General features: G+C 39.3%; 2 protein-coding genes and 1 non-coding gene across 8 annotated transcripts; all 3 read right to left on the bottom strand.

The window, feature by feature from the left end:
- Positions 1 to 2,763: 2,763 nt before the first annotated feature.
- Positions 2,764 to 86,672, bottom strand: LIMA1 (LIM domain and actin binding 1). Of its 6 annotated transcripts, none has more exons than XM_060166259.1 (11): positions 86,540 to 86,672; positions 57,594 to 57,735; positions 45,430 to 45,475; positions 35,414 to 35,878; positions 24,408 to 24,492; positions 23,135 to 23,283; positions 20,173 to 20,280; positions 15,975 to 16,032; positions 14,322 to 14,434; positions 6,612 to 6,745; positions 2,764 to 5,107 (listed from the first exon to the last, which is right to left on the bottom strand). In XM_060166259.1, exons 2-11 carry the CDS (start codon positions 57,710 to 57,712, stop codon positions 4,099 to 4,101), a joined length of 2,286 nt encoding a protein of 761 aa, XP_060022242.1. In that variant the 5' UTR covers positions 57,713 to 57,735; positions 86,540 to 86,672; the 3' UTR covers positions 2,764 to 4,098. The 6 variants fall into 6 exon arrangements, with proteins under 6 accessions (XP_060022242.1, XP_060022243.1, XP_060022241.1 ...); XM_060166260.1 differs by lacking the exon at positions 86,540 to 86,672 and adding an exon at positions 83,874 to 83,891; XM_060166258.1 differs by lacking the exon at positions 86,540 to 86,672 and having other exon boundaries at positions 14,322 to 14,431.
- On the bottom strand, positions 45,822 to 45,894 carry TRNAG-GCC (transfer RNA glycine (anticodon GCC)). The gene has a single exon. It is a non-coding gene; the product is annotated as a tRNA-Gly (tRNA).
- On the bottom strand, positions 86,544 to 206,694 carry FAM186A (family with sequence similarity 186 member A). Its single transcript, XM_060167049.1, is given in 14 exon segments — positions 86,544 to 86,865; positions 141,956 to 142,138; positions 142,784 to 142,926; positions 145,286 to 145,478; positions 154,257 to 154,598; positions 154,600 to 154,751; positions 154,753 to 155,260; positions 155,367 to 156,214; positions 156,270 to 157,977; positions 157,979 to 158,888; positions 167,779 to 167,811; positions 167,814 to 167,945; positions 168,967 to 169,186; positions 206,533 to 206,694. Coding segments are annotated over 14 exon segments (5,856 nt in total).
- Positions 206,695 to 226,515: the final 19,821 nt, after the last annotated feature.

The following is a 226,515-nucleotide window of genomic DNA, read 5'->3' as shown; positions in this document are numbered from 1 at the left end:
TAAGCTGTTCCTGCTCCCTGGAAGGCCATACCTCTCTCGCGCTCTCTCTCCCCCCTCCCTCACAGCCCCCATCTCTCACTAGGGTTTATCGCCATCTCAGCTGGTCCCGCCTACTAGCAGCGTTCTTTTTGCTCCCCACCCTTTTTCTCTCTTCGTGCCCCTCCGTGATCTCAACCCCCTGTCCTTGTATATCCCTCAAAATTGACTTTTAAAAATCCTTTTATTCTTCTCATGGGGAAAGGAAATGGAAGATATCCAAAGGAAAATATTAAAGGAAAAAGAAAAGTAGATGATGGCCAGTGTTTAATGAGGTTTACTATACGCCAGGTACTGCCCCGAACATTTTACACACATTATTTAACTTCCTCATTCTGTGAAGTAAGTATTTACTATTTTATGGATGAGTTAACTGAGGTCCAGAGAGCAGCTTGCCCGAGGCTATATAAACAAGTGGTAGAGCTGAGCTTCTGAACTAGAAAGTCTTTAGATTCCAGAGCCCTGAGGCTTTATCCTATAAAACTCCTTAACTTTAGATGTCCGCATTGAACATTGAACTCTTTTGTGGATCTACATAAACAGGGAGGGGAGCCATAGACAAGAAACCTTCAAAACATTGAATTCTAAATTGTCCCTCAACCGCTGGAGAACGCTGAACCCTGGGTGCCAACCGTTCAAACCTGGCTACAAGGTTAATTACCACAGGCTACCTAGAATGATCTGAAAAAAGATTAAAGAACTAATCTTGTCCAAGGACAGAGTATCTTTATACTAGTAGGCATGCTTGCGGCAGAAGATAAAGAGTTTCAAAGGGAGAGAAAGAAGAGAAAAAAGGAGCCGCCTTAAGGAGTAGACTAGAAGGTCTGCTTGAGGTCAGTGGTTCTCAAACCTTAGTGTGCCACAGCTCAGACATTAGCTTCTCTCATCTCCCACATGGAGAGTTTGCTAAAAGTTTTCTGGGCTCCATCCAAAGAGATTCTGATTCAGGAGGTTCAGGGTAGGCCCATGGATGTGCATTTCTCATTTCTAACAAACTCAGAAGTCATGCCACTGCTGCTGGTCTGAGAACCACACTGCCTGAAGCCATTTTCGTCCAAACCCAGAAATAGCTTAATGGTAACTACCCTATATTCAAGATACGTTTTAAAAGAAGTAAACTCACAGGACCTCCCTGGTGGTCCAGTGGTTAAGACTCCATGCCCCCACTGCAGGGGGCATGGATTCGATCCCTGGTTGGGGAACTAAGATCCCACATGCCGTGTGGTGTGGCCAAAATAAATAAATAAAAGAAGTAAACTCTCTCTGATCCCATGGGAATTCAAAGCAGAGCCCCAAGGAACAAAGAACATGCTAACTTAGCATGCAGAGGCCAACACACAATGATCTTGGTCTCAAGATCTATTCCCAGAAAAACACATATGTACCATTTCTCAACCTCTTGATTGTTAGAAAACATATTGCTGACGAAATACGTAATGAAAGCAAATTTAGTACAGGTTTCACTTTGGCCAGGAGTGATCTGACCAGCAAGCTGGTAAAAGAACTAAGTTGGCCCCTGTAGCAGTCATGGACAAAGTCTCCTTAACCATCTCAAGTCCCAAGCTGGCCCCTTTTCCTGCTTTACCAACAGAAAAATTCACATCATCCTATTGTCAACATTGACATAGTCCAACAAGTTGCCTTCATTTAGAGAGCTGAGAGAATAAATGATAAGCACTTTTTATTTGGCTGTAGGTTCTTTTGTTTTCTAAGAATGTTTAGTGTTATCTGGTCATTCTCTTGATAAGAATATCCTTTTATTATATTGATTATGGAGCTAATTCTTGTCTCTACGGTCTGTACCTATGTCTACCTTAGCCCTTGAAAGGCACAGAAAGGAGTTCTTCCAAGGGTAATCTCAGCCCCCAAGTACCTGATATACGGTGACATACTCAACTGATACCCATTAATGCCAGCCATAGGCACTCAGACTTTTTGTATAAGGTTAGTAGATATAGGGAGTACAATGTGGATGGGTAAGAGCAGCAAGCAGTGAGTCACAGAGTAAAGCTAACTCAAGCTAAACTCAAGCCAAGATTGGATATTTTATAAATGTCAGCAGGAACTTCTGGATTAACTGTTCAGTGAACAGGGCTTTCTAAATGACTTCAGCCTGTGTTGGGGCCAAGAGCAGATAGTAGTACCCGGACAAGCACTTAGAAGACCAGGCAAGACACTGGAACACACAGTGACCCTGGAAAATGTTAACAGATGACTCAAAAAGCATTTCTATCTCCAAGGAAATCTACACTCCCATTAAAAAAGGTACCTTAATTGGGGCAGTTGCCTCTGCAAGCAAGGAAAACAAACAACCAACTATGCCTCTGCCCAGGGTAGAAAACAAGTCCATTTTCAGCAGAGGCATTTGGAAATTCCATTTAGCATTTAGGTATACTTGTAAGGTAAATTATTAAATGCGGAGTACAATTAACAATAAAAAAAACACCACTGCATTTTGAATTGGTAAAACAAACAGCTCATTTTGAATGTACACAATAATTCTCTTGCCAAGTTGCTTTCAATTTTCAAGAAAAATGTTTTCTAGGCGGATGAAATCCTAAGATCAGCCCAACACCACCACCTAGTGGTGAGAAGTATACATTGCATGTCTCTTCACTTGATACCCATCAGATCCATCTGCCTTTTCTACCCAAACTGCTAAGGTAAAAGCAGGTCCTGAGAGACTGTAACAATGTAAAATAATAATGGAAAAGGAACATTGAAAAGTTCAAGTGTAAATTAAAAGCTTTATTGAATAAAAATGTTTCAGAGTAAGCAAGACTGTAAGAAAGCAGAATATTTTACATCTCTAAAAAATATCAGAGCTAAATCTCTAAAAATGCAGTATAAAGAAAAGCCTATACCTTAAAACACCTCTCTCCCCCAACATACAATTTGGAATATCAATTATGTACAACAACTGTACTCAAGTTTATATTGTTCCAAAACCTTAATACTAGAAAACCATCTCCCACAAAAGGCCTATAACTGATTTAATTGCACCCTAGGAATACTGTCTGCCATAAAAATCAATACATTTCAGAGCTTATAAGTATTAAAAAACTAGTGTCCCAGAAAGGGGATATCAGAAGTAGAATATAGGGTTTGGGGATCTGAGCTCAAGTGGTTTAAGGCTTTTTTTTTTTTTTTTCTGTTATTCCTCCTTTAAACTCACCATTTTGCTCTAATATGCAACATGGCAAATACAAAAGATCTTATAAAAATATTGCAGCTTACAGTAAATTATGAGAAGCACAGATACCACCAGAGAAGAAAGCAATCACTTGGGGGTGTAGTCAAACGCATTGGCAAATACCATAGCTTATTTGGGACACAATGAATCTCTCCAAGCACTAAGGGTGCTCAAAAGGTGCTCCAAAAAGATGGTTATGCTATATCTCAATAATCCAGTTCAGGATGTTGTTTAGAAAGCAGGATGCAATAAATTCCCCATATATATCGGAGCAAGCAGTAAATTCCCCATATATATCAGAGTAAGAAAATTAACCTAAATTTTTTTTTAAAGACTAAATATTTGATCTCTTAACAGAGGAATACTAAACAATAAATTGGTATTCATGTAAAAATATACAAACTGTGCCCTTTATACTAAAGTGCATTCAGTCACAATGTTTAGGCCCCTAAATCCCTTCTGCATGTTTCCTAATTCCACAATTGAATTTTTAGTGTAACAATGTACTACTAATCATCTCTCCATTTTCATATTGTCTTTTGGGAGTACAATGGAAGCTGGACCATATCGGTTGGAATATTCCCCCCCCCACACACACATACACACTCCCAACCCCCAAAAGACCTTAAAGCAGTTGTGTATATCATCATTGCTAAAAGAGAGGATTTAAGTAATGTTATCTAGCATTTAGAATTGTTTCACTTAAGCTGCACAGTATGGGATTTTTTTGAAGCAAGAACTCTTTTCCAAAGTTACTTCCACATAAATTACAGCTCATGCTAAGACAGCTGTTTTGTGCATCACTTTGATAAAGGGCAGTGGCTCACTAGCACTAACATAAATTTAAGGCCCAGCATCATTGCAATTTGTTATTCCTCATCTTCATCCTCATCATAGTACCGATTTCTCTTTATCTGTTCCTCCACAGAGAGCTCTTTGACTACTTCTCCCTCCCAGAATCCCACATCCTGGGATGTCTGATTCTGAGTAGTGAATTCTTTAGTGGAGGTGTTATCTGCAAAGCTAGACCAATTTTTAGAGTTGGGTTCTAGTGAAGACTGCTGTGTGAGAAGGTTTCTATCACTTTCATCTAAGTTTGCACCATTTTCTATAAGATTTTCACTCCCCATCTCAAAACTGTGAACTTCCTTACTTCTCCTTCCTGCCTCCTCTCCTTTAGATCCCTTGTTTGGCCAGGTTGTTTTTTCCACACTCTCATTCTTCTCGGAGGCGTTGGCATTTTCCGTTTGTTTCCTTTCTGCTGCTACACCTCCTCCGAACTCCTCACTCTGCTCTGACATGCTCCAGCCTTTCCTGATAGATGGGGACAAGGTTTTGGGGCTCTTGACTGAAGAGGTTCGAAATGAAGCTGCTACAGTGAAGGGGCGGCTTCTCTCCTTCAGTGAAGAAGTTCGTCTTAGCTTCTTCAGATCCAGATCTACATCCTCAGGAGCTTCAGGCTTGCTGATTTCATCCTCAGGAGGCCACTTAGGCTTCGATACTTTGATCCCTTCCTCCAAGGCACTTCCTGAACTGCCAAGTTCAGTAGGGGGCGGCCAGGCAATCCTCAACTTCTTGGTTTCAGCTGGCTTGTCTTCTTTCTCCAGCGGGGATGAGGCCTTGGCTTCCATACTTGCAGTCAGCACACCAACCTTAGCAATGGGGGCATCTTCTACCCCTGGGCTCTGAGGGGTCTCCCCTGCATTTGGAAGCTGGGCTGGTCTCTCCAATGTTTCTTCGTTTTCATTTTTGCTCGCCCACAGATCCTTGTGTGGTCTGTGTCCAAAGCCTTCATCATAGTTGCCTTTAGATTTAAAGAGTTGATTGAAGTGAGGCTTGCAATAGATTCTCCCATGTAAAGAGGCATATGTTCCTAGACTGTTGTTTTTAAGAAAAAGAGCATAAAGTTAACAAATATGTATTCTCTTATTTACACCAGTAGGCTGAAACCTGGCAACTCCAGTATATTCAGAAGATGCTAAGTGAGAAAAATACCTTTAAAAGCACATCAGTCACTGAGGGTGTCCTTTTAAGCACATTTGTTTTATTATCCTTATAAAAAACATGCTCAATTCTAGGTCTGAACCTTCACAAGACATTCTTCCACCTGGTACATGCTCCCATTTTCAAGTGATTTCACTCCCCTCTGTCAAAACTGTTGAAAAAGTTACTTCTTCCAGGAAGTCTTCCCTAGGTAGTCCCACCTAGTTCTGATCATTCATATATTTCCTAAGTATTTCTAACCTATAACTACTTTTAATGATATTCCTTTGTAAAAAGTTGCATCTTTTCCCTCCTAGTTTCCCATTTGTGTTATAATTTAAAAGCATGTTTTTACAGGAATGGGTATAATGCTCTCCCAACGCTTGGCACTGAGTAGACGTCAGTGATTAAATAAAGGAAAGCTATGGTTAATAGGAGAATGGTGAGCAGCAGCCAGAAGTCGGTCTACCCTAACAAGAGTGCTGGACAGGCCTTTAGGACATCTGGTGTCTCTCGCAGGGTTAACACATTTTAAAGGGGGGTATAAAAACAACAGCATGTCCACAGAAGAAATATAAAAATTCAAAAATTTAGAAAAATGTGCTCTGGAGAAAAAAATACAGTGGGCAGAAAAAGAACCACTGTGTGGAAGTTACAGAGGCACATTTTGGCTCAACAGAAGGGAAAGTTTTCAAGCTAGCGCTAACGCTGGAACTAGCTGTAGTTGGGTATTAACCCCCGCAGAAGCGCCACGCAGGTGCCAGGACATCTTTCAACAGTATGCTGGAAAGGGTGCTTGCTCTGGAAGGAAGGCTGGAGGAAATGACATCCTGGTTACTTCCTCCTCCAAGGTTCTACGGTTAAAATGAGTTAATACGGAATATTTCCCCAATTTGTCACATTTATATCCATACTTTGAGTAACTTGGAAGAAATGATACATAATTATTTTCTCAGAAAATAAAATGAAGCAATATACAGAAAAACATATGCCCTTCAAGATCTATTATTATTGCTATTTTTACCATTTATATAGTGTTTGGGATAATTTCAAGGGCTTCAACAAGTATCCTGTTGAGATTTCTTAACTGTATGATTCTATGATACCAAGGGAAAACATTCTACTAAATTAGGTCACAGGGGCAGTTACCTGCAACTTACATGATTTAAGCTTCGGTCCTAACATGTAAATTAACATGTGAGAGTACCAAGAAGTTCTAAACACCATTATAATTTGATATAAAATGCCTGTCATTAAATGGTACTTTTTACTTTCTTCAGAGGTCCTCAACAGCACACACTATTAGCACCACAGATTTTAGTACCAGTGTTCTAAAAACCAAAGACTCCCTCTGGAGGTCCAACCACACAGAGAGATGGCTTGTTTTGGTCTGGCTTACCTCAGTTTGTTGTTGCAATAGGAACAACGGAAGCAGCTGATGTGAAACACCTGCTTGTTGGCCAAGAGACGCTCCATTGAGTAGACTGTTTTCTGACATTCCACGCAGGTCTCTCTTGCAGGTGCCTGAAACTTCTAGGAAAAGCAAAGGACAACTTTAGCTAGCAAAGGCAGTGATGAGTTAGTACTCTGCTGAAGTGGGCCCTGGGATTTACTTTGTTATCTAAGGGCTCCCTTACCTGGTCTGTCAATTCTCAGAGGAACAGTAAGCCTACTGCAATTCTATCGGTTGACTCTCTAAAGCTAAGAGGCTCTCCTGAATTCCTTACCCAGATTGTCTGGCTGCCATAAGTGTAGCAGCCACTGAGGATGGGTGCAGCTAGGGCTGGACTGCAGAGAAAGGCTTAGACAAACCACCACACACACACACACACACACACACACAAGTACACACAAAATGATTCCACGCACAGGAAATGAGGAGAAAATGTCATCACATACAGAAGAAAGAAGTTTGATGGTTTGATCCAAGTGCCAAAGAAGAAGCAGAACAGACTTTTTAAAGACCAGATTCTGAAGGGGGTAACTTTCAAGGAGAGAAAGCATTTGGCTTTGGGAAGTAGGAAAAGACTTTTAAAATCTTTTTATTTATTTATTTATTTATTTTTACAGAAGTCGAGTTGATTTACCATGTTGTGCCCATCTCTGCTGTACAGCAAAGTGACTCAGTTATACAGAGACATTGTTTTAAATATTCATAAGACACTTTTTTTTTTATAAATTTATTTATTTTATTTATTTATTTTTGGCTGTGTTGGGTCTTCGTTGCTGCACATGGGCTTTCTCTAGTTGTGGTGAGCGGGGGCTACTCTTTGTTGCGGTGCGCAGGCTTCTCATTGCGGTGGTTTCTCTTGTTGCAGAGCATGGGCTCTAGGCACACGGGCTTCAGTAGTTGTGGCTCGAGGGCTCTAGAGCACAGGCTCAGTAGTTGTGGCGCACGGGGCTTAGTTGCTCCGCGGCATGTGGGACCTTCCCGGATCAGGGCTCGAACCCGTGTCCTGTGCATTGGTAGGAGGATTCTTAACCACTGCGCCACCAGGGAAGCCCCATAAAAGACACTTTGATAAAGCATCTCTCAGTCCCCTCTGCATATAATCTTGACTTGCTCAATCCACTAGACAAAACATTTTTAAATAAAGCAAAATTGACACATAAATGGAACATTTTAAAAGACACACAAACTATTTTATTAGGATTCCAGAAGAAAGCATAGCCCAATAAAGCTACAGGCTCTATAATCTTTTTAAAACACCAAATGGAGAATAAAACTAATGTACTGGATAGAGGGGGTGAGTCACAACGGGGATTCATGAACTGTTTGTAAAGTGTGGAATATGGGCGGGGTGAGCACAGCTGTTGCTGGTAAACTCAGTCCTAAACTACATAAAGTAGGTTGTATTAGCACTAATGAAAGCTAGAATTCCAAAACCATAAGTTTTTACATGATAAGAAATAGTTACATGGCCACTAGGGGTGGGGGTAAGAAGTCCCTAGGTGTGTGTGACTCCTGACTTGTCCCAAGAGAAACAGCTCAACCAGTACATGCAGAAGCAGCTTTAGTTAAGGTGGCCTGGAAGCTCTTTCGGGCACCTTGGCAGCCTCTGCCACCAAGACCGGTATGGTGGTAAATAATACAATTTAGTCCCAAAGCCCAGGGCCTGAATGGTTAAGGTAAGCCTAAGATAAACCAGCTTATGGGTAAGACAGAATTTTGATTAAAAAATCCGAATAGACCCATAAAAAAAATTCAGACTGCTGGTTCACTTGCCACATGATTCACTAGGAAGTAAAGCAAAAATAGGAATGGTTTTCCAAGTAGATGTGGACAGAAAATGAGAGTAGAAAATGGAAGTAAAGGTTAATATCTATAAAAGGGAGTTTAATAAAATTAGTGCCCCCAAATAGCACCAAAGAATTTAAAAGTGAAGGAGGAGGGCTGAGTGTTAACAGCAGCCCCTCCATTCCTAGGGTTAGAGTAGAAGAGAAAAACTTAAAGAATCAAAGACCACAGCTACAACTTAAGTTTACCAGGCATAAGGGAGGAACTTAAATATGATCAAATGTATTGTACTGAATGCTGCTGGCAGATATTAGGGCGTTATTTGGAGCTCAGAATTGTTTTTTTCTTTTTTTAAAATTTATTTTATTGAAGTATAGTTGATTTACAATGTTGTGTTGGTTTCTGGTGTACAGCAAAGTGATCCAGTTTTACATATATATAGTCTTTTTTATATTCTTTTCCATTATGGCTTATTACAGGATATTGAGCATAGTTCCCTGTGCTATACAGTAGGACCTCACTGTAGAATTGTTTTTTCTTTCTCTCTCTTGCTTTTTTTTTTTCCTTTGGCCGCACCTCATGGCTTGTGAGTTTGAACCCAGGCCCTCAGCAGTGAGAGTTTGGAATCCTAACCACTGGACTACCAAGGAATTCCGAAATTGTTTTTTTCTTATATGGATGGACACATCTAACAAGATAGGACCTAAGTGGAGATGTCCTTGCATAATTTAATTAGGTTTCTCTAAAAGGACTAGGTCCTTGTCTAGCAAGCAGGAAATCCATTAAAAGGCAGAATAAAATTTGGGTATAATAGTACAACTGGAGCCACTGGAGAGCAGCTGTACAAATCACAATTCAGACAATGTAAAAGTAATAGGACAAATGTATTTACTTATCAGATTGAAAATCTTTTTCAGTTGCAGGATGAATATTGTATTTGTAATACTTAGGAGAGTAAGTGCTCATTCTGGTCGCTAAAGACAGAGCAGGAGACAGAAATTTCCCATGGTAGAGGAGGAAATGGGTATTATTCTGCTAAAGGGGACTGGAAGCCTACAGAGCATGCCTCTGTTACACACACACACACACACACACACACACACACACACACGCACACAGAGAACACACGGTAGGAGAAGGGTGCAGCCCAGTGAACAGAAAGGAAAACCTGAGAGAAAGCTGCAAGTTGAGCTCACATTAGGAGGAAAGTGGAGGCAGGAGCAGAAATTAGGTACCGGGAGCAGGAAGCAGAAGCTGGAAGAGACAAACAGGAACCTTCAATGAATACACAGCATTTGGTGTTGCCCTGGAGGGCTTTTTTCTGCAGCTGAGCTGAAACTCAGTTACAGACTCATATCCAAGAATAAGACCACAGTTTCTTTCTTTTTCAAGTAACTGCTAATCGTGGCAAAATCAGCCTCACTCACATCCACCTGAGGCTAGATCAGAGTACCAGCTCAGAAGAGAGAGCTTTCAGAGCCTTCACCCAAGGAGTGTCTCATTAACAATTCTTTAGTGTCTTTCTACCTCCCACACCTGACACCCCCCCACCCCGTGGCTCCCTCTTGAACGGAGCCTTCCACAACAAGTGAAAAGGCATTCCTCCCCTTAACATCAAATTAATGGACTGCTAGCTCAAATATCTGACTAACCACAAGCTTCTACCTCACCAGACCTACCAGATTCCCATTATTCCTCTTCCTTTTTTCCATACACCCTTTTCAAATTATTTAATGAAGGTTAATACGGCAGCTGCCCAAGGGCCCTTATAGCATCATAAAGACAAGAGGAGCCCAACATGGTAATATGCCAAGTAAGAGTGGTTGTGGCTGTGCAGTCCCTTTATTTCCTCTGTCCTGGGCTCTCAGCCACTTTTCTGTAATCGCCCCCATGTCTATTCAGACAGCAGGAAGCACGGTCAGTGCCCAAACCTCTACCATTATGGTAGGCCTGGCCCACACCCTGTCCAGGCCGTCATGGCACGCCTGAACTTGCATAGCCACCTTTAAAACACTGCCAATATTAGAAGGTCAGACATTTTTTATCTTTCCAATATATTTTTTCAGTTAGTAAGATGTTTTTTCATCTCCCCTCCCTCACCATTTTTCAAATGTAGAAACTAAGGTACCAGGATGTCAGATGCGCTACAGAAGTTTGCACAGTCAGTAAAAGAATTAAGATTAAAACTCAGAATTCCCGACTCACAACCCAATAGAGTATTTCCTCAATTGTCCTGGAATAAATTTCCATAACTAAAGGAGACGCTTTGGGGAAGGGAGCAGATGCTAACTAACCCAAATGAACATAATTTCACCACAGCATTTTGAACAAACGACAGTCTTCACTTTGTTTCAAATTAAAATATGCAGATAATATCTTCAGGATATTCAGGAATGAGTACGATAATATATAAATAATTGATGTCCCTAAACACTGTCATGTCTTTCCCATCTGAGGGATGTTACAGGCCTTCTGTAGATCAGCATCTACTTAAAGCTTTTTTACAATAAATTTTTATGACTTCATCTACATTCTTTCACTCTCTTGTCTCATATATATTTTTTAGTCTAATGAAGGCTCCAGTTGGAGTACACGTCTGTGTGTGGGAGGGGAGCAGGTAGCAGCTGGCCATAAATGGTGAAGCTAATTAGCCTTTAGACACAGTGAAATCAAAAGAAAAATCTGTATTGATGTCAGGCCGCCATTCCTCAGATAGAACACTATAAAAAGCCTTTCATTTCCTCCTTACAATTTGTACAAAATATCTGGGTAATTAAATTGAAATTCTTCACCATATAGTAAATGGTTGGGCTGGCTCTGAACAGCCTTAACCCTTCCCCTAGCTTTCTGTGAAAGCATTTTGGAGATATTCACACCTTAAACAGATCGCTTTACATGTAGAGGAAAGGTTAGTGCTCTGAGAAAGCAGTAATGATGTAGGCAGTGAGAAAAGATTCTAGCTGCCCTTCTAGCACAATTCTGGTAGACTTGCAAAATAGCATAAAACCTCCTACCCTGTCCATGGAGGAAGGGACAGGGCACAGAGGGTACAGCCTCTCATGCAGGCTGCCATGCTTTCTCTACACATCCATCAGCAGGACCAGCCTAGGAACCTGGGATAGGGCTATCCTAGACCAGTAGGTGTTCCCAGGGCCAGTCACATCTCCTTCCTTATCATTTAGGGAGTAACTTATTTCAGTGGGAGAAACATTTAGGGAGTAACTTATTTCAGTGGGAGGGCATAAAGCTTAAGAGATCTCTGGGTCTCTTGAGTTGAAAGGTTCTGATCCTTCCGAAAGGGCCCACTGAGCTCTAGACCCAGAACATCTATTTTGAGAAGGAACCTGCAACGTCAACTTCATTAGTGCCAAGTCTCATCAACTGAATTATCTAGCCAGTGTTCAAAACAGATAAAAGCCTTACTTTTAAAGACCAGTATCATTTATGGGGTGTTTTTTTGTTTTCTGTATTTTTACTTTATTAAGCTAAAATTTGAAATGAATTGAGTCTTTACCTTAGATGTTCTGTTTTCAATAACAGACAGGAAACAAGGAGCAGTTTTACCAGGACGTGTGGGACCCACAAATCTATTCTGAGTGAACAAGTTTATTCTTGTATGTAATTTCCCAGACTTGAGGAACAACTTCTGTTGCATGGTCTATAGCCACAAGACCAGTTATGCCAGCAGGTCTTCCTATAAACACTAAAGTATCTATATACTTGCCTGCAGAAGGTAAAGAGTAACTTTGAGGAAGAGAAAATAAATGGCCTGTAAATAAAGTGGAGATGTGATTGGGTACCACCCTGAGCTCTGTACACCATAACCATTTGAGCTTTGGACCATGGGCAAACACAGGCAGTGAGGCCAGTTTAACCACAGTCTTTATACAATGTTCAAAACCTGAGGTGTATGTCTGGTGCAAGCAGGCTTGTCTGCATTCTACTGCTGGGTGACCAGAGCCAAAAAGGCAGGCATGAATCTGGGGCAGGTGCAGAGGGAGCTTTTCCTCCATCTCCTCTCCCTGGTGTGCCAGGAAGACCTAAGTGAGGTGCATTCCTTCGCACACTGCTCATCAGCTCAGACCCTGGAGTATGAATCCGGAGGAGTCCCAAAGGTCCAACCCAGGACCAGGAGATCTGGCCCAACAGTTGAGGGAGGTAAGCAAGACTGGACTGAGAATTCAAATATACTTGAGAACAGATTTTAGTTCTTAGATCAGCCACAGAATTTCCCTAGTCCCTCAGTCACACAGAATCCATGGCCAAGTCAGCTTTGTTAGCTGTTCTTCGTCCAGAACCACAACCCAAGGACTCACATCTGGGCAGGGTTGCTGTTGGAGAGGAAATTAACCCCGTGGCATTTGCTACTTTGTTGGACTTCAGATACTGGAAAAAAAAAAAGTGCTGATGCCAGCATGAGCAGAACTTCGAGGCCAGAAGAGAGGGTCATGTTAAGTACATGTGCAGATTCCATCACGCAGCTCAGTTCTTTCTCCCTCATTTACTTGCTTTCTCTTGCTACTTTCTTCACTTTTTGTTCCTTTCAATAAACCTTACTCCCCTCTTACATCTCTGCTTCCTCTAAAATTTTCATGTTTACCTTCTTCCCCCGACCTCCCCTTTCCTGGATTCTCCCCTTTCCTCCCTTTGTTCCAAACCCTCACCTATGTCTTACCTCCATCCTTTTTTTTTTTAATTAATTTTTATTGGAGTATAGTTGATTTACAATGATGTATTAGTTTCTGCTGTACAGCAAAGTGAATCAGTTATACATATACATATATCCACTCTTTTTCAGATTCTTCTCCCATCTAGGTCATTACAGAGTATCTCCATCCTTTCTGTGCATTAGAACTTTCATCAAGAGACCAATCATGCCTACAGTTGTGCGATAGAAACATGGCAGATGTGTGCATGAGGTTGAGGCAGTACAAACCACCTTAAAACTAATTCTACCTATTGAGTTTCTCTCAAATGTTAAAACCTTTGAAAGAAAACCCAGCTACTTAAGAGAGCACCAGAGGAGGAAGACACTAAAGAAGTATAAGATATGTTTGTTATTAACCAAGTGGGTAAATCAACACTGCATTAGCAAAGCATTCAATTAAAACAAGTTAGGTGAGCAGCCTAAAAGAGGTGTTGGATTTTTTTTTTTATCTTTGTTTATTTTTATGGGAATATTTACTTGTTCATAGAAAGGGAAAATGCTGCTTTTAAAAATTAGTGAATGAAAAAAAAATAATTAGTAAATGAAAGGAGACCACAGATTGAGTAGCCTAGTAAAATTTTCCTCAGGTACAAACATTTTGGACATTCCTTAATATCTAATATTATAACCTAGTGTAAGTGTTATTTGAATGGCCATTTTTATAGCAAATGGACTGGTCAACCCCCACTGGAATGCACACATTCTTTCTTTAAACGCGCTGACCACCAATCATGTTATGGTCAAGTTCCTCAGACCAGGGAGCCACTAAATCTGTAACACTGCACATTCCCATCCGATGGGCTGATTTTAACAGATTTTTCATATTGCTCTTTTTATAGGTTTTTACCCATTCATAGATTTACGAATTTGGACTTAACAAGAAAAAAAGTCAGGTTATCTTCTTTAACTTTGGGTTTTCTTTCATGAGCTTTCCAGATTTCAGACTGGAGCGGTATCAGTGAGGCTTCCCACTCCTGGCTCAAACACCTAAGCAAGAGCAGCAAGATTTCCAGGGAAAGTGACTGGCTCACGTGTGCCCTTATTTGGCATTTTCATCCCCAGGAAAGCAAAAGCAGGTTATAATGAACATAAAGATAAAAGATGCAATGAGCTCTACTAGTAAACCAATGTCTACAAGGCTCCAAGAGAAACTACCATCATACCTTCACTGCTTTGGGAGGAGAACTTTCAGAAAGGCCGGAAGCTCTGGCATCTGGACTTAGTGGCTTGGGATGCACAGGCTGCTGGAACTCACTCTTAACCTGGGAGTTACCTGCTTGAGTTACAGAAGGAAGACATTTTATAGTACCTCAAGGGAAGGCTCAGAAAAGGTTCCTCCCCAAAGCAAATTTTAGGCACCTCCACTAAGGACAGGTCCTTTCAACACCAGGAAAAACATAGCTTTTCTGTTGAAGAAAAGCATTATTCTAATGCTAAAAACTATGCTCTTACGTTCTCTGGTCTCTGTTCTCTCACAACTGTCAACTCAGAGGCTTTCTCACCCTTTGCCATATGCAGCGGGAATCCAAACCTCCCTACATAAGGAAACTTCTGCCCTGTAGCATTTGTCATTTTTTAAGGCTGTTTATAGACTTTGATGGCTTTTTGGTAGTTAGCAACCCCAGCAACTCCTTCTGGGGCGTTTCAACTGAACTTGGGAAAATGGGGGAATGTGAGGGGAGAAATTTCATAAGACAGGCTCATGTATATGAGTGTGTATAATCTGACACCATCTTTTTGGGACTCAGTCCTGTGGCGAACATCCATGGATGAAGATTATGGAAAAAGACTCCATAAAGTTTTTTTCATAGTCACTGACGTGTCACCTGCATAAGTTAATTTCCTGCCAATATATTTGTTTTATGGAAAACTCAGAAGAGGCACAGAGAAGTCATTCACACAGTTGCTAAGGAACCATAAAAGATTCCCTAAAATCTAGAGTTATGTCAACAAAGTACTGAACGATTATGGCTTATTTTTCAAAAAAGTGTTTTGCAAACCTAGTCAAAACTCAGAAAAATTTCTAGTGCAAGCAAAATGACTGCAAAAGGAATGTTCTTGGATTCAAGCAGCAAGTTTCTAAAATTTTAAGGCAGGGTTTACTAGAGATCTGTTTAGCTGATACTTCAACTTCTTGCTGAGTTTTCAATGTCTAGTAAACTAATTAACCTGAGGAGAAGCTAGACATCCATATATATTAAAAAAAATAATACACTGAACATCAGAATCAAAAGTGGACATAGTATATTAAAAAATAAAGGTTTTTGTCTTTGGGAGAAGAGAGGCTCAAAATGATTCCAAAATAGGATGAAAAGGTGATCAAATGCAGCACCCACAGGAAAATGTCTAGAATCTAGCCAGAGGGAGGATTATAGTATCTATTTAGATAAATAAGAAAAAGATATTTTTTAAAGGTTACTCAAATACCAATTCTTTATTCCTGTAAATGAATAAAGTCCTTCTTGGCCAACCTTCTATTAAAATGAAACTTCAAAATTATAGTTTTTATAGCATTAACCCTGAAAAGGTTTGGTACAAAAGACGGGATAAGTTCAATGAGAGAAGCATCTTAAGTATTCAGCTGGCCACAAGTTAATCATATTTCATTGAATTTAACTTCTCTCTTAGGCATGGGATGTGTGAAGGGTACTCAAGCATCAGTCCTTAAAACCAAGTGAAAGATCTGATCAGCTACATTACTGGGTTTAATGTGTTACACATTCTCAGCACTGACAGAACTGGGGACCACCCCCGCCAACCAAACAGGGGCTAGAGAACAAGACCCTCTTCCACCAGACCTAAGAATGAAAGCTTACGGGAATCATCCTCAGCAGGTGCGGAACGGGCTGCCAGACTATTCTCAGATGCAGAAACCTAGAAAAAGAAAGGCGGGGGGGGGGGGGGTGGGTGGGGGTGGGGGGTGGGGTGGGGGTGGTGGATTAAGAATCACATTAAAAACAAAAGAGCAAACTGCTATTAATGCCGTTAAAACCTGCTGACTCCAGTCAGTCACTGGCTGCCTGGGGGAAATAATGGCCCCCAGAACAGCTGAGCATTTAAACAAGAGGCAGCAAAATGTCTTTTATGAGGATATTAACATGCCTCTCAATTACAGAGTAACGCAAATAACAGACTGCAAGCAACTGCCCAAAGTGTGCATTATCTTCCTTTATAAAAGAAGTTCTAAACCATATCTTTGTACTCTCAAAAAAAAGGCGGGAGCGGGGAGGGTACAAAACAAAACCCTCTATCAGGGAGAGCAAAGCTCCTCACCACAAACCACAACTCGTGTAACTGTAACTCACTCCAAGGCAAGATAAAGTCTTTACATATAGGAACTATTCTTTTATTTTCCTAACTCCTTATTTCCCAAACAAATGCATTCTGCTGAAACAAGCTTGCTGGTACAGAAGACCTTCTGATAGCTATAAAACAAATTTATCTAAAACCAACCTTTGGTATTATCTTCAAGGTTAGTTTCCCTTCTTAGTTCTGGTCTCAAAATGGCAATGTTTAACAAGATGGCAAATCTTACGTATAGGTGATTATTTTCCCCATTTGGCATCAAATTTAAATAAAAGTACTTTCTACCAGCTCTCTCTCCTTTCTACTGGCCCCTAGGCCTTCCTGGTATCTTCCTCCACACTCAAAATCATGAAGGGTCGGGATTTCCCTGGTGGTCCAGTGACTAAGAATCCGCCTTCCGATGCAGAGGATGTGGGTTCGATCCCTGGTCAGGGAACTAAGATCCCACATTCCACAGGGCAACTAAGCCCGTGCAGCCCAACTACTGAGCGTGCGTGCTCTAGAGCCTGCACGCCACAACTAAAGAAGCCCACGCGCTGCAACGAAAAGACTCCACATGCCGCAACAAAGATCCCACGTGCTGCAACTAAGACTCAATGCAGCCAAATAAATAATAAATAAATATTAGGGAAAAAAAAAGAAAGAAATGCAGAGAACTTCTAGTGAGGTTATGAGGAAGGAATTCCACCCCCCCCAAAAAAAATCATGAAGGGTCAAGAGGTGACCCAATGTGCACTCCTCGTGAATATTCTTTCATTCAGATGTCAGGGATTTTATGGGTGATGCTGAGTGTTTATATCAGGATGTCTAATGTACTGAATAAATTTACAATGGAGATTAGGTTGTTGGCTGACTGCAGCGTAGTCATTTTTTTCCCTTTATTCTCTGTTCATTACAGGAGTTGTGACATGGTATAAACCAAACCAGTATAATAACAGTTAACATTTATTAAATGCTTACTATGTTCCAGGTATTGGAATGACCACTTTACATGCGTTATTTCATTTAATGATACGAAATAAATTTTCTGAAAGTTGTGCATGGCCATAAAAAGCTCTTCAATTCTTGCTAAATTAGGAGGTGCACCCATCCCAGGATGTCCTTCTTTCACCTCCAATTTAGTCACCTTGAACCTGCAGGGTAAACTTAATGCCAATCATGACATCATTGCACACGCCCAACCAGATGACTTCACTGCAGGAAGAGCCAGGAAAGAGCATGTGAGATTTTGCTCAAACACTTCATTAAAGAAAAGCACAAATTCATTCACAAGAGGAGAACGGGAAGACAATACCTTGACAAAATATTCTATTTCAGGCAAGTTTACCCTGGCATTAATGTCCTTTTGTAACAAACTGAAGTTCAAATAGTTCTTAGGTATTGGTTAACAAAAGCTAGGCAAAGAGTCAAAAGGAGAGCTGAAGCTCTGAAAAAATTTATGAATTTTAAGGCAGCCAAGGGTTCATGAACCTACAGTATATACTTGAAGACTATGTACTATCTTTATCTCCTCTCTTCCCCACCCACTTCCCAATTTGTGATTCAGCTGCAATGATACCCTTTTAGGCTATAATTAAAATGTTCTGATCCTCCAATTCAGCTCAGAGTTCCAGGTTCAAATCAATACGAAGACAATCAAGAAGGAAATATGAAATTAGATATAGGGACAATCCAAGCATGATTTTCCAGATGATCATTCCTCAAATTATGCTCCAAGGACAGATGGGAGGATTTCAATGCTGGGAATATTTTTTTCTCTTAAATGTCTTTTTTACAGTATATAAGAAAAATTCCAAACATATCACTTATACATAAGATATAATCTCCCACTTAAAAAATGGGAAAACCAGGCAGTCTAATGAGAGAACTCACTTGATACATGACATGTGACATGGAAATAATGCCTGAGCCCACTGTTTCAAGGATGTATGTAATTTGATTATTTTATGATTATGAAACACATTACTGCCATGTAGTTTGTCTTATTATCTCAAAATACATTTGTGATATAGTTTTGTAAAATAAAGCGATTTGATGTTCCTAAATTTTTTCCTGTTCTATTCTTTGAGTCTAATATTGTAGCCATTAATCTGAGACTATTTTTCTGTGTGCCTCCTTTGGTCCAAGTGTGTAGTATATCTCATGAGTTCCTGTTGGTATGCTGTCAATATATCTATTCTAAAGTCTGTTATAATCAAATAAGTTTGAGAACTATTGCTCTTAACCCATTTTAATTATCTCCTCACCTTTTGTAGAATGGCCTCAAGGGTGTTAACATGTGTAACAGAAACAATGACTATACTCCTATTAGTCACTGTAATAGACTTGAAAGCTCTCTCCTCATCTAACTTAACATTTGATTATCATATTGACAGAAAGACCAACGAGACTGGGTAATGGATTGGCAGAGAAAATGATAAATTCATCTGACATATATATTGTTACTTAATCCAACTAAGCCATCCATCTAACCATAAATGTATAAAACCTGATTTGCTTAAAACCTTCCCATGGCTTTCCTCCGACGCAGGACTACAATCATACTCTTAAGGGTTTTTCAAGACCCAACCTGGCCCTCTCCCTCCACCTGTCTCTTGCCATTGCCTACAGGTACTTCATGTTCCAGACAAGTCATCTTGGTTGGGTTCTCTGGTTTCCAAACCTCTGTTGTTTCTCCCTTCTCTTTCTTTACTCAACCGTCCCCTTATTCACTTGGCCTATTTCCACACATCCCTCAAGACTTGGCTCAGATATCACCTTCTTTTTTTTTTACATTTATTTATTTATTTTTGGCTGTGTTGGGTCTTTGTTGTTGCATGCGGGCTTTCTCTAGTTGCAGTGTGCAGGGGCTACTCTTCGTTGCGGTGCGGGGGCTTCTCACAGCGGTGGCTTCTCTTGTTGTAGAGCACAGGCTCTAGGCACACAGGTTTCAATAGTTGTAGTGTGCAGGGGCTCAGTAGTTCTGGCTCGCGAGCTTTAGAGCACAGGCTCAGTAGTTGTGATGCACGGGCTTAGTTTCTCCACAGCATGTGGGATCTTCCCGGACCAGGGCTCAAACCCACGTCCCCTGCATTGGCAGGTGGATTCTTAACCACTGCGCCACCAGGGATGTCCCAGATATCACCTTCTTGGGGAAGTCAGGTTAAGGGTCCTTAGTCTAAGCTTCCACGGCCCCTCATAGCCCTTTCACGGCACTTGTTATACTGTTTTACAATAGCCAACCTACACTCATCTCCCTCCTACTCTATTAGCTTTCTTGCAGGTAAAGACCACGTGGAATGGTTTGTTCACATTAGTTGCTAAGCTCAGCATTGCCTGTGCTTAGCATAGTGCCTAGCTTTCAAAATACTTTGAAGTGAAAGAATGACATTTTCTTACATAAAATGTGTTAAATTAATAATATACAAATAACTTTGAAGATGATATCTCTATTCAAACCAGGTTTTTAAAAATTACTTAAGCTCTAAGTCCTCTGAGCATTTGCTGGGCAAAAGAATTTTCCAGTGAAGGTTCATTATTTGGTCAGCTATAAGTTGCAGAGCTCCCCAATCAAAATTATGTGACCTCCAAAAAAGACAATCTGTCCTGGCAGCTGTTACCAAATTCCCAGACACTCTACAGCCTAGAGTTAGAATCGTTTCTAATTTTAAGCATCTAATTTAGAACACATGCTTCCCTGGCAAATGGACATCAGACTTTCCAACCCACCTTTTCTCCATCCTGATGGGCGATGCAGACCTCAGGACCCGGGGGCACATTCTCCTTTTGCTCCAATTTATGAGTTTTGATTTCACCACCACTAGCTCTCAACTCATTCTACAAAATAAAAATAGTCTGTGAATTAAAAAAAAAGTCTCACGATGCTCTTCATAGCACATCTATTAAATAAACTTGGAATGTTAAAAAAGAAATTATTTTAAGAGGCTTTAAGTCAAATCAACCCCCTAACTCTCACAAGCAAAACCCATTGACTTGTGAAATGACAAAAGCAGCTTTGTGGACACACACCTCAGAGTTAAATATTTATACAACTAGTCTAAAACTGGATGCTCATTAGAATACAGACACACACACAGACCACCCCCTGCATACAATGTTCTCGTGATTCACTCTTCTAGCAGCAGAGCTTGTGGGAATGCAAAGCTGGTGAGTTTTACCAGAAAAGACCATTCTGGAGCAGGGGAAAGGAGATGCCAAGTGCCAATAATTAAGAAAATATACTGACCATATATATATAAATGCCCGGCCTGGAAAGAGAGACAGCAATGATGTATACATATAAAAATTGAAATTATACTTAATGATACCATAAAACAGCCTTTCTTTGTGAGACTTTCAAAGACATGTTTTTAGCATAAAATTCATTCAGTATACTAAAGACATACCTTATTTTACTTCTCATAATAGAGCTTCAACATAAAAAAACAGGCATAAGGAATCAGAAGGAGTAAGTGTAAACATATTTGTTTTCCTTGCAAAGAACACTTGGGGCAAAATATTAAAATTGACTTTATTACTAGATCCATAATCAGTACAGAGGTAGATGAATGCGGACATTTCCTACCTTTAGTCTGCTAGTTATCTACTACCCTTCTGTTCTCTGTGACTCCTTTAGGCATGGGGAGAAAAAGAGCGATTTATGGCCACAAGGCCAACGAAGGGAGTGTGAGTGCAACTGACTCAGGTGTGGAATTCCAGGTTGAGCCCTACAGCTCTGGAGGTGCGTCTATGAGGAGGAGCTGGCAGCCAGCACTACAGAAACCAACAGTACAAGAGCCCAAAACTCATTTGTGACCCCATCTCAAAGCCCAGCCTCCGGAATCATTGCCAGAGAGAGTGCGCCTTGCTACAACCATGCTCTGTAAGAGGCCTGAGAAATTCTTTGGGGATGAGATAAAACGTGCTTTTTATAAGAATTCCTTAAGACTTCTCAACTCTTAAAATTTACAGAGCAGGCGAACCGCAATGCAGAAACTCTTATTTAGGAGTTAAAAAAACAAAGTCACTGAACAGGTTTTTCCACTTAGGGAGTCACCTGGTAAGAATGTTTATAGCAGGAGGGCACTGAGAAGCAGCAAAATCCTGTAACAGAGGGAATTAAGCTCCACAGATCATCTGTTTGCTGTATCTCCTGACCTGCCTTTTAAGAGAAGTCTAAATTTGCTGATTTTTCACACTCCCAGTGAATAACAAGCCTGTGATGTTCCACTTCGCTACTGATTTACACACAATACCTCTTCTTAAATCGATACTGAAAAATCAAGATGAGATTACTCACTGCCTAGAGACTTAGTCCACCAATAAATACCATTGGAAAATGCATACTTCATAAGGTGGGGGAAAGAAGGCTCAGCTCCTGGAATACACACTGTGATTTCTAACAGGCACTAGTTCAGCCTGCCAAATAAAAGTGAATACTGTTCTTCCAATTTTATTAAAAAATAACAATCAAGAGATTAATAATTTGTCATTTGAAATCTTAGAAGGAACAACTGTTTGAAAGATATATATGTATGTGTACATGTGTATATATGTGTGTGTACTTATGAATAAATGGCATTTAAAAGGCAACTTCAAATAAACAGTTCAGGGCTTCCCTGGTGGCACAGTGGTTGAGAGTCCGCCTGCCGATGCAGGGGACGCAGGTTCGTGCCCCGGTCCGGGAGGATCCCACATGCTGTGGAGCGCCTGGGCCCGTGAGCCATGGCCGCTGAGCCTGCGCGTCCGGAGCCTGTGCTCCGCAACGGGAGAGGCCCGTGTACCACAAAAAATAAAAATAAAAAAAAAAACAGTTCAGTTGTGTCCTCCTGCCAGTTAAGCCTAGGAAAGTATAAAGTGGAAAGACCCTCCATGCTACTTAGAATACATTTTTGTGCTTACTGAGTATGTCATCTTCCTGTCATTTCTCCCCCTTTTTCCTATCCACTATTCTATTTGTTTAGAAAATTATTACATCATAAGAAGTGAAGATTAAGTAGACCCTATGTTGTATGATTTCATTTACATGAAATGTCCAGAACAGGAAAATCCATAAAGACAGAAAGCCCCTGGGTTGCCAGGGGATGAGGGAAGTGGGGAATTGGGAATCACTGCACAGGTATGGGTTTCTTTTTTTGGGGTGATGGAAAATTTCTGGAATTAGACAGTGGTGATGATTGCACAACCTTGTGAATATATTAAAAATCACTGAATTGCATATTTAAAAATGGTGATTTTTATGTCAGGTGAATTATATATCAATAAAAATTGCAAAAAACACCCCATCCCACATTAATGTTGAATATATTCAATATTTCTCTCCAGTATTCTCCCTTTCTTCTCTCAAAAACAAAAATAAGTGTATATGTTAAAACTAATAAAATACTATCAATACTTCTTTAACAACAAGATTAAGTAAAAGCAACAGGAAAATTCTCAATGACACTACTGGATGGTAACATCACACAAAAAAATGAGTGGGGTGGGAATGAGGCCTAGGAAAGCAAAGTCAGGATTAGAACATGGTGAGGATTATGAATGAAGCTAGGGTAGGATTTATGTGAAGAGAGAATGGCTGGGGACCAGTAAGGAGCCAAGGCTCACAGGTCAGGGTCTGGGAGACACTTTTAGTTCCCGTGCTCAGTGACCATTTGCTGGATGAGTGAACGAATGAATGATGCTGAACACATACTGTATAGTTGGTGGAACTGCTTTGTTTGGACACAGCTGCCTGGTACTTGGCCATTCGATCCTTTATGGAGGTTTCTGACAGGCGTGGGAACTCCAGATTTCGCCTACTCTCGCTTTTCTCTGAGTTGAATGATGAAGGTGACAACTGACCTGCAAGCATTGCAAACAATGTGCTTTATTAGAGGATAAAATGTGATTTGAACGATCTCAAGATTCTAAATTTTGGGCTATTGTAATCTAATATAATCAACCTCTTCTATTAAGAATACAAAGAAGGGGGACTTCCCTGGTGGTGCAGTGGTTAAGAATCAGCCTGCCAATGCAGGGGACACAGGTTCAAGCCCTGGTCTGGGAAGATCCCACATGCCGCGAAGAAACTAAGCCTGTCCGCCATAACTACTGAGACTGCGCTCTAGAGCCCGTGAGCCACAACTACTGAGCCCACGTGCCACAACTACTGAAGCCCATGCGCCTAGAGCCTGTGCTCTGCAACAAGAGAAGCCAATGCAATGAGAAGCCCGCACACTGCCACGAAGAGTAGCCCCTGCTTGCCCCAACTAGAGAAAGCCCATGCAGTGACGAAGACCCAATGCAGCCAGAAAATAAATATAATTAATTAATTAATTAATTTAAAAAAAGAATACAAAGAAGGAAATCAGGATTATAACTGTCACTTACAAGGTAACATTCACTTACTTTCCCAACATTAAAAGGAGAACCCTTACCATCACTGAGTGTTATATATTTTGAAATTTTTGTTCATTTAACATGTGAAAAAATTAGATGGCAATGCCATTTTAATTTGCATTTCTTTGATTCCTAGGAGGCTGATGGTTTTCCTATATTAATTGATTTTATTTTCTTTTGTGAAGTGCTTGTATATGCCCCCTTTAAAACATAATAATTCTGCTCTCAAGGTGTTATGTTAGCATCAGTAATACAGGATAACCAATCCTGACAGGGGATAATGTCCATCCATGGGAGCCCTCAAGCCCCAGATGACCATGGAGCCAAAACTGTCGGTAACAGTACTTCCCTTATAATCCTGCAAAGTTACCCTTTGGTTAACACAGGTTACTGTTGATAAAGTTGGATTAAAAATACAGAGAAGCTATTTGGAAAAAGCAATGAGATTTGGGAATGGCTTGTATCTCGCAGCCTTTCTTTTCATTTGTACCACTCTTCCTTTAAAAGCATCAGCTTCGAGGTCAAAAGGTATTGTTACTAATGAGTACTTCCTAGAAAATTTCCCACACATGGAACTCTCTGCTTACCTGGGCCTATTTCCAAGTCATCCAGAGAATAGCTGTTTTCAGAGATCTTTCTTCCACCTGCGCTTCGGCTTTGGGCCCGAAGAATCTGTTTGGAAGACAAAACCCAGCAATAAGCTTTGCAGTGAGGATGGGAAATCTTGATGCAATGTTCAAAAAGGAGGCCTGCAAATCTCCTTTATAAATAATATCCAGTAGAGATTAGATTTTATATTAGTTTTTTTTTTTTTGCCGTATGCGGGCCTCTCACCGCTGTGGCCTCTCCTGCTGCGGAACACAGGCTCTGGACGCGCAGGCCCAGCGGCCACGGGCCACGGGCCCAGCCGCTCCGCGGCACGCGGGATCCTCCCGGACCGGGGCACGAACCCGTGTCCCCTGCATCGGCAGGCAGACGCCCAACCACTGCACCACCAGGGAAGCCCGTTTATATTAGTTTTTATATACAACAGAGTGTGTTTTTAGTATTATAAATATCAAGCACTACATATTCACAGGTGCCCAGGGGAAAATAAGTAACTCTATATAGGTAATGCTTTCTGTGAAATATCACTGCCTAACCTCCTTAACCAGAAAGCCTCAGAATTTAACAGTCATTGGAGCAGAATCCTCATGTCCCAGATGAAAATGATATCTCTCCAAACTGCCAAGTCCTGATGGCAGTATCTTCTGTTGGCCTTCTCCATCCCATTTTATCCCTGCTGTTGCTGCCTGGTTCATGTCTTCATCATCTTTTCCCTGGACTACTGCATTACCTTTCTTTTCTTTTTTTTTTTAAAGGAACATTTATTTATTTATTTTTTGGCTGTATTGGGTCTTCGTTGCTGCACACGGGCTTTCTCTACTTGTGGTGAGCAGGGCTACTCTTCATTGCGGTGCACGGGCTTCTCACTGTGGTGGCTTCTCGCTGCGAAGCACAGGCTCTAGGTGCGCGGGCTTCAGTAGTTGTGGCTCATGGGCTCTAGAGCGCAGGCTCAGTAGTTGTGACACATGGGCTTAGTTGCTCCGCGGCATGTGGGATCTTCCTGGACCAGGGATCGAACCCGTGTACCCTACATTGGCAGGTGGATTCTTAACCATTGCACCACCAGGGAAGTCCTTGCATTACCTTTCTAATTGGTTCTTCCGCCTTCCAATCAAGGCTCTATGATGCTGCCATTATCCCAAGTAAAACAAAAAAATTATCCCCAAATATAAATCTATGTTACTTGACTTCCCAGGTGCACAGTGGTTAAGAATCCGCCTGCCATTGCAGGGGACACGGGTTCAAGCCCTGGTCCGGGAAGATCCCACATGCCGTGGAACAACTAGGCCCATGCACCACAACTACTGCTGAGCCTGTGCTTTGGAGCCCACGTGCCACAACTACTGAAGCCCACGCGCTTAGAGCCCATGCTCCGCAAGAAGAGAAGCCACCACAATGAGAAACCTGTGCACTGCAATGAAGAGTAGCCCCCACTCGACGCAACTAGAGAAAGCCCGCTCGTAGCAACAAAGACCCAGTGCAGCCAAAAATAAATAAATAAATAAAAATTTAAAAAAATCTATGTTACTCTCTTGTTCAAAATTCTTTAAGGATTCCTAATCACTCCTTGAATTAAATCTAAAGTGTTTAGTATGTCACAAAAGACCAGTTCTAGATCTGGTCCCTTCCTACCCTCTCTGGGTATTCTCTTCCTCACCGCTTACCCTCCAGGAAAAGCAAACCACTGGGAGGTCCATGATATTGTAAATGAGTTCCCTCTACCTGGGTTACTCTTTTATCCTTCTATTGTCTAACAGTGCCTGTTCCTTCAAGACTCAGTGTAAGCTAAGCAACAGTCCCTCTGCATCTGCCCTACCTCTCTTCCATAAATCTAAGTAGCCCTTTCTCTGTTCTCAAGGACCTGTCCACACTTCCATTACAATGCTTAACAAATTGTTGCGCATCCCTCTACTGGACTGGAATCTTAGTTTACTGAGGGCAGACACCATGCTTTTACTTTTTTAATTAATTAATTAATTTTTGGCTATGTTGGGTCTTTGTTGCTGCGTGTGGGCTTTCTCTAGTTGCGGCGAATGGGGGGTACTCTTGGCTGTGGTGCACAGGCTTCTCATTGCAGTGGCTTCTCTTGTTGCTGAGCACAGGCTCTAGGTACGCGGGCTTCAGTAGTTGTGGCACGTGAGCTCAGTAGTTATGGCTCACGGGCTCTAGAGCTCAGGCTCAGTAGGTGTGGCGCACGAACTTAGTTGCTCCGCGGCACATGGGATCTTCCTGGACCAGGGCTCGAACCAGTGTCTTCTGCATTGGCAGGTGGATTCCTAACCACTGCGCTATCAGGGAAGTCCTATTTTTTATTTTTTAAATAGAAAAGTGGAAGGTACAGATTTATTTAATAAAACAATGATTCCCGTAAATGACTACATTTGTATCTCTCAAATTTAGGGTAGATCTCTAACGAAAGTTCCAAATTCTAATTTTACAACTAGAAAAATAACTGAAGAAAGCCACTTAGTAAGTATCAGAGGATGTTCCCAGACATAAAACACAGACAGTATGTCATGTTTATTCAGCTTGCCATGAGAGCCTTCAAGCAGATCCTATCATTGAAATCTCAGTTTATTTCCAGATAACTTAAGGTGGAAAAGATGTGTGAAATCCAGTATGACAGGAGACAAGAGTAAAAAAGATTTAGTTCCCTTTTGAATTCAACATTAATAAATAATTATTAAACCTTTAAGTTCAATGGACTAATCAACCAACAATAAAGTTTAAGACAGTGAACTATCCCTTTTTCAAGTCCTCCCCACGCCCCCGCCCCCCAGCCCTCTCTCTCTCTCCTTGGAGATAGAAAATATGCCACTTCAGAAATCAGAGCCAAGGATTTGGTTTGCTTGTACCCTACCAAAAAGAATACAGTTTCTAGCAAATTCGATATATATTTAATGTACTGCATCTCCAGTCATCTTTGCTATTTACATTATTGGTTGAATCTATTTACAAAAAAAAAAAACTAAAAGAAGCTGTAGCAACTCTAACCTTGCCACATCATACTCAGGTCAGCTGCACCAACATCAGTCACATCCACATGACTCCTATGATGCAACACATTTTTGCTCTGGGAACAGCCTACCATTTGGAAATGAAGATTATCAGCCAAAGTGAAAAGATAAGTTTGGCAGAATACCCTCCATCCACATTTTTCTGTTTTTAAAACATTTCTCATTTGCAGATAGTTAAAGGAAATTCCAAAGATCTATTCCAAACGCTGCTGCACTGTAAAAAGATCATTATAAAAACTAAAATTTTCAGGGCTCAAAAAGGGAGAAAGCCTGGAAATACACTTTTTTTTTTTTTTTAAACCAAAAGGGAATGGGTTCTGCAGTCTTAACACTGGAGCAATATTTCAAATATTTACATTCTGTCAAAGGTAAATTTCAAGCATAATTCCAAGAGTATGTGTTACATGTTGCAACCTGCTAGGAGTTTAGTTTTCTGTTTGTGCTTGAAGTTCCTACACTGGTGTTATTGAGAGCAAGACCATTTAGAACCAGAACACATGCCCTGCAAGGTTCTTTGGTTTTAGATGCATAAAATTTCCCATCTTCACTAGCTTTTTATTTAAATCTTTGGGTTAAATAGCCATTTCCCCCCGCCCCCAAAGAATTCATGAGGGTTCAATACTCTGAATTATTTTCTTTCAACTATTAAAAAAGTGAATCTGCAAAGTCTTTTGGTCTTAGAGAAAAACAGAAAAACGTCTCTGGAAATCAAAGCTATACTGACACTGGTTCTGAGGAGGAATACAGCTCGGAGATTAGATGGCTTTTAATGAGCTCCCGGGTGAAGCACTATGCATTTCTTTTAATACCTTTCCACCTCCAAACCACTCAAACATAAAGAATGACAAGATCCCTGTATACCTGAAATGAACACAATACTGTAAAGCAACTATACTTCAAAAAAAAAAAAAACCCCAAGATCTCAAATTCATTTACTATTCATTTTTGATCCTCATTTTACAAGTGGTAATCTGAGGTTCAGGAAAAAGGTGGGGTTTCCTCCAATATTTCTCAAGGAAAGTAAAGGAGCACAAAAAGAAAAGAAAAGAAAAGAAAAAAAACCAAACACCAGGAATTCTGATACTGAAATACTCTTCTGTAACACATTTTTATTACATTTCAATCTTTTTTATTCAGATGCCTGAGGCAGCCTTAATCATCATAATCTGTTAGGAGAGAAAAGATACGACACTTTAAGACTTTCTGGAATTTCCTAAGGCTTGGCCTCACCCCACCGCACAAGTCCTCCTTCCTGTCAGCTGACTGCAGCAACTCTCATTAGTGTGACCACCCCTTCAATATTTTCATTGAATCCATAAACCAAATGCATCAACATTTACCGGTAAGAAAATAATAGTCTGGGGCTTTTAGCCAGTAGTCTGTAGAATTTCTTTTCTCTGCAAAGTTTTCTTTAAGAAATAAAGTAATTTAGGTCCCAAATGTCAAGTAAAAAGCAGGATTTCCTGTCCTGTGTATGCCTATTTTCAGGAAAAATTCTCTTTAAAAGTTGATTCTCAACACTTTAATTTACTGAGAGCCATTTCCTTCAACCATTCAACTTTGACCTTCCTTCAGACTCTCTCATCCCTCCAAAGTCAAGCGTGGAGGAAGAATGACTTTTAGGGAAAAATGGGACTTTGCTGAACTATGCATGGAGATCATATGGTGTAGATAAAATCTGGCCTTAATTTCTCAAAATACTGAGAGAGAAACATTTCCTTCTCCAGGGACCCTCGCAGAAAAAATACAGCTCATTTAAGTACAAAATACACACAGAAGGAGCACTTATCTCCAGGCAGGGGGATTTCTCTCTCTCTCTCTCTCCATATATATGTGTGTGTGTATATATATATACACATACATATATGTATAAATAAATATATATATATATATATTTTTTTTGGTTGCACTGCGTGGCTTGCGGGATCTCAGTTCCCCAACCAGACTGAACCCGCGCATGGCAGAGAAAACCCCCCGAATCCTAACCACTAGACCACCAGGGAACTCCCATATTTTGTATTTCTAAGTGTTCTATAAAAATTATGTATTACTCTTACAATTAGGAAGAAAAGAAAGGAAGGAGAGGTAATACTTCATATTTTTAAATTAATATAAATAGATAAGAATGATAAAACCAAATGCTGATGAGGAACTGCTGGGGAATTAAATATGCCCTTAGATTGTGCTAGCAGTGTTACAGAATTATGTCTTTTGACCACGGTAACATCATTCAGTAATATAGCCCCCCCATAACTAAAAATAAAATGTTTCTGCCAAGATGCTTAGAGCTTTTTTATTAGGCTGGAAGAGAATCTAATTACTGGGGAATGATTAAAAAGTATAATGGGGCTTCCCTGGTGGCGCGGTGGTTGAGAGTCAGCCTGCCGATGCAGGGGACGCGGGTTCGTGCCCCGGGTCCGGGAAGATCCCACATGCCGCGGAGCGGCTGGTCTCGTGAGCCATGGCCGCTGAGCCTGCGTGTCCGGAGCCTGTGCTCCGCAGCTGGAGAGGCCACGGCGGTGAGAGGCCCGTGTACCGCAAAAGAAAAAAAGTATAATGAAGTAACATATTGCCATAAAAGGATAACTACATGAACTAGGAAGATACAAAGGAAGGTCTATATAAAAAAGACCAAACCAAAGATAAAGCACACAAAACAGTGAGCACACAGTACCTAAAACCATGTAAAATCTAGTTATGCAACGATAAGGATACCATTGTGCACAACTGATAAAGGTTACTCTTTTTTCCAGGCTAACTTGGCCTTTTCTGGTTTACTGTGGGGGGTGTGTGTGTGTGTGTGTGTGTGTGTGTGTGATTGTTCAGATGACTAATTTATATAAGAAAAACAAACCTCCCAAACTCACAAGCTTCTAACTCAAGAGTTTCAGTACAAATCTCTTGCATTCTCAAGTGTATTCTTGCAATCTCAAGTGTATTCTCTTCATTGCCCTGATGTTTTTTACTCAGTAAAAAGACTATAAAACGTAGGAAGAGGACAGATAGAAAGCTAAAGTCTTTGAGAAGACAGCTGTTAATATGTTTTAATTCTTTCCTGGTTTCCTTAGATTTCAAAAATACGTAAGGCCAGATGTTTTTATCTAATAAATAGCTATTATAATATCCATGAAGATAGTGTTTATGGTAGAAGGGGTACTACACAATTTCAGTTCTTGTTCTGATATTAATTAGCCACATGACATGGGGCATATCAGTTAATTTCTCTGACGTCAGCTGTTTCCATCTGTAAAATAGGGATTTTAATATCCTGCGAACAATGAGCTGAATTAAATAACATTTTACAATCACTTATAGTTCTAGGATTTATGTCAACGATCTTGATAGGGATTTCTCACTCATTGTAACTCCTTAATGAATTAGAAGGCTAAAGGAAATGACTAATAAATTTATCTGGATACACACCTATGTTGTTTAATCCAGGAGTGAGTCCAGTAGCAGAAAGAAAAGGTGATTTTGTGGGGCAAATGATGTCTTTCTGGCCCCTACGAACTCTAATGTAGCCAACCAATGCTTAGAGAATATTCCAGTCTCCTGATATTACTTTTCAACATATTTTATTTTAATGGAACCGGATAGAAACCAGTAAGTAGTTAACTGGCATGAAAATAAGCAGAAAAGAGATGACTGGTCTCTAACTGACATATCAAAGACAGCCATTTAGGGCAACAAACAGAAAGATCACGATTCCCTGACTGGCATCTTTATATCTGGATCCATTATTGTCTTACCATAAAAGACCAAAGGTTTACTCAGAGTTACTAACTAAGGTAAATAAAACTTAATTTATACGAGTACGGGGTCTTTACAAGAAATGTACCGCTACAGAGAGGTCAAAATAACACTGAGAACTTAAGAGTTCATCAACAGATGAATGGATAAAAAAGATGTGGTGTATATATATATATATATATATATATATATATATATATATATAGGTTTAATCCTGACCCAAGCAAAAGACAATACTTTAAATAGGTGATGAAGGTAGAAATACACCTTCCAAATATTTGGTCTGTATTCTCCTTTCCAAGGATTTGTGTGAACCAGATAAGTTAGGAACCAAACAGAAAGAATTGAGACTTAAGGAGCCTGTCCCTACACTGTTTGGTGATTTGAATAACTGCATCAAGGCCTTTGAAGATTATGGATTCAAATGTCAACATGATGATAACTGAATATTGGTTATAACTGCTTGATCAGCTTTCTCATAAAAGAATGCCCGGAATAGTTACTCTGGCTACCTAAAACCCAGATCAACATACACATGGAGCTAGGGATGCTAAGCCACATTCAATGTATGTCACTGGGGGGTGGGAGGGGGGCTTCTTTTTCCTCATAACTTATAGGTTACATTCATCCATCCACTGCTCATTTGCTCATAGGAATTAGAAGTATCATGTTCGACTAAAACATCTGATCAGAATAACCTATCTATTCACCAAAGGTAGAGGATAAGTGAGGAACAGCCTTTAATCAGTTCTCATTATTTATAAGTTATTTGAGTTCTAAGCTTCTTTTCTCCTTTTTACTAAATAAACACTATGAGCCAAGTCATTGTGCTGACCACTGGGAGATAAAAGCATCATTACTTTGAAAGAATTATAGACTGGGGAGTGTACAAATTCATACATGACTATTAAAGAAAGCATGATATAAGTGGCCAAAGAGAAGTAAAAAGAAAATTCTACAGGAGGGTCAGGAGGGTGAAGGTAATTTCATCTGGGAAAAAACTGAGGTAGGTCTCACAGTCTTCCTAGACCTTGAGGAGTAAGATTTCAAGAGGTAGAAATTAGGGGAAAGATATGACTGATTTAAAATGAGGAGTAATCCAGGGTTTGAGTATAAGATTGGCTATGAGACTGGAAAGGTAGGTTGAGCTCAGACTGTAGAAGACCCAAATATTAAATATGGATTAATTGTGAGACATCCAAAGTTTCTGATCAAGGGAATAACATAATTTACAACTATGCTTAGAAAAATAAATAGCAACAGTGTGGAGGATGGAAGGGAAGAAAACAATGAGAGGCTAATAGGAAAGGTTGCAGCAATACCACAAGGCAAGATGTAATAAGGCTAAACCATAGAAGTAGATGTGGGACCTCTTGGAGAGAATGGCCCATACTTGAGAGATGTGTAGACTTATGTAGATGGCTTAGTAAGTGACTGACTGAGAAGAGGCAGGCACAGAGAAGAACTGATCCCAAGCTTTACAGACCAGGAGATGTGGTGAATGGTGATACAGTAAGGGACACCAGGGGTAGCGCGGGTTTTGGTTGGAAAGATAATGGATTCTTTTTTAGCCTTCTTGAATTTGAGTGCTTAAGGGATATTCACAAAGAGATGTGTGATCTGGCAGGCAACCACAAAATTGGGGCTGAAGCTTGGGTTAAGAATTCAAGATTAGAATCTAGTTTGGGGATACGTCTCTTGGAGTCCTGGAAAGAGATGAGACTACACAGGGAGGGAGAAAAAAACAGGACTGCAGAGAAGAGATCAGGAAGAAAAGTGGACAAGAACAGAAACCATCTCAGACAAAAGGGAGCAAGAGAGACTAAGAAAAGTAGAACTCAAGCCAGTTAACTTGGCCTCCTGTAAATAACTCTGATAAAAAGATTTAGGAGATAAAAGATTTAGATCATGCATTTCCATTATCTATGTGCTCCCTGACCCTGCTCAGCTAGTTAGTTGAGATTTAGTCCAGTTCTTTAAAATTCTATTATGGAGACAAAGATTCACATGATTTGTACCTAATATATGCATTTGTCTCACAGAAGTACTAAATTTTTAGCTCTGAGGTAATCATTCTTACTTGTATACTCTTGCTCCGAAAAGGACTGCTAGTGTCTCCACCATATTTCTCAGAGCTTCCTTCCAAAGATCCAATTATGTAACTTCCTGATTAAAGCCTTATCCATATTAAAGCTGAAATTATGATAACAATAACCATAACCTAGTTTCAAACTGATTAGTTATTCATTAAACTAAGGTAAACAAAACTTTTTTTTTAAACAGTTTTACTGAAATACTAGACAAACATTCTTAAAGTAATCTAGACTGTTTCCAACATGGGTAATGATGCTTATTTAGAAGCAGCTATAAAACCAAGGGCAGTTGTGTTTTACATTCCCTAAGCAGTCCATTAAACGACAAATGACTATTTAATCAGGAAGTTTAAAAAGTACCTCCACCCCAAAAAAAAGCCCAGGTCAATCTTAGAACCCCTCCATCTTCTTAGACCGTTAGCAATCAGGCTGAGTGCCAGTCTGAGCTGGTAGGACCTTTCTTTATATGAGAATTTTTTTCTCTGCTTTGACCAGCCACAAAGAGACAGGCTTATTCTGGCCCATCTTTCACTAGACATTTACGAGAAAAAAGTCTCTCACCAGATCCTTACACATAATCAGCATTTTGTTTGCTGCAGTCCCAATCATTTCCTACCTTGGGCCAGTTTTGACATGTACCAGCCTTTTGCACTGAATCTACATTGTGTGTGCTGCCATGACATCAGCCATCCTGCCCCTAACAGGGTCTGAGAGGAGGAGACTTACAATGGTGCTTTGACTCACAACAAAGACCCTTCCTCTCTATTTAGAATTTCTGACATTTTTTCCCTCCATTTAAAATTCTTCTTCCCATTTAAATTTTTTAAAGTTTTTTTTTTTTTTTTTTTATTAAGACCATAAAGGGGAAAGAGGGAGTTGGCAGGCCTAGAGGACTCAAAATTGAGAGGGATGAGAGTTTAAGAAAAGTCATAAAATGCTTTGTGGTTACATCTCTTGCCAACTGGTTTCAGTGTTAAAACAGAGTAAAAACTCATGCAGAGAAAAGGGTTCTAGCTTTGCAAATCTTTAAAAATTCTTTCTATTGATACATCCTCAAACAGATGATCGCTGAACACTAAAGAACTTTTCCAGGTAGAAAAGTAACAGGCACCGCAAGATACAAGACGAGATGGCTACATCACACCAAACATAACTGAGGATTCTAGGATAAGTTATCTAATTTTTACCTCAGAAGAAATGCTTCATACCATTACTTCACAAATGTAGAAATTTGGGCCAATACTTAGCTGAAAAAAATCTGCTTTCCCATCTAAACGGAATCTAGAGTAAATGAGGGCTTTGCTCCCCATCAGATCTGTTTATTTCATTATAATGACTGTTGTAACAAACCAACCCCATGTACAAAGCCAGATATGCAGGAAAGTATGAGAAAACTGGAAAAATTTACCAGCTCTGCGGCCTGTGGATTGTGTTATAAGTCACCAGCATATGTAACTCATTTTCTAGTTAAGTAATTCCCTCTGGGGACCTGGTCTGCACTCCACATGAAGGATCAAGTTTCATTAGCAGTTGTAGGAAAATGCAACCCTCTGTATTTGCAAGTCAAAACTCCTGAAGGCTACGGCTAGTCTGGCTATCTTCATTGATTTTTCCTGGGATAGGATTTTAGCTGATAGAAAACATTTGTTGGAAGGCACAGATGAGGAAGTTGAGAAGAGAAAGGATTCAGCTAGCAAGGAGACAACTAAACCTCAGTCTTAATGTTAAACTCTGGCCTTAACACTCAGCCTGCAGCTGTGTCCAGGCAGAGAGAGATTCAGCAGTAATTCCACCCCCTCCTAAAGCTACAAATGACAAAAGGCACAGGAAGACAAATTAAAAGGGCAAGCATACAAAAACACATAACCCAATCAGCATCAAACTCTTCATTTCTCGATATTGACCTGAATCCCAGTGTGCACTTGATTTCACGTGAAATTGGGTCACAAATCTTAGCATCTCTGTAAATAATTCATTTGAGACTTTTTATTAACTACTCGTCTAACTTGAATCAAAAAACATACTGACCACATACTCACCATTACACAAACTGTCTAGACTAGAAAAACAGCTTTGTTTAGCTACTTGAATTGGCTTTTTCAAGCTTTAAACCCACCCAGTCCTTACCTTGGTTTGAGTTGGTTCACCTTTCTCAAACATCATCTTAAGCCTGTTCAGCGGAACATTGTATTTCTCTATTTTGTTTGCAGCTTCTGCATTTTCACTTATTTCGGGTTTTCCTACTTCATGCCTGGATTCTCCCAGACAATTTTCCATTTTTTTACTTTCTGCTGATTGGTCTTTAAGATGCTCACTGTCCTCGATGCGGGGGTACGGATACTGAATAAGAGCTTCAGGAGGCGATTTGATTCTAGGTCTGGGGTGGACTCGTTCCTCTTGGTCAGCCTCGACCCCAGAGGCAGAGCTGTTTGCCACTTCAGCGGGAGGAGGGTCGCCTCTATGCCTGACCTCGGTGCTGCTGTTTCGCACGGAGTCTGGGAGAGAGTCTGCTCCCAGCACTGGGTTCTCCCACTTCTTCTTTAACACGGTCAGGTTCCCCCTTCTAAAGTGCTGGGGGAGATTTTCAGTGTTCTAGAAGAACAAAAAGTGAATGCCAGTTATAACTTGCCTGCTGAAACATTCAAACATGCTGTTCTTTGTAAAATGAAAGTTAAAACTCCAAGCTGCTCCCGGTCCACTGTCGTTTCAGACAGCTGTGAACAGTTACAGCCCTGCCACATGGAGAAAGCATCCACCGCAAGAGAGGGAGAGGGGAAGAGAGAAAAAGTCAGGAGCTAAAGCAGGAAGTGATAAAACAGGATAGCCTTATAAGGACAAAATGAGAAGAAAGGAGAGCTCAGATCTAATGATAGTTACATTGGAGACAAGGGATTTTTATCCAGAGATTAATGGGGAAAACAGAAAGAAAAAGCAAAATACCAGTTACTTTAAACCCTGTAAATGTGCACTAATAAAAGTTCATCACTGAGATATGGGAACATATGTATATGTATAACTGATTCACTTTGTTATAAAGCAGAAACTAGCACACCATTGTAAAGCAATTATACCCCAATAAAGATGTTAAAAAAAAAACAAAAAAGTTCATCATTACGTGCCACAAAATCACATCCTGGCTGGGTTTTTTCTTCTAAATGAGACAAAGATGCAGTATAGCTTAAACTACACAATACCAATAATTATGGACAGTAGCATCAAGAATTGAAACTCTTTGTGGAAATTTAAAGCAGCCACCAGACTTTTAAATGTATATATCATCATATCCGACATGATTTACATGAACAATCAAATTTTATTTTTTACATAAGAACCTAATCCTTTTTCCCCCCTGTACTTCTCTACATGTTTGTCCATGTATAAATCCTCAGTTTTCAGAAAATTCACTATTTTCCAGATCCTTTGGTTGAAAAATACCCAGGCTTCATATGAAACACTACTACCACCCCCTCTCTTGATGGAAGGACACACATTTACACATCTAAGACAGTTCTCTTTCGTGTGGGTCAAACTGGAATTAATTTGTACATATAAGACAGATTGAAAACAACCTGGAAAGTGTCAACGTTGTTCCGCAGTAATAGAGGAGACATGCTGGGTGAAGTAAAATTCAATGTCCCGGACTCTGAAAGCACTCCTAAATAAATTAAGCAGCAGCACCTTCCCAACAAATCACAAACTCCAGTACCTTCTTGCCCTCCATTCCTGCAGCCTGTGGCTCACCGGTCTTTCAACTAAGAAAGGACAAACCACCTAGGACTGAAAGACTCTGGGGTATTAAAAAGGATTAGCAGCTATATTGGGAATTAAGTCTCTCACCCTATTACTCTTCTGAATACACTCTGAGAGCCACTTCATCAAGTAGGACCAAGGCATGGAAAAAAGAAAGTTACAGAAGAACAACTGCTTGATATTTGTGTTTAAATCTTAGCTGACAAGATGCTTCATTGGAGGAAGCATGTATGGACCAGAAATTTAAGCAGCAAGAAAAGTTTTCTTGTTGGAAAAGAGAAAATTTAAAAGCTGGTGCTACCTTAACTGCCAGAAGCACTCTTGGCTCTGTGCACCCTCCTGAGACACAGTGGATGAGTCATCTGGGTCTCCAACTTCACCTGCTCTGCCCTGCCTAAACAGGAGCCTTGAGAATCAAAGTGGCATTTTGCCTTGGTAACTGGACACTACTTTTTTCAGAGACATATCATGTGATCGAAGTATATTTATTGACATGCAAAGATGCTCATAAGATACTTTTGAGTGAATAAAACTAATTATAAGACCTCATGGGGGGCTTTCCTGGTGGCGCGGTGGTTAAGAATCCACCTGCCAATGCAGGGGACACGGGTTCAATCCCTGGTCCTGGAAGATCCCACACGCAGTGGAGCAACTAAGCCCACGCACTGCAACTACTGAGCCTGCGTGCTATAACTACTGAAGCCAGCGCTCCTAGAGCCCATGCTCCGCAACAAGAGAAGCCACCACAACGAGAAGCCTGCGCACCGCAAAGAGTAGCCCCCGCTAGCCACAACCAGAAAAAGCCCGCACACAGCAACGAAGACCCAACACAGCCAAAAATTAAAACAAATAATAATAAAATTAAAAATAAACTTAAAAGAAAAGAAAAAAAAAAAACACAGCATGGGGAATTCCCTGGCAGTCCAGTGTTAGGATTTGGAGCTTTCACTGTTGTGGGCCTGGGCCTGGATTCAATCCCTGGTCGGGGAACTAAGATCCCCCAAGTCGCGGCCAAATATTAAAAAAAAAAAAAAAAAGACAGCATGATCCCATTTTATAATACACATATATGTTTCTAAATATAAACATAGAAAAGTAGTCCGGAAGAAAAGACATCAGGATGTTAACAGGTTGACACGGGCATTTGTATTTTCTTCTTCTTTTTCTTTTTAGGATAAATGTGCTTTCATTGTGTAATAAAAATGAATACAAAAATAAAATTATGCATCGTCTTCATATCACAAGAAAAAAGTTCTATGGAATATCAAATAATTTTGATGTTACTTGTAAACAGCTTGAAAGCTGTCATCTCTACTTTACTTGTCATGACCTGGAAGAGAGGGATTTGTGTGATGGAGTACCAGCAATGTCCCAAACAAGGACCTGGGTGGAGGACATCCCTTAGCGGGGCATCTTAACAGAGGCGTGAATGTGCTCTTTTATTAAAAGGAGTTCTTAAGGATATAAGTTCAAAAGTGCTGGGGTGGGGACAAGTAGGGGAGGGGTAGCGCTGTAAGGTCTGACAGCATTAAAGGCCCCAGAACTTGCCATCACTCCTGGCAGCACCACCCAGGTCATGCCAGCTTTCCAGGCCTTTAGAGCTTGAGGCAAGCAAAGATGGGGCAGAAGCAGTGGCTACAGTCTTTCTGGGGAAGAAAGAGAAGGAAGAAGGCACAGAACAAAAGCTAGAGCTGAAAGCAGACCGGGCAACACAATGAAAAGAGTACTGGACTGAGTTAGCCTGGGTTATCATTGGATAGTGGATTATGGGCCACTTACATTTTCTTCTCTTTCTTTATCTGTATTTTCTTTTTAATTAATTTTTAATTGAAGTATAGTTGATTCACAATATTGTGCTAGTTTCAGGTGTACAGCAAAGTGATTCAGTGATTTTTTTTTCAGATTATATTCCATTATAGGTTATTACAGGACACTGAGTGTAATTCCCTGTGTTATACAGGAAATCCCTGTTACTTATCTATTCCATGTATAGTATCTGTATTTCCTAAAATGAACATGCATTACTTATATAATCCAGCTCTATCCAGCCAAATGACCCTGGGCAAGTTTCTTAATTTCTGGAAACTTCCATACAGGGCTACTGTGGAGAATAAATGAGATTATATTAAAGCACATAATGTAGTATTTGACCAGTAGCGGTGACTATTGTTAAATGAGTGGCCCTCCCCACTCCCCAGCCATACCTCACAGCGGTGATCAACCGCAGTAGCCAGTCATCTCCCAAATCCTGAACTTGGGTTCCAGTCACTTACTGTTGTTTCTACTCTCTCTACAGTGTCTACTGTTTCAGAGTAGGGCTGGGGTGGGGGACGGGGGGGTACAAAATAAGGTGAAATTTTAGTCGATGTCATTTGTGTCAGGGTTTTAACTTTTTCCCAAGTATTTTCCTAGAATAAGGCAGTGGGAAGTCAAGGAGGGTACAAGTTTTCAAGGGCCCCATTGGTTGCTGGACTACCACATCCTCCTTTTCAAGGTGACATCCAGCATGCTGCTCATCCTATCCAGCAAGGCTGAGAATCTCTGCAGACATTGACTCTGGACCATAACCGGCTGCCTAAATCCGGATCAGACACACTCAGGAGATGCAACGCAGTGTCCTTTCTGCAGGAGCATTCAACTTGGAAAGGACCTTAGATAAGTCCCTTCCTCTCTTTGGGTCTGTTATTCCACCCACAAAATCAAGAGGCTGGGTCAAATGAGCTTTAACATTGAAATCTTGGCAGGGGAATCTTCATCTTAAAAGCAGGAGGATACTTGGTAGGATACAGCAGTGGGGCTAGAAACACGGACTACCTGGATGTACAGACTCCAAGGAAGGGAATAAATTCCTAGGCTAAGAGCTTCTCAGAAAAGTGGTAGCCAGTCATTATGGAGATGAATGCCCAAACAGCACAGATTTCAAGAAGTGGCACATCCCATGCTTAAAAGGAACCTGAAAATATAACTGATGGTCGTATTAATGGCCTGTGTTTCTGTGTCCTAGATGCAAGTGGAAGAGGAAGAGAAAAGGAGGGCTGAATTTCTGGGAATCCAAGCGATCATGTAACCTGATCCTAGTATTTGCTAAAGGAACAAATTTACCCACTTGCTCCTGAATGTTTCTCTACCTTGCTTTCCATGAATATTCTTTCACCTGGAGTATTCAGGTGAGTACTCTTTCACCTGGAGAGTCACCTCTGTAAATTTATATGTACATTTCTCCCTATTCTTCAGGAGACAAATTAGGTCTCTTACAAGTCTGGTGGATCTTAAAAGCAACTGTCTGTCATTAATGGAAAAACTGGTAAGATTTGAATAAAGTCTGTGGTTTAGCTGATAGCATTGTACCGATGTTAATTTCTCAGGTTTTATAAATGTAGCACAGTTATAGAAGATGTTAACATTAGAGGAGGCTAGGTGGAGGTGCACGGGAGCTCTCTGTACTATCTCAATAACTCAACTGTAAATCCAAAATTATTTTAAAATAAAAAATTTGTTAAAAAAAAGAACCATCCTTCAACTTTGTCTTCTTCCAGCTATTGCTGTCTCCCTCCCACATTTCACAGTTAAGAGTGTTGAAAGCACAGTCTTGTGTAATTGCTATTTCCACTTGACTACTTTCCATTCCCTCTAATTCTACTACCAAAACACTTCTGAAGTAGCACCAATCAGGATCATCAATTACTTCATTATCTTTTTTTTTTTTTTTTTTTTTTTGCAGTACGTGGGCCTCTCACTGCTGTGGCCTCTCCCACTGTGGAGCACAGGCTCCGGACGTGCAGGCTCAGCGGCCATGGCCCACGGGCCCAGCCGCTCCGCGGCATGTGGGATCCTCCTGGACCGGGGCACGAATCCATGTCCCCTGCATCGGCAGGCGGACTCTCAACCACTGCGCCACCAGGGAAGCCCCCATTATCTTATTTTTAACTTATTACTTTTCTCAATTACAAAAGTAATTTAAAAAACTTATTGGGGGGGGAGGGCTTCCCCAGTGGCACAGTGGTTAAGAATCCGCCTGCCAATGCAGGGCACGTGGGTTCGAGCCCTGGTCCAGGAAGATCCCACATGCGGCAGAGCAACTAAGCCTGTGCGCCACAACTACTGAGCCTGCGCTCTAGAGCCCACGAGCCACAACTACTGAGCCAGCATGCTGCAACTACTGAAGCCCGTGTGCCTAGAGCCCATGCTCTGCAACAAAAGGAGCCACCACAATGAGAAGCCCACGCACCGCAACAAAGAGTAGCCCGCACTTGCCGCAACTAAGAGTAGCCCGCACTTGCCGCAACTAGAGAAAGCCCGCACGCAGCAACGAAGACCCAACACAGCCAAAAATAAAATTAATTAATTAAAAAACCCCAAAACTTATTGGGGGGGAAGTCATAGTCAATATAAGAATGTATATTTGCCTTGAATATATGCTTTAATTTTCCCTATTTGACTCCCCCATTCCTCCCAGCCAAGATATCCACTGCCAACAGTTTGGTGCACATGCTCTCAATTTTTTCCTTATTTTTATACACTATCTGCAATGTTTTTCTACAAAATCATACTATAGTTACTATTCTGCACCTTGCTTTAATAATTAATGTGCTTTTAAGACCTTTCCACGTTACACAAAATCTTAACCACATAGTATAATATCATATATAACATATACGAGGACTTCCCTGGTGGCACAGTGGTTGAGTCCACCTGCCAATGCAGGGGACACGGGTTCGAGCCCTGGTCCGGGAAGATCCTACATGCCGTTGGAGCAACTAAGCCCGTGTGCCACAAGTACTGAACTTGTGCTCTACAGCCTGCTAGCCGCAACTACTGAGCCCGCATGCTGCAACTACTGAGCCCACACGGCTAGAGCCCACACTCCGCAACAAGAGAAGCCACCGCAATGAGAAGCCTGTGCGCCACAACAAAGAGTAGCCCCCGCTCACCGCAGCTAGAGAAAGCCCGTGCACAGCAACGAAGACCCAACACAGCCAAAACTAAAATAATCAATTAAAAAAAATTATATATGATATATTAGTATGATGGATGTAGGTACCATAATTTACTACTACCCCACCGATGGATATTTGCATTATTTCAAATGTTTAAGTATTACAAAGAATCCTGTAATAAATATCCTTTTACTTTTATTTTATTTCACTAGTGAGTTTCTCTCAATGATCAGTCCTAGAAGTAGAATTGCAGGATCAATGCGTACTAAACGTATTTAATATTTTAATAGGCATTGCCTAATTGACTTTTCACTAACAGTGGATGAGAATATTCCTCACATGCCGAATATTATCGATCAAAAAAATCTGCCAACTGTTTAGGTTACAATTTATATCTCACAGTTGCTTTATATTTGATCATTAGTGAGGCTAAGCATTTTTTGTATATTTATTGTTTCTTCTTTGATTACCTGTTCACACCCTTTTACCTTTTAACTGCCAATTGCAAGGGGCACTTCTGTTTTATTTTATTTGATGTCTCTATAGCATCTGGTGTTACTGACCACTCCCCCCTTTAACAAAATTCCTTCCTTCCATGGTTTCTGTGACATCCCTTTTTCCTAGATTTCTTCCCATTTCTCTGGCCACTCTTCAGTTGTTTTTTTTTTTTCATAGGTTTCTCTTCCTCAGTCCCTCCCTGAGGATGGGTGGCGTCTCTCAAGGTTCTGCCTTAGGTTATCTTCTTTACCCACTTTATGTATTTTTCTATAGATGACGTCCTCCTTCTGGTTTCACCCACCAGCTGTCTGTTGATGATTCATGCCCTATTAACTCTAGCCAGAAATCTCTCCTTACCTCTCAGTTCTACCTGGAAATCCTATAGACATCTTAAATTCATCCTTGTCTGAAGCTGAAGTCTCGCCTCTCCTCCGTTCACTCCTCACTCTCTAATCTGTTTCTTTTCCTGAATTCTCCATCTTGGTGAATGGGACAATTATCTTTTCAACTGTCCAATGTGCCTGTTCTCTTATGCCTCCATGCTGTGCACGTGCTGCTTCCTCTGCCACTCCTTTTGCCCCCTTTGCTTAGCTAATTCCTAGTCATCCTTCAGGCTCAGTCAGGCACTGCTTCTTCTGGGAAGTCTTCCTTGACATGTCATAGTCCAGGTTATGAGTTCCTCCTAAATTCTCCCCCAGCACCTTGAGTATTTCGTTAATATGGTACTTATAACACTGGGATCATAAATTCTACTTTCCAAACTCTAAGCAGTTCCTTGAAGGCAGGGACCACATCTTATTCCTCCTTGTGCCTTCAGCACCTGGCACATAAAAGATGCTCCATAAACGTTCATCCATACTTGCGGTATCAACTTTTGTCATCCTACTGTCTTGAACCTAGTCCAATCAGGCCTTTATCCCATCACTCTCAAATAGTACAAAGTGACCGGTGGCCTTCATATTGCCAAATCTGATGGTCAGTTCTCAGCCTATCTGTGTGTTTGACTCTGTTGATAACATGTCTTTTAGAAACACTTTCTTCACTGGACATCTGGCACTCCGTTCTCTTATTTCCACTGCTATCTCACTAGCTGCTCCCTCTCAGTCTCCTTTGCTAGTTCCTCCTTCTATCTCCAACCTTTAAACAACAAGGTGCCCTTGAGCTCCGTACTCAGACCTCTTTTCTAGCTGTACTCACTCCCCAGGTGATCTCATGCATCTCTTATCTTTACAGACCACTGATACTTTGATACACACACATCTCATCTCCAGCCTGGATCTCTTCCAATTCCAGATTTGTACATCCAGGTTCCTATTTGACTTCTCCACTTGGATGTCTTAATAAAGAATTTTACATTTAACATGTCCAAAACTGAGCTTCTAATAAATATTTCCCCTTCTCTAAACCTGCTTTTACTGTCATCTTCCCCATCTCAATGGCATGTTTCCTGGTGTTTGGGCCAAAAGCATTGTTGCCATTCTTTTTCTCTACCTTCACTATAAATCCTGCCACTTCTCATCACCTATACAGCTACTATTCCAGTCCGATCAATTATCATCTTTTGCCTAAATCACTGCAATTGTCTCGTAATTTGTCTTCATGCTTCTGCCATTGCTCCTCTAGTCTCTTCCTCCTCTTTTTAAAAATTTTAGTTAGATCACATTACTCCTTTGCACACAAACCCTCCAAAGGCCCCCATTCGATCAGAGTTAAGGTCCAGGTCCTCACAATGGCCCTACATGACATTTCTTTTCCTATTCCTCAAATACACTTAGAATGTTCTTGCCTCGAGGCATTTGCATGTGCTCTTATCTTCTGCCTGAATTATTTTTCTCCCTAGCTCATGTCCTCAGACCTCTGCTCAAATCTCTCCTTGACCACTATACTCATCCTCCTTACCTGCTTCAGGTTGTTTCATACCTGACACATCTTTATTGTCTGCCTCTCCCACCAGAATATAAACTCCATGGTGGCAGAGATGTAGTCTGTATCAGTGCCTAAAGCAGTGCTTGGCATATAGTGGGTGCTCTATGAATACTTGCCAATTGAATAAGTGAAAGGAAAAAAAGAAGGAAGAAAAGAGAAAGGGGAAAAATAACACGCAAGAGAGAGAAGGAGGAAAGAAAAGAAAACAGCAGCTGAGCGAAATGATGGTAAGTTTTCTTACAGTGCACCAGAGGGGAACCATTCTCGAATTACAGGAAAATTAAGTCAAAGACCCGTCAGCATTGCCTCCTTAGAGAAAACAAAGTGACAGGGGCATGTTATGTTCTAATTTAAATAGGTTAGGTACTGAAAGCTGCCAGGAGGATGTTTTTGTAATGCCAGCCAAATTAAAGAATTCTTGCCCAAATATGTGAGGTTTTTTTCCCTCGTACCATTAAATCAAGTAAGATCTCAAAAGAAAAACACTATCCAGCCCAGCTGGAAGTTAGCCAGCGGGAGAGTACACATGGGTATGAGCTCAGGGCTGGTTCTGAGGTTTTCACCTTTGGTGGATCCTGCAGCTAAGAAACTTGCTAACTAGACTGGGTCAAGAGGTTTGATTTAAACAAAGAACCCAGGGGGAAATGACAACAGCTGCACAGCTGCTACCACTTAAATGCAGAGAAACATTCTGGTTGTTTGATTTGGAAAAAAGGAAACAGCCTGGGAAGCCCTGTAGCCTAATTTGAGCAGAAGCAGTAAGCCATTTTATAACCACAAGCAAAGTACTTGGCTTTCTATCCTTAACTCAGGAAAGAAAAAGTGGCTCAAAAGGAGAACCTCAGGGAAAAAATAAGAGTCTCTGCACCTGAGCCAAGTTCTCCTGAGCAAATGATTCACCAGTCAGACCAGCAGGCACACATGCCCGGCTCAGCTGACTCGGAGCCCACGCCCCGCAGAGGCTGCAGGTGGCTGAGCCACGTGGGCTCTGCCTGTGACGTTCCACATGTCCGGGGCCTTCCGAATACTTACACTTCTCCTCTTTTCCATGTTTGCTTCTTCAGCTGCTTTCTGGTACCTTCAGAGAAGAGGGGGGAAAAAAAGAGAATGTCCTCAAATTAAATTTATATTTTTACTCTTCCAAACTTTAAGAAAACCACTTCTGCACACCTATCTCTGCCAGGGATTATCTTGAATCAACTCTATCAGAAGAAGCAGAGAATCAGAGCAGCCCTCACTTTCTGCACTGTGGCAGTCATCTGCTCTAAGAGAAAGATCCAAGACAACGAGGTCAAATGCTGGTAAACAACTGGAGAGAACAGAAAGCCTGGGGCTTTTTTCTGTTTTTTAATATTTATTTATTTGGCTGTGCTGGGTCTTAGTTGGGGCCTGCAAGATCTTTAGTTGTGGCATGCAGGATCTAGTTCCCTGACCAGGGATCGAACCCGGGCCCCCTGCATTGGCAGCACAGAGTCTTAACCACTGGACCATCAGGGAAGTCCCAAGCCTGGGGTTTTGAAGTTCCAGTTTCATCACTTATTCACTGTGATCTCGGGCAAGTCAACCTCTCTAAGCCTCAGTTTCCTTATCTAGAAAATGATGTACTATAAAGCTGGGAAGATTAAACAAGATCACATGCATAAAAATGCTTTGGAATTAGTCAAAGGATATAGCATTGCATTAGTCCTAGGTTGCACATTTCCCCCTCATTCATGACTCTGAAATCTTACATTCCTGTCGGCCAAATGATCAAGAGGTAGTCATACTGCCTGTATGTGTGTGAACTTAGTCTATGCTGTTGGTACTGTTGATTTTGCTCAGTTAAATGTATTTGATGATATTATACATGTTTTAAATGCCACTTAAATGTCTTTAGAGAGATTACACTACGATTTGCCATTTAAAGAAAAATTGTTTTACTTTTTATAACTTATGCGTAAGAGTGATACGTGAGAAAAGTTTCTGTGCTAAGCAAGCATTGGTCCTTTTAATTAGCAGTATTTTTTACTTAGTGATGCATAAAATAATGGCCCAGCCTACAGTCAGTGGCATCTTAGAGTTGATAAACAGGCTTATATAATTTTATTATTTTAATTTTATTATTACTTTCATCATTTTATTTTATAATTTTTATTACTTGCTCAGAAGATCCCTGAGAAACAACTGAAGTCCCAGGGCTTTTCAGGGGGGATCAGGTTTTCTCCATTTGAAGACAAAGAAAGCTTGGGAGATCCAGGTTACAGCGAATCTCCAAACCACTAAGAACCATCTTAACCTGGCTTCCTCAGAGCCTCTGAGTCAAGCACTGAAGGCAGCACCGTCACGTGGAGAATCCCCACCGCGTGCCTTCCTTGGGCCTGCGTGCCTAGAACTCACCAACCCAACCCTAGAAAAGGGCACATTCAACGGGCCATTTGTTCCTGCCTTAAGGTAGAATTTCAGAACTCACAAGGCATTTGGGCAAGGAAAAGGAGATGAGACAAAAAGGTAAAGAGCAGTATGGGAAAGGGCCCATTCCTCTACCAAAACCAACGTTCAACTCATAAATACCTTCACAAGCTCAGAACTTCCTTATTGTGTGTGTTAAACAGAACAACCTCATCCAAAATGGAAGCCAGAGGAAAGTCCTAGATCTGGCACCATTGCTCACCTGCTATGTAACCTGGGCTATATCACTTCATTTACTTGGGCCTCGTTGATGAAATTCAGTGTATCTGAGAGGATTTCTAAGGTCTCTTCCAGTCTTATTATTGTTTAAATTTTAACAGTAATCAGATATCAGTGTCTCATTCACCAAGCTGGGTAATACTCTGAAACTGAGCAGAACTTTCTTATAGGGTAGGGTGAAAGGACTTCCAAAATTTTCTGGGATTTCATTGACCATAGGTTATGGAAGAAAATGGGATTAGAACTGCTATAAATCAAATGACAAGCTAGTAAGATATTTGAAACTTACATTACAGACAAAAGGCTGATTTCCCTAAAATACAAAGAACTCTTACAAATCAATAAGAAAATGATAAACAACTTAATAGAAAAATGGGCATGGCCATAAACATACAGTTCACAGAAAATATCAAATGACTCTTAAACAAAAAATAAGGACATTCAGCCTCAAAACAAAAATGCAAACAACACTAAGAACATTTTTTTATCCATCAAGTAGAAAAAGCTTTTAAAAAAAAAAAGCTAACATACTGAGGGTAAATTAATAAAACCTCTATGGAAGGCATTTTGTCAATTTACAAGAATTACAAAATTACAAAAGCACAAATGTTACGATTCGCCAATTTTATCTTATAGGTATACTCACACAAGCAAAAGTGACTTTTACATTACATTATTTGTCATAGCATTAAATGTGATAGCAAATGACTGAAAACAACCTGAATGTCCATTAACAGAGGACTGGTAAATAAATTATAATGTATTCATGCAATGGAATACTATGCAACTATATAAAGAACAAAAGCACGGTGGTAATGGTTGCACAACAATGTGAATGTACTTAATGCCACTGAAACGTATACTTAAAAATGGTTAAAATGGTATATTTTATATGTTAATATAAAAGGTAATATGTTACGTCCATATTACCAAAAAGGCAATATGTTATGTACATATTACCAAAATGAATAAAACAACCCAGTGTGATACTGGCATAAAGACAGACATGTAGATCAATGGAATAGAATAGAGAGCCCATAAATAAACCCTCACATATACGGTCAAAGGATTTCAACAAGGATGCCAAGACCATCTAATGGGGAAAAGACAGTCTTTTCAATAAATGATGTTGGAAAAACTAGATATCCGCATGCAAAAAAAAGACCTAAGTATAAAAGTTAAAACTATAAAACTCTTAGAAGAAAACAAGGGCAAAGCCTTATGATATTGAATTTGGCAATGATTTCTTGAAATGACACCAAAAGCACAGGCAACAAAAGGAAAAATAGATAAATTGGACTTCAGCAAAATCTGTGAACCAAAGGACACCATCAACAGAGTGAAAAGGCAACCCATGCAATGGCAGAAAATATTTCCAAATCATATATCCGATAAGGGATTAACATCCAAAATATATAACATTTTTTAAAAATAACAAATATTGCTCAAGAAATATGTTCTAGGGAATTCTCTGGTGGTCCAGTGGTTAGGACTTGGCCCTTTCATTGCCAGTGGGCCCGGGTTCAATCTCTGGTTGGGGAACTAAGATCCCACAAGCCATGCCACGAGGCCAAAAAAAAAAAAAAATATGTTCTAAGCACTAGAGAAATAACCAAAAGAGACATAGTTCCTGCTCTCAGGCAGCTTACAGCTTAAATATTAAACACGTACATGCACACAGACGCACACACACAAATATATACACATACACATACATATACACACACATATATACTGTAAATCCTTCAAAGAAAAAGGAGTATTATTATTATTAACTTTTTTTTTTTTTTGGCGGTACGCGGGCCTCTCACTGTTGTGGCCTGCCCCTTTGCAGAGCACAGACTCCGGACGCGCAGGCTCAGCGGCCATGGCTCATGGGCCCAGCCGCTCTGCGTCATGTGGGATCTTCCCGGACTGGGGCACGAACCTGTGTCCCCTGCATCGGCAGGCGGACTCTCAACCACTGCGCCACCAGGGAAGCCCAGGACAGAATATTTAAACAACCTAACAAAGGAACCAAATTGAGAAGGTGGTGGGTGGGGTGTGTATATGTGCGTGCGTGCCTGCGTGCGTGCGAAGGAAAGTCTTGCTGAGGAAGTGACCTTTAGGCTGAGATCTGAAGTTTGATCAGAAGGAGTCAGCCAAGCAAAACGAAGCAAGAAAAGCATTCCAGGCACAGAAGAAGAGCACACAAAGTCCCCAAGGCAAGACAGTGTCTCATGTGTATAAGATATACAAAGAACTCCAATGTTGCTGAAGCACTCTGAGATAAAGGCAGAGGTCAGGAGATGATGCTGGGAGGCAAGGGCTTTGCAGGCTATGCTAAGGATTTTGAATGTAATCTTAGGTACAATGAATGGTCACTGACCCAAGCCATGTTTTTAAAAGAGCAGTGGATGCTGTGTGGAGAATGGACTGGAGGGGGCTGAGAATGGAGGCAGCAATAGTGAGAGAAGATGCTGGCTTGGTCCAGGGTGGTGGCACTAGAGATAAAATGAATAGGTTTGAGGTATATTTCAGAATCAACAGGATTGGTAATGAGGAAGACGAAGTCAAGAATGACTCCCAGGGGGCTTCCCTGGTGGCACAGTGGTTGAGAGTCCGCCTGCCGATGCAGGGGACACGGGTTCGTGCCCTGGTCCGGGAAGATCCCACATGACGCGGAGCAGCTGGGCCCGTGATCCATGGCTGCTGAGCCTGCGCGTCCGGAGCCTGTGCTCCGCAACGGGAGAGGCCACAACAGTGAGAGGTCCACGAACCACCCCCCCCCAAAAAAAAAATGACTCCCAGGTTTCCGGCAGATGAGTCAATGGAAGGAGGAGCAAAGTTGGGGATGGGGAAGACGAAGAGTTCAGTGTTAGCCGTGTTAACTAAAGCATCCACTTGGTGGTGGCAGTGATTAGATACGTGTGTCTAGAGCTCGAAAGAGAGATCTGAGCTAACAATATAAATTTAGGACTTGTCTGTCCACAGATGATACTAAAGCCGTGAAAGTATATGATATCATCTATGAAGAGTGCGTAGTGCAAGAAAAGGCCCAGAACTCAGTCCTGGAGACTCTAACATTTAGCAGTCAGAACCTGAAGAAGAGGCGATAACAGAGAATGAGAAGGAACAGATGGAGGTAACAGGAAAACCAAGAGACTCCCAGAGAAGCCAAGAGAAGAAAAAATGTGGGAAGAAGTGGTAAGGGGTCATTTAAGACAAAGGCTAACAAACATCTCCTTGATTTAGCAACATAGAAGTCCTTGGTAACCCTGGCAGTCCTCTTCCATTATAAATATAATTTATTAACCCATAGTCCTTTTAATGGGCATTTGGATTATTTCCAGTTATCCATCATTACAAATAGTGCTTTGGTGAATGGCCCTGTACATATATTTTTTTCCCCACTTGTACTACTGTATCTGTCTAAGAGTCCCTAAAAATGGAAAGGCAGAAACACAGTGGATTATAGCTAGAAAGAAACTTAGAACTGGCCTTGAACTTATGTTTCCACACCCCTTGGGTAATCATCTACAGTATATTACAGCAATAATACAATATATGAGAGCTGGAGCCAATCAGCAGACAGGTTTATTCTTAGCCAATTGTTCTCCAAGGCAAGGAGAACAATTTACACTGTGATTAGTTGGATAAATAAGCTCAGAGGTTCCCTTCCCTTTACTGTCTTAAAAGAAACGTATATTTAAAGAAAGATCAAAATAGTTTCCATCTTTAGTCCTACCCTTTTAGCACTGAGGCATCTGTAAGACACAGGTGTATACACCGATGGTTGTCTTGAATTGTTTTGAAACTCCCACTCAAATATCGCCACCCTTTATTTGTAATGAAGTACTTGCTAAATAGTAGATACACACCACTACTAGTGGTGTGGAAAGGTTCCACACCACTGCTTTCTTCCAAGTTAGGTCCTTGGTACTTTTACATTTTGACTCTCAGAATGCTAAGAGATGCTGAGGGTACAGTACTTCCGAATTAAGTGTTAGGTCAGGATTCAGGCCTTAGACTTTCCTCAAAGACGCTCAGAGCAACTAGCATTATTCTGACAAAAAATGTGAAGGTCACTGGACAGGGGGAGAAGTGAAGGCATTTTAAAGATACAAATCTGAGGGAAAAAATATTTGCCATGAGATTTCTATAATTAAAATCTTATCTCTCTTCCCTTCCCAGATTTTCTTGTCCTCCAGTCTCCTCTTCACACACAGAATTTAATCTTGCAACTGCTCCTTAATGCTCAGCTGTGAGGCAGGCAGCTGATGGAGGATGCTAAAATTATCTGGGGAGTAATAACAGTGTCTCAACCTTTTCTAAGACCAGAAAACAGAGTTCCTGAGCCATGACTCTTGCTTGTATGCCTTCAAATAGAGCAAAGGTCTCACTGAGCCAAAAGGAAAAAAGAAACTCCCAAGTTTTAGGAAATGTATTTTCTTCTAGAATAATTTCACCACCAAAATGTTACAGAGAAGCAAAGAAGTTAACCAGGGAGATCTGAGGGTCAAATTTTTTCTTAATGAAGGAAGAACAGTCACAGAAAACTAAATATAAACCCTGTTCTTTCTTGGGACTGTGGAATGGGTAAAGTTATAACAAGAGTGGGAGAAGCAGCGACAGGAGGGCAGGCACGGTGGTGGAGGGATTAAGTGTCCTGGATTAAGCTCTGCCACTATCTTGGGATGTGATCTTTAGTCATAATTGCTGGACCACAAGTTCCTTATTTGTCAGAGGAATGGGACAAAAGTTAGCAGTAGTTCTTTTTTGTCGGAGAATCCTCTTTTCAAATGATAACTTAGAACCTCACATATAAAAGGGATCAAAGCAGGACGGCTGGGGTGGAAGGTCACAGGCTCTTCCCGTCTTCCCAGAACTGGCCTCTGAAGAACTCAATTAAGATAGTTTGAAAACCACTGGGCTAGATTCCCTTCAGCTCCCAAAATACATAAGTCAAAGAGGAACCTTCTGCAAAGAAACCGAATTCTACCGAAAGAGTCAAATTTTAATCAAGCAAAGGATTATACTACGCTGCTGTCATTTGTGAGGGAAACCAAAGCTAGCTGTTCAAACTGACTGTTCAAGAGCATCCTCCTTACTCAAACTTAATGCTTTATATAGTATAGAGGTTTAGTAAAAGAAATAAGTCTGGAGTTATAAAGCACTCATAAGACACAAACTGTGATGCTAGAAAAATCACTCTTATGTATACATCCATGTAAAACATTATCAACAGTTAGAAAGTAAAGCCCAGCTAATCTTACAAACAGCAGAGCCAGATTAAGCTTCCTCCAAATACCATTTTTATATTAGTCTCTGGTCACAAACCTCCCGAGGTTTCCTACAGTCTCTTAACTAGGCTTGTATAGGATTTATTAATTCCAAACCCCATAATAGAGATCGTTACAAAATAAGAGAAAATCAGGTCCGTGGTGTTAGAAGTAAAAATTAATGTATGTTTTGTGGAAAACAGTCCTGCAATCTGCTTTGGGAACCTACTGTGTGTGAATCCTCAAAGCCTTAAGCAGTGTCGGCAATATGTCTCCACCAAGTACGAAACCTGGAGAAGGAATCCAGGCTGATTCTCTGGTTTTCACTGTCTTAAGTGCACATCATGTCCTGTCCCATTTCTGTGTCTTACCTCCTATTACTCCCCTTCCTCCGCAATGTCACCACCATCGTCCCGGCCTACCAAATAAAATTCTATTCATCCTTCAAAACCAGTTCATTAGTAGGACCTATGCATCAGAAGAAACATACTAGATAGAAAAAAATCAAAATATTAACTTGGGCAGGTTACTCTCTACCCCTCAGTGTTCTCAACTATAAAACAGGGATAATATCCCTTCCTCACATAGTTTTTTTGTTTTATTTTGTTCTGTTTTGTTGGCCATACCATGCAGCATGCGGGATCTTAGTTCCCCAACCAGGAATTGAACCCGAGGTTCTTGCGGTGGAAGTGCGGAGTCTTAACCACTGGACCACCAGGGAAGTCCCTCCCTCATATCGTTTTTATTAGGATTAGAAATAGTATCGATTTCCATCAAGAGTCTAGTGTAGTACCTGGCATATTGATTCTGATTAATGGCTTCAGGATTTACGGTTTTGCGTAACTGCCATTTGCCTTTATAACCTTTGTGGAGAAAAGACAGTCACCCTACTATTCTATGAGAAGGTGGCCTCTTAAGGTCCCTTTGCACCTTTTCTCTGCAAGATTAAGAAGCCCCTAAAATGAGCAGCTTTTTCCTACTTCCTCTCATCAGTGCTACTACAGGACCCAAATCCTCTATCTTGAGAATTGGCTGGAATGGACAATGACAGAATAAAACAGGGGGATGCGAACTGAGGAAGGGGAGAGAGTTTCACTGAGGTGACCGACCGAGTTAGGCAGGGAAGGAAGTGAAGCCAGGAAGGGGACTGACATCCATGGCCTGGGTGTCCCGGTTTGGCCAAAGAGCAGGGTCAGTGGAAATAAGAAAGTGGAACAAGTAGAAAAGGAGGCTCTAATCAGAGAGTAGGTTTTCCAGATGCACATTTCAGAGATGGATTCTGGGTGACGAAAAGGTTGGGACTAGATGCAGGGGCATGGGAGACAATGTGCAGGTTGAAGAAGTAGGGAGGATCAAGAAATGACAAGTCCATGGGAATTCCCTGGGGGTCCAGTGATTAGGACTCAGTGCTTTTACTGCCAGGGCCTGAGTTCAGTCCCTGGTCGGGAAACTAAGACCCCGCAAGCCATGTGGCATGGCCAATAAATAAATAAATAAGAAATGATGAGTCCAAAGTGTTAGACAGGTCATTTATGTAGGCCAGTGATTCTGCACTGGGGGCACTACTGGCCGGGACATTTGGAAATGTGTGAGAATCTTATTGGGGTCTCTCCCCAACTTTTTTTTGGTTGCCACAATATCATGGGGTACTACTAGCGTTGGGAGGAAGGCAAGAAGATGAACATCCTGCACAAGGAGGATCTGCCTAATCCAAAATGCTAATAGCACCCCCATTGAGAAACACTGAGGAGAAAATGAAGCTGGAAGCTAGTGTCCCCAATGAAGGCAAGGAGCTTGGCACACCACTGTCCTGAAGGGGAGCATAAGAATGCTATGATTAGATGTGAGCTCAAAGCACAGGTTTACAACCTCAGAACTAGGCAAAAAAAAAACAATGGATGGGAAACAGTAGCGGAGATGTAGCACCCCTGACTCCTGGCCCCAGAATATTTCAGGGAAGCATGTGCAGAAAGAGCAGGCGCTACTCAGAAACAGAATGCCTGGCGAGGGAAAGCCAAGTTCAGTGAAAGAGAGGTGGGGCTAGGGAGGGTGAAAAGGGTAAGAATGTGGAGAAGTTTCTCTGCAGAACAGGGAGTTTCCAAGTCCCATTAATCACAGCTCAACACTGTCTCAAATCCTTCCCTTCCTTTCCACTCCTCCCGCCCCCCCACCCTCAATAGCTTTCACTTGGGTTCTCAAGGGAGCCTCAGAATTTGTCTCCGTGCTATCAATCTGTCACCTTTCCAATATACCTTTTACATTGTTTCCAGAAGCATCTTTCTAAATACAAGCCTGATAGAGACTTCCCTAGCAGTTCAGTGGTTAAGACTCCACACTTCATTGCAGGGGACACTGGTTTGATCCCTGGTCAGGGAACTAAGATCCTGCATGCTGCAGCCGAAAAAAAAAAAAAAAAAAAGAGGGCACTAAATACAAGCCCGATCATAAAAACTTTCCATTGTTTCTGTTGTTTATCTAACTAAATCCTAAACTTAGCATGGCACTCAAGGCCTTCCAGCATCTGGCCCTAACTGAACTGTTCCAGTCCCTTCTCCCTTCTGTATTTCTCCATGCTCGACTGACTCCTTGCTTTCCTATTCCCTTTATTCATGTTCAGCTTCCACAAGCCTTTACTTGAACGTTTACTTGAACCAATAAACCTTATTTGTTCTGCTTTACGTTCAAGTTCACGGCTTTGAGTTCGTAAGTCCCTCTCTTCCATTACCAGTGCTTCTTAAACTTCCCTGAAGGTAAAAATCACTAGGATACTTGTCAAAAACACAAATTCCTGGGTCCCATCCCAGATACACTGAATCAGAATCTTTAAGGGAGGAGCCTCAGAAGCCATTTAGGATGGTTTTAAAACATGTCCCCCCAAATCTCTGACATTTCTCTCACCAAAAGGTACAGTCAAATTCCCCTCCCTCTGAACATGAGCCAGCTTTAGTGACTTGGTGCTAATGAAGAGAATGTGGAAAAAGTGATACTGGGGCTCCCCTGGTGGCGCAGTGGTTGAGAGTCCGCCTGCCGATGCAGGGGACACGGGTTCGTGCCCCGGTCTGGGAAGATCCCACGTGCCGTGGAGCGGCTGGGCCCGTGAGCCATGGCCGCTGAGCCTGCATGTCCGGAGCCTGTGCTCTGCAACGGGAGAGGCCACAACAGGGAGAGGCCCGCATACCGCAAAAAAAAAAAAAAAAAAAAAAAAAAAGTGATACTGTATAACTTCTGAGGCTGGGTCATAAAAGGCTACACAACCCCTGGCCCTGACTCCCTTCCTTCTTTGTTCCCTCCTTCCCTCCCTCTCTGGATGCTTGCCCTTGGAACCCAGCCAAGCAAGCCAAGCAGCCACATGGAAAAGCCATATGTAGGTGTTCTGATTATGGCCGCAGCTGAGATCCCAGATGACTGCCAGCATCAACCGCCTGACTTGTGAGTAAGCCTTTAGATGACTAGTTCTGAGATACCGGGGATGGTGAGGGGAACAGAGGCAAGCCCTGCCCAAATTGGAGATTCACAGTAAAATAAGTATTGTCATTATTGCAAGCCACTAAATTTTGAAGATTTTTTTTCCTGTGTAGCAATAACTGGAACACCATATTATTCCCCCCCACCTTTTTTTTTTTTTTGGCCACGCCACTTGGCTGGTGGGATCTCAGTTCCCCAACCAGGGATTGAACGCGGGCCGTGGCAGTGAAAGCCCGGAATCCTAACCACTAGGCCACCAGGGAACTCCCTGGAACACCATATTATTAACAGGTACCTCATGTGATTCTTAAGATGAAGGAAGTTTGGGGACTTCCTCTACTATACAAACTATACTAAACTATAGTATTACATTCCTTGAGGTCAGGAATTAAGTCTTAATAGCTTTCCAGAGCTTGATCCCTTTTTTCTGAAATAGCTTTATTGATTTTCGTTTTTTGATAAGAATAATACATTTGACATAAAAATTAAAGCAATGTAAAAAGCATAACGTAGAAGGTAAAAGAGCTATGCGGTCTCACCCCCCCTCTATGCCACCTTAAGTGATACCCATGGTCAAGAGGATGGAAGGGCAGTGTTTTCCACAGAGCAGGTGGTTGATGGATTTGTCACTGAAGAAAAGGTGACAGTGCAGATTACAGAAACTTCCTACTGGTATTTAGCTGTATTCTAGATATAGCTCCAGAATCACTTTCTTCAAATCTTTACCATCTTTCTTCTCTTACATGTATCATAGCTTCCCATTAATTAACAAACTCTACTAGTGAGGTAAGCTCTGCCCTAAGCTCTATGGCATCTCTATTTGAGTGAAGTTAATGTGCTTACCATCTCTGGTATATTATTAACATACCATTCCCTCAACATTTGTTGAGTGCCTACTATGTTCTAATCACCATGCTACACACTAGGGATATAAAATACGCAGGAAAGGGGCCCTCGTACCAAAACACTCATGGTCCAGAGCAGGGGTCAGCAAACTTTTTCTTAAAGAGCCAGACAGTAAATATTTCAGACTTTGAGGGCCATATGGTCTCTGTTGCAACTCTGCTGCTGCAACTCTGCTGCATGAAAGCAGCCATGGACAATACACAAAAGGACATGGCTATGTTCTAATAAACCTTTATTTACTAAAACAGGCAGCCAGTAGGCTGTAGTCTGCCTACATAGTTTACACTGTTCAACAGAACCTTATGCAATGGTGAAATGCCTCTGTGATGTCCAGTATGGTGGCCACCAGCTACATGTAGCCATTGGCACTTGAAACGTGGCTAGTGCAGCTGATGAACTGAATTTTAAGTGTTTTTAATTTTAATTAATTTAAATTTAAGTAGCCACATATGTAGTGGCTACCCTATTGGACCATGCAGGTATAGAGTGCACCTAATACTCCCTTCAAGTAAAAACCTACCTCAAAATTCATCTCAACCAGAAAGCCTTCCTGACTAGCTTCTGCCCACGGTGTTCACTCTCTCTCGTATTTTATATCTAGTCCTTCTCCTGTTCATTCTGGACTTGCTGACATTTTGCTTAATAACTAATGTGTTTTATAATTTCTTTTGTGTTTATAATTCTTTCTTTCCCCAACTGAACAAAAAGTCAAGTACAGAGAATGTGTATCCTGATTATCATCATCTTCCTTCTCCACAGAGCCTTGTGTGGTACTTAAAATCCAGAAGGTGCTCAGAAAAGCCATTTTACCCCATATACTTCCTTTACCAATCTCCCTGACAGGTGGTAATGTTTGCTCAAGACAGATGGTCCTTTTGGACCAGGATCAGCACTTACTTGGAGAATATTTCTACAATAGCCGATGACTTGTTCTTGTTGACAAGAGAAAGTTCTTTGGCCGTAACCCTCAATGATAGTGAAGTCCATTGCCGTCTATTAAATGGAGTTGATTCCATCTTGTCTACAGATACTGAAATACCTATGTGACAAAGAAAGTCAGAATATCAGACACAGAAGAGGATTCTCCAGCATCCAAGGACTGGCAGCGGTGTGGTGTTAAGTGAGAGAGCAGAGAGCCCTGGAGCAGCAGACTGTAGTCCTCTACCAGTTCTCTCAAAAACTGTAACCTTGGTCAGATGATTGAATTTGGGTTGTAGTTTCCTGTAAAATGAGAAGGTTAGATCAGGTAATCTCTAAGGTCCCTTTCAGTTTCCATCATTTTATGACTGACCCCACTGTGCAAACAGTGATTGGCCTTTCCCTGAACTTAAGCCTGTTCCAAAGTCACATTTGGAGTGAAATGTCCCACTCTTCTGAGTTACATCCCAGGGGAAGTACAATTGGCATCTCTGTAGAGTCAGGTCCAAATTAGGTTCTACCTACATCCAAGTTTTTTTGGCTGCCCTCTCTCCCCAAGTTCTGTAGCAATGACCACTTGGTGCTGGGGAGAGAGCTGTGGATACAGCATAGAATAAAACAAAGAGCATGGGCTTTAAGGCAAGGTAGACTTCAAATGAAATCAAAATTTTGTAACCTTTTCAGTTTTAGTTGCCTCACTGTAAAATGAGAATACCTACCCTTACAGGGTTTTTGATGTGGGTTTTAAGGAGATAATATACTTAAAATACTAGGCATTAATTATAGTAGTATGAAGAACATTTTAAGTATAATATATTAGTACTGGCTTCAAGTCAAAGAATATATACAGCCATGCCCTTGACATCACCTAGACCCTATCCATTAACTGGATTATTTGTTTTTGCCCCAGTAATTATCAAAGGAGTTCCAACCTTTGTTGGAGGTGAGATTAGAAATGAGTCAATAGTTTCCTTATTTGAAGACTGAACAATATAAATGAAAGTGCTACTTGTAGCTCTCCTGACAACCACAGAGCATAACTTATCTGGTAGAAAATATGGTTCATCAGGCACTGCTTCCAACAGCCTTGACAACAGCAGAACACACAATGTGCTTAACCAAGCAATGTGGGCTACCATTTCACACTAAAAGTCCTGTGATGCAAAGTAAGTGATAGGTGACCCAAAAAGACCACACTACTTTTCCACTTGTAGTACCTGTTCTCCCCACTAAAGTCTTGTCTGAAAACAACATTAGTTTTGTTGTTTTTGTTTGTTTGTTTAAATCCCCGTGTTGTAAGACAACATTGAACCCTCTTATGGTAAGGAGCTCTGGTGTCAAGAGACACATGTACTAAATGGGAGTGTTGGCCCCATTACTTAAAGCTGTGTGTCCCTCCCTAAAACTTAGATTTTTCATCCATAACAACAGTACTTACTTCATGGTATCTTTATGAGGAATAAATAAGATAAAGAAAAAAAGACCCTGACATAGAATAAGTAAGCAATAAATGTTAGTTTTTTGTATTATCTCTTCTCCCTGGATAAAATAACCTTAATTCTACACACGTTCTTTGAAATAAACCTGCGTGTATCAAATAATATATGACATTTGTCTATCTGCTTTCCAGTTTGTAACTGACAGACCTACCAGACCTTGGCAGGCGTTTCTCTAACAAGAAAATGACACAGCTGTTTATTCAGCTAAACGTAATTATGTATAACCACAATAATGACCCTTTAAGCCAAGTCCACGAAATACCGAACAACACTTTTAGACATTATTTGGTACAATTATGCTTCCAATGTAAGTACAGGTATAAATGTTGTCAGTTGTAAAGGGATCAATTATGGATCAAAAAAAATACAGAATATATGTTCTCATACTTGTTCATTAAAAAAGGAAAAGCATTAATGGAGTTAGACTCTAGATGCAAGAGAAGTTAAAGTAGGGAAAGACAGAATGAGGACACACTGGGAACAGCCTTGAAAACCATGCTAATAGGATTCCCCGGTGGTCCAGTGGTTAGGACTCAGTGCTTTCACTGCCATGGGACCGGGTTCAATCCCTGGTTGGGGAACTAAGATTCCACAAGCCGAGCGGCATGGCCAAAACAACAACAACAACAACAAAGAAAACCACGCTAAGGAATCTGGGCCATATTCCAATAGTAGAAAGAACTAGCCTGTGGGTGAGCAGAGATGAGATCTAGTTGTCATGTGTCATTCCCTAGCACATGCGTGACCTTTATGGCAAATGAAAAAAAGGATTTCCCTGAGCCTCAATATCCACATCTGTAAGAAAAGAGCTCTGTAGTGGATTACCCAGTCTCAATGGTGGAACACTGGGAGTTTCTGAAAAAGCAAGTAACATAATAAAAGCCATGTTTTAAAAGCTGATTCTGGGACTTCCCTGGTGGTGCAGTGGTTAAGATTCCGTGCTCCCAACGTAGGGGGCCTGGGTTCGACCCCTGGTGAGGGAACTAGATCCCACATGCATGCCGCAACTAAGGAGCCAGCGAGCTGCAACTAAGGAGCACACGTGCCGCAACTAAGAAGCCAGTGAGCTGCAACTAAGGAGCACACCTGCCACAACTAAGGAACATAGCTCCCGCAACTAAGGAGCACGCCTGCCCCAACCAAGACCCAGCACAACCAAATAAATAAATAAAATAAATATTTAAAAAATAAAAGCTGATTCTGCAGCAGTGTGTAACTTGATAAGACAGGAACAGCTTGGAGTCTTATTTACTAGTCAAGAAGATCCTAAAACTGTCTAAGTGAAAGGTAATCAAGGTTTAAATTAGCATAGGTGGGAATGGAAAAGTGGGAAGAAAGAACTGAGAGTTCTTAGAATAAAACGGACTTAGGGTGAGAGAAGGAATCAAAGGTGGCATCATCGAACTTGAACCATTAGAAGGTTGTTGATGCCACTAACAGAGAGTAAATAGAGGAAGAAGAGGAGGAATGAAGAGCTGTGCTTTACACATGTTGAGATCTACATGTCAGCAAGAAAAATCCTAGTGATACACAGCAGGGAGTTGAAAGGTTAAAAATCAGACTCTTAGAAAGAAAGGAACATTTTAAAACATCTAAAAACATCTAGTTACGCAAAGCACGTCTCAATCCTCACAACCACTTTAAAAGATTGGTTTTATTAGCGTACCTTTATGATGAAGAAACTGAGGTTCAGAGATATTAAATAACTTTACAATGATTACTTAGCTATAAAGTAGCAGAGCTGGAATTCAAATCCATATTCTGTCTGATTCCAAAGTCAATTTTCTTTCCACTACGAGTATGAGTAATGATTAAGACCATCACCTTTAGCCAAGGTCGAAAACCGGGCAGCAAAATCTCTGAACTCACCTAGCTGCAACCCACACAAATGATCTTTCGGTAAGAGTGTGGTGGCAAGTATATTCCCAGAATGGTTAGCATCAGAGATAACTTTAAGTTTAGCGTCAGAGGTAACTTTAAGTTTAGCATCAGAGTTAACTTTAAGTTGCTCTGAAAAGAATTTCAGAGAAACTTAAAGTTACCTTGGGCCTGTTTGAAATACTCTCCCATCATGAATATCTTGACTTTCTGGGCTTGCATTAAATGTGTGATATCTCCCCCAACTCACCCACTCTGTCTCAGATGACAGTCCCATTCTCAGACTTCAGGACAACTTCCTTAATCCTAGAAATCCTGTTAAGAGTGAAAAGGGCATGTACAACACCTAAAAAAACTCTTCCAGAAGGATGTATTCGGTTTGGGCTACAATATCCTTGAATATTTTTTCCAGAGGCCCAGTGGATTTTAAGATCCAATCCATCGCATTATCATATACAAATAATGACGGCAGCTATCACTTATCGGGCACTTACTAACTCTAATTCTTACAACACTCCTGGAGATAGACTATTTCCGTTAAAAAACAAACACAAACAAACAAACAAAAAAGCCACCTGTGGTTTATTGAGGTTGAATAATTTGCCTACGGTCATCTAGCTAACATATGGCCCAGGCAGAATCCAGTGTTCAGACTCCAAAACCCAAACTTCAACTGTGAAGGAAGAACTGCTGGATTGGTAGAACTTTGTGCAAGAGTTAAAGGAAACAGATATAACAAAAATAACTCTAAGATTAACCTAGCCTCAGAGACTGGGACAGTGGTACAGCAAGTAATAATGCGATACATAGAAAGGGGAACTATTTGCTAAGAGGAAGATGCCTTCAGTTTCAGGTACATATGGCAGATTTTTACATCAAGAGAGAAATCAAGTAATCAAATCCCGCTTTTTACAGTAAGGGAATTAAGCCACATAAACACCCAATAACTCTCCCAAACTCACCAGCTAGTCAGGATGAGAGCCAGAGCTATTCCCAGTTCAAAGTTGTTTTATCACACCAGGTAGCTTGAGGTGGAACAGCTAAACCCCTTTGGGTGAGCTATAGCCTGGATATAAAGATCTCTGAACAAAGGTCCTTGAAAATAAAGGGTTGGGCAATGACACACTGGGAAATTTGGCCCCAGGTATCTGCTTCCTCAAGAGATTGCTTAGGGTGAGGCCTGGAACTGCTTGGGAAACCAGCTCTAATAAATTCATCTACAGCTTTACCTAACCAAGCGAATTGTCTCCCGGAAACAAGGCTGGGACAAAAGCAAATGAGCTGCCACTAATAAAATCCTGTTCTTAAAAATCCAATCTCATGGGATTGACATATATACACACTACCATGTGTAAAACAGACAGCTAGTGGCAACCTGTTGTACAGTAGCACAGGGAGCTCAGCTTGGTGCTCTGTGGTGACTTAGATGGGTGGGATCAGGGGTAGGGTGAGAGGAAGGCCCAAGAGGGAGGGGATATATGTATACATATAGCTGATTAACTTCGTTGTACAGCAGAAACTAACACAAGATTGTAAAGCAACTATACCCCAATTTAAAAAAAAATCCAATCTCAGTCATATCTTTCTTGCTCTCTCTCTCTCTTTTTTTTTTTCCTCCTGAGATGGTTGCTTGTGCAACAGGCATAGTTGCTTGAACATAACCTCAAAATAGAGAACAAAGTACAAACTCACTTGTTAAGAAAAAATGTTACCTTTTAGAAATAGATTGTAGACTTAATTAAAAGAAAAAGAACAATCTAAAAAACTTCAAGGTGCAAAGGGAAATTCTAAGCAAAAGCAACATGAAATGTGTTCCCACATAATTTTTTTTAGAATATAAACTACATTTATCTCTAAGGGTATATTTTTGTACAAAAAATAGTGACTAGGGCTTCCCTGGTGGCGCAGTGGTTGAGAGTCCGCCTGCCGATGCAGGGGACACGGCCCGGTCCGGGAAGATCCCACATGCCGCGGAGCGGCTGGACCCGTGAGCCATGGCCGCTGAGCCTGCGCGTCCGGAGCCTGTGCTCCGCAACGGGAGAGGCCACGACAGTGAGAGGCCCGCGTACCGCAAAAAAAAAAAAAAAAGTGACTAAATTCACCCGGGCCATGCGGCATGTGGGATCTTAGTTCCCCGACCAGGGATGGAACCCTAGTCCCCTGCAGTGGAAGCACAGAGTCTTAACCGCTGGACTGCCAGGGAAGTCCTGATGTTGAAGTAATTTTAAATTTACACAGGAGCTGCAAAGATAGTAAAACGTTTCCATATACTTTTCACCTAGCTTTATCTTACATTACCACAGTACAATTATCAAAATTAAGAAATTAACATTGGTACAGTACTACCAAATAAACTATAAACTATATTCAAATTTTACCAGTTTTTTCATTAATGTCCTCTTTCTATTCTAGCACCCTATACTGCACTTAGTTGTCGTGTCTCCTTAAGGCTCCTCCAATCTCTGACAGTTCTTCTGTTTTTCCTTGCCTTGAATGGCCTTGACACTTTAAAGACTACTGGCAGATATTATGTAGACTGCCCCTAATTTGGGTTTCTTGGTTTCTCGAATAAAAAGAACCCGGGTTCCTTGGAGAAGTGGTTGATACAGAGCTGGGGAAGGGCAAATACAAGATAAGCCTGGACAGGGAACTATCCTCAGTATCTAATAATAATCTATAAGGGAAAAGAATCTGAAGAAGAATCGATATTATATGTAAATGTATAACTGAATCACTTTGCTGCACACCTGAAACTAACACAACATTATAAATCAACTATACTTCAATTAAAAAAAAAGAAAAAAAAAAAAGAAAGAAAGAAAAAAAAAAAAAAGAGAGATGGGGACTTCCCTGGTGGTCCAGTGGTTAAGAATCTGCCTTCCAGCTGAACTCGGGTCGATCCTTGTTTGGGGAACTAAGATCCCACATGCCGGGGGGGTGGGGGGGGTGGGGAGGGGGCAGTCAACTAAGCCCACGCGCCACAACAAAAAAATCCCACATGCTGCAACCAAGACCCAACACAGCCAAATAAATTAATTAATTTTTTAAAAAAGAGATGAAACAAAACAAGATAAGCCTGGAACATCTCTCAATTCTTAAAAAAAAGTTTTTTTTTTTTTTTTAAATATGATGTTTTCTCAGATTAGATTGAGGTTATAGAATCTGGGGAAGAATACTACAGAGCTGATGTGCCTCCTCAGTGCATCGTATCAGAGGATACATGATTTTGATATCTTATTACTGATGATGTTAACCTTGATCACTTGGTTAAGGTGGTACCTGCCACGTTTCTCCACTATAAAGTGACTATCTTCTTCCCTTTATATTCCTTAGTTCCCCGACCAGGGATCGAATCTGCGCCCCCTGCAGTGGAAGCACGAAGTCTTAACTACCAGACCACCAGGGAAGTCCCATACTGTGGTGTTCCAATGGTGACTTTCTATTGCCCTCATTCCTTCTACATTTATTAATTGGAATTATTATATAAGGAAGAATTATCCTATAAGGAGGAATTACCCTTTCTCCCTCATTTATTTATTCAATCATTTATTTATACTCGTACAGACTCATGGATATTTATTTTATTCTCTGGGTTATGATAATTCCTGGATTATTTTATTCCCTGGGTTATGTTATTTTGTTGCATAGATTATTCTACCTTGGCCATTTGGAGCTCTTCCAGCTTGGCTCAGGTGTTCTTTCAAGATGCCACCAATTTTTTTTTTTTTTAAGCACTTCCTCACTTTCTAGCTCTGTAAGATGTTTCAGATTCATCTGGTGCTTGCCCTGCCCCAGCTCTGGAATCAACCACTTCTCCAAGGAAGTCTGGTTCCTTTTATTGGAGAAACCAAGATCTGGACATTAGGTGTACTCATTGCTACAGAGATGTCACTGCTTCTAGGCTCTCAGGGGACAGAACTAGGAATATATGTATGTATATTAACCCATATATATATACACATCTATATTTCTATATTTATCTCTATATCTACCTATATATATTTATATATAAATTTATAAATATATATATATTTTTAAACTATAAATTCATAGTGATACTTCTGACTCCAATCTAGCATCACAAAATTCATTCTAGTATTCCCTTTCATTTATTTGTAACTTCTTTCTCTGAGGGTGAGAAGCCTAATTTCATAGAATGTGGAGAGAGATCTAGAATCTCCAAAATGATGCCATTGCTAGTTTCTACTCCCTTGATACACCATATATTTTTTCTTTACACTTAGACTGTTATCCCTTCCTCAATATATTCACCTTTCAAGACTCAAGTGAAAAGACTACCTCCTCAAAGAACCCTTTCCTGAACTGCCCTAGCCTTCTCCCAATCAGCATAGGTCACTTCCTCTGCCTTATAATAATTTTATAAATCATACTCAATAGAAAGTTTCTTGAGGTGAGAGGACAGATCTACTTTGCCTCTTGCCTTCCTAGTATCTTGCTTTTTTTAAATAGAAGGAACTCTATAAATATGTCTTGAATAAAACTGCATGAAGGTTTCAATTTTATCCAAAACACTATTAGTACAAAAAATGACTGCCATTATATAGTCCTAAGGCAAGTTGAGATGGTAAATATCATTTTTCAGAACTGTGAATTAGTAATTTTAGCTTATTCAAACTCTGAGATAAACTCAAATGATATGAAAAAAGAAAATGGAACCACTAAATAACTTCAAATACTATGCATAAAAGGTTCACTACTCTATTATTCAGCAACATGGTGACATACAAGTCTATAGCATGTTAGAATAATCATTGCTACTGTTCTTGGAAGAGCTTCAGCCAGGTCTCTGTAGAAACATATATCCTAGACAATAGGGAAATTGTAACAATGACCAAATTCCCCAGGGTCAGCAAGGATATAGATATTTGCATCAGGTCAGAGTTACCAATAACATTTGTCTCTTTCTTATCTCTTCTATAAGAATATTTTGTTCTTAAAAACACTAAGAGGGGGCTTTCCTAGTGATGCAGTGGTTGAGAGTCCGCCTGCCGATGCAGGGGACACGGGTTCGTACCCCGGTCCGGGAAGATCCCACATGCCGCAGAGCGGCTAGGCCCGTGAGACATGGCCGCTGAGCCTGTGCGTCCGGAGCCTGTGCTCCACAACGGGAGAGGCCACAACAGTGAGAGGACCACGTACCGCAAAAAAAACAAAACAAAACAAAATACTAAGAGGGAGGGCTTCCCTGGTGGCACAATGGTTAAGAATCCGCCTGCCAATGCAGGGGACACGGGTTTGAGCCCTGGTCTGGGAAGATCCCACATGCCGTGGAGCAACTAAACCCGTGCGCCACAACTACTGAGCCCGCGCTCTAGAGTCCGCGAGCCACAACTACTGGGCCCACGTGCCACAATTGCTGAAGCTCGCGCGCCTAGAGCTGGTGATCCGCAACAAGAGAAGCCACCGCAATGAGAAGCCCGTGCACCGCAACAAAGAGTAGCCCCCGCTCGCCGCAACTAGAGAAAGCCCCTGCACAGCAACGAAGACCCAACTCAGCCAATAAACAAATAAATAAATAGACTTTTTTTTTTAAGTTTTTTCTTTTTTGGTTTTGTTTTTTGTGTTTTTTTTGCGGTACGCTGGCCTCTCACTGTTGTGGCCTCTCCCGTTGAGGAGCACAGGCTCCGGACGCGCAGGCTCAGCGGCCATGGCTCACGGGCCCAGCTGCTCTGCAGCATGTGGGATCTTCCCGGACCGGGACACTAACCTGTGTCCCCTGCATCGGCAGGCGGACTCTCAACCACTGCGCCACCAGGGAAGCCCCCAAAAAAGTATTATTAAAAAACAAAACAAAACAAAACAAAACACTAAGAGGGAATTCCCTGGCGGTCCAGCGGTTAGGAGTCCGCGCTCTCACTGCTGAGGGCCGGGATTCAACTCCTGGTCGGCCCTCAAGCTGCATGGCGTGGCCAAAAAACCCCAAAACAAAACAAAACAGAAAAACACTAAGATCCAGGGCAAAAGTAACGAAAAAAGAAGTTGTAAAACTGAGAAGCAATTTCACTGGAAACTGCTCATCAAAGAATCAAAGCAATCTTCACTAGGCAGTTACAAATATTCACCCTAAGCAATTCACATGTTACTATTCCAGAGATAAAAGAAGAAGAAAGTACCCTCAGATATAATCTTTCCCCCTACCTGGCCTATGTCAGGAGAAAAATAAGTGTCACAATACTGACTCTTCTATCTTCCCCAGACCCTAACTTTACCTCCACCTCTGACTTTGCCCTAAAAACATGCTCACATTTCTGGGGTGTGTGTGCGTGGAAATTTGTACATATGGATTAAGGAAATAATCCTTTTTTCTCTTAAGCCCTTTCCCCCCTCAAACTACCATCTCACCTTGCTCCCATCTTTAGAAACTTAGTTTCCGGGTCCTCATTGTTTCCACTTCCTCATCTTCTATTCATCCCTCTGCCCACTTGGGTGTAGCTTCCACTCCCACCATCCTGTTGAAATTATTCTCCTGAAGACCTCTTACTATCAAATCCAAGGACCATGTCTCAGTTTTTACCACTCTCTGTTGACATTTGAGTTGTTGATTAATCCCTCATTTTTGAAATTGTATTTCTCCTTTTTTCTTAAATGGAACTCTCCTGCTTCCTTTCCTATCTTTTAAACCATTCACAATTTTCTCATGGAATCCTCTCTCCCTCTCTCTCTCCACTCACCCCTGTTCCTAGACATTACTCAAGGGTCAGTATCTCTCCTCTCTCTGGGTAAGCTCACCTATGCTGAAGTCATCAAAGGTCACTTACACCAAATGATTCCCAAAGCTGTATCATAAGCCCTAACCTTCCTGACTTTCCACTGTACGATGGATAGCTTCATGTGTCACATAAATACACAATACAGCCTAAATCATATGTATCATCCTCTTACCATTACCCTCCAAATTAAGTTTACTTAACCACAGATAATTTTTCTCCAAAGATGAGCTGGCATATGAATTTTTGCTTATATAAAATAAATAACATAGCATGAAAGACAGTATAACGGTAACAAAATGTGTACAAGGTCTGAAGTCAAAAAGAGGACTTCCAGGGTCTCACTCTGCCTCTTTCTAATTGTGTTGACCACAGGCACTTGATTCAACTCTCTGAAGAGTATATCATCATTAACCTTAGCTCATCAAAAATGCCTAACATGTGACACATAGTGAAGAGAGAATGGCATAGGGGCTAAGAGCCTGGGCCTTCCTCCGTACATGTTGCTCCCTCTGTCTGAAAATACTTCAGACCCTCCCTGGCCTTATGATATAGGTCCCAGCTTAGATGACACTTTCCTCCAGATGCTTTCCCTAACCCCGAAGACTGGGCTAAGAGGTTCCTCTTAAGTTTCCAAAGGACTAGACCTACCCCAACATTGATCACACTGTATTTTTTGGATCACATTGTATTTTAACTCTCAGAACAGTGCCTGGCACATGGGTGGGTACTCAAGTATTTGTTAAATGAAGGGAGGTTTACCAGCTATCTGAAATCATTTGTTGGATTCACCTATTTTTATAAACTAGTACTTTGGGGGGGAAAGAAAGTGAAACAAAACAGTGGGTTATGTCTGTTTATTCCGAGATAAATCATTCCAAATAATGGGAAACCAGAGGATATAGCCACCGAAAAAATGGTCTCTAGCATTAAACTCAGTCATAATAAAACGTAACCTTATCTATACAGATTGTTTTAGTTCACTCCCTCTGTTGGAATATTTCAGGTATTTTCTTACAAATGCTATTTCTTACAAATAACTGGCTCCTCAGGTAATAAAGCTAAATAGTAATTCTAGAAACTAAAAGAGAGCTAAGATGAGAAACAAAGAGGGGGGAGACTTAATTCAGTAGGTCACTCAAGTGTTCGTAAGAAGCACCCAGAAAAAAAAAAAAAAGCACCCAGGAAGCTTGTTTAAAATACAGATTTCCAGGTCCCATGCCACAATTCTGATTCATTAGGTCTGGAGTAGGGTCCAGGAAGACCACATCTTAACAAGAACCTTGAAGTGATTCTAGTGTTGGAAGTCTCTCCCCATCATATGCTGGAAAGCATTGAAATAAAAAGGTCTAAGATCTATACGTATTCCAAGAAAAATGGAAAAACAGCAGCATAAGATGTTTTTATATTGTTCATTTCAAATTTTGCATTGTCATTCAAATTTGGCAGTGTAAAAAAAATGGCTGCCCTTCAAAGGTTAACTGAGGTTTGGACAAAATGAACCTGGGTCACTGAACTGATAAATTTGTTGCCCATCATCTAGGTTCATCTTGAACTTCCCTGCCCAGATGGCACAAAATTACTGTGCAGGGACTCCCCTGGTGGTCCAGTGGGTAAGACTCCGTGCTCCCAATGCAGGGGGCCCAGGTTCCATCCTTGGTCATGGAACTAGATCCCACGTGCATGCCGCAACTAAGAGTTCTCATGCCACAACTAAGATCCCACGTGCTACAACTGGGAACTGGCACAGCCTAAATAAATAAATAAATAAATAAATAAATAAATATATAGTGCAGACCAATAACTCATGATAATAAAATTGAGTTTTTTTTTTTCCTGAAGATTTTTTTTTAACGGCTTATTTATTTATTTATTTGCCATGCCTCGAGGCTTGTGGGATCTTAGTTCCCTGACCAGGGATCAAACCCAGGCCCACTGCAGTGAAAGCACTGAGTCCTAATCACTGGACCACTGTGGACTTCCCAAAGTTGAATTCTTTTTACTCTTTTTTCTCTAGATTGGTTTGTTGCTGAATTTAAAACGTTGCTTGAGAAAAATATACATGGTTAAAAATATGGTATCTGAATAGAAATTCCAATTTATTATCTACTGAATATGAGGGTAACTAAAATTTATTGAGATGTTAAAGTTAAAGCAAGAAGCCAACAGGCTTGAGCTCTAATCTTTATTTAATCTGCCACTAATTAACACTATCATCTGCTTAACAAGTCATCTCTCAAGGCCTCAATTTCCTCTTGTGTAAAATGAAGGGGTTAAAATAGCCTAGTTTTTCTAACTGCGGGTCACAATTAATGAGTCATAAAATCAATTTTAGTGGGTCAGAACCAGCATGCTTGTTTGTTTATGTTAATGAAGAATGGAATGAAACAGAAAATGTTAGAGTGCATCACACATAGGAGAGATAAATATTCTTTTATACAGCTTTTGTTTCAGTTTGTATGTGTATAAACTGGGTAAGAATGTAAAATAGTTCCCCCTGTGGCACGTGGTTAAAAAAAAATTATAGTTTGACAAGTGTTGGCGAGGATGTAGACAAAATGAAACCCTCATACACTGCTGATGGGGATCTAAAATGGTGCAGTTGCTTTGGAAAAGAGTTGGCAGTTCCTCAAAAGGTTAAATATATAATTATCGTATGACCTAGCAATTCCACAATTCCAATCCTAGGTATGTATGTATGTATGCATGTGTGTGTGTGTATCTCCAAGAGAAATGAAAACACATATCCACATATAAACTTGTCCACGAATGTTTCTGAAAGTGGAAACATTCCCATTGTTCATCAGCTGATGAACAGATAAACAAAATGTGGTTTATCCATATGAAGGTATATTATTCAGCCATGAAAAGTACTGATACATGCTACAACATGGATGAACCTTGAACAAATTATACCAAGTGAAAGAAACCAGTCACAATAGAGTACATATTGTATGATTCCATTTATAGAAGATGTCTAGAAGAGGCAAATCTACAGAAACAGAAAGTAGAGTAGTGATGGCTTACCACTTGGGGGTGGGGGAGAAGGGCTGACTGCTAATGGTCATGGGGTTTTTCCAGGAAGTGATGAAAATGTTGTAAAATGGATTGTGGTGATAGCTGCACAACTCTGTTAATATACCACAAACCATTGAATTTTACACTTTAAATAGGTAAATTGTATGTTACATGAATTATGTTTCAATAAAACTGTTATTTTAAAAAATTATAGTTTGAAAGTCACTAGACTAGATGACAGATATCACTGAGGTCCCTGAGAATTCTCAGTGTACCCCCATACAGGGCTCACTTCACCCATCCTCCCACAATGGTTATCTGGAGGCAGGGCAGTAAGTTATCATGGAAACACCAACTGACTCCAATTCTGATTCCAGTGCTAACCAGATGCATGGTGACCTCTTTGTACTACCCTCTTCTTCTACGTAAAATGAGGATGATAACCTACCCTACAGGGTTGTTCTAAACATAAAAGGAGATAATAAATGTATACCATGCCTAGCACATAGCTTGAGGTCACAGCCCGATCTTGTCAGTCTCTGTATGCCTCCGTGTCTAAGACACATTCAATAAACATTATTCCAGAGGCTTCATTAACAGGATACACATTTGGGCTTAGTTTACTTGTCACATTGTCTTAACAAGGCCTATGTCATTAGACTCTGATAAAATATAATTCATAAATGTAATTTTTTTTTTTTTTTTTTTTTTTTTTTTTGCATTACGCGGGCCTCTCACTGTTGTGGCCTCTCCCATTGCGGAGCACACGCTCCGGACACGCAGGCCCAGCGGCCATGGCTCACGGGCCCAGCCACTCCGCGGCATGTGGGATCCTCCCCGGCCGGGGCACGAACCCGCGTCCCCCGCATCAGCAGGCGGACTCTCAACCACTGCGCCACCAGGGAAGCCCCATAAATGTAATTTTTGCTTCAGCTGTTTGACTTTTTTTTAGTGCAAAAATTACTCTCTTTATAATATTGTATAATGGAAAGAAATTAGTGGTCTCTTCAAAACACTGAAATTTTAATTACATAATTATTAGAAAAGCTATCCATCTCTTCTCAAATGTTTGTTTTGGGCACTTTGAGCAATTATTTTTTGTAGTTTCTATTCAGAGGTCAAATTAGGGGAAACCCCTGGCGGTCCAGTGGTTAGGACTCCGTGCTTGCACTGCAACGGGCATGGGTTCCATCCCTGGTCGGGGAACTAAGATCCCACAAGCCTCACGGCGTGGCCAAAAAAAAGAAAGTCTATTGAGCACTTGAAATGTGACTAGTTTGTATTGAGATGTTCCGTAAGCGTAAAATACATATCAGATTTTATTTAACAACCTAAATGGGAAAAGACTTTGAAAAAGAACAGATATATGTATATGTATAACTGAATCACTTTGCTGTACACCTGAAACTAACACAACACTGTTAATCAACTATACTCCAATATAAAATAAAAAGTTAAAAAAGTCAAATTAGGGGCTTCCCTGGTGGGGCAGTGGTTAAGAATCCGCCTGCCAATGCAGGGGACAGGGGTTTGAGCCCTGGTCTGGGAAGATCCCACATGCCGCGGAGCAACTAAGCCTGTGCGCCACAACTACTGAGCCTGTGCTCTAGAGCACGTGAGCCACAACTACTGAGCCCGAGTGCCTACAGCCCATGCTCCGCAACAAGAGAAGCCACCACAATGAGAAGCCCACGCACTGAGACGAAGAGTAGCCCTCTCTCACTGCAACTAGAGAAAGCCCACACGCAGCAACGAAGAGCCAACGCAGCCAAAAATAAAAATAAATAAATAAAATTTTTTAAAAATCAAATTAAACATTATTCACTTTTTTAGTATAAACGTAACTAAACTGCAAAAAGGATAAGTCCATATATAAGTGTTGGAATGTGCAATCAAATTTTTTTTCTTTAATTAGGTCAGTAGTTTTCAAAAATAGTTCCAGCAGCCAAGGTGTAATCCATCAGCGTCCCTCCCATTTCCCCACACCGCCACCCTCCTTCACCCTCCTCCTTCCTTCTGGGGAACATCTCCTCCACTGGTCTCAACAAACACTTCAAGCTGCCATTTTCTTCACTGTCTAGCTTCCTTGGTCAGAGTGACTGGTCAAAGGATGAGCCTGCTCATCATAATCAATTAGGTGGAAATATACAATATACAAAACAGAAGCCTCTACCTGCTCTTGTCCACCCCTTCTCCCAAGCCAATTCTACTTCCCAAAGGTAACCTCTGTCACAGTTTGGAGTAAAGATTTTCTGATATTGCCTATACATGTTATTAACAGCAAACATATAGTACTATGTGTCAGTCACCGTTCTAAGCATTCAGTATACATTATCTCATTTTATCTTCACAACAGCTCATGAGGAAGCTATTATCACTATGCCTATCTTACAAATGAGAAAACTGAGGCACAGAGAAGTTAACACATGTCACACGTGAACACACATTTTTAAAAATTGTAATGGTTTTATGTTGATGTGCTATTCAGTAATTATTTCTTCTTGGACAGCTTCCCACATTAAGATGTACAGATCAGATCTACCTCAACCTTTCAGTACCACATACTATTTCATTCTGCAATAGTTTATGACTTATTGAATGAAGCCCGTGTCAATGAACATTTATGTGGTTTTAGGTTCTTCATTTTCAAGAACAAGACTGCAGTGAACATGCTTCTACTATTGCCTACTTTCAGGTGTGCATCTAAGGTGTAACTTCCTAAAACAGCATTTCATAGGTTCAAAAGACTTATGTATTAAAATTTTTAATAGACATTTCCAAATGTTCCTCAAAAAAAGTTACATCAATTTATATATAATTTTGCATCAATGTATATTTGAACTATTAGCTATATGAGAAAGCTTATTCTCTACATCCTTGTCAATGTTGAGCATTATTTTTTTTAAGATTTTTTTTTTATGTGTACCATTTTTTAAAGTCTTTATTGAATTTGTTACAATATTGTTTCTGTTTTATGTTTTGGCTTTTCAGCCACGAGGCATGTGGGATCTTGGCTCCTCCACCAGGGATTGAACGCCCACCCCCTGCACTGGAAGGCAAAGTCTTAACCAGTGGACCACCAGAGAAGTCCCATACTGAGAATTATTAATCACTTTTATTTTTTCCGGTCTGCTAGATATGTGAAAAATGGTACATTATTGTTTTAGTTTTTATTCTTTTAATCATAAGGAAGGTTGAGCATATTTTAAAATGTATATTGGCCACTTAATACACTTACTTTTTGTTTTTTTGTTTTTTTTTTAATACACTTACTTTTTGAAACTACATTTATTTTTAAAAGGTCATTTATAAATTGTTTATTATCTCTACAACTTAATTACTTTTTAAATTTGCACAAGGACCTTCTGAATATCATGTGTAACTCCTTGTACAATTCAAATTGCCTCTCACAGCAGCTGTCTTTCCTGGTGTCTGATTCCTATCCAGATCTCATTAATATTCTTTCCAAATAGAAATGTTGCTTCACTATACAGATGAGACCTTCGTTTCTGTAGAGTTCTCTTCTGTAGGGTACCCACCCCTTGATTGCTCATCAATATTCCCAGCACAGCACAACCCTGTGAGAAGTCTGACTGACACTATGTGACAATCCAGGCATTAAGATCACTCTGTGGTTATGCTTCAGCTGCTACCCTCAACTAGCCAGTCTAAGGCTTCTTAGTCGTGTGAGGGGAAGGGTGCTCTGAATATCAAGATCATCTTTGGAATCTGAATCTCTCATGCGGAGTCCAAACACGTCTAATTTTTCTGAAAAGGGTCCCCTATGATTCCAATGTAAAAACAGCTTTGGGAGTGCAGTTTTGGCTTGATCCCGGGGTCATCAGGCCAGAGCAGGGAGGCAAACATAGACCCTAATCACCCACCATCTAGATGACTGTGTCCGAATCAGGTAAAAGTTTGAGCCACCTTAGCATAGGGATCAGTTATATGCAAAGACATTCATTCCATTTGATCTTATTCACTTAATCCTTAATGATCCCATGAAATAAATACTATTCTCGTCTTTCAGAGGAAGAGGCTCAGAAAGGTTAAATAACTTGCTCAAGGTAACACAGCTAGTAAGTGGCAGAGCCAGGATTTGAAAAAGTGTGACAGACCCTAATGTCCGTGCTCTGATGATTTACTGAAAATCACATCCTCCCTGTATCTGGGGGTGGTCTGGGCCACTCTCAAAGTGTCTCAAAACTAGAAATGGAAACGGCTGGGCCACATACCCCAGCCTGTTCCACCTCTAAGGCAATTCTGCCCCAGTTTCTTTCAGCTCAGGTCCACATCTTGAGTCTACCACTTATCTATTTATTTATTTATTTTTTGGCCACACCACCCAGCTTGCGGGATCTTAGTTCCCCAACCAGGAATTGAACCCGGGCCCACTGGCAGTGAAAGCACCAAGTCCTAACCACTGGACTGCCAGGAATTCCCAACCACTTATCTATTAAGTAAAATTAGGAAAATCACTCTAAGCCTTAGTTTCATCATCTCTAAGATGTTCCTTTAGCTTAGTGCTAAAATAAGTGCTTAATAAATATTGACAGTAGTGGTGGTAATAACAATAGCTAACATTCACTGAACATTTACCATGTACTAGATATTGTTTTAATTGTTTTGCAAATGTAAATTTATTAATCCTCATAGTAACACATTCAGAATAGTATTGTCCCACTTTATAGGTGAAGAAACTGAGGCCCAGAGAGGTTAAATAAATCCTAGCTCTTACTCATTTTTTAGAAGGCTGGGATGGAAACAATGATCTCAAGCACAAAGGATAAACCAGAAATGCAGTTCCAATGCACACTGTACTTCATGGTCTACTTATTTTTGTTAAATCAGCAATTTAAAAAAAAGAACATCTCTGATGTTGTCTCCGAGAAACTGGTAGTTACAACCAGAAAAACTACAGCTGCTCAAAACCCTGACGCCATTTCTCTGCACCAAAAAGTTTAAACCTCTGTCAAATTATACCTTGAAAGGGCCAAATTTTAGGTGTTCTCAACACCTCTGTAAAAATTCTAAGTTGAAGATGATATAATTATCATTTTCTTACATGCTTCTATTACTTTATTCATTCATTTGAATATCTTATCTTCTTGTACTTTTGAAACCCACATTAGCTTTTTACATAATTGTGGTAATCTTCACAAAGCTTATTTAGACAGTTTAAAGAGTAACCCCCAATTATGGCCTTTACAAACTGACTTCAGTCTAAAATTTTTAGGTCATGAAGAACCGACCAAGAACCTTTCTGATCTTTTTTTTTTCCTTTAAATTAAGGAATTACCAGATCTAATCCAATTTTAATTCTATCTCTTCTCTCAAATCTAATTTGTTACTTATTCACTAGGTTCTTCTTCCTCCTTCCCCCCAGTTGATAATTAACTCACTGTAAGGACAAACATAGTCCAATGCAGTGAGGTTTTTTTCCCAGTATTTTTTCACACATAGCAAGGAAAATCTCTCCAAGTAAGTAAAAAAAAAACCCAAACAAACAAAAAAACCCAAAACAAAACAAAGCCCCCACAGATAATGATATCAATAACTTCAAATTTAAAGTGAAAATTAGAGAAAAGTATAGTTAACTGGAAAAAGAATATAGAAATTTAGAGTTGACTGAGGCCATTACACAAAACATGGATTTACTCTGAATTCCTGTTTCTTCTTTAACCTTTGTACCATTTCATACTTGAACATCAGATGCATCAAATATCAGTTCCTGGTACAGTGCAGGAGCTCAATAAATACCTGTTATATGAATGAAAAACAGTATTATCCAAGTTCTCAGTTCCCACATATCTTGACAGAGACCCACCTGCATAATTGAGTGTCTGCCTATGAACTACATACTCCCAGGTCTTGAAAATTACATGCTAATTAAGACAAAGTGGCTAATTAAAGAGTCTTCTTTGCAATGTCAAAGCAGAAGAAATATATACACTTATTTAAGAAGGCTGCATCTGTTAAAGATATAACCTCCTTATACCAGTCCTTTGTCCTTAATAATTAATCAAGTTTTCTCCAAATACAGGGCTTCTTAGTTTCACTCCTGGCCATTTCCAGGAAGGGCCTGGCTTCCATTCTTCTTATCTGAAATTTTAGATGATGTATTTTTTTCAGGACTTGCTCAATCTTAAAAGCCAGTTCAGATCAATTTAACCAATCCCTTCAAGTAGGAGAATTAAAACAGGTTTACTGAAAAGTGACTCTTCTCTAGGCAAGTTCTCTAATCTTTCCTTTCTGTAAAAATCTGAGAAGCTAACCCAGAACAATGCTTTAATCAAGGACAAGCATAGCCGAGGCTGGTCACATAAAGAATTACCAAATCACACAGTCACAGAAGTGATACAATTTTGCTACTTATGTGAACCAATGCTATGCATCATATTTCTTAAGGACTGGCTACAAACATATTAATGTTAATGATTTAATTACATTTTACTGTTTACCTTCTAAAATTACATCAAATTATGGTGCTGTTTTTAAAAAGCCATTGAGAGGCATTTATTGAGTAGTGGTCTTTTATTCTCCATGGGAAAGTCAATCAGCTTCTTTGGGTAGGTTTCAGTTTCTTTATCTCAAAAACAGATAATAATTCACAAGGGGTGGTTATGAGGATTAAGTGAGAAAATAAAAGTATAACTACTTTGAAAAGTATAAATTGCTATAAAACTATTATAATTTTTAATAAAATTTCAAGCCAGTTTCAAGGAAAAAAATTAGTGGGATTAAAAATTATTCTACCCAATGAGGATAAATTGGAAAAAAATTAGAACTGATTACTTAACATTGTCTGGTTTGGCTAGATGTTAACAAGAAACCCCTTGGTTAATTAAGACTGTTGCTAAAAACTTCTCTAATCAATACACTGTCCTATTTCAGGGCATGTAGTAAGTATAATGAAAATAATTTCATCTTTCCTTGAGGATTCTAGGTAGCTTTCTTATTTTTCTCCTAGAGAAGGAAAGCAGAATAAAATTTCTGATTGCTTGAAAATTCTAGTCAGTTGGTTCTAGTTTTGCTATACTTGCTTTTAAAAATGTAATGAGAGCTAATAGACTAGTATTGGCCAGCAGTAATAACCCTGAAAGTAGATGCTGACAGTGGTAGTAAAATAGTGGCCTGGATCCTGGGAACATCTTGGAAAACCTGCACTCAGGTGGAACTGAATCCTGCCTATCACAGTATCCAAACCTTTGTCCTGCTACCTTCAGAAATCCTCGGAGACTGCTACCTGATTTGAACCCTGATGGAAATATCTCAAGCTGTTGTCCATTAAAAAAAAAAAAAAAAAACCACAACAAAACTTTGGATTGCAAACCAAAACAAGACTTGTTAAAAGAAGTCTCTCTTCAAGGCTCATTCATTCATTCAACAAATATTTGAGCACTTACCATGTGTCATGCAGTGCTCTATTTGCTCAGGATATAACACTAAAAGTGACAGACAAGGTCTCTGCTCTCATGAAGCTTCCATTCCACTGGGGAAGCTGGACAATTAAACACTGTGATTAGTGCTGTGAAGGAAATACAAAGAGAGTAACTGGAGTGGTGGTAGGAAAGGGGGCAGATACTTTAGATACTGGCCAGGGAAGGCCTCTTTGAGTGAATGACATTTGAGGTGAAACCTGAATGATGGGGAGGAGACAGGCAGCCAGCCAGGTGAAGAGAAGAGATGGGAGAGTTTTCCTGGCAAAGGAAATAGCAAATGCAAAGGCCCTGAGGCAGGAATAATATGGCTAGGGAGTGAGAAGTATGAAATGATGACAGAGCCAGTTTAAATAGGATTTACAAGGAATGGTAGAAGATTTTAATTTTATTCTCAGTGTGATGTGATGTCAAACATTGTTAGACAATAGTGTTTGCAACATGAGATATATTTAATGTATTCTATGAGTATTTAATTGCTTATTACATGTATAATGGTTGCAAAATGAAAAGGAAAGGCAAGGTTCTCACACTTAGAAGGTTTACAATCTATTAAGGAAGCAATAATTCATAAACAGTGACAGCACTAAGGTAAAAAATGAAGTAAAAATAAAGTGCCAACCGAAGGCTGGGGAGGGAGCCACTGATTCAAATAGAAGACTTTAGAAAAGGTTTCATTTTTTTAAAGTAGCATTTTATTTGAGCTCTTAAGGAAAAAGGATTTAAGGGGGGGGAAGGGGGGAGTCTGAGGCTGTGGGAACTGCATGAGCAAAGGCACAGAGGCAGGAAAGGACAGGGTGGGTCCAGGAAACCGTGAATCATTGTATGGCTACAGTGCCAGGTGGGTGGGTAGTGATGTGAGAGATAAGCCTGGAAAAATAGGCTGTCAGGGTGTGGAAGTTGGGGTCTTGAATGGCATGCAGAGAAATTTAGACTTGATTTACTTGGGCTTTGGTTCCCCTTAAGTACGTAAAAGAATCTCTTCAGGTACTTAAAACTGCAGATTCCCATGCCCCATCCCTCCAGATACATTGATTTGTAAGTCTAGGTGGGACCTAAGAATCTCCTTTTTAAACCAACACCCCAGGTGATTCTGAGACAGATAATCAGGAAACCATACTTTGAAAATCAGTGTTCTATTTTTTTATGACAAGTCTGGACTGAAAGGGAAAAATTGAAGCCAACTCTAAGGATTGCTCAAGAACTCTAACAAAAAAGGGGGAGCTGAATTAGAAGAGCCATTATCACTGTTGGGATAGTATCAACCAAAGCTGGTGATTAAATGTGGGAGGAGAGAAGGACGGAAGTGTTCAACACAACTTCTATCCTTGTCCCTAGGGAAATTAGGTGGACGCAGGTACCTGGTGCAGAGGGACCATCCACATGGTCTACCAGGTGTTGGAAATATGGATCTGGGCTCAGAAGATATGCAAAGGCACTAAACACACTGGTTAGGTACTCCAAAGTAAATTCAAGACAAATTAAAGAATATAAAAAGTAAAACCATAAAATTTAGAAGGAAATTGAAGTGAATACTTAACCCATCTCTGGATGGCAAAAGACTTCTGAACATAAAAGCAACAGAAAAATCCCGAAGAAAAAGATTTATAGATAAGAAATAATATACCACGTACGAAATTAAAATAACTAAACATTTGACCATAGAACAAAGAATTAATATTCTTAAAATGAAGAGTTTATATGGGAATTCCCTGGTGGTCCAGTGGTTAGGACTCAGCGCTTTCACTGTCAGGGCCAGGTTCAATCCCTGGTTGCGGAACTAAGAGTTAAAGACAAACAAACAAAAAACCGAAGAGCTTATACAAATCACAAAGAAAAAAACACTAAGAATAGTTTCTGTATGGAATAGGGGAAGTTATTAAATAACTTGGTTTGGTAGCTTAAACATCTTGTCATAAAGAGACTTGCTTTATATGCACTAGAGATGATCGGGCTTTGTGGCATAGATCAGCAGGGCTCTTTCGATGTACTTTACCAGGTAATCAAGTGTCAACCTACGGGAGTGCCTAAAAATACCGATTGTTGTAATTTCTATTGTCTTGAGAGTACAAATACATTAAATTGCCCCCAAGCTCCACTAAGCCTTGACACCCCTAGGGAAACTGCCTTTATTGCATCCAGTCTTTCCTTGGCTCTATGTATTTAACATGTGTGCCGGGTTAGGGATGGGACAGAAAATAATTTCACAATGTCTAGTGAGCAGTGGTTCATAAGTCATCCTTTTGATACATAGGTTGTATGGATTTTGGGATCAATAGCCCAACCCTCTCATTTTACAGATGAGGCTCAGAGAAGATGAATGACTTGCCCAAGATCATCTAAGTGGTTGGTTCCCAACACTAAGTTGGGAATCCTGACTCTTAAGCCAGCACCCTTTCCATTTTGCGGTGCTGCTCCATCCATCACAAGCTCTGGATTCTCAAAATAATGGACATGTAAAACACCATAATGTCAACTTCTATACACTTTCCGCTTTAATCACTCCACTCATTCAGTTTGGCCTAATAAAAACCTGTACTCCCTCCCCCAAAGCCCCAAATAAATGAAAGAACTCCAAACAAACAAATAAAAAACATAATTAAAATATTAAGACATTTGGGCTTCCCTGGTGGCGCAGTGGTTGGGCGTCCGCCTGCCAATGCAGAGGACACGGGTTCGTGCCCCGGTCCGGGAGGATCCCACGTGCCGCGGAGCGGCTGGGCCCATGAGCCATGGCCGCTGAGCCTGCGCGTCCGGAGCCTCTGCTCCGTGGCGGGAGGGGCCACAGCGGTGAGAGGCCCGCGTACCGCAAAAAAAAAAAAAAAAAAATTAAGACATTTAAAAATGGGAACAGATTAACCAAAAGACAATTCACAGAAATGGAAATGAAGGTATGAAAAATGTTCACTCTCACTAGTAATTAGAGAAATACAAATTAAATCACTTTTGCTTATCAAATTAGTAAAGATAAAAAAATAAGATTCAGTGTTAACGAAGGATGCACTAAGAGGCCCTCACAATCACCATAGGTGAGAATATTGGTCTAGTCCTTATGAAAACACAATTTGACAGCAGTACTTTTTAATTTTCATGCCCTTTGACCCAGTAATTAAACTTCTGGGAATCTAACCTAAGGAAATAATGAGTGATTCGTACAAAGATTTATGCATAAATTTGTTCTCAGTTTTTTCACTTATTAATAACGGTGTAAAAATCAAAACATCCAAGTACATAGTTAAATTTTGCAACATCAATACAATAGGGTATTAAACATCCATTAAAATTGTTTTCAAATAATTTTGATGCCATGGAAAATCATGGAATAATGTAAAGTGGAAAAGCAGATACAAAACTCTATCTACTGTAATAAAATGAACCCAGTTACCTGTGTGTTTATGTGAGTGTGTTTGTGTGTATCAAAGGAAAAAAAAAAAAGACTGAAAGGAAATACACCAAACAGTACTTCTCTGCAGAACAGATTATGGACTATTTGTCTCCTTCATAATTTATTTTTTTCCCAGGTTTTCTGTAACTAGCATATATAATTCTTATTTTCAAAATATGTATGGATGTTTGTATATGTGAAAATAAAACAAGAATTATATATATAATATGAAAAGAGGTTTTAAAGATGATTAATTTGTAAATCACTCACATTCAGGTATCAGTTGAAGTCATGGAAATAGATCAGATTGCTCGGGGAGAGAGTATAAGGAGAACAGGATGCTGGACAGGTCATGGCCAACACACACATTTAAGGGGCAAAAAGACTGTGAATTAGTGAAGGAGCATGGAAGGAAATGGTTAGATGGAGAACCAGATAGAGTCACATCAAGAAAGCCACATGAAAGTGGACAGAAAAGTTGTCCACTTGGTCAAATGTTGTCAAGTGACGAGGAGGAGGGCAGTGACAGGGCCATTAGAGGGAAATCACTGGGTACTACGCATGGACAGATCAGTTTCCTCTAGTGCTGGTGGTGGAAATCAGAGCTGAGCAAATATTACCTGTTCAATAAAATTGACTGTGAGGAAAAGAAGTCCTGTGCTTAAATTATTTGCTTAAGCTTCGGTTTATGGGGGAAAAAGGTTGTGGAAATCTGAAACCAAGTAAAAGCATATCAGAATGACTAATCTATGGGTAATGAAACAAAAATTGGCAATACTTTGGTGTACAAGAAAAAACATGTTTGAGGGATTGTAAAGTTTCCATTTAGTGAGCTCCATTATAGGATAAATACGGGAGAAAACAGCTTCACACTTGTTACCAGAAGTACAAAAAAGCTGTTATCTTTTTTCCCCAAACATGCAAGTTCTTAGTTTCAGAGCAGTATTAAAGAAATTCTTTAAAAATAAAAATAATGTAAAATTTCATAGCATCATGTTAACTTTTTTTTTTTTTTGGCCATGCCGCACGGCTTGTGGGATCTTAGTTCCCTGAACAGGAATTGAACCTGGGCCCTCGGCAGTGAGAGTGTAGAGCCAAGGAATTCCCCATGTTAACTTCTTATGACTGGACATGTGAAGTTTCTAGAAACATTTTCAAATATAAAGAAATCATCTGACATGCTAAATAATGGATTTATTGTTGGGTCAAACCTTGTCCTGTTTATGAAAAGAGGTCTGCATTAGCACAATAACTTGACTGAGTCTCAAGGACTTTCCCTCCAGCCACAGAATAAACAAATCAGTATAGCCCTACCAAGAGTACCATTTACCATAGAATCTCAATTCCACAACCATTAAGTAGAAACTACTCAACTTACAACCGCTCATTTGTTACTAAAGAACCTTGAAGAGTCTGTGTTAAGTAATTTAACATCACCTGGAGATTACTGTACACAATCCAAAATAAAGTACTTAAACTTCCTATCAAAAAACATACAGTGAAAGACCATACCAACCTTAAAAAAAAAAAAGTCTTTTCTTATGGAAATTCCTGACTTAGGAACCAAGGCACACTTTTTCCTATCTGCAGAAAGAGTACAATTCCAATCTCAGTGAAAGTCACCTACTTATGAGTGTATGGAATTTAGAATGCCTGAAAACTAGTTTTGCTGTCAACATAAATAATGACAAATTCTCCCAATTTGTGGTTAGGTGGCCTTTTATGGCAAAGATGTCTAATGATCTCCCACACTCTCAACATTCTTTTGTGTCTGTGTTGTATATATGTCTTTGATGAACCTTTCTGATACAGAAGCTCTAAATGTTGAAAAATACCAGAGGAGGGACTTCCCTGGTGGAGCAGTGGTTAAGAATCCACCTGCCAATGCAGGGGACACAGGTTCGAGCCCTAGTCCGGGAAGATTCCCACATGCCGCAGAACAATTAAGCCCATGAGCCACAACTACTGAACCTGCGCTCTAGAACCTCAAGCCACAACTACTGAAGCCCATGCGCCTAGAGCCTATGCTCCATAACAAGAGAAGCCACCGCAATGAGAAGCCCGCGCAACACAATGAAGAGTAGACCCTGCTCGCCACAACTAGAGAAAGTCCGTGTGCAGTAACGAAGACCCAATGCAGCCAAAAATAAATAAATAAATAAATAAATTTATTTTAAAAAAAAGAAAGAAAAATACCAGAGGAAATCCAGATATTTGAAACCCTAAGAGGAACAATAATTAAAATTTGTACTTGAAAACATAAGTAAACAACAAAATCATTGTAGATACACAAAATACATGCAAATACCTACTGTCTTTCGAAAAATTCCTGGTGGGACCACTTTCCTAGAGCGTGAACAGAGAGAAACAATGTCAAAGGACGTAAGAAATGTGTTCATCAAGTACCATGGCTCATTGCCAAATGAAACAACCATCGTCTGTATTATTAACTCAAAATCTCTATTTTATTTCTTTTAACATCTTTGTTGGAGTATAATTGCTTTACAATGTTGTGTTAGTTTCTGCTGTATAACAAAGTGAATCAGCTATATGTACACATATATCCCCATATCCACTCCTTCTTGTGCCTCCCTCCCACCCTCCCCACCCCACCCCTCTAGGTGGTCACAAAGCACTGAGCTGATCGCCCTGTGCTATGCAGCTGCTTCCCACTAGCTACCTGTTTTACATTTGGTAGTGTGTATATGTCCATGCCACTCTCTCACTTCGTCCCAGCTTACCCTTCCCCCTCCCCGTGTCCTCAAGTCCATTCTCTACGTCTGCGTCATTATTCCTGTCCTGCCCCTAGGTTCATCAGAACTATTTTTTTTTTAAAAAATCTCTATTTTAAAAATGAAAAACATAATCATATAGAAGGGACTGTGGCATGTTCATCCTCTATATACTAGAACACTGGCACACTGTAGGCAGTTACTAAATGCCTGCAGTTTATGAAGAACACTGCAGACTACCACAGACTTCAGATCATTAACATGCTGCAAAGAATCTTCAAACATTTCTGACCCTTTCCTCCTCCACCCTGTCCCCTGCTCCAAAAAAAAAGAAAAGAAAAGAAAGAGAAAGAAAGAAAGAAAAAGACATTTTGAGGGTACCTTAGCAAGAAAAAGTATCCTCTGTCATCAAGATGTGCTGTTAATAGAATTGTTTTCACTTCTGAAGCTTTCTTGTCTTATAATTATTAGGTGGTTAAAATTTGGCCCACCTTTAACCAGAATCTGGAACAAAACTTGAATGTATCAAGCTAAACAAAGTTACACAATGGACCAAGTTTTACAAAATGGCACTGCTTTGCTAATGTTGCCAATACACTATTCTCTTCCCAGAGGCTCTAGAGTTCAGGGACTACATGATAACAACACTTCTAGGCCCAATTCAGAACTGTGAAAATAGCTCCACCAACTATTTACTGAACTACATAGAATTAATGACAAGTCCTAATCCCATTATCAAAAGGCCATAATGTTGACAGAACATAAGGTAAGGAATATGACTGACACAAATACATGGACTAAAGAGAATCACTCACTATTGCTCAAAGGTTTTTGTTATTGTTGTTGTTTATTTTGTTTTGTGTTCAAGGAAAAGCAGAAGAGGGAATTTTTTAAAAACTGTATTCTCTGTGCTCCTACAGCACTCTGGGTTGATCTCTAGTATAGCACTGGCCTCACTAATACTCTAAATTGTATCTATTGACCTGCCTAACCCATTTGATTTTAAGCTATTTTAGAGTAAGAACATTTAGAACTTTGAATCCACAGGATTGACAATACAAGAGGCACTCAATAAATGTTTTGTCCAAAAAAATGAAATGAGTTCTTAAAGTGATTACCTAGTACCATGTTATGTGTTGTTCTATCAATGCAAAACAAAGAAATACATATGTACACACTCATTTTTGAAGGTCTACCTAAAACATGATCATCCTTCTTCCAGGCTATAACTCCACAGGAGCTTAGGAAATGCTCATTGAGGGTCATCTTCTTTTGTGCCTACATCAGACCTCAGAAGAAAGTGTTATTTCATGGTTTCTAAAATACTTATTTGTGAATAGTATTAATAACTATGCAAAGGAAAAGTATTCCATTTAACCACTTAAATCAAGAGCAAAAGAAAGAACACCTAATGCAAAAGAAGACCTCTCCCCTTTTAAAGGGTCACTGTCTTAACGGCTGATAACTCCCTAATTATCTTTGACTAACTTGAAAAGTCAAGTCAATAGAACCATCTGGATTAGGCAGACTTCTGAAAGCTGGAATTAGGTGAAAGATAATAGTATTTCAAATATCTCTCACCAGGATTGTAAGCACCAGTAAGGAGGTAAGGAAGGGTGCCAGATGGTTAGCTCCTAGCACCTACAGCTTCAGGCTTAGTAGGTGTAGCCAGGGGTGTACAGTTACCTTATATTAACACCTACGTATTGACAGGTGCCATATGTACACGATAGCGATTCTGGGGTGACACATCCAGCTGTAAGGACTGCTATATTATCAACATATCTCAAAAGGCTGAATGGAAGGGGAGAAAAATCGAAGAGGGAGGGAATGGCTAAAAATGGAGAATGGAAAAGAGCAGTTGAATTATTAGAATATTTCCCTGGGAGACTATTTTGAATTTTGATGAACTGCCGCTTTCCTCCACCACACCAAAAAAGTATATATTGTTACATATAGTTAGAAAGGAGTGTTCCAGTTGGAGGAGGAGGGGATCCTATCAGTTCCCGCCCTCAGGCAGCAAAAGCTCCGCTCTACATAATTACTCCAACCCCAGCGCAGTACCCAGAAGTGAGGAAAGAGCAAAGGATCAGCAGCTCCTCCACTCCCTCTCTCGAGGGGGAGGGGTTCACGCTCCTTGTGTTCCCCCCACCCCCAAAAGTCCCGGGAGAAAGAGGGTGTGGAGGGAATTCGAGGTCTCCGCGCACTCTCCGGCTGTGGAGGATGTGGAGAAAGAAGGCCCTTACCTGGCTAACAGCGGTCTTTTCTCTGCGCTGCTACCAGCCCTGGTACGGCTCCCTGGCGCTTTGCCTTGCGCACCTGTCGCGACCCAGCTGCAACACCTACAGCTCCCTGCGGCCCCGCCCCGGTCCGGCTCAGAGCCCCGCCCAAGACCCCGCCCACCGACGCGGGGGCGCGCACGTCAGACCGTCTCCCGCGCGGCCTCGGGGAGAGCGTGCGCGCCGCCGGCTGCGTGCTCCTCCTCACGGCTGCTCGCGTTGCTCTGCGGTGCGGCGTCGGCGTGGTGAGGGGCGTGGCTGCTTTTGCCAGGGCCCGTGTCTCGCCGTTTGTTCTTTGAGGGGTCTACGCACTTGCACGACGTAGAGTTCTGTGCTTCTGTACTTTGGCTTTAACCTGCTGACTCAGAGCTTCCACAGTTTGACTCAAGAGCGATTAGGAGATTTGTCCTAGGTTCAAGTGTAGGCCAGTCACCAACCAGGTTCCTGGTGCTTTTGGGGTAAGTTCTGTGCAGGGAGGGTGTTCTAGAGGAGGCCGTGGGGTGTAGTGGAAAGAGCTATAAATTCATCCTGGCTCCACCGCTTGAAGTTCAAGTCGCCTCACCTCACTAGAGCAGAGTTTCTTCATGTAAATGAAGGGGTTGTACAAGGGCAGGTCTCCAAGTTCTCCAGCAGCTCTAGCCCTTATCATTCCTTCATTTAGAGCTGTGCTCTAAAGGTTTAGAGTACGTTGGGGGGCCTAGCACTTGGGCATCCTGCCCGTACATTTTGCCCCAGGTACGTGTGGCTGTATGAGGGCCCTTCGAGAATGTCCTTTCCTTTTCCTTTGCGTGCGCCCCACGTGTAGTAAGGTTTCAAACCACAAGTTTTCTTAAGCTTTTCAGAATTCATGTAGGTCGATAAGCACTATATGGGGCTCATGGTAGTAAACACCTGTATTTACACTTCCTAAAGCAGTTAACGAAAATTTCTAATCAATTTCCAACGGCAAATGATGGATAGACCAATCAGTTGTTTTCTTATTCCTTCAGATACCCAGCCCAGACTAGGTATTTTGAATAGGTATCAAGCATCGAGACTCATATTCCCGTGCTGCCTGCCAGTTTTGTTAGAGACTTGTGGCAAATATATAGGATGGTACTGCAGAAAATGCATTCTATTACCTGTGGAGTTCCCCTAGTATATATCACTCCCCCCCTTTTTTTTTTTTTTTTAAACAAGCCAATAAAGGCCCTTATTCTCTGCTAACAAGATTAAGAAGCCGAACCGGAGTCAGAAATTTGCACCTAGATTTGAATCTTGACTCAGCCACTTGTCAGGCAAATTACTCCTTGTTCTCCTGGCCTTTTGAAAATAGAGCTAGTAGTACACCACAGTTGGCTTTTACCAGTTTGCAAGGCTGATTGCTATTTGGGGGGGGGGGGGGATTTTATGAGCTAGTTGTTAAGCATAACCACTATTAAAATCAAATTATAGGGCTTCCCTGGTGGCGCAGTGGTTGAGAGTCCGCCTGCCGATGCAAAGGACACGGGTTCGTGCCCCAGTCCGGGAGGATCCCACGTGCCGCGGAGCCTGCGCGTCCGGGGCCTGTGCTCCGCAGCGGGAGAGGCCGCAGCGGTGAGAGGCCCGCGTACCGCAAAAAAAAAAAAAAAAAAAAAAAAAAAATCAAATTATATAAATTAACAAATATGTTAAAAACAGGTAATAAATACTCAAAACGTCACTTTTTTTTTTTTTTTTTTGCGGTACGCGGGCCTCTCACCGCTGCGGCCTCTCCCGCTGCGGAGCGCAGGCTCAGCGGCCATGGCTTATGGGCCCAGCCGCTCCGGGGCATGCGGGATCCTCCCGGACCGGGGCACGAACCCATGTCCCCTGCATCGGCAGGCGGACTCTCAACCACTGTGCCACTAGGGAAGCCCTCAAAACGTCACTTTTTTAAACTTCATTTTACTAATTACTCTTAAGGTTGTCTATGGTATCTGTAGGATGGAAATACTATATTATGCTGTATGTATTTCTGTCCAACTCTGTTCATGTTTGTAAGTTTGTCACATATGTAGCATGAAATTGGCTGCAATAGGTGTATTTACACCATGGAAATTGGCAAATGCTACGAATCAGGGCTTGGCTTATTGTTTTGTTGATTTTCTAGACCAAGTGTTTGCAATTTTTTCTGTAAACAGCCAATTAGTAAATATTTAAGGCCTTCTAGTACATATGGTCTTTGTCACAACTGCTCAACTCTTACATTAAAAGTGGGCATGGCTATGTTCTAATAAAGCTGTATTTATAAAAACAGGCAGTAGGCTAGTGGAGAAAATATTAATAATGCAGAACTAAACAGTGTATCACATCTGTGGCCTTGACGTTGTGAGTAGCACAAAAGGTTAAGAAAGTATTGTTCCAGTATTCAAAAACTGTCATCCAGTTCAGTAAAGAAGTTGCTTACGTCATTGACATATGAATGAAGTTCCAACAGTGAAGTTCACTGTTTTGCTTTTTTCTTACTACTTAATTAAACAAAAATATCAGTCAGCATCCATGTCCAAACTACACTTCTTTGGCAATGATGTGAGCATCTTTTTTGCTGAATCAAATCATAATCAAGATTTTTTACTTTTTAGGATTCATCGTTATACTATTACAGTTGGGTCTTACTATAGAACATAATCAAGAATTTATTCATAGTCTGATTTTGTGAGATATTGTTGGAAAAAATTAAAACTGATAGTAGATATTCAAGAAATAGCAAGTCACACTGAAGGTATAGGTAAACACCGAAAAGCACAGTTAGTATTTTTGTTTAAAATTCATGCTAAAGACTCCACTAAAACACAAAGTCTGTTGTGTTTCTATACAGTAGCAATGAACTATCAGAAAGAGAAATGAAGAAAACAATCCCATTTACAACTGCATCAAAAAGAATAAAATACTTAGGAATAAATTTGATCAGGAAGGTGAAAAACCTATATATTGAAAACTATAAGACATTAATGAAAGAAATGGAAGAAGACACAGATAAATGGAAAGATAGTCCATGCTCATGGATTGGAAGAATCAATATTGTTAAAATGTCCATACAACCCAAAGCAATCTACAGATCAGTGCAATTCTTATCAAAATCCCAATGGCATTTTTCAAAGGAATAGAAATAATCCAAAATTTGAATGGAATCAAACAAAACAAAACAAAACAAACAAAAAACCTGAATAGCCAAAACAATCTTGAGAAAGAAGAACAAAGCTGGAGGCATCACACTCCCTGACTTTGTATTATAAAGCTATTGTAATTAAAACAGTATGGCATTGGCCTAAAAACATACGCATAGATCAGTGGAACAGAATAGAAAGCCCAGAAATAAACCCATGCATATATGGTCAATTAACATATGACAAAGTTACCAAGAATATGTAATGGGGAAAGGATAGTCTCTTCAGTAAATGGTGTTGGGGAAGCTGTCTTACACCATAAACAAAAATTAAAGGGATTAAAGACTGGAATGTAAAACCTGAAACCATAAAACTACTAGAAGGAAAAATACAGGCAGTAAGCTCCTTGACATAGGTCTGGTGATGATTTTTTGAATCTGACACCAAAAGCAAAAATAAATAAGTGGGACTATATCATCCTAAAAAGCTTCTGCACAGCAAAGGAGACCATCAACAAAATGAAAAGGCAACCTACTGAACGGGAGATAATACATATCTGATAAGGAGGTAATATCCAAAGTCTATAAAGATACAACTCATACAACTCAATAGCAAAGAAAAAATCCAATTAAAAAGTGGTAGAAGATTTGAATAGACATTTTTCAATAGAAGACATACAGAAGGTAAACAGGTACATGAAAAGATGCTTAACAGCGTTAATCATCAGGGAAATGCAAATCAAAACCACAATGAGATATCAAAAGCTCACACCTGTCAGAATGTCTGTTATCAAAAAGACAAGAAATAACAAGTATTGGTGAGGATGTGGAGAAAAGGGAACCCTTGTACACTGCTGGTGGGAATGTAAATTGGTGCAGCCACTGTGGAAAACAGTATGAAGATTCCTCAAAAAATTAAAAATAGACTTACTGTATATTACAACAATTCTACTTCGGAGTATTTATCCAAAGAAAATGAAAACACTCAAAAAGACATATGCACCCCCATGTTTATTGCAGCATTATTTACAAAAACTAAGATACGGAAACAGCCTAGGTGTCTATCAATGGATGGATGGATAAAGAAAATGTGGTATATATACAATGGAATATTATGCACCCATGAGAACGAATGACATCTTACCATTTGTGAAAAGATGGATTGAACTTGAGGGCATTATGCTAAGTGAAATAATACAGAAAAAGACAAATACTGTATGATCTCTCTTACAAGTGGATCTTTAAGGGAAAAAAAACGGAAAAACAAGTTCATAGATATAGAGAGCAGATTAATGGTTGCCAGAGGTGGGAATAGGGGACAAATGGGTGAAGAGGGTCAAAAGGTTAAAAAAAAAAAAAAGATGTAAACCAGGCATATATATGCATATTTATATATACACATATTTTTATATATACTAATGTATATGACATAGGTATATAATATATATAAAAACACAGATGCGTACCTATTATTTCTAAAATAATGGAAACAAAATATCACTTTCTACATCTTTTAGATGAAACCAAATATTAGCATATTCTTAGAAGTTTGCATTAAAAAAATTAATACCAAAAGCTAAGAATACCATCTGTGACTTATTTTTACCCAGCTCTACATTTATAAGCAGGGTACAAAATATTGGTTTAGCTAATTACAATGTAGTAAAAAAATTTTAATTAAAAAATAAAATGTATGCTATTTCTAAAATCATATTAAAATTATTTAAAAAAATTTTGTTAACGCCCAAGTAGTATTGTGAATTTTACTAACTTAAAATTATTTTTCAGATTCAGATCCCTAAAATGCCAAAGTAACAGAGTGACTTATTAAGTTTTTTAAATCTGATGAAGTTTAAAACAGACACAGAAAATGATAGGAGTGAAAATTGTAGGATACCTAAGCTAATGGAAGAAAATTTCAAAGTTGTTGAACAACTAGTCATTGAAGAAACACCATCATGGTTAGCAAAGGAGGTAGATAACCTTGTGCTTCCAGATTGTTGGAATGAAAAGACAAATGTTTATGTTTTCAGAGCAGTACAAATTGCTTGAAATAAAAGAATATAAACTAATATATAAGGATTGTTTGATATTTCAGCGTTAGGGAGGGAGAGAAAAAAAGCATGTTCATATGTCCAAGGAATGGAGGGCATATGGAGTAACCCCAAATGGTACTAATAAAACTACTAGGCACACTTTTCTGAAAAAAAAAAAAAATTAAGGAATATGATTTTCCTAAAGACTACTAAAATTCACGATTTGTTAAAAGAATCAACTAATGACTCAATTTCCAATTTAGTGTATAAATTAAAAGAATATTGATACTATCATAGATTTTTTAATACTCTTCACAGTTTAGTAAAACATAGTAGGCCTTTATCTGATAGTGAGGGCAGCAATAAAGTTGAAAGAGGAGAATGGAATAGACACAGACAATTGTTTACATGCAACAAGAACAGCAGACCATATTGCAAAAGAAATTATATGAAGATATTTAAGAATATTATAGAAGAGAATGCCAAATAGGTACTATAATTGATCAGGCATCTACACGTTTGAAGAAAAGAGCCTAGTGATTTATCTGCAGTGCACGGTTGAATCAATTTCTGTATTGGTAATTGTATTTGTTGCTTGTGTCAGCCACAACAGAGTGTATTTCTAATACATTATTGTCTACTTTAAATGATTGTGGCCTTGATAATATTTGAAAGCGAACTTAATTGCATTTTGTTCTAATGGTGCTTGTACAATAGTGGAAAGGAAGTCTGGAATAGCTGCAAATTTGTTAGAAAATTTTCCTGAAGCCATTATTTGGCACTAAGTCATCAATTGCAATTCAGTATCTGAAATGGAAGTCAATTGTTTAAAAATATTCTGGATAAAATTTATTCTATTTATCACCAATCTAACAAAAATAAGATTGATTGGAAACTGTAGCTAAAGAACTTGAAATTGAGATTATTAAAACTGGTCTATAACACCACATTGTAAATCAACTACAATTAAAAAAAAAAACTGATCTACTACTGAGATTGAGATGGGTGGCATGTAGTTTACAAACTGCTGCTGCTGTATGTCAGGCGTATACTTCATCATATATACATTTTTCTCATTCTTTTTATTCTGGTTTGGCAAAGATTAGCTAAGATTACTTTCTTACAAGACCTTGTTTGTTTGTTTTTTTTGAATTTTATTTTATTATTATTTTTTTATACAGCAGGTTCTTATTTGTTATCTATTTTATACATATTAGTGTATACATGTCAATCCCAATCTCCCAATTCATCACACCACCATCCCCACCACCCCCCACTTTCCCCCCTTGGTGTCTATATGTTTGCTCTCTACATCTGTCTCTATTTCTGCCTTGCAAACTGGTTCATCTGTACCATTTTTCTAGATTCCACATATATACGTTAATATACGATATTTGTTTTTCTCTTTCTGACTTACTTCACTCTGTATGACAGTCTAGGTCCATCCACGTCTCTACAAATGACCCACTTTTGTTCCTTTTTATGACTGAGTAATATTCCATTGTATATATGTGCCACATCTTCTTTATTCATTCATCTGTCGATGGGCATTTAGGTTGCTTCCATGATCTGGCTATTGTAAATTGGGGTGCATGTGTCTTTTTGAATTATGGTTTTCTCTGGGTATATGCCCAGTAGTGGGATTGTTGGGTCATATGGTGATTCTATTTTTAGTTTTTTAAGGAACCTCCATACTGTTCTCCACAGTGGCTGTATCAATTTACATTCCCACCAACAGTGCAAGAGGGTTCCCTTTTCTCCACACCCTCTCCAGCATTTTGTTTGTAGATTTTCTGAAGATGCCCATTCTAACTGGTGTGAGGTGATACCTCATTGTAGTTTTGATTTGGATTTCTCTAATAATTAGTGATGTTGAGCAGCTTTTCATGCACCTCTTGGCCATCTGTATGTCTTCTTTGGAGAAATGACAAAACCTTATTTTTTAAAATTTATCTTTGGCTGCATTGGGTCTTCGTTGCTGTGTGTGGGCTTTCTCTAGTTGCGGCGATCAGGGCTACTCTTCGTTGCAGTGTGTGGACTTCTCATTGTGGTGGCTTTTGTTGCGGAGCACGGACTCTAGGTGCATAGGCTTCAGTAGTTGTGGTGCGTGAGTTCAGTAGTTGTGGCTCGGGCTCTAGAGTGCAGGCTCAGTAGTTGTAGTGCATGGGCTTAGTTGCTCCATGGCATGTGGGATCTTCCCGGACCAGGGCTTGAACCTGTGTCCCCTGCATTGGCAGGCGGATTCTTAACCACTGTGCCACCAGGGAAGCCCAAGACCTTGTTTTAATGATTGATATTCTTTGAAATTTTTCATTACTTTCAATTGCATTGCAATGAAGATCAACTACTATTCAGAAAGTTAAAAAAAATTAAGTGTGTCATAAAAACTTTAGAAAATTTAAAATTGGTATTAGAAAGCATGAATCTCATGTCAGAGATTTAAGTCAGATAAGTTTAAAGACATTCCATTTATTTTTTTCAACTTTTTTTTTTTTGGCTGCACTTCATGGCCTGTGGGATCCTAGTTCCCCCACCAGGGATCGAACCCACACCCCCTGCTCTGGAAGCACAGAGCCTTAACCACTGTACCGCCAGGGAATTCCCAAGACATTCCATTTAATAAAAATAAATTTGAAGCTCTGCCTAGAAATGTGTTACTAAAAAGTAATGAATTTATGTCTTTTATTAGAAACAAAGCATTTTGAATTATTTTGATTTATTAGAACCATCTCCTTGGCCTTGTGAGGAACTAACTTCACCATGGATCACTGGTAGGGGGAAATTGTATTATTTAAGTGAAATTTTAAACATGAACTTTTCAGGGATTTGTAGATAATAATGTAGAATTAAACAATGTTACACTCCCTGCAACTATTCAAAAAGCTAAAAAAAACCCCACTATTGCAGTCAATAGTGCTAAAGCTGAAAAAAGCTTCATTTTAATGAATTTGTACCAGGTGAGAAATGGTAGTTCAGTAGTAGGTCATGTATCAAATTTAATGACAAGAAATTTATTGGGAAAAGAGTTAGCAGATTGAGATCATCAAATGATGGTTATACCATGACCCTTTGCTTTTCTCCTGTATTGGGTCCTTTGTTTCTTCACTCCTGATTTCTCAACATTTGCACCACTGACATTAATTATTTATTCTTTATTGTGAGGCACTATCCATATTCATATGTGTAATGAATTCATTTTTAAATGCTTTGAAGTATTCCATTGAAACATATATCACTGCTGGATATTTACATTATTTCCATTTTTTCATTTTATAAACAGTGTTAAAAGGACATCCTTGTACTTATATGCTAGAATTGCTAGGTATATGCCTCCAGTTTATCCTTCCATCTGTAGTGTGAGATCTCATTTCTCTACATTCTTGCCAAAAGTTGGTATTAACAGACTTAAATCTTTGCCAGTTTGATGGGTATGGAATGACAGTATCATTGGTTTAATTTGTACTTGTCTAATTGATAACAAGAATAAATATGTTTTTTCATGCTTATTGGCCATTTGAATTTCTTTGCTGTGAATTGCTTATTCAAATCCTTTGTTCATTTTCCTCCTAGTTCATTTGCTGTGGTTATCTTTCTATAGTTCCCCCTGGCACTTCTGCATTGGTGTACGTATTTTCCATTGCATAAATACAATCTTTATCTTGTTTCCCTTAACTTCATTCAACTTCTTCTAAGTAAAAGTCATTCATTTTTTCATTCAATAAATGTTTATTGAGTGCCTATAATATGCTAGGTACAGTGCCAAGCACTGGGAAATTCACTGGAGAACAAGACAGTGATTCAGTGGGTTAGGGTTAGTTAATAAATTAATAGAATACTTTAGATAAGTATGTGATTGGGAAAAATATAGGAAGCTGTTATAGCCCTTAGAAAGGTTTGGGACTCAAAAGTCTTCCTAGTGGAATTTATGTCTAAACTGAATGGTAAATAAGAATTAGCAAGGCAGAGGGTTGTGTGTGTTGATTGGTTCACTGGAAGGATAGATAGATTGGATGGGATCAACTGGGGAGAACAAAGCATAGTTGGGATATGCTTTCTTTAGAAATGGGGAAATGTTCAATATAGCTTAACCCTAGAGTACAGGAAGTAGTAGTCACCTATGAAACCAGAAAGGTAAGCAGGGCCCAGATTTTACAGGGCATTGGAAGACATGTTAAGGAGTTTGAACTCCACTATAGGAGTACTGGGGAGCCATTAAACATTGTGCCTTAAAGTACAGATTACCTACATCAGAATCACCTACAAGTCGTATTAAAATTGCCCACTCCTATATGCTACCCCAAACCTATTGAACCAAAATCACTGGGGTAGGGATTTCCCTGTGGTCCAGTTGTTAGGACTCCGCACTTCCACTGCAGTGGGCATGGGTTTGATCCCTGGTCAGGAAACTAAGATCCTGCATGCCGTGGGGCCCGGTCAAAGAAATAAAAATAATAAAAAGTTAAAATCGGGGTAAAGTTTCCAAATCTATGTTTGTTTGTTTGTTAACAACAATGCCAAGTAATTTCTTAGGCATATTGAAGTTTGTACAGAGCCCAGGGAGTGATACGATCAGATGCATATTTGGTTGCAACATGAAGAACAGTTTAGAAGGTGGCAAAACTGGAGGCTAGGAGACCCATTAGGTGACTGTTGGAATAATCTAGGTAAGAGAAGTTGATGACCTGAACTAGACTGGGATTGGAGTTGGAGAAAAGTAGATGAATGAGAGAGATGTGAATGTCAGATTATTTGGAAGATGAATTGTCAAGACTTGATGGTTTGCTTGGATATGGAGGTAACATGCAGCTGCATGAATGCTGGTGTATTTCCTGATCTGGAGAGAATGCAGGAAAACTAGCAAGCTCCTTATGGTAGTGGTGGAAGAGTAGAAAGGAGAAACCAAGTTCAACTGTGGGCCTGTTAATTTTAACGGAGGAACACAACATTGTAAAAGCAACTATACTCCAATAAAAATTAATTAAAAAAATTTAATGGGGGACTTAAAAGGAGAGATATCCAGTAGGCAACTAGAGGATAGTTCAATAGTCGCTAAGAGAAATATCTGGCTGTAAGATACAGCTATAGCAGAGGCAGATTTGCTGTGAAGCTGATGAAGTTACTCCAGGTCTCTTTTGCAAAGTCTCCTTTCAAGGCTCTGAGACAGGCGCTAAGAATTCTATATTTGAAGAGCTATATTAATTTTCTTAAGTTGTGTGAACTTAATTTCCCGATTGTGTAAGCTTTAGGCCTCAGAAAACCTTGGATCTGTTTCTGAGCTATATAGGTCAAAATTATCAGTGTACATGATGGTAATGAAGTACCCTGAGAAGACGAGATTGCCTTAGGAGAATGTATAGAGTAAAAAACAACAGAGATCTTAATATGTTACACATTGTTTTCCAGGAATAACTATTATTTTAAATTAGGTATAGAGAAAAATCAGGGGAAAAAAATCTTAAAAAACAATGTAAAAAAGTTTGTAGTCGTATGATACACTATGATTTAATTGAACTTAAAAGCTTTATATATTTAAAGTATTATATAAATTTGCCATTTTGGGTAGGCCCATAAGGAATCATTTTGATAACTGTGAATGAAAAAATTAAACTCTCAAGAGTAGTTTTTTTCTAAATCTTAAAAGAAGGATGAAGATTTAAGTTAAATATTGTGGTTCTTATCTAAATACTTTTCAAATCACATAAATATCTACTATTTAATGTGTAATAGATCATATATATATATATATATATATCACATATAATATTGGTTTGGCCAAAGAGTTTATTCAATTTTTTCCATAAGATGGCTCTAGTAGCACTTAGTTGTCTTTAACTTCATTCGAAACAATTTTGTTAGATTGTATTGTGACAGCTGTCATATCAGCGTGCATAAAAAAAAAAATCAAAATTGGTGAATTTTTGTGGAGCTATTTTAACATTGAAGATGGAAGAAAAAAGCAATATTTTTGGCATATTATGCTTTATTATTTCAAGAAAGGTCAAAATGCAACTGAAATGCAAAAAAAAAAAAAGGTTTGTGCAGTGTATGGAGAAGGTACTGTGACTGATCGAACATGTCAAAAGTGGTTTGCAAAGTTCCGTGCTGGAGATTTCTCGCTGGATGAAGCTCCACGGTCGGGTGGACCAGTTTAAGTTGATAGCGATCAAATCGAGACATTAATTGAGAACAGTCAACTTTAAACCATGCGGGAGATAGCTGACATACTCAAAATATCCAAATCAAGCATTGAAAATCATTTGCACCAGCTTGGTTATCGCTTTGATGTTTGGGTTCCACATAAGTTAAGCGAAAAAAACCTTCCTGACCGTATTTCCTCATGCGATTCTCAACTGAAATGTAATGAAAATGTTCCGTTTTTAAAACAAATTGTGACGGGTGATGACAAGTGGATACTGTACAATAATGTGGAACGGAAGAGATCGTGGGGCAAGTGAAATGAACCACCACCAACCACACCAAAGGCCTGTCTTTATTCAAAGAAGGTGATGTGTATATGGTGGGATTGGAAGGGAGTCCTCTATTATGAGCTCCTTCTGGAAAACTGAACAATTAATTCCAACAAGAGCTGCTCCCAATTAGACCAACTGAAAACAGCCCTTGACGAAAAGCGTCTGGAATTAGTCAACAGAAAACACATAATCTTCCATCAGGATAACGCAAAACCGCATGTTTCTTTGATGACCAGGCAAAAACGGTTACAGTTTGGCTGGGAAGTTCTGCTTCATCCACCGTATTCACCAGACATTGCACCTTTGGAATTCCATTTATTTCGGTCTTTACAAAATTCTCTTAATGGAAAAAATTTCAATTCCCTGGAAGACTGTAAAAGACAGTTCTTTGCTCAAAAAGATTAAAAGTTTTGGGAAGGTGGAGTTATGAAGTTGCCTGAAAAATGGCAGAAGGTAATGGAACAAAAGGGTGAATACGTTGTTCAACAAAGTTCTTGGTGAGGGACTTCCCTGGTGGTCCAGTGGTTAAGGCTCTGTGCTTCCACTGTAGGGGGGCTGGGTTCAATCCCTGGTCAGGGAACTAGATCCTGCATGCATGCCACAACTAAGAGTTTGCATGCCCAACTAAAGATCCTGCATGCCGCAACTAAAAGATCCCAGGTGCTGCAACTAAGACCCGGTGCAGCCTAAATAAATATTTTAAAAAATAATAAAGTTCTTGGTGAAAATGAAAAATGTGCCTTTCATTTTTACTTGAAAACTGAAGGCATTTTTTTGCCAACCCAATATATAGATAAGTGTATCATTTACTCTTTGCCTCAAAAAAAATCTATTCTAGTTCAATCAATGGCCTTCTCATCTTCATTCTTAAAAATTGTCAAGGAAAGGAAATCTTTATAAATTTATTTATTTAATTTATTTTTGGTTGCATTGGGTCTTTGTTGCTGCGTGCAGGCTTTCTCTAGTTGTGCAGAGCAGGGGCTACTCTTCGTTGAGGTGCGTGTGCTTCTCATTGAGGTGGCTTCTCTTCTTGTGGAGCACGGGCTCTAGGTGCGCGGGCTTCAGTAGTTGTGGCATGTGGGCTCAGTAGTTGTGGCTCGCGGGCTCTAGAACGCAGGCTCAGTAGTTGTGACGCACGGGCTTAGTTGCTCCGTGGCATGGGGGATCTTCCCGGACCAGGGATCGAACCCATGTCCCCTGCATTGGCAGGCGGATTTTTAACCACTGTGCCACCAGGGAAGTCCCAGGAAAGGAAATCTTCAATAATGTCCCATGATCAGAAATCCCTTATGTCTAATCTAAATCTCTGATTCTCATGCAGGAAGAGGACCATTTTTTAAAAATCAGCTTTATTGGGCTTCCCTGGTGGCGCAGTGGTTGAGAGTCCGCCTGCCGATACAGAGGACACGGGTTCGTGCCCCGGTCCAGGAGGATCCCACATGCCGTGGAGCGGCTAGGCCCGTGAGCCATGGCCGCTGAGCCTGCGCGACCGGAGCCTGTGCTCCGCAACGGGAGAGGCCACAACAGTGAGAGGCCCGCGAACCGCCCCCCCACAAAAAAAAATCAGCTTCATTGAGGTATGTTTTACATACATTAAAATTCATCAATTTTAAGTGTACATTTCATTGTGTTTTTGACAAATGTGTACAGCAGTGCAACCACCATGACAATCCAGATATATAATATTTCTGTCACCCTCAAATGTTCCCTGTGCCCCTTTGCCATCAGTCTCCCCCACAATCTCTCACCCCTGCCCCCGGCAACCACTAATCTGTTTTCTGTCATTGCAATTTTGACTTCACCAGAATTTCATATAAATGTCTATAGTCTTGTGTCCATCTCTGGCTTCTTTCACTTAACACAATGCTTTTGAGATTATCCATGTTGTATCAGTAGTTCATTCCTTTTTAATGCTAAGTAGTATATTCCATTGTATGGATATATCACAATTTATTGATTCACCAGTTGATGGACATTTCAGTTGTTTCTAGTTGGGGCTATTATGAAGAAAGCTGCTATGAATGTTTACATACCAGTTATATACCAGTTCATATTGACATCTGTTTTCATTTCTCTTGGGCAAATACTCAGGAGTAGGATTGCTTAGGAGTGAGTTGCATTGCAATGTGCATTTAACTTTTTAAAAAACTGCCAGACTTTTCCAAAGTGAATATAATATTTTGCATTCCCACCAGCAAATGTGTTAGTTCTAGTTGCTCCCCATTCTCTGCTGCACTTAGTATTGTTAGTCTTTTTAATTATAGTGATTCTAGTGGGTGTAGTGATATCTCGTGGTTAATTTGCATTTCCCTAATAACTAATGATGTGAATCTTTTCATGTGCTTATTTGCATTTCATATATCTTTGTTGATGGAGTATCTGTTCAAATCTTTTGCCCATTTATTAATTGGATTATTTGTGTTATTGAGTTGTAAAAATTATTATATATTCTGGATACAAGCCTTTTATCAGATACATGCTTTGAAAGTATTTTCTCCCAGTCTGTGGCTTATTTCTTTTTCTTTTTTTAAAAATTAATTAATTTATTTATTTTTGGCTGCGTTAGGTCTTCGTTGCTGCCCGTGGGCTTTCTCTAGTTGTGGTGAGCAGGAGCCACTCTTCATTGTAGTGCGTGGGCTTCTCATTGTGGTCGTTTCTCTTGTTGCGGAGCACGGGCTCTAGGCACGTGGGCTTAGTAGTTGTGGCTCGCAGGCTCTAGAGCACAGGCTCAGTAGTTGTGGTGCATGGGCTTAGTTGCTCCGCGGTATGTGGGATCTTCCCAGACCAGAGCATGAACCTGTGTCCCCTGCACTGGCAGGTGGATTCTTAACCACTGTGCCATCAGGGAAGTCCACTGTGGCTTATTTCTTAATTTTTCTTAAGTGTCTTTCAAAAAGCAGAAGATTTTTTTTCTTTTTGGCTTTTTTTTTTACTTGTCATACCTTTTATTTTTTAATTGAAATATTGTTGATTTACAATATTATATAAGTTGCAGGTGTACAACATAATGATTCATGATTTTTAAAGGTTATACTCCATTTATAGTTATTATAAAATATTGGCTATATTCCCTGTGCTGTACAATATATCCTTGTAGCTTATTTATTTTATACACAGTAGTTTTTAGCTCTTAATCCCCTACCCCTATCCTTCCCCTCTCCGCTTCCCTCTTCCCACTGGTAACCACTAGTTTGTTCTCTCTGTTTCTTTTTTGTTATATTCACTAGTTTGTTTTATTTTTTAGATTCCACATATAAGTGGTAACATAAAGTATTTGTCTTTCTCTGTCTGACTTATTTCACTAAGCATAGTAACTTCCAAGTCCATACATGTTGTTGCAAATCACGAAATTTCATTCTTTGTTATGGCTGAGTAGTATTCCATTATATGTATATGTGTGTGTGTGTATATATATATACACACACACACCACATCTTCTTTATCTTTTCATCTGTTAATGAACACTTAGGTTGCTTCCATATCCTGGTTATTGTAAAGCTGCTATGAATGGGGTGCATGTATCTTTTCAAATTAGTGTTTTTGTTTTCTTTGGATGTATACGCAGAAGTGGAATTGCTAGATAATGTGGTAGTCCTATTTTTAGTTTTTTGAGGCACCTCCATACTGTTTTTCACAGTGGCTATACCAATTTACATTCCCACCAACAGTGCAAGAGGGTTCCCTTTTCTCTACATCCTGACCAACATTTGTTATTTGTGGTCTTTTTGATAATAGCCATTCTGACAGGTGTGAGGTTATATCTCATTGTGGCTTTGATTTGCATTTCTCTGATGATTAGTGATGTTGAGCATCATTTCATGTGCTATTGTTCATCTGTATGTCTTCTTTGGAAAAATGTGTATTCAGGCCTCCTGCCCATTTTTGGATCAAGTTGGTTTTTTTTTTTGATGTTGAATTGTATAAGCTGTTACGTATTTTGGGCATTATCCCCTTATCAGTCATATCATTTACAAATATTTTCTCCCATTCAGTAGGTTGTCTTTTCGTTTTGCTGATGGTTTCCTTTGCTGTGCGAAAGCTTTTAAATTTAATTAGGTCCCATTTGTTTATTTTTGCTCTTGTTTCCTTTGCCTTAGGAGATAGAGCCAAAAAAATGTTACTGTGATTTATGCCAAAGCCTGTTCTGCCTATGTTTTCTTCCAGAAGTTTTATAATTCCTGGTCTTACGTTTAGGTCTTTCATTTTGAATTTATTTTTGTATATGGTTTGAGAAAATGTTCTAATTTCATTCTTTTACTTGTACCTGTCCAGTTTTTCCAGCATCACCTATTGAAGAGACTGTCTTTTTTCCATTGTATATTCCCAGACAAAAAGAAATAAAAGGAATCCAAACTGGAAAGAAATAAATAAAACTGTCACTGTTTGCAGATAACATGATACTATACATAGAAAATCCTAAAGACACCACCAAAAAACTACTAGAGTTCACCAATGAATTTGGTAAAGTTGCAGAATACAAAATTAATATACAGAAATCTGTTGCATTTCTATGCAGTAACAACGAACTATCAGAAGGAGAAATTAAGGAAACAATTCCATTTACAATTGCATCAAAAAGAATAAAATAGCTAGAATAAACCTACCTAACGAGGTAAAAGATCTGGACTAAGAAAACTATAAGACACTGATGAAAGAAATTGCATATGACACAAACAGATAGAAAGATATACTGTGTTCATGGATTGGAAGAAATAATATTGTTAAAACGACCATATTACTTGAGGCAATCTACAGATTCACCGCAATCCCTGTCAAAATACCAATGGCATTTTTCACAGAACTAGAAAAAATAATTTAAAAATTTGTATAGAAACAGAAAAGACCTGAAAAAGTCAAAACAATCTTGACAGACAAGCACAGAGCTGGAGGTATCACGGTCTCTGACTTCAGACTATACTACAAAAAGCAGAAGTTTTAAGTTTTGATGAAGTACAGTTTATCAGCTTTTTTCTTTTATGGCTTTGTGCTTTTTGAATTCTATCTAAGAAATCTTTGTGTAATCCAAGGTCACAAAGATTTTTGTCTATGTTTTGTAGTTTTAGAAATTTTATAGTTTCATCTCTTACCTATTCTTTTATGATTCATTTCAAGTTAATTTTTTTGTATATGGTGTGAGGTAAGGGTGAAGGTTTTTCCACATGGATATCTAGATGTTCCAGCACCATTTGTTGAAAAGGTTATCCTTTCCCCCATTCAATTACTTTGGCCCCTTGGTTGAAAATTAAATGAATATATTTGTGTTGGTCTATTTTTGGACATTCTATTATATTCCATTTAACTGTATGTCTATGATAATCTTTTAGTAATGAAAATAATTTATTTTACTTTGGTGGAAAGTATTCTCAAGTTATTCTTAGATATTATGAGAAAGGGCTGAATCCCATACATGTGAAAAATTTTCATTCTCCTCAAACACCTATTACTCTAACTGGAAATGTATATGTGTACTAAAGGATTTTCCCATAAGTACTTCCTAAGATAGTAAGTTATTGTAGGGAATATACATTTTTTTATGTAATAGACGTAATTAGGCATGTTTTGTTTGCTTATAGCTTCATTTTCTCAGAATGTAAAAAAGAGGGTAAAGTAAACTCTTGTCATGTGGAAATCTTTAAAATAACCAAAACTATGTTCTGTTAAGAAAAAAATGAAAAAAATATTGAAAATTTCAAAGAATAAAGCAGAATAAACCTGTTCTTTGGGAATAATAGCAACATAAATACTACAAATCAAGGAAGGGGATTTCCTGACTTCTGCTTCCAAGCAGTTCCAATAAATGAAGGAGGAAGTTATTTTCCTTTTTAAAAAAACTTATTGTTGGCAGGATTAGTGTACTTCCTTTCACTCTTTTAGGACTTTAAATACATATACACTAATGTTACTGAACTTCATAAACCTTTGGGATTTTTGTCAGATTCTTAGTTTGCAGAGTCTTAAATTGTTTCAGTAAAAAGTCACTTTGTTAAAAAAAAAAGTCACTCTGTTGTGGAAAAGTCCAGAGCCAGGGAGACGATGCATTACCAAGAGGGACGGAAACACTCAAACATTAACAATTGACTTGGAGGGTCCCTTGCTCTGGTGAAATAAGCATAGGCTTTGGAACCAGAATACATTTGCATTTAATCTCTTTGACTTCTTAACATGAGTTGGGGGTGGGGGCAAGTTTCCTAACTTCTTTAAGTCTCAGCTTCATCATTGGCAATAATAATACTTGGTTGACATTGTTGTCATGAGGATTAAATTAAATGACCTAGTACTCTGCTTAGCATATACTACACATTCAGTAAATATCAAATCCCTGTCCCTCTTCTCCCAGTCCTTCCTCATATAGGTTGAGAAGTTTTCTGGAGGTAAATTGTATACCCCACATCAGAAGCTGATCTGTTTGTTCTTCCTTATTTTTTTGGTAACAGGCTGATAGAAGTTTGAAAATTACTGGGGAACAGGAGAACAGATGAGCTCAGGGATCAGACTCTAGGATAAGAAACTAGTTCAGCAGGAAGTTTGCACTGTCAGCCCCTTAAGGATCATATGCTCAAGGTGTCTAATCCCATCTCACATGTTTAATACCTCAAATGTCACTTGATGGTAGAAGACTCTCTAGGGAATTCTGTGAGAACAGTACCCAGCTGTAGTGGAAAGCTGACCTGAGAGCACCTTTTAGTCTTTCTCTATCCTTCTTTGTCCTAATGTAATTTAATTATGTCCTCTCTTGCTTCAGCTTTTAAATTCAAAGACACTTATTATTAGAGTTTGTTACCTTAAATTACCAGATTCTGGCCCTCGTCATCTCCTCCCACCTTGATCCTATGAAAGAGACAGTGGCACTGCCTAATTTAAGTTGCTTTTGGTTCCTCTTCCCTGCTTCCCCACACACCTGCCCTTTCACAATTAATTTCATTTCTAAAGGCAGGAAAAAACTTTTCAAAATGCCCCAGCTACTTATTGTGAAGACCTCCATATCCCTATAGCAAACAACAGATCCTCAATTATGTGTGCAGATATCTTAATGTACTTTTTTGGGGATATTGCAGAAAAATTATCAATTTTTATTTTGAGAATATCTGCCAAAACTCAAAACACTCCCAATCAGTTAGACTGATTACACTAACTTACTGTTATGTCTGTATCACTATTCCAATTCTAATGAAGAACAAAATGAAGATTAGACTTTCTATATTGTTTACTCACTGTATTAGACCTTGAGAATATAAAAAGTACAAGATTTGGACTTCATACTTAAGTCACAGGGAAGGCAAGCTAAGATTAGAATTCAAAGGCCCTGGGCTTCCCTGGTGGCGCAGTGGTTGAGAGTCCGCCTGCTGATGCAGGGGACATGGGTTCGCGCCCCGGTCTGGGAAGATCCCACATGCCGCGGAGCGGCTGGGCCCGTGAGCCATGGCCGCTGAGCCTGCTCATCCGGAGCCTGTGCTCTGCAGTGGGAGAGGCCACAACAGCGAGAGGCCTGCGTACCGCAAAAAAACAAACAACAACAAAAAAAACAAAAACAAAAAAAGAATTCAAAGGCCCTAATTCTGTTTTCTGGCATGTACAGAAATTCTATTGTATAGTGCATTGGATTTATCTCAAGCATAAAAATACGCAGAGCTCTTCCTCTGATTCTGTATATAAGATATATTCATATATATGTACGTATATTTAACTTAGACTATAACACCTATCAAATAATATTTCACACTATTTGGTTGACTTCCAAAAGCTTATTCTTTTCTCTGCTCCTTTTATTCATGCATAGATTTGAGCCTGCTCAGATATATATACAAAGTTTTTTACACTTTCTGTTACAATGTCACTCAGATGTAGCAACATCATGAGTAAGAAAAACACTCAGTCATTAAACACTCTTTTCTGGAAATATTTCTTGTTAGAAGAAATAAGTAAAGGTCTTTATGTTTAAGCTATTGCTACATGGATATTCTGGTACGTGCTGCTGAAAGCACCATTGAAGAAATTCAGTCTATAGTTAAAGCATCTGACCTAGATAGGTGTTCTTCCAGATTTTCAAAAACTAGATCATTTAAATCTTATGTAAACATTTCAAGAAATAGAAAAAGTAGAAATACTCTCCAACTCTTTCCATAAGACCATGATAGCCTTGATACCAAAACAAGGAGAGAAAGAAAAAGGCCAATCTTATAAAAATTCTAAATAAATTATTAGTAAATTGAATGTAGCAGTGAAGATCATTTCCAACATTAAAATGTTACAAGAATTCTCTCTAAAACCAGGAAGAAGATAAAGATATCTATTATATACCACTTCTAATGAGTAGTTTATAGAAAGTCCTAGACAGTCCTTAGTCCCATAAGTCAAGGAAAAGAAATAAGAGATAGGAGTAAATCTAACAAAATATATATTAGATACGGAGAAATTTTAAATTTTATTGAAAACTTTAAAGAAGCTATAAATGAATAGAGAAATATCCCATGTTCATGTGTAGGAGGACTCAATGTCAAAAAGATACTCATTTTGGGGACTTCCCTGGTGGTCCAGTGGGTAAGAACCCATGCTCCCAATGCAGGGGACCCGGGTTCCATCCCTGGTCAAGGAACTAGATCCTGCATGCATGCCGCAAGTAAGAAGCCCGCATGCCACAACTAAAGATCCCGAATGCAGCAACGAAGATCCCAAGTGCTGCAGCGAAGACCCGGGGCAGCCAGAAATAAATATTTTTTTAAAAGATACTCATTTTTCAAAATTTATCTATAAATTCAATGCAATCCAATCAAAATCCCAACAGTATTTTTCTAGGAACTTGACCAACTGATTCTAAAAGTTATAGTAGTTAATACACAATATGGTATTATTGGTGCTAAGATTGGTAAATCAATGAAACAGAATATAGGGCCTAATAACAGATTCCTACCTATAAGGATTAATTTGATATATGATTAAAAATGACATTTCAGATCACTGGCTGATGAGGTGGTCAATAAAGAGTGTTGGGATAATTGACTATTCATATGGAAAAATAGGAAATACTGTCCTATTCACATCAAAATGAATTCCAGGTTCAGTAAAGTTCTAATATAAACAGCACTACAAAGCAGAGAATGGAAGGATGTGGAGCTGAGAGACAGTAACTCAATAACTGGTACGTACATCCCACCTGGTAACAATTGGAACCAGTACACTCCATCTCTCACCTAGATCATGGCATGCACAACTTCATTAGCCAGTTTCCCTATGTCTTGTCTTCTGTCTTGTCCTCCCCAGTCCATTCTCTACACCAATAGAGTATGTGCTCTAAAATGAAAATTTTATTGTTACTCCCCAGCTTAAATTCCATTCATGGCTTCTCATTATCCTCAGTATAAAATCTAAAACCCTCAACATGTCCTGAAGCCTGCTTATATCTTTTTTTTTTTTTTTTTTGCCTGCTTGTATCTTTAGCTTCATCTCTTAGTTCTCTACCTTCACTCTCACTTCCCTGCAGGGTAGGTCCCAGCTCTTCTGACCTTTAGTTCTTTAAGTACAATACTCTGTCTGGCCTCTGGATTTTCTCATGACATTCTCTTGAACTTGGAATACTTTTTCTTTCCCTATTTCGCATGATTAAATCTTCTTTCTCCTTCAGTCCCATCCTAGGAGTCATTCCTCAGGAAAACTTCCTCTGACACACCAAATTTAGATTAAGCATCCCTTCTAAAATATCCCTTATTAACCTGTAAATTTTCTCATTATTATTGCATTTATCAAACCGTATGGTAAATGCTTATTTGTTCCCTTGCTACTTTCTTCCAATTCATGAAAGCAGGGATTATTTACCTAATTGATCACCAGTGCTCAGCACATTGGTGTATAGGCATTCAAATACTTATTAAATGAATGATCTCAAATATAATTTCCTCATTCTTTTTCTTTTGCCCTTACCTGTCCATAATATGACTTTGAAGCATATACATTTTGATTATTATATTTATCAAAAAATGTTATTTCTAGGGAATTCCCTAGAGGTCCAGTGGTTTGGACTATGCATTTCCACTACAGGGGCACAGTTTCAATCCCTGGTCTGGAACTAAGATCCCGCATGCTGCAGAGAGTGCAGCCAAAAAACAAAAAATAAAAATAAAAAAAATGTTATTTCTAGTAATGTTTTCATGATAGCTGAATCCACTAACACATGGGTCAGCAAACTATTTCTATAAAGGGCCAGTTAGTAAATATGTTAGACTCTGTAGGCCACATACAGTCTCTGTTACTTCTCCTCCTTCCTCTTTTTCTTTTACCTTTAAAATTCTTTAAACATGTAAAAACTATTTTAGCTTGTGAACTATACAAAATAGGCCATGGGCCAGATTTGGATCACACATTACAGGTTGCCAACCCTTGCATTAAAACATACAATTTGAGTTCTGTAGATTTTGTTAAAATTAACTCAGCCAATTGTCATTCATTGTTTATTGTAACCTGATGATTTAGATTGAATATTACTGTTGCCACTTTAGAAATTGGAAATTGAAGCAAAGAGAGATTAGATGACTTACCTAAGATCATACTCTCTGTGTAGTAGACCTCAAACATGTTATTGTCTTGTATCATATGTGTCTTAAATTGGTCCTAAAAATATTCTACCTTTGTAAATAAACTGGGAAAAGTGGAGTAAAAGGAACTAAAAGTTTTAGTTATTGTAATGGTCAGAAATATTATTAACATTTTCTAGATCCTAACATTGAAGGAACACCCTAGAACTTGGTCCATTGGATAAGAGGATGTTGAGGAATATTGTATGATTAAAGCATGCCGAAATAAATAACGTAATGATGCCTTCCCAAGGAGTGAGAAAAGGTCAGCAATCTCCTCCAGGCCATAACCTTATGGGAACTGACCTCATCTAGAAGGCAAACTATTTATCCCAATCATTTAAATGTGATGGAAGTTCGTGATAATTGAATTCTGGCAGTTGGTTCTAAATAGTGATCTACAGATTTTTTACCCTAAAAGACGTCCCAGATGTGTTCAATTTATTTCCTTTCATTGGGAGATTATTTTCATTAGATTTATTAGAGAAGTATAGAATTGTGCTTTAGGGTTGCTTGATTGATTTTGCTTTTTAAGTATGAGTGCCAGGATCTTTAGTAAACCAGAGTTTTTAAGTAGAAGATGAATTAGAACTATGAACTCCAATTAGCTCGTTTACCTAGCAAAATTGGAAGCCAGGGCTTTTGTTTCAGCACTCTTGTAATTATAGATTAGTACTTAAAAGACTGACCATATTTCTTTATCTTGATTTCTGTTAGGTTACTCATTTGTTGAACAGCTAAACTAGATAGAAAAGAAAGGGAGAAAAGAGATGGTCCTTCAATAACTTCTCTGTTGGCACAGTGGACAAGACTCAGCACTCCCAATGCAGTGGGCCCTGGTTTGATCCCTGGTCAGGGAGCTAGATCCCACATGCCTGCCACAAATAAGAAGCCTGTGAGCTTCACCTTCACAACCAAATAAATAAATAAAGATACTGAAAAAAAAAAAAAAAGGATATGGTCCTTCATAAGTAGCTTTTTTTTTTTTTTGTGGTACGCGGGCCTCTCACTGCTGCGGCCTCTCCCGTCGCAGAGCACAGGCTCCGGACACGCAGGCCCAGAGGCCACGGCTCACGGGCCCAGCCGCTCCGCGGCACGTGGGATCCTCCCGGACCGGGACACGAACCTGCGCCCCCCGCATCGGCAGGTGGACTCTCAACCACTGCGCCACCAGCATAAGTAGCTTTTATCCTAGTTGGAGGTACTGGAGATAATCACAACTTGTATATTTATACTTATCCTCTCATTTTGTCCTCTGCTTGAGGCTCTTGATCAAGGCAAAGCCCTTTAAACTCACACAGGACCAGGTCCAAAATCTTAAATTGCACTATCCTTAAAAGGTATTTGTCTTCCAAATAAGTCAGATAGTGGAGCTTCCCATTAGTGAGTCATGCTGACCAAACATAGTTTCTGTGCTTTTCTTGCCATAACCTTTTAATCTTCCCTTTCTTTCTTTCCTATGCCTATTGAATGACTACTGTGAATGCACGACTCAAAACAAGTTCTTGCGCACAGTATTTTCATGATTTAAGACATTTCCGTGATCTAGGCATTGACAGCAGACTATATATTCAAAGAACAATTTTTTATTTTAGTAGAAAAACAAGTTTTTACTTTTGGTACGCCATCTGTGGTGGTTTTAAAACATAATTCACAATTTCTTTGATATTCCTCCCTTCAAAATGTAGGGCCCCTCCCCTGAATAAGGATAGTACTTAGGGACTTGCTTCTAATGAATAGAATGTGACAGAAATGACAGTGTGGTATTTTTGAGACTAGGTCATAAAATGGCATTGTGGCTTCATCCTTTCTGTCTCTCTTGGGTCATTGGTTCTGGGAGAAGCCAGGTACCATGTCCTGAGGATACCCATGAGGCTCTGTGGAGAGATCCATATGACTTCAGCCAACAACTACTGAGTGAACCAATTTGAAAGCAGGTCCTCCAGCCCTAGTCAGGCCTTCAGATGACTGCAGCCCCAGGCAACATCTTGACTGCAACCTCATGAGAGACCTTGATCCAGAACCAGCTAGCTAAACTGCTTCTGAACTCCTGACCCACAAAAATTGTGAGATAGCATATGTGTGTTGTTTTAAGCCACTAAATTTTGGAGGTACTTTGTTATTCAGCAATAGAGAACTGACATGCCATCATGTAATATTTTGTAGTAAAAATTTTGATAAACCTTTTATCTGTCTTATAGATAAGCCAACCAACATTGCTTTTAGTTCTCCTAAATTCTTACTTTTTTGTTATTATTTCTTTGGACTTTCTTGGACTGAGAGATAGGCATTAAAGTCGTTATTAGCATTATTAGCATTTTTCTGTCTATTTCTCCAAATTTTTCCTGTAGTTGCTACTTTACAAAAATTGTTGCTGTATTATTTGTTGCATAGATATTTGCAACTATTATATCTTCATAGTGAATTGTAGCGTTTAGCACTATGAAGTGTCCTTCTTTTTCTCATTTGATGCTTTTTTGCTTGAATGTTACCTTGTCTGGTATTAAGATTATAACCCTTGCTTTTTAAAATTTGCCTTTACCCAGTACATCTTTGTTTATTCTTTTATAAATTTATTTATTTATTTTTGGCTATGTTGGGTCTTTGTTGCTGCGCATGGGTTTTCTCTGGTTGTGGTAAGCAGGGGCTACTCTTCATTGCGGTGCGCTGACTTCTTACTGCAGTGGCTTCTCTTGTTGTAGAGCACGGGCTCTAGGCTCACGGGCTTCAGTAGTTGCGGCACTTGGGCTCAGTAGTTGTGGATTGCGGGATCTAGAGCACAGGCTCAGTAGTTGTGGAGCACAGTGTTAGTTGCTCCATGGCATGTGGGATCCTCCCCAACCAGGGCTCGAACCCATGTCCCCTGCATTGGCAGGCGGATTCTTAACCACTTCACCACCAGGGAAGTCCGTCTTTGTTCATTCTTTTAGGCTCTCTTATATCAGCCCAGAATTAGGTTCTATTTTGTGAGTCAATCTGAAAATCTTTTTCTTCTTATAAGTGATTTAAGCCCATATATATGTGTGTGTAAGCCCATATGTATATATGTGTGTGTATACACACACACACACACACACACACAAAACTGCTATGTTTGATCTCAATTATGTCATCTTTATAAATACAAAACAATTTATGGTCTTCCAGAAAACTGTGTTCGGTTTTCTTTGCTCTTTCCTTTATTTGTATGTTCTTCTCTTGATATTTAGGAAAATTTGTATTTTTTGTTCTAATGATTTCCTTTATACCAGTACTCATATAATACCTTGGTCCTCTTTTTCTTTACACATTGACTATTAGTCTCCTGCCTGGAGCAATAATGAACGAACTTGAAACCGCCTTCTCTTTCCTGTGTGCCCTCCACCATCCAATTTTAGTTAATAATGTTACTTTTCTTAATGTTTATTTTTGTCCTCCTAAATATGTTATGGTTTATAATATTCAGTAGTTGGCTTTAAATGACATCCTTTAACTCCCACTTTAAAATTTTTAGACAATCAGTGAGATTATTCTACTCTTTTCTCTCTCCGCCATCTCTCTTTTTTTTTAGTTATGAATATATTGTCAGAGCATATAAAATTTATATACTATTCTTATTCCCACCTTTGTTTTAGTCTTAGATATATAGCTAAATATATAATCTCTTTGTTTCACCATTCTTATTTCCATCCTCTGTGTCCTAAATGATACATTTATTCCTAGTTGCTCTTTTTTGTTGTTTTAGGTTGCATTTCCTGGGACACAGACTAGACTCTGAGACAGAGATTTGTATACATGAAGTTTACTGGAGAGTACCTTTGGGATCAACACTTGTGACAATGTTAAGGAAGGAGTATTGGACAGTAGGAGGAGCTGAGCTGCAGTTAATGGTATGCTGGTGAAGGTTTAACAACCAGTTCTCAAGGTGAGTGGGAAGGCGGGGGCGGGAAGCCCTGATTTGCAGCATTTCCAGCATGTAAATACTTCCATCATGGCCAATTTTAAGCTACCAACATGAGTCACTGAACATGGATCTGCATAGTAGCACCCATACAGATACAATATATATAACAGGAGCATAGATAATAGTAAATGTAGTAAAATAATTAGGAAGTAATGAGTATTCATTACCTTGGTTTTGAATATAATTTATTTAATTTTGTTTTATATAATTTGTTTTAGTAATGGCTATGGTTAACAACCTGCTTGCAAAATTCCTTAAAATGTTAATTGGCTCTCACAAGCCAGTAAGAGCCAGCTCCAGCACATCACTGACCATGACCAGTCACAACAAAGGTCTTAGCCCATATCATGAAGAGCTTTGAAGTTGGAATGGCCCTTCAGCATGTTCCTCCTTGAGGCAAGGGCCTGTTCATCTTGTCATTGGAGACAGGTGGACCCTGGGGAGAGGGTTAGACCTTGGGTGAGGGAGTTTTCTTTGGCTAAAGGAAATACTCAGAGAAGGATTCAGCTTCCAACATTCCAGCAACTTGGGGTATTATGGTGTCAGTCCTAAAGTGGGTATCTGGGGAGCACACCACAGGATCCGCTACACTTGTGTCTTGTAGTTTAATCTTGGTTTCTGTTTTGGGACAGCATTTTTTCTGGTATACTTTCATCTGTCAAAACTTGTGACTTGTTTCTGTTTTTTGTTTTTTTCTTACAGTAGTTTCGTCTGGATACTGATTTTTTTTTTGGTTACTGTTATTCATGTTCGAATATGTTGGATTTTTCTGGGTCAGCTTTTACAGATGGATCTTTTGGAGAGAATGGAGAGGGGTTTGAGTGCCTTTCCTGGTTTTTCAGCTCAAGTGCTCCCTCTTCTGTTGCTATAGTGAAGAGCAGTTTTCTTAATGATAATGTGTGCGGGGCGTGGGGGGGGGTGTTGGTGTTTTTTTGTTTTGTTTTGTTTTTGTAATCAGACTTCTGACTCTCCTATTCTTTTTTAAAGTGCACTACTTATTACCACTAACTATTTTTCTTTCTTCCAATTACCCTGGGCTGCTGTCTCCGAAGAGCATGACTTTCTTTCCAAAGTGCCTCTTTATCCTTAAAGCGGCACTTCTCAAGACTGCCACCTTTGTTCCTATGAATTTTTCGAGCCCTGTGTTTTGACTTCTCTTGCCAGTGCTGCTCTGCCAATTTTCAGACCACATCTCAGCTATTCCCACTAAGGTTTGGGTGATTTCCTCCTGGACGTGAATCGTTGATGTTACTGGGTTCTACCAACACTAAGACCCTCCATGTTCCCTTACTCTTTCAAACAGATTCTGTGACCACAGATACACTTGTGGAGATTCCAGATGGTCCCTACTGTATTTTTCCCAACCTGCATGTAAACTGGAGATTGTAGGATTTTTTTTTTCTTTCTTTCTGTATTTAGTATCAGTTGTGGGAATTTTTTTTTATATATGATTACTTCTCCAATTTGTTTCACTTTATTTTGATAATCTTTGTCAATTATTACTTGATATAAAATGGGATACTGAATTATATTATGCTTACTTAAAGCAAAGCAAAACAAAACAAAACAGTAATTCCTATATCTCCATTAATTCTTTCCCAGGAAATATTCACTAACATAATTTTGAGTCATACAAACAGTTGTTGATGTTATTTTCTAAGCAGACTTATTTAGGAGTAATTTTACATCTTTCACTCTTTGATAGCTCATGTTAATTTTAAAAAACAACAAATAACAAATAAGCAAACAAAAAATTCCCTAAGTATATTCATAGAGTATGGTATTGCTATATTGTAATTTTTTTTAAAATCAACACATTTTTACCTTTTATTTTTAATTAATTAATTAATTAATTTTTGGCTGTGTTGGGTCTTCGTTTCCGTGCGAGGGCTTTCTCTAGTTGCGGTGAGCGGGGGCCACTCTTCATCGCGGTGCACAGGCCTCTCACCGTCGCGGCCTCTCTTGTTGCGGAGCACGGGCTCCAGACGCGTGCAGGCTCAGTAGCTGTGGCGCACGGGCCCAGTTGCTCCGCGGCATGTGGGATCTTCCCAAACCAGGGCTCGAACCCGTGTCCCCTGCGTTAGCAGGCAGATTCTCAACCACTGCGCCACCAGGGAAGCGCTGTAATTTTTATTTTAGTCTTAGCAGACAGCTTATATCCTACAATCATTTTTCAAAAATAGGCGAAATTGTTGTTAATATTGTGGAAAAAATGAACAATTTTCTGATATCATTTTTTATATCTTTCAAAGGAAATTTTACCCACAGCACAAGAATAGCCTCACAGTATATATCAGATAGCCCTATACATCACTGAACTTCTTGATCTCTTTGTGGCATCTGTTATTTTCTAATCTTGCTTATTGCCTGTCACAGAATTATTCAGTCTTCTTTTCCTCTTGCCATCTGTTATCTGGCTCTCTTTTTTCTTTTTTTTTAACATCTTTATCGGAGTATAACTGCTTTACAATGTGGGGTTAGTTTCTGCTTTATAACAAAGTGAAGCGGCTATATGTATACATATATCCCCATATCCCCTCCCTCTTGCGTCTTCCTCCCACCCTCCCTATCCCAACCCTCTAGGTGTTTGCAAAGCACTGAGCTGATCTCCCTGTGCTATGCAGCTGCTTCCCACTAGCTATCTGTTTTACATTTGGTAGTGTGTATATGTCAATGCCACTCTCTCACTTCGTCCCAGCTTACCCTTCCCCCTCCCTGTGTCCTCAAGACCATTCTCTATGTCTGCCTCTTTATTCCTATCCTGCCCCTAGGTTCTTCAGAACCATTTTTTTTTTTTTTAGATTCCATATATATGTGTTAGCATACAGTATTTGTTTTTCTCTTTCTGACTTAACTTCACTCGTATGACAGACTCTAGGTCCATCTACCTCACTACAAATAACTCAATTTCATTTCTTTTTATGGCTGAGTAATATTCCATTGTATATATGTGCTACATCTTCTTTATCCATTCATCTGTCGATGGACACTTAGGTTGCTACCATGTCCTGGCTATTGTAAATAGTGCTGCAATGAACATTGTGGTACATACTCTTTATGAATTATGGTTTTCTCAGGGTATATGCCCAGTAGTGGGATTGTTGGGTCATGTGGTAGTTCTATTTTTAGTTTTTTAAGGAACCTCCATACTGTTCTCCATAGTGGCTGTATCAGTTTACATTCCCACCTACAGTGCAAGAGGGTTCCCTTTTCTCCACACCCACTCCAGCATTTATTGTTTGTAGATTTTTTGATGATGGCCATTCTGACTGGTGTGAGGTGATACCTCATTGTAGTTTTGATTTCCATTTCTCTAATAATTAGTGATGTTGAGCATCCTTTCATGTGTTTGTTGGCCATCTGTATATCTTCTTTGGAGAAATGTCTATTTAGGTCTTCTGCCCATTTTTGGATTGGGTTGTTTGTTTTTTTGATATTGAGCTGCGTGAGCTGCTTGTATATTTTGGAAATTAATCCTTTGTCAGTTGCTTTGTTTGGAAATATTTTCTCCCATTCTGAGGGTTGTCTTTTCATCTTGTTTATGGTTTCCTTTACTGTGCAAAAGCTTTTAAGTTTCATTAGGTCCCATTTGTTTATTTTTGTTTTTATTTCCATTTCTCTAGGAGGTGGGTCAAAAAGGATCTTGCTGTGATTTATGTCATAGAGTGTTCTGCCTATGTTTTCCTCTAAGAATTTTATAGTGTCTGGCCTTACATTGAGGTCTTTAATCTATTTTGAGTTTATCTTTGTGTATGGTGTTAGGGAGTGTTCTAATTTCATTCTTCTACATGTAGCTGTCCAGTTTTCCCAGCACCACTTATTGAAGAGACTGTCTTTTCTCCATTGTATATTCTTGCCTCCTTTATCAAAACTAAGGTGACCATATGTGCGTGGGTTTATCTCTGGGCTTTCTATCCTGTTCCATTGATCTATATTTCTGTTTTTGTGCCAGTACCATACTGTCTTGATTACTGTAGGTTTGTAGTTTAGTCTGAAGTCTGGGAGCCTGATTCCTCCAGCTCCGTTTTTCTTTCTCAAGAATGCTTTGGCTATTCGGGGTCTTTTGTGTTTCCATACAAATTGTGAAATTTTTTGTTCTAGTTCTGTGAAAAATGCCAGTGGTAGTTTGATAGGGATTGCATTAAATCTGTAGATTGCTTTGGGTAGTATACTCATTTTCACAGTGTTGATTCTTGCAGTCCAAGAACATGGTATATCTCTCCATCTGTTTGTATCATCTTTAATTTCTTTCATCAGTGTCTTTTAGTTTTCTGCATACAGGTCTTTTGTCTCCCTAGGTAGCTTATTCGTAGGTATTTTATTCTTTTTGTTGCAGTGGTAAATGGGAGTGTTTCCTTAATTTCTCTTTCAGATTTTTCGTTGTTAGTGTATAGGAATGCAAGAAATTTCTGTGCATTAATTTTGTATCCTGCTACTTTACCAAATTCATTGATTAGCTCTAGTAGTTTTCTGGTAGCATCTTTAGGATTCTGTATGTATAGTATCATGTCATCTGCAAACAGTGATAGTTCTACTTCTTCTTTTCTGATTTGGATTCCTTTTATTTCTTTTTCTTCTCTGATTGCTGTGGCTAAAACTTCCAAAACTATGTTGAATAAAAGTGGTGAAAGTGGGAAACCTTGTCTTTTTCCTGATCTTAGTGGAAATGCTTTCAGTTTTTCACCATTGAGAACAATTTTGGCTGTAGGTTTGTCATATATGGCCTTTATTATGTTGAGGTAAGTTCCCTCTATGCCTACTTTCTGGAGAGTTTTTGTCATAAATCGGTGTTGAATTTTGTCAAAAGCTTTTTCTGCATCTCTGGAGATTATCATATGGTTTTTATCCTTCAGTTTGTTATTACGGTGTACCACATTGACTGATTTGCATATATATATATATATATATATTTTTTTTTTTTTGCGGTACGTGGGCCTCTCACTGTTGTGGCCTCTCCTGTTGCGGAGCACAGGCTCTGGACGTGCAGACTCAGTGGCCATGGCTCATGGGGCCAGCTGCTCGGTGGCATGTGGGATCTTCCCGGAACGGGGCACGAACCCATGTCCCCTGCATCGGCAGGCGGACTCTCAACCACTGTGCCACCAGGGAAGCCCTTGCTTTGCATATTTTGAAGAATTCTTGCATTCCTGGGATAAATCCCACTTGATCATGGTGTATGATCCTTTTAAGGTGCTGTTGGATTCTGTTTGCTAGTATTTTGTTGAGGATTTTTGCATCTTTGTTCATCAGTGATATTGACCTGTAGTTTTCTTTTTCTGTGACATCTTTGTTTGGTTTTGGTATCAGGGTGGTGGTGGCCTCATAGAATGAGTTTGGGAGTGTTCTTCTCTCTGCTCTATTTTGGAAGAGTTTGAGAAGGATAGGTTTAGCTCTTCTCTAAATGTTTGATAGAATTCACCTGTGAAGCCATCTGGTCCTGGGCTTTTGTTTGTTGGAAGATTTTTAATCACAGTTTCAATTTCAGTGCTTGGATTGTTCTGTTTATATTTTCTATTTCTTTCTGGTTCAGTCTTGGAAGGTTGTGGTTTTCTAAGAATTTGTCTATTTCTTCCAGGTTGTCCATTTTATCAGCATATAGTTGCTTGTAGAAATCTCTCATGATCCTTCGTATTTCTGCAGTGTCAATTGTTACTTCTCCTTTTTCATTTGTAATTCTGTTGATTTGAGTCTTTTCCTTTTTTCTTGGTGAGCCTGGCTAATGGTTTATCAATTTTGTTTATCTTCTCAAAGAACAAGCTTTTAGGGCTTCCCTGGTGGCGCAGTGGTTGGGAATCCGTCTGCCAATGCAGGGGACATGGGTTCATGCCCCACATGCCACAGAGCGGCTAGGCCCCTGAGCCATGGCGGCTGAGCCTGCGCGTCTGGAGCCTAGGCCCGCGTACCACAAAAAACAAAAAAAAAACAAAAAAAAACCAAGCTTTTAGTTTTATTGATCTTGCCTATTGTGTCCTTCATTTCTTTTTCATTTATTTCTGATCTGTTTTTTATGATTTCTTTCCTTCTGCTAACTTTGGGGATTTTTGGTTCTTCTTTCTCTAATTGCTTTAGGTGTAAGGTTAGGTTGTTTATTTGAGATTTTTCTTGTTTTTTGAGGTAGGATTGTATTGCTGTAAACTTCCCTCTTAGAACTGCTTTTGCTGCAATCCCATAAGTTTTGGATCGTTGTGCTTTCATTGTCATTTGTTTCTAAGTATTTTTTGATTTCCTCTTTGATTTCTTCAGTGATCTCTTGGTTATTTAGTGGTGTATTGTTTAGCCTCCATGTGTTTTTATTTTTTACAGTTTTTTTCCTGTAATTGATATCTAGTCTCACAGTGTTGTGGTCAGAAAAGATACTGGATATGATTTCCATTTTCCTAAATTTACCAAGGCTTGATTTGTGACCCAAGATATGATCTATCCTGGAGAATGTTCCATCAGCACTTGAGAAGAAAGTGTATTCTGTTGTTTTTGGATGGAATGTCCTATAAATATCAGTTAAGTCCATCTTGTTTAATGTATCATTTAAAGCTTGTGTTTCCTTATTTATTTTCATTTTGGATGATCTGTCCATTGGTGAAAGTGGGGTGTTAAAGTCCCCTACTATGATTGTGTTACTGTCAATTTCCCCTTTTATGGCTGTTAGCATTTGCCTTATGTATTGATGTGCTCCTAGGTTGGGTGCATAAATATTTACAATTGTTATATCTTCTTCTTGGATTGATCTCTTGATCATTATGTAGTGTCCTTCCTTGTCTCTTGTAACATTCTTTATTTTAAAGTCTATTTTGTGTGATATGAGAATTGCTACTCCAGTTTTCTTTTGATTTCCATTTGCATGGAATATCTTTTTCCATCCCCTCACTTTCAGTCTGTATGTGTCCCTAGGTCTGAAGTGGGTCTCTTGTAGACAGCATATGTATGCGGTCTTGTTTTTGTATCCATTAATCCAGTCTATGTCTTTTGGTTGGAGCATATAATCCATTTACACTTAAGGTAATTATTGATATGTATGTTCCTATTACCATTTTCTCATTTTCTTAATTGTTTTGGGTTTGTTTTTGTAGGTCTTTTCTTTCTCTTGTGTTTCCTGCCTAGAGAAGTTCCTTTAGCATTTGTTGTAAAGCTGGTTTGGTGGTGCTGAATTCTGTTAGCTTTTGCTTGTCTGTAAGTGTTTTAATTTCTCCGCCAAATCTGAATGAGATCCTTGCTGGGTAGAGTAATCTTGGTTGTAGGTTTTTCCCCCTCATCATTTTAAATATGTCCTGCCACTCCCTTCTGGCTTGCAGAATCTCTGCTGAAAGATCAGCTGTTAACTTTATGGAGATTCCCTTGTATGTTATTTGTTGCTTTTCCCTTGCTGCTTTTAATATTTTTTCTTTGCATTTAATTTTTGCATTTAATTTTTGATAGTTTGATTAATATGTGTCTTGGTATGTTTCTCCTTGGATTTATACTGTATGGACTCTCTGTGGTTCCTGGACTTGATTGACTATTGCCTTTCCCATTATAGGGAAGTTTTCAACTATAATCTCTTCAAATATTTTCTCAGTCCCTTTCTTTTTCTCTTCTTCTTCTGGCGTCCCTATAAGTCGAATGTTGGTTCATTTAATATTGTCCTAGCGGTCTCTGAGACTGTCATCAATTCTTTTCATTCTTTTTTCTTTATTCTGCTCTGCAGTAGTTATTTCCACTATTTTATCTTCCAGGTCACTTATCCGTTCTTCTGCCTCAGTTATTCTGCTATTGATTCCTTCTAGAGAATTTTTAATTTCATTTATTGTGTTGTTCATCATTGTTTGTTTGCTCTTTAGTTCTTCTAGGTCCTTGTTAAACATTTCTTGTATCTTCTCCATTCAGTTTCTAAGATTTTGGATCATTGTCATTACTCTGAATTCTTTTTCGGGTAGACTGCCTATTTCCTCTTCATTTGTTAGGTCTGGTCAGTTTTTACTTTGCTCCTTCATCTGCTGTGTATTTCTCTGTCTTCTCATTTTGTTTAACTTACTGTGTTTGGGGTCTCCTTTTCGCAGCCTGCAGGTTCGTAGTTCCTATTGTTTTTGGTGTCTGCCCCCAGTGGCTAAGGTTGGTTCAGTGGGTTGTGTAGGCTTCCTGGTGGAGGGGACTGGTGCCTGTGTTGTGGGGGATGAGGCTGGATCTTGTCCTTCTGGTGGGCAGAACCACATCTTGTGGTGTGTTTTGGGGTGTCTGTGAACTTATTATGATTTTAGGCAGCCTCTCTGATAATGTGTGGGGTTGTGTTCCTGTCTTGCTAGTTGTTTGGCATGGGGTGTCCAGCACTGGAACTTGCCGGTCATTGATTGGAGCTGGGTCTTAGTGTTGAGACAGAGATCTCTGGGAGAGCTCTTGCCACTTGATATTATGTGGGGCTGTGGTGTCTCTGGTGGTCCAGTGTCCTGAAATCGGCTCTCCCACCTCAGAGGCTCAGGCCTGACACCTGGCTGGAGCAGCAAGACCCTGTCAGCCACACAGCTCAGGAGAGAAGGGAGAAAATAAATAAATAAATAAATAAATAAATAGTTATAAAATAAAATTTTAAAATTATTAAAATACAAAATTTTTTAAAGTAAAAAAAAAAGAAGAGAGCAACCAAACCAATAAACAAATCCACCAGTGATAACAAGTGATAAAAACTATACTATGATAAACATAAAAATCAATAACTAGTCTGCGCATACAGCAAACCCCAAATCTACAGTTGCTCCCAAATTCCACCGCTTCAGTTTTGGGATGATTCGTTGTCTATTCAGGTATTCCACAGATGCAGGGTACATCAGGTTGATTCTGCAGATTTAATTCACTGCTCCTGAGGCTGCATGGAGAAATTTCCCTTTCACTTCTTTGTTCGTACAGCTCCTGGGGTTCAACTTTGGATTTGGCCCCGCCTCTGCATGTAGGTCGCCCTCTGGCGTCTGTTCTTCACCCAGACAGGATGGGGTTAAAGGAGCGGCTGATTAGGGGGGCTCTGGCTTACTCAGGCCCGGGAGAGGGAGGGGTATGGAATGCAGGGCAAGCCTGTGGTGGCAGAGGCCGGCGTGACGTTGCAACAGCCTGATGTGTGCTGTGTGTTCTCCTGGGGAAGTTGTCCCTGGATCACGGGACCCTGGCAGTGGCAGGCTACACAGCCTCCCAGAAGGGGAGGTGTGGATAGTGACCTGTGCTTGCACACAGGATTCTTGGTGGCTGCAGTAGCAGCCTTAGCGTTTCATGCCCGTCTCTGGTGTCCGCACTGGTAGCCACAGCTCGCGCCCATCTCTGAAGCTCATTTAGTTGGTGTTCTGAATCTCCTCTCCTTGCGCACCCTGAAACAATGGTCTCTTGACTCTTAGGCAGTTTCAGACTTTTTCCCCAACTCCTTCCTAGTTAGCTGTGGCAGTGTAGCCCCCTTCAGGCTGTGTTCACACAGCCAACCCCAGTCCTCTCCCTGGGATCTGACCTCCAAAGTCGGAGCCTCAGCTCCCAGCCCCTACCCCCCCCCGGTGGGTGAGCAGACAAGCCTCTCAGGCTGGTGAGTGCTGGTTGGCCCCGATCCTCTGTGTGGGAATCTCTCTGCTTTTCCCTCTGCATCCCTGTTGCTGAGCTCTCCTCTGTGGCTCCGAAGCTTCCCCCACCCCCACCCCACCGTCTTCCATCAGTGAAGGGGCTGCCTAGTGTGTGGAAACTTTTCCTCCTTCACAGCTCCCTCCTAGAGGTGCAGGTCCCATCCCTATTCTTTTGTCACTGTTTTTTCTTTTTTCTTTTGCCCTACCCAGGTACATGGGGAGTTTCTTGCCTTTTGGGAAGTCTGAGGTCTTCTGCCTGCGTTCAGTAGGTGTTCTGTAGGAGCTATTCCACATGTAGATGTATTTTTGATGTATTTGTGGGGAGGAAGGTGATCTCCACGTCTTACTCCTCCACCATCTTGAAGGTCCTTCACCTGTTTATTTGTTCTTTTGTCTCTATCTTGTTGTTGCTGTTGTTTTTAAAATTTCTGTAGCGTGCTAGGTCTTAATAGTTTGTATTATTATCCTCTTTCTAATTTTCTTTTTCAAAACTGACTCATCTTTTCATGGGCTACTATTGCATATACATTTTATTTTGGCTGCGCAGCTTGTGGGATCTTAGTTCCCTGACTAGGGATTGAAACCGGGCCCTTGGCAGTGAGAGTGCAGAATCCTAAACACTGGACCACTAGGGAATTCCCTCCATGTCTATTTTAGAATGAGCTTGTCAAGTTTCTAAAAAGTTCCAGCTTACATTTTTAAAAAGATTTGAACTAATTGATTAATTTGGGAAGAGTTGACGTCTTTACTAAGCTAAATTGTTTTATCTAAGAATGTAGTTTATCTATTTTTTCCGATCTTCTTTTATATCCTTTATTAAAGTTTCAAGTTTTTCGGGGAAAAGGTATTATGTCATATTTGTGGATTAATTGTTAATATTTTATAATTTTTAGCGCTGTTGTGAATGGTAGCTTGCCATTTCTGGTTTGTTATTGCTAGTGTAGAGAAATAATATTTGTTTTTCTGCAGAAATTTTAAAATAAATGTTTAACTTTATTACATGTTTTATTCTGCAAGTTTGGGGATGAATGTGTGATTTTTTTCTCCTTTAATTCATAGATATGGTCAATAACATTGATAGTTTTCTCATGCTAAGCCATTCTTGTGTTCCTGGAAGAACATCTTGATGGTTGAATTTGGTCATATAATATTTATTTGCATCTATTTTTAAAATCTATTTTCATTACTGACCTGGATTATGATTCTCTTTTCTTGTACTATCTATCTGAGTTTGGAATAATTTTTTCCCTCTTTTCCTATTTTCTGGAACAATTTAATTGATAAAAAGATTATTGTTTCCTTGAAGGCTTGGTAAAACTCACTATAAAACCATATAAGCCTGAGGCTTTTTTCTAGGGATAAGGTCTTAATTACTTTTCAATTTATTTGTAGTTATTTGGTCTGTTCATATTTTTAATTTCTTTTACCAATTTTGGCATTTTATAATTTTCCAAAAATCATCTACTTCACTTAAGTTTAGTGAATGAGTCTATAATTAACCATAATATTCTTTTCTATCTCTGTTGTAGCTGTTGCTAGTTCCCTTGATTTCATTATGTAATTTGAGTATTTACATCTTTTTTGCTGATTAACTCATTAGACAGTTGTCCATCTTACTCATCTTTATAAATAAAATGGCAAAAATAAGTTCTAACATAACTGAAATTATAATAAATATTAATCAGTTAAATCCATCAATAAGAAGACACAAACTCAGATTGGAGCTCAGGCTGGATTTAAAAATTAAGGTCTAGCAATATATTATTATGAGACACACTTAAAATGAAAGAATATGGACAAATTGAAAGTAGAAATATAAGTAGATATTTCAGTCTAATATGAGCAGAAACACCAAACATACAAATGTAAAAACAGATAGCTGTTTTATATAAGGTTCAAGGTACAAATTCAAGGTGAAAAGTATCAGGGACAAAGCATAAGGAGTAGGCAGACTACCAGGAGCTTAACCATGTGGTGATATCAAGTGGATAGTTGGATATACAGGACTAAAATTCAGGGGAAATGTTCGGAAGCAAAATAAAAGCTGAGATATAAATTTGGAGTCATCAGCATATATATGGTATTTAAAGCCATAAGACTGAGTGAGACTATCAAGGAAGTGTAAACAAGAAAAGAGGTCCAAGGAGTAAACTCTGAACCACTCCAACATTCTGAGGTCAGGGAGATGAAGAGGAACCAGCAAAAAGTTAGAAGTGGCCAGAAAGATAGGAGCCAAACGAGGAGAGCATCATGTCCTGGAACCACGTGAAAAAATTATTTCAAAGGAAGAGAGTGATTAGCAATTTCAAACGTTGCTAACAGGCCAAATAAGAGGAGGACTGCAAATTGACCTTTGGATTTAACAATCTGGAGGTTGTTGGTGACCTCCCTAGGAGCAAGTTTGATAATGGAGTTGGGGCAAAGACCTGATTAGAGTGGGTTCAAGAGAGGAGAGTAATTTGAGACAGTGAGTTTACACAGGTTTATTTATTTATTAATTTAGTTAGTTAGTTTGGCTGCATTGGGTCTTCATTGCTGCATGCAGGCTGTCTCTAGTTGCGGCGAGCGGGGGCTACCCTTCATTGCGGTGTGCGGGCTTCTCATTGCAGTGGCTTCTCTTGTTGCGGAGTATGGGCTCTAGGCACACGGGCTTCAGTAGTTGTGGCACATGGGCTCAGTAGTTGTGTCTTGCATCTCTAGAGCGCAGGCTCAGTAGTTATGGTGCACAGGCTTAGTTGCTCCGCAGCATGTGGGATCTTCTGAACCAGGACTCGAACCTGTGTCCCCTGCATTGACAGGCGGATTCTTAACCACTGCGCCACCAGGGAAGACCCTACACAGTTTTTAAAAGTAGTTTTGCTGCTAAAGGAAGGAGAGAAATGGGGCAGTAACTGGCAGAGGAGATGGATCTAAGAGAGTTGTTTGTTTGTTTTTAAGTTAAAAGTTAAGAAAAATAACATCATATTAGAGAAGCAAAAATCTGTACTGAGAGAAATGGGAGAATTACTGAACCAATGTCCTTGAACAGAAGAGATCTAGTGTGCAAGTAGAGAGGCTGGCATTAAATAGGAGTCATATAGTTCATCCACAGGTAACAAGAGAGAAAGTGGAATATATAAGGGCAAATTCAGATAATTAGGGAGATGTGGTTAATAATGTGGAATTAATAATGATTGCTTCCATTTTCTCAGTGCAGTAGGGAGCTAGGTCATCGGCCAAGAAAGAAGATGGAAGAGAAGGCTGCAGAGATCTGAAGAGACAGGAGAAAATACAGAATTTTGTCCAGGAAAGTCAGAGTGAATGGATTAGGGAAACATAGTATATTTGCCAGGCAGCATTACAGGCCACTTGAGGTTAATGATTATATAAAGTAAGACCAGTCAGCAAGTTTGAATGTTTTCCTGAAGCTACATTCAGCTTCCAGGGTGCAGCTATGGAGTAGGCAGTGAAAACTGGATTTAAGCTGGGCTGTGGTCAGCCAAGTAGTATTTCAGAGCAAGAGAAAAACAAATGAGTTCGAGTTGAGAGCATATACCAGAAACTGATTATAATTATAACTATGGGATTCTAGCTGGGTTACAAAGGAAATGAGGACATGAAGGGGTGAGAGACAGTAAGAAGGTGGTAGAATTAAGGAAGGAAAGGTCTCTGTGGAGTTCAGAAGGATTGTGGAGTTGGGGTACTAGAAGGAGAGAGCTATAAAGAGGTGATGTTTGGAGAATGAATTATTTGAAACCAAGACTATGGAAGGGTTGCAGTTTTCCTTCTTTTTTTCCATTAGTCATATCCTTGACAAGGTCAAGGATATGACTAATGGGTAGAGGATTAAATCTCTGAAGGAGAACAGATCAAAGCATTGTGAGGCCAGGTGTTGGAAAGAGCTATGTGAATATTGAAATTACCAGGGATTATGACAGATGGACTGGATAAAAGTGACAGTGAGCAAGGAGGAGGTAAATGACTGCAACAGAGAGAGCAATGTGTGGTATATAGTCTCATGACAGGAGATTTAAAGCTGAGTCTTATTAGAGAGTAGGGGAGAATGATCTGGAAGTAGCATTGAGGAATGAGGAAGATCCCTACCTCATTTCCAGGCCAAGTGATAAGGGGGATGTGAAAGTTAAAATAGACATCCTTTGAGAGGGCTGCAAGTGAGGCAGTATTATCAGGGGAGAGCAAGGGATCAGTTATTACTTTGCGTATTTTGAGGATATATTGTTATAAGCATCTATATTAACAATATAGATGTATGATATTATTTCTATATTACACATTTTTGATCTACTGTCTCCCTTTGCCCCTAATGATGCTTCTTGCCTTGAATTCTATTTTTGCCTGTTATTAGATGTCTGCTTGGCTTTTGGGGGGGGGTTCATATTTGTCTTTTTCTATCTCTTTGTTTTAACTTTGTCCTGTCCTTTTTAAAAATTTTTATTGGAGTATAGTCAATTTACAATGTTGGGATAGTTTCTGCTGTACAGTAAAGTGAATCAGTTATACATATACATACATCCACTCTTTTTTAGATTCTTTTTGTTCTGTCCTTCTTTTAAGTGTGTCTCTTGTAGACATTATATTGCTAGATCTTGTTTTTAAATTTAATCTGAGAATTCTACCTTTTCTTGGTAAATTTAACTAATTTATTAAATTCCTTTTATGTTGAACATTTTATTTCTTCTTAGATTAAATTTTCTTTCATTTTTTTCTTGCTTATTTACTTATATTAGTTTTTTCTATGGGTTTGAAAAGTATGCATTTTATATTTGTTCTTCCACTGGTTATCTTTAACTTGTTACGACTCTTACTTGTATTTATCTTCCCCAACTTTTGAAACTTATCAACACCTATCTGTGTCTTCCTCCATAGTGGGACAAATACTTTAACATACACACTCTTGCCTGCCTCTGGATATTGCACTTTGTTATATCTGCGGTGTGTGTGTGTGTGTGTGTGTGTGTGTGTGTGTGTAGTGTATGTATATTTACAGTGCTTTTAGACACCAACAAGCTTTACAAAATTATTTTCTCATTTTTACTATCATATTTTGTAGCACTTCCTAAAAGTTTCATTTGATAGATCACTTCCTTCAAGAGTATTTTCAAAGAGGATCTTAATGATACTGCTGAGACCTTGAAGGTCTGAGAATATATTTGTTGTACCCTTACATTTAAGCAATAGCTTAGCTGAATATAGCTTAGATTCAAAGTTCTGTTTTCAATATTATAAAAATATTTATTATTTTCCTTTCTCTAATGTTGCTTCTAAGAAGTCTGACATTCTGATTCATTCTCTTTGTGGGTGAGCTGCTTTTCTTAGAATTTTCTCTTTGCCTTTGGAGTTCTTAAATTTCATTAAAATATCACTAAGTATTCATGTTTTCTATATCAGCCCTCTTTATCCCCACTCCCCATATACCCTTCCAATATCAGTCTTTCTTTGGAGGTTCTCACTTGTTTTTTTCATATATCATCTTCCCTCCATTAACTTTTTCTCTCCTGCTGGGACTCGTATTATATAAATGCTGGCTTTTCTATGTCTAACTTCATTAATTTGTATATTTTTTCATCTCTTATTCATTCTCAATGTCTTCTGGAAAAGTTTCTTGACCTGATCTTGGGTTATGTTCATTTTGCTGTTTATATCATCTAGAGAGTTTATTTCAATTGTGTATTGAATATTCAGTAATCCTGCTTGGTTCTTCATAATTGTTTGTTTCTGCTTCAGTATCAATATCCTCTTTGGGAACATTTATTTGGCCTGTATTCTATTAATTCTTGTCATCTAGAGTAGGTTATTCAATTTATTATCTTCCTAATTGTCTAGTTATTTTTCCCTGTGAGGTCATTTTCCTTTACGAGTATCAGTTATCTTGGTGAGTAATGGAAGGAGAAAGGGGTGGGAGGAGTCAAGACCCGCCTTTAGCTTGTACAACTCCTGGTGAGTGGGAGGGTCCAACTTTGAATGTCTTTATATCTATTGCTCTCATCAGAGGGCTTTGCCCCTTAGTGAAGGTCTCTGTACCCTAGGCTTTGTTCTTTTATTTATTTATTTATTTTTGGCTGCTTTGGGTCATTGTTGCTGTGCGAGGGCTTTCTCTAGTTGCAGCGAGTGGGGGCTACTCTCCGTTGCGGTGTGTGGGCTTCTCATTGTGGTGTCTTCTCTTGTTGCGGAGCACGGGCTCTAGGCGCACGGGTTTCAGTAGTTGTGGCATACGGGCTCAGTAGTTGTGGCACGCGGGCTCTAGAGTACAGGCTCAATAGTTGTGGCGCATGGGCTTAGTTGCTCCGAGGCATGTGGGATCTTCCCGGACCAGGGATTGAACCCGTGTCCCTTGCATTGGCAGGAGGATTCTTAACCACTGCACCACCAGGGAAGTCCCCTTAGGCCTTGTTCTTTTCTAAGAATGTATTTGTCTAGCCTCCTGGGTGAAAAGAAAGCCTATGAGGAAAGGTAGGAGGAAACCCTTAGGTGTTTGTTGGCTGAGCCAGCAGTTGCTGGTTTTTTCACCTTATATCCCAGTAGTGTAACCCTATGAACTTGCTTTCTGGTATGTAGAGGGATGATGGGGAAGGCAGTGATCTACTCTAGGCATGCAGTGGATAGAAAAGAGCCCAACTCAAAATTTCTCCCCAAATCTCCATGTTGGAAGCTGGGCCCTCCTTTGTCTAGGGCTACTATTTCCCTTCTTTATCAAACCATAACCATCTTCTGACCCTCCAGGGGTTTCTGCTGGTTTCATTTTCTTTTCTTTTTTTTTTTTGCCCATTCATTTCTTATTTCTGAGGCATCTTTGGGCTTGAGTTGGGTGGGGGAGGTAGACTGTGCCACTTTGCCATCATATCAGGGATCATTTTGTGATAGCCTACCTCAGTGTTTGTTGAAGCTTTGTGTTTCAAGTAATTTAGAGCAGAAGATATTCTTTCTTGAGTGGTTATGGTAGTAGTCTGGAAATAAAGATGTTTAACCTGAAGAACTACAGGCAAAATATAAAAATATAGGTTGGACAAAGCAATGTATATACATGAAAGAAAGCAAAATAGGCATTTTACTGAAACATTGAAATTTACTTTCCACATGCTTGTGTTTAATTTTACAGTCACTTGGGAATCTTCTTAAACCTGGAAACAAGACGAGAAAATTAATCTTATTACAAATTGCTCTTGAACACATTTGTGGGAAAACAGATGATTCACAGGGAAATTAAGAGTGCCACCAGGGCTCACAATGTCAAACTAGTAAAATTAGTATGTAATCCATATTTATAAAAGTCACCTTCACAAGGCAGAATGTCTCCCAGGACCAAAATCAGGAAGAGCAGGGCCTGGCAATAGTTTATACTTATTAGACAGTATTCTTACACCTAAAGTTAGAATACAGCCTAAATATTGACAATGGTTGTTATTTCTGGGCATGGACTTGTCTGTATTTTCCAAATTGTTTTATGATGAACATTCATTACTTTTGTAATTGGAAAAAATTATTCGAATGGAATTTTCAAAGTGAAATCATCATATAAATATACAAACTTGTGCAAGGATATTTGCTGCAGCATTGTTTGCAATGTTGAAGAAGATCCAGATTTCTATCAGTAGGAGAACTGTTCAATAAATTATGATAGATCTTTATAAGAAATATGCAAACAATAAAGATGATGATATAAGTCTATATTAACATAGAAAAATTTCAAAGATTTACTGTTAAGTGAAACAAAGTAGGTTAAAAGACATGTCTGAAATGAGCCCATTTTTGCAACCAAAAGTAAGTGCACAGAAATTTTTTGAAAAGTATATGCAAAAAGTTTCTTCTCAATCTTAACAGCAAGTAAAAAGTTGAGCAAAGTGAAAAATCAACGACTCTTCTTTGATTCTTTGGAGAAGTGAGGTCACAGGGCAAACCATTGCCCCCAAAATTGGAGAGACAGACAGATGATATAGAGAATTACAACTTAACTAGAACAGAAACTCATGAGCAGAAACTTCTGCAGGAACCAGTGCCTGGTAAAAAACCTAAACTGTAATTGATGAATTGCTGGAGGCTCAGTATAAACAAGTCTGAGAGTTAAAAACTCCAGGGGACCTAGTCAAAGGGACCTTCAGAAACTCTACTAGGTCCTGACAGTGAAGATTGGAGAAAAATCCCCTCATGTTTACCCCAGAGGAAGGGGGAAAGTAACCATTCTGAAATACAGCAGAGCATTCTGTTCTTCTTAACAAATCTGCCCTCAGGAGAATCTATTTTACCAGAGTCTAACATGCTGGGGTTTTATCAGGGCCTAACCTACTTGGAGGAAGGGAAATACTCAACTCCAGTCAGCTCTAGCCATCCTGTCCCATCTAAGGTGGAGTGGGAGTCATGGGTACTGAGAAGCACTGGTAAAGTTCATAGTCCAGAGGCATAAGTTCTCCAAAAGACTGAGACCTAATCGTAGAACTATAAAATGTTTCCCCTTCTCCCATACTTCACCACACCACTAAAGGCCTATTTACCAGAGTTTCTTTCACCTAGTATATCATGTCTGGATTTTAATTTAAAAATTACAGGGCACACTAAAAGGCAAAAAATACAGTTTGAAGAGGCTGAACACGCATCAGAACCAGAGTCAGATATGGTAGTGATGTTGTAATTATGATAATTATAATCATAATTAACTGTGATTAATATGCTAAGGACTTTGATGAAAAAGTAGATAGCATGCAGGAACATTGGATAATGTGAATTTTCTTCAAAGAAGAACTCTCAAGAGAAATTGTAAAATATTTTGAACTAAATGAAAATGAAAATACACACTTATCAAAATTTGTGGGATGCAGGAAAAGCGGTGTGCTTAGAAGGAAATTTATAGCATTGAATGCACATGTTAGGAAAGAAAAAAATCTTAAATCAATAATCTAAGCTTCCACCTTGGGAAACTAAAAAAAGAGGAGTAAACTAAATCCAAAATAAGCAGAAGAAAAGAAGTAATAAAAATTAGAGCAGAAATCAATAGAGAAAATCAACAGATTTAAGTGGGCATCTTGCTCATCCCTCAACCATGTGTTTATGTTGTTTAGAGTTACATATATAGTTAAGTATAAAGCCAAATGTGTAGAAATATTAACAGCAAATTCAGTATAGTGGTTTCTATGGAGCAAGAAGGAGAAAAATGTCATTGGTTAGGGGTACACAGAGGAATTCACCCTTATGTGTGTTTGTATTATGTATTTTTAATTTTTGCTTTTTGGGTTTTTCCTTTCTTTTTTAAAAAAATTTACTTAAGTTATTTATTTTTGGCTGCGTTGGGTCTGTGTTGCTGCACACGGGCTTTCTCTAGGTGTGGCGTACGGGGGCTACCCTGCATTGCAGTGCGCGGGCTTCTCGCTGCAGTGGCTTCTCTTGTTGCGGAGCACGGGCTCTAGGTGCACGGGCTTCAGTAGTTGTGGCACGCAGGCTTACTTGCTCCAGGGCATGTGGGATCCTCTTGGACCAGGGCTCGAACCTGTGTCCCCTGCATTGGCAGGCAGACTCCCAACCACTGCACCACCAGGCAAGTCCTTTCCTTTCTTTTTCTTTTTTTTTTTTTTTTGCGGTACGTGGGCCTCTCACGGTTGTGGCCTCTCCTGCTGTGGAGCACAGGTTCCGGACGCACAGGCTCAGCGGCCATGGCCTCACGGGCCTAGCCGCTCGGCGGCATGTGGGATCCTCCCGGACCGGGGCACAAACCCGTGTCCCCTGCATCGGCAGGCGGACTCTCAACCACTGCGCCACCAGGGAAGCCCCTCCTTTCTTTTTTAAAGAGCATGTTTTATTTCTTTTTCTTTTTAATTTAATTAATTAATTTATTTATTTAGGCCATGTCTCACGGCATGTGGGATCTTAGTTCCTCAACCAGGGATCGAACCTGCACTCCCTGCAATGGAAGTTCAGAACCTTAACCATTGGACTACCGGGAAAGTCCCCGCATGTTTTATTTCTTAAGCTTAGTGTTGCATTTGCAGATTTTTGAATATTACTGTGCTTTTAGCTGTCTGAAATATTGATAATAAATATCTTTAAAATATTCTGTAGCACTCTAGATAAAGTCCAGGGAACCTAATATGGATTACAAACACCTTCATAGTTTCTCTGACCCTACTTACCTCTCTAATCTTGCCACTTCTAGTTTGTACACAGTGGTCCAACCAGGCTGACCAGTTTTCCTCAAAAGACCTGCAAGCCTTTGCCATTCCCCCTCTCCAGCACAGCCAGCCCTCCTCCCCTTTTCATCCATCTTCCTCTTGTTATTAAATCTTTGCTTAATTGTCCATAACTTTAGGAAAACTTCTCTGGCACTTTATCTTTGTGTGGGTTGAGTACTTCTTTGTAATTCCAAAACATTTAGTACTTTCACCATCTCTTACCACTTATTCACACCATATTGGAATTGTTGATTTACTTCTCTGTAGCTTCCATTTGAATATAAAAGTATAGAAACTGTCTCATTTATCTTAACATCCCTGGCCTCTGCCTAGTACCTGGCAGTAATAGGCTCTCAGTAAATATTCTTCTAGGAGTCAATTAGTTAGTTAATGATGGGCTGGTTTACTTAACATTCTTTTTTTTTTAAATTTTATTTATTTTATTTTTGGCTGCGTTGGGTCTTTTGTTGCTGCATGTGGGCTTTTCTGTAGCTGTGGCGAGTGGGGGCTATTTGCTGCAGTGCGCAGGACTCCCATTGCGGTGGCTTCTCTTGTTGCAGAGCACGGGCTCTATGCCTGCAGGCTTCAGTAGTTGTGGCACGTGTGCTCAGTAGTTATGGTTCATGGGCTCTAGAGCACAGGCTCAGTAGTTGTGGTGCACGGGCTTAGCTGCTCTGTGGCATGTGGGATCCTCCCGGACCAGGACTCGAACCCGTGTCCCCTGAACTGACAGGCAGATTCTTAACCACAGAACCACCAGGGAAGCCCTACTTAACATTCTTGAGGCATGCTATAATTTAATTTTTAATGTGAACCCTGTTTAATAATCAGTATTTAGTTGGAATCATAAATCTTAACCATCCCATAGTGTGGTTAGAAATAATTACCTGGAAAACAGAAACAAAAATAAAAACAAACAAAACCAAAACAGAAATCATTACCTGAAATAAAGTTCTCTTCAGTCATTCGTATATCAAAGTTTGGGTTAAACTAGGTCTTGCTTTTGTTTTTTAGGATTAGCTCATAGTAGGTGTTCATCAGATTTTTATTTTTATAAATTCAAATTTGATGACTATAATAGGTATTACTCTAATGGATGGTAAGTATGATACCACTTGCATTTAATGAACCTAATAAAAATGCCATTGTTACTTATATTTTCTTCTTAGTCTGCTCTTTTGCTTCATTTTCCTTAGAGTCCATGTGCTGCTAACTAAAGATTGTGATTTACGAACAGCTCCTAACCCCGTATGTAAAAAAAATACTTTAAAAAAATTATTTATTTATTTATTTGGCTGTTTCGGGTCTTCGTTGCAGCACACGGGCTCTTCATTGCAGCTTGCAGGCTTCTCTCTAGTTGTGGCGTGTGGGCCTTTTTCTCTCTGTAGTGAGGTATGTAGTCTGTGGCTCGTGCACCGGCTCTCTGGTTGAGGCACTCGAGCTCAGTAGTTGTGGCGCACGGGCTTAGTTGCCCTGCAGCATGTGGGATCTTAGTTCCCTGACCAGGGATCAAACCCGCATCCCCTGCATTGGAAGGTGGATTCTTTACCACTGGACCACCAGGAAGATATAATATTGTTTTATATCTTAATAAAATAATACAACTTTCCTTTCAAACAAAAGTTATATGCCAAAATGTTAGCAGCAGTATTATCCCTGAATGGTAGGGGTCCAAAGTAATTTTTAAATTTTCTTTGTTATACTTTCTTATACTTTATATATTTTTGAAATATTTTTGTAAAAATATATCAAATTATACTTGGAAAAAAGCAATTCCCTGTTTCAAAAGAAAAACTTTAGGAAAAAGGCTTTAAGTGGAATGGCAGATGGTCAGCATGGAAACAAGAAGCATGGGGTCACAGAAGTGTCTCTGGAAAAGCAGCATGCTGCGTAGCCAGCATAACTGTCCATGTTGTTGGTCAGGTACATTCTTATGGTAGAGATGAATCCACATCATAATCTTATGTCACAACCATCGATATCACATAAACAGCTGCTTCTGCCCTGATTCTGTATTTGCCAGACAACTTTCTAATTTCTGATTTATGTCCTAAGTAGTTTTTCCCCCTTTAGGGAAAATGCTCTAATACGCCAAGGCAAACATCTGAACCATTTCCTTATTTTCAAGCGTGCAAGCCCCCTGCTAGGACCAGCCCTTAGAGAAAATAAAGAATTATGACATAGCACACTAGGGACTTCCCTGGTGGCACGGTGGTTAAGACTCCACACTCCCAATGCAGGGGGCCCGGCTTCAATACCTGGTCAGGGAACTAGATCCCACATGCATGCCACAACTAAGAGTTCTCATGCCACAACAAAGGAGTTGGCAAGCTGCAACTAAGGAGCCCGCCTGCCGCAACTAAGACTTGGTGCAGCCAAATAAATAAATATTTTTTTAAAAAAAGAATGAATGACATATCACACTATATGCCAGCTTTCTCTACCCATCTTTTAAACAAAGATTTGAATAGTGAAAGACAGAAAGGCACGTGTACGTGTTTGCTTATGTGTGACATACAGAAAGTGGCAGGGACATAGGGTGAATGACAGAAACAGAAAATCCAGTCATTCTGAGTGACTCTAACCTTTGTCTACTGTATGGTAAGTAAGAATTTTCACATCAGATGGTCTTTATCTCAGTGAGAGAGAAATATTTAAACGATTTAGCTTAAGGTAAATTTCAGGTATCTTTAGTGTGGCATGTAGAACTTGTTTGAAATTCTGGTTCTGCTTCGGCTTCCTAGTCTTTAAAATGCTTGCTCTCTTTACCTCATCAGGATGGCTGTGAGGTTTAAATTTGATATTAGATTCACTGTTTGTGAAAAGCACCACACAACTGTGAAGTGTTATTGTTATTACTATTACTTAACAGGTAATAGTACTTCCCTCAATAAAAATTGCACCAGATAGCCTGCAGTTTCCAAAGCTTCCTCTGCCCTAAGAGAGTCCTGTTGAAACTGTTCTTTTGGGAATTCCCAGTGGTTAGGACTCAGCACTTTCACTGCTGGGACCCGGGTTCAATCCCTGGTCAGGGAACTAAAATCCCACAAGCTGTACATGCAGCCAATAAATAAATAAATATTTTTGAAAATATTTTTTAAAAATGGAAACTGTTCTTTTGAGAGTTGCTGTCTTTTGTAATTCCTCAGTATTTTATCACCCCCTACTTTGATTATTACCCCTTTGGGGAAAGAAACATAGATTTATTCATTCATTCAACATTGAACTTTTTTGGGTATCTCTAATGGGTCAAAATGTCAGATCTCCTGGGATACAAAGAGACAGATGCATAAACAGATCATTATAATACATGTGGTAAATACAATGATAGAGTAATAATCTTAGGATATTATGGGAGTTTGGGGAAATGGCATATAAGGGCAATAGGGAAGATTAGGAAAACTTTCCTCAGGGGGAAAAGTATAAACTGATTAAGTCAGTAATATTTTGTGCTGCAAATAACAGAATCCCTACCCTCTTGCACTGTTTGTGGGAATGTAAACTGATACAGCCACTACGCAGAACAGTATGGAGGTTCCTTAAAAAACTAAAATCAGAACTACCATGCAACCCAGCAATCCCATTACTGGGCATATACCCTGAGAAAACCATAATTCAAAAAGAGTCATGTACCACAATGTTCACTGCAGCTCTGTTTGCAGTAGTCAGGACATGGAAGCAATCTAAATGTCCACCGACAGATGAATGGATAAAGAAGATGTGGCACATATATACAGTGGAATATTACTCAGCCATAAAAAGAAACAAAATTTAGTTATTTGTAGTGAGGTGGATGGACCTAGAGTCTGTCATACAGAGTGAAGTAAGTCAGAAAGAGAAAAACAAATACCATATGCTAACACATATATATGGAATCTAAAAAAAAAAAAAAAGTTCTGAAGAACCTAGGGGCAGGACAGGAATAGAGACGCGGATGTAGAGAATGGACTTGAGGGCACGGGGAGTCGGAAGGGTAAGCTGGGACGAAGTAAGAGAGCGGCATGGACATATATACACTACCAAATGTAAAATAGCTAGTGGGAAGTAGCCGCATAGCACAGGGAGATCAGCTCGTGCTTTGTGACCACCTAGAGGGGTGGGATAGGGAGGGTGGGAGGGAGGGAGACGCAAGAGGGAGGAGATATGGGAACATATGTATATGTATAGCTGATTCACTTTGTTATACAGCAGAAACTAACACACCGTTGTAAAGCAATTATACTCCAATAAAGATGTTAAAAAAAAAGTAACAGAATCCCTGACTAAGGATGGTTGAAACTGAAAAAGTCATTTATTGCTCACTTAACAAAAAGGCCAGAGGCAGGTGTACTCAGGGTTGTTCCAGCAACTTAATGTTATCAAAGATAGGGTTTCATTTATCCTCCTCCTCTGTAATTCTTGGTGTATTGTCTTTTTGTCCTGTGGTTATCACCTCAGGGTTGCCAAAGATGACAATAGCTCCAAGCATCACATGACACATCAAGGCAGGAAGAGAAATTTTAGTTCTAGTCATCTCTGTTGGAAACAGGAAGAAAGGGTACTGGAGAGTAGGGAGGTTTTTGTTTTTATATATTTTTAATTAAAAAAATCATTTATTTGTTTGACTGCCTTGGGTCTTAGTTGTGGCACATAGGATCTTCGTTGTGGTGCACGGGCCTCTCTCTAGTTGTGGCACGCGGGCTCCAGAGCATGTGGGCTTAGTTGCCCCAAGGCATGTGGGATCTTAGTTCCCCGACCACGGATGGAACCCACGTCCCCTGCATTGGAAGGCGGAATCTTAACCACTGGACCACCAGGGAAGTTCCTATATTTTAAATTAAAAAAAAATTTTTTTATGAGATAAAGTAAAAGAAGAAATATGTTATCGGCCCTGGATTTTTGCATGTAGTGTTCCTTCTGCCTGGCATCCATGGTCTCTTGAACCCTTTCCACATATTATATCTCAGTGCCTCATTATAGTACCTGGCACATAGGAAGTAGTAAATATTTTTGAAAGGAAAGCAGGCAGAGCAAAAATAGAGGCAGTTGAACACAACAGGCAGTTAATCTCCTTAAAACATATTATCTAGGGGCTTCCCTGGTGGCACAGTGATTAAGAATCTGTCTGCCAATGCAGGGGTCACGGGTTCGAGCCCTGGTCCAGGAAGATCCCACATACCACGGAGCAACTAAGCCCTTGGGCCACAACTACTGAGTCTGCGCTCTAGAGCCCGTGAACCACAACTAGTGTGCCTGTGTGCCACAACTACTGAAGCCTGCGTACCTAGAGCCCATGCTCCTAAGCCAGAGAAGCCACCACAATGAGAAGCCTGCACACCCCATCAAAGAGTAGCCCCCGCTCGCCACAACTGGTGTGCAGCAACAAAGACCCAACGAAGCCAAAAATAAATAAATAAATTTTAAAAAACATATTGTCTAAAATCAGGGGAGGTAAGTAATAAGGCAATTACAATACAGAATGGTAAGTACTAAGATAGTATTAATTATAAGACGCTATGGGAGAACACAGGAGTCAGAGAAGACAGCTCGGAAAGAGTGATTGGGAACTTCCCTTTGATCCAGTGGTTAAGACTCTGTGCTTCTAATGCAGGAGGCGGGTGTTCCATCCCTGGTCAGGGAACTAGGATCCCACATGCCCTGTGGCATGGCCAAAAAAAAAAATGTTGAGAAAAAAAAAAAGAAAGAGCGATTGTTTAAACTGAGATCCAAAGGATGGTAGAAATAACCAAACCCAGAGGGAAAAAAGCCTCTTGGTTTGGACTATAATTGCCACAAAGTAAAAAAATATATAATCCTCTTTGAGGGAGAAAGACCTTGAAGAGATTCTAGGGAGGAAAAAAGGAGGGGGAGGATGGCAAATAGTAACGGATCATGTAGTGCCCATTATTACTAATTTAAAATGTCTTAAAAATAGGTTTAGTGAAAAATAGAAAAGAATCCAAGTCTTCAATTCTTCTATTTCCTATAATGTCTTATTAAAGTTTTTCACTGTTTTCAGCATCTCCTACTCTGAAAGTTTTCAAACATCTAACCCTATAACTCAGAAACTCCTAATACATATTTTGTATCTAATATCATGTAAAAATGGAAGTTTTGGCAAAGCCCAATAGAAGGGTTGCCAGATTAAATACAGGGTGCCTAGTCAAATTTGAACTTCAGATAAATAATAAATAATTTTTTACAATTACATGGGCCATACTTATACTAAATCACTTGCTGTTTATCTGAAATTAAAATTTAACTGGGTGTCCTACCTTTTTATTTGCTAAATCTGGCAACCCTAACAATGGATACCAAATTCTGAAGAGAAGTGCTAGACTAGGATTTACAAAGAACTTAACTCTTAATCTTTTAACTCACTCTGAGGGTATGAGATGGTCAAGGAGAAGAGGATTTTGAGAGTGCTTCTACCCTTCCTCCACTCCAAGAACTTAACACGAGTCTCCAATTTGGAGGCCCAGTAGACAAGGGTCTGATTCCATACCCGAAAAAAAAACCATACCTGACTGATTGGCTAGCTGCTCTAATGGCAGAAACAAAGAAAAAGCTGCTGCTGCATTGGGATAGGCCTTCAGCCTCAGAGTTTATCTGGACAAAGGAGGCTCAAGTGTTTCCTATAGACTAGATGAGGGCCACACATACATATATACCCAGGAGAGATGACATAGGGCTGTCATGTATTCTGTCCAGGAGAACTGCCTTAATATGCTAACACATCTCAGCAGAGAGAAGCTGGGGGTATCACACATGCAAACAACCAGTTGGAATAGAAATGTATCTGCCATGATGAAGAAATCTGCAGGGAATTCCCTGGCTGCCCAGTGGTTAGGACTCCGCACTCTCACTGCCAAGGGCCCGGGTTCGATCCCTGGTCAGGGAACTAAGGTCCCACAAGCCGTGGGGTGTGGCCAAAAAGAAAAAAACATGCAGAAGACATCTGCAGATGAGTGATCTCCAGTGATGATGATCACCAAGGAGCTCACAAAGTACATCCATGAAAGAGTCATCTTCAAAAATCTGTCACATCCAGGAAGCAATGATGTGAGAAAATGCAACAGTGGTAGTCAGTAAGAACTTTCTCTTTCCCTTTCCCTCTCCTCCCTTCTCAGAACTGTAATCCATAAGAGGTCCAATGCCAGCAAGCTGGAAAAGTTGGAACAAAAGCACTAGGCCACAAGAGAGAAAATAAGCTGTTCATGTCCTCCTTCCCTGACTGTTAAGTTGCAATAGTCTAAGCTGGAAGAGAGGAGAACTTTAAAAGAAAATTAAAGCTTTATTATACATGGTTCTGGACATTTTAATTACCGACTAGATAAACTTACATTATTAAAAAGTTACCAGAAATGGGGACTTCCCTGGTGGTCCAGTGGTAAAGAATCCATCTTCCAATGCAGGGGACACGGGTTCGATCCCTGGTCGGGGAATTAAGATCCCACATGCTGCGGGGCACCTGAGCATGCACACCACAATTACTGAGCCTGAGTGCCTCAGCTAGAGAGGTGTGCCCACAAACTACAGAGCCCACGCTCTCTGGAGCCCACACGCCCCAGCAAAAGATCCCGCATGCCACAGTGAAGATCCCACCTGCCGCAGCTAAGAATAAATATTCGCGACGCAGCCAAGAATAAAATAAATAAATAAAATAAATATTTTTAAAAATACTATATAAAAAAAAAGTTACCAGAAATGTCATGGAACCATCTAGGTTTTCATCTAGAGGTAGGGTAAGAACTAGCTTCACTGAATAAATGTAAAGGGATGTAAAATCACTTTGGAAAATAGCTTAGCCATTTCTTATAAGGTAAATATACACTTATCATACAACCCAGCAATCCCACACCTGGGTATTTTTCTAGGAGAAGTCAAAACTTACATTCACCCCAAACCCTGTATATGAATTTTTAGAGCAGTTTTATTCATAATTGCCAAAAACTGGAAACAACTCAGATGTCTTTGACCTGGTGAATGGATAAAGTAATATGGTATAGCCATACAGTGGAATAATACTAGTCAGGAAGTAAAAGGAAATGAATTACTGATACATGTAACAGCATGGATGAATCACATGAATTATGCCAAGTGGAAAAAGCCAGATTCAAAAGGTTGCGTACTGTATACTTCCATTTATATGACATTCTGGAAAAGAGAAAACTATAGGGACTGCAAGCAGATTAGTGGTTGCCATAACTATGCAAGACTCAGAACTGTACCCTAAAGAGGTTAAATGTATATACATTATACCTTAAAAAAATGTATACCTTAAAAAAAATTATACCTTAAAAAAATGTGTATACATTATACCTTAAAAAAAAATCTATGGAAAGCTCCTTGATTCTGAGTACTTCCAAACAGTAAATTGGAAGTAGGAGTCTCACTAATTTTGTAGGATTTAGCATGAGTAAGAAGTGAATAGTTAGGTCAGTAGTATATCTAATAGTTGAAGCTAGCTGTGGAATGGAGATAAAGGAAATATTATTCAAAGAAAATTTTATACATCTTGTCCCAAGCGCTATAGGCATTAAATTAGCAATGTTATCTCTCCAAATAGCCTAAGTTAATTAATTTAATTACTCAAAAAATGTAAGGGAAAATGGGAGACAAAAAGAAAGCTGCTTTCTGATTATAACCTATAACTTAGGAGTCATACTTATTCAACTTAATGGTTACATTTGATTTGGTTACTTTTTTTCATGAACGCTTGTGCTCATGGTATATGATTTTATATTGTATACATTATATAATATTTTTGCTATTACTTTACTTTATTATAGAATTTTAATTGTCTTATTTCATGGTGTCTGCTACCTAAACAAATGGATGAGTTAACACTATTTCTTCTTACCCCAGGACTTGGATTTCACCAGAATAAATCAGACTGCTCCCACAAACTCTTTCAGGTTACAAAAGTTCCATTTCTAAATTCTTAGCTTAGAACATTAAATAATTCTCTTACTTGAGAGAGGTAATGGAGACTCCAAAACTCTTCACTTCCACTAGAATGGTTTCCAATAGTTTCAGTGAGAATCTGGTTTAACAGAATTTGGAAATGTGGAACCACATGACCACCTTACCTGTTCTCTCCGAGTCTCTTCAGTGCATCCTGGGATACAAGCACCGAATTTACTTCAGATTTGGCCTAGATATGACAACTGCATTTAAGGTCATGTTACTGAATCATGAAGTGGGCGAAAGCATTCTACTACGGTCTTTCTGGTTCTTCCAGTAATAAATCCCTAAGGGTGGAATTCAAAGTGGACCTATCTAGTGTTAGATTAGGTTTCATGGTATTATAACTGCTTTTTGTCTGTTTGTTTGTTTGTTTATATTTTTCCAGTAGTGACATCTATAGGCCTATGAAGAGAAACACTAAAAGACTAATGTTGAATTTACCTGTACTATTTTATGGCTGGTGTGAGTCTGACCTCACACCAAAAAACTACTTTTGGCGACTCCCTGGTGCTGTAAGAGAAAGTCAGGTTAGGGAAACAAAAGGTATGTGACCAAAGGCCCAATTACCAGAGTGCTCCCTCCGAGTCCTTAACTTACTTTGGTTGAATGCATGTAAGAGATCTTCTGAACGTAGAGTGAACCTCTAACTGGAGCAGCATAGGAATATCTGGGTACCCACCCAGCCGGGCCCAGAGTGAATACATTGATGTCTTCTCTGTTATTGGGTAACTTGAAGTGGATAGATCAGCATTCCAGATGGCTTCCATTTGGTCTTCTTGTCTAGAGAATCAGAGAACAAGCACCATTTGGAAGCGTCAAACTCTCCTGAACTCCATAGCCATTCAAAAGATATAATTCCTATTTTCGCCCCTTCTCTTCACCACCACCGTGTCCTATAAAGCCCCCCTGGAACCAAGGAACATTAGCTATGCCCTCTTTGACTGAGAGATGGATTAAAACAGCAGAATTTGCAGAAATAACTTTTTTTCCCCCTGAAAGTTGCATTTCCATGACTTCACCTACTAATACGTTTTAAAACGACTTTCTTAGCTTCATGGAGTATACACTCCATATGCAGGCTATGTTTCCCCCACAGCAGTCTTTTCCCCTTCCTTCCCAAAGTTCCTACCTTCTTAAAAAAAAAAAAAACAAGTAATGCTTCTAAGTTTCTTCACTGTGTGTATTAAAATAATTTGTTTCTTCGTAAGGAAGAATCAACTTCATTTTTTTTTAAGGAACTCAAAATTAGTTATTAAATATTTAAGTAGAAATAAGCCTTTTGCTAAATTAGCTAAGAAAATTAATATTCTCCACTGAACCATATCAAAACTGTGGAGAAGGGGAAGCTCTTGGGCAGGAAAAAAAATCATGAGGTCCCAGATATTATCCAAAGAAAGTTTAATGTCAGTCTTTCCTACCACATACCTGAACTTATTGAATATGTCATACTTTTTGTCCTCTTCTTTTAGGATTGGCTGTTGAACAAATTTGGTAGAGGCAGATATTTGCTTCTTTTTGATGATCAAAGGGATAGGTTGATTTAGATTCAATTTATATATCTCTTGAAGCTAAACATAAATGAATCAGAAAAAGGAAATCATGAAAAGAAAGGGCCAAAGTCTTTAGGAAGGTCTTCCTAGCTGGCCTTAGCTAAACTATGACACTTCCTTTTCCTTGGAAAAGGAATTCTCCTTCTCCAGGCCCTTTCTCCCTTCCTCCTGCCACTCCTCGACCTCTAACTGCCTCCAACACACAATTTCAGAGTTGGCAACTGTGATGTATAAAAACCGTGGTCCTGCATTAAGTTCTAGTTTTAGTCCTCTCATTTCCCAGCTTTGTGACTTTGGGTTAGTTGCTAATTTTATCTGCACTTCTTTCTTCTCATTTCTAAAACAAGAATAATAAACACAGGGTTCTTATGAGAGTTGTGTAAGACAATATATTCATCAGTTGTGAAACATTGTGCAAATATAATGATAGCTAACTTTGACTGTCAGGTGCTTTCTATGTATTAATTTATTTGATATTTGCTACCTTATGAGATAGGTGCTATTATTATCCTTGTCTTCTTACATATGGGGATATGAAGCTCAGAAAAGTTAAGTGGCTTGCCCAAGATCTCTTAGCTAGTATGTGGTGAAGCTGATTTGAACCCAATCTGGTAGCAGAACCAACCTCTTGACCACCACTCTGATTCAGTGTATTTATTCATTTCTACCCTTTTCTCCCTTTTTGCTTTTTCCCCTCCCTTCTTGATGCCTTGATACCCACCTCATCATCTAGATTCTAGCTTCCCTGACCCCAGACCCATATTAATCCCCTGAAATGCCCTAGACATTGTAATTCCTGTCAGACAGTTCATGACACTGCCAATTCATCTTGCTTTACTCCATTTACATTGGTCGTATTTTCCAAACCCAGAACTGTCAAAAATATCCAATTTTTGAGGTCAGAGAGTTTTAATGTTTAAAGTGTACTTCTAGGGACTTCCTTGGTAGTCCAGTGGGTAAGGCCCATTGCTCCCAATGGAGGGGGCCCAGGTTCAATCCCTGGTTGGGGAATGAGATCCCGCATGCATGCCGCAACTAAGACCCAGTGCAGCCAAACTAAACTAAACTAAACTAAAATAAAGTAAACTAAACTAAACTAAACTAAACTAAACTAAAATAAAATAAAATGTAACTTCTTGGGTGTTCCCTGATGGCCTAGTGGTTAGGATTCCAGGCTTTCACTGCTGTGGCCTGGATTCAATCCTTGGTTGGGGAACTGAGATCCTGCAAGCCGCGTGGCATGGCCAAAAAAAAAAAAAAGAATAGAAAAAGTAACTTCTGGAAAATTTACAATATGTCTATAATGAGAAGTCTCTCTGTACCTTCTAGAGTAGCAAGTAAACTAATCTTGTAAATTATTTACTTTAGTAAAAGAAAATGATGTATAAATATTCCTAGAACTCCAAGAATGTTCCAGAACTCCATGCTGGAGAAAATAATGGGAGCATATAATCCCAGAACAAAGAACTCTAATCTCAGCTCTATAACTTTTGGAAGGTATCACTTCCAAAAGCATACTGATGGTCATCTCAGAGAGGGCTCTGAGACATAATTGGGTGGATGTCAGAGTTTAGCAGGATCTTCTGTGCCTGGTGCTATGTAAGCAAGTTAGGTAAACCCTTATCTCCATTTTTTGTAAATGCATATTAAAACTTGCTTTCTGATAGTTTTGAGGAATGTAACCACCAAGAATCAGCTGGAGAGCAGTGAGCTCAAGAGGTTTCATATCTAGAGGCTGGTAGATGTGGGTTGACTAGGAAGGAGTTGAGCATTTCTGGAAGTCTCTCCTATTCTAACCTTTTCTCATCTAGAGAGTCCAGCCAGTATTCCTGTTGTCAATTTAGGAGTTTCACTGAAGTCACAGTGTAGTGGATTGAATGATGAACTCCCCAGAAGATATGTTCACTCAGAGCATGTGAATGTGGCCTTATTTGGAAAAAGGGTCTTTACAGATGTAGTTAAGGATCTCAAGATGAGGTCATCCTGGTTTAACCAGATGGGTCCTAAATCCAATGACACATGGCTTTGTAAGAGGAGAACATAAAACACACTAGGAAGGAGGCCATGGGAAAGACAGAGGCAGAGATTGGAGTTATGCAGCTACAAGCCAAGGAATGCCAAGGATTGTCTATAGCCACCAGAATCTAGAGGAGAGACTTGGAACAAATTTCTCCCTCAGAGCCTCCAGAAGGAACCAACCCTGCCAACACCTTGATTTCTCGAACTGGCCTCCAGAACTGTAAGAGAATACATTTCTGTTGTTTTAAGCCATGAAATTTGTAGTATGTTATGGTATCTCCGGGTAACTTATTTTCAAAGCCTACCACTTTGCCTTTTCTTACAACACACTGGGGAGAGGGAAAAGAAAACAGATTACCTGGCTGAATAAGTACGTCATTTTCCTCAGGCACTGATTCTATTTCTGCTGTAGCGACTTCTGCTTCCCTGTGCAGATCTGCATCACCTTTTTTTGATAGTCATCAATTCTGCTCAGCATTATGTAGAGGTTCTGGGTCTCATAACCTCTCCCAGTATTCTGGATGGCTTGTAACCATTTAATTATGTTGTTTCTTGGAAAAATTAACAAGAATGAGATTCATATAATTACTGACACTAACTCAGCAAACCTGGTGTCACCATTCTCATCTCATCCTTAGTAAGTAGAGAGAGATAGTATAGGGGTGGCAGGCTTGCTTAATGAGACCTTAATCTAGTTCCCTATATGACTAAACTTTCAAAACTCTATATGACTGTCAAATTTTCATTAACTCCTCACAGAGTTTTTAGTGTTAAAATAGTGTTGCTTATTATTTTTTTAATATATTATATTTTAGTATTGATATGTATACAACATATAGAAGGTACTTAGTACAATTATGAAAAAGAGTGTCCTTGCCTTCAAAGCACTTACAAGCCAGATTAGGAGACTAATAAATTGTGTCAGAGAGAGAATGAAATAAATGCTAAATAGCAATTTAGCTGTTTGAGCAAAACATAATTAATTCTAATAAGAGGAATAAAGAATGCTTCGTAGGAAGATATTGAATAGGATCTTGAGGAACAGTCATAAAAATGTAGTACTCTCTTTACTGTAATGTAGTAGGCCACAATGTTTGGGCCTCCAAAACATAGTTTTTTGCCATCCCTATTCTACAGGAGAGGAAAAGGATTCTGAGCAAAGTTAAGTAATTTTCTAAAGTCACATAATTGATAAATAACAGATTTCGGAAGCAAACCCAGCTCTTTTCTCTTTCCACAATACCAGTATTTTTCAAAGTATGGACCCTAATCACCTGGACTGAATCATTTTATTGGGGGTGGGAGGGTGGTGCTTGTTGAAAATGTAGATTCCAGGGTGCATCCCCAGACCTTTTGAATAAAAAATCTTGGTGGTAAGCTTCAGGATCTGTATTTTTAAAAAAATCTCAGGTAAAACTTATAGCCACTGAAGTTTGAGAAAAAGGGGATGAAGAATTCCAGGTTGAGGGAACACTATAAATAAAGGCAAGACAATAAAAGTTATATTTTGGGAGTGGTGAATAGTCTGGAACTTTTAGATCACAGATATGTGAAAGGATATAGTGGGGGATGAGACTGACATAGCTGGATCATGAAAAGCTTTAAACAGCATATTATGGAGTTTGGATTTTGGGGGAGGTAGGCAATGGGAACCCACTGAAGACGTTTTTCTAAATATATGTATTTTACATATATAGAGAGAGGGGGAAGGGAATAACTCTTAGGTCTCTTTGTGGGTTGTAATAGCTTAGAACCTACTGTATATATGGATCATTTAATACTTAAATATATTAACTTTCTGAGTTAATTTTATATATATATTTTTATTATTATTTTTGGCTGCGTTGGGTCTTCATTGCTGCGTCCGGGCTTTCTCCAGTTGTGGTGAACGGGGGCTACTCTTTGTTGCGGTGCAGGGGCTTCTCATTGCAGTGGCTTCTCTTGCTGCAGAGCATGGACTCTAGGCACGTGGACTTCATTAGTTGCAGCACGTGGGCTCAGTAGTTGCGGCGAGCGGGCTCTAGAGTGCAGGCTCAGTAGGTGTGGCACACGGGCTTAGTTGCTCCACGGCATGTGGGATCTTCCCGGACCAGGAATCGTCCCCTGCATTGGCAGGCGGATTCTCAACCTCTGCGCCACCAGGGAAGTCCCCTTGCAACCATTCTTTGAAGTAATTATCATTACATCAGTTTTACAAATTTGAGTCAGCACATTTGAGTCTTAGAGAAGTTCAGAACTGGAAATTCGAGCCAAGTTCTTTCTGACATCAGAGAAAAAGCATGATCAGAATTTGGATATAAAACTATTACTACCCTCCTCCACTGTTGGTGGGAATGTAAATTGGTGCAGCCTCTATGGAGAACAGGATGGAGGTTCCCTAAAAAACTAAAAATAGAGTTACCATATGATCCTGCAATCCCACTCCTGGGCATATATCTGGAGAAAACTCTAATTTGAAAAGATACACGTTCTTTTGAAAAGATACATGCACCCCAATGTTCACAGCAGCACTATTTACCATAGCCAAGACATGGAAGCAACCTAAAAGTCCATCAACAGATGAATGGTTAAAGATGTGGTATATATAGACAATGGAATATTACTCAGCCATAAAAAGAATGAAATAATGCCATTTGCAGCATATGGATGGACCCAAATTTTATCATATTAAGTGAAGTAAGTCAGAGAAAGACAAATATCATATGATATCACTGATATGTAGCATCTGAAAAAATGGTACAGGGAATTCCCTGGCGGTCCAGTGATTAGGACTTCATGCTTCCCTGCTTCCACTGCAGGGGACGTGGGTTCGATCCCTGGTTGAACTAAGATCCTGCAAACCACATGGCATGGCCCCCAAAAAAAAGATAAAAATGAACTTATTTACAAAGCAGAAATAGACTCATAGACATAGAAAACAAACTTATGGTTACCAAAGTGGTTACCAGGGGCTGGGGGAGATGAATTAGGAGTTTGGGATTAACATATACACACTACTATATATAAAATATGTAAACAACAAGGACCTGCTGTATAGCACAGGAAACTATACTCAGTATCTTGTAATAACCTATAATGGAAAAGAATCTGAAAAGGAATGTATATATATGTATCTATATTTATACGTATATGTGTATAACTGAATCACTTTGCAATGAACACAACATTGTAAATTAACTATATATCAATTTTTAAAAATTAAAAAAAAATAAATAAAAATACTTTATTGCTAAAAAATTCTAACAGTCATCTGAGCTGGTAGAGAATCTTGCCTCAGTGCTGATGGCTGCTGACTGATCAGGTGGTGGTTGCTGAAGGTTTCGGTGGCTTTGGCAGTTTCTTAAAAAAAGACAAAAATGAAGTTTGCTGCATCCATTGACTTGTCCTTTTACGAATGATATCTCTGTAGCCTGCAAAGCTGTTTGATAGCATTTTTTGTTTGTTTGATAGCATTTTATCCATGGTAGAACTTTTTTTTTTTTTTTGCATTACGCGGGCCTCTCACTGTTGTGGCCTCTCCCATTGCGGAGCACAGGCTCCGGATGCGCAGGCTCAGCAGCCATGGCTCACGGGCCCAGCCGCTCCGCGGCATGTGGGATCTTCCTGGACTGGGGCACGAACCCGTGTCCCCTGCATCAGCAGGCGGACTCTCAACCACTGCGCCACCAGGGAAGCCCATGGTAGAACTTCTTTTAAAATTGGAGTCAGTCCTCTCAAACCCTGCCACTGCTTTTTAACAGCTAAGTTTATGTAGTATTCTAAATCCTTTGTTGTCATTTCAACAGTCTTCCCAGTGTCTTCATCAGAAGAATTTATCTCAAGAAACCACTTTCTTTGCTCTTCCATAAGAAGCAACTCCTCATCTATTCAGGTTTCATCATGAGATGGTAGCAATTCAGTCCCATCTTCAGGCTCTACTTCTAATTCTAGTTCTCTTGCTGTTTCCACCATGTCTGCAGTTACTTCTTACACTGAAGTCTTGAGCTGCTCAGTTACCCATGAAGGTTGGAATCAATTTCTTCTAAACTCCTCTTCACGTTGGTATTTTGCCTTCTTTCCATGAATCATGAATGATCTTAATGGCATCTAGAATGGTGAATCCTTTCCAGAAGGTTTTTAATTGACTTTGCCCAGATCCATTATCTATGGCAGCTACTGTATAGCCTTACGAAATCTATTTCTTAAATAATAAGACTTGAAAGTCGAAATTACTCCTTGATCCATGGGCTGCAGAGTGGAAGCTGTGTTAGCAGGCATGAAAACAACATGAATCTTAATGGAGATTAAGATTAATGGAGCATCTCCGTTAGAGCTCTTGGGTGACCAGGTGCATTGTCAATGAGCTGTAATGTTTTGAAAGGAATCTTTTTTTTCTGAGCAGTAGGTCTCAATAGTAGGCCTAAAATATTTAGTAAACCATGTTGTCAATAGTTGTGCTGTCATCTAAGCTTTGTTGTTTCATTGATAGAACATAGCAGAGTAGATTTAGCATTTTAATTTAGCATGGTTAATGAGCACTGGCTTCAACTTATAGTCACCAGCTGCGTTAGCCCCTAACAAGAGAGCCAGCCTGTCCCTCAAAGCTCTGAAGCCTTGAAGCCAGGCATTGACTAATCCTCTCTAGCTATGAAAGTCCTAGATGGCATCTTCTTCCAATATAAGGCAGTTTTGTATACATTGAAAATCTGTTTTTTAATATAGCCACCTTCATTACTTATTTTAGCTAGAACTGGATAACTTGCTCCAGCTTCTACATTAGCACTTGCTTCACCTTGCACTTTGATGTTATGAAGAGGCTTCTTTCCTTAAACCTCATAAATCAACCTCTGCTAGCTTCAGACTTTTCTTCTGCAGCTTCCTCACCTCTCTCAGCCTTCATAGAATTGAAGAGACTTAGGGCCTTGCTCTGGATTAGGCTTTCAATTAAGGGAATGTCATGGCTGGTTTGATCTTCTATCCAGACCAGTAAAACTTTCTCCACATCAGCAATAAGGCTCTTTGTCTTTCTTATCATTCATGTGTTCACTAGAGTAGCACTTTCAATTTCCTTCAAGAACTTTTCCTTTGCATTCACAACTTAGCTAACTGTGCAAAAGGCCTAGCTTTCAGCCTTTCTCAGCTTTCAACATGCCTTCCCTACTAAACTCATTCATATCTAGCTTTTGACTTAAAGTGATAAAGTGAGAGACATGAGACTCTTCCTTCCACTTTAACACTTAGAGGCCATAGTAGGGTTATTAACTGGCCTAACTTCAATATTGTTGTGTGTCTCAGGGGATAGGGAAGCCCAAGGAGAGGGAGAGAGATGGGGAACGGCCAATTGGTGAAGCAGTCAGAACACACAAAACATTTATCATTTAAATTCGCCGTCTTATACGGATATGGTTCATTGTGCCCCAAAACAGATACTGGTTTCCACCGACAGACACACACACACACACACACACACACACACACACACACACACAGAACTTTGCTTCTTTCTTCCTTTCTTTATCCTGCTAGACTCTCTGCCTTTGCTGCCTTACTGACTTTTACTAGTTCTTTGAGACATAGTTCAAAGGTCTGGACTCCTAGAAGCTTTACCTAACTCTCCCCTCTCCTCAGTCCTCTTGTATAGAGTAGGTGATATATTCTTTCCACATCATACTATATAATCATCTGTTTGTATGACTGTCTCTTAGTAGACTTTGAGTGCCCTCAAGGCAGGGTTATGGCTTATCCATTTTTGTATCCTTCCACCCTCTACCCCCTGGGCCTAACCCAGCCCCTGGCATGTAGTGGATATTTTAAATGTTGATGAATTAAATGATAAGTTAAATCCTATCTAGTCACCACAACATTTAGTATCTTTAAGAACTTTCTTCAATATATATGGAAATGAAATGTTTCATTATCAGCATCTGGTATAATTTTACATTCTTTCCATCATTGCTTTTCAGGTATATTACACTGATCATGTGGTAATACAACTCTAAAACTGTATTTTAGCATTTAAACATGGACTCTTTACTTACAGAGGTTCTACAAAACTTTCTTTATTCAAAAATAGTTTATATTATTATACTTTATGTTTTCTCTCCCATATAATGTTAGAATCTTCTTGACTCAGCCATTTTTATTATGGAATCTTTCATCTGTCAATATTTAATTCCTTGTTATACCTGTTGGTGATTTGATTATTATAACATTAAATATTAAAGAAGAGCTTTCTGCAGAATGAACAAATTGATCCTTGATGAATCAATTATAAAAGTTATAAGTGTATAAATTAAATATTGTTGTGAAATGTTAATCTATATATTTCCATTTTTAAATGATTTTACTAAAACAGGTCATATTGTGTCACTTAGATCTTCAAAATCTTCACTAAAACTAAACAAACTTAATTGCCATATAAAAATTAAGAAAGTTGTCATAGAATTCCCCCCCAAAAGTACCAAGCCCATATAATATCATAGGTGAAATCTACCAAACTTTCAAAGAATAGCTAATTTTATCATTAAACTGTTCCAGAGCATAGAAAAAAAATAAGCTTTCACATTTTTTAAATGATATAAACTTAAAATTATACCAAAATTTGACAAAGATAGCACCAAAAGAAGTCAACCACCAAACTTACTAATGAATATCAATGCAAAGTAAAATCCTAAATAAAATATTAGCAAATGTAACACATTCAAAGAAAGGTACAACAAGGACAAATTCCAGGGATGTGATGATGGTTTAAAATAACCATATTAATAGATCTGAGGAGAAAATATGTTCTCTAATAACCATGAAAATGTAGTGCTGAAATCACATTTAACAAAATGTGATTTAATAAATTTAACAAAATTCAACATCCACCCTTGATTTAAAAAAAATAACAAAACAGGAGCTGACGGATACTTTTTTAATATGATAAAATGTATTTCAACCCAAAAGCCAGCATTTTTTAATGACATATACTAGAAAGATGTCCACTATCACCACTATAATAATTAGCAATGAAAGGACTTACATTTTGGCATTCTGAGTTACAAAGGAATGGAGAAAATAACCCCCCTCAAAATGAAATTGACTAAGGTTAAAGTTGTTTTGTAACTTTTTCAGAAAGGAGAATATAAATATAAACAATCCTTTTAAATGTTCTTGAAGGTGAGTTTTTCCTAGAAAAAAATAACATGGGACCATGGAAGGGCACTACTAGCTGTTACTCAGGGCAAGTCAAATGAACAAAGATGGCCTTGTGGCCACATCACCAATATTTTTTAATATAGTTCTGAAGGTACTAATCAATTCAGGTAGACAGGGACAGAAATGAGATGTTTAAAAGTTGGAAATTCTAGATGTAAAAAATTATTATTTGCAGGTGATATGATTATGTAATTGGAAAACTCAAGAATATCAACTGAAAAACTATCACATGCTTTTGAATACAGTAAGATGGCTGCATACAAAATTGATATAGAGAAATCTAGCCTTCATTTATACAAATAACAACCAGTTAGAAGGTATCATAGAAGAAGAGAGTCCATTTACAATAGTAACAACAAAAATAAAAACTAGCAAGATATACAGTTATGGCAGAATATGCAAGAGCTAGATGAAAACTTTAGAATGCTCCAACAGGACACACGCACACACACACGCGCACACGCACACACACACGACCTGAACAAAAACAAAGGTATATCATTTTCTTGAATAGGAAGACTATATTAGTAAAGATAAACTGGGTTTTGCTGTTTGTAAACAAAAGTTTACCTGTTGCTCATACTACAAATCCATCATAGCTTTGCAGGGAATGAGCTTCATTCTATACTCTCAGGAACACAGGCTAACAGAGCAGTCATCACCTTGAACACTATAGGTTATCATACCAGAGGAAAAGGAGACTCTAGAGGGTCTCAAACTGACAATGACAAGCTTAGTACAGAAATGATACACATTAATTCTGCTCACATCTCATTGACAAGTACTGGCAAATAGTACTAACTACCACGAAGACTCAGCATCATAAAAATAAAACTGCAATAAATAACAGAGAATAGAAGTAACTCATCTATATGCAATCAATAAAAAATAATAGAAAATCCAGTTATGGACTTAAATGATACAACAATTTATGACAAAGCTACATTCAAATCAATGGGGAAAAAGGTAGATTATTTTGTAAATAGTGATGGGGCAACTGTGCAGCCATGTGGGGGAGTGAAAAACATCACACCTATATCTCACAACAGAAAGCTTAGAATCGAAGACTTAAATGTAAAACAAACAAACAAAAAACTAATAACCAACCATAAAAGTACTAAAAGCAACCTAGAAATAATTTCTTTATATTTCTCATAGTGAAGAGGGCCTTTCTAAATATGGTACAAAGCATTATTGCAAATATTGATATAGGGACTTCCATGGTGGTCCAGTGGGTAAGACTCCAAGTTCCCAGTGCAAGAGGCTCGGCTTCGATCCCTGGTCAGGGAACTAGATCCCGCATACATGCCGCAACTAAGAGTCCGCGTACCACAACTAAGATGTCCACATGCTGCAACTAAGACCCAGTGCATCCAAAATAAATAAATAAATATTTAAATAAGAAAATATAAGCACATAAAAATCAAAATTTTTTTAGAAAGCAGAACCCACCAAAAGCAGAGTCAAAACACAAGTGGGGGAAATTTGGCAATTTATGTCACAGACAAGGGACTAATTTTCCAAATATTTGAACAGGCCCCACGAATCAATTAAAAAAGCAACTTGACAAGCCAAATGAAAAATGGGCAAAGTATTGAATAGAATCTTCACAGAAAATAAAATACAGATGGCTCTTAAGTCTATGAAAAGATGCTTAACCTCAACCTATAATAAAAGTAATGCAAATTAAAGCATTGAAATGCCATATTTTATCTATTACCTTGGCAATGAACCAAAAAACTGATAATATTTCATGTTAGTCTTGATGTGGGGAAGTACTCTTTTATAATGCTGACCAATGTATAAATTGTTACCAGTTGGAAGTTACCATTCTTCCAGTTGGAAGCATTTCTAAACTTCTGAAGTTGATATTTTGGAGATCAACCATGATCCACAAAATATACTTAAGCATGTCTGCTAGAGATATAAATGAATGAAATAGATGTTATAAGACATTTTTTATTTCCTAAAAAATATACTTCCTTTTACTATCTTAAATATGCTTCCATTCCACAGACCTTCTATAAGAGAATCTTTTAGAACATCTAATCTGACAAATATGTATATACTTATAGGGCAGTGAGGGAGGATATTTGAAATCAGGACTAAACCTGATTTCAGAAAACTGGACACACGATATTTATATCTACCTTGCACACTGGATCAGCCTATAGGCAATGTACTTGTGGAATAGGTATCCCAGCCGAACTTTGTCCGTATGAAGTGTCTCAATTATGAGATTCCTAGCTGTTGTGTGTAGTTGTGAAGGGAGTATAGAAGCTTTTGTCGCCTGATTTAAGAGAATCAGGTTCTTCCGCTGAGCCTCCACATCAACAAAATAGTTCTGTTCTTTGAGCTCTTGGGGATAGGAAGCGGGCACCATCATCTTGGTTTTCTGGATACCTGAAAGTAAGGTCAGTATCCAGGGCTTATCTATAGGGGGAAATCGGGATTTCTGGTCCCATTCAGAAGGTGAGCTCTGTGATGTTTTGGGTAGTAAGAGAAGGTGGTGATATTACAGGGTTAATGAGAGTAGGAAGGGCCCCCTCATCAATGTAAGGGGTTTGGGATACTGGTGTCCTGTAATCAGTGAGATAGGACTTAAATGTTCTAAATTGTTCCGTAGCAAAAGGATCTCGGGGGTCTCTGGATTTCTTCATAAGTGTCAGAGACCTCTGATATTTGGAACTTCTTAGTGGTGAAAGGGGCTTGAGGTACCTTGAAACCTGGAGCACTGGGATGGACCAATGCTGATTTAGGTTTCAGAGAAGAAATAATTGACAATCTTTCCTTACTTTTCTTAGGGACAGGAGAGGACAAATTTTTCTGGGGCTTTCCAGGGGTTGAGGGAGCCCATAGTGTAGGGTGTTGCCCAGGGGTGGGAGGGATCCATAGTGGGCAGGCTTGCCCAAGAAGGGTCCATGGTGACAGATGCTGCCTAAGGGTAGAAGGGGCTTGTAGATAGGGAGATTGCTCATGGGTGGCAGAGGTCTGGCATGCCTGAGGCTGCTCAGAGAGGGTTAAGGGTCCAGATTCCAAGAGTTCCTCAGGGGTGGAAGAAGCCCCAGGAACCAAGCACTTCCCATGAGAGAAAGGAGCCCAGATACTGGGAATCTGTGCAGAGGTGGCTGGGACTCCAGATATAAGGAGCTGTCTGAGGTCAAGAAGGGGCTTCAATATCAGAGACAACTGGGGAGTCACAATGTCCCTAGATATGAAGAATTGCCTAGAACTAAGAAGGGCCTGGTGCAAGGGGCTGCCCTGGAGTGGGAGAGGGCCCAGATATTGGGCTGGGGACTGGAGCTGGGAACCGAACAGAGGTGGATTGACCCTTAGAAACTGGGGTCTGTCTAGAGGAAGGAAAAGTCTGTGGTGCCAGGAGCTTCCTGGGTTCTGAAGGAATCCTCATTCCCAAGGATTTCCCAGGGACAAAGGGGGCTTGTGTAAGAGGAGACCTTGATATCTGCAAAGGAGTAGAAGAGACCTCAAATATAGGGGACTTCTCAGCAACAGGAGCAGATGATACTGGGGACTGCTTAGGAATGTGAGGAGCACGTGTTGTGATAGATTTATCAGTAATGGAAAAGATCCCAACTTCCAGAGTATGTCTTGAAGGAGGACCAGCCCTGTGTGGTAAGGACTGCTCATTAATAAGAGCTCCTAATTTTAGGTCCTGCTCAGACCTGAGAGTAATACCCATGGACTGGGCCTGTCCTGGGGTGAAAGGGGCTCCCAAAGGTTGGATTTGTTCTGGGATGTGGGGAGATTCTAAGGTATAGTTGTTATCTGAGGTGGGAGGAACTCCTAATTCCTCAAACTGTTCTGGAGAGAGAGAAACCCCCAACGCTTGAGCCTGTCCTAAAGTGAAAGGGGCCCCCAAGTCCTGGGCCTGCTGAGGGGTGACATGGATCCCCAGTCCCTGGGCCTGTTGAGGGGTGAGAGTGATCCCCAGTTCCTGGGTCTGCTGAGCGGTGACATGGGGGACCACCTGTGCCTGGGCCTGTTCAGGGGTGACATGAATCCCCAGTGTCTGGGCCTGCTCATGGGTGAGAGTTATCCCCAAAGCCTGGACTTGCTGAGGGGTAAGAGTGACTCTCAGTGCATGGGCCTGCTCCCAAACCCTGAGACATCTTAGGAGTAGGGGTTTCCCCCAATTCCTGAACCTGATGGGAGGTGGGGATGATTCCCAGTGCCTTGGCCTCTTCAGGGGTGAGGTCAATTTCCATTGCCTGGGCCTGCTGAGGGGTAAGAGTAATGGACTTTGTGGGAGACTGTCCAGAAATAGAAAAGGCTCCTGGTGAGGAAGATTGTGTAGAGATGGGAGGAATGATTGGTATGTGGTGCTTTCCATCAGCCAGATTCTCTAATTTCTTAAGATTCCCATTGAACTCTCTTCTTTGGTGTAACTGCAATGCGTCTTTTGGTGTGCTCTGCCACCTGGAAGACAATGTCACTGAAGTGTGACTGAGCACCTGTTCTGGTTGTTCAAAAGTTTTCATCTCCTTTGCTGTTTTCTGCTTCTGCCTTTCATGGTCCTCTACCTTTCTCCTTGGCTTCTGCTTCTCCTCCTCTCTCTCCCAACTGCTTTCTTGCTCCAGATACCTCACTTCCTTCTGAACCTGCATCATCTGCTGTCCTTTCTCCTTCTCCAAGGGCACTCCTTGTTCTTTCATTTTTTGCTTCCATGCTTCCAGCTGCTGCTGCTTTGACTTCTGATGCCCTTCTTTCTCCTCTTACCTTTTCTTTTGCTTCTCATCTGGCTCAATCTGCTTTTGCATCCTCTGTTTTTGCTGTCCCTTCCACACCTCTTCTTCCTGCCACTGTTTCTGCTTCTGTTGCCCTCGCTTTCCCTCCTTCATTGGGAGCCATGCCTCTTCCTTTTCCAAATTCTTATTTATCATCTCATAGCTCCTTTCTTCTAGCCTTTGTTTTTCCTTCTCCTTATGGTCTTTCCCTACTGTTGAGGCTACAGGAACATCCCTTTCACTTTCTATTTCAGCCAAGATCATTTGTATTAAATTGTCAGTTAGTGGGCCAAGGCTCTCCTGTGAAAGTAAGGTGCTAATTTCTGACTTTGCACTAATCTGCTTCTGAAAATGCAATTCTGGCATAAATGAGACCACCTTTTTTTAGTTCATAGGTTTCTCTCCAATTTATCCTGCATTTTTTATATCTTTGTATTTTCTCGAGATTTTTGTCACAGTTTCAGCCACTTTTTGGAAATATTCCTCGATTTTTGCCTTTATGATTCCTAATTTTTCAACTTCTGCTCTTTTTAATAATAACTCTTCTTTTGAACTAGTCTTTTTATCCAAAGGCTTTCCTACGTTATCAATTTTCTCTTTTAGGAATGACACTATGGCTTTCTGAAATTCTTCTAGGTTACTCTGTTCTCTTTTGCCATCTGGAATTCCTGAAGTCTCTTTAGTTATCCTAGACTGTGATTTAACAAGTTCAAGAGACTTGACTTTCATGGCGAAGACGGACATATCCTTCTCTTCAGTTTTTTCTTCTTTGCTTATAATGGTTCCTGGAGAGATTTGGTGTTTCTTTCCTTTTATTTTCATTTTCTCAGAGGAATAATCAAGTTGGCTCAACCTGGATGGCTCCGCTTGGCTACTCATCTCACTTCTGCCTTCTTCGTCCATTGACTCAATGATGAGTTCCTCTTTATTCTCTGAAGAAATTTGACTTTTGCTATGTGAATATTGAAGTTTGGCTTTCCTGAGTCTTTCCCATATACTACTGGTTCCACTTTTGCCACCTTGGCTCTTTGTGTCAGAAGGGAAATCAGAAGGAAAATGTTGACTTTTTGATTCAGTGAGTGACTTTGATTTGCTTTCAGAAAAGGATTTTATTTCTTTTCTTTTCTAGTGCTTGTATTTCAAAGTGGTGATCAAGTTTGGTCCCTGTGACTTTCTGTTTACCTTTATCATCATTCACATTTGATTCAGAGGTCTCCTGCACATATGGGCCTTTTGTGCGCTTTCCTTCCTGTGATTGGTACTGATCAGTCCCATCTTTCTGAAAGGCACCACCTTTCTTCGCTGATATCTTATCTATAATGATATCTTCAGTGATCTCTTCAGAAGACTTTTTCTGTTTTTTTTCAGGTAAAGGGTATTGCTGGTCAGTTATATCTGAAATTGTCTCACCTTGGGCTGTATATGAAGGAGATGAGTCCCACTTGATCCCCAAGGCTTTGGTCCCTTTTTGGGGGGCCTCATCTACAACAATTTCAAATTCTTTGGCCAAAATATTATCTACACTGTCTAATGTGTCAGCTTGGCTAATGGCTAATTGTGGAGAAGGCTCAGGTAACACTCTCAGTGTTGATGTGGGCAATGCTTGGTGTTCTATGCCTTTGGATCGAACAAGGAGTTTATATTTTTCTTCTGCTTCTTGAAGTTTCTGCTGAAGCATTTCATTTTTTTTACTGAGATCTTGTATTATCTTCAGGGAAATCTCTTTTTCTCTTTCACTTGTCTCATTTGTATACATATTGGCACTTTGGAGGTTAATAACTTTCACTTCATCATTTAGTGTACTCAAAGCTTTCGAAAGGTTTTCTATTGTTGATGACATCTATTTAATAGCATTGTTTTCCAATTTCTTGAACACTGCAGTATCTTTGAGTTCCTGTAGCATATCTTGGATTTCTGAAACCTTTGTATTTGTTGCAAATTGATCACTAATCATCTGATCTGGTCTTAAAGCATGAGCTGTTGCAGGTCGCTGTATAACACTTTCTATCCAAGATTTCCATAGAGAACCTCTAGATGCTAGACGAAATAAATAAATAAATTAAATAATGAGATCGCATTTCTTCTTTTGTGTTGTGCTCTATGTTTAAGCCTAAGGAATTGAGCCTAAATTAACAGATAGATATAGGATAAAGTTTCATCAGGAAAGTTTGGCCCCAAAATAAACAGCACTATTTTCAAAAGAATGACTCTTTTCCCACAATCATCTAGAAGTTCTTCTTCCAGAGTTTAGGAGAAGAACTCAGCTGTGACCTCAACTTACTTCCGATTACAATTTTGAGATTAGACATAAGGTAAACCAGAACTTTCCTTTGGTTTTGATTATGCTTGGTGCTTTCCATTTTCTTTCTTGGGTTCCTATCTTTCTATTCTCCCTTTTCTGAGTCGAAGCTAACCTTGATTCTTTCAAAAGGATCACAAAAGACTAGAAGGCAAACATTTGAAGGGATTTCCAAAATGGCTGAATGAGAAACTCAGCAAATTTTTCCCAAAAAGGCAATGAAAAAACTGAGCAAAACTGCCAAAAACAATCATTTTAGGACTTTGGAAACTGAGCAAAGGCATACAACAAATTGAGAAGAATTTATTCAAGAAAAATTTGCTATGATGTTTTAGCCTGGAGCTGCTTCCATCTCCAACTCCCTAGCCCTATGGCCTGAGTTCTACCAGAGTGAGGCAACCTGTGAGGACTGACAGCTCTACTGCCTGAGGGGGTTGATTTGATCTAGAGCAAAGCAATTCTTTAACAATTCTACTTTAACCCATACACAGATCTGTTAGCAAAGAGTAGAAGCCTTACTGGATCAGTCTGGATTAATTAACGATTGACTAATCATTGACTGACCACTAAGCTATGCTGACCCAAAAGTAACCCCTAAAATTCAGGCTTAAAAATAAAAATAAACAAACAAAAAAACACAACTGAGCAGAGATATCAGTGGCTGCCCACTGTGGGGGATACAGACTCCACCAAATTAGTCCAGACAAGTCACTAAAAAACAAACCAAAAAGGCAACAGAAACAAACTCTGGAGGTTGTAAGGAGAATCAAAATCCAGAGTTGCTACAACATATTACCTAAAATGTCCAGTTTTCAACATTAAAAAAAGCATGCAAAGAAACAGAAAAGTGTGACCCATACACAGGAGGAAAAGCAGTCAGTAGAAATTGTCTCAGGGACCAGGGAGAGGAGTGGGCAGATGTTGGACTTATTAGAAAAAAAGAAGCAGTTATAAATATGTCCAAAAAACTAAAAGAAACCATATTTTAAAATAAAAGTATGATGACAATTACTCGTCAAATAGAGCATATCATTAAAGAGATGAAAACTGGAAAACCAAGTGGAAAAATTGGAGTTGAGTAGTACAATAACTGAAATGAAAAATTCACCAAAAGGGCTCAACAGCATGTTTGAGCTTACAGAAGAAAATAACCAACAAACCTGATGCTAGATAACTAGAGATTGTCTACTCTGAAGAACAGGGAGGAAAAAGAATAAAGAAAAATGAACAAAGCCTCAGAGACTTGTAAGATACCATCAAGCATACGAATGTACAAGCAATAGAAGTCCCAGAAGAAGAAGACAGTGGGGCATTAAAAGTATTTGAAGAAATAATGGCCAGATTATCCCAAATTTGATGAAAAACATTAATCAACACGTTCAAGAAGCTCAGCAAATTCTAAGTGGGATAAATACCGAAAGATCAATACCTAGAATATCATAGTCAAACTGTTGAAAGCCAGACAAAGTGAGAATCTTTAAAGCAAAAAGAGAAAAATGACTCATCACAATCAAAGGAGACCCATTTAGAACAGGGGAACCGCAGTAAATTTAACAGGTCACTTCTTATCGGAAACAGTTGAGGCAGAAGGCAGTGGGATGGTATATTCAAAGTGCTGAAAGAGTAATACTATTAACCGAGAATTCTATATCCAGCAAAACTGTTCTTCAAAAATAACACAGCAAACTTGATGCTAGATTACTAGAAGTGAAGACATCCATTCCCTGAAATAACACTCTTCCCAAAGTAGCATGAATGTACAGCCCTCATAGCCATCATTATTGCATGTTTTTAAACACTTCTCTAAATGTATTACGGAAGAGCTATCACATCCATTCACTGAAATAACACTCCTGTCAAAGTTGCTTTCAGTGAACACTCATATATCCATAGTTTATACATGTATTTTTAAACTCTTCTCTAAATACATTACAGAATGTCTGTCACATCCATTCACTGAAATAAGTACATGCTTCTCAAAGTAGCATGCATGTACAACTCTTTATTTTTAATGAAGGTAAGAAATAATATATACTGACAGCAAGTAAGCATATGAGAAGATGCTCAATATCACTTGTCATTGGAGAATTGAAATTACAATGAGATACTGTTGCACACCTATTAAAATATCTAAAATTTTTAAAAAAACATAATACCAATGCTCGCAAGGATATGGAGTAACTGGAACTTTTGTTTATTGCTGGTGGGAATGAAAAATGGTACAGATACTTGAGAAGACAGTTTGGAAGTTTCTTACAAAATTACTTACAAAATAATGTAGTCTTTTAAAAAATTTACTACTATTATTTATTTATTTTTGCCTGCATGGGGTCTTTTTTCCTATGTATGGGCTTTCTCTAGTTGTGGTGAGTGGGGGCTATACTCTTCGTTGTGGTGCGCGGGCTTCTCATGGCTTCTCTTGTTGTGGAGCACAGGCTTTAGGCATGCGGCCTTCAGTAGTTGTGGCACGTGGGCTCAGTAGTTGTGCCTCGTGGGCTTTAGAGCGCAGGCTCAGTAGTTGTTGTGCACAGGCTTAGTTGCTCCGTGGCATGTGGGATCTTCCCGGACCAGGGATCGAACCTGTGTCCCTGCGTTGGCAGGCGGATTCTTAACCACTGCGCCACCAGGGAAGTTCCAAATATTTATTTATTTGGCTGTGCCAGGTCTTAGGTACGGCACACAGGATCTTTGTTGCGGTGTGCAGACTTCTTAGTTGTGGCATGTGGACTCTTAGTTGCAGCATGTGGGATTTAGTTCCCTGACCATGGATGGAACCTGGGCCTGCATTGGGAGCACGGAGTCTTGACCACTGGACCACCAGGGAAGTCCCAATGTAGTCTTATATGATTCAGCAATCATGCTTCTAGGTATCTACCCAGTTAATTTGAAAACTTACGTCCACACAAAATACTTGCATGAGAATGTTTATAGTAGCCTTATTCTTAATCACCAAAACCTGGAAGCAGCCAAAATGTCCTTCAATAGGGAGATAAACAAACTGTGGTACATCTATACAATGAAATACTATTCAGCAATAAAAAGAAATAATCTATTAAGCCACAAAATGTTATGGAGGAAACTTAAATGTGTATTGCTAAGAGATAGAAACCTGTCTGGAAAAGCTACATACTGCATAATTCCAATTATATGACATTCTTGACAAGTCAAAACTATAGGGACCCTAAAAAAGCAGTGGTTGCCAGAGTCTTGGAGAGAGAGGGGAAGGATTAAACACAGGGGATTTTTAGGATGGAGAAACTATTCTGTATGATACTGTAATGGTGGATACATGACAATATACATTTGTCAAACCCTACAGAACTCTCCAGTACCAAGAGTGAAACTACACAGGCACATTTTTAAAAATAACCACCTAGGAGGTAAGGGGATCCCAGGAAGGAATTCATACTGTGATACGAGAATCTAACCATATTAGAAATGTATGACACAACCTCACTGAAAGAAATGGCAGTGCTGGGGAAGAGGGAGTGTTGCTGACCTAAGTAACTGGAAATGAAAGGATTCTGTAAGACCAAGGCAAAAGGAACTACATATGAGGGCTGTACTGTAGTTGATAAGTTGTTTCCCTTGGGAGTATGGGTTAATAATTCTGATACTGCTATACATGTATACTGGACTGAACAATTAAGTAAATGGATGGCAGATGGTAGGAACAGGTTTCTCACTGTTTTGGGTAGGAATTTACTGATAAGCAAGGGGAGGGAGCTAGAATGATCCATGTGATAATGAATTAGAGTTAGAGACATTGACAAGAACTCATGTTTAGCTTAATGTAGTTACAGATGATTATATACATAAATGTCTATAGATATGTGTATATTCATGGGTCAGCACACGCACACATTTTTTTTGCTCTGTCAGATGAGAGGGCCAAGGGAATTCCCTGGTGCTCCGGTGGTTAGGACTCCAAGCTCTCACTCCCAAGGGCCCAGGTTGAATCCCTGGTCAGGGAACTAAGACCCCACAAGCCAAAAAAAAAAAAAAAAGAAAAAAGAAAGATGAGAGGGCCAAACAGAAATAACACCCTAGTAGCAATGACCACACATAGCAACCAGATCTTGGTTTTTAATACTATTCTCTAATGAAAGGAACCAGAAGTCCTTGGAGAAATGACAGATTCTAGAACTGGGGCAGGAAATATTCAAGATGAACCTGAAGCATCTTGTAACTTGTAAGTACCAGAAAGTAAGGAAGTGCTAAAAAAAAAAGATAGAGAGAATAAACCACATTGATGCGGGTATGTGAAAGGGGCACAAAAACCAACTGAAAGAGGTTCTGATGGCCAAAGCTGGAACTTGAGCAAGAAAATAAAGTAGTATTAGGTTTTATAACCCGAAGTATTAAATATCTGTGAGTTCATTTTGATATAAATAAATAACCTAATAAATTACTAAATAGGAGAGAAGAGACAGACTCCTGTGCTTAAAAGTTCAAATAATTTATGTAGATACCCCACCCTAGAGGAGGGGCCGCATAACTCTCCATTCCTTAAATGTGGGCTGCACATATGGACTTCCTTTTAAAGAGCACAATATGGTAAATGAGGAAGAAACTAACTTTGCAGTGGAGAAACCTGACAAGCACTGTTTTAGCTAGGTGATCAAGGTCAACACTGAGTCATAAATCATTTGATAATATGTACCCTTGAAATGATATTGTGACAATAGTACTTTACCTCTGTGATCTTTCTCCCCAAACCCCATAGCCCCAGGGTAAATGTGAGAAAAATATCAGATGAATTCCAATAGAGGGGCATTTTACAATACACCTGACTGGTACTCCTCAAACCCATCAGGGACATCAAACACAAGGAAAAATCTGAGAAATTGTCACAGCCAAGAAAGCCTAAGGAGACATGGCAACTAGATGTAATCTGGTACCCTGGATGGGCTCCTGAAACAGAAAAAGGACACTAGGTAAAAACAAGGAATTATTAATCAATTACAAACTTTAATTAATAATGTCTCAATATTGGTTTGTTAATTATAGCAAATGCATCATACTAATGTAAATATTAATAATAATAAAGTATGGTGAGATAAATGGAACTTTATTATAGTCTCAATTTTTCTCTAAATCTAAAACTGCCTGAAAAAAATGAATGTGAAATGAAGACAATGCCAGATAAGCAATGACTTGGTGCTGGTAGACTGGCCTTACAAGACATAGTAAAGAAGTCCTTTAGGTTGAAAGAAAATGACACCAGAGGATAATGCAATTTCACACAAAGAAATAAAGAGCACCAGTATATGTAAGTAAATTTAAAAGACGGTAAAAATATTATTTTCTTTTTCCTCTCTTAGTCAATTAAAAAGACAATCATATAAAACAATAATTTATATGGACTTCCCTGGTGGCGCAGTGGTTAAGAATACTCCCACCAATGCAGGGGACATGGGTTTAATCCCTGGTCCAGGAAGATCCCACATGCCTCGGCACAACTAAGCCCATGTGCCACAACTACTGAGCCCACGTTCCACAACCACTGAAGCCCACGTGCCTAGAGCCTGTGCTCCGCAACAAGAGAAGCCACCACATTGAGAAGCCTGTGCACTGCAATGAAGAGTAGCCCCGCTTGCTGCAACTAGAGAAAGCCCACGTGCAGCAGCGAAGACCCAACGCAGCCAAAAATAAATAAGTAAATAAATAAATAACAATAATTATAAAACTATATTGTTGGGCATATAATGCGTAAATATGCAATATGTATGACAAAGCACAAAGGAGGGGAAGAGAATGGAGGTATTGGAGCAAAGTTTCTATATTTTGCTGAAATTAAGTTAGTACTAATCTCTGGCAGATTGTGGTAATTTAAGGTGTATAATGCAGTTCCTAGAACAACCACTAAGAAAATTACTCCAAAAATGTAGGAAAAAATGGAATTAAAAGGTAGACTAGGGCTTCCCTGGTAGCGCAGTGCTTGAGAGTCCACCTGCCGATGCAGGGGACACAGGTTCGTGCCCCAGTCTGGGAGGATACCACATGCTGTGGAGCGGCTGGGCCCGTGAGCCATGCCCGCTGAGCCTGCGCGTCCGGAGCCTGTGCTCCGCAACGGGAGAGGCCACAACGGTGAGAGGCCCGCGTACTTCAAAAAAAAAAAAAAACCCCCCAAAAAAAAGGTAGACTAGAAAATATCTGTTTAGGGGACTTCCCTGGTGGCGCAGTGGTTAAGATCCACCTGCCAATGCACAGGACACGGCTTTGATCCCTGGTCCCGGAAGATCCCACATGCCATGGAGCAAGTAAGCCTGTGTGCTACAACTACTGAGCCTGTGCTCTAGAGCCCACGAGCCACAACTACTGAGCCAGTGTGGCACAACTACTGAAGCCCACGTGCCTAGAACCTGTGCTCCGCAACAAGAGAAGTCACCGCAATGAGAAGCCTGCAAACCACAAAGAAGAGTAGTCCCTGCTTGCTGCAACTAGAGGAAGCCTGCACGCAGCAACGAAGACCTAACACAGCTAAAAATAAAATAAATAAAAATAAAAATAAAATATCTGTTTAACACAGAAGGCAGTAAAAGAAGAATAGAAGAAGAAAAAGATATATGAGACATATGGAAAACAGCAAAATAGCAGGTATATATCCAACCATATCAATAATTACATTAAATATGAATTAATCACTCCAGCCAAAGTCAGAGATTGCCATATTGTATTTAAAAATAAAAAAAAGCCCACAAGATCCAACTATAAGCGACACATCCTAGATTTAATCTTGCTAACAGTAACGACAGGGGAGCTAGAGAGACTATACTAATATCCGACAAAATAAACGTTAAGGAAAAAAAAATAGTTCTAGAGATAACAGAAGACATTTTATAATGATAAAAGGGTGAGTTCATCAGGAAGCTAACACAATTATAAACATATGTGCATCTAACAACAGAGCCTTCAAATACAGGAAGCAAAAAAACTGACAGAATTAAAGAGAGAAATAACAATAATATTGGAGAGTTCAATATCCCGCTCTCAATAATGGATAGAACAACTAGATAGAAAAATCAGCAAAGAGATACATAGAAGACTAGAACAACAATATAAATCAACTATAAAACATTGCACCTGACAACAACCAGATATATATTCTTCTCAAGAACACATGGAATACTCTCCAGAATAGCTCATATGCTAGGCTATAAAACAAGTCCCAATACATTTAAAAGAATTAAAATAATACAGAGCATGTTCCTCAATTGCAATGTGATAGATAGATGGATAGATAGATTATATATAATCTCCTTCTGGTTCTGCTCTCATGGTTGAATTCTGACTGATACAAGTTCACAATACAACACTAAAACCATGATCCATATAAGAAAAAAATGATAAATTGATGGAACATCATCAAAATTAAACACTTTTGGGTTTCAAGGCACCATTAAGAAAATGAAAGACAAGCCACAGAATGGGAGAAAACATTTGCAAATCACTTTTCTGATAAAGGACTTGTATCCAGGATATATAAGGAACTCTTAAAACTCAATAATAAAAATGGCTAAGTATTTGAATAGCCATTTCATCAAAGATATAGGAATGACTAGTAAGCACATGAAAAAATACTCAACATCATTAATCATTAGGGAAATGCAAATTAAAACCACAATGAGGGCTTCCCTGGTGGCGCAGTGGCTGAGAGTCCGCCTGCCAGATGCAGGGGACACGGGTTCGTGCCCCGGTCTGGGAAGATCCCACGTGCCGCGGAGCGGCTGGGCCGGTGAGCCATGGCCGCTGGGCCTGCGCGTCCGGAGCCTGTGCTCCGCAACGGGAGAGGCCACAACAGTGAGAGGCCCGCGTACCGCAAAAAAAAAAAAACAAAAAAACACAATGAGATATCACTTCATACTTATTAGAAAGGCTATAATAAAAAAGACAGACAATGACAAGTGTTGTTGAGGATGTGAAGAAACTGGAACCGTAATACACTGCTGATGGAAATTGCAATGGTGCTGTCACTTGGGAAATCAGTTAACAATTTCTTAAAAAGTTAAACATAAGTTTACCAGCAATAGATAAATAAATGACATAGAAATTCTACTCCTAGGTATCTCCAAAAAGAAATGAAATTTTATGTCCACACAAAAACTTATACATGTGTGTTCATAGCAGCATTATTCATAAAAGCCAAAAAGTGGGAGCAATGCAAATGTCCATGCACTGGTAAATGGATAAACAAAGTTTGGTATATGCAAACAATGGTGTACAATTGGCAATAGAAAGGAAGAAACTACTGATACATCCTATAACATGGCTGAACCTCAAAAACATTATGCTAAATGAAAGACACCAGACATAAAAGACTACATAAAATATGATTCCACTTCATGAAATATCCAGGAAAGGCAAATCTATTGAGACAGAAAAGAGATTAGTGGTTGTCTGGGGCTGTGGGTGGGAATGAGGATTGACTGCAAATGGGCCTGAGAGATCTTTGGGGGATGATAAAAAAGTTCTAAAGTTAGATTGTGGTGATAGTTGCACAACTCTAAATTTATTAAAAGTCATTGAATTGTACAATTATCGTGGGTAAATTTTATGGTACGTAAATTATAAAGCTCTTTTTTAGAAAAAGTCAAATCTATTTTCAAAGTCTTAGAGCACTCTTACCTCATTTTTTCTTTTGTTTCTTCGTTTCTTCAAAGATGTACTAATTCTGCTCAGTAGCTTGACATTGCTCTCGATAGCTTTGAGCGTTTCTGGTAACATCTCCATTTGTGCTATACAGTGGTGGTGTTCATCAATATCAATTGTAGTCATCTCAGACAAAATGACATCTTGAAGAGAGTAAAAAAAATTACTTTTGTGCAGAAAAATAAATAATTATAACCATATAGGCTTATAATATTGGCTACCTATTCAATATTGTAGTATTGGGAAATATAGGTATCTCGTAATTATTTCTATTCTGAGGCTTCTCTCTATGAAGAAATTTAAAAAGAGAAACTTGGAATAGAAGGCCGAACAATAAGCCTTGGCCATGAAAATATGGTTAAAATATGGTTGAAAGGTGTCTAATTTGTTAGTTCCCTGACTTCAGGGATGGGGATATCTAAAATGTGAACATGTGCTTTAATATTGGGGATCTAAACCCCAATTAACTCCTTTGGTAAGTTTTCTAGTATTTTATAACCCCTAGTATTTTATAACATGAGTATTTTATAACATGAGATTTCTTGTAACTAAATGAAATTTCTCTTTTTTGTATTCTTAGCTTATTCATTCTTTCATTCAACCAGTGTCTCCTCTGTCATGTACTGTTCTAGATCCTGAAGATACAGCATTGAATAAAACAAATTCCCTAATTTCATACTATTTACATTCTAGTGAAAGGACACAGACAAAAAATATTTTAAAGACACATTAATTATAAAGTATGTCAGATGGTAAGAAATGCTATAGACAAAAATAAAGAAGAGTAAAGAATAATGGACAGTGCCAGTGGGTAGAGAATGGGGATGGTCAGAGAACACCTCATTTTAAATAGAAATATAAGCAGAGAATGAGCCATGTGGCTACCTGATGGAAAATGTTCCAGGCAAGGGACTAGAAAGCATAAGGACACTGGGCAGGAGTATGCTGGCATGCTTGAAGAAAAGCAAGGAGGCCAGAATAGCTGGTACTAAGTGAGCGAGCTTATATTTTCCTTATTCTATTCTTCCTGGAACAGAGAGCACCTGTTCTCTAAATAACCACCTTAGTCTTTTCTTGTTTAGTCTTCTTCTAATCCTTCATAATTTGGTTATAATTCCATTCTCTAGCTTTTTCATTAACTTTAAATCACTTCTGGAAACTTACTCCATTCTTCCAACCAGGCCAGAATGTAGACAAGAGTCTTTTCTTTAATTTCAGCAGTCTTGGCACAAGTAACTATTTTCTCCAGCAAACTTGCTCTCTATTTCTTATGTTCTGTAAGGGATATTTTCCTTCCAGAGTGCACATTCTCATCCATAGTATAGTGATTTATTATTATCTACTGCACATTCTGCATGATGTCACCCAGCTGCATATTAAGGTCCTATAAGAATAAGAAGGGGGAATATATTAATAAATCCTCTGACAGTAAGCTTTGACCACCTTTCTTCCCAGAATGTCAGTGACAGTCACTATAGAGCTGTCTAATCAAAGGCCTGCCAATTCTAGTTTTTTGTTGTTGTTGTCTTTTGTTTGTTTGTTTTTGGCTGCGTGGCATGTGAGATCTTAGTTTCCTGACCAGGGATCAAATCCACACCCCCCTGCAGTGGAAGCATGGAGTCTTAACCACTGGACCACCAGGGAAGTCCCCTAATTCCAGTTTTTCTCTGAGTCTCAGATTTTCCTCTTAAATTTTTTTTCTCTGCCTTCATCCTAGCATTGCTATGATATAATGAAAAGAATATTGGGTCTGAAACCATATCTGGACTCCAACTCTAGCTCTCTCATTAAAATGACTTTTAATAAATCACTTAACAATTCTGAGCTGCCCTGACTCATCTGTAAAATAACGGAGATGCTGAGTTTATAGTTGATGTGAGATGCGTAAGATGTGTGAAATACCTTATAAACTGTGGCTGCTGTAAACAAACTAATTAATTACTAATTAATTAAAGGAAGTTACTTCTTTTTCTTTTTTTAATCAACGCTTACACCTGGAAAGCAGCTATCAGAATATTCCACAACATGACTTCTACTTCATTATTTCCCCTCCTCAAGAATCTATCAGCAAATTCTCAGTGGGGGTAATTACTGCCTCATATGGGCATTTAGAAATTTGTGGGGACTTCCCTGGTGGCGCAGTGGTTAAGAATCTGCCTGCCAATGCAATGGACACGGGTTCCATCCCTGGTCGGGGAAGATCCCACATGCCGCGAAGCAAATAAGCCCATGCGACATAACTACTGAGACTGCGCTCTAGAGCCGGCGAGCCACAACTACAGAGCCCACACACTGCAACTACTGAAGTCCACATGCCTAGAGCCCACACTCCACAACAAGAGTGGCCACTGCAACGAGAAGCCCGTGCACCCCTACAAAGAGTAGCTCCCGCTCACCACAACTAGAGAAAGCCTGCACGCAGCAATGAAGACCCAACGCAGCCTAAATAAATAAATAACTTAAAAAAGAAATTTGTGGAAGCATTTTTGGTTGTAACAATGAATGGGAGGGAAGATTTATTGTATTTAGTAAAAGGTGCTAAGTAAGGGGTGCCAGCCCACCCAACGGTGCAATGGACAGTACACATGTTAAAGAATTGGTCCGTCCTGCATAAATTTTGACTGTCCCATGGGATATTCACATAGGTTTTAAAAAAATCTGTTTATAATTATCTGAGCCTAGAAACTTACTCTTTTTAAAGTATAAATGCAGAATAATTTTTTACAAAGTTTCATTGCTTACTGAAATTTCCAGGAATGCAAATATTTTGTAAATCAAAGGAAAATATTCTTTAGAATTTCTCCAATAAAATTTCACCATTCTGAAACACCATAGTACCAACTAGCAAGGCACTACTGCTAATAGTATGTAGTGCCAGTACAATAAACCTGCATTTGTATCAGCCTATATTTGTAGCTTTCATATTTATTTTAATTCTACATAAGGATGCAAGCCTCTATCTACTACTTTGTTATGTCTTCTAGTGAAGTTTGACCTAGAATTTACACATTGAAATGCATGTTATTATAAATTAGCACTTATATTTACGCTCACATATTAATTTTTTAAAGTATCAGTATAGATATTTTATCTATGAATTTCACTTCAGAGGAACAAAGGTATGTTAAAAATATTTTAAAAGGGAATGGTAAATCTGATAGATGGAGAATCACTGCTCCATCGTTTCCAAATTTATCAATTACTCGCTCAGTTTGGCTTCAGACAAACTGAACTCTCTCTACACTCCTTACAATAACATTAAGATTTGGATTTTGCAAGCCAAATCACCATGTCAAAAGAGTTATCAGGGCTTCCCTAGTGGCGCAGTGGTTGAGAGTCCGCCTGCCGATGCAGGGGACGCGGGTTCGTGTCCCGGCCCGGGAGGATCCCACATGCCGTGGAGTGGCTGGGCCCGTGAGCCATGGCTGCTGAGCCTGTGCGTCTGGAGCCTGTGCTCCACAATGGGAGAGGCCACAACAGTGAGAGGCCCGCGTACCGCAAAAAAAAAAAAAAAAAAAGAGTAATCAAATGTTAGGTGCTGGAAATACTGCAATCAGAAATAGGTAATGCAGTTGCAGCAAATTATCAGAAATACAGGAGAGCAGAGACAAAGTTTGATAAGCCGTGATGAAGAATAACATTACAAACTAACACACAGCATGGTGATTAAAGAAAAAGTATCACCAACTTCTCATAAATTCTCCCAGAAAATTGAAGAGAAAGGAACCTTTCTCAACTCATTCTTTGTGGTCAGAATTACCCTCATACCAAAGTCAGATAAAGATACTGCAAAACAGAAAAAACAAAAAAACTACAGACCAACATCTCTAAACATTGTTGCAAAAATCCTCAACAAAATACTAGCAAACAGAATTAAACAGCACATTAATAGAATTATATACCATGACCACGTGGGGTTTATTCAAGAGATGCAAAAATGGTTCAACATGTGAAAATAAATGAATGAAATATACCAAATTTACAAAAGGAAGGGGAAAAAAATCATATGATCATCTCAATTGATGCAGAATAAGCATGTGACAAAATTCAGCACCCTTTCATGATGAAAACTTCAACAAAACAGGTATAGAGGGAACATACCTCAAAATAATAAATGCCATATATGACAAGCCCACAGCTAACATCATACTGAAAAGTGAAAATCCGAAAATTATTCCTCTAAGATTAGGAACAAGGCAAGGATGCCCACTCTTACCAGTTCTGTTTGACATATTACTGGAAGCCCTAGCTAGAGTAATTAGGCAAGAAAAAAGAAATAGGGACTTCCCTGGTGGTGCAGTGGTTAAGAATCCACCTGCCAATGCAGGGGACACGGGTTCAATCCCTGGTCTGGGAAGATCCCACATGTTGTGGGGCAACATAGCCTGTGTACCACAATTACTAAGCCTGTGCTCTAGAACCTGTGAGCCACAGCTACTGAACCTGCGTGCCACAACTACTGAAGCCTGCATGCCACAACTACTGAAGCCCGTGCACCTAAAGCCTGTGCTCCACAACAAGAGAAGCCTGCGCACAGCAACGAAGAGTAGCCCCCACTCGCCGCAACTAGAGAAAGCCCACCCGCAGCAGCAAAGACTCAACACAGCCAAAAATAAATAAATATTTTAAAAAAGAAAAAGAAATAAAAGACATCCATATTGAAAAGGAGGAAATATTATATTTGTTTGCAGATGATATAATCTTATATATAGAAAACTCTAAAGATTCCATCAAAAGGGACTTCCCTTGGGGTGCAGTGGTTAAGAATCCACCTGCCAATGCAGGGGGCATGGGTTCGATCCCTGGTCCAGGAAGAGTCCACATGCCATGGAGCAATTAAGCCTGTGCACCACAACTACTGAGGCTGTGCTCTAGAACCCACAAGCCACAACTACTGGGCCCGTGTGCCACAACTACTGAAGCTTGCATGCCTAGAGCCCATGCTCCACAAAAGAGAAGCCACCGCAATGAGAAGCCCACTGTAACGAAGAGTAGCCCCTGCTCGCCACAACTAGAGAAAGCCTGTGTGCAGCAACGAAGACCCAACACAGCCAAAAAAAAAAGTTTCCATCAAAAAACAACAGAAACAACAACAACAACCCAAACCTGTTAGAACAAATAAATGAATTCATGAAAGTTGCAGGATACAAAATCATACACAAAAATGTTTAGTTTTCTATATACTAATAATGAACTATCAGAAAGAGAAATTAAGAAAGTTATCCCATTTACAACTTCATCAAAAAGAATAAAATACCTGAGACTAAATTTAACCAAGGAGGTGAAAGACGTGTATATTGGAAACTACAAGACATTAATGAAAGAAATTGAAGAAGACACACATGGAAAAGTATTTCATGCTCATACACTGTGAGAATTAATATTGTTAAAATATCTATACTACCCAAAGCAACCTACAGATTGAATACAATCCTTTTCAAAATTCCAATGACATTTTTTACAGAAATAGAACAAAAAATCCTAAAAATAGAAGAAAAAATCCTGAAATTTTTTACAGAAATAGAACAAAAAATCCTAAAATTTGATTCTTTTGGAATCATAAAAGACCCTGAAGAGCTAAAGCAATATTGAGAAAAAAGACAAAAGCTGGAGGCATCAAGCTCCCTGATTTCAAACAATATTACAAGCTATAGAAATTAAAACAGTATGATATCAGCATAAAAATAGACACATACATCAATGGAACAGTAAAGAGAGCCTGGAAATAAACCCCCACACACATATCATCAGTTTATGACAAAGGAACCAAGAAGGGCTTCCCTGGTGGTGCAGTGGTTAAGAATCTGCCTGCCAATGCAGGGGACGTGGGATCGAGCCCTGGTCCGGGATGATCCCACATGCCGCGGAGCAACTAAACCCGTGCGCCACAGCTACTGAACCTGTGCTCTAGAGCCCACAAGCCACAACTACTGAGCCCGTGAGCCACAACTACTGAAGCCCACGTGCCTAGAGCCCGTGCTCTGCCACAAAAGAATCCACCACAATGAGAAACCCGTGCACCGCAACGAAGAGTAGCCCCCACTCACCGCAACTAGAGAAAAGCCCGCGTGCAGCAACAAAGACCTAAGGCAGCCAAAATTATAAAAAAAAAAAAAAAAAAAAAAAAAAGGAACCAAGAATATACAGTGGGGAAAGGAAAGTCTTTTCAATATATGGTGCTGGGAAAATTGGACAGCCACATGCAAAAGAGTGAAACTGGATTTCTATCTTATACCGTACATAAAAATTAACTCCAAATGGATGAAAGACTTGAATGTAAGACCTGGAACTATAAAAATTCCGGAAGAAAACATAGGTAATAATCTCCTTGACATTGCTCTTGGTGATAATTTTTTGGATTTGACACCAATAGCAAAGGTAAAAAAAGCAAAAATAAACAAGTGGTACGACCTCAAACTAAAAAGCTTCTGGGGACTTCCCTGGTGGTCCAGTAGGTAAGACTCCATGCTCCCAATGCAGGGGGTCTGGGTTCAGTCCCCAGTCAGGGAACTAGATCCCACATGCATACGACAACTAAGAGACCACATGACACAGCTAAGAGTCTGCATGCCGCAACTAAGAAGTCCGCATGCTGCAACGAAAAGATCCCATATGCTGCAACGAAGATCCCAAGTGCCTCAACTAAGACCTGGTGCAGCCTAAATAAATAAATAGCTTCTGCACAGCAAAGGAAACCATCAACAAAATGAAAAAGCAACCTACCAAATGGGAGAAAATATTTGCAAATCATATATCTGATAAGGGGCTAATATTCAAAATATATAAAGAACTCATACAACTCAATAGCAAAAACCCAAACAATCTGATTAGAAAAATGGACTGAAGATATGCATAGACATTTTTCCAACGAAGACATACAGATGGCCAATGGGTACATGAAAAGATGCTCTACCATTATTAATCATCAGGGAAATGCAAATCAAAACCACAATGAAATGTACCTCATACCTGTTAGAATGGCTATTATCAAAAAGACTAAAATTAACAACACTTCTTAGTGTTGGCAAGGATGTGGAGAAAAGGGAACCCTTGTGCACTGTTGGTGGGAATGTAAATTGGTGCAGCTACTATGGAAAACAAAATGGAGTTTCCTCAAAAGATTAAAAATAGAGCTACCATATGATTCAGCAATTCCACTTTTGGGTATTTATCTGAAGAAAATAAAAATACTAATTAGAAAAGATATTTGCACTCCCATGTTCACTGTAGCATTATTTACAATAGCCAAGATATGGAAACAAACCAAGCATACATAAATATACAATGGAATATTATTCAACCACAGAAAAGAATGAAGTTTTGCCATTTACAACAACATGGATGGACTTTGAGTGCATTATGCTAAGTGAAATAAGTGAGACAGAGAAACACAAATACGGTATGATCTTTCTTATACGTGCAATCTAAAATAAAACTAAATTCATAGCTACAGAGAACAGTTTGGTGGTTACCAAAGGTAGGGGTAGGGACAGTGTGAAAAATGGGTGAACTATTTCTTTTTTTAGTTTAGTTTAAATAAATTGAATTTTTAAAAATCAGTTGTGTTGTTATACACTAACAGTTAACAATCTGAAAAGGAAATTAAGAAAACATTTCTACTTACAGTAGCATCAAAAGAATAAAATACTCATAATAAACTTAACCAAGGAGATGAAAGACAATGTTAAAACATCAGTACTACTGAACCAATCTACAGACAGTACAATCCCTAACAAAACCCCAATGGTGTTTTTTGCAGAAATAGAAAAATCCATCTTTAGTATTCATGTGGAATCTCAAGGTACCCCAAATACCCAAAACCATCTTGAAAAAGAAGAATAAAATTGGAGACCTCATACTTCTCATTTTCAAATATTACTATAAATCTACAATAATTAAAATAGCATACTGTCATAAAAGACATATAGACCTGTAGAATAGAATACAGAGCCCAGAAATAAACTTTTGCATATATGGCCAAATAATTTTTGACAAGAGTGCCAAGACCATTCAATGGGAGAGGACAATCTGTCAACAAATGATACTGGGAAAACTGGATACCCACATGCAAGAATGAAGTTGGACCCTTATCTTATACTATATACAAAAATTGACTCAAAATGGATCAAAAACCTAAGCATAAGACCTAAAACTATAATACAGAGGAAATGTAGAGAGAAAAGCTTCATGACGTTGGATTTGGCAATGATTTCTTAGATATGACACCAAAAGTACAGGCAATAAAAGTAAAAATAGATAGATTGGTCTAAATCAAAATTTAAAACTTGTGCATCAAAGGACACAACAAAGTGAAAAGGTAACCTATAGAGTGAAAAAAATTTTTGCAAATCATATATCTAATGAAGGGTTAATATCCACAATATATAAAGAACTCTTGGGACTTCCCTGGTGGCACAGTGGATAAGACTCCATGCTCCCAATGCAGGGGGCCCAGGTTCGATCCCTGGTCAAATCCACTGTGGAATCTGAGAACTAGATCCCACACGCATGCTGCAACTAAGAGTTCACATGCCACAACTAAGGAGCCCATGTGCTGCAACTAAGACCCAGAGCAATCAAATAAATAAATATTAAAAAGAACTTATTTAAAAATAAACTCTCAACATCAAATAAATAAATAACCCAATTCAAAAATGGGCAAAGGACTTGAATAGACATTCAAAGAAGATATATAAAATGGCCAACAGATATATGAAAAAAAGCTCAACATCACTAATCATTAGGGAAATGCAAATCAAAACCATAATGAGATACCACTTCACACCCATACAGATGGCTACTATCAAAAACAAACAAGAGAAAAATAGAAAATAAATGTTGGCAAGGATGTGAAAATTGGAACTCTTGTGCACTATTGGTGGGAATACAAAATGATACAGCCACTATGGAAAATGTATAGCAGTTCCTCAAAATATTAAAAATAAAATTACCATATGATCCAGCAATTTTACTTCTGGGTATATACCTGAAATAATTGAAAACAGGGTCCCTAAGAGATCTTAGTACACCTGTGTTCATAGTAGCATTATTCACAATAGCCAAGAGATAGAAGCAACCCAAGTGTGCATTAACAGCTGAAAGGATAACAAGATGTGGTATATACATACATTGAAATGTTATTCAGCCTTAAAAAGGAAAGAAATTCTGACACATGGTACATGGATGAACCTTAAGACATTAAACTAAGTGAAATAAGCCAGTCATAAAAAACAAATACTGTATGATTTCACTAATATGAGATATCTAGAATGGTAGAATTTATAGAAACAAGTAAAATGGTGGTTTTCCAGAGGCTAAAGGGAAGAGGGAAATAGGATATTGTTTAATAGGTGTAGAGTTTTAGTTTTGCAAGATGAAAAAGTTCTGGGGGAATCCCCTGGCAGTCCAGTGGTTAGGACTCCGTGCTCTCACTGCCAAGGGCTGTGCAGTGGGGCCAAAAAAAAAAAAAAAAAGATGAAAATGTTCTGGAGGTTGATTGCATAACAATGTGATTATACTTAATACTACTGAACTATATACTTAAAAATGACTGAGATGATAAAATTTATGTTATGTGCATTCTACCACAATTAAAATTAGACAAAAACTTTTTTAAAATTAAAATAAGGAGTAATCAGATGTTAAGTGCTGGAAATATTGCAATAAGAAACAGATGATCCAGTTGCAGCCAGTAATTTAAGTCAGGTATACAGGAGAGCAGAGTCAAACTTTGCTAGGTCAAGTGATGAAAAATAACATTACGAACTAACCAGCTGCTCATAAATTCTTCCAGAAAACTGAACAGGAAAGAACATTTCCCAACTTATCCTTTGAGGCCAGCATTATCCTGATACCCAAATCAGACAAAGACATAAGAAAATAAACTATATGTCAATATTCTTTATGAACACAGTCACAAAAATGCTTAACAAAATATTAGAAATTAGATCAGACAATGGACTAGAAAGAAAACATTATGAATAAGTGGGGTTTATTCCTAGAACACAAGGTTGATTCAAAACTGGAAAATTAATAAATGTAAGTCACCATATCAATAGTCTAAATAAGAAAAAACGTATGATCATCTCAATAGATGCAGAAAAAGCAGCTGACAACATTCATTCATGATTTTTAAAAAAATTCTGTAGCAAACTAGGAATAGAGGATAACTTCCCCAACGTGATGAAGAACATTTACAAAAAATTTACAGCTAGGATTATACTTAATGGTGAAAGTCTAAATTGCTCTAAGGATTCATTTTTATTCAATCTTGTTTTAAGGTCCTACCCAATGCAATAAAGTAAGAAAAGGAAATAAAAGAATATTCATTGGAAAGGGAGAAATAAAAGGTTTGTATTTACAGACCAAACAAAAACAAACCAAAAATCAAACAAACAAAAAACTGTGTAAAAACTCCCAAAGAATCTATAAAAAAGAGCTTCCAGTATACAAAAATCAAAACCATATTTCTATGCACTAGCAATAAACAATTGAAATTTAATAAAACAGTACCATTTGCAATTAACACTAAAAATATGAAATACTTAAGTACAAATCTAACAAGTGCAAGATCTGTACGTTGAAAATTACAAAGCATTGATGAAAGAAATCAAAGAAGATCTAAATAAATGATGACAATTCTAAGCACAGACAAGGATGTAGAGCAACTGGAACTCATACTTTCCCAGTAGGAATGCAAAATAGTAAAGCTATTTAAGATAACAGTTAGGCAGTTTTTTGTAAACGTATGCTACCATACGATCTAGCAATACCATTCCTAGGTATTTAGCCAAGAGATGAAAACTTATGTTTATACAAGAATTTATACATGAATGTTTGTAGTGACTCTACTTGTAATTGCTCCAAACTGGAAACAACCCCAATATCCTTCAACTAGTGAAAGCATGCTTTATGGTAAGACAGATTCAAATGATGTAGGGTATGATTCCCTTTGTGTGGCATTCAGGAAAGGGAAAACTATAAGGACAGAAAACTAATGGCTTCAGGGGTCTATCAGCCAGGGAGAGGTTGGCCACAAAAGGGCATAAGGGGATTTTTCGAGGAGACAGAATTGTTTTAAATCTGAATTTTGATGGTGATGACATGTCTTTGTCAAAACTCTTGAACAGTATACCAAAAGTGGGAATTTTACCTTAATTAAAAAAACAAAGTTACAGGCAGTAAAATCAGACTACCTGGATTTTATTTTATTTTTTTAATTTTTAAATTTTTTTGGCTGCGTTGGGTCTTCATTGCTGTGAGCGGGCTTTCTCTAGTTTTGGTGAGCGGGGGCTATTCTTTGTTGTGGTGCACGGGCTTCTCATTTCGGTGGCTTCTCTTGTTGCGGAACAGAGGCTCTAGGCACACAGGCTTCAGCAGTTGCAGCACTCTGGCTCGGTAGTTGTGGTACACGGGATTAGTTCTCTGCAGCATGTGGGATCTTCCCGGACCAGGGATCAAACCCGTATCCCCTGCATTGGCAGGTGGATTCCCAAGCACTGCACCACCAGGAAATCCCACACTACCTGGATTTGATTCAGATCCACCACAGTGTAACAACTATGACCTTTAGGCAGGCCTCAAATAGTCTCAGTTTCCCATCCGTGAAATAGGATTGATAGTAATACCTATCCATGTTGAATTATCATGGGAATTAAGTGAGATAATCCGTAAATAAACTTTTACCATAGGTAACATGGTAAACACTTTAAATGCTACCAGGTTATTAAGTGCTCACTATATGCCAGAGGGGTGAAAGGGTCAAAGTAAGAAGAAGGGTAGAGAAAGCACCGTAACCTGGAGCAGGATAGAACATGAGAAGCAGATAATAGCAATAGCAAAATGAACACAGTGTACCTATTCTCCAGTTGAAAAAACAGAAAATCTTTAAAGTCTCCTGTGTTCCCCATATCAATTGCATCCCTTTCCCAATGCCCAGAGATAAATACTATCCTGAATTTTAATCTCTATACTTTTAACACCGTAGTAAGCTGAATGATGTCCCCATCCCCCAAAGATATTGTTAACGAACACAAGTTCCTTCACAGTGAGGCCAAACAAATCTAAATGTCGGAGTTTGGAGCAGAGAAAGGTTTATTGCAGGGCCAAGCAAGGAGAATGGGTGGCTCCTGCTCAGAAACCCACAACTCTCCAATGGTTTGGGGAGATAAGTTTTTACAGGCAAAATTGGGGGTGAGGGCTGCAGGGTGTGTGACTTTCTTCTGATTAGGTTGGTGGTGAGGCAACAGCGTGGTGCTCTAGGAATCTTGTGTTCAGCCTGAAGTTACCATCATAACCTGGGTGGAGGCCTTAGTACCTGCAGAAGAACTCAAAGGCATTGTTATGTATATTCCTTGCAGAGGAACCAGGACCCTGCCCCAAGGCTGCACTGTTGTTTCTTGACTGCTCCTCCTTTGCTTCTGCATTCCCTCCCTTCCCTGATTAGCAACTATTTGAATCTGCCCTTTAGAACTCAGGGAAGGTCGAGGAGGTTGAAGACTTTGCCTGCAAGTAAGAAACGGGGACACGGAAAGGATTTGTAACAGAGAGGGCCCCACAGGGTCTTACTCCATTTCAGTATCAGGTCATAATCCCTGGAATGTGTAAAAGTTACTTTATATGGAAAAAGGGTCTTTGAAGATGTGTTTAAATTAACGATCTTGGGGTGGAGAGATTATTCTGGATTATCCAGGAGTGCCCTATTGCAATCACAAGTGTCCTTATAAAAGGGAGGAAGAGGGACAAAATTTTACAGACACATACAGAAGAGAAGGTTCAAAGTGAAGATGGAGCAGAGAGAGATTTGAACCTGCTGGCCTTGGAGTCTGGAGTGATGTGGCCACAGACAAGGAATGCCAGCAGCTACCAGAAACTGCAAGAGACAAGGAATGGATTCTCAGAGTCCGGAGAGAGAGCAGCCCTGCTGATATCTGGACTTCAGCCCAGTGATGCAGATTTCAGACCTCTAGAATTTCTGACCTTTAGACTTGTGAGAGACTAAATATCTGTTGTTTTATACCACGTGGTTGTGGATGTTTGTTACAGCAGTGAAGGAAACCATAATATGTCACCCCAAAATATGCCTCTGACATAAAAATTATTTTGAGCTGAAGGCTATTAAGAATCAGCAAACGTGGGAATCCCCTGGCTGTCCAGTGGTTAGAACTCCTGCTTTCACTGCCGAGGGCCTGGGTTCAATCCCTGGTTGAATCCCCGCAAGCTGTGTGGCGTGGCCAAAAAAAAAAAAAAAAAAAATCAGCAAATGCCGGAAAAGCTCTCTTATCCCCCTGTTCTGCCTAAAGGCAGGATACAAATTCTTTTTACTGGAGATAGACTTATCAGCACCAGAGGAATCTGCAAAGAAACCTTACTCTATTAGTTTCCTCCCATATATTTACCTTCCCACAGTGTGCCACTTTGAAAGCCTAAAACTACTTTCCTTTGTCCTGTCATTTCTCCACAAATTTATTGTTCTTTGTTGAAGATGCTAACATAAGCCACTTGGAGTTACTCTTCCTTTAAATATCTCCCAGGTGATGTGCACTGCACACATTAATAAAGTGCTTTTCTCTTGTTAATCTGTCTTTTTGTGAAGGAGTACTAGCTGAAAACCTAAAATGGGTGAGGTAAAGTTTCACTCACGCATGTGTGCACACACACATCCTTAGACAGTAGATTGTGTACTTGTGCTTGTTTTTAAATTATTCTCTTTATCCTTCAGTGACTTGCTTTTTTCCCTCAACATAGTGTTATTTTTAGTTTATACACATTGGAATGTATACCTATAGCTCGTTCATTTACACTGTTGTGTGTTTAGTATTTTATTGCACAAATATACTACAATTTACTTATCCATTACTATATTGGTTTGTTTTCAGTTTTGTGCTTTTACAGACAATGGTATAAAATTTTTGAACATTCCTCATGGTACACACATGCAAGAGTTTTTCTAGAGCTACGCTGTCCAATATGGTAGCCACTAGCCACATGTAGCTACTGAGAAATTTTAATGAGGCAAGTGTGACAGGAAATAAATTTTAATTTAAATTAAACTAATTGAAAATTTAAAACTAATACGATTCATTTATTGGAAAACCTTTAAGTATTTTGGAAGAACTTGGTATATGAATCTAAATCTTCATCTAAAAATTTTATGAAACCTAAATATCGATCAAGTATTTCTGATGAAAATTTGACGTGCAATTTGAGATGTATTCTAAGAACAAATTACATGCTGAATTTCAGACAGTATGAAAACAGTGTATACCTCTTAATAATTTTTTTTATTGATAAACAACTTCAAGCTTTGAAGAGTAAATAGCTCTCAACCTAGAACTATATATCCAGCAAAATTATCTTTCAAAAGTATGAGGGTTATATGATATTAATATTATAAAAATATGTTATAAAGAGTTTTCCATTTTTCTCTTCTCTGAAAAATTTGTGTAAGTTTAATTTTCCTAGAAAATTTCCCAATTCACCTAAGCTTTCTAAGTTACTGTCCCCAAGTTGTACAATATATTCTATATCCTCTTACCATTTTTTCAATCTCTGCTGCATGTACTGTTATATCACCCCTTTCATTCTTTTTTTTTTTAATATTTATTTATTTATTTGGTTGTGCTGGGTCTTAGTTGCAGCAAGTGGGCTTCTTAGTTGTGGCTACCCCTTTCATTCTTTTTTTTTTTAAAGGTAGAAATGAGTTTTCTTTTTTTCAAATTAATTAATTAATTTATTTTTTGGCTGCGTTGGGTCTCTGTTGCTGAGTGCGGGCTTTCTCTAGTTGCAGCGAACGGGGGCTACTCTTCATTGCACTGTGCGGGCTTCTCATTGCAGTGGCTTCTCTTGTTGCAGAGCATGGGCCCTAGGTGCGTAGGCTTCAGTAGTTGTGGCACGCGGGCTCAGTAGTTGTGGCTCATGGGCTCTAGAGCACAGGCTCAGTAGTTGTGGCTCTCGGGCTTAGTCACTCCGCGGAATGTGGGATCTTCCCAGACCAGGGCTCGAACCTGTGTCCCCTGCATTGACAAGTGGATTCTTAACCACTGCGCCAACAGGGAAGTCCACCCCTTTCATTCTTAATAGTGTTTATTTGCTCCTTGTCTTTTTTTTTCTTGATCAACTGTTACAAAGATTGTTCAATTAGACTACTCAAAGAATCATTTTTTACCTTTCTTAAGCCTCTTCATTGTATTTTTTTCTATTTTTTAAATTTGTACTCTTAATTTTTGTTATTTCCTTCATCTTACATTCTCTGGGCTTAATCTGTTGTTTTTTTCCCCCTAACTTCTAAGTTGTCTGTTTAACTTATGCATTTTTAACTTTCTTTTCTAATATAAGGTATAAATTTCCCTGTAAGTACTACTTTCATTACATCTCATATGCATTTAATATAGTGCATTTATTGTTATTCTAAGTATGTTATTCTAAGCATTTTCTAATTTCTACTATGACTTCTTTGACTTATGAATTATTTTGGAGTTTTCCCCAATTTGTTTCTCTATTTTTTAGCCAACTTTTGTCCACTAATTTCTAATTTGGTTACATTGTGGTCTGTACGATATCAATTCTTTGAAAATTTTAAAACCTTTAATCTAAAATGTGGCCAATTCTGGGAAATGTTCCATTTGTGCTTAGAGAATATGTATTTTCCAGTTTTAATGTTGATTCCTGAATTTGTCCATTAGATGATGCTTGTTATTGTGTTGTTTAAACCTTTTACATCTTCAATGTGGTTTTGTTAGCTTAATCAACCAATTATATCAAAATAGTAGAGTTTTTTCTATTTCTTCTTGTACTTGTGAAATCTTTTTCTTTGTATATTTTTAAGCTTTGTTACTAGAGGCATAGGCATGCGTGCAGGTTCAGAATTATCACATATGGAATTGAATCTTATTGCTTGATAACCCTCTTTCTCTCCAGTAATACTTTTTTTTTTTGGCTGCATTGTGTCTTCGTTGCTGCCTGTGGGCTTTCTGTAGTTGCGGCAAGCAGGGGCTACTCTTCGTTGCAGTGCACGGACTTATTGTGGTGGCTTCTTTTGTTGCAGAGCACAGGCTTTAGTCGCGTGGGCATCAGTAGTTGTGGCACGTGGGCTCAGTAGTTGTGGCTCACTGGCTTACTTGCTCCACGGCATGTGGGAATCTTCCTGGACCAGGGCTCGAACCCATGTCCCCTGCATTGGCAGGTGGATTCTTAACCACTGCACCACCAGGGAAGCCCTCCAGTAATACTTCTTGACTTAAAGTCTATTTGTCTGATACTAAAACAATTGCACCAACAGTTAATATTTGTCTGGTATATGTTTTGCCATCCTTTTGTTTTCAATTTTTCTGTCTCTTGTTTTAGATATCTTCTAAAGAGAATTTACTGAATTTTTTTCATCCAGTCTAACAATCTTTGTATTTTAATTTTTACTTTTGCATAGCTATTGAATATATCAGTCAGGGTCTAACCAGAAAAAGAGAGAGCATTACATACGTAAAGCATAAAAAATTTTAAAGTAGAGAGTTTGTTACATATGTCATAGAAGAGCCAAAAGGCCAAACAGGGGATGAAAGTGAGGCAACCAGAGATTAGTAACAGCAGGAACAAAGAGAGGAGATTGTGTTACTGAAGCTCAGGTGCTTGGAAGCTGGTATAATAGGCCTGTCATGAACTGGATCCATGAAGGAGATACTCCAGAGACACTGCCCCAGCGAAACAGGGAGGGGGGTCTACCTTCCTCCTTCCTTACAGCCTTTTGCTTTGCCTTCCTTTGTCCAAACCCAGAAGCCCGCTGGCATAGGTGCTTGGGAAAGGCAGCATGCAGGGGTCTGTCCACCTCTCCTCCATTCCTTCCCATGCCACATAATTCAGAGAAGACTAAGGGAAAGGTAAACAGATCCAGGTCCAGCAGATTGATATATTTGCTTCATTTTTACCATCTATAATCATTCACGTTATTTCTAATTACAATGATTACAAAGCACTAAATAAGACTGATTAGAATACTTACTGTTCTAAGTTTTTCACCTTTCTTGCTGACTTTTGAATTGATTTTTTTCTCTTAGTAATAGCTTCCTTAAAAATTTCAACACATATATTTATAAATTAACACAGTCTAAGGTAAATCAATATCAATACGCATCTTGGATAGTACAAGTATCTTAATGCTTTAACACTGATCAATCTCTTTTTAATATGTTATTGTTGTCCAGTATTTTATTTCTATTTTTGTAAAGCTCCACAAATTAGACATTATTATTGTTTTATTGTTATTGTTTTATATACCTGATTTCTTTATATTTGCCTATGTGTACAATTTTATTTTCTCATTACACCTTTTTTCATATTAAACTTCTCTGTAATTACCTTCCTTCTTCCTCAGAAACATCCTTTAGAAGTTCCTTAAGTGAGGGTCTATTAGTAGCAAACCCTCTAAATTTCTCATTGTCTGAAAATGTCTTTACTTCACCCTCATACTTGAAAGATTTTTTGCTGGATATGCAATTCTAGGTTGAGAGTTGTTTACTCTCAAAGCTTTGAAGTTGTTATCCCATTATCTTTGGTATCCATTGTTACTCTTGAGATAGCTGGGAGAATAAATGCCATTACTTTGTAGGAATCTGACTTTATTCTCTGCCTGCTTTTAAGATGCAATCTTTGTCATTGGTTTTCTGCTGTCTCACAACTATGTATTTAAATATTGACTTGATTTTTGTTACCTTGCTTGGGATTCTTTGGGATACCTGAATCTGAATATTGGTGTCTTTTATCTAATACGTAAAATTCTCAGCCATTATTTATTTATGTATTACCTCTCTCCAGTCTTTTCTATTTTCTCCTTCTGAAAGTCTGACTAGAATATATTGGATCTTCATGTTGGTTAACCCCTCTTTTGTGGTTTCAATTTTTTCATCTCTCTGAGCTGCACTCTTTTTTTTTTTTTTTGGCCATGCTGCGTGGCTTGTGGGATCTTAGTTCCCCGACCAGGGATTGAACCCAGGTCCATGGCAGTGAAAGCACCAAGTCCCAACGACTGGACCACCAGGGAATTCCCCATGAGCTGCATTCTTAATAATTTCTTCACAATTTTCTCAGTTTATTAACTCTTTCTTTAGTGTTTAATCTGCTATTTCACCTGTCTATTGAGTTTGTGATTTTAATATTTTTATGTTTAGAAATTTTATTTGGCGGCTTCCCTGCTGGCGCAGTGGTTAAGAATCCACCTGCCAATTGTGGGGGACGTGGGTTCGAGCCCTGGTCCAGGAAGATCCCACAGGCCACGGAGCAACTAAGCCCGTGCGCCACAACTACTGAGCCCGCACTCTAGAGCCTGAGAACCACAACTACTGAGCCCACGTGCCACAACTACTGAAGCCCACGCCTAGAGCCTGTGCTCTGCAACAAGAGAAGCCACCACAATGAGAAGCCCACGCACCACAATAAAGAGTAACCCCCGCTTACCACAACTAAAGAAAGCCCACACGCAGCAACGAAGACCCAACACAGCCAAAAATAAATAAATTTATTTATTAAAAAAAAAAAGAAATTCTATTTGGTATTTTTCAAAACTTTCTGCTCACTTTGAGAGAATGTTAATCTTATCGTATTCTGGTCATTTTTATTCTTTTAAACATGGTAAATGAGCTTAACTTCTACATCTGACAATTTTAAAAATCCAGTGTTGGTGGGTGTGATTTCTTAGATTCTTGTTTCTGCTAAATCTTGATCATTGTAGCCTATTTCCTCTTCCATAAAACTTCTTTGCTGGGGACATCCCTTGTGGTCCAGTGGTTAAGACTCTGCCCTTCCAATACAGGGGACGTGGGTTGGATCCCTGGTTGGAGAACTAAGATACCACGTGCCCTGTGTACAGCCAAATAAAAAACAAAACAAAACAAAAAAACTTCATGGCTGAAAATACATTGTCTTGTGTTTAAAATAATTCCCCTTGGGCAGGATCTATAGATCTATATATTCATTTTTGGCAAGATCCCTTGTGATTTCTTTAAAATTCCAGCTTGATTTTTAGGGGGATACAGAGTTAGCATGAATTCTAGTTCCAAACTCATATGAGCACCAATCTATTGGTAGGCATTCTAAGAGATTTTCTTTTCTTCTCTACCTTCCAGGCCCAAGACTGAACCAGTAAGCTTTCTTATTATTACCTTTGGTAGTATTGGGCAGTGGAATATAGTTAATTTACTGAGGATATTGTCTATCAAAGGTCCCAATTACATGCAAAGTTCTGTGTTCTGACCTCCCACCTTACTTGAACCCTGGACTTGTCTCGTTCCCCCAAGCTTGTGTCTAGTTAAAATTCAAGTTCTAATCTCTACTTCACATCATAAACAAAATTTAATTCCAGGTGGATTGTAGATCTAAATGTGAAAGGTAAACACAACATATAAATATATTTTCATTACTTTTTTCATATATAAAATGCAAGAAGCACTAAGCATAAAGTAAAAGAGAAATAAATTGGATTACATTAAAATTTAAGAAATTGCATTAGTCAACAGGCACAATTAGGAGCATGAAAGGAAATCCACAGAGTAAGAGAAAATAGTTGCAGGCCATATTATTAGTGAAGGACTTGAATCCAGAACATATAAAGAACACTTACAAATTAATAGAAAGACTAGGCAAAAGACATGAATGGTATTTCAATAAAGAGAATGTCCAAATGATCAAAAATCACAAGAAAATGTGTTCAATTTCATTAGTAACTAATAAAATGCAAATGAAAACCATAATAACATAGTATCATATACCCATTGGAATGGCTAAAAATAAAAGACTGTAATATGAAGTACTGGTAATGCTACAGAGTCATGGCATTCTTATAGATTGTTCATGGAAGTCTATTTGGTACAACCCCTTAAAAAAACTTTGGGGGGCTTCCCTGGTGGTCCAGTGGTTAAGAATCTGCTTGCCAATGCAGGGGACACGGGTTCGATCCCTGGTCCGGGAAGATTCCACATGCCAAGGGGCAACTAAGCCCGGTCACCACAACTACTGAGCCTGCGCTCTAGAGCCCATGCACCACAACTACTGAGCCCATGTGCCACAACTACTGAAACCTGTGTGCTCTGGGGCCCATGTGACGCAACTACTGAGCCCAAGTGCTGCAACTATTGAAACACTCACACCTAGAGCCTGTGCTCCACAACAAGAGAAGCCACCACAATGAAAAGCCTGCTCACCACAACGAAGAGTAGCCTCCGCTCGCCACAACTTGCGAAAGATCGTGTGCAGTAATGAAGACCCAGCGCAGCCAAAAAAAAAAAGAAAGAAAAGAATCCACCTTCCAATTCAGGGGACGTGGGTTCGATCCCTGGCTGGGGAATTAAGATCCCACACGCCTCATGGCAACTAAGCCCGTGTGGTGAAACTACTGAGCCCGCGTGTGCTCTGGAGCCTGTGCACGACAACTAGAGAGAAGCCCATGCTCTGCAGCAAAAGATCCTGTGTGCCACATCGAAGATCCCAAGTGCAGCAACTAAGACCCGACACAGCCAAATAAATATATTTTTAAAAAAACTCTTTGGGATTTCTGGGTAACTGCAAACAATGGAGGTCATGTAGCAAATAATCTTTCTAAATCTCTTTCCTAAAAGATACAGAATAACATCACATGTATGAAAATTCAATGCAAATATATACATACATCGCTGAAAGAGAGTTCTGAAAATGCAAGATGACTGTAAGTAAAAAGAGAGAAGAAAAAACCAAATACCAGTTACCCAGTCGCACATACTCCCAGTCCATCCCTGCCCTGCCGCAGAGCTTTATAATGAGCAAAGGGAGACTGATCAAAACTACAGAGAAGATGGTGCAGTGGTTAAGAATCCGCCTGCCAATGCAGGGGACATGGGTTCAAGCCCTGGTCTGGGAAGATCCCACATGCCGTGGAGTGACTAAGCCTGTGCACCAAAACTACTGAGCCTGAGCTCTAGAGCCTGTGAGCCACAACTACTGAGCCCACGTGCCACAACTACTGAAGCCCACACACCTAGAGCCCGTGCTCTGCAATAAGAGAAGCCACTGCAATGAGAAGCCTGCACACAGCAATGAAGAGTAGCCCCCGCTCACTGCAACAAGAGAAAAGCCTGCACGCAGCAACAAAGACCCAACACAGCAAAAAAAAAAAAAAAAAAAAAAAAATCAATAAACAAAAAATTACAGGGAAGGGCTTCCCTGGTGGCGCAGTGGTTGAGAGTCCGCCTGTCGATGCAGGGGACATGGGTTCGTGCCCTGGTCTGGGAAGATCCCACATGCCGCAGAGCGGCTGGGCCTGTGAGCCATGGCCGTTGAGCCTGTGCGTCCGGAGCCTGTGCTCCACAACAGGAGAGGCCACAACAGTGAGAGGCCTGCGTACCGCAAAAAAAAAAAAAACAACTACAGGGAACACATAGGAAGGATGCTAGCAAAGATACCTTAGAATGAATTGGAACAATCCAGAAAAATCAAATTCACCTTAAGTCTGAAAATACTTTAAAAAAGTAGTAACTGGGCAGATGAGATCCTAAATTTCATAGAAGAGATTTCAAAGTTTGGGCATCCTGAAGGCCAGCTGCTATAAAGAGTCAAAGCGGGGTTTTAAAAAGATAAACACCTTTTCCAGATATGGGATTCAAAGAGACAGATACCATACGGCAGGCCAGGCATGGAACTCTACTTAAAGGGGTATGACTTAAAAGGGCAGTCTTCTAGGGGGAGAGGGGGAACCCACAGGAAGAAAGAAACATCTGTTAGTGCTTGGGTAGTAAAGGGTGGGGGGAGATAAATTTAGGGTTCTGCAAAACCAAAGAGAACTACAATAGCACAGGACTCATAATCCCTCCCCTCACCACCAATGCAAACAAACTAAAATTCTTTAAAATACCTGGATTTTGCTATCCTGACAGAAAAGGGCACAATTAAACTGGAAATCTATCATAAAATGAGAGAGAATTCCCTGGATGTCCAGTGGTTAGGACTCTGTGCTCTCACTATCAAGGGCCTGGGTTCAACCCCTGGTCAGGGAGCTGCACAGGCATGGACCAAAGAGAGAGAGAGAGAGAGAGAGAGAGGCAGAGAAAAAAGAAATCTATAATAAATTACTGCAGAAGATTAGGAAATAAGTTTGCACATAAATCAAGTGGGGAAAATCTCTCTCTCCAAAAACAATCAGGAAGTCACAGACAAATTTAAATCCAACTCCAAACAGAATTAAATACACTCAAACAAGTATCTGAGGATATGAAAAACCACCTTGAATCATAAATTTTAAAACTAAAAACAAATATGGACAAAAACAGGGAGAATTGAAAAAAATGATGAAATGGGAAAGAAATGAAAGAAAAATAAAACTAGAAACAACTTAAGTATCCATCCACAGATGAATGGATAAAGAAGATGTAGAATATATATATATATATATGTGTGTATATATATATATATGTGTGTGTATATATATATATACACACATATATATGTGTGTGTGTGTGTGTGTAATATTATTCAGCCATATAAAATGGAAATCCTACCATTTATGACAACATGGATGGACCTGGAGGGTATTGTGCTAAGTGAAATAAGTCAGAGAAACACAAATACTGTATTATCTCACTTATATGTGGAATCCAAAAAAACTAAGTTCATAAATACAGAGAACAGATTGGTTGTTGCCAGATGTGAGGGTTGGGGGGTGGATGAAATGGGTAAAGGTGGTCAAAGGTACAAACTTCTAGTTGTAACATGCATAAGTTCTGGAGATGCAATGTACAGCATGGTGACTATAGTTAACAGTACTGTATGCATATTTGAAAGTTGTTAAGAGAGTAGACCTTAAAAATTTTTATCACAAGGAAAAAATTTTGTAACTGTGAAATGATGGATGTTAATTAAATTTATTGTGGTAATCTTTTCACAATGTATACATATAGCAAATCATTATGTTGCACATCTTAAACTAATACAATGTTATATATCAATTATATCTTAATAAAACTAGACAGAAAGATTATTAAAAAATAAACTAAAGATATCTGTTGGCTCATCAGGGAAAAAAAGAAAGAAAAATATAAAATTGTCTCAGAAATAAACTATAAATTACAAGGTGCCCCAAGGGAGAATAGACTCAAATGTCAATTTAATAAGGGTCATTGAAGTCAAGAAAATAACCAAAATGATGAAGGACATAAGAGAAAAGTCAAAAAGGGCCAGAGAAAAAGTGGATGAAATTGAAGATAAGCAAATAATTAGTAATGTTCATATTTTCAGAATCTCTGAACAATAAAAATTTTTTAAATTGTATTTCTATATACTAGCAATGAATAACTGGAAATTGAAATTGAAAAACAATAACATTCACCAATATTTATAGCAGCTTTATTCATAATTGCCAAAACTTGGAAACAAGATGTCCTTCAATAGGTAAATGGATTAATAAACTGTGGTTTGTCCAGACAATGGAATATTATTCAGCACTGAAAAAAGAGAGCTATCAAGACATGGAGGAACCTTAACTGCATGTTGCTAAGTAAAAGAAGCCAATCCGAAAAGGCTACATACTCTATGATTCCAACATATCACATTTTGGAAAAGGCAAAAGTGGAGGCAGTAAAAAGATCAGTGGTTGTCAAGGGTCAGGGAGGATGGTGAGGCATGAATAGGTGGAGCACAGAGGATTTTTTTTTTTTTTTTTTTTTTTGCGGTACGCGGGCCTCTCACTGTTGTGGCCTCTCCCGTTGCAGAGCACAGGCTCTGGACGCGCAGGCTCAGCGGCCATGGCTCACGGGCCTAGCCACTCCGTGGCATGTGGGATCTTCCCAGACTGGGGCATGAACCCGTGTCCCCTGCATCAGCAGGCGGACTCTCAACCACTGCGCCACCAGGGAAGCCCACAGAGGATTTTTAGGACAATGAAAATACTCTGTATGATATTATCATGATGGATACATGTCATTATATATTTGTCCAAACCTATAAAATGTACAGCACAAAGAATGAACCCTAATGTAAACCATGGACTTTGGGTGATCATGATATGTCAGTGTAGGTTCATCAATTGTAATAAATGTACCACTCTCTTGGGGGTTGTTAATAATGGAGAAGGGTATGTATTTTTGAAAGGGGGGTATATGGGAAATCTCTGTACCTTCCTCTTAATTTTGCTGTGGACCTAAAACTGCTCCAAAAAATATAAAGTCTTTCAAAAAATACTCTTCACCATAACGTCAAAAATAAGTCTTTTAAGGAATTGGTCCATTTCATCTAGGTTATCAAATTGGGGGGGGCACAGATTTATTCATATTATTCCTTTATTATCCTTTTAATGTTCATGTAATTTGTAGTGGAATGTTACCACTTTCATCTCTGATATTAGTAATTTGTGTCCTCTCTCTCTCTTTTTTTTTTTTCCCTAGTTAGCCTGGCTAGAGGCTTATCCATTTTATTGTTTTCAAAAAATGAGCTTTGGTTTAATTGATTTTCTCTATTGATTTCCTGTTTCCAATTTTATTGATTTTGGCACTAATTTTATTTCTTTTCTTCTGCTCTCTTTGGATTTAATTTGCTCTTCCTTTTCTAGTTTCCCAAAGTGAAAACTTAAGTTATTGATTTTAGATCTTTTTCTAGTGCTAGTTGGGTTAACATCTATCATGTTTGTTACTGTTTTCTATTTTTTGCCCTCCTTTTTCTATATTTGTATTCCACTCTATTTCTGCCTTTTGTGGTTTTCATTGAGCATTTTATATTATGCTCATTTCTCCTTAGTATATCACCTATACTTCTTTTTTCTTTTTTTTTTTTTAGTGATTGCCTTAGAGTTTTCAATATATTCTTAAAACTAATTGAAGTCCATTTTCAAGTAACATTATATCACTTCACATGTAGTGTGAGTACCTTATAATAACAAAATAATCCTAATTCCTCCCTCTCATCCTTTGTATTATTGCTATCATTCATTTCCCTTTTATACCAGGACACATAAGCACATAAGTATACAATATATACAATATATACAATATATACAATATATACACAAGCATACGTAGTCAAATACATTTGTTGCTATTATTTTGAGCAAACTGTTATCTGTGAGAGCAATTAAGAATAAGAAAAATAAAAATTTTGGGACTTCCCTGGTGGTGCAGTGGTTGAGAATCCACCTGCCAATGCAGGGGACATGGGTTCGAGCCCTGGTCCAGGAAGATCCCACAGGCCACGGGGCAACTAAGCCCATGCACCACAACTACTGAGCCTGCACGCTAGAGCCCGCGAGCCACAACTACTGAGCCCGCATGCCACAACTACTGAAGCCTGTGCGCCTAGAGCCCATGCTCCGCAACAAAGAGAAGTCACTGCAACGATAAGCCCATACACCGCAACGAACAGTAGCCCCTGCTTGCCACAGCTAGAGAAAGCCCACGCGCAGCAATGAAGACCCAGCACAGCCAAAACTAAAGTAAATAAATAAATAAATTTATTTTTAAAAAAAAGAAAGAAAGGTTTCTATTTTATCTTTGCTTATTCCTTCTACAATGCTCTTTCTTTCTGAAGATCAGAATTTCTGGGCTTCCCTGGTGGTGCAGTGGTTAAGAATCTGCCCACCAATGCAGGGGACACAGGTTTGATCCCTGGCCCGGGAAGATCCCACATGCCGCGGAGCGACTAAGCCCGTGCGCCACAACGACTGAGCCTGCACTCTAGAGCCCACGAGCCACAACTACTGAGCCCGCGAGCCACAACTACTGAAGCCCACATGCCTAGAGCCCGTGCTCCACAACAAGAGGAGCCACTTCAATGAGAAGTCCGCGCACCGCAACAAAGAGTTGCCTTCACTTGCCGCAACTAGAGAAAGCCCACGTGCAGCAATGAAGACCAAACATGACCAAAAATAAATACATTTATTAAAAAAAAAGATCAGAATTTCTGATCTATATTATTTTCCTTCCCTCTAAAGAAGTACTTCAAACATTTCTTGCAAGACAGGTTTATTGGCACCAAATTTCCTCAAATTTTGTTTGTCTGAGAAAGTATTTCTCCTTCACTTTTTTTTTTTTTTTTTGCGGTAAGCAGGCCTCTCACTGTTGTGGCCTCTCCTGTTGTGGAGCACAGGCTGCGGACGCGCAGGCTCAGCGGCCATGGCTCACGGGCCCAGCTGCTCCGCGGCACATGGGATCTTCCCCGACCGGGGCACGAACCTGCGTCCCCTGCATTGGCAGGCGGACTCTCAACCACTGCACCACCAGGGAAGCCCTCTCTTTCAGTTTTGATTGGTACATTTGCAGGGTACAGAATTCTAGGTTGGTGGGTTTTCTCTCTAAACACTTTAGATATTACACTCCATTCTCTTGCTTGAATGGTTTCCGGGAAATAGATGTGAAATTCTTACCTTTGTTCCCCTATAGATAAGATTCTTGCCCCCCTTCCCCAGTTTCTTTTAGGATTTTTTTGGTTTTATGAAGTTTGAAAATGATATACCTAAGTGTAGTTTGGGAGGCATTTATCCTGCCTGGTTTTCTCTGAGATTCCTAGATCTGTGGTTTGATGTCTGACATCAATTTGGGGAAAGTCTCAGTAAATATTGCTTCCAATATTGCTTCTGTTCCTTTCCCTCCTCTCCTGGTATTCTAATTACACATCGATTACACCTTTTGTAGTTGTCCCACAGTCTTCCGATATTCTGTTGTTTTTTTCTTTTTTTCCCAGTCTTTGTTCTCTTTGCTTTTCAGTTTTGGAGGCTTCTATTTTCATATCCTTGTGTTCAGAGATTCTTTCCTCAGCTATCTCCAATCTACTAATGAGCCCATTAAAGGCATTCTCCATTTCTGTTACAGTGTGTTTGATCTCTAGCATTTCTTTTCGGTTCTTTCCTAGGATTTGCATCTCTGCTTACATTATCCATCTGTTTTTTTGTTGTTTTTTTGTTTTTTTGAGTATAGTTGCTTATCCGTCTGTCCTTGCATGTTGTCTCCTTTTTCCATTAGAGGCTTTAGCATATAAACCATTATTATTTTAAATTTCCAGTGTTATAATTCCAAATCCCTGCCATGTCTGATTGTGATGCTTACTCTGTCTCTTCAAATTGTGCTTTTTTCCTTTTAGCATGCTTTATAATTTTTTGTTGAAATTTATACATGATGTACTGTGTGAGAAGAATTCTGGTAAACAGGTCTTTAGTGGTGTGGTGGTAAGGTGTGGGGGAAGGGGAAACATTGTATAGTCCAGTCTTTGGGAGAGCCTATGCTCTGGACTGTGAACTTCCTCAGTGCTTCTTAGCTTTTCCCCCACTTAGGTGGGACCCAATGGCAAAAGCAAGTTGGAATTAGGTATTATCCTTCCCCCAGGTATATTAGGTTCTGATAAAATCCCAGCAGATCTGGCTGTGGTTAAATAGTTTCTCCTGAGGGCAGCCCTTGTTAAGAACAGAGTGCTCTGGCATATTTCAAAATGTATACTTTTTTCCTCCCCTTGCCAAAAGCACAAGGGGATTTTTCTCGGATATTTACTGTGAGAACCTGTTCAAGCTCTTGGAGGTAAAATTCATGAAAGTGACGGGGTCCCCCCTATGATTGGGTCTCCCTGGAATTTTAAACTCCCAGACTCACCTACACTGAGCCTGCAGCAATTGTTAATCACAATTCAGGTTTTCCTACTCCAGCACTTGTTCCCACAGCAGTTTCTGCTTGTGAGTTCTCTCCTCCAGTAATCCGTTGACTCCCTGTACTCCCCTGTCTCTCCAGTCTTGAGTGCAGTGGTTTGACCCATGTCCTCACCTCTCTTACGGATCCAAGAAGAGTTGATTTTTCAGCTTTTTACTTGTTAGGATGGAATGGTGACTTCCAAGCTCCTCATATACAGAAACAGAAATCATAAGTCTCCCAAAAGGATTGTTTTTTCAACACATTGTTTTGGAATAATTGGATATCTATATGACCAAAAACAATTTTTTAAATGTTTATCCATATCTCATACAATATTAAAAAATTAAGTCAAATGGACCATAGACTCAAATGTAAAATCAACACTATAAAACTAAGAAAACAAAGGAGAAAATATTTGTAACCTTGGGTTAGGCAAAGATTTCTTGGATATGACATCAAAGCACAATTGATAAAAAAACAAATTCATAACTTGGGTTTCACAAAAAGTTTAGACTTCTGCTCTTTTGAAAACACTGTTAAGAGAATTAAAAGTCAGGGACTTCCCTGGTGGCACAGTGGTTAAGAATCCACCTGCCAATGCAGGGGACATGGGTTCGAGCCCTGGTCCAGGAAGATCCCACATACTGCAGAGCAACTAAGCCCATGTGCCACAACTACTTAGCCTGCGCTCTAGAGCCCGTGAGCCACAACTGCTGAGCCCACGTGCCACAACTACTGAAACCCATGTGCCTAGAGCCTGTGCTCTGCAACAAGAGAAGCCACTGCAATGAGAAGCCCATGCACCACAATGAAGAGTAGCCCCTGCTCTCCGCAACTAGCGAAAGCCTGTGCACAGCAACGAAGACCCAATGCAGCCAAAAATAAATAAATAAATTTATTAAAAAGGAAAAGAAAAGAAAAAGTCAAGCCACAGACTGGGAATAAATATTTGCAAAACATGCTGCTGGTGGAAATGCTAATTGGTACAACTTTTATGGAAGGAACTTTGTTATTACTTAACAGAACTACACATGCATTTACATTTCAACCCACCAACCCCACTTCTAAGGATCTACCTTGAAGGTATACATTTAACCACATGAAAATATATATACACAAGGTTATTCATTGAATCAATGCTTGAATTACAAAATATTGCAAACAACCTAAATATCCATACACAAGAGAGTGATTGAATCAACTACCATCTACCCACATAATGGATTATTATACAGCTATAAAAGAATAAGGAAGATCTCTTTGAATTGGTATGATCTCCAGGACACAGAGTTAAAGTGAAAAAAATAAAGCAAACAAGAATAACTATTGTATGCTGCATTTTGTGCAGAAAAGAGAGAATATAAGAAATTACACAGGAATCTGCTCATTTATGTGGAAGAAATACAAGAAGAATAAGCTAGATGCTAAAGAGATTGGTTATATACAGGATATATGTCGGAAATGGGTGGAAGGAAAGGAGGAATAAGAATGGGGCAACAGGGATGAGGAGGAAGTGACATTTTTCTGAGTATATCTTTTTGTATAGCTCTGCCTTGTATCACCATAGTAATATTTCACATACCCTTCACATACTTGATAAAAAAAAAACTATTAAAACCAACCAGTATATGGGGTGACAAGGAATGGATACAAATACTAACAATTGAACCTAATTGTATACAAGTGAATAACATAACCACACTGAGAAGAAAAGAACTAGCTAGTAACTTTGGAAAACAATATCTTGGCTGAATAATGTAATGTTAAAGAATGATACATATATGCCGTACTAGTCAGTAAACGTGTTTCTTGTAGGCTTATGAGTTAGCAACTCTGAAACTATGTGTACTCTAGGAATGAACAAATAAATAAATATACTGTAGATAACTAGAACTGGGATTCTAACTCTTGGGGAAAGAAGTAACAAATAAGGAACAAGAAAAGAGTAACATAAACCCTGTGGTACAGGACTGGAATCTGAACTATCAGTATAAAACCATATATTAAATATATATACAGAGAGAGATAGTTATATAAATATAAATATCTATATATACATGGGCTAATACACATATATATATTTCCTAGCTCTTTTCTTGCTGAGAGGGCCTAGAAGAAATGACACTTGGATAGTAATGAACACACCTAGCCAAAGGTTTGGTTTCTAAACATCATTCTCCAGTAAAAGGAACCAGGGCTTTTGGAAAAGTCATTGATTCCAGGGCTGGGCTGGGAATGTAAAAGTTATGCTTCCAAAAAGTAATGAAATGCAGATAGATAGATAGATAGATAAATAGATAGCTAGCCACTTGTTGAAAGGACACAGGAATCAATCTGAAGGTGCTCCTAATGGGCCAATCTGGAACTATTGAAGCCACACACACACACACACACACACACACATAGTTTGAATAATAACCCCACAGGCTAGAATAAATATCTATCAACCTATCAGTATATGTAAGTAAATAAATGGAAGAGGTAGCTCTTCCTTGCAATTGACTTCCAATTAATAAATATGAAAGAAGGAAATTTAAAAATTACCATTAGGTAAACACCACAGTAATAATTGTTGCAGACAATATTTATCAGTGGATTCCAAAAAGTGGACAAAAGTTTGAGAAGGTACAGAATGTGCATAATCTCAAAGTATCTTCCCCAAGATATTTCTTTTTTTTTTTTTTATAAATGTATTTATTTATTTTTGGCTGCATTGGGTCTTCGTTGCAGTGTGCTGGCTTCTCATTGTGGTTGCTTCTCTTGTTGAGGAGCACAGGCTCTAGGCATGCAGGCTTCAGTAGTTGTGGCTCGTGGGCTCTAGAGCTCAGGCTCAGAAGTTGTGGCTCACAGGCTTAGTTTCTCTGCGGCATGTGGGATCTTACTGGACCAGGGCTCGAACCCATGTCCCCTGCATTGGCAGGTGGATTCTTAACCACTGTGCCACCAGGGAAGTGCCCCAAGATATTTCTTAACTACAAAGGGAAAAATAGTAACTTTACAGTGAACAAGCCACTTTAACCAAGTGACCAAGTTCAACATTAGTCATACCACAAAACACTGTAATATGATGTACTGAGGACACAGATCATTTCTAGTGTATATTCTTGACCCCAAAATGCATAACCTCAGTCCCACCATGAAAAATATTAGAGAAACCAAAATTGATAGACATTCAGAAAAGTAGTATTCTTTGAAAATATCAAGGTCATGAAGGACAATGAGTAAATGTCTAAGGAAATAGTAAAGACTGCAGAGGAATAAGGAGAAACAAGTAAACGTTATATGAGACCCTGGATAGGATCTGGTTACAGAAAAAGAATATTGGTGGAAAAACTGGTAAAATTCAAATGAGATCTTTAAGAGTATTTTATCAATTTTAATTTCCTGGTTTCAACAATTTTACTACGGTTATATAAGATGTTAACCTTAAGGGAAGCTGGGTTAGAGATATATGGAAACTCTGTGCTATTTTGGGGGCTCTTCTTTAAATCTAAAATTAACTTGAAGTAAAAAGCTTAAAGAAAAAAACCTATTTTGCATTATTTACTAAAGTTGAGTCTATACATAGCTGATTGCCCAGCAATTTCATTCGTAGATGAAATGCATGCTTACAGGCATCAAAAGATATTCACAAAAATGTTTATTGCAATATTATTTGTAGTAGACAAAAGTAGCAGAATGGATAAAATCATAAAATAGAATGACAGTGATAAAAATAAACTATAGCTTCATATAAAGAATCTCATGAACTTAGTATTAAGCAAAAGAAGCCAGACATTAAATATGTACTGTGTGCTTCTATTTATCAGGAAAAGCTAACCTAGAATGTTAAAGGTCAGGATAATAGTTGTCTTCAGAGGAAATCAGGAGGTTTCTGTAATGCAGATAATTGTTTTGTTTTTAATTTCAGAGTTTGTTCACTTCGTGATAATTGTTGAGTTTTTCAACTGTGAGTTCTCACTTATGTTTATTATAATTTTTAAAGTTTTCAAAAGAAGAATTTAACCTATGTTACTACCCTAGATAAAGACACATGGGCCAGATTTATTTTCTTATCTGAAACAACTAAAAGAGGGCCACCTAAAAGCGTTAATAGAAACAATCCCCAGAGGTCACATAGGGAGAAGGAGTATTTTCTGTTCTCAGCTGGAGTAGAAAGCTTAACTCCTGGGACAACTGGTAGAGTATTCAGAAGGATTTTTGCCTTAGTGGTAGTGGGAACAAAATTAAGCGTAGGGTAAATGCTGTTATAGTCTCACATAACAACGCACAAAAGGAAGATTCAAAAGGCTCAAACTACTTCTGCATAACTTAACTGTGTTCTCAAAATTTGAGAATATTTATAAGATTAGAAAAATACCCAGCACCTAACAAGATAAAAATTACAATATCTGATATTCGATCAAACAATATCACGCAGGAGGAGTGACACCAAGGAAGATGGCTGAGTAGAAAGCATGAGGAATCTATCTCTCCAACTAGACAACAACTGTATTGGCAGAATCTGTCTGATTTAACTGTTTTGGAATTCTGGAGTCTGTTCAATGGTTTCCATCTTTCAAAGGAAGACTTGGCCAGTAAAGTATGGGCAATTTCATTCAATTGCAGCCTTTAACACGGTAGCAGCTATTCATTTCCTACCCTCCACGCCTGTGACAGGAAGTGTTCCTAGAGCAGCTTACAAGAGCCAGAATGGGCAATAAGAATCTTGTCCTCCAAATATGAGAGATCTGTGTTCTGATTATGAACTGCTGTTTCAAATCACAGAGGTGCAGATACAAAGGCAAGCTACCATTTTAACCTGCACTGGGTGGAAGCTGATTTCAGGGGATTTAAACAGACAGTTTCAGGGTTTTTTCTCCTCACTTTTCCTTTTTCCCGTTTTGGGAGCCAGACATTTAAAGATTAGAGCATTCAAATGCAACTGTATTTTCAAGGGAACTTAGAAAGTCACCAAGCATGCCCATAAAAAGATGCAGTTTCGGAAAACACCTGAGAAGAGCTGAAATTTACACCTCAGGCTGATCCATGGCACATAGTAGACACCATACAACACTAAAAACAAACAACAACCCTGGGAGAGAAGGAGAATCTGATTTCCAGACTTACAACATTATGAGATTCAGATGTCCAGTTTTCAACAACAAAAAAAAATCATAAAGCATACAAATAAATAGGAAAGCATGTCCCAGTCAAAGGAAAAAAAATTACAGAAACCATGAGGAAGAACTTAAGACATTATCAGATAAAAACTGAGAAAGTACATTACCACTAGAACTGCCTTATGAGATATGCTAAAGGGAGTCCTTCAGGTTGAAATGAAAGTACTCAATGTTGTGTGAAGAAATAAAACTCTTTGGTAAAGGCAAATACATGGGAAATTATAAAAGCTAGTATTGATGTAATTTTGGTTTATAACTCCACTTCTTATTTTCTACATGATTTAAAATACAAATGCAGGGCTTTCGCTGGTGGCGCAGTGGATAAGAATCTGCCTGCCAATGCAGGGGACACAGCTTCGATCCCTGGACTGTGAAGATCCCACATGCTGCGGGGCAGCTAAGCCTGTGCGCCACAACTACTGAGCCTGAGAGCCACAACTACTGAAGCCTGCGTGCCTAGAGCCTGTGCTCCGCAACAGGAGAATCCACCGCACTGAGAAGCCCGTGCACTGCAACAAACAGTAGCCCCCACTCGCCGCAACTAGGGAAAGCCCTCGTGCAGCAACGAAGACCCAACACAGCCAAAAATACAATAAATAAATTGAAAAAAATTTTTTAAAGATTTAAAAAATACAAATACATTAAAAAACAATTACAAGTCTGTTTGGGGGCACATGCTGTATGAAGGTATAATTTGTGATATCAGTAATTGAAAGGAGTGGGGACAGAGCAGTAAGGGGCAGAGTTACTATATGCTATTAAAGTTTAACTGGTATAAATTCAAGTCAAGAGTGTATAACTTTACAAAGTTATGTGTAATTCTCATGATAAACACAAAGAAAATAAATATAGAATACACTCAAAAGGAAATGAGAAGGGAATTTTTAAATTTCACTAAAAAAAAAAATTTAAAAAAACACAAAAGATGACAGCAATGAAAGAAATGAGGGGAGAAAAGCTATAACACAAATAGAAAACAAATAACAAAATGGCAAAAGTTAAACCCTCCTTATCAGTAATTACTTTAAATGTAAATGGATTAAACCATTTTATCAAAAGATAGGGATTAGCAGAACAGATTTTTTAAAAAACCAATGATCCATGCCCTCTGTAAGAGACTCACTTTAGTCCAAAGACCCAAAGAGGTTGAAACTGAAAGGATGGAAAAAGATATCCATGTAAGTAATACCCAAAAGAGAAGCTGGGCGTTATATTAATATCAGAAAAAATAGACTTTTTTTTTCCCACTGGGGTATAGTTGCTTTACAATGTTGTGCTAGTTTCTGCTGTACAATGAAGTGAATCAGCTATATGTATACATATATTCCCCTGCCTCTTGGACCTCCCTCCCACCACTCCCATCCCACCCATCTAGGTCACCACAGAGCACTGAGCTGAGCTCCCTGAACTATACAGCAGGTTCCCACTAGCTATCTGTTTTACACATGGTAGTGTATATATGTCAATCTCAATCTCCCAATTCATCCCACCTCCCCTCCCCACTCCCATCCACATGTCCATTCTCTACGTCTGCGTCTCTATTCCTGCCGTGCAAATAGGTTCATCTGTTCCATTTTTCTAGATTCCACATATATGCATTAATATATGATATTTGTTTTTCTCTTTCTGACTTACTTCACTCTGTAAAGTCAGACTTTAGGTCCATCCACATCTCTACAAATGACCTAATTTCATTCCTTTTTATGGCTGAGTAACATTCCATTGTATATATGTACCACATCTACTTTATCCATTCATCTGTCAATGGATGCATGTTTCCATCCATCAGGACTTGGTTGCTTCCATGTCCTGACTATTGTAAATAGTGCTGCAATGAACATTGTGGTGCATGTGTCTTTTTGAATTACGGTTTTCTCAGGGTATATGCCCAGTAGTGGGATTGCTGATCATATGATAGTTCTATCTTTAGTTTTTTAAGGAACCTCCATACTGTTCTCCATAGTGGCTGTATCAATTTACATTGCCACCAACAGTGCAAGAGGGTTTCCTTTTCTCCACACCCTCTCCAGCATTTATTGTTTGTAGATTTTTTGATGATGACCATTCTGACTAGTGTGGGGTGATGCCTCACAGTAGTTTTGATTTGCATTTCCCTAATAATTAATGGTGTTGAGCATATTTTCATGTGCCTGTTGGCCATCTGTATATCTTCTTTAGAGAAATGCCTATTTAGGTCTTCTGCCCATTTTTTGATTGGGTTTTTTTTTAACGTCTTTATTAGAGTATAATTGCTTTACAATGTTCTGTTAGTTTCTGCTGTGTAACAAATGAATCAGCTATATGTATACATATATCCCCATATCCCCCTCCTGCATCTCTTTCCCACCCTCCCTATCCCACTCCTCTAGGTGGTCACAAAGCACTAAGCTGATCTCCCTGTGCTATGCAGCTGCTTCCCACTAGCTATCTGTTTTACATTTGGTAGTGTGTATATGTCCATGCCACTCTCTCACTTCGTCCCAGCTTACCCTTCCCCCCGCCCCGTGTCCTCAAGTCCATTCTGTACGTCTGCGTCTTTATTCCTGTCCTGCCCCTAGGTTCATCAGAACCTTTTTTTTTTAGATTCCATATATATATATGTTAGCATATGGTATTTGTTTCTTTTGTTTTTCTTTCTGACTTACTTCACTCTGTATGACAGACACTAGGTCCATCCACCTCACTACAAATAACTCAATTTCATTTCTTTTTGTGGCTGAGTAATATTCCATTGTATACATGTGCCCCTTCTTCTGTCAGTGGACACCTAGGTTGCTTCCATGTCCTGGCTATTGTAAATAGTGCTGCAATGAAACTTGTGGTACATGTCTCTTTTTGAATTATGGTTTTCTCAAGGTATATGCCCAGTAGTGGGATTGCTGGGTCATATGGTAGTTCTATTTTTAGTTTTTTAAGGAACCTCCGTACTGTTCTCCATAGTGGCTGTATCAATTTACATTCCCACCAACAGTGCAAGAGTGTTCCCTTTTCTCCAGCATTTATTGTTTGTAGCTTTTTTTTGGGGGGGTAGGAGTTTATTTACTTATTTATTTTTGCTGTGTTGGGTCTTCGTTTCTGTGCGAGGGCTTTCTCTAGTTGCAGCGAGCAGGGGCCACTCTTCATCGCGGTGCGCGGGCCTCTCACTGTCGCGGCCCCTCTTGTTGTGGAGCACAGGCTCCAGACGCACAGGCTCAGTAATTGTGGCTCACGGGCCCAGTTGCTCCGCGGCATGTGGGGTCTTCCCGGACCAGGGCTCGAACCTGTGTCCCCTGCATTAGCAGGCAGATTCTCAACCACTGCGCCACCAGGGAAGCCCTGTTTGTAGCTTTTTTGATGATGGCCATTCTGACTGGTGTCAGGTGATACCTCATTGTAGTTTTGATCTACATTTCTCTAATAATTAATGATGTTGAGCAGCTTTTCATGTGCCTCTTGGCCATCTGTATGTCTTCTTTGGAGAAATGTCTATTTAGGTCTTCTGCCCATTTTTGATTGGGTTGCTTATTTTTTTGATATTGAACTGCATAAGCTGTTTGTATATTTTGGAGAATAATTCCTTGTCAGTTGCTTCATTTGCAAATATTTTCTCCCATTCTGAGGGTTGTCTTTTTGTCTCATTTATGGTTTTCTCTGCTGTGCAAAAGCTGGTTAGGTCCTATTTATTTATCTTCGGTTTTATTTTTATTACCCTAGGAGGTGGGTCAAAAAAGATCTCTCTGTGGTTTATGTCAAGGAGTGTTCTTCCTATGTTTTCCTCTAAGAGTTTTATAGGGTGCGGTCTTACATTTAGGTCTTTAATCCATTTTGAGTTTATTTTTGTGTATGGTGTTAGGAAGTGTTCTAATTTCATTCTTTTACATGTAGCTGTCCAGTTTTCCCAGCACCAGGTATTGAAAGACTCTCTTTTCTCCACTGTATATTCTTGCCTCCTTTATCATGGATTAGGTGACCATAGGTGTGTGGGTTTATCTCTAGGCTTTCTATCCTGTTCCATTGATCTATATTTCTGTTTTTGTGCCAGTACCATACTGTCTTGATTACTGTAGCTTTGTAGTATAGTCTGAAGTCAGGGAGCCTGATTCCTCCAGCTCCATTTTTCTTTCTCAATATTGCTTTGGCTATTCAGGGTCTTTTGTGTTTCCATACAAATTGTAAAATTTTTTGTTCTAATTCTGTGAAAAATGCCATTGGTAATTTGATAAGGTTGCACTGAATCTGTAGATTGCTTTGGGTAGTATAGTCATTTTCACAATATTAATTCTTGCAGTCCAAGAACATGGTGTATCTCTCCATCTGTTTGTGTCATCTTTGATTCCTTTCATCGGTGTCTTATAGTTTTCTGAGTACAGGTCTTTTACCTCCTTAGGTAGGTTTATTCCTAGGTATTTTACTCTTTTTGTTGCAATGGTAAATGGGATTGTTTCCTTAATGTCTCTTTCTGATTTTTCGTTGTTAGGGTATAGGAATGCAAGAGATTTCTGTGCATTAATTTTTTATCCTGCAACTGTACCAGATTCATTGATTAGCTCTAGTAGTTTTCTGGTGGCATCTTTAGGATTTTCTAGGTATAGTATCATGTCATCTGCAAACAGTGACAGTTTTACTGCTTTTCCAATTTGGATTACTTTTACTTCTTTTTCTTCTCTGACTGCTGTGGATAGGACTTTCAAAACTCTATTGAATAATAGTGGTGAGAGTGGACAGCCTTGTCTTCTTCCTCATCTTAGAGGAAATGCTTTCAGTTTTTCACCATCGAGAATGATGTTTGCTGTGGGCTTGTCATTTATGGCCTTTATTATGTTGAGGTAGGGCATAACTTCTATGCCCACTTTCTGGAGAGTTTTTTCATAAATGGGTGTTGAATTTTGTCAAAATCTTTTTCTGCATCTATTGAGATGATCATATGGTTTTTCTTCTTTAATTTGTTAATATGGTGTATCACATTGATTGATTTGCATATATTGAAGAATTCTTGCATCCCTCAGTTAAATCCCACTTGATCATGGTATATGATCCTTTTAATGTGCTGTTGGATTCTGTTTGCTAGTATTTTGTTGAGGACTTTTGCGTCTATTTTCATCAGTGATATATGTCTGTAATTTTCTTTTTTCGTAGTATCTTTTTCTGGTTTTGGTATCAGGGTGATGGTGGCCTTGTAGAATGAGCTTGGGAGTGTTCCTTTCTCTGCAATTTTTTGGAAAAGTTTGAGAAGGATGGGTGTCAGCTCTTCTCTAAGTGTTTGATAGAAGTCGCCTGTGAAGCCATCTGGTCCTGGATTTTTGTTTGTTGGAAGATTTTAATTGCAGTTTCAATTTCATTACTTGTGATTTAGTCTCTTTATATTTTCTGTTTCTTCCTGGTTCAGTCTTGGAATGTTGTACCTTTCTAAGAGTTTGACCATTTCTTCTAGGTTGTCCATTTTATTGGCATATAGTTGCTTATAGTAGTCTCTTATGATCCTTTCTATTTCTGCAGTGTCAGTTGTAATTTCTCCTTTTTCATTTCTGGTTTTAGTGATTTGAATCCTCTCCTTTTTTCCCCCCCCTTTTTTTCTTGATGAGTCTGGCTAAAGGTTTATCAGTTTTGTTTATCTTCTCAAATAACCAGCTCTTGGTTTCACTGATGTTTGTTATTATTTCCTTCATTTCTATTTCATTTAGTTCTGCTCTGGTTATTATGATTTCTTTCCTTTTACTAACTTTGGGTTTTTTTGTTCCTTCTCTAGTTGCTTTAGGTGTAAGGTTAGGTTGTTTATTTGAGATTTTTCTTGTTTCTTGAGGTAGGATTGAATTGCTATAAACTCCCCTCTTAGGACTGCTTTTGCTGCATCCCATAGGTTTTGCGTCATCATATTTTCATTGTCATTTGTTTCTATTTTTTTTTTCAAATTTGGAAAAGGGTCTTTAATTTTATTGAAGCTCATTTTTCTGGGCTCCACTGAATAGGGCTCTAACTTTGGGTGTATCTCCAACTGCAATGATTTTGGCTCCAGCTAACAACTGCAAAATCAAACCAGATGTTACAATTGGGGAGATACCCAATTGCATTAAAGTTCCTCTGTTGGATGCAAGAATAACTCCCATCCAGTAGAAAGGATCTGCAGAATCTGATGACATGATTCCAAATAGTGGTATCTGACAACATACTAAGAAGATGAAGAAAGTTATAGGAGTCCATAGTACCTTTTTTCTAAACTGGATTTTCCTTTCAGGTTTCTGAGTATCTGGTAGAACTGCACAGAAAGGTTTGATAACTTCTAAAACTTTGATACCCTTGGTGGCAGCTAGGGCAACCTGGTTGGGCCCAGCGACCTTGGGGAGGCCTTCACTAGGGTCCCAAGGCTCAGGCCTCAGCACCCACTCCGGACACTCTATGTATTTTTTGATTTCCTCTTTGATTTCTTCAGTGATCTCTTGGTTATTTAGTAGCGTATTGTTTAGCCTCCATGTGTTTGCAGTTTTTTTTGTTTGTTTGTTTGTTTTGTGGTACGTGGGCCTCTCACTGCTGTGGCCTCTCCTGTTGTGGAGCACAGGCTCCAGACGCGCAGGCTCAGTGGCCATGGCTCACGGGCCCAGCCACTCCACGGCATGTGAGATCCTCCCAGACCGGGGCACGAACCCGTGTCCCCTGCATCGGCAGGCGGACTCTCAACCACTGTGCCACCAGGGAAGCCCGTGTTTGCTTTTTTTTACAGTTTTTTTTTCCTGTAATTGATTTCTAATTTCATAGTGTTGTGGTGGGAAAAGATGCTTGATACGATATCAATTTTCTTAAATTTAGTGAAGCTTGATTTGTGACCCAAGATGTGATCTATCCTGGAGAATGTTCTGTGTGCACTTGAGAAGTAAGTTTATTCTGCTGCTTTTGGATGAAATGTCCTATAAATGTCAATTAAGTCTATCTGGTCTAATGTGTCATTTAAAGCTTGTGTTTCCTTATTTATTTTCTGTTTGGATGATCTGTCCATTGGTGTAAGTGGGGTGTTAAAGTCCCCCACTTTTATTGTGTTACTGTCAATTACCCATTTTATGGCTGTTAGCATTTGCTGTATGTATTGAGGTGCTCCAATATTGGGTGCATAAATATTTATAATTGTTATGTCTTCTTCTTTGATTGATCCCTTGATCATTATGTAATGTCCTTCATTGTCTCTTGTAACAGCCTTTATTTTAAAGTCTAGTTTATCTCTTATGGGTATTGCTACTCCAGCTTTCTTTCGATTTCCATTTGCATGGAATATCTTTTTCCATCACCTCACTTTCAGTCTGTATGTGTCCCTAGGTCTGAAGTGGGTCTCTTATAGACAGCATATATACAGGTCTTGTTTTTATATCCATTCAGCCAATCTGTGTCTTTTGGTTGGAACATTTAATCTATTTACATTTAAGGTAATTATCAATATGTATGTTCCTATTACCATTTTCTTTATTGTTTTGGGTTTGTTTTTGTAGATCTTTTTCTTCTCTTGTGTTTCCCGCCTACAGAAATTCCTTTAGCATTTTGTTGTAAAGCTGGTTTGGTGGTGCTGAATTCTCTAAGAGTTTGCTTGTCTGTAAAGCTTTTGATTTCTCCATCAAATCTAAATGAGATCCTTGCTTGGTAGAGTAATCTTGGTTGTAGCTTTTTCCATTTCATTACTTTAAATACATCCTGCCACTCCTTTCTGGCCTGCAGAGTTTCTGCTGAAAAATCAGCTGATAACTTTACGGGGATTCCCTTGTATGTTAATTTTTGCTTTTCCCTTGATGCTTTTAATATTTTTTTCTTTGAATTTAACTTTTGTTAGTTTGATTAATATGTGTCTTGGTATGTTTCTCCTTAGGTTTATTGTGTATGGGACTCTCTGTGCTTCCTGGACTTGGGGTGCTATTTCTTTTCCCATGTTAGGGAAGTTTTCAACTATAATCTCTCTGAATGTTCTCTCAGACCCTTTCTTTTTCTCTTCTTCCTCTGGGACCCCTATAATTTGAATGTTGGTGCATTTAATGTTGTACCAGAGGTCTCTGAGACTGTCCTCATTTCTTTTCATTCTTTTTTCTTTATTTCTTTAGTTTTTAATTTATTTATTTTTGGCTGTGTTGGGTCTTCATTGCTGCATGTGGGCTTTCTCTAGTTGCGGCGAGCAAGGGCTACTCTCCGTTGCGGTGCATGTGCTTCTCATTGTGGTGGCTTCTCTTATTGCAGAGCACAGGCTCTATGCACACAGGCTTCAATAGTTGCAGCATGCGGGCTCAGTAGTTGCGGCACATGGGACCTAGCGTGTGGGCTTCAGTAGTTGCGGTGCGTGGACTCAGTAGTTGTGGTGCATGGGCTCTAGGGTATGCGGGCTTCAGTAGTTGTGGAGTGTGAGCTCAGTAATTGTGGCTCGTGGGCTCTAGAGCACAGGCTCAGTAGTTGTGGCACATGGGCTTTGTTGCTCCATGACATGTGGGATCTTTCCAGACCAGGGATCGAACCCGTGTCCCCTGCATTGGCAGGCAGATTCTTAACTACTATGCCACCAGGGAAGTCCCTTCGTTCTTTATTCTTTCTTTGGCTTCTCAGCAGTTATTTCCACCACTCTATCTTCCAGCTCACTTATTCATTCTTCTGTCTCAGTTTTTCTGCTATTGATTCCTGTAGTGTATTTTTCATTTCGGTTATTGTGTTATTCATCACTCTTTGTTTGTTCTTTACTTCTTCTAGGTCCTTGTTAAACATTTCTCATATTTTCTTGATCTGTGCCTCCATTCTCTTTCTGAGATTTTGGATCATCTTTACTATCATTACTCTGAATTCTTTTTTAGGTAGGTTGCCTATTTCCTCTTCGTTTATTTGGTCTTATACGTTTTTACCTTAATCCTCGTCTGTGACATTTTTTTGTTATCTTATTTTTTTTGATGGGTGGGGCTGTGTTCCTGTCCTGGCAGTTGTTTGGCCTGAGGTGTCCAGCACTGGAGTTTGCAGGCAGTTGGGTGGGGCCGGCTCTTGGTGCTGAGATGAGGACCTCCAGGAGACCTCACACCAAGTAATATTCCCTGGGACCTGCAGTTCTTTGTTAGTCTAGCAGCTGGGACTTGGCGCTTGCACAACAGGAGCTCAGGCCTGACAACCAAGATCCTGCGAGCTGTGCAGCGTGGTAAAAAAAATCAATCAACAAAAAGAAAAGAGCAGAACAATAACAAAGACTAAGAAATAAAATAAAATTAGGGCTTCCCTGGTGGCGCAGTGGTTGAGAGTCCGCCTGCCGATGCCGGTGGACACGGGTTCGTGCCCCAGTCCGGGAAGATCCCACATGCCGCAGAGCGGCTGGGCCCATGAGCCATGGCCGTTGAGCCTGCATGTCTGGAGCCTGCGCTCCGCAACGGGAGAGGCCACAACAGTGAGAGGCCCGCATACCACACGCACACAAAAATAAAATAAAATAAAATAAAATAAAATAAAATAAAATAAAATAAGAAAAATAAAAAATATATTAGAAAAAAATAACAATAAAAATGAAACAACCACAAAACAAAGCAGAACCACAACAGCAAAAAGTTTTTTAATAAAATAAAGAAAATAAAAAATATTTTTAAAAATAAAAGATAAAAAAATAAGATAAAAAAATTAAAAAAATAAAAATTCCCTGATGCCTCCTCGTCAGTGTCCTTGCCCTTATGGTGAGCTACAGCTTCCTCCCACCTCCCCAGTAGGCCTCCAAGACCTCTAGGTAGGTCTCTGGACCTGCTGTATCAGCCCCACCTCTGTATGTGTTCCTCTCCCACAGGGGCTGGTGCAGCCAGAGGAGGCCTTGGAAGGGGGCGGTGCTTGGCCCGCCTGGACTTGCACAGCCAGAGGAGGCCCTGTCAGGGGCGGCACTCTGGCTGCGTGCACGCACGTGGCTAGAGGAGGCTTTGGTGGGGGTGGGGCTCAGGCCCAGGACGCCCTCGTCTGGGAGAGGCTTTGTTGGGACAGTTCACGGTCGCTCAGGACCTGTGTGGCCCATGGAGGCTTTGTGGGGGAGCTGTGCTCAGGCCGCTGGGAACAGCACGACCCACAGAAGCCTTGTTGGGGGTGGTACTCAGGTCTGCCAGGACCCAAGCAGCCAAAGGAGGCCCCAGCTGGGGCACAGCTGAGGCCCAGGTCCCACGCACTCAGAAGAGGCTTGGTGGGGGGGGGCTCAGGCCCAGGACCAGCACAGCCGGAGGGGGCCTCAGATGGGTGGGGGTTCAGGCCTGGGACCCCAGCAGGCTTGCTGGGGCCTGAGCAGGCGGGTGAGAAGTATTCCCCTTCGATCCCCCAATCCCCTGAAGGTCCCTCTTCGTCCCCACTGTCCCATGTCCATGAGTGGGCACCTCTGAGCGTGGGAACATTTCCCATCCCCCATCCCCCCTCAGGGGTGCTGGTCCCATCCCACCTCTGCTTTTTTTTTTCACACACACTGTATTTTATTTTTACAAGATATAAATAAACTGACACCAAGCATTGTAAATGGATGACCACAATAAAAGCAACAATGATTGCAATTACCAAACAGGAAGCATACTCATACTATGTCATAATATTGACATTCAGTCCAGTAATCCTCCACTGTAACAGCTCCTTTACTTTGCAGTGAAAATTGATTTGTATATTTTTTGCCTCTGAGTCCTTGTGGGATTTTTTTTGTTTTTATTGAAACAGAAAGTCACAAATATTATAATCATCCTCATCAGTTCACTCAGTCCCATGTAATTAATTTTTTTTCATCTTGATCTTTGTTAACACTTTTATGAATTCATCAGTTTTCCATTAGAGTTCTGAAAATGCTTATTCATTCAGTTCAGCAGTATAGTCAGTTACCAGAAACCTGTATTTGTCAGTCTTTTCCATGAATTCCTTGAAGATGAAAGACTTTTATAGGAACATTTTTACAAAAGTATCAGAGTACACCCAGAACTGTTTGTAAATGACAAAAGACTTAAAAATGAGCACGGATAAAGATTTGATGAAAGTTCATAATAATGCAATTGACAAGGAAATTTAGTTATTTCTGAGATATACATTTTAAAATAATAACTAGAATTATGACTTATAACATTATACCAGAACATATAAGATTTTTAGAAATTTCATGTAATGTCTGAAACATTTATATTAACATATTTCCATACAAATAACCCAAAGAAAGTTTAGTATTAGTGTCTTTTTTGTTTGTTTGTTTATACTACAGGTTCTTATTAGTCATCAATTTTATACACATCAGTGTATACATGTCAATCCCAATCGCCCAATTCAGCACACCACCATCCCCACCCCACCGCGGTTTTCCCCCCTTGGTGTCCATACGTTTGTCCTCTACATCTGTGTCTCAACTTCTGCCCTGCAAACCGGTTCATCTGTACCATTTTTCTAGGTTCCACATACATGCGTTAATATACGATATTTGTTTTCCTCTTTCTGACTTTCTTCACTCTGTATGGCAGTCTCTAGATCCATCCACATCTCAGCAAATGACTGAATTTCATTCCATTTTATGGCTGAGTAATATTCCATTGTATATATGTACCACATCTTCTTTATCCATTCATCTGTCAATGAGCATTTAGGTTGCTTCCGTGTCCTGGCTATTGTAAATAGTGCTGCAATGAACATTGTGGTGCATGTGTATTTTTGAATTATGGTTTTCTCTGGGTATATGCCCAGTAGTGAGATTGCTGGGTCATATGGTAATTCTATTTTTAGCTTTTTAAGGAACCTCCAGACTGTTCTCCATAGTGGCTGTATCAATTTACATTCCCACCAACAGTGCAAGAGGGTTCCATTTTCTCCACACCCTCTCCAGCACTTATTGTTTGTAGATGTTTTGATGATGACCATTCTAACTGGTGTGGAGTGATACCTCATTGTAGTTTTGATTTGCATTTCTCTAATAATTAGTGATGTTGAGCAGCTTTTCATCTGCTTCTTGGCCTTCTGTATGTCTTCATTGGAGAAATGTCTATTTAGTTCTTCTGCCCATTTTTGGATTGGGTTGTTTGTTTCTTTAATATTGAGCTGCATGAGCTGTTTATATATTTTGGAGATAATCCTTTGTCCGTTCATTCGTTTGTGAATATCTTCTCCCATTCTGAGGGTTGTCTTTTCATCTTGTTTATGGTTTCCTTTGCTGTGCAAATGCTTTGAAGTTTCATTAGGTCCCATTTGTTTATTTTTGTTTTTATTTCTATTACTCTATGAGGTGGATCAAAAAAGATCTTGCTGTGATTTATGTCAAAGAGTGTTCTTCCTATGTTTTCTTCTAAGAGTTTTATAGTGTCTTACATTTAGGTCTTTAATTTAGGTCTTACATTTAGGTCTTTAATCTATTTTGAGTTTATTTTTGTGTATGGTGTTAGGGGGTGTTCTAATTTCACTCTTTTACATGTAGCTGTCCAGTTTTCCCAGCACCACTTATTGAAGAGATTGTCTTTTCTCCATTGTATATCTTTGCCTCTTTTGTCATAGATCAGTTGACCATAGGTGCATGGGTTTATCTCTGGGCTTTCTATCTTGTTCCATTGATCTATGTTTCTGTTTTTGTGCCAGTACCATATTGTCTTGATTACTGCAGCTTTGTAGTATAGTCTGAAGTCAGGGAGTCTGATTCCTCCAGCTCCGTTTTTTCCCCTCAAGACTGCTTTGGCTATTCAGGGTCTTTTGTGTCTCCATACAAATTTTAAGATGATTTGTTCTAGTTCTGTAAAAAATGCCATTGGTAATTGATAGGGATTGCATTGAATCTGTAGATTGCTTTGGGTAGTATAGTCATTTTCACAATATTGATTCTTCCAATTGAAGAACATGGTATATCTCTCCGTCTGTTGGTATCATTTTAAATTTCTTTCATCAGTGTCTTAGAGTTTTCTGCATACAGGTCTTTTTTTTTCCCTAGGTAGGTTTATTCCTAGGTATTTTATTCTTTTTGTTGCAATGGTAAATGGGAGTGTTTCCATAATTATTCTTTCAGATTTTTCATCATTGGTGTATAGGAAGGCAAGAGATTTCTGTGCATTAATTTTGTACTCTACAACTTTACCAAATTCCTTGATTAGCTCTAGTAGTTTTCTGGTGGCATTTTTAGGATTCTCTATGTATAGTATCATGTCATCTGCAAACAGTGACAGTTTTACTTCTTTTCCAATTTGTATTCCTTTTATTTATTTTTCTTCTCTGATTGCCGTGGTTGGGACTTCCAAAACTATGTTGAATAATAGTGGTGAGAGTGGACATCCTTGTCTTTTTCCTGATCATAGAGGAAATGCTTTCAGTTTTTCACCATTGAGAATGATGTTTGCTGTGGGTTTGTCATATGGCCTTTATTATGTTGAGGTACGTTCCCTCTATGCCCACTTTCTGGAGAGTTTTTTTCATAAATGGGTGTTGAATTTTGACAAAAGGTTTTTCTGCATCTATTGAGATGATCATATGGTTTCTATTCTTCAATTTGTTAATATGATGTATCACATTGATTTGTGTATATTGAAGAATCCTTAGATCCTTGGGATAAATCCCACTTGATCATGGTGTATGATCCTTTTAATGTGTTGTTGGATTCTGTTTGCTAGTATATTGTTGAGGATTTTTGCATCTATATTCATCAGTGATATTGGTCTGTAATTTTCTTTTTTTGTAGTATCTTTGTCTGGTTTTGGTATCAGGGTGATATTGGCCTCATAGAATGAGTTTGGGAGTGTTGCATCCTCTGCAATTTTTTGGAAGAGTTTCAGAAGGATGGGTGTTAGCTCTTCTCTAAATGTCTGATAGAATTCACCTGTGAAGCCATCTAGTCCTGGAGTTTTGTTTGTTGGAATATTTTTAATCACAGTTTCAATTTCATTACTTGTGATTGGTCTGTTCATATTTTCTATTTCTTTCTGGTTCAGTCTTGGAAGTTTATACCTTTCTAAGAATTTGTCCATTTCTTCCAGGTTGTCCATTTTCTTGGCATAGAGTTGCTTGTAGTAGTCTCTTAGGATACTTTGTATTTCTGCAGTGTCTGTTGTAACTTCTCCTGTTTCATTTTTAATTTTATTGATTTGAGTCCTCTCCCTCTTTTTCTTGATGAGCCTGGCTAATGGTTTATCAATTTTGTTTATCTTCTCAGAGAACCAGCTTTTAGTTTTATTGATCTGTGCTACTGTTTTCTTTGTTTCTATTTCATTTATTTCTGCTCTGATCTTTATAATTTCTTTCCTTCTGCTAACTTTGGGTTTTGTTTGTTCTTCTTTCTCTAGTTCCTTTAGGTATAAGGTTAGATTGTTTATTTGAGATTTTTCTTGTTTCTTGAGGTAGGCTTGTATAGCTATAAACTTCCCTCTTAGAACTGCTTTTGCTGAATGCCATAGGTTTTGGATCGTCATGTTTTCATTGTCATTTTTCTCTAGGTATTTTTTGATTTCCTCTTTGATTTCTTCAGTGATATCTTGGTTATTTAGTAACGTATTGTTTAGCCTCCACGTGTTTGTGATTTTTACTTTTTTTCCCTGTAATTCATTTCTAATCTCATAGCGTTGTGGTCAGAAAAGATGCTTGATATGATTTCAATATTCTTAAATTTACTGAGGCTTGATTTGTGACCCAAGATGTGATCTATCCTGGAGAATGTTCCATGCGCACTTGAGAAGTGTAATCTGCTGTTTTTGGATGGAATGTCCTATAAATATCAATTAAATCTGTCTGGTCTATTGTGTTATTTAAAGCTTCTGTTTCCTTATTTATTTTCATTTTGGATGATCTGTCCATTTGTGTAAGTGAGGTGTTAAAGTCCCCAACTGTTATTGTGTTACTGTCGATTTCCTCTTTTATAGCTGTTAGCAGTTGCTTTATGTATTGAGGTGCTCCTATGTTGGGTGCATATATATTTATATTTGTTATACCTTCTTCTTGGATTGATCCCTTGATCATTATGTAGTGTCCTTCCTTGTCTCTTGTAACATTCTTTATTTTAAAGTCTATTTTGTGTGATATGAGTATTGCTACTCCAGCTTTCTTTTGATTTCCATTTGCATGGAATATCTTTTTGCATCCCCTCACTTTCAGTCTATATCTGTTCCTAGGTCCTAAGTGGGTCTCTTGTAGACTGCATAGATGTAGGACTTGTTTTCATGTCCATTCAGTGAGCCTGTGTCTTTTGGTTGGAGCATTTAATCCATTCACGTTTAAGGTAATTATTGATATGTATGTTCCTATGACCATTTTCTTAATGGTTTTGGGTTTGTTTTTGTAGATCCTTTTCTTCTCTTGTGTTTTCCACTTAGAGAACTTCCTTTAGCATTTGTTGTAGAGCTGGTTTGGTGGTGCTGACTTCTCTTAGCTTTTGCTTGTCTGTAAAGCTTTTGATTTCTCCATCGAGTCTGAATGAGATCCTTGCCAGGTAGAGTAATCTTGGTTGTAGGTTCTTCCCTTTCATCACTTTAAGTATATCATGCCACTCCCTTCTGGCTTGTAGAGTTTCTGCTGAGAAATCAGCTGTTAACCTTATGGGAGTTCCCTTGTATGTTATTTGTCGTTTTTCCCTTGCTGCCTTCAATAATTTTTCTTTGTCTTTAATTTTTGCCAATTTGATTACTATGTATCTCAGTGTGTTTCTCCTTGTGTTTATCCTGTATGGGACTCACTGCGCTTCCTGGACTTGGGTGGCTATTTCCTTTCCCATGTTAGGGAAGTGTTCGACTATAATCTCCTCAAATATTTTCTCTGGTCCTTTCTCTCTCTCTCCTCCTTCTGGGACCCCTATAATGCAAATGTTGTTGCATTTAATGTTGTCCCAGAGGTCTCTTAGGCTGTCTTCATTTCTTTTCATTCTTTTTTCTTTATTCTGTTCCACAGCAGTGAATTCCACCATTCTGTCTTCCAGGTCACTTATCCATTCTTCTGCCTCAGTTATTCTGCTATTGATTCCTTCTAGTATAGTTTTCATTTCAGTTATTGTATTGTTCATCCCTCTTTGTTCTTTAATTCTTCTAGGTCTTTGTTAAACATTTCTTGCATCTTCTCGATCTTTGCCTCCATTCTTTTTCCGAGGTCCTGGATCGTCTTCACTACCATTATTCTGAATTCTTTTTCTGGAAGGTTGCCCATCTCAACTTCATTTAGTTGTTTTTCTGGGCTTTTATCTTGTTCCTTCATCTGGTACATAGCCCTCTGCCTTTTCATCTTGTCTGTTTTTCTGTGAATGTGATTTTCGTTCCACAGGCTGCAGGATTGTAATTCTTCTTGCTTCTGCACTCTGCCCTCTTGTGGATGAGGCTATCTAAGAGGCTTGATGGGAGGGACTGTTGGTGGGTAGAGCTGACTGTTGCTCTGGTGGGCAGAGCTCAGTAAAACTTTAATCCACTTGACTGTTGATGGGTGGGGCTGGGTTCCCTCCCTGTTGGTTGTTTGGCCTGAGGCAACCCAACACTGGAGCCTACCTGGGCTCTTTGGTGGGGCTAATGACAGACTTGGAGGGCTCACGCCAAGGATTACTATCCAGAACTTCTGCTGTAAGTGTCCTTGGCCCCACAGTGAGCCACAGCACCCCCTGCCACGTCACGCCTCTGCAGGAGACCCTCCAACACTAGCAGGTAGGTCTGGTTCAGTCTCCCCTGGGGTCACTATTCCTTCCCCTGGATCCCGATGTGCACACTACTTTGTCTGTGCCCTCCAAGAGTGGAGTCTATGTTTCCCCCAGTCCTATCCCAGTCCTGCAATCAATTAATTCCCACTAGGCTTCAAAGTCTGATTCTCTACAAATTCCTCCTCCCGTTGCCAGACCCCCAGGTTGGGAAGCCTGACGTGGGGCTCAGAACCTTCACTCCAGTGGGTGGACCTCTGTGTTATAAGTGTTCTCCAGTCTGTGAGTCACCCACCCAGCAGTTATGGGATTTGATTTTACTGTGATTGTGCCCCTCCTACTGTCTCATTGTGGCTTCTCCTTTGTATTTGGATGTGGGGTATCTTTTTTGGTGAGTTCCAGTGTCTTCCTGTCGATGATTGTCCAGCAGCTAGTTGTGATTCTGGTGTTCTCTCAAGAGGGAATGAGAGCACGTCCTTCTACTCTGCCATCTTGGTTCTCCTCTCACTTGTCTTTAAGTTTGTTTCCTGGGCAAATGTCCAAGCAGTGACTGGGAGAATGACTCACTCTGGTCTCTGTGAAACTCTAACTTCTCTCTGTTTCTTCCTCTGTAACAGCCCCACCTCCATTTTTCTTCCCCTCTCCCTCCCACATCCTACCTGGTCACGTGGGGATTCCTCCTGTCCCCTTAGGTATCTGAGGTCCCCACCAGCACTTAGTAGGTGCCCTAGTTGTGAGGAAATGCAAACTCCATGTCCTTCTACTCTGCCATCTTGACTCCGTCCCCCAAAATAGACTTTAAATTTTTTAAAAGATTGCAAGAGACTGTAATAAAAAGGTTCAATAGAGGAAGAAGATATAACAATTATAAAAATGTACGCACCTAATAACATACCCTCCAAATATAAGAAGCAAAAATTAACAGACTTGAAGGGAGAAATAGATAGTTCTACAGCAATAAGGGGAGATTTCACTTTCAGTAATGGACAGAACAACTAGACAGAGATAAATTAGGAAATGGAGGACTTGAACAACCAGTAAACCATCTAGATATAACAGATGTATACAGAATACTCCATCAAATAACAGAATACAAGAAAAGGGACTTCCCTGGTGGTCTAGTGGTTAAGACTCCACACTCCCAATGCAGGGGACATGGGTTTGATCCCTGGTCAGGGAACTAAGAGCTCACATGCCTTACCATGTGGCCAAAAACAAACAAAAAAACCCAGAATACACAATTTTTTCAACTGCATGTGGGGCATTCTCCAGGATAGACCATTCTCCAGGATAGGCCACAAAATAAATCTCAATGTATTTAAAAATATATTATACAAAGTATCTTTTCCAACCACAGTGAGATGAAATTATAAATCAACCACAGAAGGAAAACTGGAAAATTCACAAATATGTGGAAATTAACACATTCTTAAACAAGTAAGTCAAAGATGAGATTACAAAGGAAATTTTAAAATTCTAAGAGATGAAAATGAAATCACAACATACAAAAACTTATGGGGGGAGGGCTTCCCTGGTGGTGCAGTGTTTAAGAATCCTTCTGCCAATGCAGGGGACACAGGGGACGCAGGTTCTTCCCCTGGTCTGGGAAGATCCCACATGCTGCAGAGCAACTAAGCCTGTGCACCACAACTACTGAGCCTGAGCTCTAGAGCCCGTGAACCACAGCTACTGAAGCCTGCGTTCCTATAGCCCAAGCTCTGCAACAAGAGAAGGCACCACAGTGAGAAGCCCATGCACCAAAATGAAGGGTAGCCCCTGCTTGTCGCAACTAGAGAAAGCCCTTGTGCAGCAACAAAGACCCAACGCAACCAAAAATAAATAAATAAATAAATTAATTAAAAAAAAACCTTATGGGGGGACTTCCATGGTGGTGCAGTGGTTAAGAATCCGCCTGCCAATGCAGGGGACACAGGTTTGATCCCTGGTCCAGGAAGATCCCACATGCTGCGGAGCCACTAAGCCTGTGCACCACAACTACTGAGCCTGTGTGCTGCAACTACTGAAGCCCGTGTGCTCTAAGGCCCATGTGCTGCAACTACTGAGCCCATGTGCTGCAACTACTGAAGCCCACATGCTCTAAGGCCCATATGCTGCAACTACTGAGCCCATGCGCTGCAACTACTGAAGCCTGTGCGCCTAGATCCTGTGCTCTGCAACAAGAGAAGCCACTGCAATGAGAAGCCTGTGAACCGCTCGCCACAACTAGAGAAAGCCCTCGTGCAGCAACGAAGACCCAATGCAGCCAAAAAAAAAGCAAAAAACTTATGGGATGTAGCAAAAGCAGTGCTAAGAGGGAAATTTATAGGAATAAACATGAAAAAAAGAAGGTCTCAAGTCGACAACCTAACTTTATACCTTGAATGAACTAGAGAAAGAAAAATTAACCCAAAGCTAGCAGAAAGAAGGATTAGAAAAATTAGAGCAGACTTAAAAAAAAAAAAGAGTATAGGGACTTCCCTGGTGGTCCAGTGGTTAAGACTCCAAGCTTCCACTGAATGGGGCACGGGATCAATCCCTGGTTAGGGAACTAAGATCCCACATGCCCCATGGCACAGTCCCAAATAAATAAATAAATAAATGAGTTTAGAGAATCAATACAGAAAATCAATGAAACAAAAAGTTGACTTTTCCCCCTAAGTCAACAAAATTGACAAACCTTTAATTAGACTGACAAAAAAAGAGATTACTCAAATTACTTAAACCAGAAATTAATGTGGGGACATTACTACTGATTCTACAGAAATAAACAGGATTAACAAAAACACAAATTCGAAAAGATACATGCACCCCAATGTTCATAGCAGCATTATTTACAATAGCCAAGAGATGGACACAATCTAAGCATCCATCAACAGATGAATGGATAAAGATGAATGGATAAAGAAGATGTACATAGGGACTTCCCTGGTAGTCCAGTGGTTAAGACACTGTGCTTCCACTGCAGGGGGTGTGGGTTTGATCCCTGGTCAGGGAACTAAGATCCCACATGCCACGTGGTGTGGCCAAAAAAAATAAAAAGGAAAAGAAAATGTACACATACACACATACACACACAATGGAATACTACTCAGCCATAAAAAAGAATGAAATTTTGCCATTTGCAACAACATGGATGGACCTAGAGGGTATTATGCTAAGTGAAATAAGTCAGACAGAGAAAAACAAATACTGTATGATATCACTTATATCTGGAATCTAAAAAATACAGCAAACTAGTGAATATAACAAAAAAGAAGCAGATTCACAGATATAGAGAGCAAACTAGTGGTTACCCGTGGAGAGAGGGAAGGGGGGAGGGGCAATATAGCGGTAGGGGAACAAGAGATACAAGCTATTAGGTATAAAAGAAGCTACAAGGATATATTATACAACACAGGGAATATAGTCAATATTTTATAATAACTATAAATGGAGTATAACCTTTAAAAATTGTGAATCACGGAATGGGTGGGTGAATGGATGGGTGGATCGGTGGTGGATGGGTAGATGAATGAGTGGGTGGGTGGATGGATGGGTGGATAGATGGTTGGGTGGGTGGAAGAAAAATTATGAATCACTATATTGTACACCCATAACATAAAATATTGTACATCAATTATCCTTCAATTTTAAAAATTTTTAAAGAAAAAAGTAGGATTACAAGAGGGTACTATGAACGATTGTATGCCACCAAATTGTTAACCTAGATGAAATGGAAAAATTCCTGAAAACACAAAACATATGAAAACTGAATAACAAAGAAATATAAAATCTGAATAGACACATAACAAGAACAGAGAACAAACCAGTAATAAAAAACCTCCCAACAAAGAAAAGTCCTAGACCAGGTGGCTTCACTGGTGAATTCTACCAAACTGGAGAGTTGGTATGTCCTGAGGTAGACCAGTAAAAGTGTATTGCTCGCCTTGCCCACTGAAAGAAAATTGCGTCTCGTGGTCCATATTGACAGGTATGGAGAAAGCCATTTGCCAGATCAGTAGCTGCATACCAGGTACCAGAGTGTGTGATAATTTGCTCAAGCAATGAAACCACATCTGGTACATCAGCTGCAATTGGAGTCACCACCTGATTAATTTTACAATAATCCACTGTCATTCTCAAAGGTCCATCTCTCTTCTGCACAGGCCAGATAGGCAAGATGAATGAGGATGTGGTGGGAATTACCACTCCTGCATCTTTCCCTGATGGTGGCATTTACTTCTGCAATTCCTCTAGAAATGCAGTATTGTTTTTGGTTCACTACTTTCCTAGGTAAATGCAGCTCTAGTGGCTTCCACTTGGCATTTCCCACCACAATAGCCCTCACTCCACAGGTCAGGGAACTAGTGTGGGGATTCTGCCAGCTGCTGAGTATGTCTTTTCCTTTTACGTATTCCAGAATTGGCAAAATAACCACAGGATGGGTTCAGGGACCCAGTGGGCCCACTGTGATATGGACCTGAGCTAAAACTATTAATCACATGACTTCTATAAGTCCCTACTCTGACTGGTAGACCATAGATTACACTTTGGATCTCCTAGAATTAGTGTCAGTTCAGAGCCAGTAGTCCCCAAAAGGTCTGATTATTTCCTTTTCTCCAATGCACAGTTATCCTGGTAAAAGGCCAGTTCTCTTCAGAGAAGGCTTGGAGAAGGATTAATAGTATAAAATTTTGACAGTGTCCTTCTGCAAGGAAACCCAACCTCCCCTTCATTCAAGGGGTTCTGGGTCTGTAAACTAGCTTAAGTCTGGGAATTGATTGAGGGGCCATGACTCTCTGTTGTTACGATTCAGGTTAGACTTTTGTTCACTTGACCTAGAAGTTTTCCACTTATACAGATCAGGTAAGAATTTAGTTGGTTCCTAACTATTTTACTTTTAGTAGGAATACCGCGATCGACTAGCCAATGCCATAGTTCTTCATAAGTCAGACTATTCTCATTGATGCTTTGACTCTGCTGTCCATTATGGTAACCATGCCCACTTGGCCTTTGCTGGTTGACTGCCACCACTTGGTCCTTGGCATCTCAGGATCCAATCACTCCCATTGTTTTTAGATTTCCCACTGTAAGGTCTGGTCTACAGAGAAGAGTGATCACAGAGTTCTCCAAGAATGCCAAGGCTCCTCTCGTACATCTGTTTCTCACAGTCATGATGAAAGGTATGTCTTCTGGACTCTCCCAGGTTGGATGAGCAGATCTTCAATGACAAATCCACTTTAACATTCCAATCTCTCTAAGCCTTTTAATTCTTTCCCCTACATTAGACAAGTCTGGCATGTCTAACTTATTCACTGTGAGTAACCTTTCGGTCCATGTTTCAGTCAACCAACCAAACTGTTAGAACCTTTTCTGATTCCCCAAGCTGAAATGTTAAATACTGAATCTCAGCTTAGTGAGTCTACATCAGTTGGCCTGATCCAACTTTATGTTCCTTCCACCATTATCCCACATCTTTAACATCCATTCCCACACATATTCCCTGGATTTCTGCCTGTAAAAATTAGAAAACTCAAGTAGTTCTTCTGGAGTGTAGTGTACCTCCTCATGGGTCACTCTTTGTACCTCACCTTTAGTGGCCTACTGGCATTTGAATCTAGTTATAGATCTAGAAACAAAGAAATACTGTGGGAGTGGTTCCTGAGGAAACTCAGCCTTGTCTTGCATGACAACTGCCTCAGGAGAGGTCAGTACAGTTTCCTCAGGCAATGCAGGGTTAATACTCTCAGACAGGGGTGGAGTGGCCATTCCCACTGGTGTTGGGTGAAGAGGCCGCTCCCCTGGCAAAGAACACTCATCAGAATTTAGAGTTTTCAACATCCCAAGCTTTAACGAAGTCTTTCCACACATCCCCATTCCAACTTTCAGGATCCCATTCCTTTTCAGTCAATGCCCTTACTTTATAAATTTATGTATTTATATTTAGCTGCATTGGGTCTTCGTTGCTGTGTGCGGGCTTCTCATTGCAGTGGCTTCTCTTGTTACAGAGCACGGGCTCTAGGCACGTGGGCTTCAGTAGTTGTGGCACGCGGGCTCAGCAGTTGTGGCACACAGGCTTTGTTGCTCCATGGCATGTGGGATCTTCCTGGACCAGGGCTCAAACCCGTGTCCCCTGCATTGGCAGGAGGATTCTTAACCACTGCGTCACCAGGGTAGTCCCAATGCCCTCACTTTAACATTAGCCACCCAGTGAGGCTGGGAAATCAACTTGTAATTCAGTTAGTCAGAGAATGAGATTCTTCGTTTAATTTTCATCAGTCTTAGCCTGGAGCTACAGGAGATTAAGGGTCTCCTTTAAGGCACACACAGAAGCTTTCAGGTCATTTATGTGGCACTTGAGCTGGGAATCTGATTCCCTGAGCTCATCCTTTTCTTTCCCCACTTTGTTCAGTGACATTAGGAGCAACCAACCAATCTCATTATATTTGTTAATTTGCCAAAAATGTTTGAAAGTGTCATATACACAGTCACCCAGGTTCTTGCTTCTTATAAGCAGTGCATTAGGAATATCCAATGGTGACATTTTGCATATCTTAATTGCCAGATCATGCCAAGGATGGAGATAAACAGGATACTGGCTCTAAGTAGTTAAGGTGCATGTCAAAGGAATGATTTCAATGAGCCCAGATTCTTGCATCTTCCCAGTTAATGAATTTAGAGAAGTGCGAAATTCATTAACTTGAAATATCTGGTTTTCTTTAATTAACAATAATCTTTTTTGATGTTCCAGCTACCTGTTGTTGTTGGTTTTTTTTTTTAATGCAAAACATCCTATATATCCTTGGTCCTCCCTTACCTCTTTGGAACAGTCCCTCACAGCTATCTGAGAGGCTGTCTCCTGGGCTTAAGTTTTCAGCAAGTGGACCAAATAAAACATAATTCTCAACTTTTAGGTTGTGCATTTTTTTCAGTTGATATATATATCTTTTTTTTCTCTTATAATGAATCAGCTCACATGATTGTGGAGGCTAAGAAGTCTCATGATCTCTACTTGGCAAGCTAGAGACCCAGGAGAGCCCAAGGTATAGTTCCAGTCTAAAAGCCAGCAGGTCCAAGACCCAAGAAGAGCTGATGTTTCAGTTCAAGCCTAAAGACTGAAAAGTCCCAGCCCAAGGCAGTCAGACAGGTGGAGTTCCCTTGTATTCAGACTTTTTTTGTTCTATTCAGGTCTTTAATTGGATAAGACCCACCCACGTTAGGGAGGGCATTCTGCTTTACTCAGTCTACTGATTCAAGTGTCAATCTCATCCAGAAACATCTTCACAGACATACCCAGAATATCTGACTAAATGTCTGGGCTCCCTGTGGCCCAGTCAAGTTGACACATAAAATTGATTGGCACAACTATCAACAGAGTAAAAAGGCAATACACAGAATGGGAGAAAATATTTGCAAATCACATGTCTGATAAGTAATTAACATCCAGAATATATAAAGAATTCCTACAACTCAACAAGAACAAACCTAGTTCCAAAATGGGCAAAAGACTTGAATAGACATTTCTCCAAAGAATATATACACATGACAAGCAAGCACATGAAAAGATGCTCAACATCACTAATCATTTGGGAAATGCAAATCAAAATCACAGTGAGATACTTCAGACCCATTAGGATAGCTATTATGAGAAAAAAAGCCAAAACCTAGAAAATAACAAGTGTTGGTGAGAGTGTGAGGAAATTGGAACCCTGTGCACTGCTGATAAGGATGTAAAATGGTGCAGCCATACGGAAAACAGTATGGCAGTTCCTTAAGAAATGAAAAATAAAATTATCATATGATCCAGCAGTTCTACTCCTGGATATACAAAGAATTGACAGCAGGGACTTAAACAGATATTTGTACTCCTATGTTCATAGCAGCATTATTCACAACGGCAGAGAGGTGGAAGCAACTTGCGTGTCCAATGATGAATGAGTGGATAAACAAAACGTGATATATACATACAATGGAATAATAGTTAGCCTTTAAAAGAAAGGAAATTCTAACAGATACTGCAATAGTGATGAACGCTGAGGACATGCTAAATGAAATAAACCAGGCACAAAAGGACAAATACTTTATGATTTCACTTAGATAAGGTATCTAGAGTAGGCAAATTCATAGAGACAGAAAGATGAATGGTTGTTGCCAGGGTTTGGGGGAAAAGGGGAATGGATAGTTACTGTTTAACGGGTCAGTGTTTCTGTTTGCGGTGATGAAAAAGTTAGTTATGAAAAAGTTTAGTTAACAAAAATGTAGCTAATCGAATACAACGTAGTAAAAAGAATGCTACATCATGAGTAAATGGGATTTACTCTAAAAGTGTAAGGTTGGTTTAACATTCATAACATTAATGTAATTCACTATATTGCCAGATTCAAATAGGGGGAAAATCATGATTATCTCCTTAGATGCGGTAAAACCTTTTGATAAAACCCAATGCCTATTCCTGATTAAAAACTCACCAGGGGCTTCCCTGGTGGCGCAGTGGTTGAGAGTTCGCCTGCCGATGCAGGGGACACGCGTTTGTGCCCCGGTCCGGGAAGATCCCACGTGCCGCGGAGCGGCTGGGCCCGTGAGCCATGGCCGGTGAGCTTGCGCGTCCGGAGCCTGTGCTCCGCAACGGGAGAGGCCACAACAGTGAGAGGCCCGCGTACAGCAAAAAAAAAAAACAAAAAAAAAAAAACTCACCAAACTAGGAAAAGAAGGAATTTCCCAACTTGATAAAGAGCCATAAAATATATACAACTGTTTCATACTTAATGGTAGAAGACTGAATGCTTTCTGCTAAAGCCTAACATCAAGAAAAAAGCAAGGTTGTCTCATCACTTTTATTCAACTTGATATTGGAGGTCCTAGCCTAACCAATGAGTCAAGAACCAAGTTTAAGTGCACAGAGATATGAAAGGAGGAAATAAAACTGTCTCTATTGGTATATGATAGGATTGTCTATGTAGAAAATCCAAAGACTGTACAAAGAATATCTATGAGAACTAATAAATTAGGTTTCAGTATACAAGATCAATATACAAAAATTTATTGTATTTCTTTGTTAGTTGTGAACACTCGAGAATAGAAATTAAGGAACAATACTATTTACAATAATATAAAAAATATGAACTACTTGGGGATAAATCTGACAAAAGATATGCAAAGCACTTCTGAGAAAAATTAGACCTAAATAAATGGAGATATATGCTATATTCAAGGGTCAGAGACTCAATATTGTTAAGATTTCAATTCTCCCCAAATTGATCTACAAATTAAATACATTCCCAGTCAAAATACCAGTAGGCTTTTTTTTTCCCCAATAGTATTTGACAGTTTGATTCTAAATATCCTATGGAAAAGCAAAGGGAGAAAGCAGTGTGGATAAAGACAGTTTTTATTTTTTTTAATAAATTTATTTATTATTTAT

This window comes from Lagenorhynchus albirostris, chromosome 11, assembly GCF_949774975.1.
Source record: "Lagenorhynchus albirostris chromosome 11, mLagAlb1.1, whole genome shotgun sequence".
Classification (NCBI taxonomy): domain Eukaryota; kingdom Metazoa; phylum Chordata; class Mammalia; order Artiodactyla; family Delphinidae; genus Lagenorhynchus; species Lagenorhynchus albirostris.
Note: the sequence above shows the minus strand (reverse complement) of the source record. Positions and strands in the feature narration are given on the sequence as shown.

Coding starts and splice junctions, on each gene's coding strand:
- LIMA1 (XM_060166259.1), bottom strand. CDS start 57,712: ATGGAATCAACTCCATTTAATAGACGGCAATGGACTTCACTATCATTG. Junction 45,476..57,593: donor ATTGTAGAAATATTCTCCAA/GTAAGTGCTGAT, acceptor TCTTCTCTGAAG/GTACCAGAAAGCAGCTGAAG. Junction 5,108..6,611: donor TATTGCAACAACAAACTGAG/GTAAGCCAGACC, acceptor TAAAAACAACAG/TCTAGGAACATATGCCTCTT.